Source organism: Myotis myotis, unplaced genomic scaffold (genome assembly GCF_014108235.1).
Source record: "Myotis myotis isolate mMyoMyo1 unplaced genomic scaffold, mMyoMyo1.p scaffold_m19_p_18, whole genome shotgun sequence".
Taxonomy (NCBI): Eukaryota; Metazoa; Chordata; class Mammalia; order Chiroptera; family Vespertilionidae; genus Myotis; species Myotis myotis.
The window spans coordinates 26546227-26790019 of NW_023416322.1; the positions used below are offsets into that span (position 1 = coordinate 26546227).

General features: G+C 37.7%; 2 protein-coding genes across 4 annotated transcripts; one reads left to right on the top strand and one right to left on the bottom strand.

Annotated features, from left to right (window-relative positions):
- Positions 1-86272: 86272 nt before the first annotated feature.
- METTL11B (methyltransferase like 11B) lies at positions 86273-104471 on the bottom strand. The gene is made up of 4 exons (XM_036342224.1): positions 104254-104471; positions 93154-93329; positions 87273-87522; positions 86273-86544 (listed from the first exon to the last, which is right to left on the bottom strand). Exons 1-4 carry the CDS (start codon positions 104405-104407, stop codon positions 86273-86275), a joined length of 852 nt encoding a protein of 283 aa, XP_036198117.1. The 5' UTR covers positions 104408-104471.
- A 7069-nt stretch (positions 104472-111540) lies between these two features.
- On the top strand, positions 111541-243490 carry KIFAP3 (kinesin associated protein 3). Of its 3 annotated transcripts, XM_036343403.1 has the most exons (23): positions 111541-111745; positions 115861-115983; positions 126648-126768; positions 135490-135621; positions 140557-140711; positions 142118-142173; positions 142719-142860; positions 146205-146304; positions 147790-147914; positions 150267-150365; positions 153246-153424; positions 162439-162601; positions 179028-179128; positions 187357-187465; positions 189484-189596; positions 189997-190162; positions 190943-191068; positions 192612-192710; positions 194490-194575; positions 209678-209867; positions 215659-215758; positions 239646-239714; positions 243035-243156. In XM_036343403.1, the coding sequence occupies exons 3-22, from the start codon at positions 126689-126691 to the stop codon at positions 239689-239691; spliced, it is 2367 nt and encodes a 788-aa protein (XP_036199296.1). In that variant the 5' UTR covers positions 111541-111745; positions 115861-115983; positions 126648-126688; the 3' UTR covers positions 239692-239714; positions 243035-243156. The 3 variants fall into 3 exon arrangements, with proteins under 3 accessions (XP_036199296.1, XP_036199294.1, XP_036199295.1); XM_036343401.1 differs by lacking the exon at positions 239646-239714 and having other exon boundaries at positions 243035-243490; XM_036343402.1 differs by lacking the exons at positions 111541-111745; positions 115861-115983; positions 126648-126768; positions 239646-239714 and adding an exon at positions 129911-130205 and having other exon boundaries at positions 243035-243490.
- The last annotated feature ends 303 nt before the right edge of the window (positions 243491-243793 follow it).

Below are 243793 nucleotides of genomic sequence, written 5' to 3' on the forward strand. Positions count from 1 at the left end.
ATTTTCTGCACATATCAAATTTTGGACAAATTCTTGAGAGGAAAAAAAATAAACAATGTGTTGAAGGGTTTGTGCCTTAAGAAAGCTGGCAAAATGTAATGGCACAGGACATAATATGTGATTCTATGCATGCCGTCACGTAGCCGCTTCCCGCCCTTTGCCCACAGAAAATGACAGGACTTGGACAGCTTACAACTGTGGATATATGGCAGTGATGTTCCCCACATGGCTGAAGGGAAATGGCTCAGACATGTGCATTCCTGAGGCCAGCTGAGTGGTGCGGTTGTGCTGAATTCCTGTAAGCCTGAACCAAGGTAGCCACAGGGGTGGTGCTGCCTAAGGTTAATTTGGAATTGTTCTTCTCCAGGATATAGTGAGCACAAGTATTTTTTAGAAGGAAATTCGTTTCCAGGCACATTGGCCATCTTTCTATGTGGGCTGTCACATCATCTTTTTTCAAATAGTATTTCTTCAAAGTATTGAAAAGATACATATTAGTTGCATTTTTACAAAATATTTAAACGAAGAAGAATACAAAATTTCCCATAAGCTTATCACCTAGAAATAGGGTATCATTGTTTCCTTTATGGTGTATTTAGTATTTCCAATTTTAAATGTCCTTTTGTATTTTACATAATTATATCCATATCATACACACAGTTTAATGACTTTTTCACTTAAATACAATATTGTGAACATTTTTACATTATAAAACATTCATTAGAAACTTGTGTCTAATATTCATTGTATCGAGCTAAATTATTAAAATTTCTCCCATAGTTGAACATTAAATTTGCTTTCATTATTTTACTGATATGAGTAACAATGATGAACATCTAACAGAAATCTTTGCTGCATTTCTTTTTTTTAATTTTTTATTGATTAAGGTATTACATATGTGTCCTTATCCCCCCATTGCCTTCACAGACACACACACACACACACACACACACACACACACTCGTGCCCTCACCCCCTGGTGTCTGTGTCCATTGGTTGTGCATGCATACAAGTCTTTGCTGCATTTCTGACCATTTCTCTAAGGTATTTTTTTCTAGATATCTGTTATTTCTGAGAAAAGGAAACTTGATGACTAAAGCTGAAGCCAAAAGCATATTTTTCTCTTACTTCCTTTACTTTCAGTCTGAGTGTTATAGGGTCATCATTTAGTTATGGATTTTAGTTGTTGTTGTTTTAAAATAATGGGTGTGTTGTCAGTGAACTCCCAACTCTAGAAGATTCTTTCAGCTCAGCTCTCTCATCCTGACTGGTCATTACGTCAATTCCCCACCCCCATTTGCCACACCTAAAATGTTCTCCATGGACTGGGCTTCTTTCAGTGCAGACATCTCTCTGACCCTCACGTTTTTCCCAACTACCCCAACGCATCCTGCTTGGATGTTGAGGCCGCTTCCTGGAATGCAGGGCTTTTGTCCCTCGGATCTCAGATATGATCCCAGCTTGGTTCACCTGCTTGTAATGGAAAACCAGAGGTGTGGGTCCCTAGAGCCTTCATGACTCACCACCCTGCTTTCTAATCTCCCCCAGCATGAGACTCATACCTATATCACATTCACATCCAGTGGGAAGAAAAAATACCTTGAACCATATCCAGAGGGCAGTGATGGGAAAAACCATGAGATTGGTTCAAATTTATGAACTATCACTCTTGAAAATGAAACCAAAGGGAAGCAAAACTCTGTGTACTCAAAGCCTAGATGAAGCAGAGGGGGTTTTACTGAACTGATTTGAAATTCTGTGTTAAGAGACAGAGGTTCTATTCTAAAAGTATGACTTTATTAAAGCAGTTTTATCTTCTTATGCCTCCTTCTACCCAACAGAAAACAGAAATTAATATTTTCCACTCCCTCATTATCACAGTGTAATCTGTGGAGACATAAAACTTAATACTCAGTGTTCTGTATTCCTCAGAGAAAAAGGAGTTAACAAATAGCCAATATTCATAAAACTAGAACTCGGAGAAATCTGGTGTTGTATTTGGCACTGTTGCCTAAATACATGACAATAATGTGTTGGCATAGAAGCTTCTTGATGACATGAGGCATGTCTAGAAGTACCATCTCCTTTAAGATGTGTCCAGCTAGTGTGCATCAAACTCTCTCTGCTGCTCAAAAAATTGGCTTTGCTTCCACGTTCTGCAGTTTCTACTTTTGCTTTAGTTCCCCTGCCAGGGCTACGAAGCATAATATCTCATTATTATTGAGGTCACGAAGATCAATTAGTCATTCCAATAAAGGTAGAAATCTTTGTCTCCAAGCTGAAGCTTGTGTAGTTATAATAACTAGCATCAATTATGGTCTTTCAGCTTGCAGCAAAATGTGCTAAGAGCTATAATTTTCACAACCACCCCTTTGAAAAAGGCACAATTCTGCTTCTAGTTTTAGGGATGAAGAAATTGAGGCCAAAAAGGATAAGTAATAGGCTAGAGCTAAGACTACACTTACCCTATAGGACTTTAGACTTCGGGATTTTTTAGCATATTTGCAACTTCTACCTCCTGGAAAAAGCCATTTTAGTGTGTAGTTTTTGCTACCCACCTCGACTAAAAAATTAAAAATCTAGTAAACTTTTCATGAAAAAGGTATTCCGTTTTAGGTTGTTATTGTTTTCCTTTTCTGTGGGAGAAATTAAACTAGGTTTTGTAGGGCTTGACAGCTTGCATTTTGCCTTGTACAGTGTTACACACTTGGTAAGGAAATTACCCCGGGAATACGACTCTTAACCTGGACATGCCGTTCATGCTGGCGCCGGGGCTTTGGAACTGTAACCTCTCTTTCCATGTTGTACAACTGGTCTCTCTTTCTGTGGATTTTTTTTTTTATTCACCAGAAATGTGTTATTTTATATTCCTCAGACCTGAAGAACCAACTCTATCTGGTGAGTTTAATTTGTGATTCTGCTGACCACATCACTATGTCTTCCCTCTCTTTTATTTTTAAAGGGGTAGCATTTCTCCTGAAACCTTTGTGTGATGAATCTTTATAGAAAAATAATCTGTGGTTTAATGGGGCTTTAAGAAATGTCCTTAGAAAAGAAACTAGTTGGTATGAAAATAAATCCAAAATATCTAGGGATATGATTCATGTGACTTGGGATTTTTTTCTTTGCTAAGATGTTAAGGCCAAAAAGATTTATATCCCAGTTAAAATTATTCAAGTATTTTAGAAGTTTGAAGGTTATTTGTTTTATTACAGATGCATCAAAATAACTCATTTCGCCCAGCTGACATGGCTCAGTGGTTGAGCATCGACCTATGAACCAGGAGGTCAGGGTTTGATTCATGGTCAGGGCACACGCCTGGGTTGCGGGCTCGATCCCCTGGGTTGTGGGCTCGATCCCCAGTGTGGAGCATGCGGGAGGCAGCCGATCGATGATTCTCTCTCATCATTGATGTTCCCATCCCTTTCCCTCTCCCTTCCTCTCTGAAATCAATAAAAATATATTTGAAAAAAAAAAAACACATTTCAGTAGAGCTTTGGGATGATACTTAATGGGAAGGCATGCAGAATGTGCATAAGTTTATTTGCTGATGAGTCAGTCAGAGACTAAGAGTTCTCAGGAAATTTCCAGAGACTAATGAAGACCTGAGCCTAAATAGGTAGTTACCCTACTTACTTAAGGACATGGACTGAAGGAGCTTGGTGCAGGAATAAGCCAAGTGAGCAATTATCCAAAATTCTGTGCTGAAAACCAAGACCAGAGTCGTTTTAACCTTAGCACCATTCTTATGTTTTTCTTTTCATTACTTTTTTAAAAATTTATTTTATCATTCAGAGTATTACAACTGTCCCCCATTTTTCTCCCTTGGTCCCCCTCCACCCAACTTCCACCCCATCCCAGGCTTTCACCTGTCTATTGTCTGTGTCCATGGGCTATATATGATGCTTATCAGTTCTTTTCATTCCTTTAAAAAAATCCATAATTCAGCAAATTGCTTTGATCATTCATCCATTTGTTTATGTCATTCAGAGATGGTTGCCACCTCTAATAGAGTGCTCTTTGAACATCAGTGTCAATGGGACTTACCTGAGCAGATTGTTCAAACACAAAAATCCTGGGCCACAAGCCAGAGATCATGAACCACTTAGTTTAGGGAGGTGCCCAGGAATCTTCCTTTAAACAAGCTTTGGGGACATTCTAATGCTGGTGGCCCTTCAAGTACACTTTGAAAAGCACTTCTATAATATACAAGGCATAGGATGAGGCCACAATGGGTACAGGTAGAAAAGCCTTGTTTTATTTTTCAGGAGATATCAAATTAAAAAGGAATATAGATTTTATCATTCACGATTAGCAGCCATAATAGCTGTTATATGCTAGGCATCAGGCTAGATTATGTTTATATATCAGTTCTATGAATCCTCACAATATTATCACTCCCATTTTGCAGTTGTAGAGACCGAGGTTCCTAAAGATTAACATGTCTAAGGGCAGGAGCCCAGGCTGGCTCACTCCATAGCCCAGCCCTTGTTTCCTATATGTACTATCTCACAGCCTCTACATCAATCACAATATAAGACAAGACGTGGTAAGTGGTGTGAGAATGGCACTCCCAAGCTGGTTTCATAGGAATGTTGGAGAAGGAACTTACATTTATTAAGTGCCCACTGGATGCCACAATCTATATGTTTCTTAAATGTAATCTCCACCACCCAGTACAGAGAAAGTAGCATTTCATCTTACCCTCAGTTTCTTCACATATAAAGAAGGAATAAAAAAAAAGGGACTTGCCCACAGGGATCTTAAGTATCTAACTTGGCAGTAAGCACTTAATAAATGTTAGCTTCTGTTCTTTTCACTATCACATTTTATAGTTGAGATATCTGAGGCTCAGGAAAGTTAGGGAACTTTGCAAGATTGTGATTCAACCCTTACCATAGCCTCAGGGAGAGGAGGATGCCCTTTGAGCTCTGATAACTAGAGAAAGCTTCCTGGGTGAGACAGCACTAGGTCGGCCTTGCCGGATGGGGAGAGTTTAAGGGCAGAAGCGATGGGAGGACACTCCAATTTTTGCCCGAGTTATTTAACCTCGCTGAAATTATATCTATAATTTAACAAAACTCAAATCTTTCAAGACTTCAACCTTCAGAACTCCTGCCAAAACAAATTCTAGGCAGGTTCAAGAAAAATGTCCCTGGATTCCTTCAAGATCCTCATGTGAAATAGGCAGAGAAAACGTGTGTATTTAGACTAGAAATGAAGACTGGACCACAAGCTTGCTGCAGCAGATGGAGCACGGTGTCCTGAAGAGGCAAACCACAGGCATCCTCACAAGCTTGGGTGTTAACATGAGCCTGCAAAGGCCACAGCCCAGTGGATGTGGCCCTGCTTCATGGGGGTGGGGTGGGGGAAGTGGCTGGATTTCTGCTGCCACAAGCCTTTCTAGGGAAAATTCATACCCTACAAATGTAAATTCTGTACTCTTGGAGTTTTCCCCACCGAGTACAAATCTCTTATCAATGAATTGTTCCTTCAGTGCCAGTCCATCAAGGGAGAAAGTCAGAGCCCACGGAAGCCTAAATTTCTCCATCAGTAAAACCAGAGCCAAAGGAGTGGAAAGGGCTTCCCCAAACTCATGTGACTGGAGTGGGAGGCAGGGCTGGAGGCTGCTGTCATGGCTCCTGGGCCAGTGTCCTTCCCAGCCACAACTCTGCAGAGGAGTGGCAGGCAGAAGGCACCTCAACCGTCCTGCCCTCAAGGGGGCCCCAGAAGAAAAGGGGCTTTAGAAAGTTCCCTTTTCTGTCTCCTTAGAAATCTCCTCATATCCTATATCTCTCTCTGAATCTTTCATCCATCTAATAGCCCTTTAATTCAACCAGTTTTGGTTTTTTTTTCATGTATTCATTCGATATTTCCAAAGCACCTATCACACACCAAGTGCTGCTCTGGTTTTTGTGGAGACAGCAGTGAAGAGAGGAGATGACAACCTCCACCTACATTGGGCTTACCTTTTAGGGAGTAGAGACAGTCTATCAACAAGATAAATTTGTTGAAAGTAAAGAGGAAGAGAGGAAGTTAACAGGGTGGTGGGGGTTGGGGGAAGAGGACGACATGCAGTTTTGGGTGGGGGAGCCAGTGAAGATCTCACTGGGTAGAAGACATTTGGGAAGAGGCCACAAAGGTATCTGGGGAAGAGTGTCCCAGGCAAAGGCAGCAGCAGAGTGAGGCCTGAGGTGGAGTGTGCTGGGCACGCTGGAGGAACAAAGGGGCAGAGTGGCCGAGAGGGGTGAGAAAGTCTGTCGCTGGGGAGTTTGGGGCAGAGCATGTGATGTGCTTTGAGTTTTCACAGGTTCACTTTGATCACTGTGTGGAGATGAGAATGAAGGGGACAGGGGTAACAGCAGGAGGCCAGTCAGGGAGTCGTTGTGATTACCAGAGTTGTGGAATGGTATTCACTGGTATTTCTGAGGACTTCTCGATGTTAATGATTGTATCACATGCATGAAACACACCCTCCTATGTATTTCCGCTGCTGAATGTCCTTGCTAATTCTGAACAGTGACAGCTCTGACATAAAGAACGTCAGGTAAAACTGAGTTGACGGACTTGCAAATACTTCATACTGGTTCTCTCAACACCCCTCAATCCCCTCCTCACGTGTCTTCCTATACTTCAGGGGCTGAACAAATGGAAACTAGAATGATATTTTCCAGACTTCCTCCTTGCAGCTACGGTTTCCAAGGGGATTTGAGTTCCAAGGCTTGGAGGCAGAAATGAGCAAGGGGAAGTGGTGGGCAAGTAGAGAAAAATTGACTCTTCTAAAGAGCAGGGAGGCCATGGGTTCTTTGGGGCGAGCTGTATGTCACATGTGTCACGTGCTAACCAGTAAGACAATGGCAGAGAGGCCTGTCCCCAAATATTATTTCTTTGGATGTACTGTACTTAGCTAATAACCTCAAGCTTGGTTCCTTGGCCCTTCCAGAAATTCTGTAAGCTTTGAATATACTGTAATTAATACTATCTGATGGAATGAGCCAAGATGGTTGCAAAAGATCCAGCCATCTTATCTTAGTTTTAGGCTTCAGTAAGGAGGAAGAATGAAAAAAAATTTCATCAGTTCTACCCCAATTCTGGAAATTCCTCACCAAAAAAAAAGTTATTTATATCATTAGTTCACATTAGGCCCCCAGCATGGCCACGCTCAGTTTCAAAGAAAGCTGGGAAATCTAGCAGGACACATAGCCATCTCAATAATGAAGGATTTGTGTTAGTAAAGAAAAGGAGAATGGATATTGGGCAGTCAACTTGCAGTCCCTGCCACAAAGAGAATGTATTAGTTCCTGATACATATAGTTAAATGGCTCTTCAGAAATGTTTACACTCTCATCATTATAGAAAATGAGAACTATAACATGGGATAAAATTAAATGTACATGTCCAATTGTTTAACTGAAGCCATAAAATTATCTCTTTGTATCAAAATTTTTAACTATGATTTGAGTGCCTAAAATATGCGAGCCTCTGTTCTAGAAACTAAAAAGAAAGCATTGAACAAAATATGCAGAAGTCCTTGTTTCCAAGATGACCTGGTTGCAAAATGTGTCACAGGAGGGACTGTGTCGTCTTTTATATGTGTTATCTTTTATCTTTTCTAGGGTTGGCCGATTCAATATGGGTGATTGTTGACCAAAAATCATGATTTGGGTTCTGGGATGGTTGATCTGAAGCATTCCTTTTGACAGAAACTGTTTGAATGTAGAGTCTGTAGTCTGCAAAGGGCACTGATAATTTGTGACAATAAAATTACGTTGTTAGTATATGTTAGCATCTAGTAGAATACTTACCTTACTGTTCTTCAAGGTGGGCATGTGTTTAGGGATAGGGAAAGAGTCACAGTGAAACTACCCCGTCTAAGCAAGTAATCTAGTTAATGAGGTACAAGAAGTTAAAAGTGTGTGTGTTGGGGGAGGGGGGGGGAGGTGCATGTAGAGGAAGGGGCCAGGGTGTCTGAAAGTGAGAAAATAGGAGTGCTTTGAGGGAGCTGTGAGGGATGCATTTTGATGTAGGGCGAGTGAGAGGGTAGCAGTGGCAGGAGATGAAACATGGTGAGGAGTGAGCTCAATAATGATGCTGTAGAAAAGAGTTGCAATTTTATCATGTTGGTAATGAGAATCATTAAAAACTGTGGAGCAAGGACCCGGTGTTATTAAAGTAAAGGAATAGAGACAAAGCTATTAGCATGTGCCTGGTACCTAGTAAGCACATATTAAAATGTCAACTATAATGATAATTATTATTTTTCTTTGATTACAAGCATCACTCTGGCAGCAGTGTGGAGGATGGGCAGAGGAGGACAAGATTACTGTAGAGGATGTGGACAGTTGGCAATGGTTGTGAAAAGAAGAAGGTAGAGAAAAGTGATATTCAGGCAGAGAACCATGGGGCTTACTGAGAGATAAGGTCGAAAGAAGAGTCTGGATTCCAACATGGGTGCCTGGATGTGGGGCCATTCGCTGATAAACATGTGGGCAAAGGAATCCATTTGTAGGGAAGATGAGGTTTCTTGAGGACATCCAGGTCATCATGTCCTCATATGTCCCAATCTTCTATTTTAACCTAAAACACCAATGTCATGCCGTTCCAGTGGGCCTGCTGGACTCTCAACAATATAGGGAACCAGGCCACTGGTCGCCTCAGTCTTTTATTACAGACTAAGCATTATTTCTTACTGTCGTTGAAACCTCTCAGCAAATGGACTAGAGTAGTGGTTCTCAACCTTCCTAATGCCGCGACCCTTTAATACAGCCCCTCATGTTGTGGTGATCCCCCCAACCATAAAATTATTTTCGTTGCTACTTCATAACTGTAATTTTGCTACTGTTATGAATCGTCATGTAAATATCTGATATGCAGGATGTATTTTCATTGTTATAAATTGAACATAATTAAAGCATAGTGATTAATCACAAAAACAATATGTAATTATACATGTGTTTTCCGATGGTCTTAGGTGACCCCTGTGAAAGGGTCTTTCGACCCCCAAAGGGGTCGCGACCCACAGGTTGAGAACCACTGGACTAGAGGACGAAGGACATTTGCTTGGGTTCCTTTAAAGGATGGTTGTCAGTGAAGTTTGTGGTTTCATGTCTCCTCTGCTACTGTCAGGAATGGCAGGTGAGAGCATGGAAGAGCAGTGCCGGCTCTTCTGCATCTCAGTGGTGGAAAGCAAGCTGGCCTTAAGGAGTTTCCATGCCCACCTGAACCTTTAGACTTAGAGTAAGAGATGAGGAAGGAGCCAAGTGCTCAAGGACAACCTGTCTGTGTGACTAACTCAGAGAAGTTGTCTGACATGAGCAGCTTCTTTGAGGAATAAAATCCTGATCCTCTACCTCCCTCACTGAAGTACAGGCTTTATACAGACATAAGTTAGGCATTTTGTAAAAGCAGCAGGGGTTGGAGGGTGTTCGAAGTTAAATGTACATTATTAAATTCTGTTTTACTTGCAGTCCCTTTATTTTTAGGCCCAGCATAATTGCTTTCAGACTGAGAGCTTGCTGAGCTGGTTATTTTGTTTGGTTCTGCAACATGACCTGTTCTTTGAGACTCAACTTCAGGCTCAGGGGTAACAGCGCCTTACTTCCTATCGTACCCGAGAGGGTGGAAAGGGGAGCCCATACCAAGGAGAAGGGAGATGAATGTTTTGGTACCTCTCTGACTCTGTCCTTCACTCACTCAGGATACTTGATTATATTAAACCAAATCCAATCCCCTTTCCCTGCTCCATGCTCAACTAACAGCTTTTAGTGTCCTTCAGAAATATCGGTGTGCTATACAGTCTAGTGAGTCTGATCTGGATTGGAATCTCATTTCCGCGCTCATTGGGAGCTCCAGTTAACTTGAACCCTCTGAGCCTTCGGTATCCTCATGTGTAAATTGGGCCTCATAGTAAGATCTATCTCATTAGATTGCTGTAAGATTGAATAATACAACACGATGCACATAGAAGCCGCAGTGCACAGCCTGGTATTTGTAATTGGTAGAGCAGGCTGTAAATGGTGCAGATGGCAAGATAGCTGTGCAGTTCAGAGTGCATCCAGGCCAAGCTATACAAGTTTCCAATATTAAATAACTGTCTTAACCAAAGACTTTTAACTGGAGCCAATATTCTAAACAAAGCAACGACTTTAGCCATCTATAGTCTTTCTGTGAGGGGAGAAACAAAACATAATTATTTTTATAATAGTTCCCAATAATTACTTTTAAAATAATTAAAATCTGATGTTTTCATTAGGCATATCCATTCATTTTGGGGTCTTGTCTTCAGCAGTAATAAAGTTTGCAACAACAACAACAACAAAAACAAAAAGAAAACACTAACCACTGCCTCTATCTTTCTAGAACCCTCCTGCTCATGGGTTAATTCCTCTTTGTTCTCTGACGATTTTACCTGTAAAAATTTTAGGACTTAACACAGGAGGTTTAGTTACCTTTTTTTTATTATTCACTTATCTTTATTCTCATGTTATAATGCTAGAAGAATTTTAACCACCCAAAACACCATCTATAACCATGTAAATGTAATTTGCAAGAAAACTCCTGACAGGTCCCTTTGGGCCTGTTTGATACAAGTTTAGTAACAGAATGCATTTTAAGTGAGTCTATATTTCTGGTTAAAATTTTGCATTTGCTCTGTGTTTTATAGAATGTGTTTGCTCTCTCCCAGGGCCCGGACTTCATCCCCCATGTTTCCTCTGGGTTGTAGGTCTGTAATGGCCCAGTGATTTTGATGATTTCCCAAAGCCCTTGTCCTGGAACACATGATCTGGAGAGACTAAAGAAGGACAAAGACAGGAGAAGAATGCCTTGAGAGCACTGGTGTTTTCAGTGCTAAGCCTGTGAGGAATTGGGAGCAGCAGTACCCAGAGAGTTTAGCAAACCTGGAAAGAAATAGAAATTAAATAACTCATCTGATGAGCAAATGATGTTCTTAAGATGGACAGAGCATGTCGCACACAGGAGAGACTCCAGTCTCTTCCCTTTCCAGTTTATCTTTCACTCCCCCATTAGATATGTCCTTCTAAAATATAGACATGGTCGGATCAGAGCTCTACATAAAAAACCCTTTAGATTTTGTAATGTAGGCATTAGCTTGGCACACAAGCCCTAATGCTGAGCCTTTCCAGCCTTATCTATCATGGTTGCCCCTCATGTTCCAACCACACTGAACTTTTCCCCCAGTTCACCGCGATGTGCTCTCCCATGTCTCTGTACTGGCTGTTTCCTTTGCCTGGTGAAATCCCACCCATTTTGTCAAAGCCTGGCTTAAATACAGTCTCCAAATGGAAGGCTTCTGGATGCTTAAAGCTGACATAGTCATGTTATTCTGTGTTTCTGCACACTTTGTAACAGGTCTCTGTATACCACTGTATGCATTCATATGTAATTATTTTTTGGTATGTCCCTTTCCTCTGTTGATCCCAAGAAGGAATATATCTGCTGAGAATTGGGCCCCAAAATCATAACCAGAGTCTGTCAGCCATTGCTAAGAGAGTCTTCTCATGCAGGCTGCATTTCAGGGAAAGTCATAGGCTAAGCTGTCAGCCTGTGCACTGAGATCCTGTTGGCCAACCCCACCCTTATAAAGGAGTTGCTGGAATCATCTTTCAATCAGTGGACTGAGACCTGCCCTGTCCAATCAGAACTGCACAGCTATATCCTTATTTGCATATTTACTGACCAATCCAAATCCTTAAGGACCAATCAGAATGCTAAAAGCCAGCTAATCAGGAGAGTACAATTTGGACCAGTCAAACTGTGTGAATTTGGAGTCCCCATTTGCATATAAATAAACCAATTGGGGACCAAGGCAAGTACTCTTTATATATAAGTCAGTCATCCCTTTGTCTTGCAGGGGAAGGAGAGGGTGTACTTTCAGTTTCCTCAGAAGGCTGCCTGTTTCAATTTCTGTTTGTTTACCGGAATAGCCTCTCCTTTCTATGAACCTCAGATTGGGGATTCTTATTGACATTGGATTGGTAACAGCAACCTTTACTTGACACTCCTATTGTACAGTAATAGCCTCAAAAGGTAGGAAACATATTTTATACATTTCATTTGCTCCAGTGTCTCAAAAATAGTGAATGAATTTTTAAAAATGAGCAAACAAAGCAACCCAGCACAAGAGTCCAATAATAGTTCCTAGAGAAGATGGGATATTAACGAGGGATGAACCTTTTTTCCGCATTATCTGGACTATGCTACGGACTGAGCTATTTTGTAGAGGGTTTGCTGGGAACAGATAACAACAGATCCCCAGGGAAAGAACTTCCGTGCAAAGAAATGTAGGTGCCCCTTAATAGATGAAAGAGACCTTCCAAGTTGCTAATTTTTGACATCATGAAAGTTTATTAAAGAGAAACCAGAATCCCAAGTTATCCTCAATGAGAATGGAGAGGAACTGTGTGGGAGAAAATGGCACAGAGATTCCTTTGCAGAAAAAAATCACAGCTGTGTGGGCCGGGAAATTCTTCCACTTAGGAGTCATCTGCTCTGGAATGTGTGAGGGGAAATAGTCTCAGTAGGCTCTTGACTCAGCAAGGCCTGGAATTGATGTTCAGGGCTGTTCCGCAAGGTCTTGGGGCATTTAGATTCACAGCGGTCTGAGCCCAGTTGCACACGCCAGCGGGTATCAGTACAAGCCTTAAATCAGAACCACCCGTTACACCCTCTCCCCTCTCCCTGGCTCTGAGTCCTCCCCCCCAGCCTCCCTCCTCCCCTGCAGGCTCATTAAGGCCTTTCCCAGTGCAGAGACACAGCATTTTGGGGACTGGTGGAGTGTTTGATATTTTCCACTCTGCGTGTCAAGGGCATTTACAGTCGGCGTCAGAATGTTATGTCGGTCTGAGGAGTCACTTTGAAGTGTTTGTGGTAGAGGCCACATGTGCAGGCAAGATGTGCCTCCTCCCCATCCCAGAGGTTCCTGCTCAGTCTTTCCCAGCATCATGTGACAATGAACAACACGGCTTAACCCTTTACTTCTCAGTGTAGCTGCTTATGATTATTAGTCTTATTATTACCATTTGAAAAGGCACTTCCTCCTCCACTTCCGTTTTTGAGATGGTCTGGAGGCTTCTCTTCTTTGCCTTCTGCTCACCCCTTATTGGCACCATTTTGTGTCTGTTTTTGCTACCACTCTGCATGAACTTACCACTCTGCATGTAGAAATGTATTTTCAAAGAGTATGTGCAGAGCAGAGGCATACGTGGTAAACTGCCTAGATGGTCAAAGCATGGGGTCATTGACAGTCATAAGAACCCCTAGCCAAGTCAGGGATGCCTGCCTCCATCAGCAGGGTGCCCTTGATAGAGTCATTGGTGTTTTCATTTTACTAGATGATAATTCACAGGTGGCCCTGAAAAAGCCTCTTAGCCTCTTCCAAAAAAGTCTGGAGACTTGAAACCCTGAAGAAAAAAAAATAATATGAGACTTCAGAGGAAATATTATCAGCTGACCTAAGTGTCTTACTTAGCTATGTGGTTTGGCTCATGAAACAGAGTAGGGCTGAGATTGATGACTTGCAAAGCTTTTTCAACTCGGAGGTTCAGCAATGCTCAGCTCTTAGCTAGCCTGGGAAGGTCTTGGACTTGGCAAGATGGGCTGGGTGGAGTCAGAGGGCTCCTCTCAGATATAATGGGCGTCAGTGTCTCTTGGGATCAGTTTGTATTCACAAAGCGCTTGGCAATGCAGTGGGAACAAAAGGAATTTTAGTGGACATAAGTCATTTCAGGCACTCCAATATTGAGACCTTTTGGCAAAGGTACTGTGGGCCCTACTCCATCACCTAGAAGGGTCTCTGGAGATATATATTATAAATGAAATTATCCCCTGAAATGATAACCATGCTTCTTCATTTTAATTTATGCATCTAAAGAAAGGAAAAGACCTGCCTTAGTACGAGACTATTAAATACTATTAATAGTACAATATGTCAGGCAATGTGCTAGGCAAAGTAAAGCCTTATTTCATTTATGGCTCATAATAATCCTAAGAGGTAAGTATTATTATCTACATCTGAAACTCAGAGAAGTTAATAATGTGTACAAGGTCATATTAGAGAATAGATCTGGAACACAGACCCCAAAAGTCCTGATTCTAATTAATATCTGCGTTACTAACCGCAGTAGCACAATCCTGCCTATTCAAGTCAGAGTCATTGACCTTTTGATCTCCTAAGACAACTCCTGGGATGCTGCCTGCCTTTAACCCACATTTTCCCTAGCTCTGTGTCAGGAAGTGCTTCATAAATACCTCCTGAATGAAGGAATGAGTAAATGGCATGTCACAAACCTGGGAAGGCCTAAGGCAACATCTCGATGTCTGCAATGAAAGCCTACCCTGGGCCACCCCCAACACAAACAGGACATTTTCCCAAAGCAGCCAGGGAATTCAAAACCTTTGGAGCCAGGGATCCATGTTTCCCTGTCCAGAAATCCCTCTCAGTCAAAACTCACAGGCTCCCTACACCGCCTTCTTCCGATGGCACAGACTTTAAGCCTTACTGGCCTGCCAACAACCAGGCAGAAAGAAAGCAGATTGAAGAGGAGAGCAGTGACTTCCAAGTTAGAATAATTTTCCTCTTTGTATTTGCTGTGCATGGGGGCAAGGCCTTTCCTTATAAATAAGGCGTTTGAATTCCTGTGAAGAGTCTTACCAAGTTAGAAGAATAAAGTGACCAAAAGGAGGGAGTTAACAGTGTTTTGTTGCAAAGATGTCTTATCTTGTAAGTTGTTCCCAGGAGGGCCACTAGCGTGGGATCAGGAGAGGGGTATGCCATGTTTTGTTTTGTTTTGAATATCGGTTGAAATGAAAAACCGTTCTGGTCACTGTGTCCTAGAAATAAAATGTTTGATGTGGAATAGTGTTCAAGACATATGACCCCTAAAAAGCCCTTTTGGCCCAATGCTTGAACCATGTTTTCAGTCAAGAATTGCTACCTCAAGTCCCCTCTGTGCCTTTGGCTGTGAAGACCCCAACCAATCATTTCCTTATAAGGCTTCTCTGTTTACATGGCTCTCTCTGCTTAACAGAGCTAATTTATTTTGCCTCCAATGTACCAGAAAGAAAGAGATATGTGTTTCTGTTGCTGAATGGATTCATCCAAGTATTTTTATTTGTTTTAGAGCTGAGTTGGCAGCTGATTCTCACAGGAGAGGCGATTGGCAGCTAAAACACTTTTAAATTAGGTATTTGTCATGATTCAGCCTACTCATAAACCTACAAAAAACCCCAAAACTTAAAGGTCAAAGCTAACAACACTAAGATTTGCTGGTTTCTTAAATTAATAAAGTCAGTTGGTGGTCCTTTGCCTACTAGTCTGTATCACTACCAAGATATTTAACTTTGCCTTTATTCTTTTACTGTCCTTCATTTTCCTCAATGCTTTTCCATTTTATGCCTTGTCTTTTTTCCTCTTGCTTATATTTTCCCTTACTCATTGACTCAGGTCTTTCACTCTTTATATCCCCTGATTTTTTTTCTCAATTAACATTGTATGCAGATTGGGAGTAGGGTGGAAGACTTGTGGGAGGTAATGCACTTTGTGAAAGATCCTTCTTGACAACTCTCCGTTCACTTTGCAGAAAACTCCCAGCAGCTTCCACCTGAGCACCCGCCCCTCCCTTGCTAGTTCTTTCCTTCTTTATCTCATCTTCATTGTTTTTCTCCTTTTTCCACTCTTTCTTCCTCTTCAATTTCCTCTGCTTCCTTTACAGAGGGAATAAAAATAGCTAGAACTAATGGAGCACTGAATCAATGCTAAATATAATATTGAGCCTTTTAAATGATGTCATTTGATTATAACTGGAATCCTAAAAGTAAATGGCTGAAGGGTCAAATGCCTTGGCCAAGGCAGGCGCAGGTTCCACTCCTTCTGCTGCTTTCCGTGCTATCTTTCCAGATCAGCCTCCATTCTCAACTCTCTCCATCTCAAGCCCCAAGGTTTGTTTTGCTTATTATTACGTATCAGATCTGCAAATATATTTGACGTTGCTTTATTGTTTTAAGAATGGCTGTGCTTTTAAATGTACATACACAAAAAAATATATCATTGCTAAGTTTCAAGTGTGACTTCAAAGCCTATCTTGATTAGAAGTGCATTTATTATTTTCTTTTGTTTTTAGTTTGTAACTATGAGACACTAAAGAAATGCATTTTGGAAATGTTCTTACTTCTCATGTTTGCTAACTTTTCTTAAGCTTTTTCTTATCTACTGTTTAAACTATACATTAGGTTTTTAATTTTAATGACTTTTTAAAAATTTCTTGAAGTGAGCCATATTTTTTCAGATGTCAGTTCCTTTTTGTGATGTCTTATTTGACTTTATTTCTGTATCCTTTTGGCATAATAACTTTATAATTCATATTATTATCCAATTACCTCTAGTTATCAAGGATTCCAAGAATGCTGTTTGCCACATGAGCTAAATTTCCTTCATGGCAGATTGTTTCTTTGAATGTTTTATCATCTTTAATAGAAATATGTCCTTATATGGGGTACAGTTTTTTTATGTTTGTTTGGAATCTTTTGTACCTGTGGATGGAATTCCAGAGTAGTTTTAGCATCTGCCAAGTAACCCAGGAGTATCACCAGCCGTAGACCAATGTTACCATTTTTTTCTGAGCTTAGGTAATACAAGAAGGTAATAGAATTAGGTCATGTAATTTCAAATCTTGAGCCCTGCCAGAGAGACTAGCATCTTTATAAATGATCAGGAGAGTCTCTTTTCTCCTCCAAAAGTCCAGATAGTGGCATACAAATGTCTTTGCCATGTCTGTATATCTATGATAGATTTTTTTTCCCCCAGTCCATCCATTAATAAACACTTTGAGATTTTGAATCTTTGTAGATGGTCTTTGTTTTAATTCCCTCCCTTACATGGTCCCAAGGCATCTCCTCTGTCTCTGTAAGGTCAATATAAATGTTGTCCCTAGTTTAATTAGAGACACGTTCCAGACACACCTTCTGCCATTTTTTCTTTTCCCACTGTTATTTTTTTAAATCCCCTTGTGAGAATATTTTTTCCATTGATTTTTTTAGAGTAGAGGGGAGGGAGGAGCGGGAGAGAGAGTTAGGGGGAGGAGAGAGAGAGAGAGAGAGAGAGAGAGAGAGAGAGAGAGAGAGAGAAAGAAACATCAATGTGAGAGAGACACATCTATTGGTTTGCATCCTGCACGTACCCCTAATGAGGCCAGGGATCAAGCTTGCCATGGAGCTATCTGCCCTTGACCATGAATCAAACCCGAGACCCTTTGGTCCTCGGGTCAATGCTCTAACCACTGTGCAACCAGTCAGGGCTCCTCCCTGGTTTTCAGGCTCTATTCTGATTCTGGCACCTGTGGATTGTCTGTTCTCAGCCATGACTTCAAAAGAACATATGCTATATTTTATCTAGCATTTCTATATTTTTTATTAGATGGATTTACAGATTATATAGTCCATTAATTTACTAGAACTGTAAGTACATTATTCAATATCTTAAAACATATTTTAAGTTAAGATAAGGAGAAAAATGTGCATGAACTTCATCTTGTGTTTATTAGAAAAACAAAGCAAAAGCATCAAACTTCCCTGTGCTACTCTTTCTGACTATACTTATTTTTCATAAAAGTCAAGCAGATACAGCTATACTACTTGATTTCCCACTGTTAAAAGAATTCCAGAAGCTTTGAAATTACTGGTCTGAAGAGACCGTCTAAAATATCAAATAGCATTGAATCTCACTCTATAATGATACCCAGAGGTTGTCTAGGTTGAATTTTAAGACCTTCAAAGTTACATAATCTTGGAAAAATACTTTAACATATGAACAAAAATTATATCTACCCGAAGGTTGTTAAAAGAGATAAATGAAATAAAAAGGTAACACACTTAGTCTAGTACCTGGTCATAGCATCCACAGAATAAAAGCAGGTAATAATAATAGAAGTAGTATTAAAGTAGTATTTGGTCACCAAATTCCAGATGCTGGAATTTTTTTAGTGTTTAAATTAATTAACATAAGGGATAAATACTGAGAAAGGCATCTGGTACTTTGTGGGCATATGTCGGTTTCCTTCCTCTCTTTATTATTACTTGTATTAGCACAAATCTAGATTTGTTACCATACTGGTCTGTATCTTCAATTAGGTATAAAGAAGGAAGTTAGTAAATAAATTCAAGTTCTTCAAAACTAATCACTATGAGTTATTTGATCATAAAGAAGGTCTTTTATGGAGTAATTATGCTGATCCTGCAGAGAGTGGTCACCACATTTTCTTGGCTATGCTTCATGCAGCACACTTAGGAATTGCTCACATAAAAGCCTTGGCTTGTAGCTTTGTCCAGTGGCCTGGAACTGATTCTGATATTGGAAAGATTATAAAGTAGTATTGTACATGGCAGGCTACTCAGCATAACTCAGCACATGCACCTACTATTCCAGAAGGTGAGACCAAAACTCTTCGCCAATAATTCATATCGATTTCTACATTTTACCTCATGAATGATATTGATTTCAGTAGAATTCATCTCAAAATACTTCATAAAGTTCCCACTTTTATCTCACATATTCTGGTACAATTAGAATATCTCTCTGCCAAATTTTTTTTTGCAATAGTGAATTCTGGGTATCTTTGCAAAGGGAATAACTATATGAATGTCATGTCCAAAGTTAAATCTCACCACTCAAAAAAAAAAAGTTAGTTTGAATGAATACTGTGTGTACAATATGCATCTCAGATCCAACCATAAATGTTTTGATTTCCTCCTTGTATAAAGTCTGGAAAAATCTAGAAGTTTTAAGTATTTTTTTGCCTCCTGGAAAGTGGAGACTTCACATAAAGTTTTAGGTAGTGCATCCCTTTGACCTTGGATAACTTTCCCTCAAAAAATTTACATAGCAAACAAAGAGCGAATACCTTTCCTGGAAAAGAGACACTTGGATCAGTGAGACTCTAAAGCAGTTAAACTGCTTTTCACAATAATGAAAAAGGAGACAACAATGTATTTCTGGAAATACCCCCCTTAGAGGGATATTTCTTTCCTACATATGTATGCAGATTACACTGCTTAGTCTGAGACTCATGAATGTGTGTTTTTATTGTTGAATTGTCCTTCTCACATCCTGACCATGAGTGACCAAGCCTAAACAAATTAATAAAAAAATCAACTTATACTTTTTTTTTTTTTACCAATAAGGTGTTTTTCTTTCTGGAGGAACTTAGCTAAGCAGCTACTCCAACTATGTGAACTAATATAGAATAAAATCCAATATATATCACCCTGTATTATAATCTTTACACCTATTTATTCCACCCTTCTATTTATTATCCTCTCCCTTGATTCTTCCTCTTTTTAGATAACATTACATTACCTTCTATAACCCCAAAAGTGATAGAAGTACCCCCTATAAAGTCTAAAAGAGGTATCCTTAAGCACTAGCCAATTCTTATCCAAATTGTGATTCAAGTTAAGTACGCCAATTCCTTCTCAGTCTCATGTCTGCCATCTTCAACATGTAGCTTCCAAGTTACTATGCCCATCTGCCTCACACTGTGCAAGGGAAAAATCATGGAGGTTGAAGCACAGGAAATTTTATGGCCAGATAGTGAAGTAGTATATGTCATTACTACTCAGATTCCACTGGATGAGAGCCAGTTATAAGACATAGATTTAAAGGAGTCTGGAAAACTTACTCCCACTGCCCACCTAGGAAGAAAAGTGAATGGGTTTGGCAAAGAGCTGGCCAGTGTTAAATCACACTATCTTTGTTTCCTCATCATTCAGTTTTAAGTGGGAAGTTCACAGTTGTCCTTGGGAGGCTACAGTTCTCATTTCTAACTTTCTGCAAGCTGATGGCAGTGGGGGATTTTTGTATTCTAGAATTCAGAGGAGTTAACTGCTTGTATATGTTCCTCATGCTCTGTGTGTGCCTCTAGTCTTTACAGTCACTCTAGATCAGGAGGCAAGATCAAAACCAGAGAGAGAGAGAAGAAGCAACAGGATCCTCACCACATGTTAGTAGGGGTATAAAGAAGGGAGCCAGACTGGGTTTGCTCAAGTCCAACCTGGATTTGGCTGTTGATCTCTAACTCATAGGGCATGATGAATAGATTTAAAAATAGGTCCAGTTGGCCCCAGCCAGGTGGCCCCAGCCAGGTGGCTCAGTTGGTTGGAGCATCATCCCATACACCAAAAAGGTTGTGAGTTCAATTCCCAGTCAGGGTACGATTCCTAGGTTGTGAGTTTGATCCCCCATCAGGGAGGGTACAGTTCACAACCAATGATGTTTCTCTCTAAAATCAGTAGGGGGAGGAGGGTGAAGGCCTGTGCTGTGGGGAGGAAGTGGGCTGGGAGAGGTCAATGGGTGGAAAGGGAGACATATGTAATACTTTCAACAATAAAGAATTTTTAAAAAACCATATCCTTGGGTGAGGATTTAAAAGAAAAATAGGGACAGCTGAATCATTACAAACAAACCTCAGTTATCTCCATGTAGACTGAGATGATTATTCTCAATACATATAAATTAATTGGAAACTTATTCTGGATCTCTGTATATATCTACTCTATTTTCATATAATTTTTTTTCCTGCAAAAATCAGTTTTCATAATGATATGGAGCTGGATCAATGTGGCTCCCTATTAACATAATTGAGTTCATTAAAGCTGAGTCATGTAAATTTCAGAGCACAGATAGGCTTGTATGACATCAGTGTTAAAAATTCAGAAGGCCATTCTAATTGAGGGCTGGTTAATAGCAGAGCCTTGAAGTGCATTTCATTGGTGCCACCTGACGTTGGCCTCTCAGCTATACCTCCTGGGACTCAGGGGCTACCAAGTGAAAGATGCAATACCACCTCACTTCCCTGCCAAGGAGGCACCTGGAATTTTTACACACATTACTAATGCATATGAACAGATGTTAAATATTTTAAATGACTGGGAGAGGCTAATTTGTAAATTTGGGTTATGACTTCATGCTTATCTTTTTAAATTTAACAAAGCACTTTGACAGGCTCTGTGGAGAGGTGGGGGATGGATAACAATGAATAAGTAGCCTAGGTAACTAGCGTTGTGGGAGGAGATAAGAAATATTGGTCAAAGGGTACAAAAGTTCAGTGGGATGAGTAAGTTCTAAAAATCCAGTGTACAACATGGTGACTATAGTTAATAATACCGTATTGTATACTTGAATTTTTCTTAAAAGAGTTGATATAAGTGTTCTCACCATTTTAAAAAATCATAATCGTGTGAGGTGATGGATATGTTAATTAGCTTGATTATGGTAATTATTTCACAATGTAAAAAATTATATTGTACGCCTTAAAATGTACCATTTTTATTGGTCAATTATACCTTAATAAAGCTGGATAAAAAATATATAACTAGAATATATGGCATGACATAGTAGTGATGAAGCAGAAATATAAATAAGGTATAATGGCAGTACTTGTATTATCTTCTTGTATTACCTAAGCTTAGAAAATAATGGTAAAATGGATTAATTCTAATTAGGCAGTATCTAAGAGGGCTCATAGAGGAAATATTTGAGTTGGGTGGGTCTTGAAGGAAGATTTGATTACCAATGGTGGAGATGATGCAAGAAAATTTATGTGGCAAAGAGACAGAAATAAGCAAGGTCATATGTTTGGGGAGTAGAAAGTAATCTGATTCCATGGAAGCAATGCAGTCATTGTTTAATAAATATTTATTCAGTGTCCATTATGTGTCAGATACTATTATAGGCACTTGAGCTGCATCAGGGAATAAAACAGATTATATTAAAACACAATGAAACAAAAACCCTGACTTGGATCTTTTAGGTGGGAGGAGCATAGAGAATGCAAGAGAAAGAAAGGAGTAAAAGGGTTAAGCTCAGTATATGGAGGGCCTTGAATCCTTTGCTAATAAGCCAAAGAGGCTGAGTTTAGAGCAGAGATAGGGAAGTCCTTGCATCGAGGTGAGAACGAAAGCTTTGAATGAGTAGGGCTCCACAGAGGGGAAACCCCATGAGAGAATTTTGAGGAACACCAAGGTCAAATGTGGAGGCTCAGAGACCAGCTGGTGGAGTAGACTAAACATAAGGTTCCTGAAGGAAGGGATGGTACTTGTCTCTCTACCGCTGGATCTCCAGTGTCTCTAGCACAGTGCTCTCATCATAGTAGGTGCACATTATTCTTTTAAATGAATGCATTATTGAAAGAAACCAGATCAGAGAGTGGGAACACTTTAAGTGAGCATAAATTTAACATTCTTCCCAAATGTTTAATCAGATAAGTGACTATGCTCTTTATTCTGTTTGCTTCTCCAACCCCCAAATCCATTATCCACCCTTCTCTGCCTTGCTCTCTACAAACTGCATTTTCTGGGCTTTCTTGCCCTTTGTTAAGTTTGGGTTAACTAATGGAGACATCAGCAGGACATCAAAGGGTAAGAGTAGAGGCAAGTAAGGAATTTCTCCTCTTCTTTCTGCTGGCCAGTGGCTTTGGCAAAGACTGGTGCTCCTCTACTAAGGCCACAGCTCCGATCAGATTGTTCCAGGTTTTGTTTGTTTCTGGTAACACTCCTCTTTCCACTTATGGTTTCAGGTCTTTTCTGCTCTGGCTAATCCCTGGACACCTCACCACTCCTTTGGCTCCTTTAACCTCCCCGCAGGGTTATTTCACTTCACTAAAATTCCCTTTGTTAAGATTACACCCTTTAATGTGCTGTTTTCTACTGTGACCATGCCTGATGAAGTTATTAAAAATCTTAAAAAGATCATTCAAGATATAGGGATACTGTTGATGATCAGATCATGGTGGAGGATCTGAATCCAGGTGGGATAAATCTAACCAGTCGATAGTAATATGAAAGTTGCAACTGTGAGTGGAGACCTTTTCTTTTAAGTAATATGAGGGTGAATGAAAGGAGAAATCCTGGGACGTGAAGAAGAAAGGGCAAGGGAAGATTTTTTTTAAAAATATATTTTTATTGATTTTTTACAGAGAGGAAGGGAGAGAGATAGAGAGTTAGAAACATCAATGATGAGAGAAACATCGATCAGCTGCCTCCTGCACATCTCCCACCGGGGATGTGCCCGCAACCCAGGTATATAGATCCCAATAAATTCAGCATCCTCATTCAGCCTCACTTTTCTCTACCCAGATCAAACCCTCATCAATTCTCCCCTAAACTATTGAAATTTCCATGAATATGGTGGTTTTCTTCTTCTCTAATCCATCCTACTCATTGTTGCAAAATCAAGAATACAAAAGCAGCCCGGCCAGTGCTGCTTCCCTATTCGCCTTGACCGGAATCGAACCTGGGACCTTTCAGTCCGCAGGCCGACGCTCTATCCACTGAGCCAAACTGGTTTTGGCAAGGGAAGATTTTTGAAGGTTTTTTTTTTTTTTAGGGTGGAAAAGAATTCAGCCTATAAACATGTTGAATGGAATGAGCCAGTCAAAAACAACAGAATAGAAATGTAAGTCTCAAAGATGATAACTAATGGAGCACTATTCCAGAAAAATCAGACTCAAGAGCACTGGATAAAACCTATGAAAAAGTAGGGACTTATTCTGGAACAGGAAAGAAAAATATAAAGTTGGTGGAGAATGGAGATGGAATTGGTGATGGAAAGATGAAAGCTGAGAAAGACTATATCTGAGAGGTTCCTCCTTTCTGTACAACATATCATGTAGTAATATTTGCTAAGATGATCTTAGGAGACTTCAAAGTTTGAGAGAAATGGGAAAAAAGAATAGAATGTAGAATTTAGTTTTTTTCTACAAAATGGTGTTGGGTGACAGATGATGAAAACTCCGCTTTTGCATTCTTTTTTTAAATATGTTTTTATTGATATCAGAGAGAGGAAGAGAGAGGGAGAGGGAGATAGAAACATCAATGATGAGAGAAAATCATCAATCATCTGCTTTCCACATGCCCCCTACTGGGAATCAAGCCCACAACCCGGGCATGTGCCCTGACTGGGAATTGAACTGTGACCTCCTGGTTCATGGGTTGATGCTCATGAACCACACTGGCCAGGCTGCTTTTGTATTCTTTTGCATTCTTGATTTTGCAACAATGAGTAGGATGGATTAGAGAAGAAGAAAACCACCATATTCGTGGAAATTTCAATAGTTTAGGGGAGAATTGATGAGGGTTTGATCTGGGTAAAGAAAAGTGAGGCTGAATGAGGATGCTGAATTTATTGTGATCTATGTTCAACACTATAGAAGGCACAATAGAGATTTCACAAAGCACAAGAAATATACTTCCTACCTTCCAGGAGCACACAGGTAGCTGGGAAAGCACATGACAAAGACTGGATGGAGTAAAGACTATTGAACAAGGAGTCAGAGCCAGCTTCTAATCCCTGCCTGCCACTTACTCAGCATCACATCCTGGGTAATTTATTTCCCTATTCGCCTCTCAGCATCCTTGTTTGACCAATGTAGGAGTTAAAAACTGATGGTCTCTTTGCCGAAACCGGTTTGGCTCAGTGGATGGAGCGTCGGCCTGCGGACTGAAGGGTCCCAGTTTCGATTCCGGTCAAGGGCATGTACCTGGGCGCGTCCCCAGTGGGAGATGTGCAGGAGGCAGCTGATCGATGTTTCTCTCTCATCGATGTTTCTGGCTTTCTATCTCTCTCCCTTCCTCTCTGTGAAAAATCAATAAAATATATTTTTAAAAAACAAAACAAAAACAAACAAAAAAAAACTGATGGTCTCTAAACACCATTCTTGGACAAAAGAAACCAGGGTTCCTTGGAGAAATACCTGATGCTAGAGCTAGGGCAGGTAAAATAGAAGATGAGCCTAGAGAACCTTGCAGTACAACAAAGGCTGTGCTCACCAAACAAACAGATGGGAATGTGTCAAAAGGATGCAGAAGCCCATACCTGAAGGAGCTCCCACTGGTTGAAGTTGGAGCACGTTGATCAACAAATTAAATAGCATAGTATTGGATTGTAAGTCAAAATATAAAATAAATATACATGAGTACATATTGGAATAAATAAATAACTGAGTTGAAATGGGGGAGAAAAGTCAAGTCCCTCTTCCAGAAGAATTCCAAATAATATATGCAGATACTCCCCCCTCCAAGATGTGAAGCTTGTCTCTGCCCTTCCTGAAGACACACCTGTAAAATGACCTAGGCTTAGTGACTTGTTTCCAAAGAATAGAACAAGGAAAAAGAAAACAGTAACTTTATACTGGAGAAACCTGGCAGCAGGACATTAACCAAGGGGTGGAAGTTAATATCACAGTAATGTCATCAACTCTCAATATAATGTGATCAAAAGGGCACTTCACCCCTGTGGTTGTCTTCCCAAAAACCCAAAACCTCAACCTACCCATGTGAAAGACATCAGACAAAGTCAGACTGAAGGACGTTCCACAGGGTCCCTTGCCAGTACTCCTAAGGACTGACAGGGTCACTAAACAAAGAAGAAAGTCTGAGAAACAGTCACAAATCAGAGGAGACATGACAATTAAATGGAATGTGCTGTCCTGGATTGAATCCTGGAACAGAGAAAACGGACCTTAATGGGAAAAAGGATGAAATTCAAATAAAGCCTGGAGTTTAGTTAATTGAAGAAGAAAAAAAGTTGATGGTCTCTAAAGTCTCTTCCAGCTGGTAGCTATAAGAATAGCATTTATTATCTAATTGCTTCATAACTGTGCTCATATTGCTTATAAAGTGCCAAGAACACGAGGTAAAGGAACCATGAAAGCAGAATGGAAGGCTTTAATCAACATTTTTTTTCTTTTGTAACTTCCTGTAGTTGTGTGTTTCAGTGACGTCGTATGTGGTTAGCTCAAAGCCATTTTTGAGGCAATAAAGAAGTGTTTAGGTGAAAGTCTCTTGTCTGTAATTTTCCCAAGTCAGTGCTCACCTCTGCCCTAGTAAGGACAGTTTCAAGTGAGCCAGCAGGTTGTCATCCATTTGCAAGCCTAAATGTTTGAGTCTCCTAGGCAGGGCCATCACACCGAAGCCCACTGTGAAACTGTTGCCATGGTGATGGTCATGGTGACAGGACTACCTTTGGCTCATTTGATTTTCCTGGACAGTTTCTTTATGGAACCCCAATGTGAAATCGTGCTGGCTCTGATTCATGACATTTTCCTGAGTCTTTATAATGTTTCTTTTTTCTAAGTAAGCAATTTCAGGTCAGGTAAAAATGTGAGTAAATCATGCCTGGCTCTTGTTCCAGATGTATCAATTTCTGTTCATTCCCTTTTTCCCTTTCATGGCTTTGGGACAATAAAAATAAGCAGTGCCTCCACCCTGGAGCCTTTCTGAGTATGCAATATATAAACGGTATACCGTGTAGGGAGCAATATTTCCCTACCTTGGTCATTACTGACCGTAGCGTTTTCTCTGGCAATTATCTGAAACAGCAAGAACGTGGAGTAATGATTTTGGCACACTCACGACCCTGGGAGGATCAAAGAGGCTAATGTGACAGTTCATGAAACGGGGAGGAAGCAAACCGTCCCCCACTGCCAACACTAACACAGCTCTGTGCTTGAGAGTCTAGGAGAGCCCGGTTGCCAAGTGTCTGCCTGCATTTTCTCTGAGGGGGCCAGGCCCAGAGCAGGTCAGGGAAATTATGGCTTTTATCAAGCAGACACCGTGCCTCTCTTTGAGGATGGCCAAAGTCTCACTCACTGCTGGTAACTGCAACACATGTGGTCTTTTCAAACGAGGACATGAATATTTTCATTAACTGGGAAACAAGGTACCCGCATGAGACTTTATTTATTTGGAATACTTAGGGCAGAGCTGAAAGGAGCAAGAAGTTGGTGAAGAAATTAAGAGGGGAGGCTCTGGAGGCAGATTGCCTGGGTTTTAATCCTGGCCCTTTCATGTTCCATTCTGTGTAACTTGAGCAAATTTTCTAAGCTTTCTGCCTCAGTTTCCCCAATAAAAATGATAATAGCATCCAAGTTACAGGATTGCCCTGGCAATAAATAGATGTACTTATAGCCCTGCCTGGCACCTGGTAAGTCCTCAGTAATGTCAGCTGCTTTATTACTTTCATTTTAAGCATTATTATTCAGGAAAGAAAATCATTAGGTTTTGTGATGCCCTATTAGCTGACTGTTCATTCTTCAAATATTTACTGAGGGCTTAAAATGTGCTAGGCATTGTGCTAAGTACTGTAGATAATTCAGGAACAAACAAGTCTAGTTTTTTTGCCACCAAGAATGTCTATTCTGGTGGAAGAAATAAGAAAAATGTGCACAAAGGACTATACTGCATGAGAGAGTACTTTTTTCTCTGGAGTGGCACTGATTAGAAAGTAATTTGGGATTTCGATAAAAGAGGTGAATCACTTCGTAAGTGGGTTGGGGCACTCTTTATCGAGAATGTAACACTTGGCGGAACATGAATAACTAGTGGAAGTTTTTGTTTTAATGGGGGAGACTAGTGCAGGTGTGGGTGGTGGCAGGTAGAGGAGAGGGGACAGGGAAGAATCAAGGCAGATGAAAGGCAGGAGGAAGCTGCTGAAAAAGTACTTGAGAGACAGGAGAGTGATATCCAAATCCAGGGCTGAAACCAGGGGTTCTTGGTGGAGAGAAGTCCACAAAGGTAGGAAGGGTTCAATGGAGGGCTTTGAATAGACTTGGCCAAAGGAGTCCAGATCTTTATTTCATTAAGAATTTGGGTGCCTTTAGGAATAAATTAGTAGTGCTGTGAATTTTGGATTAGAAGTGTGTTCCAGAAACTGACTCTGAAACAATGTCCTGCCATGCCACTAGCCCTTTCCCATACAACACAGAGTTATTTCCATCATTTATCACCAGTACAGAAGTACTAAAAAAATTAAAAGTTTAACTTAACAAAATAGCTTAACAAAATACTAGTTCCTCAAAAAAGTGTGTGTTATGGGTTTTACAATTATAGAGTACTTTTACCAAAGGTTTTAGAGAGCACACTATAATTAAGCTCAATAATTTTCATAAATGGAATTTTCCAGCTGAGATTTCTCCTTTAAGTAAAGATAGTAACTGCTGAAGGAGTTAGCAGATCACTCTGAAAGGGGTGGCTTTTGGAGACCTGGAAGGGGTTTTCCAAACGCAATCCAATTGACGACCCCAAAATTCTATTGATACTAAGTTTTTGGTCTGATAAGGACAGAGTTGCAGGTCAGCTTATGCTGAAGAATGTTCCAGTACCCTCTTACCCTAGTTAAAACTGGGATAGCTGCCTGAATTAATTTGGGGTATGTGAGACTTTGATCCTCTGAACAGATGTTATATTGACATCCTGAGCAGCTATGACCTTCCTTTGCTACTCTTTGTAGAACCTTGAGAAATAAATCCTAAATGAGTGTGACAAAAGTCTCTAAGAGTCTGCCTATGCTTATTAAAAACTAGTGAAGTCTCTCTAAACAACAGATGAGTTCTTTGCATCTGGGGAAAGAGAGTTGGATTCATTCTGCATCATCAATTATAAGTTTCTAGCTGAGGTCCAACAGTTGAATATTTATTTCAAGCAATGATGGAAGAGGCAAGAAGAGCCCTGTTTGATTTTCTAGATCCAAGGCTGTATTTTAAGCTGCCTCTTAGAAAAATGCTTTTACTTAAACACTGAGCCAACTTGATTTGGAACTGTCACCACCAAGAGACAAAACGTCTGGAATACTTGCAGTGTCATTTCTGGGTAGTCTGTTTTTTATGACTTGTCATGCATTACTAAAGAAGGACGAGTGAATACTGTGTAGGATGGGGCCTACATGAAACCATTAGTGCTGTCAGAGCAGGCAGAAACAAGACCACCAGGCACAACAGGAGACCACCCAACACAAAACATGAGCTCCCATTAGCAACATCTTCCAGAATATATGCTCTTAACATTTGCATTTCAGAATGTTGAGCCACTAAGAATGCAGCAAGATAATTATTGTTTTGTGATGATGTTTAGCAACTCTCACGATGTGGACCACCAATTCTGGTTTGGGTTTCTTCTTTTTATTAGCACCATCTGAGAATGTCTGTGGTAGAGACTTTGGTGAATTGCATCTGTCCTGTGGCCAAAGGAATGAAAGGAAGAGCAACTTGGTTTGTTAATATGGAAGAGTTCAGCAACAAAAGCCCAAGACACATGTCTGAAAAGGCTTCATTGAGGGCTTTTTATGTCTTCTTCTTCTTCTTTTTTTTTTTCAAAGAAAGCATTCCAGAATGTTTTACTACTGCTTCTTAAAGTATACTCCATATACAAATAGCCTTGTACTAATTTCAGGGCTGCAGTGATATCTTTTATCCAATAAACCTTTCTGGTCAATATCTCTGAAAGACCCACTTGTCTCTTGATTAAAACAAATGAAAAACACACACACACACACCCAGAGGTCAACATAATTCTTCAAAATAAATTTTTTATCTTTTAAAATTTATTTATTAAGGAAAAATCAGTCTCTTTTCTTGCCTTCCTCTCCTTTCTCTGAGACTCTTTTCCTTGCCTTTATTTCATTTTATTCCATCTCTTTTATTGAATTTCTAGGTCAGCTTTAAAAATCTGAATTCACCAATTTTAATTCCTGTCTGACTCATTTACTTTTTGATGACACATTTCTTTGCTTATTGTTGTTACTGTCTTCTCTTTTATTCTTACTCCCTTAACAGTTTTTGAAGTTTATTTACAGATTTTCCTAGATGTTTACAATTCATTACCCAACTTTATATCTCCCTCACCTTTATGATTTCAATACCTTTTAAATTCAATTATTTTTCAAGAAAGTTTTTCTTCTTTTGAGAGTTTTGGATTTCAAGAGAATGAATATCTAATCCTTAAATCAGCAACTCAGCATTTTAGTTTTTTATTGGAACTTATTCAGATAGCAGATCTTTTTGTAAAATTGGTTTAGCAAATCATAGTTGTCATTGTTCATAAAATCAACCTTTAGTGGAAATAACAAGAAAGTATCCTATAGAGTGGTTACATTTTATATTTAATGCATAAATCTCTTGATTCAAACCTTTAACAAAAATAAATCACAATTTTCTTCCACTGAAGCCAATCTCTAGAGCAGTGTAAAAGTTGAACTGGAACTCTTTACCGTTCTAGTGTATTATTCAAATAACCAACATCTGCTGTGTTACAGGCAAGATTCTGATCCAAGTAGTATTCATTCGGGAGGATACATCTTATAAACCTTTTCAATTCAACAAGAGCAGAATAAGTTGAAATCGTGCGCAGTGCACGATAAATACTTGGTGAACAAATGGCAGAAGCAGAACATAACTAGAGAAAGATGTAGGCAGAAACATAGGGAAAACTGTAAAAGGGCTGAAAGAAAACAGTCACGAAGGTCATGGGTTTCACAGCTGAAATCTCTGTTTCACCTCAACACACACATGATTTGTTTTGGAACCCACTGTATACATCACGATTTCCAGTAAGTGAATCCCAAATTGAATTCCACCCTGGAATGGTAAGGTTTCCAAATACTAAATTATTTACCAGTTATGGATAATCCGAATTTTTCATCAATTTACCCAATCCTCTTTTGATGACCATTTGCTGGTATCCTTATGAGAAATTCTGAGTTTGTCATATTGGCATAGAAATTCACTGGCTTTATTTGTATCAGTTTGTCTTCTTTGTCACTCAGGAGACTTCTCTGCTTTCCCAGGCCCTCCATCATTCTTTCAACCCCAGGGGCTGATCTTCCATTTCCTGAGGGGTGGAAGCTTGGCCCAAATGTGTGTAATCCTGAGGTCTCCCCTGGGGTCCTGGATGGTGGGAGGAGGTAGTTCTTGGTTCAAAGATGGTGTCTCAGGAGATGAATCATAGAATACAATTAACTGAGCATTTGTCAAAAATACTGGCATGTGCACACGTCCTTTAGCTCCCCAAAGATTTGCCTTTTGCTTTGCTAACATCAGGATATTTGCCAGCCGCATGGAAAAACCGCCAAGCACATCCAGCTCATGAAGCCAGAAGGCTGCTACACTTGACTATCTGGAAACCATTCACTCACTTGGGAGGTTCTGTGGCCTCTTTATTTCCTTGGAAACAAGGCCCACCCAATGATTTCACGAGCACATTGCAGCACAGTTTGAACAGACAGACAAGCTATGAAAGTTGGAAATCTGTGGCTCCTCTTCTTCCCCATTTAGTGCAACACATTCTTTTCTCAACCTCATAGGTTTACAGCCTCCCAAGACCTTTCCCATGAAAGGCAAGAGAACCTAGTGTCAAGTTGAGATGAATGATTAGGAAAATGTGTAGCTACTGAGAGTGAGATTCCCAGTTGAGTATCAGTGGTGACCACAGGAGGTGAGGGTTTGCCTTTTTTCCATCGGTTGTCAGGAGTAATTGAGAGAAGCAGAGGCCTCTGGTTTGCCTCTCAAGTTGTGAGCTGCGCTTCTCAGTATTATCAAGGGTTCACTGGGTAGAAAATAAAGCTTCCTTCCCATTTCTCTTTCCTTGGCAGGCTGGCAGTGGGCTTTCATTATCTCCTTTCCATTCTCTAAATGGGAAGCAGTACTTTAGTAATGGTCTTTCTAGTTTATATAACTAACTACATTACTTTCTTGCTTTAAAACCTCTAGTGCCACCATCTGTAGAATAAAGTTTATTGTTTTTTGCAGGATACCTGAACTCAAGTCTTGCCAAATTATGGGGCAAATTATTCCAGCCCTTCAAATTATCATGTTCTTTTGAATTCTCACTGTACTAGTGCCTAGAAAAGCTTTACAATAGTACCTCTCTGGTTCAAGAGTGGGTTTTTTTTAATTTTTATTATTGATTGATTGATTTTAGTGAAAGGGGAGAAAGGAGAGAGTGAGAGAAACATTGATTTGTTGTTCTACTTATTTATGCATTCATTAGTTGATTCTTGTATGTGCCCTGGCTGGAGCAAGAATGAGCTTTCGTATAAGAACTTCATAAAGCAATTGGATGGCACTTGACTCAGGGCTCTTGTCCATCATCATTGACAGTGAAGCTTTCATAGGAAAAACGAACAAGTAAAAACTGGTCTGACAGAAACTAATATGAAAGCATCTGGTATAGTATCTAGCAGGGTGGAGGTCCTCATTAAATGTTTATCGATGGAAAGAAAGAAAGGAGGAGGGGAAGGAGGGAGAGAGGAAAGATGGGAAGTGCTTTTTCAAACAAAAGAATGGACCTAACATTCAAGTTGCTTAGTGTCTCAAAGATCATTCAGATACAACATTTGGGCCTCCTCAGATATTCTATTTGTAGAGTTTGTGGCTCACATTTGAAGTGAAGTTTTGAATTTAATGTCAAGGAATATTTGGAAAACCTATTTTTGTTGGTGTTTCTTCTCATACATTTGCTTAACTGAAATAACTTGGCCTTTTGGCCAAAGCTGTTGTGTAAGAAATATTTTATTTGTAATCACAGAGATCGAAGTGCCAATATGACACTAATGAATCACATGGAGCTATGCCTCTACTGGCCATTTTGCTATGTTTGGGTTGCACTATGGTTAAATTTTCATAGTCATTCTTCTGTTGAGCAAACACAAACACAAACTAAGTCCCTACTAACACTGAGAATGAACACTGGACTTATCATCAAGATTGTTAGTGACCCTGACCAGAGTAATTTTGGTGGGCTGATGAAAGCAAACGGCTGAATGGAGAGGAGTTAAGAGAGAATGGGAGGTAAAATTTGGAGAGAGAAAGCAAACATCTACAACTCTTTTGAGAAGTTTTTCTATAATGGGTAGCAGAAAATGAGATGGTAGTATGAGAGAGAAGTAGGGTAAAAAGACTGTCAGGGTTATTTTATTGTTTTGTGGTATGGATTGATTTATGTTCACCCCCAAATTCATATGTTGAAGCCCTAACCCTCAGTATCTAACAATGTGACTATACTTGGATATAGGTCCCTTAAAGAGGTTATTAAATTAAAATGAGGCTGTTATGGTGGGCCCTAAGCCAATATGACTGTTTTTCCTTATAGAAAAGGAGACTAGACACTGTACAGACACCAGGGATGTGCTCAAACACAGAGGGAAGACCATGTGAGAACACAGTGGTCTGCAAGCCAAGGAGAGACAGGGGAAACCAAACCCAGTAACTTCCTTTTTCCCCCCTTTATTGATTAAGGTATTACAAATGTGTCCTTATTCCCCCATGGTCCCCCCATCCCCCACTCATGCCCTCATCCCCCTGGTGTCTATATCCATTGGTTATGCTTATATGCATGCATACACGTCCTTTGGTTGATCTCTCCCACTTAGCCCCACCCAGTAACTTCTTAAAGTTGTTAACTCTTGAACTTCTAGACTTCAGGATTGTGAGAAAATAAATTTATGTAGTTTAAACCACCCAGTCTGTGGCATTTTGTTATTGCAGTCCTAGGAAACTGAGTTGTATTTGTTTTGTTTTGTTTCTGTTGGGGCGGGGGGATTTTTAAGATAGACGAAATAATAGCATGTTACCTGTTTTCAGAAAATACCCAAAGGGAAGTTTTTCTATCTAGGAAACAGAGGAGAAAATTAATGAAGAGACATTTGTTGAGAATGTGAAAGTGGATGAGGTCTGGTCTTTGTTATTCATTTCCCAGAGAACCTCTTAGCCTTAGGCCTCAGTCAAGGACCCTAAAGTAAATCTTCTCTGATTTCTTGAGAGTTATTGTACAAGAATCAGTAAACTTAATAAGAGGAAACCCTACCAAACCTGGGTTTCTGGAAAAATTGTGAATCATTAAGAGAAGTAGATCAGGAAAAAAGAAATTGTTTTAAAGTAGAAGAAAAGAGAAAGGGAGACAGAATTGGGGTGGGTGAAGAAAAAGAAACAAGATGAATTTAACTTTGTCAATTGTCGAGTAACACTCCCTCCACGTTCTGCGTGGAGTAGGGTTCAGTATCTGAAAGAGGAGCCGCACAACAAATGAGAGAAAAAGACACGAAATAATTTTGCAATATTGGGGGACCAGGCGGGCAAGTCCCGAAGGACTTCCACCCATGCTCAGGCTGCTCCAATCTTTTATTGATCTGGAGTAGCCCTTAGGGTAAGGAGGTTTCAATGACACACAGATCAGCAGACAACTTCCAGGAATAGACAAAGTATCTGATTAGCTCATCAATAGATGATTTCCAGGAATAGGCAGAGTATCTGATCAACAATAATCAACAAGGATCTACATAAGTATCTAAGGAATTAAGGGAACTAAGGTGGGGATGCTTCAACTATTATTACCTAAATTAACTGGGTGGTTCGCAGTCCTGACCTTTGCTAGGACTTCAAAGGTTACTAGCTTTTGGGGGTTTCTGTCTAAACTCAGCTAGTGAAGACAATGAATGGACTCCGGCAGTCAATGAGAAGTCTGAGTTTGGTAAGATATACAGGTGGAGGTGTTCTTGTGGGTGGTGAAACTGTTGAGAAAAAATTAGCAAAATCCAATGAAAGAGGTTGAGTGAGTCTGCAAGTGAACCTTCTCTTAAAGATTATATTTTCCATAAATAGTTTGCTTACTATGAAGAGTTCCTTCCACCACATCGTCACCTCCCCCAGGTTGAAAGAGGCATGCAGTATCTATCAAAATAAAGTCATTGAGATGAATAAGTTGGTTTGGTAAAGGAAGTTGGTTAAGAACAAGTTCAATTTGGGGACAAGAAAATGACTATTCAGCCTTGACATCTACAACATGTTTGGCATCTTCAAGATGTTTAACCATGGGTAAGGATATCATATGATAAAAAGGAGCCCTGGCCAGTTTTGTATGTAATTAGAATGTCAGCCCATGGACCTAAGGGTCTCGGGTTTAATTCCAGGTCAAGGGCTTGTACCTTGGTTATGGGTTCACTCCCCACCCCAGGTCAGGGCACATGCAGGAAGCAACCAATGGATGTGCCTCTCTCACATTGATGTTTCTCCCCCTCCCCTCCCCCTCTCCCTCCCCTTCTCCCTCCCCCTCTCCCTCTCCCTTTCTTCCATTCTGTCTGACAATCAAGGGAAAAATAGCCTCGGGTGAGGATTAAAAAAAAAAAGAAACAAACAAACCTAAGATTATAGAGCTTGTGTGAAGTAAAAGTAATCATCTTACTACCAAGTCTCCAGTATTCCTGGAAATCTGCAAAGACAAGCCCCATTTTGCAATGGTGCGAGAATCTTGTCATAATGACCCTAAGAGATTAGATCATAATAAACGTATTTTGGATAGGCCCAACATGTCACAATGAGTCAATACCAAAATAAAGACTGGAACTCAGGACTCCTGGCTCTTAGCCAGGTCTCTGTTCACATAACTTTATTTCCTGTGTTTTTATTTTTGATCTTGAGTGAATTCCCAGTCTCTGTCTTTCTAGCTCTGTCTCCCTCCCTTTCTCTCTCACGTACCATAGATGACCCTTGTACATGTCCTCCATAAATCACTCTATAATGTAGTCCCTTTGTTGTTCTCAAGGTACCCAAAGGAAGATTATGGCAGAGAACCAGGGCTCAACAATAAGGGAGATAATTGAAGGTCATTCAGTTGAGAATAATTCATATTTATCCATGGCTTCCTTTCCCAGAGCATCTGGTTTCCATTAGCCAGCATGGTGTCCTCTGCTTCTGACAGTAGTGGCCTATGGTAACCACATTTTTGCTAAAAAAGAAGAGTACTTTCTTAAATCTTTTCCTGAGATGTTTTTAAGCTCTTCCTTGTACAAAGCAATGCTCTAGATTTGGATGAAGACAGTGCTTCACGGTGTTAGGTACTGGCAGCTTTGAGCCTGCTCCTGACAGTTTCTCTGCTGCTTTTTCTTTCCATCAAGATCAATCATACAGTTAAAGATTAGGAAAGCCAAGGTCAGATAGTTTGTCTTATCAACTCCTTCCAGAACTTTTCAGTTCTAAGCAGGCTTAGATTTATTCTATTTTTAAATAGATTTTCTACTCTTATATCCATGGATGGAGAATATATTAACTCACCCACTCAGCTGTTAGCTGCCCACAGTAGACACTCATTTTTATTTTATATTTTTGTATTGGACTGTTGTATTTGCAATGGAAACTCATACCTATATTTAAACCATAATCTCTTTCAGCCTGTTCAACTTCATTTAATACCCACTCATTTCACCAAACCTTATTAATGAAATTTCATATCTATGGCACAATAAGAGTTTGGAGAGGTGATTTGATTTACAAAAAGGTTCTTCAGTCTCTAAAAGGAGTCACTCTAACACAAAAATCTGTATCAATAATAATATGGGGGATTTTTCCATGTTATGACTGGCATTTCTCATCCCAATTCACTTTTCTCACAGACCACAGCTAATCTCTTTTCACGTCTTTACAAAAAACTATTTTTTTCCTCTTGCTCCCCTAATTGTCAATTCTTCATCACAAAATCTCAAAAACTATTCAAACAAATCAGGACAATGTAGCAGAGTGGGGGAAAGAAACAGCCTGAAGTTGGCCAAGTTAGAGTCAGGGAAGTTTTTAATGTCAGGGAAGGAGAAAGGTTGAAAATATGTATTTACGTTTTATCCCATTCTAAACATATTGTTTTCCAAATAATGACTCAGAAAGATCAAGTATTCAATGTAGTTACTGGAAGGAGTCCTCACAGGTGAACAGTTCTGAATCTGGCCCTCACCTTGTCAGTGTACCTCTGTTGTCATCAGTCCTGGGAAGCCTGTCTCAATAATCTCACAGGAGAGTGGGTTTATCAATGCAATAGACTTCCCCTTCTCCACTTATTTTGGGAGATATTCCTCCCAGGGTCTAGAGAATAATGATATTTCCCCATCTAGGGTACCATCATCCTTTCAGTATTAGAACAGTTCATAATGAAAATGCCACTTAGTGAACAGAGAATGAAAATAAATGGGAATACTGCGTGATCTTCAGCAGAATTCCCTATTCATGTTAGAGGCAGGGCTGTGGGTGAAGAATCATTGCCCACAACACCTCATAGGGACTGAGCGTCTGTGTTTCCTGACTCCCTGTCTCTAGTCTGTCCAATTGCACTTCCCTTTTCTGTTTTCTGTGCACTCAACTCTTTCTCCATATAAAGTGCAATCAGTTGGGTTCCAGTTACTAAATTAAAATCATATTCTTGAATGGCCTGCTTGAAATTACACCCAGGTGATCTTGACTGGAGTTTTGTGTGTTCCCAAACACTTCAGACACTTATTTACAGTCTCCAGGCTTACTCCCACTGTTGGCAAACCTTATTTCCCCTCTTTCTGTTTGGGAGGGAGCATCTCACTGTTGTCCCAATTGTATTGCTGTCACTCTAGAAAAGAATAAAAGTCTATCAGTATCTCTCAGGCGTGTTCACTTCTTCCCTCTCATCTCTCCTTTCCTCTTTTTAATATCTCTCTCTCTCTCCCCCTTCTCTCTCTCTCTCTCTCTCTCTCTCTCTCTCTCTCTCTCTCTCTCTCTCTCACACACACACACACACACACACACATACACACCTCCTCCTCCTCCTCTAGTTATTTGAAAGCCATAGAAATGTAAAGTAAAGAATTGTTGGTTTTTAGCTATGTGTGACCAGCCAATTCAGAGACTAAACTGTTTAGAGAGGGGTAAAATCTGATTCGAGTATTAACAGGGAGTTCTGCATTAGATAGTTTGCGTAGATTTTTTTCTCTGTATTTTCTTCCCATAAATATTTCATCTTGACTAAAACTTTTGCAAATTTTACTTTGATAGAGCACAAATAGAACTTACGTTCCACACTTCACATAGCTGCTTTCATTGATGGATTTGTTTCATGTTCTACCATAATTCTGTTATCTTTTATCTCCTCTAGGGTGTTAGCCTATCACTTGAGGACATTGGGGAAGGGGTCTGACTGTATTATAGCTCAGTGCCTGGCATATAGTTGATCTGGTGATTCAACATGGCAGGGCAGGCATTGGTTCCCTGTGCTCTCTGTCTGGACATTTCTCCTGCCAGTCTTCTCTGGATTACACAGCTCTCCTCCTATTTAGAGACAGAAATAATCATTCAATTTGATGATACACAAGCACAGTGAAAAGTACTTTACCTGCACTGGTAAGGGATGAGATAGAGATGGGGAGGAACCTCTTTTTAAGACTGGAAAGAGAAGACAAAAGGGGATATAATGGATTGGGTTTTTTGTTGTTTTTTTCCCATTGCCCATCTCTTCCATGCCTCCTAGTGAAGATACCAGTAACAAATTTCACTTACACATCAGATGGCATTTTCACTTTGAGTCGTGGGCCCTAGATGGATGTCTGGAAAAGCGATTTATAAGTTAGACCTTCCTTCAGCCCTCCCACATGCACACAGAGAAACCCATACACAGACACGACTGGCACACCCACGGAGAAGCCACATGTGCACCTACGAACACATGGACCGGCAAACAATGAAAACGCCCAGTGGTAGCCAGAACCAGTCCAGTCACACATGCCTTCTGCTGCAGACAGCACATGTGCTGGCATTCTGACACCCACACAGACACAAAGACCCACACCCAGATGCCGCAGCCACACCCACAGCCCTTACTTTCTCAGCTGTGACTTTCTTCCTACATGCCCTGTTTGAACACAGGACTGTCTCTAATTAGGATTTCCCAGGTCCATCTTTGCATAACTAATCAAACTTCTCTCTATGCAGCCTCATGGAAAAGGCAACTGCTGAATGGCTCAAAATGCCTGAGAAGGGAAGAAAAATAAACGACAACTCACTAGACATCTGATAAAACTGAAATTTGAAAGCTAGGTGGACAGGCCATCAGGTCCAGTTGTGTCCCAGCTATTCCCTCAGCTCAGTGGACAGACAGCTGGGTGATCTGAAAATTGTGGACAGTGCAGTCATTACTAAGGAGATGACCACTGGTACTAAATGGAGAAGAAAATATGACCTAATGTGGAAAGAAAATGAACTTTAGAACCAAGCAGACTGAGATCCAAATCTAGCAATGCCACTTACTAACCGTGAACTTGGGCATGCTATTTAACCTCTGAGTATCAGTTGACTCCAAACAAAATCTGCATTTCAGTATTCCAGTGAGGATTAAATATAATTAAATATAATGGTAAATGTAAAGTGGCTGTTATAGTGTTTAGTCTCCTAAACATGTGTTCTATTTTTGCTGTTGAAGTTGTTCCCAAATATCCTGTAAGCTCTTTGGGAAAAAGACAATAGCTTTAGTTTTCAGACTCTCTAAGCCAAATTACATGCTCACTGTTTCCTCAGGAATGGAGTGGCATTGGTAAGTAATATTTAATGAAGGAATAAATGAATGAGCCAGTAGATGAGTGACTGAATGAATGGCGTAATTACATAACACCTGTTGCTTTTAGAATCACCGATATCTAATATAGAATCTAACACCTAGTCCCAGTGCTAAAGGTTTTTCCGTTTAATGGGAATGAAAGCTAAAAGCAATGATATAATACAGTGGTTCTCAACCTTCTGGTCCTTTAAATACAGTTCCTCATGTTGTGACCCAACCATAAAATTATTTTCATTGCTATTTCATAATTGTAATGTTGCTACTGTGATGAATTGTAATGTAAATATCTGATATGCAGGATGGTCTTAGGCAACCCCTGTGAAAGGGTCGTTCGACCGCCAAAGGGGTCGCGATCCACAGGTTGAGAACCGCTGATCTAATAGAATGAGAGAGGCATTTCAAGGTTTTATCAGAGCAAATGAAAAAAGGTAACAAGGATTTGGGGGTGGAAGAAAGATGTGTTCAAAGACTGGTCATTTAACAAAAGGACTAAACAGTCTCCATTTGAGTCATGAAATAGCAGGTTATTAGAAATTTTAGTGGACCAGACTTCATGGAGCAGTGGGGCAAGAGCTAATTTGCAGGACACTAATGAGTAAAAGGAAGATGAGGAAGTGGCACAGTCAGTCTACATCTTGGGGCTATAGAAATCTCACAGTAACTCCTCTAAGTTTGCCCCAAAGTTAACTCTAGTCTCTTCTTTCTGTTAGGTAAGTTCCATATACAAAACTAAAAGGAAAGCTTGAAAGTAAGAGGGAGAGAAAAAGAACATTGCTGTGGGTAGCAGGCCGGGACTGTCGTTGTAGCAACTTCCTTATGGTTTCCCCACAACTGAAAAGCAGTGGCTGTCTGGCCTGAGCTGATCCAGGACCGCTGCTTGATGGGGTGCACCCAGCAGCATTCAGAGGAGGGACAGGACACTGCAAAGAGAAAGTGAGTGATTCACTTAAGGAAAAATATCAAAGGTTTGGAGAATGGCAAGAGAATACAAACGCTGGGAGAAATAAAAATGTGGCCAAGGACAGGCTTAATTGTTTATTTCCTTGATGCCTAAGGAACATCCAAGCAGACAGTTCTGGGAAGCCTCCTTAAAACTGTATTTCAAACCCTTGCTGGTTTGGATCAGTGGATAGAGCTTCGGCCTGTGGACTGAAGGATCCTAGGTTCAATTCCAGTCAAGGGTACATGCCCAGGTTGTGGGCTCCATCCTCAGTGGGGGGTATACAGGAGGCAGCCAATCAATGATTCTCTCTCATCATTGATGTTTCCATCTCTCTTTCCCTCTCCCTTCCTCTCTGAAATCAATCAAAAAAATTAGCTGAAACCGGTTTGGCTTAGTGGATAGAGCATCGGCCTGCGGACTGAAAGGTCCCAGGTTCGATTCCGGTCAAGGGCATGTACCTGGGTTGCGGGCACATCCCCAGTGGGAGATGTGCAGGAGGCAGCTGATTGATGTTTCTCTCTCATCGATGTTTCTAACTCTCTATCTCTCTCCCTTCCTCTCTGTAAAAAATCAATAAAATATATTTTTTTAAAAAATTAAAAAAACAAAAAACTGTATTTCGAAAGTGAGACTGGAGGAAGCAGACTTTTTCTTCTCCAACACTCTTCAGATACTCATTCCACCCTCAAGCCCTCACCCCCTGACTTTCGCTCTTCTCTGCATGTTTTATTCTCATATTCTCTGATTTCTTCCATTAACTACTTCTGAGTTTTGCTTTTCTCTTATCCCTTTTTTTTCCACCTCATCGTCAGCCTTGTGGTAGCACAAACTCTGTCCTGCTCCTTTCAGAAACTTTTGTTCCATCTGTAAAATCTCGGTCAGTGGTGCTCATCTTTGTCCATGTCTCCTGAGTCACAGTGACAGACAGACAAAGGGAAAGATAGCACTTGTGTGGTTCCCCACAGATGGAGGAAGATATACACACCCCAGAAACACAGGCCATGAAATGATAGAAACAGCAGAATTTGAGCTGAGTTTTGCAGGCTGAATGTGGCCCATGCAATGGCTCCTCCTATATCCCTAAAGGGCTACTGATTCTTTTGTTCTTAAGGTGGGTAAGAATTTCAGTTTGGAATTCTCTTCAGAAGGAGTTTTGTTCTAATTGTTCTTTGAGTGCACAAGGACCAGTGATTCATTTCTTCATTTGTTAGCTTACTGGGGGGAATAGGCTAAGGGAGGGTGGTAAGTCCATTTATTCCAAAGTATATGGGATAATCAGTGGGAAAATATCTTTAAATACCCAGATAAAAGAATGAGTAGGAAATGTGTTAGGAAATGTAGCTCAGTAGATGTTAACAAGTAATATAACTAAGCTCATAAGGCATTTAATGTGTAATACAATGAGTAATACAACTTGGGAGGCAGCAGAGCGTAGTGGACAGGGAGAAGAATCCAGAGCCAGACTCCCTTGGTTCACCCTTGAGTTCTATTGGATCAAAGTATTCAGCATCTCTGTGAGTCAGTATCCATGGTTGTAAGGTGGGAATGAAAATAGTAAGGGTGCAGTAGTCCCCCCTTACCCACAGGACATCTGTTCCAAGACCCCCAGTGGATGCATGAAACCATGGTTAGTACTGAACCCTATATATACCATGTTTTTTTTCCTATACATACATACCTATGATACAGTTTAGTTTATAAATGAGGCACAGTAAGTGATTAACAACAATAACTAATAAAATAGAACAGTTATAAAAACATAGGGCAGCCCAGCCGGTGTTGCTCAGTGGTTGAGCCTCAGCCCATGAACCAAGAGGTCACGGTTTGATTCCCGGTCAGGGCACATGCCTGGGTTGCAGTTCGATCCCCAGTGGGGGTCGTGCAGGAGGCAACCAGTCGATGTTTCTATCTTTCTATCCTTTCTATCCTTCTCCCTTCCTCTCTAAAAATCAATGATATATTTTTTAAATAATATATTCCATATAGAATGGTATATTTTACAGAATATGTAGTACAATAGAACATTTGTAATTTAAGTGTCAGTTTTTAAGCCATATTTCTCATAAACACTTTAAATTTTTTAAATCTAACATGTTTTTGAAAATATAGCATTTTATAGAAGCTGTTTGCTCTTTACTCAAGTATCCAAAAATATAAGCAGAATATTATTGCCTTTTATAAAAGTAAATAAAATGAGGTTAACATTAAAAATGAAGAGCAGATTTCTTTTTAAACTTGGCTCTAGATAAATACACATACTATTGCTTTCCACAATAAAACACAGCCAGTGCTTTGAGGAGACTGATATCCTAAACATCAGATTTATTTTATTTAATTTATTTTTTAAAATTTAAATTCTTTATTGTTTAAAATATTACATAAGTCTCCTTTTCCCCCTATTGACCTCTCCCCAGCCACTCCCACCACCCAAAATTTAATTAATGACATTTTAAAATCCAGATTCTTAACCTCTGCCATGTTTAAAGTGTGACTTCAAATTAATTGGCAATCCACCCCAGCTTTCATTAGGTAAAAATCCAGATGACATTGAACCAGCTAACTTTGGGTACAAGAAACATTTCTTACTACCATTGCCTTTAAATGCTCCACTTGTCCACATACACGTGCATACACACAGAAACATACACATTCATCAGTTGGGAATGCTCTCTGTAACAGGTAACCTAACAGTAGCTTAAGTAAATATTGGGATTATTGTTTTCAGACAACAAAATGTCTGCACATAAGTGGTTCCTGGTGTTGGTTCAGTGGCTCAAAAATGGCAAGGCTTCTTCTCAAGATTGTAGGATGGTTGCTTCACCATAAGCCATCACTTCTACACCCCTGGCAGGAAGAAGAAGATGTCTGTTCTTGTATCAGAAAAGCAGAAACATCCATAGAAGCCGCCCCCCGCCCCCTTTACATACACATACTCACAGGCATCTTCCCCTTAGTTTCATCATATAGAATTGGGTTACATGACCACTGTAGTTGCAAAGGAGGCTGGGAAAGGGCCAGGTTACTCATGATTGGCTTAAAGCAAACATGATTTATCATGTGGGCCTAGGCATTACTGCCCTGAACAAAATCACAGCCCCACTAAGGAAGTACAATTGGGGAGGTAACAAATCATGTCTGTTACAATAACTTACCACTCATTAAGAGCCTATCTGTGGAAGGCACAGATCTAGTCACTTTATATATATTACGTCATTTAATCTTTACAGCACTGAATAGTTATTTATAAATGCTGTTTGCTCTCTATTCTTTATAAATAAGGAACATGAGCCTCATGAAAGTGGTAAGCACCTTGCCCGAGGTCACACAGCTAGTAAGCGGCAGGCGGGGTTCTGAGCTCAGGTCTGATTCCAAGTTCGTGCTCTTTCTACAATATCATACTGCCCATAACCTTGCCATCTATCCCTTGGCCATTCCTGATTCTATCTGGCCAAAACTACACCCTTGACTTCATACAATCCTGATCACAATCCTACCCCCAAAATAGTAAGTCCTTTTTCCAAGATTGCACAATTACTTTATCTATGTAAAGTGTTGCCAATACAGCAGTGACAAGACAAACAGGTTTCTGATCTTAGAGTTTCCATTCTAGTGGGAAGAAAGGCAGTAAACATATAAAGATAATTTCAGGTAATGAGAGACTTTTGAAGAAAGTGAAACCAGATAATGTGGTGAAGAATAATCTACCAGCCAGTTTTGATGAGATGCCTAAAAGGGACTGAGCCCTGAACTGCTAGAAGGAAATAACCTGGTCCAATCTGGGGGAGAGAGAACTCTAGGCAGTGGGACTAAGTGCAAAGGCCTTGAGGCAGAAAAACTTTATAGATACAGAATGTTGATCAGTGATGTTGGAGAATAATGACTGAGAAAGAGATGATAAGAAATGATATCTGGCCCTGGCCAGTGTGGCTCAGTTGGTTGGGCTTCATCCCATGCACTGAGAGGTTGCCAGTTCAATTCCTCATTGGGGCACATGCCCAGGTTTCAAGCTCAATCCCAGTGGGGAGCGTGCAGGAGGCAGCTGATCGATGTTTCACTCTCATATTGATATTTCTCTCTCTCCTACTCCCTTCCTCTCTCTCTAAAAATCAAGAAATGAGATCTGAGAGAAATGTGTATTTTATTCAAAATGCTATGGGAATTTTGACAAGTTTTATTTAAGCAGGAGAAACATGGTCCAATTTGTTTTTCTAATCACCGTAGTAGCTTTGAGAAAGTGGCCTGACCAGTTGCATGGGAGGAAGTCAGGATTTTAGCAAGATGGCTTAGATAGAGCAGCACTGGCATAGATGGGGTAGGTAAACATTGTGGTACAACTTACCTTTTGGGGAATTTGTTTTTCTCATGCATCTGTTTTGTCTTGGCTCTGCAATTCTACTGTGTTTTATCACTTTCATATGTATGTGCTTCAGTTAATTGTGGCCACTATTTTCTCCTTAAATGTGTTTAGAAGAAGTACCTTAATACACTGGCAAAATTCAGCCAGATACTTAGCATTTCTCCTACTTGAATGGATGTGTGTACAAGGCAGTCCTGAAGCAGTTCTCTCATTCAGCCTCTGACTGCAGAGCTCCCCCCCTCCACCCTTCCAGAAAAAAATAAATACTGCACAATCCCATTTCTTTTTATAGATACAGCCTGTTAGAGGTTTAGCTTTGCATAATTTGCCGTAATGAATTATAAGCTTCTCCCTTTTCTCTGAGTTCATGAAATTAGTCATAATAATAGAAGATTCTCCTAGAAACTATGCTCTGGGGTTAATCAGTGTGTTCTTAATTGGAATTATGAGTGGAGTAAGTGAGGAGAAACACATGTCACTTTTGGAAACTTCCATTGTAAATTGTAAGTTTACTATGGCTGAATGCTCACTCCTTCTGGAAAAACCATCTAATTTAATTGCCATGGGAGCTGATAATAGTACTAGTGTCCCTGCGAGTGAAATTGAGATGGCTATTACCTGACCTGTCCTGATCTGCTCTTTTGTTATCTAAACCCAGAATGTGCCTTTCATATCAAGTTTAAACTTCTTCAGTTATGATGGAAAGGAGCTATATATCACCAGGATAGATTCCGTGTAAATAATTAGAATTTTTATTTTCATTAACACGGGTAATGATGACTTGATCCACAAGGCACAGGAGGCCTGGCTGTTGTCTGGGTAACTAAACAATGGAGAGAGCTAAACTGGATGACTGTGGCCAAAAGCACTCCGTGCAGGAAATCTTGGGCTCATGGAGCTTTACAGGCTTAAAGGGTCCTCCCTTTAGGACTCATAGAAGAAGGCCTGCACTGGGGGATCTTGGGAGAGTTGAAAACAGAGCTCCAGGTGATCAATGCACAGAGTGAAGGTTTTCAGTTACAATATTGAATTAAAACATCTTGTACAATTGAAGGGGGGAAATCAAGAGATATTTAATGCCTTTTAAATCCAGGTAAGTTTACTATAATAAAAACATATGCTAACTCCTTGACTTCCTGGCCTAATAAGTCCCAGGTTCAGTTGTGAAGCCTGATCCAAACTGCAGAAACAGTGACCTGGAAAGCCTTGGTGCAACTGCAAGGTTTCTATGGGTCCCCTACTCCAAGTTCTTCTCAGCAGCCAAAACAGTGATTTATAGCATGTTGAGGGAAATGTGGTTTTGCTTCCGGATTTTAACTTTCAAATAAATATTAAGCATCTCTTGGTTATTAAGGATTGCTAAACCAGTATTTGGATTATCTACATCACCTCCTATTAATTAAATAAACATTAAAAAATAAGAGAGCTGCTATTTCTCATGTTTCACTAGTAACAGACTGTATTAGCTTCTGTTTATCACACACTTCCCTCACCGAGGTCTCATGTATAGCTTTGAGATCTTCTTAGTGGTTTGATAAAGGTATCTGGAGCACTCAGAATCTCAAATAACTGTTAAGAGTTTGCTTCCCACCCCATCTGACTATTACTCATCTCACTCTTAATCATGCAGTTCCTCCTTCCTGCCTGCCCACACACAGCAACACTGCCTATGAACTTGGTCAAGCTGAAGGCGATAATATCTATAATCCAACCTTGCAACTTTCTCTTGCTGGAAAGCCCAACAAATTGCTGCATATTTCTTTATTTCTCTCTCCTTTTATCAGTGATCTGGGGTAATCACCCTGGTTGCCTGCTTTGTTTTCACGGGTTTGGTGAGGACTGACATTTGTGGAACGTTGTGAACAAAGAAGAAAGCTGCTTATAAGTGCCTCAAATTACTATTTTCACATGTCTTAACTGCCATAACAAGGAGGAAAATCTTCACAATTTGGAAGGCTTTCTGAAAATTAGCCCCACTGCACCAAACCTTTGATCTTTTGGTCAAACTGTCAATCTTTGAGAACTCAGCTCTCTTGTGAAATTTCCAGGCTGCTCCCAAAACAATTGGTTGCATAAGTTCTGAGAGCCAGACCCACAAAGCATCTCTGTGTTTTTGGAAAGTTCCTTCCATAGACTTAGGTAATGATGGCACTAACAGAGACCGAAGAGTGGTGCCACCCTACCCTTCCAGTCACATACAGCTCTCTTGTTCTCTTGGCATGTTTTCCCCTTCTCTCTTTATTTCCCCTCCTCTCCTTTGTTTTCTTCTCTCTTTCCTTTCCCCACACACATTTCTAAGCCTTGAACCAGGCTTTGACATCACCCGCTTTGCTTTTTCAAGTCTGCACTTGACCTGAAGGTAAAAGATGTTTCCAGGTTTAAATCACACCCGAGCAGGACTGCACATACCCATTGAGTGAAGTTCTGGTTGCCAAGGGCTCCAAGGACAACTTTTTTCACAATGTTTCAGAGCTTTTACTACAGGATGCTCCAAGAGGGAGTTAAAAATTGGGCTTAAAGTATGTATGATCTCATGTCAAATAATTGGAAATAAATAGTTGGTTTACAGTAAGATATTGCTAGTTTTCTCTTTACTGAAATGAAACTGTACTCTAGTGGGGTGGTGTTGGACAGGCAATGGGCACGCATGGGATCCTGCCAAGGGGAAATTGTGTTAGGAATAGATTTTGTTTGGGTTTAGTGGGCTGTCATTATGGGGTTCACAGTCATTGTCATGTGTACAAAGTTATTGCTGGCCATAGTGGTGTAGAAGTGGCCTCGAGGCCAGCTCCCACTGCCACTTGTGCTTTCTTCCTGTCACTACATGAAGGTGCAGGGCTAGAGGTCATGCGGGAATGTGAGCATGTCCGACAGCCCCAGTGTTGGGAGGAGTGGAAGAGAAAGGAAATGTGAAATTGTCTGAAGACAATTCTTGCAGTCCGCCGCTGTCTGAGCTTTTCGATTCTGATCATCGATCTGCTTTTTATAGCTGCCTGGCCAACCTGGACAGTCTCTCCTGGCAGGAACTTAACGCAGCATCATAGTTATAAACACATGATACCTTCTTTTTCCCTTTTGATGGAGATTGTAAGAAACAGAATACTAGAATTATCAAAATCCCTGTGTTTATAGAGCACTGACTGGAAGCAGTAGTATAAACAGTGAATATGTCTGTATACTAAGCCACAACTGTATTCATCTAAACTATGAATAATAAAAAATAAATTTCAATCAACTATGCTGAAGGAGAGACAGATATCTTTCTGTTCTCTTTGTGGAAAATATTACAAAATTATTTTAATATGAAAAGGCAAAGCACATGCAGTCAAAATGTAGGAAAAAAGCAGTGGTATGTCAGGAAGTCAACAAAAATGTGGTTTTTCTTGATTTTGTGATGTTTGAAGTATTGGTCAAAAATTTTAAAGTTATTTTTAGGGATTTATTTTCTCTTTCTAAGTATATTCTCAGTTTTTGCTTACTTCCTCAAATTGCAGGAGCTTCATGCTTCAGTAAACCCATTTGCTCTGCTCCCCAAGTCCAGGACTCATCAATAGGCACTAATGATTCTGGCACCTCCTGTCTCCAGTTCAAAGTGACATTATGAGCTTAGCCTTTTGGGTATAAGGAGCAATTGCTCTAGAATTGCTCTAATAATAGGAAGGAATTATGAACATGCACTTCTCTTTCTTCAACAGAGTTAAACAAGGGCTCATACTCTGGGTTTCCAGATGCCCTTAAAATGCAATAATAATGTTGGGCCAGCCTTGCCCTGCTTTAAATTAATCACGCCAGGAAGAGACAGTAAACCTTTCAGACCACCAGTGTGCATGAATGCTTTAGTTCCCCAGACCATACACCCTCTCTTGATTATTTGGGACACAAGGAAAGGTGAGCTTAGTAAATGAGGCTGTTTTATGATCCATTTAAATAATCTGAAAAGGAAATTAATACTTTTATTGCTTTCTATGAGTCAAAAACTTCCTTAAAATTTGAGTTAGCTCTTTCTGTTATAGTGGTTAGGACTGCCCAAGCCAAAGTATGGATCCAGAGAAATAATGGAAGGCTAGGGACAGAGTGCATGGCCACATAAATCAAAATGGAATAAACAAGATGGGCTGGAAACTAATTTGGTACTAAAGGAAATCACCTCTACCAGAGCCAAGAAAATTCTCTCGATTAGAAATCAGACTGGGACTTAAAATATTTCTTAGTTTTTTGGATTACGTGAATTTTTGCTGGGGCTATTGCAAGAATGGAAAGGGAGTCGGAGAAAATGTGGAAACAGTTTGTGATCCTTACCCTACATCAGTACCATCAGTACTTATTATGTGAGAAACATTCTGTTAGTCACTTTGCAAACACTGTTCTTAAACTTTAGGCACTCAGAACAATGCTGTAGAAAAAGCTAAAATATCCCAACTAGACAGAAAAGGAGACAACAATCATTTCTCTGATCTCCTTTTTACCAGTTCTGCTCCAATCAGCTTCATCCATGCTGTCTTAAGCTCTGTTTCTAAAACACAAGCACAATCCAATCTCAAAGCCTTTGAATTGACTGTTCCCTCTTCCCAGGACACTCTTCCCTACATTTCCACTTGGCTTACACTCTTACTTCATTTACATCTCTGTTCCATTGTCACCTTCTCTGAGAGCCCCTAACCCATAACTCTTTGTCCCCTGTTGTTTTTTTATTCTTAGCAGGTTACAGATTTTTTTGTTCCTACTAAATATCTTCTAGAGCCAATGCACATTTGGAGATGGAACTCAATCATTGCATAGCTCAATAGGAACGCATTAATTAGCTTTGCTGTACAAATGTGTCATACAAATGTTGGCTTCCATTCAGATGCCTTGTACTATCTTACATGAGAAATTTTCAAGCAAAGCTCACAAGTAGCTCTTAACTGGCTATACCTGCTCAAATTCTTCTATTAGCTAGACATTATTCCACTAATTTATGTCCTGATAGAGTGGCATTTTTATCAGTCAGGGTCCCAATAGTTATCAGGTGCAATACTCAAATTAATATAACTCTAGGAATTTTTAAGTAACATTATTTGCATGGTGTATTAGTTTCCTAGGGCTGCTGTACAACAAACTAGGTGGCTTAAACAGAAGAAACTTCTTGTCTCACAGTTCTGGAGGCCAGAAGTCCAAAATCAAAGTGTCAGCAGGGTTGGTTCCTTCTGAGGCCCATGAGGGAAAATTTGTTCCATACTTGTCTCCAAGCTTCTAGTGGTTGGCTGGCAATCTTTAGCATCCCTTGGCTTGTGATTGTATCCTCCCAAATCTCTACCTTCATTTGTATAAGGCTTCTCCTTGTATGTTTCCAAACTCCATCTTTTCCTAAGGACATGGTCATATTGAATTAGGGCCAACTGTAATGACCTCATGTTAACTTGATCATTTGCAAAGATCCTATTTCCAAATAATGTCACATTCATAGGCACTGAAGATGAGGACTTCAACATCTTTTCAGGGAACATGATTCAGCCCATAATACATGGTATGGATGGGATGGAAGGGAATTGCACAGTGTATTCCAGTAACCTGTCGTTAGAATAGCAGAGCTACTACTACCTCTAGGCCTCAAATGATGGAGGGGTGGACACTAGAAAGGAAGGAGAAAGTTGTGCATATATAGCAGGCTGCCTCAGGGAAAACAGTGACCTTTGGTTGAACAACAGAGCCAACTTCAGAAGACCCAGGAGGGAGGGAGGGAGCTGAGGTCATAAACACCCTGACCTCATTCTCCTCCCTCTTTCCAATCTTCTGCCAGGGCTTCCCATTGGCCCAACTCAAAAAGAAATCAGACAGCAAGGAATCTTTGTACTGTAATCCATACAAGTGCAAGTTTTAGAAACATTTCTAACTTTTAATGTTATCTTACTATTTTTAATTTTGATCTTTGGCATTTTCAAGAGGAATTTACCTGGAGGATTGGTTTATATTAACTTTGACAATTCCTGTTTTACTTTTATTAGTAGAGAGAAAATGTAGGGCTTTAGATGAATAGCTAGTTGGATAAGTAGAGGTTGCTCTCCTCACTTGCATTAGCTTGCTCAGCTATCTGCTGACAAGGTCCTGCCTGGAGTCCTGGCCCCTCCATATACTAGATCATTGGACATGGTATGCATGCCAAGCATGTTTGCTGTTATGTTAAATGAGGAGGACTGGAGGTAACCAGGATGTTAGTAGTATTGTATGGGTTGTGACCTCCCCCATAATCTCTCAGATCTTCAGTAAAACTGCTAAACTAATGACGTATTTGAGGAAAGTGGACTTTGTGTTTGGGTGATGCAGAATGAATCCAAAGCAAGGTAGAGAAAACGATGAGGAATGAAGCCATTAGGAATTGTAGAAATGGTCCTCAATTTGCATAAGTACCAAATTAGATTTTTAAACAAGTTGATGTAAGTCTGCAAGAGATAGTAGGACCTCAGCTGACAATTTGGATATGCCTAAAATGCCTCAGGGATTTTCATACTTAAACATTTTCCATTCCATTCCATTTCTTTATAATCTCCATGCTCAAGAACCTGAAGTCTAAATTTAAATTCCCATTGCTGCCATTTCACTCTGCCCAGCAGTTGTAGTAATAACCATAGCAGCTGCCAGGTATGAGGAATGTAGTCAGACTGTCTGGGTTTGAATTTCAGCTACACTAGTTGTAGGCTCAGGCACGTTATTTAAACTATTTAAACTCCAATTCCTTCATCTATGAAATGGGATTACAATGACTATCCATAAGGTTGTTGTATCAAATGCATTCATGTATGCAGAAACTTAAAGTGCCTAGCACACAGTAAGTACCAGATACTGTTTGTAATATCATTACCATGTGTTGAGCATTGTGCTGTTTTATAAAATTAGCACATTTAATGCTCACAGTAACCCTCAGAATTAGCTGTTATAACCTTCATTTCACAGATAAGGAAATTAAGGTGCAAAAACTTAAATAATAAAGAGTGGTTATTTTATATATGTTCCTGCTGCATTTATTATGGGATCAGTGGTGCTCATGGACAAATAAATGTTTAATGAAAAAATGAATATTTTTTCCTCTGACCTTACACAGCACCCAGAGAACGAAGAGAAATAATTTTGTCTCTTAATTCTATAATTTTTTAGTGTTCACTAACACTCTCAGACTGAGGATATAAGTGCCAATTTCACTAATATTCCATTTTCTTTTTCTTCCAGAGAAGCAATAGGAATATTTATAAGAAAGAGATATTATAAGAAAGAGATATATTGCTTCTCAAACTCTAACCCCTTGACTTTTTCTTTTCTTGGTTTTTCTACAAGCAGCCTTTGGAACATAATCTATGCCAACTAAAACTAACTCTCTAAATAAATTAAAAATAACTTGCAATTTCTGAACCAAATAGCCTATAAAACTCTAATAAATAACATCCACTTTTCCTTTTCTTACTAATACTATAAATTTATTCTCCAAAAAGGTAATCTAATCTTCTTGGCACAATTTTCCCTGCAGAATTCCACACTCTTTCTGGTCCATGATTTCCTTACTCTTTGGGTGTTTCCAATTTTTTTCCCCTCAGAATGCATTTTGTTATTGTTTAAAACTGACATTAAATTACCTCAAATTTACTGCATAGGACTATTTTCTTACTCTGTTTTGGGAATAGATGTGTAATTTGAAATTAATATTAAATACCATTGTACAAGTTTTGTGTGAGACAGTCCTTGGTGAAGGTACAGAATGCTCTGCTGAAATAGTCATTTAAATATAATGATTATCAAATGTTCCCATTTTCTAGTTCTTGCCTACTACTAATTCTAATCTTCCACTATTTTTGCAAGTAATTCTTTACTACCAAAGTAGTTCAAATTCTTTCATTCGATTCAAGGACCCAGTAAGAAGTGAGACTGTGGTGGCATGTTCATCGATCTAGGCCTTGAAGTACACTCTGCCAGCTCCTAGACCAGGGGTGGGCAAACTTTTTGACTCGAGGGCCACCAATGGGTTCTTAAACTGGACCGGAGGGCCGGAACAAAAGCATGGATGGAGTGTTTGTGTGAACTAATATAAATTCAAAGTAAACATCATTACATTAAAGGGTACGGTCTTTTTTTTTTTTTTAGTTTTATTCATTTCAAACGGGCCGGATCCGGCCCATGGGCCGTAGTTTGCCCACGGCTGTCCTAGACCATTCAGGCCCTGTCCCCTAACCAGTCCATCCTGCATTAGTAAGAAACAAAGTATACAATAAAGTCTAGAAGGCATGGGAACTAAAAGGTCAGGAGTATAGATTTTTTTTTAATTGAATTTATTGGGGTTACATTGGCTAATCAAATTATACAGGTTTCAGATGTACAATTCTATAATCCATCATCTGTATATTGTATTGTGTTCACCACCCAAAGTCAAGTCTCCACTGAATGGAGCAAGCTAAATACTGTTTACATTTAGCCTTTTTTTTTTTTTATTAGTTAAGGTATTACAAATGTGTCCTCATCCCCCCCATTAACCCCCAACCTCCCCCCCCCCACCCCGCGGAGTATAGATTTGACACTTCTATTACTGTGTAGCATTTAATAAAAAATTAATTTCTTCAAAATTCAATTTATTTGACCTTAAACGGCAGTGCTGTCTTCCTATATTCTGGCGAGCCTAGGCCAGTAAAGAGCTTCAACTTCCTTGGATAAAAGTTGCAAGATGAAGTGACATTGTCTCCTCTCCACAGACTGAGCATTGATGTTCCACAGGAGAAGGGCCTTCTGTTCTGCCTTCCTCTTTGCCCTCCTGTGACATTCAACATTTGTGGCCGCTTGCTCTTCTGCCTTAATTTCTCTGACAGTATGCTCTTGTATTTCTTCCTACTTTTTGGGCTTTTCTTCCTCCTCTAGGTCCTCACTATGAGTTTCACCTAATTTTTTCACATTTATTCCCACACTCGACAAACAGGCACAGAATGAGGATACAGAGACAAGTGGCACCATTATTGTCCTCAACTAGTGTTTAGGCTGGGAGACAGATGAACATGACATTATGTGTAATCAGTGACTCTGAGTTCCCTGGAGTATGGATTTATTTATCCTTCTCTCATTACTAAACTCTGGAAAAAAAACTATTGTATACCTGTGGTTATAATTTTTCATAGTTAACTTCCCCTGTGTTCCCCCATTGGGTTGGTTTCCTCAAATCAGAGAATTTCAGAGCCAGCACTCCTTTTACAGATAAGCAACGGAACCCGGAGACAAAACAACTTGCCCACAGCCACCCGGCTTATAAGGTGCAGAGCTGTACCAGAACCAGACTTCCCGACTCGTCCTGCTCCTATTGTCAGATCTGGTTGGAGCTCTTTGTGGGCTGAATTTTCCATGTTATCCCATAAGTAACTCAATACCCCATGAGTTGATGATTTGGTATTTCCCCCCTGTCCCGCCGAGGGTGACAGCATGCCCTACAGATCCGAAGAGGGGCAAATATGCACACCTCTCTTGACAGAGCAGGCACATTCTTTAGGTTCCATGTCAGTCTGTGGAAGATTTGCTCTGAAAGCAGTGACCTCTGGCACATAGGCTGGAGAAGTGGTTCTGAGTCCATTAAAATTCATACTTAGAGTCTGACGGATCATATGGGAGCTGCTGTAACAAAAATCACTCCTCAGGTCACATGGTGTGTCAGCCCCCTTGCTCTTCATCACAGTGATGATGGCTCAGAGGAACAGTCCTGGATTTAATGAGTCCTCGGCGTTTACCTGGAATAGGATGAGTGATCTCCCCCGAGGCTGCCTGACACAGGAGACAGAAAAGAAAAGCAAATATTGACAGAAACCTGGTAATATTTTCCTTTACAGTGGTAAAGATGACACCTGGATACATGTGGTCAAGTAGGGAACTGAAAGAAATAAAATAGGAAGGGAAGGAAAGGAGGGAGGGAGGGAAGGCAGGAAGGGGCGGGGGGGGAGAGAGAGAGAGAGAGAGAGAGAGAGAGAGAGAGAGAGAGAGAGAGAGAGAATGAGAGAGAGAATGGCAAGAAGGAAAACTGTTTCACCAACCTGAAGCCTGTCAGATAAAAGCCACTGGGACCATAAATTCCTCCCAGCGTTTCTAATGGGATTTTAATACAGCATTTGGACATCATCTTTTTTTCATTCTTTTAATGACATACATGCCCAAAGTGTAGCCACGGAGCCTCTGAACTCTGTATATTTCTGTAATACACAAAGAAAACAGCCGTCACATCCATTTTAAGGAACTTTTCAATACATTATAGTAAGGTCCATGAGCTCCGGATCGGAGGGAACTGCACAAAGCCCGTCTGTACATCATCTGTGATGGGCTTGACTTCCAGCCAAGGCAGATTTTTTTAAATAATAAAATAAAATACTGTGTGTGTTTTTTAAAGGAACATTATATTTTTAAACTGGAAATAATTGCATTTTGTATCTTATATGGCATCTGAAAGTGATTTAGTTGAACAATGTGGTTTCTGATTGGTATTTGAATTGGTTCCAGAACATTTTTCATAATAACCATCTTAAAGATCCCAATTATCTGATCCTCTTTCCCCCTTCATATGGATTCATAGGAGGTTTCCAGAGACAGACAGAAACCTGCAGGGGCAGGCAAGCCCTCTCACATGTAGCTGAACGGTGTTTGCTGCTAGGCTCAAAGGAAGGGACTGCTTGTTATTCTGAGTTGTCCAGGATGCATTTATGACTCAATAAAGGAGGCCTTGGCATTACCAGAATAATTACTTACTCAAACAAGCCTATAAAACCAAAGGGCTGCCCCGACTAAAAGGCAAACAGGGAACTTTTTTCTTTTACTGTTAACATGTAAATCTAATAATGTGTATTTAGATTTCTGTAAAATCAGCTCTAGGCACAAAATGGATGGTTGATTTACCAAGTGGGCAGCAGAACCAGTTCTCCAGGGTTACAGAAGGGCTAAGGAACACAGTCCTGTTAAGTCTGAAAAATGCCCATCCATAAATGGACTCAGCTCCATCTGAAACATGCGGAGATTGGGGTGAGAAGAGTAGGCCAGGAATCTTCTGGATCTGATGGGGTCTCCACTACTATTGAATGATGTCACCCAGAGTAGTATGATCCAAACTCTTTGTCTCATCTGTAAAGGGGAGAAATATCATACTTCTTTTATGGGATCATTGGAAGAAATGAATGCAATAATACATGTGAAGGTCTCAGAACAATACCAAGTATATAGCAGGACACACAAGAAATAGCAGCTCTTTTTAAAAGTACAAAGAATGGAACCATATTGCAATAAATAGTGGATTTTATTATTCTACATATTCATAACGAGACTAAATATTTTTTGAGCACTAAGTGTCAGCACATAGTGCCTGACACTATGCTAAGCATTTCAAATAGTATATTGCCTTTAATCTATTCAAGGTAGAATTCCTCTCTAAGGTGAAGAATGTGACAAGTGACAGAATTAAAAATAGGGCTGCAAGATTTAGCAAAGAAAAATGGAGGATACCCAGCTAATTTTGAATTTCAGATACACAAGAAGTATTTTTTAGAATAAGTATGTCCCAAATGTTGCATGGGACATACTTATTTACCTAACAATGCTAACTAGAAATCAAGCCCCCAGACCCATTGTATCAAGGCTGTGCTTGTTTTCCTTCACCACACAAAGTTATATGCAGAATACAACTTACTCCTTATATATTTCATTCTCTAGGATATTTTTCCCCAGCCAGACATTTCTTAGTAAGAAACAATCCAGAAATTGTTTGTGGTTCGCCACTATCAGAGAAAGTGAGATTTTAAAGTTTTTAAGTTATGTGTTAGCAATCGGATTTGTTCATTCAACAGAAATGAACAAAGCTAAACCAGGACAGCTGGGTGTGGGACCTGGCACGTCCAGCTCTGTGTGCTTTTGCAATTATGGTTTCAAAGCCTGTCACAAATGCATTCATTCACTTATTTACTTATTTAATTTTTTAAACTCAAGTATAGTTGGTATTATCATATCATATTAGTTATATTAGTTTCAGATACTATATTAGTACAATATAGAGATTCAAAACTTGTATACCTTGCCATGTGATCACCCCACTTTATGTAGTAATCATCTGTCACCATGCACCCTATCACAATTTTATTGACTAGAAGCCCCTTCACTTTCCCCTCCCTTGTGGTAACCATCACTTTTTCTCTGTTTCTATGAGTCATATATATAATCATATCAATAGATGGAGAGGAAAAAAAACATTTGAAAAAATTCAACACATTTATGATAAAAAAGAGAAGTTCTCAACACAATGTGTATAGAGGGAATGTACCTCAACATAACCAAGGCTATCTATGACAAGTCCACAGTTAGCATGATACTCAATGGTGAAAGCTAAAAGCTTTACCTCTAAGATCAACCAAAAAAGGAGCAAAATAACACTTCATATTGAGAAAAATACTTTTGTACGACAACTTGCTGCTGTAAATTGTTCTGTAAAATGTTTTAAAAATTTTAAAGTTACACATTTAGCAATTTGATTTGTTCATTCAACAAAAATTATTGTCTTTATGTAAAGGTACTATGTAGATAGTGAATGAACATAAACAGACTCTTCCTCTGTCCTCAAAGAATTTATACTCTAGCAAAGGGACATAAAGTAGTTAAAGAAGCACAGAAACAAATATAGTTACAATCATACAAGATCTCTGGAGGAAAAGTACATGGAGAGATGAGTCTATAAGAGCGGAACCTAAGTTAGTAATATCTAAGCTGATAAGATCTGAAGGATGAACAGGGTTTAACCAGAAAGTCTTAATGGAAAGATTAATATAGGGTATCCCAAAAACATGTATACACAATTTAACAGCTGACAACTGTAGGTTCTATTACATTTTGAAAATGAAGTATATTTTAACAAACACTGCCTTTATAGTGTGCATGCATTTTGGGGATACCCTGTAGATATGCAGAGCCCCCATGGAAGAGGGGAGCATAGCAAGAATGGGGAACTGATGTGGAGAGGTGAGCCATGGGCAGTTTTGTGGGTAGGTGAGGGAGGTGTAACATAGTTAACAATAGACCAGTCTTCAGCAACAAATAGACCCAAACAGATCATGGCTCAAAACAGTAGGTGTTTATTTCCCTGATGATTGGGGGATCCTGAGGAATCCACTGTCAGAGATTCATGTTGATACTACTCTGTCATCTGCAGCATGTGGCTTTCAAAGTCGTCATGAGTGTTGCCATCCCAGTCACCTGATAGGATCATGAGTGATGCTATCAGAGGTTTTTATGGATCGGGTCTAAAGGTAGCACGATATCACTTTTGCTCACATTTTATTACCTACATTTAGTTACATGGTCAGCCCTAGTGGCAAAGGAGTCTGAGAAATGTAAACCATCTCTGTCATGGGAACAAGAGAAATGGGTGTTAACCACTTGCAATCTGTACCATACGCAGATGGAGCTGTATGATACAGGGTTTTGTAAACTTGATTAAGAATATTAGTTTTCTCTCAAAACCAATGGAAATCCATTGAAGTTACTTAAGCACAAAGGAGTGACATGATGAGATTTGTATTTTGAAAAGACGACTCTAGCAACAAATTGGAGAACAGATTAGCAAGGTATCAGAGCAGTGGTAGGGAGATCAGTTAACAGGATGTTATAGCAATGCAAGCAAGATCACGGTAGCATGGACCAGACTAGTTGGTGATGCTAGAAATGGAGAAGAGTAGATGGATGCAATAAGAGCACACATAAAGCATTGACTAGAGAACAAGGGGCAGATACATAAGTCTATTTTCTTTGTTAAACCTTTTATTTCTTGTTATTCCATGGATCTCTTTAGTTTCTTTTGTACCACTAGGCTCCTTGATCAGCATATAGGTTGTCAAAAAACATAGGACTTGTGTGTGTGTTTGTTTATTGTTTTCTTCTACATAAAATTAGGACAATAATAGCTGTGCATCCTACTGCTTGGGGTTTGGTTGTGAGGATCAGCCGCCATAGAGATCACGTAGACTGAGGTGCACAGTGGCTCATATTCACAGGGCACCCTGGTGTTTGAAGTTTCTATAATCGCTTGCTCAAACTATTTAAGGAGACATTCATCAAAGCCTTTGCACATAAAATAAAGAATTGCATGTTCAAAAGCCTGCTCACTCTTTCCTTGTTTTTACTGCTACCTACTATAAAAGTAAGTGAAAGTTATTTGCCTAATATAATGTGCTGAACAAACACAAGACATACAAACTTGTTATTCAGCATACAGTTTAGTTGGAGAGTTGAGAATTCGGTGGTGGTTTTAACTGGTATAAAAGAAGGTGGCTGTTCAATTCTCTAGTTGAAAATGATCTTTCTCATGGCTACTGAACTTTGGTTTCTCCTTGAGTAATCTAACAAGCTAAAAATGGTAACAGATAACACATTAAACATGCACACATATGTATATGTACATATATAAATATATTCTTCACCATACCCCTATCTGAAGTGTACTGTTATTACCATCTCATTTTATAGGTGAGGGAACTGAGGTACTGAGAGGCTAAGAAACTTTCCCAGAGTCACAAAGCCAGTAAACAGCTGAGCTAGAATTCTAACTTGGGCACCTTGACTTCAGAATTCGTTCTTTTGAACCCCAGGATGTTGCCTCTTTATACTATACTAATACTGATTAAAGTGCTAAATGAGATTATCCTCATTCTAGTTATTGCATTGGTTTTTCCAGAATTTTCAGTGACAGCACTCTAAACTAAATTACTCCAAGAATTACGACTCACTTGGTCCCACAGCTATTAAAGTGAGACTAGTAAGATAATCCCAGATGGAAAGGAAACTGGAAAATTCCACAAGTAACTGCAGCCAGTTAAAGTCTTGCCCAGCAAGGAGCAGATTGCTGCCACAAAGTTGCTCTGTCAAGGTGATGAATTCCAGAGCCCACCACTGTGCAGAGATAAGGAAGTCAGGATTCTAGGCTTCCTTTAGTGTCCAATGGCTTCTTGCATGATTGTAGAGAAAGCAGTACATTAATTGAATCTTGGAAGTTGAAAAGATGCTAATTGACTTGACAAAGGAGAAGTGATTCCAACTTAGAGTAAAGGAACAGGAAAATAACATGGGAAGGAGAAAGCAGGTAACAGCAAATGTGGGTAGAGTAGAGGCCAAGGAAGAGAAGGCTGGCTGAGCCAGGTCTTGGAGAGCTTTATGGAATTTAGAAACTTTATTCTTTGTAGCTCCAGGAACCACTGGAGGGGTGTGAGAAGATGGTGATAAGTGTAGAACAGTGATGGCGAACCTATGACACGCGTGTCAGAGGTGACACGCGAACTCATTTTTTTGGTTGATTTTTCTTTGTTAAATGGCATTGAAATATATAAAATAAATATCAAAAATATAAGTCTTTGTTTTACTATGGTTGCAAAGATCAAAAAATTTCTATATGTGACACGGCACCACAGTTAAGTTAGGGTTTTTCAAAATGCTGACACGCCGAGCTCAAAAGGTACGCCATCACTGGTGTAGAATATCGAGAAGGTGTCAGATTTAAGGGAAAGATTATGGTTTCAGCTTTGGAATTTCTGTGTTTGAGAAAGTCAAACTGAGGGACATTCAGTGGAGGTGTTCAGTGGAAACATGGACATGAGTTCTGTAGGTTAGAAGAGAGATGTGGCTGGAAGCAGATTTGGCTAGCGATTAAAGCCATGACCATAAATAAGATTTTCCAGGTGAATACACACAAGGAGACAAAAAAAAAAGATAGAGACTGGGATCCTGAAGTCACATTTGAGGGTGGTGGACAGATGACCAGTGAACCTGAGGGAGGCAACAAATCAGGAGAATTACATAAGCAGAGCACAGGCCCTGGGCGGAGGGAGCATTATACAAGGGGTTGGACAGAATCTCATGTTATCTTAGAGAGTGAGGTGAGCTGAGGCCTGAAAAGCACTTCCTATGTCAACCAAGTGGCAGGGCACACTCCTAAGTACAGTGAACCTGAGGTTAGGAAACACAATGAGGAGGACAGGACTCTTCTGAGGAAGGAGGCAGAGGCAGCAACCTGGCACCCATTCTACCTTGTGTTCCTCTGTGGCCCAGTTTCTTCAAGAGCCTGGGAGGCGGTAGAGTTGTGCCACCCGTGTTCCTCTGGCATCCTCTTAGAATAGATCAGAGGACTTTCATTTGGGGTTCCAGCAATCAAGTTTTAAGGTTATTTTCCAAATCCCTAAACTGTGTGACATGACACATCAGACCCTCATTTGGGACCCATTTATCAAATATATGAGAACATGTGAACAACCCAAAATACAGGTTTTAGGTGTGGCAGGTGTGGGCCGACTGAACCGAGTCTTTCCATTTTGATAAAACCCAGGTTTGCACAGGCTGAAAGGAATTTTCATTGATTATTTTTATTTTCCTCTAGGGTTTATTAGTAAGTTTAGTTCATAATAATCATTCAATCTCAGAAATATTAAGGCAAAGCTGTTTGAAGGAACCCAGCTCTGTAAAGATTTTCCCACTTGCTTTGCACCCTGTTTGAAATTCCATGATTTATCTTGACCCATCCCCTAACTTTTGTGTATCTTGGACATGCCACTTAACCTCTCCGGATGTCAGTTTTTAAAAGGGGGCTGGACAAGATGCTCAATAAAACCATATTATTCTACATCAGGGTCAGCAAACTTTTTCTGTAAAACGTCAGATCATAAACACGTTCGGCTTTGCACACCACATGGATTCTATTGCAAATATTCAGACCTACTGTTATAACATGAAAGCAGCCACAGGTAATATGTAAACAAATGAGTATGGCTGTGTTCCAATAAAACTTTACTTAAAAAACAAATAGTGGGTCAGATTTGGTATTCAGGCTGTAGTTTGCCAACTCCTATTCCAAAATTTAAAATTAAGTCCTTCATTTTACAAATTTGGACCTCTTAGGATCACCTATTAAATTATTCATATCCCAGAAAAGGCTAATTATTCAGCCATAATGTAGTGGGAGTTACAAAATTTACTCACTGCAAATGAGAAAAACAAAGAATTATAAGGCTCAGTATTTCATTGGTAAACAATCTGGTCTTCAAAGGTTAGTAAGAAAAAATGTACTAAAAATCCAGTCAACTTAAATTCCATTTGATCCAGTAATTTAAACAATCTATGTAAGAAGTATTCAACATCTTTTTCTTAAAAATTTCATGTCTTTGAAAGCCTTCCTTCTTTCTGCTTAAAGACAGTGTTGAGTGAATGAATGAGGATGAAGTGGGGCGGCAGTTTTGTGGGACCTCAACATCCCTAAGGGAAGAGCAGAGTCCTCAGGAGCAATGCCCCCTCCTTGTGTCTCTGGGATACCACCTTTATCATATGGAATCTGTGTGCCCTGTGGTCAGTGTAACTTGCCATCTAATTGGTCTTAGCTCGGGCTCAGCAGGGCTCAGTAGTGGCCCTTGGCTGACTCTGCCTTACCTTCACTCCTGTTGGTGTTAGGACCCCTCTGGGGTCTGGTTGTGACAACCATTAGGCCCTAATTTAGAGCTCTGCCTTGCAACTCTTACTACAGAACCATTTCACACCCTCCCGTATAGTGACAACCCCTATAGTGACACGCCAAGTTCCCTAGCCAGATTCTCAGCTCTTTCTGAAATCTGTCTGTGCACATGAGACCAAGCATGGCTCAGGCAAAGGTCACCTTTAGAACCTTTCTCTGCCTCAGCTTGCTACATTCTCAAGTCAGTGGGGCTGTGACTCAGCTCAGATTGAGGAGCTACTAAGGTGGCCTCCTCCCCTAATCAACCTGTTTCCTGGAGTTCCCTTCAACTCACCTAATGGTAAATGAAGAGGGATGTCTGACTGTTTTCCAGCTTTCTTCTCACAATCTCTGGAGCCAAAAGAAGAGCTACCTTTTCTTTTTCTGCTCATTCATTTCCATTTTACCCTCTGCTGCCACAAAGCCACCTAAATGTTGTAGCAGAAGAGCTAGTTTGTCTATGCTGGAGGAGTCACAGAGCACAAGTCCTTTGGGCTAAGTTGTCCATATAATAAAGGGAGTAATGAGGGATTTGGAGAAAACTTCCTTAATGTTGCCTGCTTGGCTCTGTAGTCTGTTGTTTATATAAAACCTATTTTGTATGTTAAAAGCTGACTGTTTCCTATCTTTCTTGCTGAATTTCTTAGGTAACAAATTATGGACTTCCCCCAAGTGAATGAATGGATAAATGCATGTGAGCATTAGGCTAAAACTTTATAATCTAAGAGGCAAAATGAGGAGTGCATATTTCCAAAGTATTGTATCATTGTAATTAATTTCCAAATTTATTCAATAGTGTTTTTTTTTCCATGAAGACAGTGGAATAAGAGGAGGTTCTTGAGAGAGCTAATCTCAGGATGGATGGGTATTAACGCAGAAGAGAATGGAGAGGCAGCTGGTGGTGCTGGGTGTCCAAGTTTCAATGGATGGCCATGTGGCAGAAGGAAGAAGAGAAAAGCTGTAAAAATGCATTTCACAAATGTGTCTGGAGCAACATGGCCCAATATTCCAGTAGGAGAGAAGGATCTGAAGAGTGAATCAGTCTGTGATCCAGTAAAAGGTTTTGGGGAGAATACTGAAGGAATGAGCTAGAGCAGTGATTTTGAATAACCTGAGGACTGGAACTTCAAGAGTCAGTAGTTTGGGTAAAATAGTGCCAGAGGACATAGAACCTTGTTCAAATATGGGGCACATTTATGAAGTTGATTGTTCATGTTTGGTTCCCTTGACTATGGGACAAGACTCAAAACTCAGGTGGTCTAATGGTGAAGGGTCCAATAGAATGCCCCAGGGAGAGCTAAAGAGAAACATACGTTAAAATATTTAGCAGCTGAATAGAAAGTTTATATTTTATTAAAGGATGGATAATTGCTTATGGTCGGAAACTTACATCTACAATTTAAGTGCCATCCTGCTACCTACAAAGCCATGGAAAAATCCATAGGTAATTTTCTCTTGACTTTGAAATGTAGTATATATTTTAGAATTCTATTTTTTTCCTAATTGTGTCATCCCAGGGTTGACATCAGCGTTTCTTGAGTGTGCACTGACTAGTAGAGAGATGGGAGAAGGAGGTAAGGAAAACAAGCCAAGCCAGGAGTAAAGTGGTCCTCAGAGAGAAGACTGTGCACATCACTTACTGACTACATATCAGTTCACAAAATAAACCCAGGCACTGGGGATACAGAATAAAGATTACACTGATTCCTCTCCTCAAGGAGATTAAGGTCTAATGGGAGAGAAATAAAATACATAAAATCAACATAAATACATACAGATGTGCACAAGCGATTACAAGGCTGAGACGGTCATATGGAATTGAGAATTAGGCTGATTCGTTGGGAAATGATTAGGTTAACCTGAAAAAGATATATAAAGGAAACGGGGATATAGTAGTCAAGGTTGTTATCAGTGTACTGTACTTTCACAGAGAAGTTTCGTTTCTCAATACTCCTTAAAGTCTAGACCAGTGGTTCTCAACCTTCTGGCCCTTTAAATACAGTTCCTCATGTTGTGACCCAACCATAAAATTATTTTCGTTGCTACTTCATAACTGTAATGTTGCTACTGTTATGATTCGTAATGTAAATATCTGATATGCAGGATGTTCTTAGGTGACCCCTGTGAAAGGATCGTTCGACCGCCAAAGGGGTCGCCACCCACAGGTTGAGAACCACTGGTATAGATCTTTGATGCAATCTTCAGCATCTAAGAAACTTTATTCGCAGGACTGACACCACCTAGTCCCCAGAATAGCTGCAGGGTTTAAGGATCTTCTAACAACCCTCAGAAATTGCTATTTCTCTAATAAAAACATCTCAACTAAGTCTGAGAGCTTGCTCTAGTGTGAGAGCAGATACATGCAAGAAGAAATATGTCAACAATGCGAACTTGTCAGGTGCCCACAGTTGTGGTGTGGGTAGCATGAGATCTGCTCTCAGTGGACTGTCTGCAGCCACAGGCTCAAAAATACTTCCTGTGGCCCTGCCTGCCTTCACCCTCACACAAGGCACATTCCCATGAGTCCGTGCCCTAGGACAGAGGCAGAAAATAATCTGCTTTGACGTACTTTGAAGCCTTATCTGGACAGGTTTTTTACTCCTGCTCCCTGCGATCTTCTCTTCTCCTTCTCCAGGGTTGGCTGTCTGTCTGTGAGGAAGGCATAAGACATAATTTCCAAGAAAAGAGAGGAATTAAAACCAGAGGCAAGTGGGGGAAAAAATCACATTCTTTATTCAAACAGGGAACCCGAAAAGACATCTCATTAGAGAAATAGAGAAGCAGGAATAAAAAAAAAAGGGAGGGGCGCACCAATATAGCAAAATCTAGAAAGAGCTTGGAAGGACTCTGGAATCCGACAGGCTGTTGCAGTTGTTTGCCTTGCCAAAAACCCACCCAGCAGTTCCTTTTGAAGAAAGAGCCCACGGGGACCGAAAGCACTGACTAATAATTCTTGAATCCATCTCCACAATATTATTCATCTCTGCCAAGGTCAAGTTTGGTCACTGCGTGGCTGGAGGTCTGGGCATGCTGTTCCCAGTTTTATTTTTACAGTAGTTATGGAGCCCTTTATATTTTCAAGGGCCCTCCTGTCACTTATTACCCACCGTCCAGACCACCCACCCACGCTCCCACACACAATACATCCAGACACACCCACAAATACCCAGATGCTTTAAACCTTATGGTTTAAAAGGGCTACAGGAAAAGTGTTTGCTCCAAAGGACTTTGCAGTACATACTCGGTGTTTCCCAAAATAAATCCCCTTGACTCTCTGGAGGCCAATCTGTGGATCTTTCCACTCAGCAAACATTTACGGAGCACCTAAAGTGTGTAGAGCACAGATGGCTGTAGGAGCTAAAGGAAGCTCACCGGGAGGCAGGCAGGGCAAGGGTTCCTTCCTGAGGAGCCCCCTTTGTTTCCTTGTGACCAGGTGGGTGTGGGGGCGCAGAAAGGGAGAGGCTACTTCTTTCTCTCACTCATATTTCCTCTTCCCTCCTTCCTTTTCTTTCCCCTTTATTCACTTTTTCTCTCCATCTCTTCATCTTGTGTCTCTCTCACTCCCCACTCTCCCTCTGTCCCCTTTCTCTATTTTCCAGAGGTTCTGTCCCCCTGGAGAGCTATCACTAGGCTTTTCCTGTCTCCTTAATAGGCTGTTCGTGAAAGTAGGCCCTGTGGCCGTGCAGACTCTGTAAACGTAAAAAGAAGGGGAAATGTTTGTCCTAACTCCGAAACTGACTGTAAGGAATCTGCATTCGTTCCTCCACATCCTAACAGTGGTGCCTGCCCATCAGAAAGGCCAATGCAGGGCTGACACCCCTGAGGACTTGCAGCCTCCTCAGGCCTCCCAGACCCTGAGCCCTTAGCATAATTTATGAGGTGTCAGGATATTCCAACCACAAGGTCAGAGTAGAATGGTTTTTACACTTCAGCTGCCATGAAAGAGAAACAATTTAATTCTGTTTCACTCTGGCACTGTCTGTTTTCGCAATGAACAGGGGATTTGGGTCTCCTCAAGATTATTTGTCTAAGCACAGACCAAGACCGCTGCTGAGACTTGAGATGTCTGATTTTGACTCTGGCTTCCTTCTCCTTCCTTCCCAGCTAGGGAAGGAGGTGCTTGCCTTTCCTATTGTATCAAAGTGAGACTGGAATTTATTTCCCCCAGGCAATTGTTGTGTGCAGTGGATAAACCAGATTTCTTGAGTCACTCCCTCCTCCTATAACTTTTAGTGGGGAAGAGTGGGTTTGGGTAAGTAAGGGGTATGAGAGAACCCTCTCCTAAATTCAGCGGGCCCCACAGTCTCTGCCAAGCCGTGGTCTTGAGTCTGAAGCAGTGTTTCCCTTGGCCTGGAAGTGAAGCCTCCTGGCTCCTCCTAAAGCTGTAGAACCAGAGACATTCCGCTGAGCAGCCTGAAGCTCTGCCTGCCAGGAAAACCCAACTTCTCCTCAGAGACATCTCAGGCTAAGAGTGCAACACGCCTTCATCGACAGAGCCGCCAGAAGACAAACGCAAGGCCAACCGGCTTCTCAGGACCCCAAAACCCTGTCCTCCACGCCAGACTGAGGAGGTCATCCGAGAATCAGAATGTGACATTCACCCAGGAAGCTTTGGTGATAGAAAGGGCCTCCTGGATTCTTGGGCCTGGAAGCAATCGACCTTCCTCGCCACGTTCATGTGATCTTCTGTGTTAACCTTAGTCTCCTAGCATTTGGCCCCATGACAGGCACTAGAAAGACAGGAACGGGAACAGTAAAATAGGATATATTTCACCAATCTTTAAAGTTTAAGGCTAGTTAAAAGGAACATGGTAAGTATCTATATACTGATAGGTAATAATCTCTAAGAAACAGTAAATGAAAAAGCCAGGGTACAGTGCAGTGAAAATAATATGTTACCATGTTTATAAAAAGAGGCAGTTACATATTAATATGTACTTACATAGACATTGTATAGGGAAACAGAAGTTTGTTTCAGGGTTTGATTTAGAACAGAGAACTAGAAGCCTGAGGGTCAGAATTCAAATGCAGGTTTTCTTCTTGCTAGGTATTCTTTTGTATTATTTTTTAAAAAGAAAAAAAAACCTTTTTTTCAAACCAAGAGCTCATATTATCATTACATTCATTTAAAAAATAGCGTAAAATTACAGGGAATGGCAAAGCAAAAGGGAAAAGTAAGGAGAAAAGCAAATTTATTCAGTTTAGAATGCGGGTTAATATTGGGCCAGCCAATTCTCCAAAAAACCACTCTCCTGACTTAAAGCAATTATTTCTTGGTGGGAACAAGGAGCTATTTGGTAAATGGTCTCTTAGCGTTCCCTTATGGAAGAATTCCTGACTTTCATGTGGGTGAGAAGACTACTCTGCCTGCAAGGTCTTCAGTCAAAGGAATGGACCCTCCTGCAATTTAGCACCCAATGAGCCTCAGTTTCAAGCAAAGATCTGAGTCAGTTGGTTCACACTCCCCTCTTCCTTAGTCCAAGTTTCTGCAGTCCCTTTTCTACACTCATTATCTCTGTATTTCCAGGGAATGTCATTGATCCACGCCAGGTAGGTGTATATGGGACCCTAGGTCAAACAACATGTGTTATATAGTACTAGCTCTCTCTGGGTTAATTTGGTAAATCATTTAATCTCTCTGGGCCTCAGTTTTCTCATCTGTAAACAGAAAGATTTGAATGAGATACATTACCTTAAAATGCATTAAGTGCTGTAGGTCTTCCATTCTATGAAAATACAGCTCTCAGGCTTCATGCAGATGGAGACTGGGATATACTCATGGATTTCCATGGTTCCATCTAACCTCAGGCAGATGCATATATGAAAGTACTTTCTGACTTGTTTCTTCACTAATCAAGGATAGCTGAATTGCTGCCCCAAAGATGCTATTCACCACCAGAAAACAAGGTTTAGAAAGGACATACTGTCCTGCCATATTGACAAACAGAAGGAACCGCCATATTGTGAATCAAGCCTCAAAGGCATCCTGGTGTTGCCCCAATACCTTGGATGGCTGGCCCACTGCTATATCCATCGTCTGATAGGCAGACGTTGTCCTCCTTGAGGGCTACATCCCTGATTAGACAAGAAATGCCACCAAAATGAAGGCCCCTCGACCCATTCTCCATCCCACTGTAGGTGTCTAGGATATTAGAAGCACTTTCTCCATGTCAGGACAAGGTACTCTGGAAGAGCAGTCTAGTTGTGCTGTCAAGGTTCACGGGAACCAGAGAGATGATGAGAAAAAAAAGAATGAAAGGACTGCTGGGATAGCAGCCCCATCAACCCACTCTGCTCTACTCTCAGGTGGGAAACGGAAGAACTCAGTTGGTTAGCAATCAACTTGAAACGTCTGATTATTTCTCTGCAAATGTCTTCCCCGCCAACATGTTTCTGTTCAAAATATAACTGATCCTCATTTCTTTCTCCAAATATCACTCAATTTGTCATTGCCATGTGTGTCCTGTTATCTTCAACCCCATAACAGTCTTGATTGGTTTTTCCATTAGCCATGCTTTTGAAGTATTACTCTGCCATGCTGCCACAATTCAGTACAATAATAGAGTGGTTAAAAAAACAAAAAGGGGGTTCTAGAGAGATAATAAAAGAAAGGCTAAAGAATATAAACTTTGGAGTTAGAACCTGGTTTAAATTCTAGCTCTGGCCTTGACAAGACGATAGCAGCTAGATGAACCCTCAGTGGCCAGTAGCTTTGGACCTGCTGCTCAGGGAGGAGCAGGAGCTGATGGACTGGGTCCTGCTCTATCACAAGGTTGTTTATAATTTAGGGAATTTCAACAATGAACAACTCTTCGAAAGACATCAAAAATGTTTGAACTAGATTGGTAAATGCCCCAGCTAGTAAGGAATGTAATAAAATTATAGATTCAAGTGGATGAAAAGGGAAAAATTTATGCCTGTCAGGTTAAAATATTTGACTGTGGTTCTGAAATTGATCCAGCTCCTTGGACATTGGATAGGTTAAAGGAAAATGATAGAAGAAGCTATGATTTATCAAAAGCACCAGTCAAGGAACCATGCTTTCCTCCCTAGAAGCTGTTCTGCTCCATGCCAGCTGAAGATGCAGCCATGGTGGCCCTAGTGAAGGAGAGGAAAGGAAGGAACCAAGGGATGACCTCCATTGGATCAAGTCAGTTGTTTACTCACTCATTGTAGACATCCTAAATATCAAAAATTCTTTTTACTATCTTTAAGGAGTTATGGGATATGTAAGTAATATCCCAAAATATTATATTTTGCCATACAAATCATTGCTCTGATACAAATGAAATGCATAGATTAGTTGTTCAGAAAACCCTTTGATTTATTTCAGGTTGTTGCATTTCCTTAACCCAGTTGGTGTTCATTTTGAATTATGTGATTGTGACTAAGCTCCTTGATAAAATCAGTAATGATTTCCAAAGAGTGCTTATATTTAAAAGTCAAGTGCATAAATATCCAAAATTTCCTGAATCTGTTTTTAAGAAAAGAGATGCTATTAGACTTCTTGATATGATTATTTGAAAGAGCCAATCATCGAACTTAAAACAGATGTGCACAAATACTGTATTGGGAAAAATGTAAGAAATCACCCGGCCGGAGTGGCTCAGTTGGTTGAGCATCGTCCTGTGCATTGAAAGGTTTCCAGTTCGATTCCCAGTCCGGGCACATACCCAGGTTGCAGGTTCGATCCCCAGTTGGGGTGCATATGGAAGGCAACTGATGGCTCTCTCTCTCTCTCTCTCTCTCTCTCTCTCTCTCTCTCTCCCCCCCCCCCCCTTTCTCTCTCTCTCTCTCTCTCATCATCCTCAGGTGAGGATTAGAAAGAATTTTATGCCGGAACCGGTTTGGCTCAGTGGATAGAGCGTCGGCCTGCGGACTGAGGGGTCCCGGGTCCGATTCCGGTCAAGGGCATGTGCCTGGGTTGCGGGCACATCCCCAGTGGGAGATGTGCAGGGGGCAGCTGATCGATGTTTCTCTCTCATCGATGTTTCTGGCTCTCTGTCTCTCTCCCTTCCTCTCTGTGAAAAATCAATAAAATATATTTAAAAAAAAAAAAAAAGAATTTTATGTAAGAAATTAACAAAAAATCATAAGTCTGCCTTTTACAAACTGTGCAAGTTTGGGAAGGTTCTTACTTAAATTGTATGTGTCACAGTTTCCTCATCTAATAAATGGATTATAATAGACCTTACCTCATTATGCAATCACCACAGTTAAATGACTTAACATAGGTAAAATGATAAGAATAGTGCCTGATATAGTGTAAGCATTACATTATAATCAGCTATCTAGGATATTAGATTATCCTAAAGATTCTTGACTCACTGTGCTGGGTTCACACAAAAAAAGTAAGGATGCTGCTTCTGAATCTTTCAGTCTTCCCAGAGCCCATGTCCACTTCACCCCCTTGTCATAATCGTAGTTAGTTCTGTTTCTTCGTGTGCTGTGCCACATGTAAAGCTTCATCCATCTTTAGTGACACATGTTTACTTACTTACATACCTATCCCTCACTTGGCCATGTCCTCTCTCAAAAAAATAAAGCTTGTCTTGCTCTTTAATTTTAAATCATTCTCCTCCACTTTCCTGCTCAAAGTTTCCCTGCTATTTAGATTAAAATAGTAACAGAATATCTGAAAGTTTGAAAGGGAGAGTCAAACTTAACTATAATCTTTCACAGGATTCTGGCTTCCTCGCCATCGTTGTTTCCTTAAGACAAAATATCCATGTGGGTCTGCTCTCAGTTGAGGGAGATTAAGGAAGACATTTTTCCCTGGGAAATAGATAAGGTGTTATAGTGGGTATTGCTAATTAAACTGAATATATTTAGGTAGCAAGCAGTTTAGCCCCTTGTCTGTCCCCACTTGCCATTCCATTACCTTTGTCAATAATCAGAGGTGGGCATGTGACTCAGATATGGCTAGTGAAGCATAAGAGAAAATCTACTGGGAAGGTAAAGTGAGAGAAACTCTGGAAACCATTTTCTTTTTTAAGAAAGAAAAAGACTAAATCTCACAAAGAAAAAATCCCCCTAATGAAGTGAGAATGTGATGTTGGAGGCTGTGGAAGCCATGTTACCGTAATGAGATACAAGTCTAAGAATCAAAACCCAGCATACTAACAATGTTAGAGTAAAGAGAGGAGAAGAAAAGAGAACCTCGATGACAGAATTGAGCCACTACCATTGCCTTGGAACAATCCCATGTCCGGACTTCTTTTAATATAGAGTATAACAATTGTAATTTGGTCTTCTGTTACTTGGTAATACAAATGTGCATTTCAGAAGGAATATTAAGTACTTAGAATCCCCTTTGAAATCTAATAAAAATAATTATTTATACTTTTAAAGATTTTTCTATATTTCAAAGTATTGTCATACCTCTATGATTTCACTACAAATTTGAACTTTAATTATAATTTGATTTGATTTTTTTTCTGTCCAAGATATTTATTACCCCTTCCTAGAGAGGTTTTTGCTAAAAGTGTAGATTTGGAATCAGAGAGACCAGAGTCACATTTTACTAGACATTTGAATGGGAAAATTACTTCATATCTCTGGTACCTAATTGCCTCGCTTAAAAATAATATCTAGGGCTGTTACTGAGATGACATAAGTAGCAGGATTCTCTAAATCTTGGTACAAAATGAAAACAAACAAAAAAATGTAGAGAAAAAAGAGAATGAGGAAATAGGGGTGGGTAAAAACAAATTGAAACAGGAGGAAGAAGAGAAGGAAAACAAAAGAAGAAAAAGAAAAGGAGGAGGGGGGCTAAAGAAAAAAGAAGTGGAAGAATAGGCAAGAAAAAGGGGAGAAGGAGTTAGAAGACAAAGCAAGGCAAGGAGGGAAAATTGGAAGAAGAGAAGAGGAGGAGGTTCAGAAGATGAGAGGAAGAGAAAAGTGATGAGGATGATGATGACCATGGCAATGACAATGGCCATGATTTTAACCCAGAGAAGAACTAAGAAAGAGGTTAAGATAAATTTTAGTGCACACACAAAAAACCCCATCATCTGTGTGTTAATACTAGTACAGTGTGATTTCCCTCCCCCCCTTAAAGCTTTGCTATTATATATGGTTGACCCTCATGCAGTTTAAATCTTGTTACTCCAAATACCACTACAAAGAAAATTGCAAAGGATTATAAACCTTGGGCAATAGTCCTCATATTTCAAAGAAGTGGTTGATTCATTAAGATTCCAGTGCAATCAAAGAACTTGGAGAAGTCCCTGGAGTTTGTTTTAGTCAAATGTGAGGTACAGCTAAATTAAACGAATAAAAAATTAAATGAGTGATTCATTGGGTTTCTTCTATAATGACCAGGTGTCCTTCTTCTTCAGTGATGACAGGATAAGAGGAAAGAGGCTTTTTTTCTCATGCTAGAGGGAGGTCTTGACAGTGAGGGCTGATAAAAGACCCTCAGTTACTATCCCATTGGTTACAAGCCATTTCCTACACAGAGTCTAAGAAAAAACTTGTCTGGTTTTGTGCAGTCATAGTAAAGGATAGCATAAACCAACATAGGTGGAGGACTGGAAAGATCTCTCAGAGGACCTTCTGGGTCTACACTATTGTACTGAAGCCATTGTGGGAAGTTGGAAGAGGAGTCTTTCCATTTACTTCTCTAGGTTTGTTTGTATCAGCTCTCTCCCTGTCTCACTGTCTCTCTCGGATGCTGCCGTGAGTCCTCCATCTGCAGCTCTCTCCTTCCTGCTATAAGAAACACATGCAACCTTTCCCTTTGTCTGTCCTACCTACTCCACACCACTTATGTTTCCAGCTTTCCTTGGTATGCATTTGAGCCTGAGATTTACCAACTTTCCCTAGTGCCATATTCCCACTAGATCCCCCTCCATTTCAAATTGGATTATCTCTAGCAACCATCTCTCAGACATATCCATGGATATTATTGCTAGTTCTTATTCTCCCCTCTAGGAGGTTAGAGCTTGAGCTAATGCTGCCTTCATCACCCTAACCTCCACCTTCTAGCCTGATGCCCTTACCTTCTGCATTTAAGCTTTCACTTTGGAATCTTATTACCTTGCTTTGCAATTCCAGTAGAGTGACTTCACCCAAGAAAGGCAAAGGAAGGAAACTCTTGCATTGACCTGAATTAATAACGGAGAAATGAGAGAAGTCTAATCTTTTCAGGGCAGAAGATGTGTGCATTGTTTGTTGTGAGGAGCCCTTGGGAGGGGCAGATTTCAAGGTCAGCATTGATGTGGCACATTTTTCAATTAGACAATGTACTGTATGGCATTTCCCTTCCTCCCCCAGCCCCTTCTCTTTTATTACCACATGACTTCATCTCCCCGTGTGACTGACAGAGCCCATTGGGCTCAACACTGATAAAAAACATCTGGGGGAGAAAAATTGCAATTTAGAAAACAATTAAGTACATCAATTTCAATTCATTTAGTTGGCCAGAGAAAGAAAAGTTCTTTCAAAGAGGTAACTTGATCTACAGTGGTCATGGATTAAAGGGCAGTAGATCCATTTTCTCCAGGTCATAGAGTGGAGGAATGTATCTTAGCTCAGAGGTCTAAACGCAGACACACACTCCTTGTTGCAAATTTTAAAAAAGAATAAACCACTGAGACGTTCCCTAATTTTCTCATTTCTTCTCATGTTTAAGACATTCTTTCTCTATTCTTAATTCCCAAGAACTTAAGTGCTTCCTTGAAGGGTGTGTGTTTCTCTCAAATGCTCACCATATGCTCATTTGTTATGGGAGCTGTGTAAGTGAACCTTGGTTTACTGTTCAAGACCCTATCCAAAGGACTCAAGGGTAGTGTGTGTGTGTGTGTGTGTGTGTGTGTGTGTGTGTGTGTGTATTTACTGACTTACCCTTTAACTCACTAGCTCTTTGAACACCCACCCATGGGTTCATTTTTTAAGGTACTCAGAACCTTTACCAATCATGGCATAACTTTTCATTCGCAAAACCTTGTACAAAGAATTTTAATACCAACAAGCTTGTCCTGGGTGCCTCCTCCCTTGCCAGAAACATATACTGAGGTATTTTATTTATCATCTGTTATAACACAGCCACTGTGATTTACCCCTTGATTATAATATCTAATTTTCTTGTCACGTCTATTATGTTAAGTAGGTATTATCATTCCCATTCCTAGTTTAAGGCATTAAGATTCTTACCCACATAAAAGAGGAAAGAGTTGAATCAGATTTCTCACCTTCTTAGGTTCATGCTCTAAATATCACAGACAGAAAAATAACAACCTAGAAAATAAACTGGAAGGTAAGTTCCAGTGGTAACTCTGAATTAAAATTTTCTGGTTATATTTAATTAAGAGAACATATATAAAATAACTATTTAGTGCCTGGCCCAAAGTAGTTCCTCAGTTAAGTGATGGCTGTAATTATTACATAAATCCATCTTTACTTATTCCTCTACCTTACCCTCAGTTTTCCATGGGATTATCAAGTACACCGCTAAGGTTTTATTATAGTCCCCACTTAAAATCCTCACCTAGCTGATCTGAAGACCTAAAAGCAAAATCCAGGAGCAGGCATTTTATGTTATCTGACTGAGAATAATAACTATCAGGAAATCTCACTTTAGGAAGGGGCCAACAGATGGAAAAGTTCCTAAAGGAGATCTCGCTCGTTTTCTATTAAAGTCTGCCTTGGGAACCAGCTTAAAACATACCCCCCTATCACAGCATGTGTTTAATTTTGCCTACTGTAGACAAGGAATGCAATTACAAGAATACCGTGAGGCCATATGGAAGTGTAGGGTTGGGCATACTCATTTTGTAATGAGCCAGAGCTGCCTGACAGGATCATTCAACAAGTGGACCACATTGGCACTAGGAGGGCTGGAGGCTAGGAAACATGAACAAAGAGAGGATTCCACATTAGTGAACGGATGGTAAAGTACAGAGGATGTGTGGGCTAGAGGCATTTGAGAGGCAGGGGGAGTAGAAAGAGGAGCCACTGGTGGGGCTGTAGTTGAACCCAGAAGCCTATAGGCTTTTGAAATTCATGGGTCTAGGCTCCTGGGTAGAGAATCCAGGGGTAATTTTAAGCTCAGCCAAGCCAGAAGATTGCTGAGAAGAGTTTACTTGATTTAATTGTAGAGGTAGCAGGATGGAAAATACCTAATTCCAAAATCATTGCTATAGTTGAGAAATGAGGAGATAGATCATTGGGAATTAGAGTGTTTAAGGCATACCTGCTAGAGCAGGGGTTCTCAACCTGTGGGTCGCGACCCCTTTGGAGGTCGAAAGACCCTTTCACAGGAGTCACCTAAGACCATCGGAAAACACATATATAATTACATATTGTTTTTGTGATTAATCACTGTGCTTTAGTTATGTTCAATTTGTAACAATGAAATTGGGGGTCACCACAACATGAGGAACGGTATTAAAGGGTCGCGGCATTAGGAAGGTTGAGAACCACTGTGCTAGAGGAACTTCTCTGGTAGAATTTGGTGAGATGAGAAGAAATCAGGATGGCTTGCTTGTCAGAGGTGAACAATCAAACAATAGTAAGAAGGCAAGAGTGAGGATAGTGACTGCAAGAAAAACATGGAACTGAAACTGAGCACCATGCCACCCCATCAGCCATGAGTCCAGTTAGCAAGCAAGGAGGAGGTCGTGTGTTTGGTTTCTTGTTGATAACAGAAACAGGACAGCCTCCTTCTACTGGACAAATGTGCTTGCTGAGGAAGGAAAAGTTTTCATGTTATGTTGGTTTTTGTTTTTGTTTTGTTGGTTGGTTTGGTTTTTAGCCTCTCAAGGTCAGCTCAAGGCAATAAGACAATTAAATCCAAGGGACTGCAGAATTTGTCAGAACCATTTATCTTCCTTGACTTTAAAAGGCAGAAAATGTTACCAAGTAAGATTTCCAGCCTTTCTGGCTTCTGTTTCTGCCAAAAATGCCCCATGACAACTACCCTCTGAGTGGCAACAGCCTCTTCAGATCACAAAGAACCCTGGAGCTTGCTAATAAAAAGAAAATGATTTTCCATACAAAGAAACCAGATCTCCCCTGCACACCTAAGAAGACTTGGCTTCAGATGTAGTTGAAGGTTTGGGGTGGGGTTATCATTTTTATATTACAAAAGCTCACTCTGAGCTTGAATTTTCATGTGATTCTTTCAAGCACAACAGAACCCCCTGTCAGGATATACATGGCAACTGCATTCTTGAGACAGCTGTAAATTCGCCTGCCCTTCCTTTTCTCTCTTGGACTTTAGGTTCCTTTCAGGGACCCAGAAGGATTGTTTCTGTGGAATCTAGTTTTCCCTAGTTTAACCCAAAATAGAAACCTGCTCTACAGCATCAACAAATCTTAATAGGCAGGTTCTGAACCAAAAGAATCATGTCCCTGGGCTGAATTGCTTGGTACAGTAAAAATTCTCCATGTGGATTAAAAGGAAAAAGAGAGAGGGAGAGACAGACAGGGAGAACTTTTCTTCATCTTTTTATTTATAAAACACTTCTGAGCTTATTGGCAGGAAGGCACAATCTACTGTAACATTCAGGGTGGTCCATTTAAAACAGTGCCTTCAACACAGGCTAGCTGTAAGTGTGGCCCATAAGTGGGTCACCAGATGTATTGTTATGTCATTCCTTCCTGCCATTGTAAAACCAGGCAAGGCTTTCAGGGTTGGGAGGATACATGGAAATGCAGGGAGGCTGTTGAGCCATAGAACTGTGAGAATAAAGAAATCCACAAGGAAGCCTGGTAACTGGAAAGTAAAACCTGAGCAAAAAATAGGAAATGTGTTCAGTCTCAGTGCTAGCGTCTCTATTCTCACCGGGACTGTTTGGGTTTTTTGTTTTGTTTGGGGTTGTTATTTTTGCTTGTTTTGTTTTTGTGTACCGGCCCGATGGTTGCATTTCATTTGCCCATTGAGCACATATTTATTGAGCTTCTACTCTGGCAGCCCTCTGTTGAATGCTGAGGACATGGTACTATCAAAGCAAAGGCAGTGCCTTCCAGAGCCCGCGTTCTAGAGTTAAACAAATATGTCCATGGTATGTTCTACATAATGTCAGATAGTGATGCTGCTTTAGAGAAAAATACAGCAAGTGAGGAGGAAAGGGGAGAATTTGGGAAGGCCTCTTGAATCAAGTACCTTTATTATAGCAGAGACCTGAAGGCAGTGGCAAGGTGAGCCATGTGCACACTAAGCAGACGAAACAGCAAGTGCAGAGGCCCAGAGAGGCATGAGCACGCAGTCATTCCGGGAACAGCAAAGTGAGTGTAGGTCCTTGGGAGACCAGCTTTATTTTACTTAAACCTTCCTAAAGTTAAAGATAAGGAGTGGAAGAAATACGGGACAGAACTGGGATTCTTATTTATTAACTAAAAGTAGAAATTGAGGTAGAGACAATTAACCTACTTCCCATGTCCCTGAGCCAGTGATCACAATGTGCTGTATGGCTAGTGGGGACTCCCCAGAGTGAGGGACGAGAGGGGAGAATTTTGCCATAAACGGAGGCAACCACTTTTTGAATGAAGATTAGGCAACCATTGTGAGCTCTGTCCAAGGCCATGGCCATTTCAGAGTCTGCACAGGTATTCTGGTAAGGTTAGTATGAAATTTTGTATTACCAATAGGGTTGTCAAAGTGCGACTGAAATAAACTTCCTGTTTCCTAGAAAGTTTGCTATTAAGGACAGAAAAGGGAAAAGTCATTTTATTCAATGTTCGTTCTGCTCCTTCCCCCTCATCCTGCCTTAACCTGATGCATTGGCCTCTTCAAAGTTGGAGAGGTGTCATTTCATTTCTCAAAAGCAGTGCTGAAGGGTGCCGAAGGAGAGAAAGCCTGGTCTCAGCCACCTGGTGTGAAGGCCCCGAAATGCTAGGGAGCCTGCAATGAGAGGCTTTACTGGCAGGGATCTGCTATCTCCTCCTGAACTTAAGGCCTCAATCATGAGATGATTTTTTTCCTTCCAACGGGTCTTTGAAGTCTGTCTTCAGGATCTTTTTCCAGTATTGTCTACAAGTTGTTCACATGTTCTGTAGGTCATAACCCCAAAAGTTTGATCTACCTCTTTACTTCCAGCTTGGCCCTGATCAGTTCAAACAGAAACAGAGGAGCAGAGAAACGTGGGCTTTTAAATGACTCATTTATTCGACCAACAATCATTGAACACCTACTGCATGCTAAGCATTGTTCCTAGAGGCTGGGAATGAAACTGTGAACAGCAGTGAAACCGTGTGGGAGAATGTGCAGAAAGAGGGAAACTTCTTCCCTTTCCAGATCCACCATCATCCTCTGATTTTTATGGGGACTCCATTCAGAGAATTTCACTGAAGCACTAATTTCATAAACACCCCTGAGTGGAATTTCAAAGAATCCAAGATTCATTAACCAAGGAGAAAGGCCTTTCTAGATCTTAACATGTAAATGAAGCATCACCACTCCATTATCTTCTATCTTGTATGTTTGCTTCATAACATTGACCATAATTAAAATCATTGTTCATTTCATATCTGCCCTTCGCCAAATCAAAATGATTTAAATCTGTTTTGCTCCCCATGGTATCTCCAGTTCTCACACAATGCTTGGTATGTATTAGGCACCAAATGAGTACTTATCAGCTTAGTGGATAAGTAAACAGTTGAGCAAATAAATCATGTCCTTCTTATTCACTTGAAAAGTTTGGAAATTTTTCTTATATCCATGTTTGAAGGAGGGGTCAAGATTATCACATTCCATCACATTAAAGCAATTCATAATTATTTCCCACAGAAATAAGAATTTACATATGCATGTTCATACACTGAGTCACTTGGCCTCACCCCTCTTCCTGATTATTGGGCTAAACCTACAAGGGAAAAGTGACTTGAACATCTACACCAAGCTCCAGATCCGGGTCTGTATTAAGAGCACTCCTCTTTCCTTACCCAAGGGTCTAATATTCCACATTAGATTATTTGGGCTCTTTGATCCTTAAGCCATTTTTTCTGAAGTCAGGCCTTATGGCCCCAAGATCTGCCCACATTCCAGAGAAGGTTAAGTAGGGTGTCTTGTTAATCTCTGTCTGGACCCTGTCCTCAAATTAGCAACCACTAAATGTAATCACTGTGATGAGGAAGAAAGGGCCTGGCCCATACAAAGTTTAGCCAATGAACGGCTGCCTCTCCGAGACCAGCTGTCCGTGACTTCACACCTCTTCCAGGCACCGCAGGTTGACTGAGAGAAGTAAGTACCTTGCTCTCACTACCAAGCTGCCAGCCATCACTCCAGAAGGTGTGCTGAGAAGTCCTTCTGAGCTAGAGAAAGTGCCAAAGGCTGATATTCTAGAGACAGACTATCATTTCACGTCAAGAAATGGTAGCTGGATCCAGAGCAACACTCAGAAAGGCCTAATGAATGGACTCAAGTGCCCCCGGGTATTTCATTGTTTGGTGGGTCTGGTTCTCATAATTTAAATTTCAGTTTTAACAATACATATTGTCAGAGAACATCTGGTAGACACAGAGGGCTGTCCGCCACATTCCTTTTTCCTTCTTGACAAATATTCCTAGAGGGGCTGAGACACAGACAACCATGACATCCTTTTGTTCTTATTGCAACAACCCAAATCCTTTCTATACGCATGTTTAATCTGGTGGTGCAGGAAAATTGTAGCCTTCTTATTCTTTCCAAGGTCCCAAGAGCAAGGCCTGGCTGCCTTCCCAAGGCACTCTTCTTCAAGAGTTCCTATCAAGAGACTGTTTAGCTGCATCTCTCGTGCATAGCTTGAACGTGTGACATGATTTTAAATTGTCCTATTACTTCCTGATGTCAGTCACTGAAGACACTCAGACACTGAAAACAATTTTGGAGCTTCTTCCCACCTCTCCTCCTCCTTTAACTGTCTCCCTCACTGTGGCCCACAGCTGGGGTGGATAGAATGGAATACACACAGCCATATTGTGCAAGTGATTGGACAAGAAGTGACACACAGTGCCAAGCCACTGGTGGCCCCTCCCAGTGAAGTGAGAACTGAGTGTAAGATCAAGAATCAACAAGGGAGAGTGAGTCGCTCTTGTCAGCTGCACTCTTGTCCCTGAATTTTATAAGGCACCTTTGCATTCCAATACTAACCCTCTCCTTCTCAGCCAGATCAGAGTATTTCCTGAGTCATATGTCTTCCCCTTTCCTTAGTGCCCTAGCCCTGCTTCTCTTGCCTGATACTACCTTATTTATTTGCAAATGTGTTTCCCTTTCTAGCAAATTCCTTGAAAGAGCTGTCTATCTTCATTCTCTATAATTCTTAATCACTTATTGCTGCTCCAATCCAGCTTTTGTTCCCACATACTCTACCCAAACTGCATTGGTCAATTCTCAGTTCTCCTCTCACTTAATTTATTAGAAAGATTTAATACAGTTGATCCCTCTGTCCGCCTTGATGTACTCTCTTCACTCAGCATTCAGGACATCCTACCCTAGGTTGACTTCATTGGTTACCTCTTAGTGTTCTTTACTGTTGTTTTCCTTTTCTTCCCAAACTCTCAGTGTTTAAGTGGTCCAGGGCTCATTCTTTGTCCTCTGCACTATTTTCATGCATTCTTTTGTATTCTTATCCGAATCTGGACTCTGCCTACCATCTCCATGCTAATTTTCCATCTCTAGCCAGATGTCTCTTCTGAACTTCAGACTCACATATTCAATTGACTCAACATCTTCACTTGATGTCTTCTAAAAACTCACAAATGTTGAGTTTAAGCTATTCTAATTCCTGATCTCTCACCACTGGTGATTCAGGCCAAAAACTTTACTGCCTTTGATTTCTCTCTTTATTACATCCCCTCACACAAGCAAATCCAATTGGCTTTCATTTCAAATATATCTGGAATCCAGACACTTCTCTCTTCCTTCAGTGACACCACCCTGGTTGGAGCCACCATCACTTCTGTGCTGAATTCCTACAATATTGTAATTTAGGGATCAGCAGGTTTTTTGTAAAAGGTCATGTAGTAAATGTTTCTGCTTTGCAGGCCATGCAATCATTATGGCAATTACCTCTACTGTTGTAGTGCAAGTGGGCACAGCTATGTTCTAATAAAAGTTTATTTACAAAAAAGCAGCCAGCTGGATTTGGACCATGAGCCATAGTTTACCAGCGCCTGTTCTAACTGATCTTGTTTCCATTCTTGCCCTTCCCGCCCCCCTCCTCCGTTCTCTTTACTCAACATAGTGTCAGAGGAACTCTTTTAAGCAAGTCACATGTCATTCCTCTGATCAAAACTCTACAGTGTCTCCCAACCCCAATCAGGATAAAAGTTAAAGTCCTTTCCATAACCCACATGACCCTACATGATCTGGCCCCTCCCATATCCCTAACCCACATACCTTACTCCACTCTTACCCTCCTTTACTCTGTGGCAGCTGCGCTGATATCCTTGCTGTTTCTCAGATAGGCCAGGCACACTCAAGACAGGGTATTTGTACTGGCTATTCCCTCTTCCCCCAGATATCCATCTGGCCAATGGCTTCACCCTCTTCACTTCTTTGCTCAAATGTCACCTCTCCAATGAAGTTAATACCACTATTTGAAATCACAACCTTCCTCCATGACTCCCACCCCCCTTACTTTACTGTACTTTCTCCTTTCCCCAAAAAACTTACCATTTTCTAACATAAAATAATTTAAAATTCTATATTTATTGCATCCCTCTCTCTTCTAAAATACAAACTACACAAGGCCAGGGACCTTTGGGTTTTATTTCCTGGTATATCCTGAGATCCTAGAGCAGTGCATGGCACATAGTAGGCATTCAAAAAATGGTTGGATGAATGAACCTGTGTAGCCTCCCAGAGGTATAGTCAGCCACTCCATTCTCTATATTACTTTAACTCTTTGTGCAGGCCACTCTTTTATTTTTTTTATCCTGATTTATTATTATTTATGTATCTGTCTTTCCCATTACTGAGCCATGATCTTCTTGGACATTTTCTATATGTTTATTTTCAGAAACTAACACAGCCTGCCATACAGCAAAAGGTCAAGTTATACCAACTTAATGAACGTACAAAGGTGCTGTATATGCATAGTTCTCTGGCCCCAAATCACGGACTCTGCAAGTCAGTTATCATTTAAAAAGTCTCTTCTCAACCCTTACTCTAGATACATGTATACACACACTCTACTAATTGAGATAATTTAAAACTATTTTTCACATATTTACTTAATTAGCTTGCAGTGACCTCTGCAAAAACACTGGCCTCCAATGATTATAAGAGGTAGTTTTCTGGCATAGACACCAAAGCATCAAAGCGTCAGCTGGGACCAAGGAAAGCAATAACACAACTGGTTTTAATTACTCCTGACAGGCAGCTGAATGTATCTGCCACAGGTCTTCTCCCCAATGCATCACTCAAAACAGACCAGTCACAGGAAATGGTGGAGAGGAAAGGAAAAAAAAAACACACCAAAAAAACAGGATAAGGCCAAAATGTGTCCATAATACAAAGCAGATCATCTTTCACATTGGATGACCTTTTTCATTTTGTTTTATATTTTTATGATGGTCCTGAATCTATAAAATTGCCGACCCCTTAAGACTTGGCATGCTTGTAAGCTGGTGCTTAGAAGTGGTGGCCCAGGTTCTCAGAAGAGGAGGTAGGTGAAGATTGTACCCATTCATGAATCACTGCATAAGCTAAGGGGTCCTCCAAAGTTCATCTAGAATTGCAGGCATGTTAGCAATTAATTCATCTCTGACGTACAGGTGAGCACCTTCTTCCTATATTCAACAGTCACAGAAGACTAACTTCATCTATAGCCTGGTTGTTTCTTTGGACTTGTTGCTTAGCAGGAAGCTGGTGAGAATTAGGAGGTTTCTTTGTTATGACCTACTCACAATTACAATACATCTCTCTCATGAGCTACACCCTCTCACATGATGAAACTCTGGACTTTGGGTTGGCCATATCCTTAGGTTGACTCATACAAAAGAGAGAGATTTTCCTATGAGGCAGGATTTTACCTCAGAACCTAATTTTCTTGCTGCAATCTCCTCCTGAATGCCTGTCTGATCCCTGAGCTCAATGCCTTCTTGTTTCTATGCATTTTCTGTTTGCCAGCTTGCATTGCCGGGTCACTGTTTGAACCATTCTTGCACACCTCAGTGCTCATCAGACTTCAGATGCCCTTGGTTTTTCCGGCTGCTTTGTTCAGATTCCTTTTTGATGCCTCCAGAAACTTAGACTGCCTCCTGAGTCTTTCTGCTATCATAATATTGCCTTTTATATTTTCAACAAAAGTTTGAGTTACTGCAGTGTGAGGGCCTATGCTAAAGACTGAGACTCTATGCCCTGGCTGGTTTGACTCACTAGAGTGTCAACCCACAGACCGAAAGTCACGGGTTCAATTCCTGGTCAAGGCATGTACCTCGGTTGCAGGTTCCCAGCCCTGGTAGGGGCACATGCGAGAGGCAACCAATAGATGTGTCTCTCACCTTGATGTTTCTCTTTCTCTCCCTCTCCCTCCCTCTGTTCCCCTCTCTCTAGAAATCCATGGAAAAAATCCTCAGGTGAGATTTAAAAAAAAAAAAAGACCAAGACTAACCATGAATGCTCCATTAAAGAGCTCAGAATTTAATAGAGGAAATAGCACATAAGTGGGTAATTACAGTGCCACATAAGTGCTGTGATATGTTAAGCAGTGGGTATTAGGGTAGCATGGTAGTAGGGACACCTAACAGCACCTGGGGGGGAGGGGCTGGTGGTCAGGGAAGCTGCCCTTTTGTCAACAACATCTAAACAGTCTGTGCCAGACCAAAAAAAAAACAAAAAAAAACCATCCTATTCTAAGGAAGTAATACCTGTAAATGCCCTGAGCCATAAATGGAAGCTCCTTCAGGGAACTACAAGTTGTTAAGTATGACTGCAGCGGGTGTGGAAAAGCCAAGGATGGACAAGGAAGTCAGGGCTTTATTGTCCTTCTGAGTGAGAATTCACCCTAGGAGTGATGGGAAGTAACTGAAAGTTTATGTGCCACACAGTCATATCTGTATTTCAGAAGGACTGGCATCGATGTGGAGAATGGATTTTACCATCTAGCTATTGCCCTGAACCTGGCCCACATTCTCGCCTGCCTTATCTTACCTTTCTTTGGCTCTGAAAAACCCAGCTCCATGTCCCTTTCCCCATCAGTACCTTCAAACAAAACTAATGATCATAATCAGTGTAAGGCCTTATAAGAAATACAAATTATTTGAGCCCACTTCACAGAACTTAGACTGTCATGGGGACAGAGCCTGTGAATCTCTATTTTATAAAAGTTTCCCAAATGATTCTGGGGCAGTTGGACTCCGGTCAGAATTTGGAACTAATGTAGACTGTCACTTACACCACAACACAGATGTGTTGATAACACCAGCGGAGTTTGACTCACTGAATTAGATTGAAGATAGCTAGAGAAGGTCTCACTCTAAGTGTCTTCCTTCTACAGTATCTCTGGCTCTACTCCCAGGACTAGAAAAATCAGTCCCTCACTTGAACACTCAAGAACTTTGTCTTGTTTTATGGATAACATGTCCAAACCCTAACATGACCTAGTAGGCAGCATGATCAGCTCCAATGGCCTCTCAAGTCACTCCTTCTTTTATTTTGCTATTAACAGTATAAAGGGCAAATGTTGATACAATTTACTCTCCAATGTCTAATTTCTCAATTAAATTAGGGTGTATATAGAGTTGGGAAATTGTGTAGAGCAATAAAAATATGGGACATTTCTAAGGAGAATGCAAAGTGGTGACTTAGGAAGAGAAGATGGACTGCTGCTAAAGCTCAAAGACTCAACCGAGTTAAAGGTCAGACATCCTAAGGACAATTATGTTATTTCCTCCATAAGCTCAGGAGCCCAGGAGCAGAGGAAATTGATAATTGTGTCAATCAGTATCTGAGTGTTGGCAAAGCAGAAAGCCAAGAGGTAAGAGAATTAAGAGTGCTATTGTAAAAGAAAAAGAAAATTCCTGTGTGGGCCTAAAAAGAAGATTCAGCTCATTTGCTCCAAGACATGGAGGATTAAAACTGGAGTGCCCTTATTTGCCATACTCAGTCCATTTGGCAATGTTCACTATTTGATTTAGTTCTGCTCTCTGATTCGTTCACTTAGGGCTCTACCTCACACTTGTTTCAGTTACCTTAGACTGTGGAGTGACATACACTAGATTCCAGGGACAGAGTAAATGACACAATTTTCTAGGGCAAAAATGAAACTACCAAGGTAGTAAGTCACTTATAATGCTTGTTTTCCTCCTAAGTTAGAGCTATGCCTTGCCGATATGATTTTTATGGTGATAGCATATCATGCAATAGGCCTTTACTTAAATTGATTCTTTGCATTTCATAGAAGACTCATTACACATCAAAATACAAACATATACGTATAGCAAACATATATATCGATTAAAATACAAGTGTGAGCTTCCGAATGAAAATAGTGGAGTGTTTTAAAGACAATAATAGTTAAAATTAAATTACATTTTGTTGTGAAAGATTTTTTTATTATTCTTAACCAATACCTTAAATTAATCCAATTGGTTCACTTTTCAGGTTTATCATTTCCCTTTTCTTTCTAATGTGTGTTCCTATCAACCAAGGAAACAGGAGCAGCTGCTAGGAAGCAAGCAGCCAATGGCTAAAATTAGATTATCAGTGACATTTACTTATATGTTCACAGCTGAAATTTCAAGGGTACAACATTTTCTCCTGAAAAGAGAGACTCCCCCATCACTGAAACACAGCCTTCTGTTATCAAGTTACAGCCATACAACATCAATGGGTAGTGAACTGACCCAAAATAAAAAGTGAAACCATATACGTTTTCTGTCAAGAGAAAGACTAAAGACAAAATTAAGTAATGGGCTTGTTTTCACAAGATTATTTTGACTGCCCTTCTTAATTAGGGGGAGATTTTTGTCTAAGTAGTAGTCCCAAAGAGGAAGTATAGCATATCTAGCACGAGGGCAGAGAGAGGAGGTCTAGACCTTACTCTGTCCTCTATAATGCAAATCCTCAGGGACCCGGGAAGTGTAGAATTGTGAACATTGCTCCCTTTCTGGTTTCTGTGTACACTTATACCGTTTAGGTATATACAATCATTTTTTTTCTTATATTTTACTCCATTCATCTTTCAGAAAATCCAAAGTGTTTACAGGTACTTCTATAATTAGTGGAAATTGTACACACGACATCACCAGTCATTTCCAGACATGCATTGCCCCCACTTCTCTCCATTCCTCCATGAATTACAAGGTGCCTCTCAGAGGGGAGCACCTCTGTCCCAAAGCAGCACTGTGCAGTCCAGCCCCTCCTTCCCACCGCTGGTCAGGAGCGCCCGTCGCTGTGCAGTGCGAGCATCCACACTGGGACGCACTGCTCTGGAAAGCCGTCCTGCTTCTCCTGGCCCAGCACCACCAGCCCACTCTTCCTAATGAGGCTGTGGAGGATGCCCATGTCCCGAGTCACACTGCTGTCAGAGAGGTCTAAGGTGCAGCCCTCCCGAGCCACGTTGTCCTTCAGTATGATGACGCCATGTTTTTTCAGGCCCTCTCGACACCGGGAAAGAAATGCAAGAAGGTCCTTATCAGTCAGGTACCCTACAGACGACCAAGTAGATGGGCAAACAGAAGGAATGGTGGGTGGGAAAGAAGGTGAGTAAGAAAGAACCAGGAGACCATTTGTTCACTCAGTCATGAGTTGTTTTTTTTAATAGCCTGGATTGTTTTCATTGCAGGAGGCTTTAAAAATTTAGATAAGAGGACAGTTACCCTCTTTGAAGGGGCTCATGCCCCATCTGTAAAATAGATATTATACTACCTGGCCTATGTACCTCATGGGCATGAGATAAACTATCGCCCATGCCATGGGTCCCCTCCACATCCCCCTACAACCCAACTCTGTCACTCATCTGTGCCTCCAACATACACATACACCAAAAACAAATTCACTGTTGTCTCATTTCCTGGGGATTTAAATCTGAGTCCAGTTTTCCCGTAAATGAGAATAAACTTTTTTTTGGCCCCAATTTTTAAAATTTTTCAAGTATTTAGGTGTCTAATAGGATTTAGATTGGTCCAAAGGTACTCCATCCCTAAGGATGGAAATTGTCAGGCTTATCCAGAGGATGTCAGGGGAGAAATCAAAATGACCAGAGCTTTTTAAGAGTTCCCATGATACCTCATGCTAGCTAACTGTTCTAGGCACAACTATTGGTAGATCTCCCTTTGTATCCTTGTTCCCCCTGTGCAAATCCTCAAATAAGCCCAGTGTTGTCTTCTCTTTGTGGGGAGGAGAGAAGGGCATGTGTGAGCCATGCAGGACTAACCAGAGACCCACTGAATCCAGATGACATCATATCTCCCCAGCAGGGGTGTGAATTCCTGTAGGCTGCAGCAGTGGTAGCTTTCGACCTTGTCTCCTTTGACCTGCAGGTAGTTCTGGGCTTCGAGGAGGAATGACTCCATCATGTCCACCAGCTCCACACTGTTGAAAACTGGTAATAAGACATGCTTGCTGACCCTTCCTATCCCAGAACCGCAGTCCAAGGCGCAGTCGGTCCCAGCTCTCCCGGGCCCCTACACAAAAGGACAGACACCCATTCTGAGCCTTGGACACTCCAATTACCTCTTCAAATCCACTTTATTTAGATCAGTTTCATGCAAAAAGATGCACTATTTTAAGAGTTTCTTTCGGTGAGTTTGGACAAATGTGTATGGGCACATACTTACTACCATAATCAGATTATAGAACATTCAACTATCTTTTCCAAAAAATACACAAACATTTCTAGTTTTTGCTTTCTTTATTTTCCCCAAATATAGGTCTTTAAAATAATTTTAAAATAAGATTATAGGAAATCATGTCTTAGATTTGAAAACTTGGTAATAACTTGGTAATTTTCTCTTAAGAAATAGGTCATAGAAAGCCCTATGAAAATAGAACTTTGTTAACTGTAATTTTTGGACAAACCCACTGTTAAATGAGCCTACACTATAGCTTATTACTTTATTTTAAAAAGCAAAGCAGTGAGCCTAGATGGTTTGGTTCAGTGGATAGAGTATTGATCCGCCGACCAAAGGGTCAAGGGCATGTATCTTGGTTGCAGGCTCCTCCCCTGCCTGGGCCCAGGTCAGGGCTCGTTCAGGAGGCAACCAATCGATGTGTTTCTCTCACATCTATGTTTCTCTCTACCTTGCCCTCTCTCTTCCTCTCTCCCTAAAAATCAATGGAAAAAAATATCCTTGGGTAAGGATTAACAAAACAAACCAAAAAAAAGCAAAGCAGTGAGAGCAGTAAGTACTTTTAAATTTTATTCATTGAAAACATTTCAACTCATACTGGTATAATTGAAATTTTAGTTTTTTCAGAACTGATTTTGGTGCCTCTGAATTATCTGCTCTTCTGGTATGGATGGTAATTTTTAGGACCTGAGCTGAGGGAATGCCAGGATTTACTTTAAACCCTGCCCCAATGCTGTACGGCGCATTCAGGTGGATAAAATGTGGTTGCAGCAAAGTCTCCTGTGTCTTTTCATGCTAAAAATTGTTTTCTGCTTTTGTACCAGAAACTACATGATTCATTGGGCACAAAACCCCCTAAATTTTTTTAAGTATGTCTGTGCATTAAATTAATGAGGGTGAGGGAAGGATAGATAGATGGTGAAAGTAGGAGAAATCAACTAATGTAAAGTTTCTCAAATTTGCTTTTATAAAGTAATATATATAAATATGTACATATGCATGGCCAGCTGAGTCTTTGAGATGTCTATACATATCTATTAATTTATCAAAGATTCTCATTTATTGGGTCATAATTGGGATGGGTGTTGAGTAGGTTTTATGCTAGAAATGACAGTAACAAGATACTTGAAATTGCCAATGAAGATCTTCAGAAGAAAACCTACTCTTGATCTCAGGAACTAAGGGGTTAAAAACAAACAAACAAAAAAACCCTCACACATTTGGCTAAGGATCAAAAGGTGAATTTTGAGCAGAAGAAAAAATCAGAAATGTGCTTTTCAGTCCACCCAGAAGGCTTCCTCATAGCAAGAAAGGTACAACAAGGGGGGGTGGGGTGGGGGGGGGGGATGAAGCAATTGTAGCTTCTTTCCAAATGGAATGATAATGTCCATGATTTATTTAGTACTTGTATGTAGTAAGCTCTTTGTATCTATGATAACTAGAATAATCAAAACAGTTACACAAGATAATGATAATTCCCCAATTTGGCAGTGAGGAAGCTATAATTTCTAATGCCGCACAATTAATAGCAGAATTTAAATCTGAACAGGGAACTGTGTGACTCCAAAGCCAGTTTATCTTTAGGGTTGTCACCTCAAGTACCAACTCTGGTTTCCTAAGTAGTGTCTGTCTAATGCTGTGCTGAAGGAATTCTCAGGCTTCATTCACGCTCAGCAGGAAAGAGGTCTGTGATTGATTAGTGATGTCTGCCTTGAGTATGGGAATGGGACATGATAATCCATGGGACATTTCTTTGCCATTCCTCCTTATGCTATGCCACCTCCCTCATTCAAATCTTATAACTTAAACTAAACTAATTCAGAAAAAAAAAGGCATAGGCTAAAGGCTTATGTTGGAATGGCTGTACAGAAGCATCTTGTAAGTAAATTCATAGCATAAGCAAAATGGGGGGAGAACTGGGAAATTAGTTTAAGCTACTGAAAATGACTAGTAGAAATGTGTGTGCTCAATTGGAGATTATCATTACAAACTTTTTTTTATCATTACTTGCCCTACAGCCTCTATGATCATGTTGCTCACATTATTGTAGCAAGTGGTTTTAGAAGTAGAACCATGGAATGATAAAGCAGAGAGGCCTCAGAGAAATATGCCAGAGGATTGATTTCAACAAGATTCTAATAGCTGATCTCCTTTTTCTCAGTGAATAAATCAGTCTGAGGCTTCCCTGGTTACAGTGAGGAAGGGCCTCACACACTCAGCCTTCCTGCCATTCTCCTGATAGGCCTTCAAAGGGTCACATTTAAAAACCACCTGGAGTTTTTAAACCACTCATGTCTAATTCTCCTACTTCTTCAGGCAACGAAACAGACCCAGAGAAGAGAAGTGCTTGAAATATAACTCCTTGGAAAATTCTCCTACTCTGATTTGTATTTTCCACCAATTTAGATGTGTGATATTTGACTAGTTATTCTTGAAATGATAGCTATTTACAAATTGAAAAAGGTGCCTTTCACTCCAATCCTGTGTACCTCTAGCCTCTCACTGCTATCGCCTAGTTCTCTTTACTCCCTTCCACTCCATGTGGTTGGCACTGCCTCCCATATGCTGCCACCACATTTCCTTCTCTGTCAGCCTCATGCGGCTCCTTTGAGAAGGGATATTTACTAGTAAAGACTGGTCTCAGGTATGGCATCGCCGCTTCTTGGACACCATGAGTGTCTGAAGCTGTGATTGTATTGAGATCTGATGCCCTGGCTATCCTTATACATATGGATTCTTATAAAGTAGTAAAATACTCAGGAATTTCATTTTAGTTTTGGTTATTCCCATATACTTTGTTTTGAAGAACATTATTTCAAGTTCATCCAGTGGAGTTTAAAACTAAAATGGCAGTTATAAAGGTCACTGTAAAAAACCATGAAGTATATGTATCAAATTAGACCCAGAGTTTTTAGTCATGCTATCTGAGAAATGTTAAAAGAGAAATACCATCAAATACTGATAATTTTTTACAAATTATCACCACCATCACCACCCCAGAAAGCTAAAACTGAGGAAAGTGTCAGCTGTGTAATGGACATCATCTTGATGTCATTTATTTGCTAAAGTAAACACATTTACAACAAGTTTAAACACCTTTTCCCTCCGTCCCATGTCACTAAGTGTTGAAAGGAAAGCCAAACTTTGAATTAGTCAATCTGCCTTTTCCCAGTTGACACAAGAGTAAATCATGTCAGATCCTCATATTCCCTCCTCCTTTGTATCTTGACCTGGATACTCATTTCGCAGATTATTAAGGTCAAAGTACCAAAATAGCATTCTTTATAAAAAGACCATGTTTGTACTTAAGAGACCACAGCTTCACAATGAGTCTTGTCTGCTAAGAAGGACTTTTCATATTTGTTTGAAAAGAGCAGCTCACTCTTTCCAACATAAATATGCAAGCACCAGGCCGTTTCCTTTCCCAAGTCTGTGGGCGTGTGGATGGGCTCTGTCAGACCAGCATCCCTGTGGTCAGCTTGGCATTCCACACGGAGTGACAAGACAGCTGGATTACTAACTAAGCCTCTGAAATGCACTGGGATCAAAGTCAGCCTCACCACCAGGCAAGCAGGAGGCACTGCTCTGGGCCAGACCGGAGGAGAGTTGAGGTCTGTGGTCCATAAAAAAAATTTTTTTAAGTAAGGATTTTTTTATTTTTTATTTTTTTTGCTTCATGAGACAAATGGAAAAAATATGTCATGGTTACGAGCAGGAAGTTTGGTGTCAGACAGACCTGTCTGGTCTTAAGTTCCAGCTCTGTCTTTTACCAGCTGTATAACCTTGACCACTTCTCCAAGCCTCAGTTTTCTTAACTGTAAAAACAAGGATAATAGCAGTTACTTGCCCCCTAGAATTGTTGTAAAGAGTAAATAAGAGGTACCCCTAATGGGCTTGGCAGAGTGACTGCCAATCTCAAAAAAAGCACTCAGAGAAATCAGTCAGTGACACTGATCTAGAAATACTCCAGGTTAACCTGACCTATAAACAGCCTTGGCCAGCATCCCCAGCTCTGTAGTCCTTATGGCTGCAGCTGATGTCCAGACACTTTGGCCCCAATGGGCGTACCATCCGGATCCTATTTCTCTACTCAGACCCTTGGTGCTCCAGGGAGGTTGGCTGGGAAGGGAACCTCACCTCAACACTACAGATAGTCCTAATATTATGCTTCTAAGTAGGCTGACAACCTAAACCCAAATATTTGTAATATTTGCACTGTTTCTTTTATCAGAATAAAATTAATTCCAAATTCCAAGCAAACTATTTCAGAATGCATTGGAACAAAACCTGACTGTCAGTTAGGACTTTTTATTGTCAGCAGGACCTACAGCAGCTTCACTGTTCTAACAACTAAATGAAGCTCCTTAAAATATAATGAATGTGTTTTATGAAAGCATGTTATTAGTAGTAGTAGCAATAAATTACATTGTGGGGTAATAATTATGTGCACTTAAGGAAGCACTTGACACATAGGGTCTCATTTGATCATCACGTGTCCATTGAGGCAGGTTCCATGGTTATGCCACAGTCAGAGCTTTCAGTCAGAAAACTGAAGCTTAGAGCATTTAAATGAAAAGCCCAAGGTTGCTTACACAGCAAGTGAAAAACACAATGACTCCAGAGCCCAAGATTTTGGCCCCTATTCTATACTGTCTCCATATAATATGGAAGTAAGGAAGTAGACTTTCACCCAACACAGGACTACAAAGGGATCACATTCTTTCAAGGCAGTGTCTGAACTACGTATAAAATAATATAAAGAGATTCTACTGCACTTAAAACCAAACATAAGTATGCATTCTCTTACCACATCAAATTTTTATTAGAGGGGATCAGTAAATCACCCCAGGATCCCAGATGGTATGATCTCTCATCAATCATTTGGCTGTCAACTGATTTATCTATGAGACTTTAAAAAAGATGTCTTCTTGCCCTAGCCAGTTTGGCTCAGTGAATATAATGTCATCCTGCAGACCAAAGGGTCCTGGTTTCGATTCCAGTCAAGAGCAGCAGGTACCTTGGTTGCAGGCTCCTAGTCGGGGTGTGAGCAGCAGGTAACCAATCGATGTGTTTCTCTCACATCGATATTTCTCTCTGTCTTTACCTCTCTCTTCCACTCTCACTAAAAATCAATGGAAAAATATCCTCAGGTGAGGATTAAAAATAAATAAAAATAAATAAAAGAGATATCTTCTTAACCTCCAAATTGTAATATTAGCTCTGCTAGTTCACCTTCCCCTGAAGCATGAGCTATTAGACGGTGCTTAGGAGGGTGAAATGTCAAGTGGGATAAACAAACGATTTGATGTCACCCATCCTTTCTGAGCATCTCAAAGCAGGTTTTCAGGCTTAACACTTGGCTGCACCATACAGCTTTAATATGGCTTAAATCACAGCATAGAAGCATGTGAGCTCAATGTTTGTAAGAACTTTGCCTTCTCATGAAGCTGTAGTTGGATAACTCACCCCAATAAATTTTCTAAGAAATTCCCGAGAGGCTTGGATATCTGGGTTGGACAGTTCAATGAAATTTCCCATCATCCCCTCTTCTGTAGCTGGTACCTCTTGGTAGAAAAGTTTAGCTCTGGCATAGAACTGCATCTCACCATTGATGACTTGACTTGTTAAAGCATACAATTTCACTGCAAATGAAATGTTAATATTTATTAATATTTGTATCACAGAATAAATTCTATCTTATCACACATTGATTTCCTCTTAGAAGCTTGCAAATTTGTGCTCTGGAGAAACAGGCATTGGTTTAAAGACCTGGGTCTGCGTTTGGTTCAATGTCTTACTTGCTTTTAACCTTGGGGAAACTTCTTAACCCCTCTGAACTTCTGTTACCTATGTGTAAATCATAATCATGTGGCATTTTCATAATTCAATACCTTATGGTTTAATAAAACTATAGCTTATTACTGTACTAAAAAGTTTAATAGTGTTTGCTACAGTGCAATATAAGTGTCACAAGTTTTACAGTGAGTTTTATCTTTGAGCTCTAAATGTTTTATGAGAATCTAAGGGGTAGCTATTTTTTTATCTCTTTTTCAAGCAATAACACCCAAATACCTCTTCATACCAACATAAAATAAAATAATAAGAAAACATAATATTTATTGAGCAACTATTCTATACCAGGTAGTGGGCTAAGAAACATTATACTATGATATACTATGTCATTTCATTATTTCAGAAACCATATGAGATATTATCTTAAGATATTATTTTTAGAAAAACATGTGTTACAACTTCTTAAGGGTAAATGACTATGCATTTAAATGTGTTTTGTAAACCTAAATGCATCTTTATAGATATAAAATATTTTCATTAGAGCACATTGAGGAGGAAATTATAGAAATTGGATGAAAGGGAGGAACTTCTGGCTCAAGACTGTAGGCTGAATACATGCATTTGTCTTTCCTCCTTCCCAATACTTCCCAAGAATTATTTTAATAAACTCCATTCATAACAATGAAGAAAATAAAATGGACTCATTATTTCAACAAATTTCTGGAAGACAAAGAGCGCATGGAACAAAGTTTAAAAAGTCACAGCTCAGGATAGTTGCAAAAGGAAGTAAGAGTTAATAAAATATATATATCTTTAGACCAATCAGTGAGGGGACAAATGCACCTTCCCAAAAGCAACAGGCATTATAGCTATAATCCTGGGGGTTGGGAGTGGGGATATGTGTCTTCTCTAAAAAAATAAAAAATAAAAAAAAATTAAATGAATTTCCTAAAGATAACTAAACCAGTTAGTGTTGAGATCCTGAAACATCACTCATTTGGGCATATAGAGGACTCCAAGTACCTCACCTGCTCACCCTCATCAAAGTCTGGTAAGATTTACCTGGCCATGTAGAGCTTCTTATCATCTTTTCTATTCAGAGGAGAAGTATATAACAGAGGAAACAGTCCCCATTACCTAGAATCACTGACCCTGTCCTTTATTCTGAACTATGGGTAGACAATGATTTCCAAACATGCGGGTAAAATGGCATCCTGAAAGACAAAGGTAGAACTAAGCCCAAAGGAAATGGAAAGAATTCCAGAAACAGATGAGTCTATAAACCAAAACTAAACAAAAAACTCATATATCCTTAGAGAGCTATGAGAACTGGTGTATCCATGAATCAATGATAACATGCCAAGAAAATGATAATTCAAAAAATAACAAAGACTTCTTAGAAATTAAAGTTTTGATTACCAATATAAAATTGAGTAAATTTATCAGGACATAAATACAAAGATAGATATGGAAAACAGAAATAAAAAGATTAGCCTGGCCGCTGTGTCTCAGTGGTTGAGCATCAACCCATAAACCAAGAGGTCACCAGTTTGATTCCCTGCTCAGGGCACATGCCCAGCTTGTGGGCTCAATCCCCAGTAGGGGGCAAGCAGGAGGCAGCCAATAGATGTTTCTACCTCTCTATCTTTTTCCCTTTCTCTTTCTCTAAAAGCAATATATATATATATATTTTTTTTTAAGAAGTAAAAAGATTAGAGCTATAAAGACTTAATTTAGGAGGACCAACATCAAGCTGATCAGGATTCTCAAAAACAGAGAAAATGGAGGGAAGAAAATTATTAAAGAAATAATATAGAAAAACTTCCCAGAACTGAAAGAGATTGTAAGATCCAAGTACTGAGCAGCATGGATTAGAAATAATAATAAGTAAGTAAGGGCCATATTTATACATATCCTTAGGAAATTTCAAAACACAAAGAGTAATGAGAAGATTCTAAAGATATTTCAAGGGAAAATAGTGATTGACCTTAGAATAGGGTTGCCAAATTCGGCAAATAAAAATACAGGACACAAAATTAGTTTTGAATTTCAGATAAACAATAACTTATTAGTATAAGTATGCTCAAAATATCACACATTACATGGGGTATACGTATACTAAACTTCTTAATTTATTATCTTAAATTCAAATTTAGTTGGCATCTAATTTTATCTGGCAACCCTATGTTCAAAGGATTAGAATCAGGTTTATAAAAACACAACTCTCATCAGAAACACTAGAAAACAATGGAGTAGTGTCATTAATATTCTGAGACAAATTATTTTTAAGCTAAAATTTAATCCCCAGTCAAACGTGAAAGACTATTTACCTCCTATGGATTCATTCTTCAGAACAAAGCTATATTTCAGCCCAATGAGGTTTAAAATCAAGAGAAGGTATGTTACAAAAGATGATGAAATTAACTCAGGAATCCAATGAAAAGAAATCTCCGAATCACAGATATTTATCAGATCTAGAAAAAATCAGCTTATATTACAATAGAAAATGTAGGCTGCAAAAACAATGTCTTTAAGTAGTAGAATGAACTGGACTCTGGATAATAAACAGAGTAGGTAAGAAGAAAAGAGACAGTAATGATATCCTAAGAAATATGTATTTTTAATCTCAACCACCAAAAATAAAAGATGATTGAAAGCTCCAAGCAAAATATGCAACAGTACAAAAATGTTATGATCAAGATGTGGAGAAAACCAAAATATAACATAATTTGGGGTAGAAGAAATATAAGAAAAGATAGTCTATTTAACCTTAACTAGGAACATCTTTCTTCAGGTAATACCAAGATTGTGATATTAGACTAGCGCACTGCTTGGCTCTGAATTGAACAATTACATTATCCCAAATTTTGACTCTAAAAGTTAAAAATCTAATAACAAGATCCATTGTAATATGTCCCATCTGTGCATTTACATCCGTCTTTTCCAACTTGAAGATATTGGAGCCAATGTTTGGACTCTTAAATGATCATAAGTTTGCTGAAAGGAATACATGAATCAATTCCCACATACATCATTTTCTAGTGACTAAAAACATTATGTACTATATCTTCCATGTATATTAACTATTATACATAAATTATTTTAAAAGTACAACTCTATTAAAAGTATTAATAAATATGTAGATTATTTTTTTCATTTTATACACAAATTACCTACTGATTGAGAAAATACATTAAAAGGAGAGTCCTCATGTTCAGAAATATTGGGAACCTCTGACCTAACCAATTCCCCTTCCCTAGCACTTGGTAAAGTGTTGTGCAAACAGCAGGTGGCTCAATAAATGCTTATAAATTCAACAAGGATGACAAATATCAAGTGTCACCATCTCAATAACATGAATGTTCCACATCCCTCTGTATATCTGAGCAAACCAGGTTAGCAAATCACAGTTCATGGGGTCTTCCCAGAGTCAAATGCTGCCGTGGATCACAGGCAAGCCACAGTTCAGAGCTCTCCTTGATCCAGCCAAAGCAGCAGAACAGCCACACTCATCATCACCTGCTTAAGCCAACTAGTTGGTGGAGTCTATTAAAACCCTTAATCTGGAAATGGGAGCGGTCCATTATGCCAGAAACATTTAGACCACAAGTGAATGCCAACCTCAGCAGGGGTCTGACTCAATAGGTAAGTTTTTATGGTTATGGGCTTGGGTTCTCATTTTCACCTAATTGACAGGAGCATTTCACTAAAAAGATATATGAGGTGTCATGGCCAGCCCCAAGTTCTCCCCTCCTGATAGCTTTTGCTATAGTGCAAGTTGACTGAGATAAGGTAGTCATCTGCCCATGCCTCTTCGTTATAGAAATACATCTTAGTGGCTTATTCTTATAGGATTGCAATGTCTCTCTGAAACTGGTGTAGTCTAAGACTGGGACTAGATACTCTAGTTCTTGATATAATATGGTACTTATTTCTTGAGCTGAATTCCCAAAGGCCTTCGAATGGTTTACTTGTTACAGAAACAAAAACAGAGTACAAGTTCATTTGCCCTGAGTAGGAATAAAGGTCTTGTGACGTCTCTAAATAGCCTCACGTGAGGATTTTTTTTAAAAAAGATGCGCATTTCTCAATTTTGTCATTAAAGAAGTAATGGTTGAAAGGGGAGGAGGGAAGAAGGGGAGGGAGAGAGAGAAGGAAAAAACGGGAAGGGTATCTAGGTACAATAGAATATTATTCAGCCATAAAAAGAAGGAAATCCTGCCATTCATGACAATATGATGGACCTTGAGGGCATTATACTAAGTGAAATAAGTCTGACAAAGACAAATACCATATGATCTTATATATATGTGGACTCTTAAGATAACAAACTCATATCTATTTTTTTTTTCACCAACAGGGGAGGGTGGGAAGTGGGACTTTATCATGTTTCTGGTGGAATCTGAAGGTCTGGGTGTGCCAGAATGCTAGAAAGTTGTCATTACCAAGTCTAGGAATGGTCCTGAGAGTCCCTCTAGGTTTTATTTGTTCCCTGCACGCTTTAGGTGTCTGGTACTTCTTGTCTTTAAAATAATGCACTTGCCTACCCTGAAAGTTTTAGAGGGCTTTTTCCTTTTCAGCTGTTTTCTAAATTCAGAGCTAGTTCAGTATTTCCTAAATTCTTTTCAAGCTTCAACACAAATGAAGCAAAGTGAGCTGGGGAGGAGGGAAAGGTCCTCACTTCAGCCAGGATCTACTCAAGCTCCCACCACACGTCTTATTCCCTGCCTACTTGACTGAGTGTCTTCATAACTCTCTATTCCTACTTGAGTGCTGTACCTGACCTGCTGTCAAGTTGTAAAAGGCCAGAGTCAGACAGGGACCGGAGATTTTTTTTCCTGGTGAGATTATGCATCAGAAGCTGATTCAGCAACTGCCATGCCTCCTCAGTGCCTCTCTCTACAGCACCCTGTAGTGTGTCTATCACTGCATTCCACATTCCACTGAGATGATGTGTGGGTCTCCCTCCTACACCAACCTCTTCAGGGTAAGGTATATCTTTTCTATGTAACCACAGGACTTGCTATTATGCTTAACACATAGCAGGTCTCCTTTGAATGTTCATTGAGCAAATGGGTATTATCTACTGTTTGTACTTTGAATAATACAACAAAGTAGTGAGTGACTGTAATAAAAAGCACACATAAGCACACAGCTCACACTTTTTGTACAGTTTATGAAATATTTATCCTGCTAATTAGGTAAACCCAAATAATTAAAAAATAGTAACTATAATTGATCAAGCACGTATATATGACTACATATGCGAAGCATGTATAGCTAACTGAATATGTCATATAAATGTCATATCTATAAAAGAAAACGAGGCAGTAAGAGATTAACTAGATTGCCTAAGATTAAGTAGATAGGGGGTGACACGGATGAGATTTAAACCCAGGTCTATTTAAATCCAAACCCTTATTTCATCCATCTCATACTGTATCTGAAAGTCTGCTAAATAAAAAGGGAAATTATCTGGTTCTTCAATTCTTTAAAAAGAAGAAAAAAAAAGATCTTGCCTCATTTGCATTATAAAGGTCACAGTAAACATTTGAAAATGTATCACTGTACCATGAGTTCTGGGGATGCAATCAATTTGAAAAACGTCAGTAGTTATATGCTGAATTTCAATTGGAAGTTCTAAGTGTCTTACAGGAAATGTTTTTATTAACTCTGGCTTTTAATTGTGATGGCAAATTGGTGACCCTTGTTCTTAATTTCCTCCTCAAAGACTGGTTCCTCTAAAAAGGGGTAAATTAAAGGAGGTCCTAACAATTGGTGGGCACTGCCCATGTGCCAGGCATTCTGTTGGTCAATTTCATGTCATCTCTTCACATTGTCTCTTTTAAGCCTTACAATGATACTACAAAACAGGGATGATAACCATCATTTTACAGATGAGTAATGAGAGAGTCAGAAAGATTTGATAACTTACTCAATGTCACATGGAAATAAGTGTTACACCCATGTTCTAACCCACACCTATTGAAATGCAAAGCCTCTGTTCAGTCTGCTAAACCACATGGGACCATTGTTCTAAATGTGACATTAGATTAAACCTTTAACGAAGTCAAGGAGCTCAATTTTCAATTAATAAATATTCAGTGACTCTGTGTACTCAGAAATAGGCTGTGGATAGTGCTAGGATAATTACTGAAGAGTAACTTACATGAACATCTTCTATTGGGCCATATGTATAAAGGCCTCTTTGAGCACTGGCATACAAACTGGAGATTTATATAAACTGTCTTCCTATTCTCCTTCCTGTTTGTTCACAAACAGCCAACTTCGGAAAAGTCATTCACTCCAACTGAAAGAATTTCTAGTTAAACCAGCCCACATTAGTCGAGTTGCCATTTACACTGGGAGGCGACACAATTCTGTGGATAAGAATGACAGACTTCTGGGGTCAGACTGCCTGGGTTCTGGTCCTGCTCCACCACCACTACCACCTCCCATGATCTCTGGCAAGTTACAGAATGCCTCTGTGCATCAGTTCTTCAGATACAAGATGGGGAAAAGCAGTATAACCTAATAGGGATGTTGTATTAACTAAGATAATATATGCAAAACACTGAGAACAGTAATAGGCTTGTTCCCATTTCTTTCTGAAGACCTGCTGTGTTCAGTGGTGTAGCAAGCTCTTCCATTGGAGATTTTAGCCAAGGCTATTTCAGTAAATGCCCCCATAACTGAAGTTTGCTGATCGTGTGCTGGTATGAGACTGGCTGCCTATCGCAGGCCTTTAGAAGGAGGAAGGAAGAAAGAAGGAATCAAAGGGTCTGGTTTGCCACCACTCTTCCTATAATCACCCTGAACAACAAGCCCTCTGTGCAGTAAGACTCCCCAACCTTTTAAAAGAAGGGCTTTATTTTTACTTCTGTGGAGCCTTGAAATCATCAAAGGAGGGGAAGCCAACTCTGAAACACCCCAGTGGAGCTAAGGAGGGAGCACTTCCCCTGGCTAAGTTTTATTTGTAAATGGGAAAGCTTAAATCCACTGTCACCTGAAACTCTCTCTAAGCAGTGGTTCTCAACCTTCTGGCCCTTTAAATACAGTTCTTCATGTTGTGACCCAACCATAAAATTATTTTCGTTGCTACTTCATAACTGCAATGTTGCTACTGTTATGAATCATAATGTAAATATCTGATATGCAGGATGGTCTTAGGTGACCCCTGTGAAAGGGTCGTTCAACCGCCAAAGGGGTTGTTAGAAGATCCTTAAACCCTGCAGCTATTCTGGGGACTAGGTGGTGTCAGTCCTGGAAATAGTTTCTTAGATGCTGAAGATTGCATCTAAGGTCTACACCAGCGGTTCTCAATCTGTGGGTCGCGACCCCTTTGGCGGTCAAACGACCCTTTCACAGGGGTCGCCTAAGACCATCCTGCATATCAGATATTTACATTATGATTCATAACAGTAGCAACATTGCAGTTATGAAGTAGCAACAAAAATAATTTTATGGTTGGGTCACAACATGAGAAACTGTATTTAAAGGGCCAGAAGGTTGAGAACCACTGTCTAAACAAATGTAATATATGTGTTTCTGGAACAAAATATTTAAGGGATAGCTGGCAAACTTTGGGCTCCTAGCTTCCCTTGCTATGGTGACTAGTGATATTTTTAGATGATGGAACCTTTACCATCCTGGATTCCTGAATGTCTATGTGGAACATAGACCCTGCCCCCTAATAATGCCTATTGGAATGATGTAGCAAAAGTGAAAAATCAACTTTTATATGTTTGGCCATTGAGATTTCAGGGTTAATTTTATTATTGCAGACTAGCCTAGCCCATACTGACTAAAATAGCCCTCAGTTATTAAAATCAAAGAAATACTCTGGATGGGGTTAGCTCTATTAGTCTCAGGGGAAACTGTCAGGGCTGAATCATAGGGCCAGAGAAAATAAGCAGTGCCCGTTTATGGAAAATCAACTAAGTAATATGGAGTCATCTTTGCTTTAGAACCAATGAATGGTATTCGAACTGTGTTTATGGAACCCTGTGGGTGCTACAGAAGCACCCCAGGAGCCGAAGAGGATAGAGCAAGGAAGCAGAAAATTTTCAGTTTTTCCTGTATTTTACATTGGGCTTCCATGGAAGACTTTGTCACAGGGTTTGATTTTAATAATAATGTGTATGTTTTTTAAGTTTGGAAATCATTGATAAACCATCAGCACATTCACAAGGAGAAAAATAGATAAAATGACTATTCTAGGTAGAAAAAAAGGATTGAAGCAAAATATAAAGTATACTCTACTTGTCCCAAATAATTTTCATCTGACTTTCAGAAAAGACTGTTTTATTCTTACTTTTTAACTCATCTCCCACTGCTTTCAGAGATGAGTTCCTTTTCTCTCTAGTAATTATTTTTAAAACTTGGCAGTCACCTGCCCCTTATTAATTATTGTAATTGATGTCCTAAGAGAACTATTTATAGGAGTGTGATCTACCATAAAGAGCCCTGGTCTTTGGTATCTACATGAGATCTCGTCATTTCTGAATTTTATTTTCCTCATTTGAAAATATAAGATGGGGGTAAGGGAGAGAAGGGAAAAAAAATGATACCCTATGCTGCAGTAAAAATGAAGGAATTCTTACCATTTGCAACAGCATGAATGGAACTGGAGAGCATTATGCTAAGCGAAATAAGCCAGTCAGAGAAAGATAAATATCTCATGATCGCACTCATTTGTGGAATATAATGAACAACATAAACTGATGAACAAAAACAGATCCAGGGACAGAGAAGCAACGATCAGACTGTCAAACCTCAGAGAGAAGGTAGGGGAGCATGGGGGTAAGGGGAAGAGATCAACCAAAGGACTTATATGCATGCATATAAGCCTAACCAATGGACACAGACACCAGGAGGGGTGAGGGCATGAATGGGGGGGGGGGGGGAATGGGGATAAGGACACATATGTAATACGTTAATCAATAAAGAAAATTTAGAAAAAAGAATGATACCCTATAAATCCCATAGTATGGCCGTGAGGGTCAATGAGAAATTTTTTATAAGAAATATACTAGGTGTACCGGTTAATAATGCAGATTTTTTTCAATAGATGGAGTTACATATATGTTGATATATATGCAATTTGATATGTATGCTGTTTTGTCGTATTGCTACTTCAGATTACCACTTGTTCCGATCAATGGCACATGCACTTTCTGAGCAGCACTTCAAAATGTACGAAGAAGTGGAAAATTGGGTCTCTGAATGGTTTGCCTCAAAACAAGAAAAGTTCTATTGGGACAGTATCCACAAGTTACCTGAAAGATGGGGAAAATGTGTAGCTAGAGATGGACATTGCTTTGAATAAAGCACTTTTGATGTTGCTCTTAAAACTATTGTATTTTCTTTGGATTACAAAATCCGTAATATTAACCGGTTAATAGATAATCCGCATATTTAACCAGTTAATAGCTAATCTGCATTATTAGCTGGTAGAAAACACGATAATTTCAAGAGAAACATCAAAAGTGCTTTATTCAAAGTAATGTCCATCGTTAGCCACACATTTCCCCCATCTTTCAGGTAATTTGTGGATACTGTCCCAATAGAACTTTTCTTGTTTTGAGGCAGACTATTCAGAGACCAAATTTTCCACTTCTTTGTACATTTTGAAGTGCTGCTCAGAAAGTGCGTGTGTCATCGATCGGAACAAGTGGTAATCTGAAGGAGCAATATAACAAAATAGCATACATATGAAATCGCATATATATCACCATATGTGTAACTCCATCTAGTGAAAAAATCTGCATTATTAACCGGTACACCTAGCATATAAATTTGATATGAAAGTATTTATATGTCTGGAAATAAAGATCCCCTCAGAAATGATTTCTAAAAAGAGACTTTGGCAGGTTGCTAGCACATAGCTTTTTAACTGCAATACAAAGACTATGTATAGCCGCTTTCATGTCTGGAAGCCTTGCACATCAAGTACACAATGGGGCTTTCAGGCAACCGTAAGAAAACAGACTGGGGCTGATAAATACTGTTCCTGCTTTCATTGGGGGGAAATATAAATCAAAGAGGGACATTTCACTCATTAATTGGAAATTATTTCCGTTTTAGTACTGTTAAGAGTGACCTGAAGTGACCACTTTCACAGAGGCTAAGAAAAGTCATGTAGACAAACCAGATAAGCTTTTTATTGCTCTATTATCTAACTTCCTGAAAACTAGAAGAAATAAGTAAAATGGAGACACACTACTCTCCCAGTTTTTTCTCAATACCCAAAGACTCAACTAAAATCTGCACCTTTAAACTCTCTATTATTCTGACTCAGAAATGCCAGAAAGGATCATGTGGAGTGTACAAGCACGCGCGCGCACACACACACACACACACACACACACACACACACATGGAAACATTTATCAATTACTACTGGTTAGTCTTTCTTTTTAACTCTTAGTTTATACACTACTGCATTAATACTCTCACCTTTGAGTTGCCTAATTTGCCCATCTTCATGTTCTTGGAAGTATTAAAAACAAATTAATTTCTATAAGCCTGATATTAGTTAACCAACACCCAGAAAAGCAAATCTCTGTGCACAGGGGTGCATGGAAGTCCCAGAATAGAGACTTGACTTGCCAGGCAGCACTTGGCCTTTGCACTCTCTACAAAGAATGTCATCTTGATGAGTTCTTAGTGTCTGAAAAGTGTCCTTGTTCTAATTGCTCTTCTAGAAACCCCACAACCTCACACAGTCCTTTCAAATCATTTCTTCTTCCTTGTCTAGTAGTTCTGACTCACCCAGGGGAATTTTTTCCAGCAGGTAAAGATAGCTCTGAAAGAAGTCGTTGCGAATGGCTTTGTGAAGAATAAAGGACATGCTATGTCGACAGAGTTCATCGTCGGTCTTTTGCCAGCGGGATCTAAAGGCGAAATGGGCTCCCAGGTGGGCCATGGAGAAGGGGGATATTATTATTCCTACAGAAAAAGGAAGCTTGCCTGGCTGTTTCTTTGAATCAGCTTTCTCTTCCTACATGAACTTGAGACTGTCATTTTAAACCAGTCTCCTGTCCATCTATATAAGGACAGGCCATCGTGGGGCATGGAGGGAGGGGCAGCAGGCACCAGAGGTCAGGCTCTTGGCACCTCCACCCGTCTGATTGCTTGGGTGACACCACTCCAAGCCAGCAGGTGCTAAGTAAAGATGGAAACAGGCTGAGTGAGATCCTGCCTCATCCAGGAAAAAGCACACCTCCCTCCTTCAGCTGCCACTTGAAACAGGCAGCAGCACAGTCTCCAGCACCCTGAAGATTTGCTTTCATTGGATCCCTAAATTGCAGTAGCTTCATTTCCATTTCAAAGAGTCGTGACTATTTTGTAAGAGATCCTGTTCCCTGACTTTCATGCACTCCTTCTGGAACACTGAATCCTCAAGTTACAAGGACCCTTCAAAGCCATCTGAACCACCCACACTCCTTTCATCAGTACAGTGTTGCCCAAATCATCTCATAAAGATGGATATGTGTTTCCCATTTTTGAAGGGTCTTCAAGAGACACAGTTATATGAAAGCCTGTTTTGATGTTAAATACCCTCTGTCAGCAAACCCTTCCACCTAGCTTGCTCTAAACAACACCATGTCAGGGAAGCCTGCTCCTTTCTATCTGCCTATTGTGGATGTGATTTTCCTCCTAAGTGCTCATTTGGTCTCTGGACTGGGTATCTTCTGATTGTCCCTCCAGACCCACCCCCAGTCTCCCCACAGTACTGTGTGCCCCAGAGGCTGACCTATATTGACAACATCAGTGGACTCTCTTGCCCTCTGGCTTCCGGTTGGTTTCATCCAATGGGTGGTGCCTGCAGGATCTTAAAGGATCATGAACTATTTATCCCCCTGACACTTTCCCTGTGGAGATAGCTAACTGCTTCAGATGGTGGAAAGTCATAGCTCCTATCTAGGCGTCTTCCCCTCTGATTCCGACAGCTGCTCCCTCCTCTTACTGCTTCAGGCTTTGAGTTAGTGATGCACCAGGCTGTTGCAAACCTTGGAGAAAACCACTACTCCTTGTAATTTCCCTGTTTGCCCACACTTTATTACAGTCCCTTTATTAAACTAACTTAAATTCTCAGTTTGTGAATGCCATTCTGTTTCCTATAAAGACAATGACTACCTTATTACCTGTTTAATTTTCCTAACAAGAAAATCCGTAAGAACTCAGTATCTATTGGCCCCATCCCATGTGCAACCACTGACCATCCCTTGCCCCAAATACACACACACACACACACACGCATGCACACATTATAGTAGACAGTTCTAAAATGGCCCCTAAAGATCACTACCTCCAGCCTCATATGCATGCCTTTGTGTAATCTCCTTTCCTGAATGTGGGCAAGACTTACTGACTCCCTTCTAAACAATATAATATGGCAAAAGTGATAGATGTCATGTCCAAGATTAGGTCATGAAAAGACTGTCTTGGGCGACTTCTTTTGCTCTTTTGCCTGCGTACTCTGAGGAAAACCACCTTCCTGTTCTGAGCTCCCCTATGAAGAAGCCACATGCCAAGGAACTGAAGTCCTTAGTACAACAACCTGGGGGGATTAATTCTTCCACCAACCCAGAGTGAGCCTGGAAGAAGATCCTTCCCCAGTCAAGTTAATAAAAGACCTTGAGCCAGCTAAGCCACACCCAGGTCACTGACGCACAGAAATTAATGTTTGTTCTTTTGTGCAACTGTTGGTGGGAATGCAGGCTGGTGCAGCCTCTATAGAAAACAGTATGGAGTTTCCTCAAAATATTAAAAATGGAATTCCCATTTGATCCAGTGATCCCACTTCTAGGAATAGATCCTAAGAAATCAGAAACACTCATCAGAAATAATATACGCACCCCTATGTTCATAGCAGCACAATTCACAATACCTAAGATTTGGAAACAACCTAAGTGCCCAACAGCAGATGAGTGGATTAAAATGGAATACTATGCAGCTGTAAAAAAAAGAAAGAACTCTTATTATTTGCAACAGCATGGATGGACCTGGAGAGCATTGTGCTAAGCAAAATAAGACACTCAGAGAAAGGTAAGTATCACATGATCTAGCTCATATGTGGAATCTAATGAGCAGCACAAACTGATGAACAAAAATAGACCCAGAGACATAGAAGCATCAAACAGACTATCAAACATCAGAGGGAAGGTTAGGGAGGGTGGGAAAGAGATCAACCAATGAGCCCAAATGTGTATATGCATAACCCATGGACACAGACAATAGGGTGGTGAAAAACTGGGGTGGAGGGTGGGGGCAGGGTGGTAGAGGTCAATGGGGGGAAAGGGACATATGTAATACTTTGAATAATAAAGATTTTTTTAAAAGAAAATTTTAAATAATTTGTTACAACACAGTATAGGATAGCTAATTCACACATCATCAGTAAAATATTATTTTTCAGATGTGGAATCTAACCATGATCTTTAATTTTAATTTGTGTGTTAATCTTTTACTGGGACAGGATGCCAGGGTTCCATTTGCTTGACTTTGACTTATTTACCTATGCTTCTCTTTTCCCATTTCCCCTCTACCCACCTCCAGGGACAACCATTTAATTGAGGGTAGGTGGAGATTGTTTCCATCCATGCCTTCAAGAATTGCCCAGATTGCAATCTGAGCTATCCATTTTTTTCTTGCCAAAGTGTGTGGTTGATTGATGAGTGCTTCATCCAGTCTTGAGCCAATCCATACATGGTGTTCGTCCAGCTCCAGAGTTCATTTGAGAGTGGGCACATTATCCAGATCTGTTATTGTTAATGCCAGCTTGAGTTTGGTTTTCTGTGCTAGCAGCAGGGAGTCTTATCTAACATAAATACCATCTTGCCTCATTTCTACTCAGTAAATTCTCGTAAGGATGAGGATAATGTAGATGATATCAAACAGAACGGGAAACTTCAAGTTTTTGAATATTTCATGGTGTCAAGAAGGAAGGCTCTTAGCTGGAATATAAAAGATTTGACTGAGACAACAAATGAGAAACTCATTTCTACCGCTCACACACTGGGCAACTTTGACAAATTCTCAGACTCTCCGAGCTTCCTTCTTCTGTAATATGATGATGATAATAGTATACACCTCATGACTGTTACGAGAACTAAATGTATTCTGTGTAAAACAGCACAGTACATATTCAATAAATGCTACCTATTAACATTGTAATCTTTGGAAAAAGTTGATTAGTTATAGGTCTTGAAAATATTTTATGTCTCTGATGTCTTGTTGGGTTATATTCAGTGTGATACTGTCTTTTATGCAATTTCAACATTGCAAATTTCACATACTTAGAAGATTATTTGTACTTGATGCATTTAAGAGTTGAAAGGAAAAGAAATTCAAATGAAATGTGCTTTTAGGGCTCATTCATCTATTGTTCAGAAATTTCTGTTGCTGTAGGGGAAACTAAGCAGAAGAAGAAGAAAAACTAAGGGATCTTCTTTGTTACTTTTATTCATCAATACACCTAACAGGAGGCAGGTTCTTAACCCCAACATTTTAGTGATGTTTAGATAACCTCCCATCTGCTGAGAAGGTCAGGGTGTTAGCTCTGAGGAGAGAAACTGGCAATCGCTGACTCCAGCTACTCAGTATTCTATATTTGGCGATTGATATTGGCAAGTTTCTCAGTTTTTACAGAACTAATTTTCTTTCATTGTAAAATGGACATTAATTACTTGTTTGGAGATGGATTATTAAGTGATCTGGGATTTCTGTATTTCAGAGCCATAATTTCTGAGTGGGGATGAAAGACTGATTGGTTTATACAAAATGCCTTTGTGAGCTTTTGTTTATCTCTTATGAGTCAGTTTAGATTTTGTGACTATGTCTTATTCTGGTGTAGCTTGCATCAGTTTCTGGCTCATTGCATTTGTTTCCTTATGTGAATAATTTTTCTCTCACAGCTGAAATGCTCTATTTGCTACCACCTCATACCCTCTTGACTATTCATACTGAGTGAATGAGGTTATGCAGTAGATCTCAAGTCTACCATGGGCATCCCTTTTCAAGGCAGGAAAGGAAAACAGTGACGGTAGAGAAAAGAAATATGACTATAGCAAAAGAAGGTGGACACTCTGAGTTTATCCAGGTTGGTTTGTCTTCTCACAAGGGATCCTTTGGTGAGGAGTAAACTGTTAAAAAATAAATTAGCATGGATAGACACTCAGAAATAAGAATGATAAAGGAATTACAAAAGCCCTATAAAAATATGCGTATTCAGTAGTGTGGTAAGCTAAATATTTAGGAAAATCCACTCAATATAAAATATCTATCAAATTAAAATTTCATAATATCGTGAACCTGAGGTCAAGAAGATTCCTAGGGCCGAAACGGTTTTGGCTCAGTGGATAGAGCGTCCGCCTGCGGATTGAAAGGTCCCGGGTTCGATTCCGGTCAAGGGCATGTGCCTGGGTTGCGGGCACTTCCCCAGTGGGGGATGTGCAGGAGGCAGCTGATCGATGTTTCTCTCTCATCGATGTTTCTAACTCTCTATATCTCTCCCTTCCTCTCTGTAAAAAATCAATAAAATATATTTTAAAAAAAAAAGAAGAAGAAGATTCCTAGGTAAGCCACTATTTATCTACAACTTATATTACTCAAGAAGTTTTTCCCCCAAAGAACACTTTTTTAAGTGATCATGGTATGCCTGCTTTTCAGTTCAACAAACAATTGTGCAATACTCTCTTCTACAAGGCAGTGTGTTAGACTCTTGATACAAAATTAAATGTTATTTTCCTGCTGAGAGTAGCATTAACTTGCTGATACTTCTAATGGTAATAGCTAAGTCCTTTAAATAGTAATGCCTACTTAATTCTTATAACAACCCTAGGAGGTCAGTGATATACCCATTTTACAAGTGCAGAAAGTGAGGCTTAGAAAGATTAGAGTGAACGCAACATCACACAGCAAATATATTCAGATTCTAGTTCAAATTTGAATTAGAATCTGAATACTAGTGTGTGTGTGTATGTATATAAATTTGGTGGCTGGAATAAAAGTAATATGTCAACAGCTGAATCAGGATTTCCCAGCTCCCAACTCAGGGAGAAAATAAAATAAATAAAAATAAAATGGAGTAAAAAAATCAAAATAAATAAAAATACTATATATATATATATATATATATATATATATTGTTTTTTCACTTTTTTAAGATAATACATTTGTATTGCTTTATTTAAAAAAAGAAAGAACGGAAAGAAGAAAGATATATAGAGAGAGGGAATAGGCCAAAATCAGCATAATTACTGGTAACTTTCGGATAAAATTATCAATGTATGTTCTGATATATAGGTTTTACTGAAAATTAATGGTGAGAATACAGAAAAGATCATTCTTGCCTGAAAAACTGAATGTGTATTTGTGCTAAAATTGACGTTTAAGTAGACTTAAAGCTTGGAATGAGATATTAGTATGCCAACTTGTGCAAACAGGCTTCACTGTATGACTCTTAACACAGACCACCAGGCTTACTTCACACTATGCTGGTCCAACCTGACGTTTGCCTCTTTCTTTCTCACACTTTGTTTAAGAAACAGGCACCTAATCAAAGTTAGCCCTGATTATAACTTGGAAGTCATTAACAAAGCCCATCACCATCATGTGCTTGGAATATATGGTGCAAGAGGAAGTTGAGATGACTGTTTTCACCCACTCGTAGTGCCTCATGGAGAACAGAAAGCCCATCCATTTGGTATCTGAACCAATCAGATTCAAGGTCAGCAGTCAGGTCTCAACATAGCAGTCATTATTAAATGAAAATGGGGCTTGAGATAAATGACCCTTTGCAGCTGAAGAAATATTTAAACCCATAATTTTCAAGTTAAGTCATTCAATTTAACAGACGGAAAGGCTGGAGTGACCCTTGAAGGACTTTTCCTGTCTTATTGAAGAGGGGAGGAAATCAACTGGGCTGCTTGGCTCTCATTAGGGGGTTTGACTTCCCAAGCATTTAGAGTCTTTTTAAAAAAATGCATTCACATCTTTAATAAGGGGAGTAATGTCCCCATCTGTTTGGGATGTGTGTGTGTATACTTTTCTCATTTCCTTCATTTATGTCAATTGAAGAAATTATAAAACATTCAAGTTCATTTCAAACGTTCTCCTTTAAAATACAGCAGTGCTTGATTTCACATACTTTAATATTTCAATATGACTTCAGGTTGGTAAAAGTGCATAGACACTAACTAGGCAAATTAATCTTTGCACATTTTCCCTAACCAAACGACGTTAGATAATTATTAATAAAAGAAAATGAAATCATACTTCTTTTTTTCTTTATTTTATTTCCCGTCACCATTTATCCCCTTTATACCCTCCTATAAAATGAGGGGGAAATAGTAAGAAAAAAATCTGTTCTATTATCACTAAAGTAGCAAGAGAGTCTTCTTGTTGCAAAATTTCCATCTCAAATGATTTCGATGGGGCACTTCTGTAAAGATGAAAACTGTACATATATCGTCAATTAAGCAAGCTGCCCCAGGCCCTGGGAAAGCAGACATGAAATGGTGGAGATGGCCGAAGGTTGTCACTAGAGACTAGGGATTAGAACCTGGTCAAAGCAGCAAATAAAAAAAAATTTAAAAAGCTCTTAAAAGAACCTGACAAGGGAAGTTTAAATCTTATTTAAAGGGTTGGGTTGGACTAAGCCTTGAAAAATTCAATCCTCCAGAGGACTATATCTCACTAAGAAAGCTCCATGTAAGTTTATCATGTATCCAACACCTAGACATTGGGCCTCGGAGACCACTAGGATAATATTTCCTCTGGATTAGCACTGAAGCTTGGAAGTGACATTTGTAAGAGGCAGGCTTTAAACTCCAGGGCGTTTCCGATTACAAAATGATCATTCTGGAGGGGGAAAGTGCTTACTGCAGAGAGAAGTTGCTGTGATTTATGTCTTGTAGAATCTTCCTTTTGCACACCAAGTTACTTCCTAGAATAGGTGTGTTTTGCTTTCCCTTTTGTGCTTTAACTAAAGTTGTCTTTTGATTGATAATAAGGGCAGGGGGTATTCGTTTCAGTGTGTTTTTATTTTTTCAGTTCCGCCATGTCCAAAAGAATGATGGTGCGAATCCTAGTTACAGGTTATATCAGCAATTAAACTGTGCACATCATGGGAAACATCATGAAATGCCAACACTGGGCCAGTATAGCCTCTGAAGCTTTACTGACAGATCCTTCCCTGCGCAGACTCAATGGACCTCTCTCCAACTGCTCTCTCTGATGAAAGCCAGACAACAATGAGGTGAGACTGAAAAGTTGTCCCTCCTTTACTTTTGGTCCATCTGTCAAGGTCTCTGGGATCTCTGTAAAGTCTCCTATTGTTCCACGTATAAAGGGTACTTTGGATGAATAATATCTAGTGACAGCCAATGTGATAAACTACCTGACTCCCCTGGGTCGTTTTCCTAGGCTGGTTGTCATAGCTCGTTGGCCAGGATGTATGTTTTGAGCAGTTGCAAACATGGACAGGTTTGGGGAAATAATTTAAAATAGTGTATCTCTTTATTTACATTTGTGTGCACACATCCAGGGCATCTAGAGAATAAGTAGACAGATTTGCATTTGAAGCCAAAGGAAGTTGGCTAACTTTGGTTTCACTTCAGAACTGCAGGCTGGATACTAATTGACTCATCTATTTTATAAATCTGTGAGACCTGCCGGTAGTGGGACTGAGGAGCAGATCATGGCTGAATCACAGCAAATCCATCACCCCTGGTAGAAAAACAACTCTTAGATTTACTGAGTAGGTCAGTAGAATGAGTGTTACACAGAGAATTCTTCCCTCTCAAAAATAAAATAAATCTTGAAGCCAAATGTCATAAGCCAAATATGAAAAAACAATAATTTTTTTATATTTCCACATATTTTATAGAATAAGGATTAGAAACCTGGCATGAAGAAATTCCTGGCTTCAACTCACATATCCACTCAGTCCTCACCTCACTTTTTCTTTTTCCATCCTTCATTTCCTGTTCCTATCCTCATCTCCTGCACTTTTTTCCTCTGGATTCTGAAAGTTTTTATTGAAACCTGAGAGTCATAGTCAGTTCTGGAGTTTTAGGAAAGTTCTGCATACACTCAGAGCACTTTTACCAAATTTTACAAAAATTTAGGATATACACATTTTTAGAAAACTGAAAATTGGTGGTTCTTAGTTAGGCAACTCTCGAATCACATTTAAAATCAGCATTAACTTAAGTGATAACAGAATTATATAAAATTAATATTAAAAATGGTGAGTGAGCCCTGGACGGTTTGGCTCAGTGGATAGAGCGTCGGCCTGCGGACTGAAGGGTCCCAGGTTCAATTCCAGTCAAGGGCATGTACCTTGGTTGCGGGCACATCCCCACTAGGAGGTGTGCAGGAGGCAGCTGATGGATGTTTCTCTCTCATAGATGTTTCTAACTCTCTATCCTTCTCCCTTCCTCTCTGTAAAAAATTAATAAAATATATTTTTTTAAATGGTGATTGAAATAAAATTCCAAATCTGAAGAGCCAGCCACATGAGGCAGCTATTAAGAACAAGAGGAGGACAAACAGAACATAGGGTATGCAGATCAGCTCTGACTTTATAGAATTTATTGCATCTCATCTAATGGCAGTTGGGAGGGGGGAACACACAAAATTTAAAACACAAACAGTTTGGGGGAACCATGGAACATTAGTGGTGGAATAGATCTAATATAGAATGAAAGCTGATGCCAAAAACTATACATCCATTTAATAATAGTCTTTTTTTCCTAATTTTTTATTTTTCAACTACAGTTGATATTGAATATTATTTTGTATTTGTTTCAGGTGTGCAACTTAGTGGTTAGACACTCATACCCTACAAAGTGGTCCCCCCAATATTTCAAATACCCATCTGCCACCATACATACTTATTATAATATTATTGACCATATTCCTTATGCTGTACTTTACATCCAATGACTATTTTGTAACTACCAAGTTGTAGTTCTTAATCCCTTTATCTTATTTACCCAGCCCCTCACCCCCCCCCCCACCCTTCTGGCAGTTATCAGTCTGTTCTCTGTCTAAAAAAGTTGTGGTATATACATATACAATGGAGTATTATTCAGCCATAAGAAAGAATGAAATTTTAACCATTTGTGACAGCATGGATGGACCTAGAGCAGCGGTTTTCAACCTGTGGGTCGTGACTCCTTTGGCAGTCAAACAGCCCTTTCACAGGGGTCGCCTAACGCCATCCTGCATACCAGATATTTACATTATGATTCGTAACAGTAGCAACATTACAGTTATGAAATAGCAACAAAAAGAATTTTATGGTTGGGTCACAACATGAGGAACGGTATTTAAAGGGCCAGAAGGTTGAGAACCACTGATCTAGAGGGTATTATGCTAAGCGAAATAAGTCAGACAGAGAATGACAAATGCCATATGCTTTCACTTATATGTGGAATCTAAGTATCAATATGAATAAACAAAATAGAAACAGGCTCATAGATACAGAGAACACCTACCATGATAGACACTGTACTAGGCACTAGGGGTCAAATAGTGAACAAAACTAATCTCAGTCCCTTACCAACAGGAAGCTGACAGTCCAGTGGGGGAATTAGCAAGCTGACATACTTGGGAAAGCATGCGTCTCTGTGATGAGTGCCAAGGAGAGGCACGCATGCCATGAGAGCCCGTCAAAGGTGGATAGGCTCTGCTCAGGGAACACTTTCCTGAGAAAGTCACCCTTGAGCTGAACGAGACTGAGGAATAAGCAGGAGTTAACTAAAGCATAATTAGAAGGGAAGAAAGCTGCTCTCTATTAAAGTAAAATTTTGGCAGTGTTTCTGTTGTGTTGTTTTTTCATTAACATAACTCATCGACTTAATAGTTGTTAGGACTAAGATTAGAGGATATTAGAAGCAGCAGTGTGAATGGGTGATAACTTTTTCTTCTGCCCCCAGCTCAGTTGAGGTATAAGTGACCAATAAAAATTGCATATTTTCAAGGTATACAGCATGATGTTTTGATATTTGAATACATCGTGAAATGTTTAGTCGTTGACGTAGTAATCATCTTACAGTTTCTTTTTTTTTTTGGAGGGAGTGGGAACAGTTAAGATCTAGTCTCTTCACAAATTTCAAGTATACAATACACTGTTATTAACTATAGTCACCCTGCTATACATTAGTTCTCCAGAATGTATTCATCCTGCATATCTCACACTTTGAAATGATGCCTGTTCACTCCTCCGTTCAAAGGGGCCTCCTCAAGCCGCTTGCAGGGTTCGGTTTCCAGGCTCTCTCCCACTCTTAGAATGTTGCTTTGACCCTAAAGCTTATTAAGCAATGAAAGAATGAAAGAGCATTCCACGCAGAGAGAACAGCTTTTGCAAAGGCCCTCTGGTTTAGGCAAGAAGCAATCTGTGCTAAGTTTTATAGATTGTGTCGAAGAATTCTGTCTTAATTCTCAAAACATAGGAAGCCATTTAGGGCTTCTGAAGCAGAGGTCAAGAAGGCTGACATCACCAGGCTTGCACTTTGAAAAGATTCTTCTATCTACAATATGGAAAACAGATGGAAGGATGAAAAGTTTGACTGTGAACATAACCTTTGCCTCAGAGATGTTACTAAAATGAAGGCCTCTGTCACATTATTTGGAAGAAAGATACAATAATCACTTCTCAGTTTATTTATTCAAATGACGTTTATTGTGCACCTATGTACTGATTTGGTACTAAGGCTAGATCAGTGACAAAATAAAGTTCTCTGCCCTCCTAGAGCTTACACGATAGACAAAATATAAAAGTAAGTAATATAACTGGGATGATCAAGATAGTCCTCTTTGAGAAGGTGTGTTTTAAGCAAAGACTTGAAAGAAGGAAGGTGTGGCCTTGCAGATGTCTAGGTGAAGAGACTTCCTGGCCAAGGAGCAGTCAGTGCAACGTTGCTCAGGTGGGAGGCTACCTGGCATGTATGTGGGACAGCTGGGAGGTCAGTAATGGTGGTTCAGACCATCATCATCTATGCCCTTTCCACGAAGCTTCCTAGAATTAGACATCTTTGAAACAAGGCAAGATATGGAACAGACAACACTACTTCAGGCTATAGCCAAGTATTTCAGACTCTGAGGCAATCTTGGTTTAACTGGTGCCCTATGCACAGATATGAGTAGGATGAAAGGTGAAAAGCCTTTAGAATCAAGACCCAACATGAAATAGTAAGAACAAAGTCTTGCATTTGCATAGGAAGTGTTCGTTTACAAAATGTGTTTATAGACAGTTCCCAACTTAGGATGGTTCAACGTAAGACTTTTTGACTTTAAGATGGTGCAGAAGTGATATGCATTCAGTAGAAACCATACTTCACATTTTGAATTCTTCTCTTTTTTCAGGCTAGCTGGGAAATCTGGGCAAAGGGGTGAGCTGCAGCTCCCAGGGAGGTACTCCAGAGTGAACAACCAATACTCCACAGTGGACTGTGTTCCCAGTGGTTTTGTATACTGAGCATGTTTAAGGTAGGCTAAGCTAAGCTATGACATTCAGTATTTTGCATGTATTGAATGAATTTTTTACTTCTGATATTTTCAACTTATGATTGGGTTTATTGGGACATAACCCCATCATAAGTCAAGGAGCCCCTATATATTTATTATACCAATTCACTACTTCAACAATTGTGTGAGATAAGTAAGACAGAAGTATAGATTTAAAAATTGACAATATGGACAGTGTCTTTAAAAATGTTTTAGCAACAATGTTTGAAAGATTTTTTTCTTTTATTTCTTCTCCTCTATATTTAGATACCCTTATCAAGTGACCTTCATCTAAACAGGATTTGAAAGAAATATACATAGTGACATTTTACTACTTACACATTGAGGTCTCATTTAAGCCTAAGGTATACATACACATGAAAATATTTATATACAAGTAAAGCTAACACAATAGGAAGAAAATATTGTATACCCAATCTTTCTCAAGATTAGTATCAAATCTGCTTACTTCAGGACTTCCCTACTCTATCTTTTCTAACTTCTTACTATAAGTATTAACACTATGCTTGGAAGCAAAAATGTATCCAGTATGTAAACTTGAAGATGAATGTCTACACAATAAATCAACTATTTTCCCAGGAGAGGTGGAAGACTTTGAAAGGCAGGTCAGCAAGAGAGGAAAAATCCAGAGAAAGCAGAATGTGTGAGCTAAGTTACAGTGAGCATCGTGCCTCTCACTAACGCTTATTGGTACTTGTATCTTGATTTGGTCAGCAGCGCCTTAATTTTATGAAATCATATATAGTACTCCCACAAGGAGTTGTGATGAGAGAATGACAGATAATACACTCACACTTTAAGTCCCTGAAAAAAAATTAAATGATTCATGAATGATGTACTTCAGTCTACTCTGTGATGAGAAGCAGTAGTTAGAACTGGTTAAGTGTAATGGGCATTAATAGCATTATAGATATAGAGAGGTACATGTTAAAATATAATCTATGAAATAAAGTTATGCTAAACTTGCACTGATTTGGTTTTTATGATGGTGTATAAGACCATATGGCCATGACATCATCACATGAAATTTAAATCTTCAGCACCATGGCCAGCATCTATTTTGCTCATAAACTTCTGTATATGCTAACATTTAATGTCAAAGGTTAGGAACTCCGTTGGTCAACCAATCAACCATCTATTTAATTCCTGAATTTTTTCTTCTTCCATCCAGGCTCTGGTTTGAATGATCAGCATAATCCTATATTTATAGTAATACTATATGCAATTCACTTTGTGTGTGTGACATGCCATTGATTTGGCTCCAATTCCTGGCAACCCTATGAATGAGTGATGCCCCCAATGTCCTGTCCTCAGTAACCCTGTTTGGTTCCTGAAGACTCATGCCTATGGCTTCTTTTATGGAATCAATCCATCCTGTATTGTCCGCTTTGCTAAGCCATTAACATTAAAAAAAAAAAACCAACCCAAAGTTGATGCAGTCCTATACTTTAGAAAGAAATGTTTATTCTAAATATGTACCTTTATTTTAGTGTTCAGTATATGCTAGTTTATTTGATTTACTGACTTTACTTATTACAATAACCCTCCATTGAGTGTAAGACAAACTGCTTTAGGAACTAAAATGGCTGAGAAGGAAGAAACAAATGTGAGAAAGACACAATTCTGTATCTCAAAGAATTCATACTCTACTGGGTGATAAATACAAGGGTACAGCAAGCTATCGCACTGTAATACGGTCTAAACAAAAGTGCTGGGGGAGCCTAGAAAAAGAAGAAATTCATTCTATTTTGAAAATCAATATCTATTTTCCCGGGAGAGGTGGCACTAAAAGATAAGTCAAACTTTGAAAGGGAGATGAGCAAGAGAAGAAAAATCCAGAGAAAGCAGACTGTGTGAGCTAAGTTACAGAATAATGAGACGACACAGTAATTTGGTATTTTTGAAGCAGTCTTATATGACTTGAAAAGAGAAGTAGTGGCCCGGGCTAGATTGGCTCGGTGGATAGGCCTTCGGACTGAAGGTCCCAGGTTCAATTTTGGTCAAGGGCACATGCCCAGGTTGTGGGCTGGATCCCCAGTGTGGGATGTGCAGGAGCCAGCCAGTCAATGATTCTCTCCCATCATTGATGTTTCTGTCTGTCTCTCTCTTCCTCTCTGAAGTAAATAAAAATATATTTTAAAAAGAGAAAGAGAGATGTTGTGGTGGGTAGACTGACAAGATAATGAGGAGAGAGATTGGAAAAGTCCCCCGATGGCATGCTAACATCAAGCAATCCAATTCGTATTCTGATGAGGTTGTGTCCTTGCAAGGATGGGCACCAGAGAGCTCTCTTTCCACATGCATATGCCTTGGACAGGCCATGTGAAAGTGCAGTGAGAAAGTGGCTGTTTACAAACCAGAAAGAGTGTCCTTACAAAGAGCTGACCCTGCCTGAGCCTGGTCTGGCCTTTAAGAATGGTGAAAATACATTCCTGTTGTTATGAAAATACAACTTCTCTGACTCCAAATTCCAAGCTTTTCTTGTAGTACCAAGTATTTTTAAATCTAGTGATCTAACTGAATAAGAAAAATACACATGAAACAGAGAGGAAAAGACCACAAGTGATAAAATGTTCAACTAATTATAATGAAATGTAAAAGAAGGGGTATTATTAGAGATTTCAGAAGATTAAAGGATTGGTATGACTTTGGCTAGCTAGATGGTAAGGAGATGGTTGGGTGGAAGTGGTAGAGAAAATATAGTATAAAAAAAGCAGAAATTAGTCTGCAGGTTTGGGCAGAAGGCGCTCATATTTCACAGAAGAACTGGGATCTGAAGCAAGATTAGGAAGGTAAGAGACAAGTTGTGGGCTTGGGATGGTAGCAGAGCCTAGGGGCCAGCAGGAGAAGTACATCACAGTGGGAATCACCTCCACCCTGAGGAACAGTGGAGATTGGGTTACATCTAGTAAGATGGAACACCTTTACCTCAAGAGCCATCCCTAATTCAAGAGGCTCCTCTGAGACAGGAGCTCTACCAGAGGATACCTCACTAAAAAGGAATGTCTAGCAACGACAGCCATGGCCCAGAGTGAGGAAGCTCTTTAGGAATTAGGAAGCAGAAAGAACTAGAGAGGCTAGGAGCTTATGGTAGGGATGGGTACCACAGTGCAGTAAAATGGACCAGGATTTGTTCTAATCAGGTGTGGTGAGGCCAGCAGATCAGGAGATGACTGCCACTGGAAAGACAGTTTATTACCTACAATGCCCTAGAAGAGGGGTACTCCCCGGCTTGCAGGGTCCCACGGGGGAAATAAACCCGGAGGTGAAGGAGAAAAGGGAAACTAGAGGAATGAGTGAGGATAAGTACACTTAGCTTAGTATCAGATAGTTTGAGTAATTTTGGTGGGCTCTGGGCTATAGGGGTGGTCCCTGGTTGTCTGGTCCCTGGCCCTGGGTGACTTAGAGCAGAAAGACTATTGGCTTAATGTATGAGAATATGATCAAGGAAGCGATTGAAGGTATGGGCAAGTATGCTCATAGGCAAGTATGCTATCTCTAGGAACTAGGTAACCCTGGGAGAGGCAGTCCCTCTCTGAGTCCTCAGGGCCCCCAAAATGTCAAATGTGGAAAATAAAAAAAATATGAATAATATACAAAATACTATCCAAAATGTGCAGCATGAAAGGGTAAACTGAAACAATAGGTAAAGAGTCAGGAGCCAATGTGAGCCTGATATCGGGGTCTTGAAACAGTTGATTTAGCCACTTGGATTCCGACAGATAGGTCGGTAGATAAATAGATAGATAGATGATAGGTAGCTCCTCCCCCCCTTTTGTTTTAAAGGGACCATAGCTTTCTCAAACTAAGTTTGAGGACAGCCCATAGGTCAACGGTTCTCAACCTGTGGGTCGCGACCCCTTTGGCGGTCGAAGGACCCTTCACAGGGGTCGCCTAACGCCATCCTGCATATCAGATATTTACATGACGATTCATAACAGTAGCAACATTACAGTTATGAAATAGCAACAAAAATAATTTTATGGTTGGGTCACAACATGAGGAACTGTATTTAAAGGGCCAGAAGGTTGAGAACCACTGCCATAGGTGGTTCTGTAAATTTATGAATACATTCAAATAACTGTATTTTCAGAAATTCTTGAAGTTATTTAGGCCTAAGGAGGGTGTCATACGTCACCAAATCATCCCTTCGTGGGTTGAAACAATGTGCTTCCAAATTTATAATTATATTCAGGTATCGACTTACTTAACGTTAATTTCAGTCTCTGGCCCAGTATCTTTTAATTCTGAGCATATATTTAAAACAGACACGATTTTAAACCACATTTTATTAATGGGCTCTGTTTTCAATGAGTTTCTTTGTTTAAGTAATGCTACTTTGTGCTTTATTTGGTTAAAAGCTGTTTAAAATCCCTTGAACCTCAAATGTAGTATTATGTCTTAATGCCATTCTCATTTATGGAAATATATGTGGAGAAGCAGAAATATTTATTCCCATTCTTTTTTCTTTTTTCTGTTTGGTCCCCCAAAGAGAGCTAATTGCGCTTCTTTAAAGCAAAGTGACAATTTTTGATACAGATTTATTTAATTTTTTTTAATTACATAGAATAATCGAACATGAGCGTTAATGAGAAACATATGTGAGGCTTCAAATATTCTGGAAATGAATGCAAAGCAACATTCCCATCAACACGGGTCAGGTTTCCTGGCCTGTTTCTGCACATGCGAAATCAGAGAGCTGAGCGGTGAGCCTAGGTGTGTGACCGTTCATGCCTGAGGGTATATCTGTGTGTGTTGTGAAAGGCCTCCTTCTGCTCCAGCTCCCAGCAGCCTCGAGAATCAACCTTTTACATGGAGCAAGACACACTCCAGGATATTAACACTCTACCGTTTCCAAGAGCCTCTGTTCACACCAGCTCCAGAGGAAACACCATGAAAGAAGGAGCCTCAAGCTGCTAAAAAGCACACAAAGCAACAAGGAAAAACAGTTCCAAATCTCATAAAAAGTGGAAAAGTCCTCAAGAACAACTGCCCATTTGTTCCGAGAGTGCCCACAGAGCAGGAGGGTAAATAAAACTCAGTACCTGTTAGATTTATGGGCAAATAATCATTATCTACTACGTGTAGATGAGTGAAGGATAATTTTATGCAAACCACATAAGTAAATTCAAACAGTGCGAACTAAGCCTGCACAGTGAGAGCAGGAAGTTCAGGGAGGAAAAAAAATAAGGAAATGGCATTTTCTGTGTGGTGTATCACCAACCTGGGAAATCCATTATAGAGCCAAAACCTGGAACAGGATTTTATAAAGGCACTGGTTTGAAATAGAGCTATGCATCCCCTAGGACTTGTACGGTGATTTCATACCTTCAGCAAAAACTCTGCTCCCCAAGATCTAATTACTAATTGGCCTTACGTAGAGGATTATGCAGAATTAGTAAATTGGAGTTTTTACATGACAAGTGTACAGTACAAATTCTTTGGGGGCCTTCATGGCACATTCAGTTTTTCAATGAATCAGTTTCTGTCAAGTATCAGGAGCCAAGCACCCTACCCAATGGAGCTGGGATTTTATGCACTTGTGTCTCAGAACTGTATGGCTTTCTAATCAAAATAGTGGTTTTATACGATTTTTCAAAAGCAGGACATTTGATTTTAGCCAAGTTTAAAATCTCTTTAAATTTGGTGGGTTTTAAATTGGAAAGTGAAACCAGGGTTTTTCAGGTTTAGATTTCATTTACTCCTTATCGAATGTGGTTCCCTGGGTGGTAGTGAAGATGAAAAGAAGGCTTTTAAAGGATTATATTATGCCTATAAATAGATTCATTAAAATAAGGGCATCAGTTTACCTGATTCCATTTGAAAAGCATGTGAGTATTAAAACACTGAGGAAAATGTTCTTAGAGCAGGACAAGTGTAGGTTTTACTGAAACTAATTTTGTTTAAATGGTTTTGCAGAATTATAAAAACTCCAGTGACTTCACACTTTGGCATAGTAACATAGCATATTAAATGAGATTGCAGAAGCTTTGAAATCACAACAAGTGGGTTTAAATGTAGGCTCTGGAGGAAATAAGGGAGAATCGAAGAAAGGAAAGAAGGGAAGAAGAGAGGGGAGAGGGACGAAGGATGGAAAGAGCACAAACTCTCTCTCTCTCTCCCTTCCTCTCTGTAAAAAATCAATAAAATATATTATTTTTAAAAAAGAGTATATCTGTGCCAGGCACTTTATCAAGGTGCTTTCATGTGTATTTATCTCCTGCTGCTAGATGTGTGATCTTAGGCAAATAACTTCATCTCCATGGGCCTCAGGTTCTATATATATATTTTCAACCAGGGCTCAGGGCCAGCCGGCCAACCTCCCTTGTCCCCTCTCCCCAGCCCGCCAGGCCCCATCTGCCCAATTGGAGCAGGCGAGCCGGACCCCACCCATGCACAAATTCATGCACCGGGCCTCTAGTGTGAATATAAAGCACCTGCTGTCAGCTCTACTAGGTGAAGCAGTCTACTGTCTAGGACTAGCCGTGGGCAATGTAATGATGTTTACTTTGAATTTATATTAGTTCACACAAACACTCCATCCATGCTTTTGTTCCGGCCCTCCGGTCCAGTTTAAGAACCCATTGTGGCCCTCGAGTCAAAAAGTTTGCCCACCCCTGGTCTAGGACAGTGATGACAAACCTATGACACGCGTGTCAGAGGTGACACGCGAACTCATTTTTTTGGTTGATTTTTCTTTGTTAAATGGCATTTAAATATATAAAATAAATATCAAAAATATAAGTCTTTGTTTGACTATGGTTGCAAATATCAAAAAATTTCTATATGTGACACAGCACCAGAGTTAAGTTAGGGTTTTTCAAAATGCTGACATGCCGAGCTCAAAAGGTTCGCCATCACTGGTCTAGGAACTCTCAAACCTGACCCATCAGAACAGGGCTCCATAACTTAGCAAGAAAAATACAATAGAAGTCAAAGAAAGAAGACATAGATAAAAGTGGAGAAGGGGAACAGTGGTAGGAAATCTCAGAAAACAAGATGCTATATTTTAAACACTGTAGGCAAACAGCAGAAGAGGAATGTCTGTGAAGTGAGAAATGCTACTGCTAATAGTGGAGTTTAACTTTGCTTCTTCCATTTGGCTAATCAAAAATTCAGAGCCAAGAACTCTAATTCAAGCAGCTTATTTAGAAAGTCAAGAGGTAAAAGAAGGACCCTTGGAGCTTAGGAGGAAGAAAACAAAGGTATACTCTGGAAAAAGAAGGTGTGGGTTTGCTAGAGAGAGAGAAAGCGTGATGAAGAACTTGCCTTAAAGGTTTTTATCTGTTTTTTAAAAGCGAGAATTCTAGGGGCGGTCTCAGGAGCCTCTCAATAGAATATTCATCAGCTTTCCAGGTGTGCCTCCTCAGGGTCTTAGTCTCTCCTGATTGGTCGGTGGGGTAACTGGTCATTGCATCTGGTCCTGATGTTAGCCATGGCATGACTTCATCTGGTTTTGCTGCTTTTCTGAGCCTGGAGCTGAAACACAACTGAGGCCTAGGTGTTATCTCTAGTTTGACCAAAACTCTGTCTCTGTGGCTAACAGACCCGAGGTTTTGATCCTAAGATTATTTGATGTTGATCGAACCTCGTTGTCCTGAGGGCTTATTGCTCAAGGTAGTGGTCACACCAGGCCGCATATATCTACGAGGGCTTGTATGGGATTCCAGTGAGGCTTGTTCTTCCTCTAAGGAGTTCTAAACTAACAACATGCTAAGGGAAGAAAGGTCACCCTGGAGGTGAGGTCCTAGCCCAGTGATGGCGAACCTATGACACGCGAACTCATTTTCTTGGTTGATTTTTCTTTGTTAAATGGCATTTAAATATATAAAATAAATATCAAAAATATAAATCTTTGTTTTACTATGGTTGCAAGTATCAAAAAATTTCTATATGTGACACGGCACCAGAGTTAAGTTAGGGTTTTTCAAAATGCTGACACGCTGAGCTCAAAAGGTTCACCATCACTGTTAGCCTATAATAGCTGTTTTCTCAAATTTTGCCCATTGCTAGGCACCTGGGACTTTCCACCCTGGTGACTGAACCTATGGTTCCTGCTCTGTTCATGCTAACTGCCTACTCTATCACTACTACTTTCTAAACGTTCAGGGGAGCTAATTTCATAAAAATATTAACAACAAAAAATGTATCGAGCTCAAATCCCATACAATTATGATGAAGTTACACCAGGAAGACATGAAAGAGAGCAAAACTGTAACTTATTTTGAAAGAACCCAAACTATATTAATGATATAAACATGAAATAATAACATAAATCCAAAGTAGTAAAGTCAAAAATAAGCCGATATGAAGAGCTTCCCGTGGCCTGTTTTGCTTTTTCTTTGCTATAAGTAAACCAATCAGCAAAATGAAATAAGGTCAGAATGGTTGAGTAGAGTGTGTGTCCCTTTAGTTTATATTTGACTTTCCAGTTCAGGCTTTTCATGTTTGTTCAACTTTAATGATATTATAAACTCAAATGTACTGGCAACAGAATAACCTTGGAATCAATCCTAGCCCAACATCTCAAGATCTAAAAACAAAAGGTATTTTGGGAGCCATGAAGATATTTAATATGGCAAAATAAAGCCAATCTCACTAAAAATGTTTAAGCTGTCTGTTAATACTTCCTGAACTCAGATGGAGGAATTTTCACCAGCAAGTCCTCTTAGTTATGGTGGAGATTATTTGGTAGGGTCCAGTCAAGAGAACATTTAAAAGAAAATGCATATCACTTGAAGAAGAAAAAAATGTAGTAAATGAACACTCAGCATTTTGTGTACTTTGTTGTTGTTTTTTGGTGATGGTATTCTAGCACTTTTTATTCGGAGAAATGTTGATATCCTCTCAACTGACTCCTTTAGAAAGAAAAAAGTTCATATGCCAGTGAAGGGGAGAGGCAGGAAGAAGATTGTTTCGGGAGAAATATTTTACAATTTGTCAAACTTGGAGTAGCATCATATTTTTCACCTGTCCCTCTTAAAAATAAAAGGTACTGTGAACAAGATATTGATGTATGAATGAAAACAAAATGAATTTTAAATGTTTTGTCACTAACGCACACAGAAAAGATTCTGACCTTATTTCAACCATTTCTCAGGGTCTTTAATATACATCTGGTTCCTCTCCTGATATAATAATGACTACCTTGAAGAGACATGGATTTGGCAGAAAATTTCCAAAGTTAGAAGCAATTCTGTTTCCAATATGCAGATATTTTTATGACATGAGTGCTGTCTACACATAAAAAAATAATGAAAAAAGGAAGGCAAGAAGGAAGAGACGGGTGGGAAAGAGAAAGGAAAGAAAAATAAAAGTTTTAAAATCAAACAACATATGATTTAATTTCTGCCCCGCATATAAAAGGCTGAGATTATATCATCCATTGGAATATAATCTATTTCAACTCTGGGGACACAAATTCATGTCCCACCCACCTTCAAAGTTATTATAACTGGCAGTTGTTAGGAAGTGGTCCGGAATGCACTGGCAGTTCTGGTTCTGTTCTTCATGACTCAGAGGGTATGTCACAATTCTTATGTTATGGCACTATCTTTCTTGAAGAGATGAAGAGAGATGCTTCTTGGTGACCAAATAGCTTTCAACTCATTACAGCAGAGGTGTGTATGGCAGTAATTGCCCTGTGCTTTCCAACTCTAAAAAAAATTCAAATTCTGCTATTAACGTTTCATAGAAGACACCTGGTTGTTAATTTGGCAATTGCTTGAATTGATCCCATCTAGACTGCTTCTTAGCTCTGAATTGTGCCTGGAACATATAATGTGCACTAAACAAATGTGTGTGTAACAAGAGATTGGGTTTACTTAATATCTCTAACTCAAATGAATAGAACTGAAACTTCTATTATTGTGAGAGTTTATGGAACTGAAGCAATAAATAGAAAAGAGATGGTGTGGCAACTTCTTTACAAGAACAAAATCAATAGATTGCCATTATGACAGTCATCAGTGTTCATTATTTGTTTACTTCCGAGTGACTTTGTGTTCCTTGAAGGCTAAATTAATACCTGTAAAATTATTAAAGAATGATAATGGCTTCTGAACTTTTCTAAAGCCTATGCTCAAGTTTAAAGTAACAGAAAAAAACACTTGACTTGATATATAGATGTGTGGAAATATGGCCGAGTTACCAATTATTTGTTCTCTGACTGCCTGTTTATGGACTTGAACTACTTTAGGGCAAGGTCTGTGTCTCATTCTCTTATAGCCTAAATTCTTGGATGAGTGCCTTTTGCAGAATAGGCATTAAATGTCCACATTCATTTCTACAGGAATACATTATAGCGCTATCCCAGAATGTATTGTTTCAAATTTCATTTATATATTCACTTTGTGTGTATGACTTTAAGGATCATCAGGTTGACATATCACACAACTATCTTCTCAAAATATGGTTCAAGCTGTAAAATAACCTGGGGAAGGAGAAAAGCCCAGAGATTAGTTATTCATTTTCCTAGTGGGCCACCCTCTGTCCTGACCTTTGGAGTAACCCAATAATGTTACTATTGTCTTATGTTTTATTGGTTGAAAATAGAGGTTACCACCATCAAGAAGAGGTTGTATTTTAAAGGATCCTTTTAACTGAAATCTCCTTTGTATTATTAGGATGTGCAGTGTGAACTAAAATTAATTTGGAAAGTGAGAAGATGAGTGCATTACTAGCCAGTGGATGTGGACTCTTTGGACCACAATGGCCATTTGATGACATCCCAAAGGCAGTCACAAGGTAAGAAAGGATCTCCTGAGAGATCTTAATAAAATAATTACTTCTGGTAATATACAGAGAGCTTAATTGACTTGTTCAGAGTTTCATGATTAATATATGGTTTTCAAACACCTAGTTGATAACAATTACCAGCATTTAAGTGATAATCACCCTGGTATAAATTTATATATGCCCTGTCATTTGACATTACAATAACTTTAACACCTATGAATTATTATCCTTATTTTATAGATGATAAAACTGAGGCTTATAATGTTTAGCATGCTCAAGATCAAGAGTAAATAAATGGTGGATCATGTACTCTCACACAATTCTGATTCCAGAATTTAGGCTCCTAGCCACCACCAAGACTGTTCCAAGTGTTGAATAGGTTGATTTCTTCATTCAAACAATTTATAACCTATCGGGAAGGAGTGGGAAGAAGAGAGAAATGCTAAATTAATACCTATAAAATTATTAAAGAATGATAATGTCTTCTGAACTTTTCAGTTTATGTTTGGAGTTATTTAATTTCATTATATTATATCTAAGCATGAATTTCTCTTGTTTATCCTGCTTAGGTTTCATGTCATTGATTAACTCAGGACATTACTCAGTCCTTAAAGTACTGTCTTATCTCTATTCTATTTTTTTTCTAGAAGGCTTATGGCCCCTTAAATGTTATCCTTTCTATCCCTTAACCTCTTCTATTTATGGTCTTTTTCTCTTTATCTCTTTGTGTTATTTCCTCATATTATTCACAAATTTTCTCTTCAATGATATTTAACTTGATATTTAATTCACCCACTTAATTTACTACTTTTTGCCTTGTTTGTTACAGTCTTTAAAACAACCACATTGAGGAATAATTTACATACAAAAAAATGAGTGTGCTTAAGTATATAGCTTGATCAGCTTTGACAAATGTGTTCAAGTCCCTCCGCCCCCCACCCAGCCTGACTTCAGTCTCTCCTCCATCTGTGCCAGGAACAAGCCACCACTGCTCTCTGTCCTAATAGATTAGTTTTTATATTCAAAAACTTCTTATATGAGGAATCAAACCATGATTCCTTTATCATATTTTTTAGATTCATTCATGCTGTTGCATACATCAGTAGTTTAGGATTTATTTTTTTAATGCTGAGTAGTATCCATTATGTGGATATCCCACAATTTGTATCAATTGACTTTGATGTACATTTGGGTTGTTTCCAGTTTTTTGTTATTATGCCTAAAGTTGCCATGAACATTTGTGAACACCAGTGTTTGTGGACGTATGTTTTCATTTCTCTTAAAGTAAATATCTAGGGTCATGTAGCAAATGCATGTTTAGCTGCTGAAGAAACTGCCCAACTATTTTCCAAGATGGTTGCATCATTTGCATTCTCACAAGCAATGCAGAACTCTAGTTGCTCCACATTCTTGCCAATGTTTGGAATTGTCTGATGGTTTAATAGTAATCATTATAGTGAGTGTTGTGGTAGAAAAAATAAGGAACTCCCCTCCCCCCAAGAAAGATGTTCACATCCTAATCCCTCCTACCCTCTTGCTACAGACTGACAGCCTCTCTAGTTCAGTCCCAGTTTCAGTTTATCTCTTTGTTGCACTAGTTTTCAGTTCTTTCTTTCTGACTCTGGCATTGCCTCTAAATTACTTGTTGTTATTGTTGATGTTTTAAGCTCAGGTATGCTTTTTCTTTCATTCCAAATATTTATTCAGTACCAACTATAGGAAGGATGCTGTACTAGGCATATATAAGTGAATAAAACAAAATCTCCAATCTCAGGGAGCTTACATTACAAGAATGCTTGTTATCTGATCTATGCATTTTAATGGATATTGTGGTCTGGCAACTTTAGGTATTGTGGGAGTTTTAAAGTAACCTAGCCATGCATGATAACTTGTAAAATGTTATTATCAGTTTTAAGAATGAATATTTGGGAATAAACATAAAATAGGAAGGACAGTTAGGGAAGAATTGCAATATTCCAAGTAAGGTATAGTTAGACTAGTAGGTAGAAGTGGGGACGAGGAAGAAAAGCTGGATTGCAGGAATATTTTGAAGGAAGAAGTGGTAGGATTTTGTCATAGTTAATAAGAGGGCATGATGCCAGGGAAGATGTCAAAGTTAGCTCCAATTATTCTTCCCTGGAAGACTGAAAGAATGACTACAACACTGTCATAAATAGTGCTGCTGGTGGGAATGGATGGGCAGTTAAAAATAATATCTCTTAGTGAGTGTCTATATATTTTAATATTCCATGTAGGACATTGCAGTAACTTACTGTATTTGAAAAAGGCAGTGGAATAACTATGTAGGCATGGTCGTAAGTGACTGAAAATAAAGAACTAGAAGAGATTGACAGGATTATAGGTGAGGAGAGGGAGTGGAGGTACCTTCTTTGTATCCATAGAGCCTGGTTTGGTGTTTAGCACAAAGCTGGGCCTCAATATTTATTGAATACATTAATGTGAGTCATTTGCATAGATGTGACAGCTGAGCTCATAGGATTAGATGTAAAAGCAGACATTTACTTGCTAAGGTTCAAAGACATTCTTTCTTCCCTTTGGTTTGCACTGTCAACAGTTGCCTGCCTAAAAGGAAACAATTCTCAAAGTACCTTGATTTAGGGACAATTACGGGAAGAGGTGGAGTTTCACGCGGTTTTTGTGGGGGGTGGGGATGGAAGGGGGGTCATTCTAGAATCTAGACCTAAGATACCAAAGTGGAATGTAAAGATTTGACTCTGAATCAAAGTTGCTGTTCATTTTGCACAAGTGCCAGACTATCTGCATTAGCTAGAGCTTCTCAGTGCAGTCCCTTTTCCACAATGTCCCCCCAAAATACAAACCTCACTTGACAGGTTATTAACCGAGGGCTGACTGACTGCTCTATTGCATTCTCTAAAGAAAAGGTTAGTGGATTCCCTTTTCCTCTTTTCAAGCCGAGGACCTGAAATTCTAATTTGAATAACTGGGATGATTCTTTTTAATTCCCATCTTCAAGGGGGCGGTGACCAGGACGCCACACCTTAACCATTGACGCCCAAATCTGCTGCAAAAATCTTCACGCTCTGCTCCGGGGTGCGTCAGATTAGTCCCAGGGTCCAGCAGCTCTCACTGCGCCTGCGCTTTGTGGCGCTGCAGAGCGGGCGCAGGCGCCTTGAGGCGTAGCTGGGTGAGGCGGAGCTGACTGCGGCGCCTACAAGCCGGTCTGGGCGGCTCCAGTGTTTTGGGGCCTGGGAACTGTGGGAGGAGCCGGCGGCCTCACCTTGGTAACCACATCGCTGCCCGGGCTCGGTCTTGCAGGCCTCAGCGCTGTCATCGCCTTTGGGGGCCCGGGGACATTGGCCACCGTTTCCGGAAGTAGCTCTGCAGGCCTCTTTGAGGCACCCCCATCCTCCCCACGCCGCCGCCGCCGCCGCCATGCAGGGGGAGGACGCCAGATACCTCAAAAGGTGACTCCCCAAGGCACAGCCCCGCCCTCCTGGCCGGGGACCCTGAGATATTCTTAGAGGTTTGGGGGTTGGCCTTGAGGTGTCACTGGGCAAAGCGAGACCTACGCTCCGCAGAGAGGTGGACACGGGAGGAGTCCCAGGAAGGGAAGGGAAGGTGCATTGGGTGAGAGGTTCTGCAGCCGCCCACCTGCCTCCGAGGGGCCTGGAGGACCTCGGGGTAGCTCCTGGCGGCGTCCCCGATTTCGGGGGGAGGGGCTAAGGACGAGGAAACCCGGCTACCCGTGCCCCTCTCCCCCTTTCTCATTCCAGTTCGGCATTTCCCCTAACAGGTCAATCCCCTGGGGGCCTGGAGATGAGGTCTCCTGGCGCTTATGGCCCCCCCCCCCCCCCCCGCCTCCAGTTCGGGGTCCCCTGCCCTCGGGTTCTGACATGATGAAGGGGAGAGAAGTGGTGGCTTTTCACTGACGGGAGTCTGGACTGAGATGTTGCTCTCCAGCCTGTGTCTGCTTTCCTCCTCTGCTTCATCCATTTGACTGCCGTGTGTGTGTGTACGGTGTCCTTTTTATAGGATCGTAATTATCAAGACGTTCGTCCAGAAGCTTGACATGGAACAGGCCGTGATTATTTAATTTTAAAATATTTGTGGTATCAGTGACTCTTTTAAAGAACACTGTAAATCTGTGGGATTATTGGTTTGACTCCTGTCAAAGATAAGGTCATCCCTGATGAATAGGATACCTCTCAGTGGACCAAGAGTTACTAGTGATCCAATAGAAAAAAACACCTTAATTAGGACGCTCCATTCTTAAAGTCCCTGTCACATGTATTCTTTTGGACACCGTTTCCTTATATAAAAACGGAAAGCAGGGCAAATATTACCTTATGAGAGGGCCAAATGTGAAAATGCTTTTAAGAGATAAAACATGCATGTAGGGTGGTGGTATTATTATAAGTTACAACATGCTTTTACTGAGTGTATTTATCCTGGCGTGGCAGGGCCCTTATCATTACAGAAAGATCTCATCTTAAAAGGGATTCAAACAGTTGTATAGTCAGCCAACCAATCAGCTAACTGTACTGTCTTTGCAGGACTGGGGCATCTATTGCCTGCCCTTCTCATTTTTGAAAAGGATATGTAGTCATAACAAGTATTTATTTCCTCATTGATTACATTGATCTTTTCAATTGAAAATTTGGTGACAGAAGAAAACAAATTCTTTCAACTTTAATATAAGATTGTTCTTGAGCAGTGGTTCTCAACCTTCCTAATGCCGCGACCCTTTAATACAGTTCCTCATGTTGTGGTGACCCCCAACCATAAAATTATTTTTGTTGCTACTGCATAACTATAATTTTGCTACTGTTATGAATCGTCATGTAAATATCTGATATGCAGGATGTATTTTCATTGTTACAAATAGAACATAATTAAAGCGTAGTGATTAATCACAAAAACAATATGTAATTATATATGTGTTTTCTGATGGTCTTAGGTGACCCCTGTAAAAGGGTTGTTCAACCCACAAAGGGGTCGCGACCCACAGGTTGAGAACCGCTGTTCTAGAGCAAAGAGCCACTGTTACAGCATTAGCTTATTTTCATGTAATAATACAGTTGTGCCAGAAGGTAGTTTTTTAGGCATACTTACTAGTATAATTACAGGGCAAACGCCCCGGTTGCAGGGTCCATCCCCAATCGAGGGTGTGCAGGAGGCAGCTGGTCAATGATTCTCTCTCATCATTGATGTTTCTCTCTCCCTCTCCTTTCCTCTCTGAAATAAAAAATAAATAAATAAATATATTTTTTAAAGTATTAGATGAATGAGACATACTTTCCCTGCCTTTATGGTGCTTAAAATGTAGCAAAGAATACATATTTTAAACTGTATATTACCAGAAATAATTATTTTATTGTGTTTATGAGAAGTGATATAAGTATATTATAAATATGTGGCCTGTGTAAAGCTTTTTTCACACAGTATACTCAGCATTTATCCATGTTTTGCATTCATCAATACAGTACTTCATTTCTTTTAATAGCTGAATAATAATATATGTTATGGATACAGTATATTTTGTTTATCCATTCATCTGTTGATGGACATTTAGGCTGTTTCCATCTATTGGCTATTATGAATAAAGCTACTATGAACATTCCAGTACTAGTTTTTGTTTAAACATCTGTTTTCACTCTTTCGGTATGTTTTCAGTTGTTGCTGGGTCATATGCTAATTATATGTTTAACTTCTTGAGGAACTACTGAACTGTTTTTCACAGTGGCTGCACCATTTTACTTTCCCACCAGCAATGTATGTGGGTTCCAGTTCTTCCCATTCTTGCTAGCACTTAACTTATTTTTTAAAAATGTGGCTATTCTGATGGATGTGAAGTGATATTGTAGTTTTGGTTTACATTTCCCTAATTACTAGTGACATTGAACATCTTTTCATATACTTCTTGGCCATTCTCTGCCTTCTTTGGAGAAAAAAATCTTTATATTTTCTGGAAATTGGTTCCCTATCATATCCATGATTTGCAAATATTTTATCCCACTCTGTGGATTGTGTTTTCACTCTCTTCATAGTGTCCGTTCATATGCACAAGTTTTAAATTCATATTTTGTTTAGTTGCTTTTGCTTTTTTAAAAAGCTTTACATGATCATTGATTTTTAAATTCTAGTCCCTCCCTCCCCTTTGTCAACCCATCAGCTCATTCTCTATACCTATGGGTCTGTTTCTGTTTTTGTTTTTTTTACTTATTTTGTATTTTTAGATTTTTATTGCTGATATGTACCACATCTTCTTTATCCATTCATCTATTGATGGAAACCTAGGTTGCTTCCATATCTTGGATATTGTACATAACGCTGCAGTGAACATAGGGGTGCATATATCTAGTGTATTTGTTTCCTTCAGACAAATACCCAGAAGTGGAATTGCTGGATAATATAGCAGTTCTATTTTTAAGTTTTTGAGGAATTACCATACTATTTTCCATAGTAGCTGCACTAATTTACAATCCCGCCAACAGTGTATGAGGGTTTCCTTTTCTCCTCATCCTTGTCAGCACTTGGTATTTGTTGATAGCACTCTGACAGGTGTGAGGTGATACCTCATTGTAGTTTTGATTTGAATTTCCCTGATGATTAGTGATGTTTAGCATCTTTTCATGTCTGTTGGCCAGCTGTATGTCCTCTTTGGAGAAATGCCTATTCCAGTCCTCTACCCATTTTTAAAATTGGATTGTTTGTTTTTTGGTGTTCAGTTGTATGAGTTCCTTATATATTTTGGATATTAACCCCTTGTTGGTGTATCATTTGTGAGTGTCTTCTCCCATTTGTAGGTTGTCTTTTTTTTTTTTTTCCTAGAATGCAAAACCAGCATTAGTAGGTTGTAGAAAAGGAGTTCAGAGATAAGGAGATTTATTCAGTTCAACCCATAACATTCAAAAAAGTAAATAGGATTTCAAAATCATTTTATTCTTCCAATTTTTATTTTTAATTTTTGAAACATCTTTATTTTTCAAAGTATTACATATGTCCCCTTTTTCCCCCCATTGACCTCTTCTAGCCCACCCCCGAGCTACACCCCAGGCCTTCACCACCCTATTGTCTGTGTCCATGAGTTATTGATATATTCATGCAAGTTCTTTGGTTGATCTTTTCCCACCCACCCTCCCCCACCTTCCCTCTGAGGTTTAACAGTCTGTTCCATGCTTCTATGTCTCTGGATCTATTTTGTTCATCAATTTCTTTTGTTTATTAGATTCCACATGAATGAGATCATGTGCTGTTTATCTTTATGACTGTCTTATTTCACTTAGCATAATACTCTTCAAGTCCATCCATGCTGTTGCAAATGGTGTCTTTTCATTTTGTTGATGGTTTTCTTCACTCTACAAAGCTTTAGTTTTATGTAGTTTCATTTGTTTATTGTTTATTTTTTGTTTCCCTTGCCCAAGGAGACATATCCAAAAAGATACTGCTAAGAGCGATGTTGAAGAGTTTACTGCCCATGTTTTCTTCTAGGAGTTTTATGGTATTAGGTGTTACATTTAAGTCTTTAATCCATTCTGAGTTTATTTTTGTGTAAGGTATAAGAAAGTGGTCCAATTTAATTTTTATCATGTATCCAGTTTTTCCAACATCACTTATTGCATGTTCTTTACCCCATTGCATGTTCTTGCATCCTTTGTCATAGATAAATTGACCATATAAGTGAGAATTTTCTATTCTCTGGGCTCTGTATTCTATTCCATATATCTATATGTCTGTTTTTATGCCAGTACCATACTGTTTTGATTGTAATAAATGAGCAAGGTATAGCCTTCCATTTATTTGTGTCTTCTTCGGTTCTTCCGTGTCTTATAATTTTCAAAGTATAAGTTTTTCACCTCTGTGGTTAAATTTATTCCTAGGTATTTTATGCTTTTTGATGCAGTTGTAAATAGAATTGTTTTCCTAAATTCTCCTTCTGATAGGTCATTATTGATATATAGAAACACAATATATTTCTGTATATTGATTCTGTATCCTGCAATTTTACTGAATTCATTCATTAGTTCTAATAGGGTATTATTGGTTTTTTGGGGGGAAGGGAGGTCTTTAGGGTTTTGGTTGCTTTTGATGTCATTATTTAAGAAACCATTCTCAAATCCAAGGTCATGAAGTTTTGCCCCTATGTTTTCTTCTAAGAGTTTTTTAGGTGTGGATTTTAAATTTATGTGATCCATTTTGAGTTAATAATGTGCTGTGCAGCAAGGGTTTAATTTCATTATTTTATATACCCAGTGTCTTGGCACATTTGTTAAAGAGATTGTTCTTTCCCCCAATGAAAGGTTGTCACCTTTGTTGAAATCAATCGACTCTATAAATAGGAGTTTATTTCTGGGCTCAGTTCTATTCCATTGATATATTTGTCTACCTTTCTGCTAGTACTTCACTGTTTTGATTACTGTAGCCTTTGTAGTACATTTTGAAATTGGAAAATGTGAGTCTTCCAACTTTGTTTTTCTTTTACAAGATTGTTTTGGCTACTCAGTATCCCTTGTGTTTCCACATGGATTTTATTATCTCTTTTCCATTTCTGTAAAAAAAGCTTTGAGAATTTGATAGTGGTTATATTGAATCTGTAGATCACTTTGGGAATGTTGCCATTTTATGTGAATGTGATTTAAATGCATGTTGACCCAGCTCACTTGTTTTTGGAACTAGAACCTAGATAAGAACCATGGGCATTTTATGAGTTTTTAATCTATCTATGCCTATTTTTATTTTACATTGCAGGAAAGTTAAAGGAGGAAATATTGATGTACATCCATCAGAAAAAGCACTCATTGTTCAATATGAAGTGGAAGCTACCATTCTTGGAGAAATGGGGGATCCCATGTTGGGAGAACGAAAAGAATGCCAAAAAATGTAAGTTTTCTTTCTTTGTGTACATTTTGAAAGTAGTGAACCTTATACAAACTTTGTAGAAATCTGATATTATTTAAATCTGCATAGATGATAAATCTTTATGGCATTCTTCTAGACATACTTCATTTTAGTGAAGCAGAGACAACATTAAACTATAGATGCAGATATATTTAGAGAAAATCATGTCTATGTACATAATGGGAACCTACTAAAAAATACCTATTCTGACTTATTCCATTTAGTAAATGCATATAATAGAATATAAGCTACAACTTGTGAAACCAATTTTAGGGTATGTTTATGTGGGACTTTTTAGCTTAATTTAGGAAATTTGTATTTTCGGAGATCCTGTGTTCTTCCTTCTTCCCTGGAATTGCTGAAAGTAGTATGACTTCCAAAATTTCCAAATGGGGCATGCACCTTGAATTCATCCCTTAAAAATCTAGCCCTCTAGAAGATCCTAATAAAACAAGCATTTTCTGATTCAACGTATTGAGCTTAAATCTTCCAGTATCCTACACCGTTTTCTTTCTGCATTTGTAATTCTTTGAGGACCTCCTGGGGAACTGGCCTCTTTCATCAGTCTGCAGTTGTGCTGGTAATGATCTTGAATTCCTTCCATAGTTTTCTGGAAGTAAAAAAGGTCTGAGATTACCTAGTTTTCTCTCCCAGTCTTCTTCCCTCCATAAAAAATTTGATTTGGGAAGTAGTTAAAAAGAATTTTAGTGTGTTTTGGTGGTATTAAGTGTATTCAAACTGCTAGGAGTGCATGTGATAGTATTTATAACACTGAAAAGCACTGCATTTTTTCTGTATAGCAGTGGTTCTCAACTGGTTCTGATCCACCCCTCCCCCCACCCTCCCACCCCCCCCCCCCCCCCACCCCCATTCCTGAGGTGACATTTGGCAATACCTGAAGACATTTGGGTTGTCATAACTAGAGGGGTGCTAAGGGGCTTTAATGGCTAGAGGGCAGGGTGCTGCTAAGGATCCTATAATGCACAAAATAGCAACCTACAAACAAAGAACTATTTGGCCCAAAATTTTGATAGTGCTATAATTGGGAAACTTTGGTGTATAACAGCCAAAAGAGTAGCTGCCTAGTCTATTAATATTCCTAATTTGTCTTCTTCTTGGGTTAGAAGGAGACTAAATCACACACTGAATTAATTAAAAGTAACTGAGTCTTTGGATAATCTGCTAGATTGAAGAGATACACACTTGCATACACACATACACTGTAAATCCTAACTCACATGCTCACACGTTTTTCTGTTTTCTTACACCTTTTCTCTTCCATTTGTGTGCCTGTGATTGCTGCCTGAGTTTTGTACATTGTGCACAATCCTTTGAGATCTTATTAATTTGCCAAAGACAAGCAAGCAGAGCAGAGTTTTTGCCTTTAGAACCTCCTACATCTGCATTTCATGAGAGAAATTTAGATTTTAGTTCTTGAGAATGCAGTCAGTAACCTTATCTACACTAATAAAAGCGAAACATGCAAATTGGTGTCACTCCATTACACCCACCAGCCAATCAGGATGAGTATGCAAATTACCCCAACAAAGATGGCGGTTAATTTGCATATTCAGGCGAGGAGCGAAGACTGAAGACTGAAGAGGCTTGGCTTCTCTGCTGCAGTCGTAGCGGAGAAGCCTCCAGGCTTGGCTTCTCTGTTGTGGCCGGAGCTAAGACCTGGGTCCTGGGTCCCGGGTGCCAGAGGAAAACCGGTGCCAGCAGCCAGGGGAAGGAAGGCCTATTGCACGAATCTCTTCATGCATCGGACCTCTAGTTCAACTATAATTAAATGAGAATGTTGTGTTTGAAAATCCAAAGTTTTTCTAGACAAGGGATGCATTCACTAGGGAGTCAGCCAGCTGGAAAGAATACTACCTACTGTTGTTGGAGTAAGTGAATTTAAACATCCTTAATGGGAAAACCCAAGGACCTCAATTTTGGAATACTCCACCCTGGTGCACACAATTTGGAGAGGAATCATGTTGTAGGACCATGTTGTGGTCTGTTGATAACTCAAGAGTTTTTATCAATGGCAACAGCTGGGGTGGAGGGGACACTCATAAAGATTGAGATAGGTATGAAGTGAAAATGTCATTAAATTTGGGTAGTCAGTGCTATGGCCCAGGTCAAGAAGACTTATATTTCAATCTTCTTTATTTGGCAGAGGAGAGTATAAGCCTATCTTTAATAGAGTCCCAGTTTCTAAAAATTTCTTTATGAAAAACTGATGGTTATAGTCCAAAAATAATATGGGTATTTTTCTTTGGTATTATTAATAGATATGCCTATGAAAATTCTAGTTTTTTATTATAGGAATAATCAGTAAACATACAGGTAACATTTTCTAAAAATTCTACCCCTATCTATTTTTTTCTTTGTCTTTTGTAATAAGGAAAGGATTTAGGAGAGACCTATACACTAAAAGAAGAAAACCTGTCTATTACTTTTAATAGAAAGAAGATGAATCAAATTGCTAATATATGTGTTGGTAAAAAAAAATAGATCTAAAAAGAAATAGAAAAATCTGCTTTATTAGATCAAGATACCACTGTACACCTATTAGAATGGGTAAAATCCAAAACACTGACAGGACCAAATGCTGGTGAGGATGTAAAGCAATAGGAACTCATTCATTGCTGGTAGAAGTATAAAGTGGTACTTTGGAAGACAATTTGGCAGTTTCTTCTAAAGCTAAACATAAACTTACCATATGATCCAGCAGTTTTGCTCCTAGATATTAACCCACATGAGTTCGAAATTTATGTCTACAAAAACCTGCACATGAATGTGTATAACAGCTTTATTTATAATTGTCAACAGTTGGAGGCAACCAACATGTTTTTCAATTGACAAACAGGTAAGCAAACACTGGTGTGTCCATACAATCAAGTATTATTCAGCACTAAAAAGAAACCGACTATCAAGTTATGAACAGACATGGGGGGATTTAAATGCATATTACTAAGTAAAAGAAGTCAGGCTTGAAAAGCTACATTCTGTATGATTCCAACTACATAACATTTTAGAAAAGGAAAAACTAAAGTAAAAAAATCGAGTTTATCCGGGTTTCACGGGGCGGGAGAGGAAAGAATAGGTGGAGCACGGAGCATGTTTAGGGCAATAAAACTATGCTTTATGATACTATAATGGTGGACACAGGATGCATTTCTCAAAGCCCATAGAACTATACAACACAGTAAATCCTAATGTAAACTGTAGACCTAAATTGATAATGTATCAATATCAGTTCATCAGTTGTAACAAAGGTGGTAATAACAGAAAAAAAACAAAACTGTATTGGGGTGGTAATGGGTGTATATATGGGAACTCTGTACTTTATGCACAATTTTTCTGTAAACCTGAAACTGCTCTAAAAAACAACTAGTAAGAAATTTTAAAAACATATGTTTATAGTGTTTCTATTGTGCCTCATCTTTATCGGATTTCTAGAAACAATCAAGATTTCGAAGTTCCTGATAAAATTAAACATGAAGAGGTTTTTTGAGAGTTTTTCTCTGAATGGACTCTCCTTTCTATCTCTGTCTTCTGGTGTGCAGTAAAATTATACAAAAATAGAATCAAGCATTTAAAAGGTAGGAATATAAACAACCAAAAATTTTAAAATAAAGGAACCGAGTACTGGCTAGGGTTCTTGTTGCAAACATTAGAAACCATTGTAGCAAATTTAAATATAAAAGGAATTTATTAAAAGCTATTAGGTAGTTTGTAGAATCCCAAGAGGACCAGACTTAGGGATGACTATATAGCTGTGAGTAATTTCTAAATCACTCTACTGGACTTATTTCTAGAGAGATCATCTTCACCTGAATGATGATTGCACAGATGCTTAGTACAGAACCTTTTTCTGAGATTTCTGTCCCTGCTGCCTTCTAACACCTTGATGTCTCTCCAAATGTTAGCGGTCTTTACCAAGAAATAATTCTATATAATGGCTACTTTCTTATGTTTCTCTTTTTTAAAAAATATATTTTATTGATTTTTCTACAGAGAGGAAGGGAGAGAGACAGAGTTAGGAAACATCGATGAGAGGGAAACGTCGATCAGCTGCCTCCTGCACACCCCCAACTGGGGATGTGCCGGCAACCAAGGTACATACATGCCCTTGACCGGAATCGAACCTGGGACCTTTCAGTCTGCAGGCCGATGCTCTATCCACTGAGCCAAACCGGTCAGGGCTGTTTCTCTTGTTTAACCTGTTCCTTGCGCGAACATATCTGCTGGGGTCTTCACCCTGCACCTAATTTTATGTTTTCATAAGTCTCCTTGGTGCCATAAATTCATGTAAACGGGCAATTGTTTCCAGACTCTGAATAACCTTTTTTATTTATCTTCCAATGAATCTCCTGGACTAAATTAAAAAGGAGAGAAAAGCTGGTTTATTTATTTTTATTAACATACTAACAAGTATAAAATGTTCTTCAGAATTCCTCAGATAGGTCTTAAAATGCATCGTGCTTTTTTTCTTCTTCCTTCTACTATATAATTTCCACGAGAAAAACTGAATCCGAAATAACCAATATTATGTCTTGTTCCTAACTGAAAAACATAAATGATTTCGTGACTATGGTCAGAAAGTGATTCACTCTTGGTAATATGGATTCTCACATCCAATGACTAAAGACTTTATATGTATTACATCAGAAGATTGTTTTAAAATTAGGTCTTCCAATATGCTCTTCTGCCTGGAAAGGCTGATGTAGGCTTTATGTTCCTTTTGTTATCTCATTTATCCAGCTCAAAGAAAATCATTGTTTTGCATTGTTCTAAGCCTAATTATACCTAACACTTCATTATATAAGAGTCTTTAAATGTTTTATAAGTTATTTAATGAAATATTATTTAAGTTACCACTTACTTTAATAATACTTGAATTGGAAAATTCTGATATGCTTGCAGCATTCGTCTTAAGAGTCTCAATGCCAACACAGATATAACTTCCCTGGCACGGAAGGTGGTTGAAGAATGTAAACTCATTCATCCCTCAAAACTAAATGAGGTAGAGCAGCTGTTGTACTATCTCCAGAACCGCCGAGATTCCTTGTCAGGAAAGGGTAAGTAGAAACTTCTGACTTTTGAATGCAAACTGGACTTGTTTGACTGTAGTTTGAGCTTTACATAAATGTGGGAGTTTTTTGTTTTGTTTTGTGTTTTGTTTTGCCAGTGCTGTGAATAAGTAAACGAAAGAATAGACAAACATACTCGTTTTATACGTGTGGAGCTTTATATTAGCCTAGAGACCCGGTGCACGGCATTTGTTCACTGTGGGGGAGGGGGACGTTCCTCAACCTGGCCTGTGCCCTCTCGCAGTCCGGGACCCCTCGCTCCTTACCACCTGCCTGCAGTGGAGGCGGGAGAGGCTCTTGCCACTGCCGCTGCCCTCACCAGCCATGAGCCCAGCTTCTGGCTGTGGGAGCACACTGACTACCAGGGGGCAGCTCCCGCATTGAACGTCTGTCCCCTGGTGGTCAGTGCACATCATAGCGACTGCTCCTTCCACCGGTTGGTTGATTTGCATATTAGGGTTTTATTATATAGGACGGTTCTACACAAAATGATATTTCTATTTCATACTGTGTGTGTGTGTGTGTATGTGCACGTCCACACAAATGCTGAAATTAGAAATAAAAAGCAGATATCTGTCATATTGACTCTAGAATAACAATAGGAGAGAATTAGGGGCAGAAAACCTATTTTCTCTACTCCAACTAGATTTATGTTTTCTAAATTTCTTATTGACATTTAGTTTATTATTTGAATGGGTGACTTAATTACTTAAATGTTAAATATATGTCATATGCATTAGACTATCCTAATGTTATGTTTTATGAATCTTTCTTTGGAAAATACTTCCTTTTCATTCCTCAATGTCTCTGTTGTTAATATGCTTCTATTTTCAGTCCCTCAACAAGAACTAAGCCATTAAAATATTAGAACTAAGTGACTGATTATTTATAGAAGGCATTTTCAAATAATCTAAACCAAAAATGAAACAAAATAAAAATACAGACATTTTAATGCAAAATCATCTCAGATTATTGAATGGTTAGTTATTTCATTTCATAGTATTACATTTACATATCTTTTATCATGGGTAAGTTCCAAAATATGATGCCCTTGAAATAACTTATAAAGGCTTAAGTTTTGATTATACTAAGTAAAACAAATGAAATAGAAAATTTGTTTAAACCTTTTCAAGTTCGTCTTGTCTCTCTATGAACAGGAAATAAACTGCCTTGTGCCTAATGTATACTTTTATTAGTTAGCCCTAAATAGAGTTATTAACTCACATTGTATAATCAATAGGTATTTGTTGAGTGAATTGGATGCCTATGAACTTATTTAAAAGCAAAATTAAGCTTAGCTAATCAGCTGCTGAGAATAAAAATTACTCAGAAATGCTAAAAACCTAGTTCTTCTCATTAAAAAAAAAACACAACTTTTTTTTTTTTTTTTAAAAAAAAAAAAGAAAAAACAAGCAAACCTAAAGATCCACCTCCTTTTGAAGGAATGGAGGTAAGACTACATTCTCATCTAACAGAAATATGATTGTAAGGTGTTGCCTTTTACCATCAGTAATTCATACAATCAACATTAAACATATGTATAATTTTTAAAAAGTTATTGAACTTAGAAGTGCCTGAAAAAGGTAGAAAGTCAGTATTTAATTGATAAAGGCAAAATTACTGGGTATGTTTTTTAGACAATTTATTTTGATAGAAAAATAAGTTATGAAGTTGTTTAAATATTTTTCTTGCAATATGTTTTGAAATATTATTTATTATAGTGATACAAATTACTTTGTTTTATATTTAAAATATTTTATAATTGATAGACCAAGTTTAGAGCTTATATACATCCCATTTTATCATATGGTTTATAATTACTTTTGTATTGAAGTCCTAGCACCCAAAGGTCTAATTTCCCCCTCTATGAGTCCTTTGAAAAACTTATTATTAGAAAAGGCAATATATTGATCACAAAATATCATTCCTTTGACAGTGGCTCTGTTAAGCATTATTATTATTTTGGAATACTTTCTTCTTCTTCCTTTGTTTCAGATTGATGAAGTTGCTAACATTAATGATATGGATGAATACATTGAGTTATTGTATGAAGATATACCTGACAAGGTTCGGGGTTCTGCTTTGATCCTGCAACTTGCTCGAAATCCTGATAACTTGGAAGAACTACTATTAAATGGTAACTTATAGTTATAAATATTAAAATTAGAAAAATTATTGTAAAATATGATTTTTAAATTATTATATTAGAGAATTAAGTTAAAATTATTTATGCTAAACTTAAAAATATACTTTTTCCAGCTCTTTATTACCTTCTTCAAATTTTTAACATGAGAGCATAACATCTAAATATTCTCTGGAAAATTCATCAATCATTTAATAAGGGAAATCAAGCATTATTGGTACTGTATCTTTTCTTCTAATTTGGAATACTTCTTAAAAATATATATTTTTCTTGATTTCAGAGAGGAAGGGAGAGAGAGAGAGAGAGAGAGAGAGAGAGAGAGAGAGAGAGAGAGGAAGAGAGAGAGAAAGAAAGAGAGAGAGAAAGAGAAAGAAACATCAATGATAAGAGAGAATCATTGATTGGCTGTCTCCTGCACACTCCTGACGGGATGGAGCCCACAACCCAGGCATGTGCCCTGACCAGGAACCCAACCATGACCTCCAGATTTATAGGTCGCCGCTTAACCACTGAGCCAAGCCGGCTGGGCCAGTTCTTTTAGTTCTTTGAATATATTTACAATAGATGATTTTAAATCTCTGCCTCCTAAATTCAACATCTGAGTTTCCTCATGGACAGTTTCTATTGACTCTGTATTTCCTGATTACGAGATATCCTGTCCTGTTTCTTTGCATATCTTTCTATTTTTTATTGTTATTTTGAAATAATTTTGTGGAAACTTTGAAAATCTGATTCCCATTCCCTCCAGGGCCTGTTATTTTTGCTGTTCATTTGTTTAATGAGTTTCCTGGATTATTTCTGTAAAGTCTGTATTCTTTGTGCAGCCACTGAATCCTCTGCTCAGTTAGTTTAGTAGTAGCCTATGATTGTATAGAGATTTCCTTAAATGCCTGGTACTACGTGTCCCAACCTTTGCTGAGGGAGCTCTGTGTGTGTGCTTATGTGTGTGTGTGGAGGAGGGAGGCTTGTCTTCAGTGCTCAAGCAGGTAGTTTAGAGCCTTATCTTCACTTCCTGCTTGCACATTGCCTTAAGGCAGCGGTTCTCAACCTGTGGGTCGCGACCCCTTTGGCGGTCAAATGACCCTTTCACAGGGGTCACCTAAGACCATCCTGCATATCAGATGTTTACATTATGATTCATAACAGTAGCAACATTTCAGTTATGAAGTAGCAACGAAAATAATTTTATGGTTGGGTCACAACATGAGGAACTATATTTAAAAGCCAGAAGGTTGAGAACCACTGCCTTAAGGTTTTCCAGAGATGAGAGATTAGGTCCTTCTCTGGTCTTTCTCTGGCATGTGCATATCCCTGCACATAGAATCCTGGGAATGTGTTGGAGCTTTTCAAAGACCTTGTGAATATCTTTTTCCAGTTATTCCTCTTAAAGATTTAGGTCAGCCTCTTGTTAACTCCAACTGGCAAGGCTGCTGCACATTACTGCCACATCTCAACAAGTAGTTTTCAACAAATGCCCTGGGTGTAAGGCTGCATGGAGCAAGCTCTGAGTCAGGACAAGTAAAGAAAACCCTGGGAATGGAGCTTTTCAGCAAGCATCCAGGTGGATTAGAGAGTGACAGTTCTTTGAGGAGGGATTTGGGAAGCAAGCACCAAACTGTTCTGCCTCCTCCAGTTGCTGTTAGGCTGCTGTTTTTTTTTTGTTTTTTTTAAAATATATTTTATTGATTTTTTACAGAGAGAAAGGGAGAGAGATAGAGAGTTAGAAACATCGATGAGAGAGAAACATCGATCAGCTGCCTCCTGCACATCTCCTACTGGGGATGTGCCCGCAACCCAGGAACATGCCCTTGACCGGAATCAAACCTGGGACCTTTTAGTCCGCAGGCGGACGCTCTATCCACTGAGCCAAACCGGTTTCGGCTAGGCTGCTGTTTTTTGCAGATACCATAGTTGTGATTCCCTTGTATATTTTGTACATTTTCTTATGTATTATTTTGAGATCACTTTAGTATATTCTTTAAAAAATTATAATGGAATTTTAATTTTGCCTTCTGTAAACTCTTTAATTTTCTTTGGGCTATTTCTTGCTAACTCATGTATAATTCTTGTAGCTGTAATTTCATTGAGATATTTCTCTGTTCTATACTAAAAGAGAAAAATGAAATAAAATTTCAAAAGTGGGTCACTAAACCTTTGCCTAAATCATGGTATTATAGTATATCACTTCCAAAGTATATCCTATGTATCCTATTTCCTCTGGATTATAGTGATGAAATGTCCAGATTCTTTGTTAAGTAGGACTTTTTGGAGCTTTTGCTCTTAATATACATTGCCTGTCTAATTACTTAATTCTAGAATGATTTTGGAGACCAGTATATATTATACTAGTATGTGCTCTGCATTGTGAATATGAAAAACATGAAATGCCATTATATGATTTTTTAGGTTGTTAAAAAAATTCTTTCAAAGTGGATTAATATTATAGTGAATTCTTATTGTTTCATAATCTGAATAGCCTGGAAGCTCAAATAAATTGAACACTTCCATTACAATGATAAATACTGATAATGCAGTCCATGGAGTATAATAGATCTTGGGTGCCAAAGAAAGTTAAATGATAAATTATATATAATACACAGATATTCTATTTAATATTTATTATATTAAGAATTGGTTGGCCATATAGCAACACTAATTTGAAAATAGTCTCATTACTTTATGTTTACTTAATATGTGGTAATTCTCATTAATCAATTCATTAATTTCACCTTTCTCATGATAAAAATCTAGCATGGATATTTATTAAACTTCCCTGAAGCTAATTTTGCGAAAAATTTTTGTTTTATTTATGTCTGTTGGCATCAATTTAACATGACATTAAAATATTAGACTTATTATTTTGTGTATAACTTTTATTTGGTTATTAATTTGCTTTAATGGATCTAGTGTTAGCCTGCTAAACTGCTCATTATTTTTTTTAGAATTGTTCTAGTTTTTTTTACTTATTCACAAACACCTTAAATCACGTTAAAAAAGAAAAAAAGGATACTACTGTAGCAAGTGGAAATTCAGCTCAAGAAATAAGTAGTCTTATTATTTTATTGTCACCCAAGATATATTTATATTACTTTATCTAAATCATATTTTATTTTTCTGTATACAGGAATAGACTTAAAGTTGCATGTTATGAGTTTTTAAGTAAAAGTTGGATTTCAATTTTAAAAATAGCTTTCTGTGTTGGAAAGAAGCATCCTACTTTGTTGTCCCAGTTCTATCTTAGCTTTGTTATTTATTTATAAGCAGACATTTAAAACCAATCACCCTTTATACTAGAGGCAAGACGAATGATTATATTTGCATGTCCCATTTTTATCTAGAAACTGCCCTTGGTGCATTAGCAAGAGTCCTGAGAGAAGACTGGAAGCAAAGTGTTGAGTTAGCCACAAATATAATTTACATCTTTTTCTGTTTTTCCAGGTAAGTATTAAAATTAGGTAATAAAAGCAATAGTCTATCTGTATTTCTCCTTATGTATGACATTGGTTTAGATTGTAGATCATTGGTTCGTTTAGTCCTCTGTGTGTCTGCCCATACTCTGTTCTGAACTCTTATTCTGTTTTCTATCCTCTGTCCTCTCCGTTGTTCTGTTTTAATTTAGTCTGTACTCACCCAAGCATGTACATGTGTGCATGCGCATGAGTGTGTGCACACCTTCCCATTCATGCACCCACTGTTTAAGAGTATTAACTCTTGACGTAGACTGACTGGATTTGAATTTAAGTCCTGCTATTTATTAGCTGTTTGATCTTGGCTCTATTACTTAACTTCTCTGTGCCGTGGTTTCCTCATCTGTAAGCTGTGGATAGTAATAGTAGCACCTTTTAGGTAGCTTTTAGAATAAAGCCTGACCCAGACTAAGTGCAGTAAATGTTACTGTTTACATACACACCTGTTATGTATTCACATGTATTATTTTACACATATATTCTTTAGAAAGATGTTTTTTGAGACGTAAAAAATCTCTAGCTAATTTCTAAAGAATTGCCTTTCTCTAGTCTAAAAATGTGTCTAGAATTAGCAAATAAATATTTACTGAATAAGTACTTGGATCATGAATTGTCTAGGACAGTGATGGTGAACCTTTAGAGCTCGGCGTGTCAGCATTTTGAAAAACCCTAACTTAACTCTGGTGCCGTGTCACATATAGAAATTTTTTGATATTTGCAACCATAGTAAAACAAATACTTACATTTTTGATATTTATTTTATATATTTAAATGCCATTTAACAAAGAAAAATCAACCAAAAAAATGAGTTCGCGTGTCACCTTTGACACGTGTGTCATAGGTTCGCCATCACTGGTCTAAGAAACATGCAAAAAACACGATTACTAATAATTTTTTTAAATTTTTTTATTGATTGATTTTAGAGAAAGAGGGAGGGGGGCGGACATTGATTTGTTGTTCCACTTATTTATGCACTTATTGGTTGATTTTTGTACGGGCACTGACCAAGGATTAAAACCGTAATCTTGACATATCAGGTTGATGCTCTAACCAACTGAGCTACTGGCCAGGACATGATTGCTAATACTTTACTAGTTTATTCTTTGGTATTAGTTTAATTTAATAATAGTATTGTTATAGTATTAGTTTTGTTAGATGATAGTCTGAAGATTTATTTTGAGGATACCTGAATAGTTTAAATGGTTTTTAATTATAAATGTGTTTTGTTTAATTTCTAACTTAAAAATAATTTCATTTCAGCTAATAGTAATATCTTAAAATATAGTTAAAGGAATCTCAGAATTTCAAGTTTTTCTAGTAAGCCCTATATTTATTTATTGATATGTGTATATCAAATTTATTTTCTATGTTGTTTGTACCAGTGTTTACCCTAAACAATTTCCTGAACCCACAAAATGTATTACTTTAACCACATACTAAAATCTCTTCTTTGAAGCTTTTCTCAGTTTCATGGACTTATCACTCACTATAAAATTGGAGCTTTGTGTATGAATATCATTGATCATGAATTAAAAAGACATGAGCTTTGGCAAGAAGAACTTTCTAAGAAGAAGAAAGCTGATATCCTTTTAAAGTGGCATTTCACCCCACTGTTGTTGCCTATTGCTATGAGCTTTGGATGAATGGGATTTTTTTTTCTCCATTCACAGTACATGAAAAATGCAAGAGTGTTTTAAAGGTTAAGATGAAGATTGAAACTGTCAGAATGAATATAATTTGACATATACTTTTTTATCTCATCTAACTTTGATTAGTTGATGAGATAGAGAGACTTAAATTAGTGGTCTGGACACTGAATTGGTGAATCTCTAAGTAGCTACACGTATGCCTCCTAAGATCCCATGGTTAGCAGAAGTCTGGCTCACCACTGTTTCCTATGCAGTTCTTTGTGATTTTTATTGGAATGGGTGTGGATTTGGTGATTAACCTAGCTTTAAATTATATTTTTCTAATTAAGCACAATAATTCCTTTCTTAGTACATACAAATTTGAGATGCCTGCAAAATGATAGAACTTATGAAAAGAACCTTAAAAATTATCTATTTTAACCTATCTTTCAATAGAGGAGTCTTTTCTGCAACTTCCCTTACAAATGGGTTATTTAGTCTCTTCTTTAACAATGTCACTGTTTAATGATTTAGCTTATTTTGTGATGTGGTATTCTATTTATTATAATGTTCTTTGCTTACTGCACTAAAGTCTACTCCTCAATAACTTCTGTCCCTGGGTTGTAATCTTGCATACTGAAGCAATATAGAATAGGATATTTTTTTCAACATCACATTTTTTATATGTGAGGATATTTATCATATTACCTCTACAACTAATTCTTCTAGATTGAGGTCCTGATTTATTCATGTCTGTCCTTATATGACTTCTTTTGCAGATCAACAACCCATTCTGGCGGCTTTTTTTTTCCAACCCAAAATTTATTGATTTCTTTTTAAAAGTTAAAATATTATTCCTATTGTGCAGAGTGTCATATGTTTCTTATGTCCCCATAATGGAATCCCCAAGACACTATAAAAATGCACCCTCACACACATATAAGCTTTGATTTTACTTAATTAGGATCTTTCAAGGTTTAGAAATTTTCTGTGTGTGCTATAAACTTCTGACATCTAGATAAATATTGCCTTAAACCACATGGACAACTCAAAAATCCTGAATATTTTAGATTATTTCTGGAGTCCCAAGTCTCCTGAATGCACCCAAAATTTATTTAAACTGGAGGGATGCGAAGAGGACCACTAATGGGACTTTTAGCAACCATTAGTTATACATTTTGATTAGTGATAAGAACTGATATTTTAGGACATATTATATTCCTATAAGTATCAGATACCATTGGTTGTGAGATGTACTATTATTTATAAATAACCAATGAAGAAAAAAATGCTTCCAATTAAACGATGGCACATCATCATGGATTATAAGACACATCCAAAATTCTGGAGCTATTACCATGTGGGCAAATGGGTCTTAGAATCACTGGATTATAATAATTGAAGGAATATAAAATGACCTATCAGAATTCTGGCCATTTCTCCTAAAATATTGCTATTTTATTAAGTTTTAAGTTTTTGATGCAAGTAGCATTCAATAGGGAATTGTTTTTAAGTGCTTGGGGATTTGAAGTCTGACTAAAGTAACTATTTTCTGCAGGTATCCAGGGGACTGTTTTGGGGGCCATAAGATGTGATTTTTAAAAAATATTTTTTATTGATTTTAGAGAGAGGAAGGGAGAGGAATAGAGAGATAGAAACATTGATGAGAAACATCAATCAGCTGCCTCCTGCACTCCCCTCACCAGGGATTGAGCCTTCAGCTGGGGCACAGGAATCGAACTGTGACCTGGTTCACAGGCCGATATTCAACCACTGAGCAACACCAACTGGGCCATAAGATGTAATTTTTAAATTTCGTTTACCTTTAACTTTGGTATATTTCTTTTTTGATATCTATTCTGAAGAGGGTGCTAAAAAGTTTAAACCTAATAGACATTCTTTGACTATTCTGGGCATCTGTCTGAAGTAGAAACTAGTAATCTTATTAACAAAATTATTTTTAAGGCAGTAATCATTTTGGTACATGACCCACTTGCTAATCTGTTGAAAGTTAGAGACTTGTGTACATACATAAAATATTTGCTTATGATTTCTGGGGATTCAAGTATTTGGTGAAGGCCAAAAATGTGTTCACCCAAGCACTCGAAGCACATCCTTGAACCCTTGGTTAAGAAGTCCTGTTATGACACAATTATTATGCAGAGAATACTATTTTAGTTAAACTATTAGAGAAAATAACTGGATAATATTGCACGTACAGTTTAATAGCGCTGTTCTTCATAGTGGTTTTCAGTAGGGTTTCTTCTTTGCTTCAATGAGTATGGAAGATCCTTAACTTGTTTACTTGATGAAGACCCTGAAAACCAAACTTTGAGAAAAGAGTATGAAAAAACCTTTAAAAAATACCAGGGGCTTGTGGTAAAACAGGAACAGCTCTTACGAGGTACGAATTCTTAAACACTAAGAAATACAGCAAAATGCTTACTCTGCATTTAGTTTGTTCCATTTTTTGTCAGATTGGTAAAGGTAATAGAATAATTGAGAGTTTTATACATTTTAATATGCTACAAATTTTGTGTCTTTAGCATGGGTAATAATGTTTTAAATTTTACTCTAATATTTTCCAACAAAAAACCCACTCAGTTTTTACTTGTTATTTACTTGTGTAGATACTTGTTATTTATTTACACAGAGATGACATTTAATCCATTTTGTAACCTTTTCATTAATAAGAATCTTGTCTTTCAATCCCTGATAAACTTAGTGAATTATTTTGTTGCTTTCATAGAAGATTGATATAAAAAATTTTGTAACATTTCTCTTTAATGAAATAGAGTCTTCTTTGGGGTTATTGAGAGATTTACATGTTCACTAGTATGGTTTCTCATTCATAAGATACAAAGTGAGAATGATCTGGGGCTTTCAAGTGTACAATCAATTTCTGCTTTGTAGCTGACTATTGAGGTACAATCCTATCTAATAATAGACAAACATGGTAATTGACCGTACCTTCGCTACGCCTCCCATTGGCTAATCAGTGAGGTATGCAAATTAACCACCAACAAAGATGGTGGTTAATTTGCATATGTAGGTGCGAAGCAGTGGAGCAAAGGCTTGAAGGTGGCTCCGGCCGGAGCAGCGAAGACAGAAGGCGGCTCCAGCCAGAGCGAAGGTCTGGGTCCCGGGTGCCAGAGGAAAACCGGTGCCGGCAGCCAGGGGAAGGGAAGGCCTATTGCACAAATCTTTTCGTGCAACAGGCCTCTAGTTGACATATAATAGTGTAATTTGATTCATGTATATATTGCAAAATGTTTATCACTATAAATTTAATTAACACATCCTTTACCACAAGTAATTATGATTTTGTTGTTATTGTTATGATGATAACATTTAAGTTCTCTCATAGCAACCTACAACTATACAGTACAATAATGTTAACTCTGGTCATCATGCTGTACATTAAATCCCTAGAATTTATTCATCTTATAACTGAAAATTTGCACCATTTGACTGATGTCTTCCCATCTCCCCCCCCTCCCCCTCCCCCCAACTCAGCTCCTGGTAACCATCAGTCTACTCTCTATTTCTATGAATTCAGTTATTGTAGATTCTACATATAAGCAAGAACTTACGGTATTTGTCTTTCTCTGTCTGACTTATTTCGTTTAGCATAATGCCCTCAAAGTCCATCTATGTTGTCACAAATGGCAGATATCCTTCTTTCTTTATAGATAAATAATACTCCATATATATATGATGGTTACCAGAGGGGAAGGGGGAATGGGGGAGAGATAGTAAACAGTAAAGGGGGCCCTATCCAGTTTGGCTCAGTGGATAGAGCGTCGGCCTGCGCCATGAAAGGTCCCGGGTTTGATTCTGGTCAAGGGCACATGCCTGGGTTGCAGGCTCAATCCCCAGTGGGGGGCATGCAGGAGGCAACCAATCAGTGATTCTCATCATTGATGTTTCTATCTCTCTCTCCCTCTCCCTTCTCCTCTGAAATCAATAAATATATATTTTTTTAAAAAGATTAAAGGGGGGTCAAATATATGGTGACGGAAGGAGATTTGACTTTGGTGGTAAACACAAAATGCAACATACAGATGATGTATTATAGAACTGTATACTGAAACCTATATAATTTTATTAACCAATGTCACCCTAATCAATTTAATTAAAAAATAAAACAAGTGATAATATATTAGATATAAATCCAAATATATCAGTTATTATATTGCATGTAAGTGGACTAAATACAATTTGGATGCCACTTTAAGAAAAAAATTTGGTTTACTATTTATATATCAACTAGTATAGTGCCTGGCATACAGCAAGTACTTAATTATTGTGAATTACCTTTCCAACTCAAATGTTTGTTAAATAAATTTAATGTTTATATATTTCAATATATTTCATACTTATACATACATTTTTTCTATTCATAAAGGTTTAGAGATGGTTTATAAGAATACATGAAATTAAATACTAAAAAAAGGATAAAATCAAGGCCATAGGAGAGCCAAAAGATCATATTGACCATAATAGCCTACATAATTCTGGCAGAAAGTGTTCAAGTCTTAACTCTGAAGCTTTCTGTTCATCAAGGCAAAATGTAAAACATTATCTGTTACATAATTCTCACTGTCAAAAGAGAACAATTATATGAGTTATGACAACCTACTCACTTTTATAACATATTTAAAAGAAATTTTACTTAGAACTAGTAGACAGTAACCTCAACTTTGCCTAGTATAACAATCATATTAATGAATTTCATACACATTATTTCCTGTAGTGACTGTCAGAAAATCAGTTTGAAAATGAAAAAGGTTTTAGAGTCCTTAGATTCAGCTTAGTTGTACAATACATTTTGGATTATAGCTCTTTTTAACATAGCAGCCCCTAGTTGTTTAAGTTTTACCTTGTTTTCTATATGTAGAAAATTATTTTTCCCCACCTGCCTATTTTATTATTTGCTAACATTTCTTGAATTTCCATTTGATTACTGTTAAGTGCTAAGCTCCAAGAGGGTATGAATCATTGTCTTATTATGGTTATTGTGTCCTTCATAGATCATTAAGAATGTTATTTTATATATATATATATATATATATATATATATATATATATATATGTTTTATTTTATATAACATAGCATTTAATAATAACAATAAATGTTTTCTAATGAATAAATTAATAACTAGTTAAAATTTTCAAAATAATATATTCTCTTCTAAGAACTACGTCTTTTACTTTAGTGAGTAGGAATGATTTATTAACTTACTGATTCAATATGCCAATCTCATCTATTTTACTTTTCTAGTTGCTCTTTATTTGCTTCTGAATCTTGCTGAGGATACGCGCACAGAACTGAAGATGAGGAATAAGAACATAGTTCACATGCTGGTGAAGGCTCTTGATCGGGACAATTTTGAGCTGCTTATTCTAGTTGTGTCATTCTTGAAGAAACTCAGCATTTTTATGGAGAACAAAAATGATATGGTAACTTACGTTGAAACAGTCCATATTTGCCATTTTCAAGTTAGAATATTTTGATAAAAAGTAAACACATTATCCCCCTACTGAGATAATGCTGAATGAAAATTTAATAATAACAGTAACTCCCTTAAATAATCTTTATTGGGAAATACGTTTCAGATTACTTAATACTCCAGGTAATTGAAGCTTATAGAAAAATATAAAAATCTTTTTCTAATATTATATAGAATGAATGTTTTCATATTAAACAGTATATATAGAAAGTAATTTAAACTTAAGATTGTGCTTCAGAGTTATCTGCCCTTATATTATTTTCCCCTAAAGTATTTTTTTCTCCTGCATTTCAGATTTTGTGTGTGGAATTTCAATTTAGCCCAATCTCTTCTGTCTCACTTACTGTTGCAGTTGGGAGGCATAAGCTATTGATTCTGTTCCTTAATATCCCTTCTTTCTATTCCACGTGCTATTGTACCAGTTCATGCCCTCTTTCTTATACCCTCTTCATTTCTTGTTTGAATTATTGCAGCGGTCTTTGAGGCATACAAATTAATTGTATATTATTTCTCCTTCTGAAAATATGCATCTTACAGAAATATATAAAGATAGAATAAAAATTACCTGCCTTTGCTATGTTATTTAAAAGTCCTTGTTAGAACAATGTTACATTAACAATAGATCAGACATTAACCTTACCTTGATTTCCAATATTTAAGTTTATAATTTTAGCTATTATAAATAACACTTCAGTGGACACATTTGTACATGTGTCTTTGTCCATATTTCTGATTATTTTCTTATGATATAGTCCTAAAAATGGAATTATTGGTTCATTGGTCTGAACTCTATTGAGAATCATTTTAGAACTATATGCTAATATAAGTCATTATGTTACTATGTATTATTGGTATAAGTGAATTCTTCTTCAGATAGTCTAAATATACAATATTTCTTCCTACTCTTCTTTTCTTCTTTTAAAACAAATGAACTAGGAAGTAGCTTATGTTTATCAAATGACACACCTCTTTGAAAACCTGACTGATTTATCAAATTTAATAAGTGCCTTCAATTCTGATACTTGAAATATAAGAAATTTTATTTTACCCACAGATGTTTAGTATCTGTCATCTTTATCAGTATTAATTATTAATGATCACTGTATGCCTGATATTGCTTTAAGACTGAATTTACTTAAGAGAAATTAATCAAAAACATTTTTAAACTTATTAACCTTATATTTAAGAAGAATATGATGACATGGTGATGTGTATACTCCTGAGGAATTTGAATGTGGTAAATAGTTGGCTTTCCATTGCTCTAAATTGAAGTATAGTCTTCCATTTATGTATTTAGATTAAGTTCACAAAATTTAAATTGATTTATCATCAGTGTGTATCTAGTTTTTGTTGATTAAATTAATATTTATATGTTTATTCAATCAAAAATTACCTCAAGAATAATATTAAAATTATTTTCTGGTAAGATCATAGATTCAGAATATAAATGGTCTCATCAAACCTCATTTTTTATTAAAGAGGAAAAACAAGGTTTAGGAAAGGTAATCCATGCATAAGAATGATTAGCCAGATTTTTTGCTGTAGGTGGTATGCATGTCATCTTTTATTGTGGAAGAAGTGCATTTTATTTAAGGGCATTGTATCGCATCAGGATTTTTAGATTTAGTGAATTACCTCCTCATTTTGCAGATGAAGTAGCAGAGGATTGGCGAGGTTAAGTAATTTGCTCAAAGATCTCCAGGTCATGTTTCCTACTCTTTCTCTCTGCCTTTAAGGTAAAAATTTTTTGTATTTTATGTTGTTGTTTTTTTAAAAACTTTTTGGCAAGCTTAAGTATAAGAAATTTTTAAATAGCTGCCAGAAACACTAAAAAGAATTACTTAAAGGCTGAAAGAAATTTTCTGAGTGTTGATAAGCTGACACTTTACATAGAACATTTAATAAAACAATTACTGTATGTTCCATTTTATAGATATATAATTAAGAGGGCATTTCATGTTGAGACAGTTACTAAATTTAGCTTTAGGGATTGAGCTTTTATAAACCTGAAAGACATGATTAGAAGGCTGTGTCTAGTTTAACTATCTGGTTGGACTACCTGGCAATTTTACATTCCATTTTCTGCAATGGAAATACAAATTAATTTTTTAAAAAAACTCTCCAGGTTACATTATTATTAAGTTTTCTATAACACCAGTGTGTAGTGTTGCTTTTTCAAAAGAACAATATTACTTAATATAATTAGTAACAGATGAAGCCTGTGGCAATTTTACTTAAAAGGGGTGGTGGGAGGGATGGCTGACCTATTTGTGAGGTTGTATTATTTATTTAAATAACGTATTTATTTTAGTGTTGATGTGAACTAATACTGACCTTGCTTTTTAGAGTTATATATTTTAAAGGAAATTTAGTTTACTTTAAAAATATTTTAATTAATAATTTAAATTGAGATTTTATATTTTAATACAGTATAACAGCCCTAGCCAGTTTGGCTCAGTGGATAGAGAGTCAGCCTGCGGACTGAAGGGTCCCGGATTCGATTCCAGTCAAGGGCATGTACCTTGGTTGCAGGCACATCCCCAGTGGAGGGTGTGCAGGAGGCAGCTGATCGATGTTTCTCTCTCATCGGTGTTTCTAACTCTCTATCCCTCTTCCTTCCTCTCTGTAAAAAATCAATAAAATATATATTTGAAAAAATACAGTATAACAAGAAGGTAATAAGTCATATTAGAATATGATTTTAAGAGTAACAACAGGATATATATTCCTTGGATTGCTTTTTTTCTTATTCAATTTTGAGGTTTTTTTTGTCATATTTTGAATATGTCTTTTATCAATAGTTATGTTTTGCAGATATTTTCTCCTAGTTTCTGTGACTTGTTTTTTCATTCTTCTATGATAAGCAGAAGGTGGGTTTAGTTTTGTCTTTTTGTTTTTATTGATTTCAGAGAGGAAGGGGGAGGGAGAGAGAGATAAAAAACATCAATAATGAGAGAGAATCATTGATTGGCTGTCTCCTGCATGCCCCGCACTGGGGATTGAGCCCGCAACCCAGGCATGTGCCCCAACTGGGAATTGAACCGTGACCTCCTGGTTCATAGGTCGACACTCAACCACTTGAGCCACGCAGGCTGGGTCAGAGCAGAAGGTTTTAATTGTTATAAAGTCCAGTTTTTAAAGAATTTTGTAATGGTTGGTATTTTGGTGTTGTATTTAAGAAATCTTTGCCTAACTTAGGTCACAAAGATATCTTCCTACTTCCTCTTCAAGTAGGCTTTGTGTTGTTGCTCTTTTGTTTATTAGTCTGTGATCCATCCATCCTTAGTTAATTTTGTATATGGTTCAAGGTATGCATCAAGATTCATGTTTTGAAATGGATATCCAATTGTTCCAGTACCATTTGTTGAAAAGACTATTCTTTCTCCACTGAATTGCCTTTACTCCATATTAAAATTGCCTTTGTACCTTTGTTGAAAATCAATCGGCTATATATGTGTGGTTCTATTTTTGAACTCTCTTTTTTCTATTCCATTTACCATTTGTCTGTGTTCTGACCAATACATCTTTGTCTCGATTATTGTAGCTTTATAGTAAGTTTTGAAATTAGGTGGTACATGGCTTCAAATGTTGTTATTCTTTTTTTAAAATTATTCTGGCTATTTCATATTCTTTACCTTTTTCATGCCCATTTAGAATCATACCCAATCTATTTCTTTAAAAAAATCTTAGAATCTTGATTGGGATGGCATTGAATCTATTGTTAATAATAATATATATTCAGTATATTAGCCACATTGGATTTTCCAATCCATGAACATGGTATAGCTCTCCATTTGTTTAGGTCTTTCTTGATTTCTTCCATTATTTCAGTTTTTAGCAAAAAAAAAAAAAAAAATATACTTTAAAAATTGTAGTTTTTATAAAAGAAATTAGTTTTCCATTGTTGATCTGTTATTGAAGTATAATTAATATATCCTATTAGTTTCTTTGTACATCATAGAAATTTGATATTTATGTACGTTACAAAATGATCACTGCAGTAAGTCTAGTTACCATCTGTTGTGATTGATAGTATATAGAAATATAGTTGATTTTTGTATATTTGTGTCCTGTGACTTTGCTAAATTCACTTTTTAGTTGTAGTTACTCTTTGTATGTTCTTGGGTTTTTCTAAGTAGAAAATTGTGTTCTCTGTAAATAGAAAGTTTTTCTTGTTCCATTCTAATTTGCATGCCTTTTTGTTTTCCTATGCTACTAGAGAGGGGCTCTTTAATATGATGTTAAAACGGAATTCTGTGAATGGGCTTTCCTGCCCGGTTACTAATCTTAGGAGGAAAGCAATGTTTTTTACTATTAAGTATAATGTTATCTAGGTTTTTCGTAGATACTCTATCAGTTTAAGTTCTGTTCTGTTCCTAGTTTATTGAGACTTAACTATGAATGAATGTTGGATTTTGTCAGATGCTTTTCCTGCATTGGTTGAAATGATAATAGTTTTTCTTCTTGAGACTATTGATACAGGGATTTGTATTGATTGACTTTCATATGTTGAGCTGGTCACATTCACGGGATAAATACCACTTGATCATGATGTATTTTTTATACATTACTATATTTTGTTAGGTAATATATTGTGGAGGATTTTTGTATCTATGTTTATGAGGGATTTCTAGTTTATGGTGTTGTACTTAAAAAATCTTTGCCTAACTTAGGTCACAAAGATATCTTATGCCATGGGCTGGTTTTGCTATTATGATAAATGTGGCCTCATAGAATGAATTGGGAAGCATTTTCTCTCCAATTTTTCTGCAAGGGTTTTGTGTAGAGTTGGCATTGTTTATACTTGAATGTTTAATAGACTTCACCAGTGAAAAAGTCATTTGGGCCTGGAGTTTTCTTTCTTTAAACTTCTTTAATATCTATAAGACTATTTACGTTATCTATTTCTTTTTGAGTGGTAATGTTGTAGTTTGTGTTTTTCAAGGAATTTATGCATTTCATCTATGCTATCAAATGTATGAGTACAGAATTCTAGGTTGATATATACCTCAGATAATATCAGTTCGTCTTGAAGATTATTTTTCCTCTGAGAAGCCTTCTTTGACAACAACTTACACTGAGATGATCTCAGGTTCAGTCTCACAGTGCTCTTTTTTTTTCTCGTATATAATAGTTATACAATTACAATTAAATAATTGTATAGTTGTTGTTGTGGGGTTTTTTTGCTGTATTTCACACCCTCTGGTGTATAAAATCCATGAAGTCAGGAACTATTTCTTTCCTGTTCTTATATATGCATACATATATATCCAGGGCTTATTTAAGAAATATTTGTTGAATGAATAAAGAAATAAATCTGGAAAAGAATTTATTTACTGTAATCAATGAAGCTAGTGACAGAGCCACAGTTTTGTATAAATGTGACAAGTATTTGTCACTGGCCTCTGTGGAAATTGTTTTCGGCAGTTAACAAATGAATGATTGACCCACCCTCTTTAACAGACTAAACTAGGAAAAAGAGAGACCCTAATTAGTGAGTCTTTGGAGATAGATTTGTACTTTGTAATGAAGAGCTCTCAGATATAACAGCAGTGAGACCATGGAGAGTAGATAGAGTTCTGAAGGCAAAATTGTTTGGTCAATTTAGCATTTTAAAAATTTTAGGTTACTCCCTGGGATGGAATGAAAGGGGAAAAGTATGTCTAGGGCTCAGTTACTAATGTAGCATTTACAAGGTCAGTGAACAATTGCAATAAAGATATGGAAAAGGTGGTATAAATAAATGATTGCTTTATACCTCTACTAAAAGAAAAAGTGCAGCAAGATTTTTCATAAACATTTTGGTAATGATAAAAAATTATGTAGTTATATAGAATTGCTCTCATTTTTAGCCATTTCTTTGTAATAAAGATATGAGATATTTTTATAACCAAATTTTTCTGATTGCTACCTTAAGAAATGTGAATACAGGACTTACATTACCAAATAAGGTCTGTCCTCTGTGATTTCACACTCTAAAACAAGCTCCCTTGATGCAATTTTATAATCTTCTAGGGTTGGGAGGTTAATAAACCTTTTCTGTAAATGACCAAGTAGTCAGTATTTTAGGTTTGCAGTTCATAGAGCCTCTGTCCATAACTACTCAGCCCTACTGGTGGAGCATGATAGCAGTCATGGGTAGTCTATAAACAAACTTAGAGACCCAGTGCACAAATTCGGGTCGCTCAGCCTGTCCTGCAGGATCGGGCCGAAACCAGCTCTCCAACATCCCTCAAGAGGTCCCGGATGTGAGAGGGCGCAGGTCAGGCCAAGGGACCCCACCAGTGCACGATCAGGGCCTGGGAGGGACACGAGAGGTTGGCCAGCCGGGGAGGGACCGCAGGAGGGCTCCAGGGCGTGTCCGGCCCACCTCGCTCAGTCCCGATCAGCCGGACCAGCAGCAAGCTAACCTATCAGCTGGAGCGTCTGCCTCCTGGTGGTCAGTGCACATCATAGCGAGTGGTTGAGTGGCCTTGGCATATCATTAGCATATTACACTTTGATTGGTTGAACAGACCAATAATAAAAGCATATTAGGCTTTTATTATATAGGATGAGCATGGCTGTTTTCCCATAAAACTTTATTTATGGAAACTGCAATATTTGAATTTCAAATAATTTTTATGTGTCAAGAAATACTCTTAATTTTTTCAACCATTTAAAAAGGTAAAAGTCGAAAATTAGCTTTAGCTCTTGGGTTTTATTAAATGACCTGTCGGGCCAAATTAGACACACTAGCCATGGTTTTCTGACCTCTGTCCTAAGGTTTCAAATATTACTCGTAAACCAGGCTCTCTCCTGAATTTTACAAGATTTCCCAAGATCCACTGAATAGTCACCTAAAATTAAGTATGACAAAAATTAAAATAATTTTGCTCTTCTTGTCATATGCCTGTTTTTCAACTTATAAAGCTTAGTTAGTGGCACCCACATCCTCTTTATTGACCGTGTGGAAAAGGGGCCTGAGACTGCTCTTATACAAGCCCTCTCACAAGGTTGGACATCACTGGTGTCTAGGAACTTGGATTTATGGAGTGTTTTCCCTGTTTCCTAACTCATAAGGCTGTTTACTGTGCCTAAATTGTTTGCTCAAGCAACGTGGTTTATGCTGAACACCTGCTTTCCTCTTGGGAGTCTGGAATTTTAGTCTGAGCTAGGTAGAAGGTACCTATGTGACTTGCCCCCAGTAAAAATCTTGGGCACCAAATCTCAGTCTCACTGCAACACTGGAGCACATCCTGTTTTGGTCTGTGGGGAAAGGATTCTAGGAAGCTTACACCTGATTTTCTCTGGACTTTGCCTCCATGGGTCTTTTTTCTTTTCTAATTTTACTTTGTGTCCTTTCATTGTAATGAATCCCAGTCATAAATGTGACTATATGCTGAGTCTTGTGAGTCCTCCTAGCAAATCACCGAACACATTGAACCAAGCCAGAAACCTGAAAGTCATCTTCAGCGCCTCTTCTTCATTGCTCATTCATGTGATTTGACTGTATCTCTTAAATACCTCTCAAATGAGTCTTTCCTCTTCAATCTTTATGTTCTTTCTTTGATTCAAACCCTAATCACAAGGCAATATATTCTTCAGCACTTACCTTCAATCTCTACCTATACAGTGTACCATACGCATTTGTTTGTATCTTTGTGTGTGTGTATTTTGTGTGTTTGTATGTGTGTGTGTGTACTGATATGTTTGTTTGTATATTACTCAGTCTGACCATATCACCCTCTGAACCAAAAACCATTCTGGGCACTTTACTGCCTATATGACAATTTAAACCTCTTAACAGAGCATTAAAAGCTTTTTGTGATCTGTCCAGTGTCTGTCCTGGGCACTGCCATGCTCCAGCATATACTTTGTATTGTAGTCATCCAAAGCACAGCCATCTCTCAACAAGCTTTTATGCCCTAGTGCCTGACCACTGGCTTTCTCTTCTCTTAACCAGAGAGCAAATTATTACACATTTTAAAGAACTTTGTTTCTAATTTGAAGTCTTTTTTGTTCTTCTAGGTAGCTTAGTGCTTCCTTCCATGTTGCTTCCAGAGCACTTTATGCATTCCATTTCATCACGTTGTATTTAATTATTTGTTCCATTTCTCTGTTCTCTTTCTAGACTGCAATCCTTGAAGGCCAGGACTAGATCTTGTTTGCTCTAGCACAGGGCTGGCACTTAGTAGGTGGCGACCCATGTATTTTCAAGAAACTGGTGTAATTTGTCCTCTAGTTGATGCTATTATGTAAAGGAAGGAAGGGATGATGTGGCAATGTATATTTTCGCCTCAAAAGTTTGCTTTCATACCAATCAGAAATAATATATGCACCTCTATGTTCACATCAGTGCAATTTGCAATAGCTAAGATCTCAAAATAGCCCAAGTGCCCATCAGTAGATGAGAGGATGAAAAAAGCTCGAGTACATTTACACCATGGAATACTATGCAGCAGTAAAAAAAACAAAAGGATCTCCCTCTTTGAGACAGCATGGAGGGACCTGGAGAGTATTATGCAAAGTGAAATAAGCCAATTAGAGAAAGACAAGTATCACATGATCTCACTCATGTGGAATCTAAAGAACAAAATAAACTGATGAAGATAATAGATCCAGAGACATAGAAGCATGGAACAGAGGAAAGGTGGTGGTGGATGGGTGGGAAAAGATTAACCAAATAATGTGTATGCTGATATGCATAACCCACGGGCACAAGCAATAGTGTGGTGAAGGCCTGGGGTGAGGGGAAGGTAGGGGCCAGAAGGGGTCAATGGGGAATAAAAGAGGACATCTGTAATACTTTCAACAATGAAGATAAAAATAAATAAATTTTTTAAAAGTGTGCTTTTAGAGAAGTTTGTGGATTAAAATGAGTATATAGCTTAACATAATTAGGATACAATGAAAAAATTATAATCTTTTTTTGTCTTACTGTGCAACAGAACCTCACTGCATTTGTATTATTATTTTACATAGGTGGAAATGGATATTGTTGAAAAACTGGTAAAAATGGTACCTTGTGAGCATGAAGACCTGCTGAATATCACCCTCCGACTTCTATTAAACTTGTCCTTTGACACAGGACTGAGAAATAAGATGGTACAAGTTGGACTGCTTCCCAAACTCACTGCACTCCTAGGTATGCTTTTTAAAAATTCATGATAGTGTTGCTTGGAATTTCCAACATCATTAGAAAATTGAGCAGTGTGTTGAAAAGTCAGCTGAATATATAATCTTTGATTGGGAACTTAAAAATGAACAATGAATGAAAAATGACACATGCCAGGATACCTCTGGTGCTGTAGAATGCACTGGAATGTTAACTCTGACTTCATTTACCCATGTGAAAGTGAAATCTATGTGCAACTACACAGGGAAGCAAGAAGGAAAATTATTTTCCCTTCATTTTTTTTAAATGCAGTTATCATTTAAGTTCTTGTATGCTGCCATACTTTTAAAATTCTCCTGACAACTACATAAATTTGGTGAACCTTTTTGTCATTAAGTAAAAAAAGGGCATTTTTATATAGTGTGAGTTAGAAAATATTGTATGGGAGGATTCAGTTGATGATACATTTTTCCCTTTAGCTGTTAGAAAGAGATCTACATAGCAAGGATGGATTCAGGTGCTAACGCTTCTGTGTTTTTACATAATGCTTCTTAGCAGAGTATTATTCACCCTTGATCTTGGTCTGTTCCGTGTCTGTCTTTACAGGCAACTACTACTTCCCAGCACATGCTGTATACTGTGTCCTTGCTGAGCCCTCAGAGTTCCCTAAACAAGCTCTTTTATGCCTATGTGCCTGTTCATCTGCTTTTTCCTTCTACCAGGGATGCCACTGCCTTTACTAACCAGAAAGCTAATTCTCACTTGTCTTTTAAGACTGTTCCTTTGTTTCAGTACTAAAGTTTCATTCTTGTTTTGTAGTGTTCTCCATAGAGTCAAATATTTTGTAACTGTTTCCAGTAGTAGTGGGATAGTAGTGGAATGATTTAAAAATATGTTTATTCTTTGCTGTTTAATATCTCTTAATGCGATCTCTTGTTGACATCATCATTATTTTCTTTGTAATACTATTAACATTTATTGAACATTTACTGTGCCAGTCATTTAGTTCTGTGCTTTAATTACATTATCTCATGAAATCCATGTCTGAGATCTGTACTCAGGATTACATAGCTGATAAAAAGCAGAGCTCAGATTCCAACTCAGGGCTACCTGCTGCCAAAGTTGGCTTTATTAGCTACTATTGTAAACTACTACGTATAGTGATATTAAGTGGGCTATGATTAAATAGACCAGGGGTCCTCAAACTACGGCCCGCGGGCCACATGCAAATACAAATATTGTATTTGTTCCCATTTTGTTTTTTTACTTCAAAATAAGATATGTGCAGTATGCATTTTTTCATAGTGTTTTTTTTAAACTATAGTCCGGCCCTCCAGCGGTCTGAGGGACAGTGAACTGGCCCCCTGTTTAAAAAGTTTGAGGACCCCTGAAATAGACTATGCAGAGCTATAATTTAAAAATCCAATCGGCCCGAACCAATATGCTCAATTAATATTTGACAAAGGAGGCAAGAACATACAATGGAGCCAAGATAGTCTCTTCAATAAATGGTGTTGGGAAAATTGGACGGATATATGCAAGAAAATGAAACTAGACCACCAACTTGCACCATACACAAAAATAAACTCAAAATGGATAAAGGACTTAAATGTACGACAGGAAACCATAAAAGTTCTAGAAGAATCTAAAGGCAACAAAATCTCAGACATATGCCGAAGCAATTTCTTCACTGATACAGCTCCTAGGGCACTTGAAACTAAAGAGAAAATGAACAAATGGGACTACATCAAAATAAAAAGCTTCTGCACAGCAAAAGAAACCATCAACAAAACAACGAGAAAACCCACTGTGTGGGAAAACATATTCGCCAATGTCATATCTGATAAGGGCCTAATCTCCAAAATTTATAGGGAACTCCTACAACTTAACAAAAGGAAGATAAACAATCCAATCAAAAAATGGGCAAAGGACCTAAATAGACACCTTTCAAAAGAGGACTTTCAGAAAGCCAAGAGACATATGAAAACATGCTCAAAGTCACTAATCATCCGAGAGATGCAAATCAAAACAACAATGAGGTACCATCTCACACCTGTCAGACTGGCTGTCATCAACAAATCAACAAACGACAAGTGCTGGAGAGGATGTGGAGAAAAAGGAACACTTGTGCACTGCTGGTGGGAATGCAGACTGGTGCAGCCACTATGGAAGACAGTATGGAGTTTCCTTAAAAAACTGAAAATGGAACTCCCATTTGACCCTGTGATCCCACTTCTAGGAATATATCCCAAGAAACCAGAAACACCAATCAGAAAGGATATATGCACCCCTATGTTCATAGCAGCACAATTCACCATAGCTAAGATCTGGAAACAGCCTAAGTGCCCATCAGTAGATGAATGGATTAGAAAACTGTAGTACATCTACATTATGGAATACTATGCTGCTCTAAAAAGGAAGGAACTCTTACCATTTGCAACGTCATGGATGGAACTGGAGAGCATTATGCTAAGTGAAATAAGCCAGTCAATGAAGGAAAAATACCACATGATCTCACTCATTCATGGATAATAGAGACCATTATAAACTTTTGAACAATAATAGATACAGAGGCAGAGCTGCCTCAAACAGATTGTCAAACTGCAGCGGGAAGGCCGGGGAGGGTTGGGGGGCAGGAGGTAGGGGGGTAAGAGATCAACTAAAGGACTTGTATACATGCATATAAGCATAACCAATGGACATAAGACACTGGGGGATAGGGGAGGCTAGGGGACTGTCTAGGGTGGGGGGATAAAATGGACACATATGTAATACCCTTTGTAATATTTTAAGCAATAAAAAAATAAAAATAAAAAATAAATAAAAAAAATAAAAATCCAGTTCTCCAAGTCTGCTTTAAAAAAAAAAAAGTTGTTTTGGAGTAGTTGTTTTTTGTTTTGTTTTTTTTATAATCCTCACCTGAGGAGTGAGAATATATTTTCCATTGATTCTTCAGAGTAGAAGGGAGATGTAAGAGGAGAGAGAAAGAGAGAGACACACACACATTGAATGGTTGCCTCCAACACACACCTTGACCAGGGCCAGGGATTGCACCTTTGACTGGGAATCAAACCTGAGACCTTCCTGTGTACAGGCCGATTCTCTAACCACTGAACATACCAGCCAGGGCTTAAAAATAAGTTTAACTTATTTCTTGCTCTTTTCTCAGAATAGGAAACTTTTAATCTATTAGTCAATCCAAAAATATTTGGTTAATTGGTAAATCCACAAATACTGCACAGGACTTTTATTACACATTTTAGAAGTTCATGTTGAGGAGTACTTTCAAGATTTGCTTTTGGGGAACCAATACAAACATTAGTGAAGAAACAGAAAAACTTTAAAAGTAAAATTGATGGCCCGGCTGGTTGCTCAGTGGCTGAGCATTGGCCCATGAACCAGGAAGTCACAATTCAATTCCCGGTCAGGGTACAACCCAGGTTGAGGGTTCAATCCCCAGAAGGCGGCTGGCATACAGGAGGCAGCCAATCAATGATTCTCTCTCATCATTGATGTTTCTCTCTCTCTCCCTTCCTCTCTTAAATCAATAAAAAATATATTTTTTTGAAGTAAAATTTATGGGTCTTGCATTTAATGATGTGACCTTCCATTTATCATAATCTAGCAGAATTATATATCAAATGTTAGGTCAGATTCTCAGTGTATGAAGATGAATAAATTACAGTCCTTATCCTGAAAGAATTCATAATCTCTTTGGTTTGTTCAATATTCAGTCACCTACCTTTATGAAACATGATTTTAAAGAAATTTTTGGGAAATTACAGAATACTCATTTCATATCTTATTAACAAGAATCCCTCTATTTTATTTCTCACAAGTCAGTGAATTTAACTTAAGCAGTTTCTTTATTTTTCAAATATTCATATATCTTTTGCATTGATTCAGGTTTGCAATTCTGGAGATAATTTATTATACAAGGCTACAGATGTTCTGTGCTCAAGTATTTCCCCTTGTTGAATGACCCCTGAATGCCATGTATTTTAATTTTTATATGCAGTTTTCCTGTTTCCCCTCTTGTCCTTGGCTGTCACTTCTCATTTCTTCTGCACTAGCAGCAATTGCATAGCAGCAATTTTCCTCTCCTCTAAAAATATAGTTCTAATCTCCTGTGGTCTTGGAAACCAACAGCTGAACTTATTTGAAGTGTATACTTTGTTAAAAATGAATTCCAAATGAATGCCCGAAGGGTTCTCTTCCTAATAATGTTCTCTTCCTAGTGATGTTTATTGCATGGACTTTGCAACATTTCTTTTGACTGTGAAGAAACCCATTTTGCTTGATTGTGCTCTCTGCTATGTTCAAAGAAATATTATTCAGTGTATAAATGATTTTCTGATAAGTAGTTATTAGGATGGTCATTTTTACATTTGTCAATGTAAATGTTACTTGCGTGGAAAATTAAATCATTAACTCCTAACACAATAAACTAAGCCTCTCAATTGAGTAATGATATGTTTAATATATCTAATCTTTTACCATTACGATTATATAGATGTTGTAGTCAGGAAGCATTATAGAGAACAGATTTTAAAGGAATAGGAAATAATTCATCTAGAGAAGAGACTTTCAAACATCTTTTATCCCAGTCTATAGTAAGATACATTTTACATTACACCTGAATACTCACAGGTGTATGTGATGTGATGTGTATATGTATGTGCATATATCCATATGTGTATATTAATGTACGTATTTTAATTATCCATATTATATATTTAATTATTTATATTATATATTTAGTTTAACAATGTAATTTTTAAGTGTTCACAAAGACATATTTACCATTTCTGTGTAATGCTCTATATTTTCTGTTTTTTAATTCTACTTATGACTTACTCATTGATTTTATGTTCTCTGATTGATTTTTATGTTCAGTTGAAAAACATTGAACTAAGGGAGTGATTAGACTTCTTTCCCTTTAAATCTTCAGAACTATCACTGTCTCTTCTGGACTTTTAATGTGTTGATCAGTTGATAATCTAAATTGTTCCAGGTTATTCTTTGACAAATACTTGGAGTGATTACATGGGAATGAATTTTTTTTTTTGAAGTGGAAAAAACCTTCTGTAAATCAAATAGTTAAAGAATTCGGGCTGCATTTTCTTCACTGTAGTCATGGAGAAGGAATTAAAGAGCAGGCAGTAGAACATGAGTGGCCATTTATTTCACTAGAAATAAATGCATTGTTTAACATATGTTCATGTTGACAGGTGACTGAATTAAAGATTTACCCATTTTATATATAGAAATTACTTATTTTTTTTAAAGATGCAAAAAACGCAAAAGCACTGTTGTAGGGCTATGTATGTGGTAGAACTTGTCACAAGTGACTTTTAAGGGATGCTGTTTCAACTGGAAATGCTATCAGATTTTAAGTAGGATTTTTAGTATTATTTGGGGACCCCATAACTGAAAAATCTTTTTATACTTAATAATAGATTACTTTAACTAGAGTACAATGAATCATGAATCTTTCAGGTTCCAATAAAGCTGTGCTGTGTGAACATTTAATCTCCTTCTCTTGTATCCTGAAACATTTAACTAGTACATTGCGACCCCTGCTGTTGTGAGAATTGCTGAATAACTGAAAAAAATATATATGTAATGGAGGAAGGTTTTGAGATCTGAATAATTATTACAGGCAAAGGAGAATTTGTTATGGCTTAACTCTTTTGCCGTGTGAGGCTCTGAGCGAACAGTAATTCAATATTGCCAAAATTTATTTTAATATCATAAAGCATTTCATTTAAGAATTTTTATTCCTTTGACATCAGGGACACAAAGAGAAATAAGAAGTTTTAGAAATTATTATGTAAATTTTTCTTTCTCAGACTTAATCTTGAAATTGGTTGATTTGAAGAGTTTTTATCTTTTGTGAGACATAGAGAATGGTATTCTCTCTTGAAATGTTTCAAAAATTATATTTGAATTTATAGAAAACCTTTATTGAAGTATTCCTTTGTTTTTCTTTTCTTAAGTACCACCAAAATTACTCATTTCTTATTTTATTTTTTGATATGTTATTCATAAGGGTCCTAAAGTTATCTCTGCCTAGTTCAGTATCAGTTACAAATCTTTTCGGTTCTTTTCATAGTTACTTATACCTAATAACTTTATGATTTCATTTGGAACACCTATCATAGCCAATGGTTTATGTCATAGCAAATGTAATTATATGCAAATTGAATTGGACCTAGAAACCTTGGCTTTAACTTATCCAATTGATAGACAGTTTGTTCAGGTTTTTATGATATTGAATTAACTTCTTTAAAGTGCTTAAAGACTTTTTTGGCTCATCTAAGAATCAGATCATTTAAAAATACATTTTCTTGTCATAAGTCCTAAAGCCATTTGACCTTGATGTATCTCAGGAGTGCTTCCTTATGTCAGAGTATCCTGGGTTGGGAGATGGCAAGGAAATTCCTTGTCACACTGTATTCTTCAGTTCCCTGGAGAATGCACTGATAGTGTTTCAAAAGCAGCTTGAAAACTAAATCGTTTTAGCTTTTTGTCTGATGCACTAGGCAAATAATGTTTTTGCAACTCTCAGTTGCTTTAGCTGGATATTTCTTAAGCTGAGTATTGTTTGATGTGCTTGGAAATGATTAGCATAGAAGCAAGCATAAATAAACGTACAGTAGAAATGTGTTCTTTGCAACAACCTATTTCATCATGACATTGGTTCATGCATAAAGTGTAAATATCACACAATAGAGACAGTGTATTACAGAGTGTATATTTAATTTTATTTTAAAACTACCAGATTATACTGGTGAACTCTTTTAGACAATTTTGAGTTCGTTTACATTTTTTTCTTTGTGAATGATAATTGTTTTTTAAATTGAGTAATGGTCCGAGTTTTCATGCCAGCTTTTCAATTTTTAACTTGATTTCAAAGAGATTTAAAAATTATAAAATATACATGTTTCATCAGACATATGTGAATTTTATCATTTGTTAAACTAAAAATTGAATAGGCACAGCCAATCTCATGTTTAGGAGATTAGATAGCTGCCTGCAAATTACAGGCAGTGACCACTTTCCACAATTTTGCTGCTATTTTCTAAGTCTCCCCTGTTTATGAAGAGACGGTAGGAATTCAGTGGTTAGCACATCCGTTTTCAAACTTTTGGTCTCGGGATGCCCCTTCACACTCTTAAAAATTATTGAGGATCCCCCAAGAGCTTTTAATTATGAGGAGTTATATCTATGAATATTTATGGTCTTCAAAATTAAAAGTGATAAAAAATTAATATTTATTCATTTAAAAATAACCTGCTACAAGTGGACATAAATATTTTTATGAAAAGTAATTTTTTTTCTAAAAAGAAAGTGAGGCTTAATAGACAACAGCTGGCTCGAATATCTTCTTAGCAGTCTGTTGTGATATCATATATCATTATGTCATGTATAGCATGTCATGTAGCCTCTTATTTTAAAAAAATGAGAGTTTAAAAAAGGAAAATAATATATTAGTGTTGTGTTAAAATGGTGTGACTTTGTGGATCTCCTTCAGGGAGTCCTCAGCGCACACTTTGAATTAGAGCGTTCCTTTAAAGTTTTTAATTCCTATTAAATGAAAACACTCCTGGTAATAATAATTCACAAGGAGTTTTAAAGTAGCTTCTTAAATGCAGCTAGAAGACATATTTGGTTTTGCCAAACTATATTTTCTTAATCTTCTTTTTGGATTTCTAGGCATGACCCAAGTACTCCCATTATCCTAGGATAACCCCTATTTTCTCTTAATTCTAGACATTTAGTTACATTTCTTACCTTGCTCTTTGGACATCTGCATATTCAGCAACTCACATCTTAGAGTCATTTTTTTGGTGCTTTTTGAAGGGGTTGGGGAATGCATGACATGGTGTAGGATTGTGAAGATGGAAGACCCTGAGCTCAGAGGAATGGCTGCATACAATAAATTCTGGATAATTAACAATACTAGACTTTTAATGCTGCCCAACAGTCATATTACATTTTCTTTGTCTGGTCATTCCCCCACTCTCTTACATGAGAATTTCATTTCTCTACTTTCTCCTCACAAATCCAACCTCATCCTCATCCTTGTTCTCAGTTCATTACCTTTTTTTGCTTCCCATTTCACTGAGAGGGTAGATGCAGTCAGAAGAGTACGTCCATGAGTTTCTGCTGCCAAACTGTATCTGTCTAGACTTTACTTCCACCCCATTCGCTCTCACCTACTCCAACTCCTTTCTCCAGAAATTCTACTCTCTTCTCGTTTCATTAATTTTTCCCCACTCTAGTAGATCATTCCCATTCACATACAAATATGCTGTTCCTCTATCTTAATGAAAATTCCTCTTGACTCTCACTGTACTCTTTTACTTTCCAGCTATCATCACCTTTCCTTTCTTTTCATCATTGCAAGGTGCCTCAAAAGAGTTGTCTTCATTTCCTGTCTCCATTTCTCTTTTTACATACATTTATATCCTTTTCTGTTTGCTCTCTGCTCTCCTCTTCCTCTCTCCCTGTCTCCTGTTCCCTTTCTCTCTCGGTTCCCTCCCTCAGTGTTCTATACTCTTTTTAATCTTTTTTAAAAGTCCTTTTTTAAAAAAAAAAAATTATCTATGGATTTTAGAGAGAGAGAAATATCAATTTGTTGTTCCATTTATTCATGCACTCATTGGTTGCTTCTTTGTATGTGCCCTGACCAGGGATCAAACCTGCAACCTTGGCATATCGGGACCATGCTCTAACAAACCAACTGAGCTACCTAGCTAGTGCTCTTTTTAATCTTTTGCAATCAGGCTTTATACCCATTTTCCCCTATCCTCCCCTCCCCCAAACACACACACACAGCCGATCACACTACTCTGATCAAGTTTCAGTGACTTCCACATTACTAAACCCAGTTCACAACATTCACATTCAACTTATGAACAGCATTTGATACAGTTTTCTTCTCCTTTAGCCTTTTTTGTTGCTTTTCCAGAACTCAGGACTCTCTGGTATTCTTCCCAAGTAACCATTCCTTCTCAGTCTTCCCTCTGCCTCCACCTCATCTCCCAATCTCTAAGCATAGAATACCCCCCAAGGCTTCATCCTTAGGCCTTTTCTTTATCTGTACTTACTCCTTTGGTGGCTTTATCCATTCCACTTAAATATCCTGCCTTTACTGAATAAAGATAATTTCAGCCCCTTCTCTGTTTTCTTATTCCAAACATTACCACTTGGATGCCTTTTAAGTACATGAGATTCAACACATTCAAAATTATGCTACTGACCCTCCCGCCCCCAATCCTCCTTAAACCCTTATTTTCACGGTCTTTTCCATCTTTATAAGTGGAAACTTCCTCTTTCAAGTTAACTGCCCAAAATGGGGGAAGTTGTATCCTTGAATCCTCACTTTTCCTCTGTCCCTACATCCAATCTGTCAGCTCTACCTTCAAAATATAGCTGCTTACCACCCTGATCCCAGCCACTATCATCTCTTTCCTGTTTTAATGCTGTAGCATCCTAACGGGTCTTTGTGCTTCCTCCTTGGCCTTAGTCTTTCTTTAACATAGCACACAGAGTGATCCTATTAAACTTTAAATGAAGTAATGTCATTTCTCTGCACAAAACTGTCCATGACTTCCCATCTCAGAGGAAGAACCAAACTCCTTATAAGGGCTAGTAAGAGTTATAGGTTCTCTCCCATCTCCTTACCTCTGAAACTACATCTTGTAGCATTCTCTCTCTTGTTCCTTCTGCTAATGGCACATTGGCCTCTTTGCTATTCCTTAGACCTAGTAGACACTCCTACCTCAGAACTTTTGCACTTCCTGTTCCTGCTGCCTAGAATGTTCTTTCCTAGTTTTTTGCATCATTTTTCTCACCTCCTTCAGGCTTTGCTTTCAAGTGGCTATACTTAAAATTTCAATCCCTGGCTCCTGATTCTCTCTCATTTTTTATTTTTCTCTACAACACTTAATCACCACATAATCTATCTTTCATATAATTATCTTATTTCTTGTGTCACTATCCACCCACCATCACCACCATGCCCCAGGCCCCAAAAACTACAAGCTCCATGAAAATGTAGAGTTGTGCCTGGCATAGTATAAGTTCTCAATAAATATTGATGGGTGGGTGGATGGATTAGTGTATGAAAGAAACACATGAAAGGAGTGAACTTCAAAAGAGCTGAGCTCGAGTCTTCTTCCTTCCCTTCACTCTTTCGCGAAGTGGCCTTAGGAAAGTAAATTAATCTTCACTGAGCCTTCTGTCTTGTTCAGAAAATAAGGGAATAAAATAAGACCAAGGTCATAAGACTGTTATGTGAAGCAGATGAGAGAATTCATAGAAAGCCTTGTGTAAATGTTAGTTACAACAAGGAGGAAGAAAAGGAAGGGGGAGGCTTTACAGGCTAATGGTTGCTGAATAAAAAGTGTCAGGAGCACAGAAAAAGTCTTCTTGCTTCATAGTTTTGACTATTTCTAGGGGTTTGTTTCAAGCATTGCTGTAATTTCACTTTTATTATTTGACATAGATACCTTGAGTGAATTGTGTAAATTCAGGGCAGGAATCTTCTAATAGAGTGATACTCAAAGTATCACTGGCCTGCAATGAGTAAATTCAGAAATTGAGAATAAGCATTCAGACACCTATAGCAACTTAAATAAAATTATCTCTTCTGAATATAATAATAGAAATTTTGAACTTCTATTTTGCATATCTTTTATTTAATTACATTTTTATTATACTTTACAAAAGTATTGGTCTTTGACACATTTAGAGGAAAAATAAAAAACTGGCCCTACACCACAGATAGTTTGAGAAGCACTATTTAGATGAAATGGTAGGTTTGATCTTGGATTAGCATACTGTTCTTTTAAAGTATTCAAAAGTCTGTGTAATGTTGAAGCCAGCATCACAAATGACCATGCCTTGCCAGACTTGCTTAGTTTATTTATGAGCAGAGATCAGAATGTTTCTAAAAATTGAGGAATTAGTAATGTTACCTAGAGATGTTGCTAAGCTTTTCAGTATTTATAAAAATTGTAATAGCTAAAGGTCAAACTCATACTCAATAAATATTCATCAAGTGCTTAACTTGTATTAGGCACTTTAGCATATAATTTATGAATCTGTGTGCAAGTTAGCTACCAAAGTTAACTATCTCAGACAACTTTGTTAAAGTTGCCCTTTCCTCAGCAGAGCCACACTGGTCAGTGTTTATGTATGGCACTGAATATACAGGTATGAACATTTGAGCCATAGTTCAAATCTCGATTCAAATCCCTATCTGAATAAATTTTGACTCTTCTCCATTTGAGGTGTGTCCATACTAATTTGCATGGCTGGTTTTTGCTTCAACCAGTGTTATTGGTGATTGGAAAGAAAATGAGGATTCCCGGGTTCAATAGCACACCGTTATGCCTGCTTCACAATTCCACATAAATCATTTCACAAAGGATCCAGACTTTAGTCAGAGTAATATTAGACTGTATTCTCCTCACTGAAAAATAAATGAGAGTTTCTGAGGTTTTCTAAATTCACATAAATGTTGCTATATTCTGGGATGGGACCCAGAGTGGTTTTGAGAGGAGGAGTGGCACCTGATACACCTTAGATAATCTGGGTTTCAGGATATTTCCACGGCTGTAGAAAGGTTTTATCAGCATGTCAGGAGTCAGACCAGGTCAAGAGTTAAGTGATAAATGTTTTATTTCTTCCGATTAAGACAAGTCTGATTTCCCTTATTGTTGGAGATGGCCAGAGCTGGACTCTAAACTTAAAAATTAAGGATTATTTTCTTTGACCATTCTGTCATAGGTCCTTAAAAGAAAATTGGAAAAGTTAAGTTCTGAACATCTTTGAAATTCCCCCATAATGTGAAATTCACTTTTTTCATTACATATCAATATGACTTAATTTTTAATTTATCAGAACCATCATAAAATGAAGAAATAAAGCTTACCTTTATTTTGTGAAGAGAGCAATATTTTATAAATGGCCTTTCCTGACTTGATTATTAAAAACTCTTTGGAAATGGTCAGAATAATGTTTTCCAAATAGGAGGTGTTTTCTTTTTTAAAAAAAACTAGGTTGCCTTTATGAAGGTTTCTTTAAGAAACTTAAAGTAGGTTTTGTTTAATAACTTCATTTAGCCTGTTTATTACAAAACTGTTATGGAATTTCACACATCTGTTTTGGAACGCAGGTCCTCATAGACTACTGCACTGTTTCTCAATTTTAATAGGCCTCATTATCCTATAAATAAACCTACATTTTCTTACCTGATCAAGTGAGCAAACAATAGGGGTTAGATGTGGCAAACGCTTTAACAAAAAGCACATGTCTAGCCGTCAGGGTGAGGTAGAGTCATATCAAGATTGCTTGAAGTTATTAATGGCAGTAAAATTTATGCTTCCTCCTGTTTTCCCAATTAAATCAAGAAGCCTTTTTTCTTAAGATTCTTCTATCACCAGCTGGTTCCAATACCCAGTGTGTGAATATTGCCTGGGGTGTCTCCATTTCTAGATGGTAAAGGCTGACCAAAGCGCATTAAGTCAATGATGGTGACCTGTAAAGTAGAAAGCAGGCATTGTTCAGGGCTTTATTTTGGTCCTTATCATTTGTACCACAAGCATGCATATTCTGTAGGATGTATTATAAAGAAGTTGTTGTGGTATGCTCTGGGTGTAATTAAAGAATATTACAGACAAGGTAATAAAATAACTGAAAATATTTTAAAAATAAGCTACATGGCAAAATGTACAGTTTTACATACTAAACAGGAATGAAAATGCATCAAAAGTGTTGGATTTTAGAGCCCTTATTAAGTGAATGCCTATTAATGTAATAGCTATTGAGCTTAATGGTAGATTTACAATTTCAGTTTCTTAATACTTTTTAAATTAAATAATTGGACACAAAATCATTTATCCATGAATCATTGTATCACAAAACTATTGTTACACTTGTTTTCATACTGGTCATTGTAACCTATAAATTGTCATTCTCCATACCACCTCAACTCATGGTTAAAAACACTTGGTTTTTATCTATTTATCTCAAATCTTTACTAGATTTGATTGTGAACAAGTATATTATAAAATAGGAGACTATCCAATATAGTTGCGTTCTTAAAAATTGGTCTCTCCAATTTCAAGTTTTAATAGGTTAAACATAAAATTATGTGGAAACATGTACCAAAGTTGTTCTAATGTACCTTCAGTATATTTTTAATTATATTTCACTGTATTCAGTATATATGTTCAATAATTGTTGCAATTATCTTTTAAAAGGTGTTTTTGCCTGTGGCATTTTCACTATATTGATAAAGCTTTAAGGGCTCTGACTCTATAGGAAACGTAAAGACACATGTAATTTTTGAACTATGTTGTATTCACATAGATTTTCTAGGGGTAAAACATAGCCTTGATGCTACTCTATTCTAATAGAAGGGTGCTTATATTCCCACTTCTTTTACCTTTTCATGGAGCTTTGTGACTTCAAAGGGAGTTTTCTACTTTGAATGAAGACATGGAGTGTAGAAGGGAATAAGAATCTGGCTAATGATGTTGCCCATAACTTGTGTTCTCACTCTGTTTTTACAAAGTGTTGGGCTGGGTCTACTGCAGAAGCGGAAATTTGGCCTCGAGTTCTGGTGTTCAGAACTTATATTTCTGCATGACTGAACTGTGAATGGAAAATCCCAAGTGTCTTACAAAATTAGTGGCTAAATGGTGTTTTTACTAATCACTTCAGAGATGAAAAAACTGAAGACATTTTAAAATTCAAAACCCATCAGCATGCGTTTGCCCTTTAATTGGCAGAATATTGATCGTGAGAGCAGCCCGGAGAGCTGATTTTTTCCTCCTTCAGCTGTTCCAGCTGAACTACAGCTGCATTTTCTTTAAAAAGAAAGAAAGAAAGACAAAACCTCTTGACTGTATTTTATAAGTGCAGTAATTCCCACAAAGTCAGTTACTGGAGTTAATGACCAGTTTGTTAAGGCATTAACTGCCCTCAGCTGGGAATGACCAATTTTGGAGGAATGGCTGCACAACTGCTAAGATAATTCAGGAACACTTTCAAATAATGATCCAGCTAATTAACGGTGAATTCCTGTGGAAATCCTATCGAAGTACTTATGACCTCTGCATTTAATAGCCAGTGAGTTCATCATGATTCATGTTTATTACCATAAATACCAAAAGAAGTGTAATGACGAGGCCATTTTTTTTCCAGCCAGGCCTTATTACTTGAACAGATTTGCCTAATCCACCTCTACTCATTAAGGCCTAGTTCTCAAAATATTCAGTCTTTTCACTGCTCTGCTCAGAACTCACAGGGCCTTTGGTGCTATGCCAGCATACTATTGGCAGCCTGTTTTTACTTGGGATGCTGTTAGGGAATAATTGATGTCTATAAGTCATAAAGGAGCCCTTTTGAAATGCCTGCCATTTGTAGGATGTGGAGGAATCATAGCTAGTTAGCTGGAGTTTATAGTTCTCCGTCATGAATTCTTAGGAGAAAATCATACCCTCCAGCCCCTCGAATTCATTTAGGATATACAAGATTGTTGGGTGGTGGTTTGTTTGTTGGTGTTTTGTGTTTTGTTTTTGTTATTTTTTGGTTGTTGGTTTTGTTTTGTTTTTAGGTTTATGTTTTAGGAACTAAGATATCCTTTCTTTCAATGAATAAAGATTATTAACTTATAATAAAGGATAAGCTCTTATTTTACTTGGACCACTTAATCTCTCTTAATGGCTGTTTATTGCTATATGATCTGAAAATTAGCCTTTAAGTAATAATAAGTGTTGGCAGTCAGAAAGCCTCTATTTTCTGTATGCAGCTGTGTTTGAAGAAATGAATTCAGGTTATTTCCAGGTATTCACTCTTCTCTCTCCAGGTATTCACTTTTCTCCTAAAATACTTTGTCTTTTGTTGCAGCTGTCAGATATCTACTAGATGTCATAAGGTTATAGGCTGTTTTTTTTAATCAAGTTAATCATTTATATAATTATTGAATCAATGAATAAGGTACCTGTGGTTTACATGCTGTGATCTTCACTCATATATTGCAATTCTTTTTTTAAAAAATATTTTTTATTGATTTTTTACAGAGAAGAAGGGAGAGGGATAGAGATTTAGAAACATCCATGAGAGAGAAACATCCATCAGCTGCCTTCTGCACACTCCCCACTGGGGATGTGCCCGCAACCAAGGTACATGCCCTTGACCGGAATCGAGCCTGGGACTCTTCAGTCCACAGGCCGACGCTCTAGCCACTGAGCCAAACTGGTCAGGGCAGATATTGCAATTCTTTAGAGGATAAAGGAAATATGTGGCATGTAACAAGATTGAATTAGAATCATCAAGGTAACATCTGGGTAACAATACCATTTATGAATTATTTACATTTTTTTCTGAATAAAAGGGCAAGTGTCAGTTGAGTCTTTTTTCATTTCTTAAATAAATATTAAAAGAGATGAAAATCAGATTTATAGATATTTTCAAATCGATTGATTAACTTCTAGGGAACCTTTACCCAGACAAAATCTAGAAGACATATCAGCAACTTGGGTTATATAGACTTCCGAGTACAGTATTGTAGTCCCTTAGATCTGTCATCACCTCCTTTCACACTTTCCTCAAGGAAAAAATATCTCTGGTGTAGCGCTAGTCATATTCCAGTTTCTTTTGTTCGATTGTGCTCAGGCCAAACGAGGGGGAAACTCCTGTAGGTTTTATTTGCCTGGCACATGCTACTTGAAGGTATATGAAGTAATATAGCTAGTTGTGAGGTTTGTCTTCAGTATTTTCAGACTTCTCTCTCTGTGTCCTTTCATCTTCCTAATAGGCCATCCCCTCCAAGACCATTCCCCACTCTAGGAGAGAAATTAAGTTCTATTACACCCAAGAAAATATGAAAGAAGGAAGAGATTCTCATTGCTTGTGGTGGTGGTAGAGGAACATACATTGATGACAATAATCTGTACTGTAATGATTTCCTTTTCTCAAGTTTATTTTTGTTAAGGAGTTTATAACCTGTTGAGAATGAGAGAATAATGAAGAGTTCTTATCAGAACGGAGCCTTGTAGTATGGGGTGACTCTCCTAAGCCTGTGCTTCTGGGACAGCATATCCTTATAGGAAAGTGTTAACATATTTTGATTTAAAAAATAAGGATGGGGAGGTCAACTTTATAGTGGGCTACTGAAAATTATTAATTTTTAGGTTTGGGCCTCATGTTTTATCCAAAAATATATCTTTCAAAATATACATTATCTCTTGGAAGTTTATAATATTTCACAGATAGTTTGCTTCAGACTTGGGAATTGAAATAGGGAGCTTGAAATCTTTTCTAGAAGCTTTGAGTCAGTAGTTTAAAATTTTTAATGCATTAATTAGAGTGAGTTATACCAAAAAATTTAATCATATAATTATCAATCACCATTTCTATGATTTCTTATTCCCAGGCAATGAAAACTACAAACAGATAGCAATGTGTGTACTTTACCACATAAGCATGGATGACCGCTTTAAATCAATGTTCGCATACACTGACTGTATACCACAGGTAGGTCGTTTCAGTGTTTTTAAAAACTACAGTCAAAACAATTTTTTTCGTTTTTCTCTTATTTCCCAGATGCCCTTTTCCTAAAAATAAATTTTTAATGCATTATAATATAAATTTGGTATAAGTACAGAACAATATAAAATGAAAATAACTGTTATCCCAAATGCAGAGATAATCATTTAATATTTTGGTACATTTCCTTTACATTGTTAAAAAATAATATATTGGGATTATATGCTCTATATAATTACACATTGTTTTATTTACCGCACAGACCATAAATATTCTCCCATGTTATTGAATGTTCTTCTAAAATTTCTAATAGTTGTATAACATTGTTGCATAAATGTGCCATAATTTAAATATTGTTAAATTGTATATTTAGTTTTTTTCTAGTTTATCACATAAAAACAGAAGTAAAGGTATGTAATCAACTGAAAAAATGTGGGATAAATATTATAGTATACAAATGTTTATTCATATCTCTGATTTTTCTTTAGTTTAAATTCCTAAAAGTAGAATTACTAGGTCAAAAAGCATGAACACTTTTGTATTTGACGTATTGTGGCTAAATTACCTTCTAAAAAGACATAAATTTATATTTCTAGCTAACACTTCACTTTTAGTAACACTGGATATTATCATTTCTCTAAAAATGAAGTGTCTTTTTATTTACATTTCTATGATGAGATTGAACATTTTTTATGTTTTGTATCCATATTATGTTATAAATTATTCCTTCATGTCTCTTGCCAGTTTTTTCATTGTCGTGTTAATATTTTCATGATTAATAAATAAGATATAAATACATAGATAACTATTTGAACTCTGTCATATTACAAACATTTCCCAACTTTGTCAATTGCCCTTAATTTTATTATGGTTGATGGTTTTAAGTGCTTTGCATTCGCTGATGGGAAAGTGCTTCATAAAAATTATTTTTATAGCACTGTTCTCAGTTGCTTGATACATTTCATTTCATATGTTAAAGTCTACTGGAAAGAGTTTAGTGATTTTTTTTTGTTTGCATGGACTGTAAGGGTAGAGATTCTATACATATGATTTTACTCTTAGGGAATTTACATTCATAGGATAACTAGTGTTCCATTAATCTTTATTAAACTGAGCTCCAGTAATTTGATTATCTGTTTTAAAACACTGGTTGGGCTGATTTTAATATTACATTATTTTCTACAAAATGATTTTCTAAAATAGATAAAGGAAAATTACAGGATGTGTAATACACAATAAAATAATACTTTTAAAAGCACTTTAGAATATAAATAATAGTTTATTCTTATTAAAAGTAATTGCTCTTAAGACTCCTAAAAGGCACTTTCTCGTTAGCATAATGTAAGTTATTAACTTTGTATTAATGGAAAAGTAATAAATAATAAAAATAGACCATAATTTCTTTGTTTATTAATTGAACGTCCTTCTGTTCATCCCAAATCAGTAAGAAAATTCTGAAATTGAATTTTATATTCCAGAATTTTAACACTTTGTCTAAATACAATTAAAAACTGGTAAACTCTCAAGGATAACTTCTTCGCCTTTTATGTCAGGAGATAAGCTAGTTATGTGTGTTTATAGGAAATAGACTTCCTTTAAAGAATATATAGCATATTTTATCTAACAAGGCAAGGCTTCTTACAAAGATAATGCATGTCAGACTGTAGCCAATGCGAAGTGTAATCAAGCTTTTTGTCAAACAAGTTTTCAATAAAAGAGTAGCCATGTCAGAGGGAGATTACAGGTGATTTACTACAGTTTCACTCCACATGTTCCCAGGGTCTCTGCTTTGCAGTTTCAAAGGGTGTTCCTTTTTCAATCCCATTTAGTGTCAGAACTTCATTGACTACAGGATATGAATTGGAAAGCAGCCAAAAAAGAATAATATTCTTGCCTAGATTGACTGTTTTTATCCAGATTATAGTTTTTAAAAAAATAAAATTAAATAAAGGAGAGAAATTTAAACTAAAAGGGGATGGAAAAGTTATTTTGTTGAATCTTGAATTTGGAGTTACCCTTCTCTCTTAGAATGTATAATCTCAGACATAAAATATAAAACTTTACTTTAAATAAAGAATCATAAATAAAAGCCTACTTTGTTTACCTTTGAGACATTTTATTATCTATTTGTTGACAACTTTATGTGTAGAAAATTTCTCAGACCTTTTAGAACAATATTGATGCATGTTTTCTTGCCAGATAATTTCCTAACATCAAACGTTTTTGCAATAAGGTTTTCAGAACATTTATGATGTATATTTTATTAACAGAATCTTCTCAAACTCACTTAGTATTTAACATTTTATCTTTTTAAAACTTCAATCCTAATAGGATTAGGTGAGGTTATATTATCAAATTATGTCATAAACATCCTGAAGCATTTTAGTATGAGGTCACATTATGAGAAACCAAATGATACTCTAGAATATATTTGTTCCTAAAGTGCTATCCAGCCTATAACTTGTACTTTTACAGGACTCAATTTTGACATATTTAGGGAAAAGTTGACATGGCTTGATATGCCACCCAGTTCCAGGTTCATTATAAAATAAAAGAATCATCGGAAGCATATCTGGAATTCAATTTAATTCCTCCAGGAATCAAAAAGATAGTCCTTTCATAATTATTGGCTTTTTGAATTAATGTTTAAAACACCAGTAAAGCTTTAAGCTTCTTTGTGACAACAAATTTATTTACTTAAATAAAATTATATCTGAAGTTCAGAATATTTTAGAGTTAATACAATACTCTATTCACTTTGAGATTATGCATATTTTTTATTTAGTGCAGATGGTAAAAAAAAAAAGATGGTCAAGTATTGCAAATAAATTTTTCAAATGAGAAGGCTAAAATCACTTTGAAAATGGGAAAGCAAAGATTCAGCACTCATTCATACCAGTGATCAGAGTATGTAGTATGTCATATTCTTTCATTACATTAGAGATATATTAAGGAGCTTTTCTAAGCTGTAAAACACTAAGTAAGGTATTATTCGTAAAATAGCCGATCTTTTTCTCATTATTTTGGATCCATTCATAGTCCAATTTAAATACTGCTCTTTTTATATGTGTTTTATAGGTTAAACCTATAATTAGATTAAAGTTCACTTTTGAAAATTAACATTCAGTGTAGTTGATTATATATACAGTGTGACCTATAATGTCTTTCAATATTATGTTGCTTTGCTTCTTTTGTAATTTTTTATTGCCTCTAATTATCCAATATATTCTAATTTTTTTCCTATTATGTCAGTATTCTGCAAAATTTTGGGGCCAGGGCAAGTCTTTTCTTTACATATGATCTTAATGGTCTCAGTGGGTAAATTGTCTTAGGTAAGCATACTTGGGATAACCAGGAGTTAATAGTTGTATTCTAATAATAGTTAAAAGTACACATTAACAGTTCATTGTTATTTAGACCTCTAAGATGCATGTTTTGTTTAAATAGGTGCAAATGCCATCCAGATGCTTATAAAAGTATTTATTGGTAATAGAGTGGCCAATCAAAGTACATGTTTAGGTAATGATGTCATGGTGTTATTTAATATTTTACCCTAGAACAGTGTTCAGGGATCTTCATAGTGATCCACATGTTTTCCACCACAGTTGTCCTGTTTGGCCCCTCTTTGATCTACATGCTTCTTTTTAGCTGAATGCTGGTAAACGTCCTTTCTGACAGCCCCCTTTGCTCCTGCCTGCCATTATCTGCTGAAGTTCAGAAACCAGAGCATCACTTCAAACAGCAGAGCTAGGGAGTAGCCAGTCAGAAGAGATTCCTGAGGCATGCAAAGTTCTGCCATAATCATTCAAAGATGTTTGGGCAGGGGGTTGGGGGTGGTAGAGGTGTATGTGAATACAGAGAGCTGTGGGGGTTGGCCTCTGGTCACTGGTAAATAAGTAAAGTCAGGTGCCAGAGAGTCTAGACACAGTGATTTCAGTCGTGGGTCTTTGGTATCTGATACTCAATATGGGACTTGTCTGATTGAGCACTATTGCCTCTTCATTGCACAGGCTGAAGCCCTTATAGTGCCTTCTAGTTAAATTAGTAAAAGATGACAATGGACATAGTTAAAGCAGAACAAATCTAGTTTTAATATTTCCTAGTTGTCAGCAATTACACTTACTTTTGAAGTGCCATGGGTAGCAATCAAATTAAAGACATCATATTGCACATGGAGTTTGAACTAAACTATTATTTTAAAATGTGAATGCTTTAATTAAAATTGAAGTGTTTCTCTTTCTTATTATGAAAAACTAATTCTATATCATGATACATTTAATTCACATTTAGTCCTGATTTCTCTTGAACTTGGGGGGTGGGTGTTGGATAAGATTTCAAATCATACCTTTTTTTTTTTAAATCTAGCTCCTGATTATTTCACCACAGGATGTAACATGGAAATTGCAAAAATTAAAAACCCTCAATTTCTAAATATATCACCTGTAACCCCATTTTCTAAGGGCAGTTTTCATACCGCAAGGTTAATTTCAAGAAGATAACAACAGATATTTTGCCTTCTTAAAGATTTGCTTTGATATAACATTTTGTTATTACAAAATTAAAAAGCTTCTTGTATCAGTAAGAGTTTAGAAAAAATCTGTAGTAGGTTCTTAATGAATATGACAAACATACTAATTTCATTAGCTAGAGGATTGGCACCTACATTTTTATTAAATTGTAATTTAATTTTAAGTGGCAGTTAATTTATAGAAAAGTTGCAAAATCTGTTAAATGTATATCCAAAAAATTTAGATTACTTTATTTTTGCCATAGAATTTTTTTAGCCTATAACATTATTAAGTGTTTAATGATTTTTTTACCCAAAGATTTCAGTAGAAGCATTTGGGGTTAAAGAGTTGCCCTCTGGGAAAAGGCATGATACATGCCAACCTGCTTTAGTATTTTGTAGTTTCCAGTGTATAGCAAATTATATTTACATATAGTTTTGTTAGAATTACACATAAGTATTTTATTTTTGGAGTAATTATAAGTGGATTTGTGTTTTTTATTTTGCTCTCCAGTTGTTCATTGCTAGCACATAGAAACACATGATTTTTGTGTGTTGACTGTGTATCCTTCTTACAACTTAGACATTATCTGGAACTAACATAGAGAATAACCAAAACAAGATTTAACAGAATAGGGTCTAACCCAGGGGTGGGCAAACTTTTTGACTCAAGGGCCACAATGGGTTCTTAAACTGGACTGGAGGGCCGGAACAAAAGCATGGATGGAGTGTTTGTGTGAACTAATATAAATTCAAAGTAAACATCATTACATAAAAGGGTACGGTCTTTTTTTTTTTAGGTTTATTCATTTCAAACGGGCCGGATCTGGCCCGCGGGCTGTAGTTTGCCCACGGCTGGTCTAACCAGTCAATAAATAGTTAATATTCACTTATCCTATATAATAAAGTGGTAATATGCAAATTGACCATCACTCCAACACACAAGATGGCCGCCCCCATGTGGGCACAAGATGGCCAGCAGGGGAGGGCAGTTGTGGGTGATCAGGTCACAGGGGAGGGCAGTTGGGAGGGACCAGGCCTTAAGGGGAGGGCAGTTGGGGTGACCGGGCTAGCAGAGGAGGGCAGTTGGGGGCGACCAGGCCTGCAGGGGAGGACAGTTGGGGACGACCAGGCCTGTAGGGGAGGGCAGTTGGGGGCGACTGGACCGGCAGTTGGGGGTGACTGGGCTGGCAGGGGAGGGCAGTTGGGGGTGACCTGGCCAGCAGGAGAGGGCAGTTGGGAGCAACTGGGCTGGCAGGGGAGGGCAGTTGGGGGCGATCGGGCTGGCAGGGGAGCAGTTAGGCGTCAATCAGGCTGCCATGGGAGTGGTTAGGGGGTGATCAGGCTGGCAGGCAGAAGTGGTTAGGGGCAATCAGGCAGGCAGGCGAGTGGTTGGGAGCTAGCAGTCCCGGATTGTGAGAGGGATGTCTGACCCTGAGAGGTCCCAAATTGGAGAAGGTGCAGCCTGGGCTGAGGGACACCCCCCCCCCAAGTGCACAAATTTCATGCACCAGGCCTCTAGTCTACACTAATAAAAGAGAAACATGCAAATTTGTGTCACTCTGCTATGCCCACCAGCCGATTAGAACAACTATGCAAATTAACCCAACAAAGATGGTGGTTAATTTGCATACACAGGTGCGGAGCAAAGACTGAAGGCTCCAGCTGGAGTGAAGAGTGAAGACTGAAGGGGCTTGGCTTCTCCACTGCGGCCGGACCAAAGGTCTGGGTCCCAGGTGCCAGAGGAAAACCGGTGCCAGCAGCCAGGGGAAGGAAGGCCTATTGCGAGAATCTTCGTGCAACGGGCTTTTAGTAGGATAATAAAAGCCTAATATGCTAAATGCCCAGTTGTCCAGTTGGCTATTCAACCAGTCAAAGCATAATGTGCTAAAGATATGCTAAGGCCGCTCAACTGCTCACTTGGATGTGCACTGACCACCAGCGAGCAGACAGCCAATGCAGGAGCTGACCCCTGGTGGTCAGTGCGCTCCCACAGGGAAATGCTGCTTGCATCTGCTCCTGGCGTCAGCTGGGCTCAGGGCTGGGGAGCACAATGCTAAGGATGTCTGACTGCTGGCTTAGGCCCGCTCCCCCATTTGTTTTAAGCTGGCAGAGAGCTCCTGGACTGTGAGAGGGCGCAGGCCAAGCTGAGGGACTGCCTTGAGTGCACAAATTCCATGCACCGGGCCTCTAGTATATAGATAATATACACTAACTTAATTTTCTGATTTATTAATAATAGAAGACTAGCTTTTCAAAACTACAGCACAAAGTTTGTTCATTTCTCCTTTATGATAGCCTCTATCTCTTATGAAAAATCTAGATTACTGTTGAATGGCATAGGTAGCCTACCTTTTCCTTTCTACTTTTCTGTCTGCTACTTCTCTGACCCTCTCCCTTTTTTCTTAACCTTAAATAGAATTCTTTTCTTATTTTATACCCATGCCCAAATAGTTGGATCCAGCCTGCAGCTTCAGTTATCAAGAATACTAGAGGCCCAGTGCATGAAATTCATGCACAGGTAGGGTTCCAAGGCCTGGCCGGCGATCAAGGCTGATTGGGGCCTTCTGGCTGCCGGCCGGCACCTTCCTTCCCCAGCTGCTGGCTGCCAGCCTGGGCCTTCCTTCGTTTCGCGCCACCCCCTGGTGGTCAGCACCCATCATAGTGAGCAATCAAACTCCTGGTCGAACTCCCGAGGGGACAATTTGCATATTAGGCTTTTATATAGAGATGTGGCAGTTCCTATAGATTATACTTCCAGTCCAAACATTTCTTCTAAATTTAGGCTTGCCTTTATTATCTTCATTGAATAGCTGTACTAGACTCTTAAATAGGCTGCTTAAACTCAACATATCTAAAATCAAAATTACTATCTTCCCTTTAACATGCCTACTTTAGTTTCTCTTTTTTGGTAAATGTTGGCACTACCATCCATGTTGATGCAGAAACCAGGAGTCATCTTTGACTCTTCCTCTCCAATCCCAACATCTAGTCAGTTATTCAATCCCATTTTGACTCTTTTTCCTAAATATAGATCTAGCGTTCCTTTTACCTCTATCTCCACTACTCTCCCTAGTCCAAGAAGCCATATTCTACCTGCATGTTTCCTCTAGCCTTCTAGCTGATTTTCCTGTGGTTTTCTTACCCTGTTTCAGTCTATTTTCTACACTGGCCAGATATTTTTAAAACCCGGATCTTATCCTGACATTTTCCTTATTTAGAATCTTTTAATGGCTTTCCATTATCTTTAGAAGCCCTAAATCGTTAACATGTACTTCAAGACCCTGTGATCTGGCTTTTACCATCTTACCTCTCAACACTGTTTCCCTCACTCCGACCATGTTTTATCTTCTTTTAGTTCTTCAGTGGAATCATGTTCTTTCCTGTCTTGTAAATTTGGCCAACGTGTTTTCTTTGCTCAGAATGCTCTATGTCTGCACAATTTTAAATTCCTTAAATGCATAGGCTTTATTTAATATTTCTTCTGTATCCTCCACTTTACTTGGAAGTTTATATTTAATGCAGTTGTTCATTAACCATTTATTCATTTAGTTATTCAATAGTCAGTGTGCCACAGCTATGTACTGAAAATGTAATTGTGTTATATTATTTCCAACATGCAATCTAAGTTAACACATTGTGATAAAATGGTGATTCGGGGGTTTTTTGTATCTTTTTGAGTAAAAATATTCCCTGTGCTTCTTAATAGTTAATGAAGATGCTCTTTGAATGTTCAGATGAACGAATTGACTTGGAACTGATTTCTTTCTGCATTAATCTTGCTGCTAATAAAAGGAATGTACAGCTTATCTGTGAAGGTTAGTGCCTTTGAGCTTCATAGATAACCTCTATCATATGGCAATTGGCATATGATAGAAAATAGGTAATAAGTAAGTAAAATTATAGCTATAACCCTAAAAGGTCAGATAGACTCAGAATATTCTGATATCATGAGTAGAAACACACTTCAGTAATAAGGTCAGTTACCCTTAATTGAAATTTGATTTTTTAAAATACTTTCTATATGAAAAAAAAAACTTTTAATTTTCAGAGTAATTCATTGCATTGTAAGATAGTATAATACATAAGTGTTAGGTATTTGTTTCTATAGTATCTTTGCAAAATTGCTTGTCATGCATTATGATATTGCAGAGTCCCCTTGATAGTTTTTTTCTTATTTGAAAAGTATACATGTTTGTTACAAAAAATACAAATAAGCAAATAGGAAAAAATTAAGTGTTTACTCTCCCTATTTAGAGGTAATCATAGGTAAAATTTTGATGCAATGCTTCTATATTTTTTTAATTTTTTGTATATTTTTATTGATTTCAAAGAGAAAGGCAGAAGCAGAGAGAGAGAAATATTAATGATGAGAGAATCATCAGTTGGCTGCCTCCTGCACGTCTCACACTGGGGATTGAGCCTACAACCTGGGCATATGCCCTGACCGGAAATCAAGCCGTGACCTTCTGGTTTATAGGTCTATGCTCAACCACTCAGCCATGCCAGCTGGGCTGCTTCTATATATTTTTAAATTAAAATGGGGTTCTTCTCTATGTATGGTGATAGTCTTTAAGTTAATAATATATGAAATATCATTCCATGTGGTTAAATATTTTTATAAAACATACTTACCAATAGCTACAAAATAATCCATTAAACTATTTTCCATAGTTTAATCTGCTAATTTGGTTGTTTAATTTGCTACCACTTCTTTTCTGTGACAAACAACAATGAAATGGGGGGGGGGGGAGGTTGGGGGTTAATGGGGGGGATGAGGACACTAATAAAAAAAAAAAAATGAAGTGGTTTTCCCTTTTCTGAGGTTTTCCACATTTTCATTTTTATATTCTTAGGATGAATTCCTAGAAGTAGTTTTTCTAGGTCAACTAACATGTACATTTTTAAAATGTGTGGCCCATATTCTATACACAAAAGAGCCCATACTCTGATTACATTTATGAAAATTCTAGAATAAGCAAAACTAATCTATGTTTAATAAGAAGAAAGAGAAGGAATAGAAGAGAAGAAGAAAAGTGATTGAATTTGGGGAATAATATTGGCTGGGCATAGGGGATTCTGGAGCAAATAGAAATATTCTATATGTTGTGTGTGTGAATTACATAGCAGTATACGTTTATCGAAATGAATCTATTGGAGGCCCAGCTAGGGTGGCTCAGAGGTTGAGTGTCAACATGTGAACCAGGAGGTCACAGTTCAATTTCTGGTCTTCAATTTATAGTCTTCAATTCCCGGTCGGGCATATATCGTATGTCCGGGTTGCAAGTTTGATCCCCAGTGGGAGGCATGCAGAAGGCAGCCGATCAATGATTCTCTGTCATCATTGGTATTTCTATCTCTCTCTTCCCCCCCCCCTTCCTCTCTGAAATCAATAAAAATATTTTTTAAATTAATCTATTGGAGCCCTGGCCAGTATGCTAAGTGGTTAGAGCATTGGCCTGAACATGAAGGGACATAGGCTCGATTCCCAGTAAAGGACATGTACCTGGCTTGCAGGCTTAATTCCCAAACCCAATCAGATACGTGCAGGAGGCAACCAATTGATGTGTCTCTCTCTCTCACATTGATGTTCCTCTTTCTCTCTGTCTCACCCACTCTCTCTCTCTCTTCCATTCCTTCTAAAAATCAGTGGAAAAAATATCCTCAGGTGTAGTTTAACCCCACCACCACCACCAAAATCTATTGGACACTTAAGGTGTATGCACATTACTGCATATAAATTATGGAATTTTTGTGAACTATAAGCAAAAAAAAAAAATGATTTAACTTAGTATACCTTATTTAAACTGGGGAATCTTTGGTGTTTCTGTACCAGGAAATGGGCTAAAGATGCTCATGAAGAGGGCTCTGAAATTCAAGGACCCACTGCTAATGAAAATGATTAGGAACATTTCTCAGCATGATGGACCAACTAAAAACTTATTTATTGTAAGTATAATTTTTGACCTATTGTAATGGCCTGCGAATTGAAGCTTTAAAGTGATCCATTTGGAAATATAACTTTTACTGAGCTCTCATCAAATATTAACTCATGACCCAAGTTGGCTTTCTATCAACAACTTCTTTGTAAGAATAACTCCTAGAAATTTAAACCTAGGTTTTTATGATGTTTTTGTTTTACGATCCCTACCCCTAACCCTTCTGTCCTCACTCCAGTTTTCTTGCCTTAAACCAGTTCACCATAGGCTCTCCTAGTAATTCAGCTCAAAATTATTAAAACAAGGGAATCACATTTGATACTTATTTTTCTTTCCAAAGGGTTGAATTATTAGAGCGGTTCCTCTGCAGAAATTATATTATATTTGTATTAAAATTATATTTTCTACAGGATTATGTTGGGGATCTTGCAGCCCAGATCTCTAATGACGAAGAGGAGGAGTTTGTGATTGAGTGTTTGGGAACACTTGCAAACTTGACCATTCCAGACTTAGACTGGGAATTGGTGCTGAAGGAGTACAAGCTGGTTCCGTACCTCAAGGATAAACTAAAACCAGGTCTCTGCTGATCATTTCACTTTAGTCTTACCATAAAGTTATTTCTTTATGTTGTGGATAAGGGGGCTAGAGCATTATTTTGTGGCCATTATTATAGTGACAAATTTCTCCCATACCTCAAGTTCTAGTTTCTTTTTTTTCTTTTTTCTTTTTTAACATTTTATTGATTACAGAGAGGAAAGGAGAGAGTGAGAGAGATAAAACATTAATTATGAAGGAGAATCATTGATCGGCTGCCTCCTGCACGCCCCACACTGGGGATCGAGCCTGCAACCCAGGCATGTGCCCTGACCAGAATCGAACTGTGCCCTCCTGGTTCATAGGTTGATGCTTAATCACTAGAACTTAATCAAGTTCTAGTTTCTTTTTTCCAGTAAGGTGGTCACTCTTACATGTATGTATTCTTTTTTCCTAACAATAAATATTATTTTCCTGTTCCCATTCTGCCTCCTTTCTTATTTTTTTAATCCTGCCTTTTTGAAATGACCAAATGCCATTCCTTTCTGCAAACCATGTACATACACACACAAAGTTCTTCAGAGCGTTCAAGTGAGTCTTCTACTTTCTGTGTTTAAATTGTCATTCTCTTTTATTTCCAAAGAGTAATTTCTATGTCTCTGCTGCCCCCTCCCCTCCCACCACAAACTATCATCAGTAAAAATGGAAATTTGGAAAAAGACAGATATATAACCATCTTAAGGATTCATAAGAATTGATTTAGCTTTCAGTATCTTTTATTTTTTCTGTGAATGAAAATGTTCTGTGATCTGACTTTATCAGGTACTGCAGAAGATGACCTCGTTTTGGAAGTAGTGATAATGATTGGAACTGTGTCTATGGATGACTCTTGTGCTGCATTGCTAGCCAAGTCTGGGATAATCCCTGCACTCATTGAACTGCTGAATGGTGAATTATAATTTATCTTAATTTATTTGTATGCTAACATATTAATAGGTTATTTAAATTTTTAAATATGAATAGAATTTGGAATCATAATGTTCTTTAACTTGGTACATTAATGATCTTTTAGCAACTTAAGTTATATAGTTATGAAAAATGAATTAAATATAACTCTTACTGGGATTAGCTAGAGCAGCGGTTCTCAACCTGTGGGTCCCGACCCCTTTGGGGGTCGAATGACCCTTTCACGGGTCACCTAAGACCATCGGAAACACATACATAATTACATATTGTTTTTGTGATTAATCACTATGCTTTAATTATGTTCAATTTGTAGCAATGAAAATACATCCTGCATATCAGATATTTACATTACGATCCATAACAGCAGCAAAATTACAGTTATGAAGCAGCAACGAAAATAATTTTATGGCTGGGGGTCACCACAACGTGAAGAACTGTATTAAAGGGTTGCGGCATTAGGAAGGTTGAGAACCACTGAGCTAGAGTAATATCAAAGAATTGACAATGTTGCTGTGTTGAATTTTACCTTAATCTAGGACACTCACTTGTGAGCATTTTCCTTTCTAAACCCAAATAGATCATTAGTAAATCCAGGTTTCTAATTTTAGAGTCCTTACTCTTATTGTCTCCCATACCAAAGACTCTCCCTCATATCTTTGTTATTTCTGGTCCAGTCTTATAAATACAAATTTATGCATGTATATGCTTAACCTTCTTAGAGCCTTCCCCTTCCCCTTGTATTCCTCTTAATGGGTTTATTGTTCTCCATATTGGACACAAAATTTGTCTGAATCTAATATTATTCATTAGAGTCACATTTTTTGGGACCTTATATTAGCCTGCTCTCAGGTGGTCATTAACTAAGTTCCACAGGCTGGTTGTCTTAAACAGACATTTCTGGAGACTGGGAAGTCCAGGATCAAGCTATCAGCCTATTTGGTTCCTGGTGAGGAAAATAGAACCAAATTTATTTCACAAATTAGAGTTGTTTAAATAATTCTTATGACGGACAAGAAATAAAACAAGTGGAGATGTGTTGCCATTTTACATTATGGCTAATTTAATCAATTTCTTCATACCTGGTGACAAAAGACAGTATAAACTATTAAGAAGCACTGTTACTATTCTCTTAAAACAATCTTGTTCCTCAGTTCGTCCAACCGGGGCTTTTGAGATAAGTAATCTCATGTAGTCTGGTTTAAACTCAGATATGATATAATTTCTCTTTTTCAAAATCTTATTTTTTTATCTTTATATTCCAAAGTAATTTAGCCTATTTAGTTTACAACCAAATTTACTAAAACTTCTGAAAACGTATATTATTAAAAAATTCCTCAATGTTATCATCATGTAATTTAGAAAAACACCTAAGACATAAGTAACATGTGCCACCCATATATTATAAGTAATTTAAACTAGTTGTCTTTTATTAGTCTCCTTGGCACTTTTAGGTTTTTTATTCAGTGTTTTTTAATTTGTATATAAACATAATATTCTTTTATTGAAAGTTTTCTGTTTCCTTCAGCTCAACAAGAAGATGATGAATTTGTGTGCCAGATAATTTATGTCTTCTATCAGATGGTTTTCCACCAAGCCACGAGAGATGTCATAATTAAAGAAACACGTATCCTTTCAATGTTTACAATAAATAATGACATTATATATATATTAAGAGATGCATCTTTAGGTATTTTTTTTCTTGCAAATATTCAAATAATGTAGAAAATATCAAGCTCTGAAATACATTTATAAGGCAAGCTATATTTCATGGAAGCATAGTATGGTGTAGCTTAAGAATTGTTATAATCACATAATCCTAAAGGTAATTTTTAATTACCTTTTACTACTTATTAGCTGCAGGATCTTGGATACACTACTTAACCTGCTTGAACATACAATCTTGCATCTATAAAATGGCCATAATATTACTAAACTAGAGGCCTGGTGCATGAATTTGTGCACAGGTGGGGTCCTGCCGGCCCGCCCTGATCAGGGCCGATTGGGCCAGGCCGGCGGGTGGGAGGGGCCATGGGTGGTTGGCCAGCCCTCGATTGGGGTGAGGGAGCCAATCGGGGGTGGGGACGGGGCTGGCCGGGGAGAAGGGTCACAGCAGTTGGCTGGCCAGCCCCTCCCACTGATCAAACTCCCAGTCAAACTTCCGGTCAAGGGGACAGTTTGCATATTAGCCTTTTATTATATAGGATAGAAAGAAGACCTTCTTCATTATAGAATTGTTATAAGTACTAATGAATTTAATGTGCTATAATAGTTTCCAGCACAGAGATTTACTCAGTAAGTGGTAGTTTATCATTATTGCATCTAAAAGGATTCCAGATATCGCCAACATCTTCACCTGAAAAACAGCCTACCCTCTGTATTCACAGCGGGTAATAACAGTATCATCCTCCCAGTCCCATAGCTGAAAATTTTGTGTCTGCTGTCCCTTTTACCATACACAACTAATCATTTATTATACAAATATATATCTAGTGCTAACCATATAACAATGTTTTAAGCGTTGAAGGTACTCAAGGACTTTATAGACTATTGGAGAGTTAGACAATTAAATAAGAAATATAAAATTATAATCCAGTTTTCTTGAATTATAGTTTTTATTATTTGTCCTGTCCTATTGCTTTGGTTGTCTTCTTGAGATTTGTTGTGTTGGATCGTCTTTTCCCACCTTTAATATGTTTCTAATTGTTCTCTCTTTTCATTTATTCTTTAATTTTAAATTTTTTCTTCCTTTTTACCTTCTATTTCTCCTAAAGTTTTATCTGTTATTTTTATTTGCTCTTGTGCTGTTATAAATTTAGTTTTTTTATACCTTAAATGATTTTTATTTCTTTCCTGAATTATTTCAAAGTTTTCTAATTTTGACATATATTCTTTCATATACTATTGGTTTCTCTATTTTATCTCTTTTGGGGGTATTGGATTGCAGTTTTTATTTTTTATGTAAAAATGTTTTGTTTTCTTTTTCTTATAATAACCATATATGGAATTTGGCAGATTCTTTTCTGTTGCTCTTTTACTGTGAAATTCACTCCCTGGACTTTTAGCAGGGCCAGATAGATCAAGAAAGCTTTTATAGCTACACAGCTGTAGAGCTACCTTTTTAACTATTTTCATGTTTTCAAAAATATGGCCTTGTATTTTCTAAAATTTACTGGCTGTTTTTCTTACCCATTTTTATCTAGTTGGTTTTTTTTCTTTCTCATTCTTTTTTTTTAAACAAATGAAATATAAAATGTTTCTGGCCATCTTTTATTAATGTTTTTATTTTAAAATTTGCAGTTAAATTTCAAGTTATCATTTGAATGTTGTGAAATGCGGGATTTTCTAATAGGATTGAATAGCCTCAGTCTCAAATGTCATTTGTATCTTTAACCACTTTATTCAGAGGCTCCAGCATATCTTATTGATCTGATGCATGATAAAAATAATGAAATCCGAAAGGTCTGTGATAATACATTAGATATTATAGCGGTAAGTAATTTATCTTTCTACACAAATTATAATAGTCTTCATCTGGGGAGAAAAAAGACATACACCTATTTAGAACATTGCATTCAATATAAAGACAAATTTGTCTTTCGGTAAATCTCAGAAAATACAGTGATAAAAAATTCATTTTTAAAACATTTTTAAGACTTTGGGCTCTTAACTTTTTTTAAAATATGTTTTTATTGATTTTAGAGAGAAAAAGAGGGAGGAAGGGAGGGAGGAAAACATCAATCGGTTGCCTCCTGCACTCACCCCCACTGGGGACCAAACCAGCAACCTGGCCATGTGCCCTGACTGGGAATTGAACTGGCAACCTTTTGGTGTATGGGATGTGCCAGATACCAGATTACTTTAAATATTTTTTTCACATATAACAGATAGTGCTACACACAAACTGCTTGCTTCCTTCTTGGAACTGTATTTATACTTTTATTTTGGCTCACCCTGTAAAAAGATACTTTAATATAGACTATTCAGTAGTTTTCAGAGTTAAACTTAAGTATTTTAAAAGGATCAGAATATTATTCAAAGTTCTTTAACAATTTTATTGCAAATTTTCTGAGTTGACATTTCTGCTAGTGATCTCATTATGATATTGGACAACCACCAGCAGATACTTTTTGTCAGTTTCCCATATTTTATTTCAGAAATTCATCTTATTTTATATCATCTGCTCTTTGGATTTGACTGATTATATCATTATTGGTTTAAAACTAAATGAGTACATTGAAATTTTAGCTTTGCTCTCTAAATTACAATAGGGAAACTTTAATGTTAAAGCCGTGTTTTATCAGGATGTTTCATACATGTGGGCCACTGGTCACAGGATTTATGAACAGAGACTGTTTACTACTCCTAGAGAACAATTTCATGACTCGTACTTTTTTTTACTACATCACTGATGTCACTATTATATACTAGAGGCCTGGTGCATGAAATTCAAATGGGTCCCTCAGCCCGGCTTGCGCCTCTTGCAGTTCCAGAGCCCTCGGGGCATGTCCGACTGACAGCGGTGGGACATCCTTAGCGCTGCCGCAGAGGCTGGAGAAGGTCCCACCACCTTAGCTGCACTGGCCAGCCATGAGCCCGACTACTGGCTGAGCTGCACTCCCCCTGTGTGAGCACAATAACCACCAGGGGGCAGTTCCTGCGTTGAGTGTCTGCCCCCTGGTGGTCAGTGCGCATCATAGTGACCAGTCCTTCCTCCGAGGAAGTATGGGCAAATTGAAATGGTGATAGATCAGCTACTATATAAGGCTCCCTGTGATGCTGTCTGATCACTTGAATCAGTTTTTAAAAATTGTGAACAAGTAATCCGAAGGTTCATATTCATGTGATTTGAAGTGCTGCTGTTCCAGTCAACTGAGTCATATTCATAGCTGAATCTTTTAGAAGAGAGGTTATCTGGTATAGCTCGTAGAAGGGCACCAGCTCTGGAAACTGCCATGTTCTGCTGGAAGGATGTTTCTTTACCTTTGTCTGTTATACACCTAAAAAGATTCAAGGCCCTGGTTCAGTTTTAGCTTGATAGTTGGGAACAGCACCAGTGGGAGCAGCTTCTTTCCAAAACATTTTTCTCCTCTTCTCAGTTGGGTTGGGGTTCTGATGGTAACTTTTGGCCTCTGGGAAGTGGCAGCTTCGTCTTGTTGACATTGCATCTAGAATACAACTGACTCAAGTGCTCCCACCTGCTGAATAATCTCAGGCAATTTATTTAACTTAGTGAAGATTGCGTTTACAGTGACTCCTAAGGATTAGAGAATTACTGTAAGGAATGGAGAAGATGTGTATGAAGCATTTACCATATGATAGTCACTCAGTTTGCTGTTTCAGACTAGACCAAAACTGAGACCTAGTTAAGTTTATATGTAGATTAAATCTCTGGATCAACATTTCACTTTTTTTAGTACAGATAATTAGGCTATTTTCTGTTCATTTTAATTTTTAAAATGGTATGGGAAGATAATCTGTTCACTGTTTGGATTTTAAGTGTGGGAAGTTATTTGGAGTATATATTTTAGTCGGACATATTACTATTTGTAGTTTAAGGTTATCCTGCAAATGGCTGAATTTGCATTTTAAAAGTTCATATCAGAACAATTAATTGAATAGGGCAATTAGCTAAAAGACCCGGTTAGGAGAGTGCCTTAAAGAGGGAGCAGCCTTTTCCAGTACAGAAGTGCCTCATCTGTTCAGTTACTCGTGTTCTGAACTGTGGTAACTTATTTGGGTTTGAATTCAATTTATCAGCTAACCTCAGACCACAGTTATACTCCTAGCTCACTGGACCTCTGTATTTGGGAGAAATTTGAGGAGTGGGCATTTTAATGCATCAGTAAAAAGACAGCTTCTCAAGCCACTTGGGACATAGCTGCCAGTTTTTGGTTCTTTGAGCCCAGACTCTTACTGATCATGACTCAGGGTCTATTTGCTTGTCCTGAATCTTTTTCAAGAGCAAAACAAGAGGAAATTGACTTAATTTGAAACAGGGGAAACTTTGATTAGGCGCAGCAATGATGATGAAACACTAGAAATGGGCTGTCAGGGAGAATGTGAAGTCTCTGTCCAGTTACATCAGTAAGAACCAAATAACCACAGCCTAGGATGGAAGTGGATGATCTCTTACAACTCTTTTTACCTCTAGATTTGATTTCCCAGTATCTCAGCATGACTATGTCCTAAACTAATAAAAAATACCCAAAAATGAGAATTTTATAGCTTAAAGCAACTTATCTTTAAGAAAACAAACTTCTTTTTCACTTAAGACAGTGTAGAATAATACTAAGAAAAATTAGATGCCTTACAACTATTAAGGAAATATGCCTACTGCAATTAAGTACTTGTCCCCATAATTATGGAAATGTTATGTTAGTGATGATTTGTTTAATATATTTGGGCCCAAGGCCTGAATTGGTGAACTAAAACAGATGTGTAGTGATAGTAGTCTTTGTACCATGGAGTATTACATATTTGGTGGTGTGGTCTCTGTGGCCGCATCAGCAAGTTGTCGCCTGTCTGACTAGGGCCTTACATGTAGTTTCATCAGGCAGAGACTCCTCCAAGCTTTGGGAATCTTGAAGGGAAGAACAAAACCCTCTATACATGGAGAGCTCCTAAAAACCCAGATAGATTTTTACACTTCAGTGCTTCCTCAACTTTGAAGTATTTGAGAACCACATAAATTCTTCCCCAGTTGCCAAGTGAATTCCTCCCCTGATTTTACTGGGTTTTCATACATGTAATACATGTTTATAAAGCACATACTGTGTTCCAGACACTAAGGTAGACACGGGGACTACAAAACTCCACAACATAAAGTCCCTAAAACGTAAAAGTTTACCATTGGGACTCTATGGAACACGAGAGTTCTAGATGTGAGCTGGCCTTCCGGGAGCAGTACAAGTACATGGCCCTGCCCATACATGTTCCATACCAATGGCACACTGTGGCTACAGGATGTTAACAGGAAAAGGAATGTACCGAGTTCTCTAGTAAAGATTAATGTTTGTTGTCCATAGTCAGCCACAGGCCCAAGTGATTTGGTACTAACACAGGCTTGCATTGCTGACATTTTCAGTGGCGGCCCTTTTTCTTTGAGGAACTCTGTGATCATGGGCAGATTGTGTGGATTTCAATTATCTGGAATTAATAGCTAGCTCCAGTATTTTAAACTTGGAAAACAGGTGTTATCTTCATTCCAGGATAGACAAAATCATATTAAATAAGACTGGTGCATTGAAATGAGATAAATCAATGTAGGCTTACATGTAACCTCTAAGACCTCAATTGTTATGGTCTCCATAAAAATGACCAGGAAAGCTTGCTTGTGTCAGACAGAAAAGCTGTATTTATTAATAATCTTTACAGCAAGGGAGAGTATTTTAAAAATGCCTCCTACATCTTTAAAAGGGAAATTATAGAGGAAGCTTCATAGGAATAGGAAGAGGGTTAGCATTAGAAATTAGGTTATTTCAGGACAGGCTTTCAAACAGTGAGTGGGTAGTAATTGGGTAAAATGAGTAGAGAGTAGTCACTGTTAATTGACTTGCAGGTTGGTTATAGGCACAGAGCAGATTTCTAAGTTGTTGACAGAAACTTCTAAGATGTTCTTTCTAGAGTAAATGGAGTTGGCTCTTCTTTGTTTCACAATCTTGGCAAATTTTAATTGCTCATATTTATAATTTTGACTTTTATGTCTCAGTTTCATGCAGTCAAATTGGGTTTAATGAGATAAGTTTGGCTAGCCCTCTTTTGGAGTTCATTTTTACATTGCATAAACGTGAAAGGCAGACATTAGGATATTTTTTCCAGCTTTTTAGAATTTACACACACACACACACACACCAGATCCTCAAATAATGTCAATTCCTTCAAAGTCCTTTCTTTATAACATTGAGGAGATGCCCTAGGAACTTAACTCTTGTTTATATCCATTAAACTGAAGTACAGTTGGTTTAGTATGATGTTTCAATTAAAGTCACAAAATAAATCAACGACATTAAGTGAGGACTTACTGTATGTTTTATATGTGTGTGTGTGTGTATGTGTATGTGTGTGTGTGTGAATGTGTGTATATCCCTGCCAGTCCTATGCATGTAACTTTATTGATTTTTTTTAGTTGGCAACAGTTAGATTTAAAAGAACCCAAGCATAGTATGAAAGATAAGGATCATGATTTCTTGCTTAACTACATTCTGTACAGTTATATCTTTTGTGGTCTGCCTGAACATAATATTTAAAGTGATATTGCACATATGAGCCCCCTCGGTGCTTTAAACAGATTGAAGAGATAATTCTACTGTGAGGTCTGGTTAGAAAATGCCATCCATAGTCAAGACTAAACGGCAGCAGTGGGAATAATATTATTGCAAAATAGGCAATATATGCATAAAAGTCAGCATCTCTATTATGTATGTATTTAATTATGAGTATCTACATATACATATCACATACATATCATTATGAGAAGTCATTTCTAAGATATAAAAGGCATCTTTTTAGCAGCTACTAACTTAACCTTAATGAGCAACTGAATTACTCTAGATCTGCTTTAATTTAGTACGAAGAATTGTATTAAATAAACCATATTACATTCTCACTTAGGGGGCTGCCACATTAAAGGAGAAAGGAAAGTCTGTTTTCCATCAAGAATTTTAGGACACAGAGCAAATCTATGTAGCTCTGTGTTATCCTGTATTGTGTTAATCAGATACAAGGTGTGACGGAAGCCAGTGACAGAGTTTTCCTGATAGTGAACAGGCTCTGATAATAGGCTGGCTAAGGCTTCATACTGTTTCAGGGGTTAAGTAGTAAACAACAATATAGGACTTCAAAAAGGATGGCACATTCCATAGAAAGTCAAACCATAAGTTCTTCATGACACTTTAGAATTTATGGAAACTGAGCGCTTAAGATCATGATGTCAGGAGCTGAGAAGAAAATAAAAGACATAGTGTTGTGTACCTTTAAATATTAGACAAACTCAAGTCTCAAAAGTGCGGCTGTCAGTGTGCACTCCTTGTGAAAAGAAGCATTTGAAAAAATAAGGAGAAAACAACTACAGGTGTCCCCCAAAAATGTAAACACACTGTAACAGCTGATAGCTCAATTTTGATAATGAAATGTATTTTAATAAACACTGCCTTTATAATTATTCAAAGTGTGTGTATACATTTTTGGAGGGACACTCTATATATTCCTAGAGTATTTCCACAATGGCTTGATATATTTTTATATGTCTTAGCTATTGCTTAGCTATGACATCCCTCAATTTCCATAGTTACTTTCTGGTAACGAGGGGTGATAATAGAAGAGCAAAGTAGACATTTGGAGCAGAGAGGTTAAAGGGAATAGATTTAATTGGTATATGTTGAATTTATTAAATTTTTGACACAGAATATTCATTTAGAGTTGCCATTTAACTTTTTAAAATAAACTTATACTGCCAGTATTCTTTAGTTTTGGGGGAATAATTATTTCAACAACTTTATAAGTAATGGTATTAATCATAGATTTTTATTTATAAAATGTTACACCTTAAATAAATCTTAGATTTGTTTCATTTTAGAAATGAAGAATCTGAGCCAAAAGATATTAAAATACCTTAATATCTTAAAAGGTTACATACTTCTCTTAGTATCAGAGCCAGAATCAGAACCCAGGTCTCCTAGCCCAATGTTCTTTGCATTATACCATGCCATATTATTAATATACATAAATTCAGACTCTGAGACACAGAGAAACTATGATTTTGCCATGGATGCTAAACTGTGCTCATTGAAGATAACATAGAAGTTGGCTGAGGCCTGGGATTCCAGAACGCTTGCCATGGGAGTAGGGTAAAGCTCTATGTGTTTCACCAAAGTGGAGGAGAAATACAAAATGGAGGGGGGGGGGAGAAGGGGGAGAGAGAGAGAGAGAGAGAGAGAGAGAGAGAGAGAGAGAGAGAGAGAGAGAGAAACAGATGCATGCAGAGAGACCACGGCTGGGAGGAGTTGCAAATGTAAACTTGTTAACATGTTTTGTCTTTGGAAAGTATATGTCTATTTTCAGATTATCTTGCTTATATTTTTAGTGTTAAAATGATCTTTTCTAAAATAACAATAGTAGATGGAAGTTGATTTACATTTAATGGCAATTCCCAACATTTACTTTTGAACCTTCTTGAAGTCTAAAACTCTTGGAACCACAGTACTAGCCTATTAACTACACTTGCTGAATAAACAGTCAACAACCATTAGCTAAAATATTTTATTTTCAAGAAATCTGGAACATAAAAATCAGTGTCACAGAAGCATAAAGATCCAAGGCCAGCATCATATAACAAAACAATACTATCTCATTTGACTCGAACCAGTGTTTACCACTAAGGAAAAGAGAAATTAATTCTTTAAAAGAATTTTGTGTTCCTCATAACAAACGTGCTTCATCCCTAGATACTACATTTGGTAAACTCCAGTATACCTGGGGCTGTATATCACAAAGTAGCACAAGTACAATATCTTGATAATTTTTATACTTAGCCTCTGAACTTAATTATATATATTTTAAAACATTTTCCAAAGTTAGCTGTTAATACTGGAATTTAAATCAATGAAAACTGGTTCTTTTTTATTGTGGTTCTATCTAGGTAAAGGGACTATGGGTATTTCTATAATTTGCTACTTTCAATACTGACACAGTTTTATAATCATAAAATGCCAAATATTTTTTTTAAAGTCCTGGTATAACTGCTTGAGACTTTAATGCCTTGATACTGCTTGGTCAAGGGTTTTTTTGTTATCTTCGCTATGGTCTGTAACAACAAGCCACACATACCTATCAAATCTCAAGGCCACTCTCATGAAAACTCCACTTGTTATTGTAGTGGATTCATTATAGCAGGAATCTGTAGTCATTGTTGGATCTTTCACAAAACATAATTTCCTATATCCTAGATGATCACACAGCTTGGTATAGAATAACATATTCTGTCTCATGTTTACTGAAGGAAAAACTGGGGGAAGGGGATTGTTTTGTTTTGTGTTTGAAAAGCTGAAGAGACAACTATATGTTTTCATTGTGGTATCCTGTAAACAGCAACGCACCTGTTAACCTTGTTAGTCACAGAGAGTTAGATCCATGGCTTTACAGTACAAAAACACTTAAAACCAAAATAAAGTTATTTTTAATAAGGAAAATGACACTACAATCTATATCAGTGCTACTCAAACTTTTTGGCTCTAAAATGTTAAGAGGAGAAAAACCAAGATGGCGGCATAGGTTAACGCCATAGATTGCTGCCTCGAACAACCACTTCAAAAAACAACTAAAAGACGGAATGGACATCATCCAGAACCACAGGAAGGCTGGCTGAGTGGAAATTCTACAACTAGGAGGAAAGAGAATATCATACCCAGACTCAGAGGAGGCGCAGTGCTGAAGTGAAACACTAAGGTTTGCAGCGGTTGCTGGGACTCTGTGAGGCAGAGCCACTAGGGACGGAACTGAGAGCAGCCATAACTGCTTGCTCTGCCCACCCTGTAGATCCCCGGGGACCTGCCCTGCCCAAGCCCTGCGCAGAGCCATTTGCCGGATAGCCTCAGGCAAACGCTAGATTAGCACCGCCCTACAGATCCAGCAAAGAAGCTCTCCCACTGCAGACACAGCGGACTCTCATAGCCAGTTAGCCTGGAGGTCAAATCACCCCCGGTATTGCCAAGAAAAATCAAGGCTTAACTACAACAAGACTGCACACAAAGACCACTAGGGGGTGCACCAAGAAAAGATAAAAAAATGCGGAGATAAACAGGACGCAAATGTCAGAAATGGAAGATATAGAGCTCAAAACCACACTTTTAAGGTCTCTCAAGAACTGTCTAGAAGCCGCCGATAAATGTAGTGAGATACTCAAGAAATCTAATGAGACCCTCGATGTTGTGATAAAGAACCAACTAGAAATTAAGCATACACTGACTGAAATAAAGAATATTATACAGACACCCAACAGCAGACCAGAGAAGCGCAAGAATCAAGTCAAAGATTCAAAATGCGAAGAAGCAAAAAACACCCAACTGGAAAAGCAAAATGAAAAAAGAATCCGAAAATACGAAGATAGTGTAAGGAGCCTCTGGGACAGCTTCAAGCGTACCAACATCAGAATTATAGGGGTGCCAGAAGATGAGAGAGAGCAAGATATTGAAAACCTATTTGAAGAAATAATGACAGAAAACTTCCCCCACCTGGTGAAAGAAATAGACTTACAGGTCCAGGAAGCGCAGAGAACCCCAAACAAAAGGAATCCAAAGAGGACCACACCAAGACACATCATAATTAAAATGCCAAGAGCAAAAGACAAAGAGAGAATCTTAAAAGCAGCAAGAGAAAGAAACTCAGTTAACTACAAGGGAATACCCATACGACTGTCAGCTGATTTCTCAACAGAAACTTTGCAGGCCAGAAGGGAATGGCAAGAAATATTCAAAGTGATGAATACCAAGAACCTACAACCAAGATTACTTTATCCAGCAAAGCTATCATTCAGAACTGAAGGTCAGATAAAGAGCTTCAGATAAGGAAAAGCTAAAGGAGTTCATCACCACCAAACCAGTATTATATGAAATGCTGAAAGGTATCCTTTAAGAAGAGGAAGAAGAAGAAAAAGGTAAAGATACAAATTATGAACAACAAACATGCATCTATCAACAAGTGAATCTAAGAATCAAGTGAATAAATAATCTGATGAACAGAATAAACTGGTGATTGTAATAGAATCAGGGACATAGAAAGGGAATGGACTGACTATTCTTGGGGGGGGGAAGGGGTGTGGGAGATGCGGGAAGAGCCTGGACAAAAATCATGCACCTATGGATGAGGACAGTGGGTGGGGAGTGAGGGCGGAGGGTGGGGCGGGAACTGGGAGGAGGGGAGTTATGGGGGGAAAAAAGAGGAACAAATGTAATAATCTGAACAATAAAGATTTAATTAAAAAAAAAAATGTTAAGAGGTGCCCTGGTTCTATAGGTTTACCTACAGCCTACCTAATAATAGACAAACATGGTAATTAACCATACCTCTGCTATGCTTCCTATTGGCTAATCAGGGCGATATGCAAATTAACTGCTAACCAAGATGGCGGCCAGCAGTCAGGCAGCTGAAGCGAACAGGAGGCTTGCTTGCTCCAGTGATGGAGGAAGCCAAGGTTCCCCTCCTGCCGCAGCCCAGCTCTGAGCTGCACTCTAAGCAACAATGTTGCAATTATAGAAGCTAAACAAACCCCAGAAACCTGCTTTCAGCCAGCCGGCCTCAGAGCTGGAGCCGCAACAAAGTTTCAATTACAGAAGGTAAATAAATCCCAGAATAAAATAAAGGAAAAAAGGAGAGACTGGGAGCTTCAGTTGCAGGCTTGGCCCACCTGAAAACAGCCCTCAGCCCCTCATCCAGACTGGCCAGGCACTCCAGTTGTGACCCCCACCCTGAAAGGGGTGTGGGCAGCGTGAAAACAGCCACCAGCCCCTCATCCAGGCTGGCCAGGAACCCCAGTGGGGACCCCCACCATGAAGGGGGTGCGGGCAGCCTGAAAACAGCCATCAGCCACTTGGCCAGGCACCCAAGCGGGGCCCCCACCCTGATCCAGGACACCATTCAGGGCAAACCAGCCGGCCCCCACACGTGCACCAGGCCTCTATCCTATATAGTAAAAGGGTAATATGCCTCCCAGCACCGGGATCAGCAGAGCCGCAAGGCCTCCCGGCACTGGGATCAGCATGACAGGGGGCAGCGCCCAAACCCCCTGATCACCCTGCGGCTCGGTGTGTGACAGGGGGCAGGGCCACAACCTCCCTATCCGCCCTGCTCTGTTCGTGACCGGGGAAGGCGCCCCAACCTCCTGATCAGCCCTGCTCTGTGCCTGATACGGGGGAGCTCCCCAACCCCCTGATTGACCTGCGGCTCTGTGTGTGACAGGGTGCGGCTCCCCAACCTCCCTGATGGGGCCTGCCCTGTGCATGACAGGGGGCAGCACCCCAACCCCCCGATCGGCCCTGCTCTGTGCATGACAGGAGCTGGCGCCACAACCTCCCTATCGACCCTACCTTGAGTGTGACAGGGGGCGGTGCCCCAACCCCCCAATCGGCCCTACCCTGAGCATGACTGAGGGTGGCATCGCAACCTCCCAATCCGCCCTGCTCTGTGCATGACGGGGCGGCGCCCAAATTCCCCAATCGGCCCTGCTCTGAGCCCGACCAGGGGCTGCATCTAGGGATTGGGCCTGCCCTCTGCCACCCGGGAGCAGGCCTAAGCCAGCAGGTCGTTATCTCCCAAGGGGTCCCTGACTGCGAGAGGGCACAGGCCGGGCTGAGGGACCCCCTTTTCCCCCCCGAGTGCACAAATTTTTGTCCACCGGGCCTCTAGTATATATATAAAAGCCTAAGCGGCCATTATGACTGGACGACTGAATGATAGCTATGATGCGCACTGACCACTAGGGGGCAAAGGCTCAATGCAGGAACTACCCCCTGGTGGTCTGTGCACTCCTACAGCCAACCTCCTGCAGCCGGCCAACTTCCTGCATTCCCTCCCCTCAGCCAGCCAGCCAACTTCCCACGGTCCATCCCCCCATCCAGCCGGCCCCAGTCCTGACTGGGTGAGACAGCTCAATGGGCCCCAATCGCTGGCCGGGCCAAGGGACCCCACCCGTGCACAAAGTTGTGCACCGAGCCTCTAGTTCAGTCATAAACTTATAAAGAAGATGAAACTTTAAATGAATTCAGACTAGCCTAAGGGTAGTCTTATTACATTTGGTACTAGGTCTGTGCCCAAGACACTAACCAGCCATGCTTGCGTGTCAAATTTTAACCACTGATGCTTACGGATATTTTTGGTTTGTGTGTTTGCATGGAGTGCAGGTAGTCTTTATTTAAAAACTCAGGTATGCATGTGTAGGTTCATTAAGAACATTGCTGTAAGCTTGAAAGGCAATAAGAAGGCTTAATTAGAAGGGCTGTTTGTGAAGAAAATAACATCTTTATTACACATTTACACTTTTATTAAATATATTTTATTATTAAATTACAATAGTACAATTTTATGAGAAGGGTATAAGATAACTCCTAGAACAAGCATGAATTTGTGTGTATGTGTGTGCAGAGCATTAGTTACTAGGCTAAGTACACTTTATGGATATGTGGTTGAAGGATTTACTTTTTGAATTATACCTACCTCTGACATTTCACAGTTATTAGTAAAGAGGCAAGTTTTACTCTTAATAGAATAGCACACCCTGTATTTTATAGGCTTTGGGCTCTTGATTGGCGTTTTTTTGTTGTTAATACTAACCCGAGGATATTTTTTCCATTGATTTTTTTTTTTAAGCGAAAGAGAGAGAAAGGAGAGAAAGATCAATGTGAGAGAGAGACATCGATGGGTTGCCTCCTGAAGGCACCCCAGGGGTCGGGGAATGAACCTACATACCCTTGAGGGGAATCGAACCCTCAACCCTTCGGTGCACAGGCTGATGCTCTAACACTGAGCCACAAGGGCCAGGGCACTTGACTGGGTTTTAACTACTGTTCTTACACTAGGAATCTAAATGCTTGAACTTAAATTATAATAAAACAGTCAAATTATGTGGTTTTTTTAAATCATCTTCCTTGAATACTTCTTCATTCAGATAATCAGATTTTAAGTTCTTCTACCAAAATGAAAAGTTAGTTTTATACCTCTTGCCAAATGAAACAAGCTAGTATCCATAAAAGAAACAATACCACTTAAATTAGTTCCAGTATTTAATGTAGATTTCATAGGATTTTTGGTATTATAAGGCATATATCCTGGGAGTTTTGTGACTTGTGACTAACTTATCTTTTAGAAAAAAGGCCAGTTAGAATTTCTTGCCCAAAATATCATCTTGCTTTTTGTTTATGCATTAAATTCTTTACCTTAATGGATAGTAAGTTCATCCTTTTCTTCTATAAGTGTATATGTGATCATTCTTAAATTATTTGGCCACTTCTAATATGACTGTAATATTTCTTTGCAGCTAACTTTGCCACATGTGGAACCAAAAATTATATACTGTGCTTTTGAAGTCATATACTTTAAAGAGATTCAAAGTTATATTTAGCATTTAGCACTTGGGCTAAATTATTTTAAAGCTAATCACGGTGTTCATATTGCATAATTAGCACCACTTAGTATTTTATTTAATTTTGAAAAACCAAAGTGATCTACTAAAATCTGTAGCCAATGAAACTACTTGTAACAACATTTCTGTGCTATTATTTTTTTCAACTCCCCTTTTCCCTAACACCTTCCTATGTGTGGCCAGGTCAAGAAAACATGATTGAGAATACAGTGTGTAATATACTTACCAGACCAGAAGCTACTTGCTTGGTCAACAATTCGACCCCTTCATAAAAATCTTAGAGCTGAAAGTTGACCTTGGAAGTCATTTATTATATGCATTCACTGAAGAATCCATTCTACAGTGACCCTGCCAAGTGTTCATTTATTCTCTATTTAACTGCCTTTTCAACATTTATGCTGCCCAAAGTTACTTCAGTGTTCTGGGCCTCATTTTCTCATTTCTAAAATGGCAATAAGAATAGTACCTAAGTTAGAGAGCCGTTACTTCAATTAATTAACAGTAATGGTGAACATTAAGTGTTTTCAATATTGGTTTACAGGTTTTCTAAATGCTTTATCTGAATTTTCTTATTTTATCAGAACAACTTATGTGTGATCAACAACTGGATGATTGTTTAAATGATTGTATCTAATCACTGTGAGGATTTAGGATGTATTGTTTATATCTAAATTGTCAATTTTAAATATAGGTTAGCATTGAAAATAAAACTTCGAATAAAGAATATTCTTCAGTGATTTAAGTATTGAAATTGTAACAGTTGAATTGGTGAGGGCATGAGCGGGGGTGGGGTGGGGGAAGGCAACGGGGCGATAAGGACACATATGTAATACCTTAATAAAGAAAAATAAATAAATGTTTATTATTTTTAAAGTAAAATGTAATAATTAATGTTTATCATAGCTCTACTTCTATATAATTTAATTTTAAATAATTATATTTGGAAATAAACTGATAGCTATTAAGGATATTAATATAAAACCATTAGAAAGAAGAAAAGTTTAATAATTCAGTGGCCAAGTTGCCATTAGCAGTACCATAGCCTAGAATATCTCCTACCTCCACCAACCTCTGTTGTAAAAGAACATTTATATAGTTTCAAAGGTGACAGTCTGAAAGCTGATACCACTAAAAGATTTAGTGATACTGTGAAACTTTTAAAAAATTAACAGGTAAATTATTAATAAGAAAATAATAATTACCATTATTATAAAATTTCAGATTATTCTTACACCCCAGAAATTCATTTTATGATGACAGGTTTTTTAAAAATATTTTTTATTGACTTTTTACAGAGAGGAAGGGAGAGGGCTAGAGAGTTAGAAACATCGATGAGAGAGAAACATCGATCAGCTGCCTCCTGTACACCTCCTACTGGGGATGTGCCTGCAACCAAGGTACATGCCCTTGACCAGAATCGAACCTGGGACCCTTCAGTCCGCAGGCCAACGCTCTATCCACTGAGCCAAACCGGTTAGGGCATGATGACAATTTTTGACTTGAGCCTCAACTTTGGGTGAAAATTGCTCAATAATTTGACTAAAATGTATCTTTGGTCTACCTCTGTTATCTTAATTGTGTTGACTATTGGAGGACGGTACTGTTAGCTGGCACTTTTCCAACTCCTTTTTAGATGACTATAAACAAAAGTGTCAAAGAGGTAACAGGGATTTAAAACTAAGAACTCTAGTATTAGGATAAGAAATACCTGAATCCTTTTTTTTTTCCACCTATGCCATCAATGGTACTGTCCATTAATTGTTAAGTGAATACATTAGTCAGAAGTAGCCATAATCTGTGGAAAGAGCTGAAAACTAGATAACTTCAGCTGAAGTTTAGAATAACTTGCCTTTTGTCCTTCAAAATATGCACCAAAGATGTTCTCTGTGAACAGGTATTACAGGTACAGCGGTGAATAAGGCAGTCTCCTTAGGAATTCATGGCTGAAGCAGGAGATAGACATAATTATGACTAAATAAGATAACATTATTATTTTGTTTTCCATAGTAACCATTTCAGTAGTAGGAGAAATACTTTACTAGTGCTTTTTCTTCCTACTGAAAACTGTTAACTAAACAAAAAGACATAGCTAAAGATGTAATTTTAATGCTTCCCTACCTGTCATTAGTGCCACAAATAATGGCCACAAAACTCTTTGGAAGCTGAAGTCTGATTCCCTACCTAAGGTCTAGTGATAAAGAATTTGTGAAATTTAAGATTTTTCCAATTTTTTACATTGCCATTAGCAACTGGTAATCCAAACAGAAATATCTTTAATATATGTATTTACTTATTTTATTTTTATTGATTATTATATAAAATAATTCTGAACAGGTATTTTAAATGTTTCCTCTGACTCCCCCACCCCCCAATTCCCACAAGATAAAAGTACTGTTATCTGAGTGTCAAAGGCGTTCCTTCCTAGGCTTACATAGTAATAATTGACTACTTGTTTTCGATAGGAATATGATGAAGAATGGGCTAAGAAAATTCAGAGTGAAAAGTTCCGCTGGCATAACTCTCAGTGGCTGGAAATGGTAGAGAGTCGTCAGATGGATGAGAGTGAGCAATATTTGTATGGTGATGATCGAATTGAGCCTTACATCCATGAAGGAGATATTCTTGAAAGACCTGACCTTTTCTACAGCTCAGGTAAGATGGTAACCAATTGTCTGCATTCTAGTTTGATCTGCCAACCTTGCTCATTCCCAAGCTTCGTAAGCACTTCTTTTAGAGTATAAACGTCTTCTGCTAATCATTTCAGACATAACATCAATACTCACCAGGCAAACCTAATAACTCACTGTTATTTTTCCAAAATAATAACTTTTTTATTATGTGATCTCAATAAAAAAGGCCATGGCCAGGAAAATTAATTGCTCTTAATTGATTACATCCTGGAATATATAACTTAAAATGACATCTTCAGGACTTCTGACTTCTGTTTGAAAGTGTAATATGTATTTTTCTTTATTTAAATGTATAACTTATTAATTTATGTTTTGTTTTCCCTGTATTTCATTTTAACACTCTACTTTTGCCATAGTTTTGCTTTATTTTCAAAGTAGTAAACTATTTGATGACTCTTATTTGGTTGGGATGATGTAGATACTTTATAGCGATAAATTCTTCCTTCTAAACTTGGCTAGTGTTTTCAAGGTAAATCTTACATATGTTATAACCTTGTTGATTCTGCCATACTGCCTTTTTCCAGGGATGAGTTTGGCACAAAGATTGGTAAGTTTTTCCATATTTTGGCTTTTAATGTGTTTCACAGTTGCCAGTATTAATATTACTTCATTGAATTCATTTAGTTGAGGAGTGGAAGGAAAGGATTTCTAATTAACCCCTAGAGTGCCGGGGAGCGCGATCACGCTCCTCCTGTCTTTCGCCAAAAGTGCCGGGAGCGCTATCAAAGCTTCGAAATGGCATCCAGTTCTAAGTCTGCTTTTATTAGTGATGATGATATTGCTAAATATGTCAATGTAATAGAGGTTTCCTTAAGTTTTTGAATATGTAACTTCATTTACTTGGATTCATAATTTTTTTCTAAACTGCTGTAAAATCAGCAAAAATGCCTTGGCAATTTTAGCATAGCTCCTAGGATATTGGTTGGCACTCAAAGAGTTAAGATCTGTAGCGGGTTAGAAATAAAAAACATGAAAGTAATTATATCTAAATTAATGGCTCACCTTTTTCCTACTATGTATTAATTCATGTGTATTCATAATTGGGTATTGTGCAAATTGCCCATAAACACTGCATTATTTTTATATTTCATATAGTTATTTGAATCCTAGAAAATTGATACTTTACTTTGAAAATCAAATAGATTTCTTCCTAACTGAACTTTACAGTAGTTATGAAATACTGCTTTGTGTTTCAAACCAGATGGTGTAGATCATTAATTTCAACCAACCGAAATTTCTTAGTTCAGTAATGGCAAGCAGCTGTTCCTTACATATTCAGATATTCATGAAGTAAAATGATGTAAAATATATATGATATGAATTTTTTTGTTAATAGAAATCAGAATTTCTTGGAATCAGATTTCTTGCTTTGAAGATTGATAGCTACTTTTCAGTGTGAATCATAGTTTTCAAACCAAATGAAACTTTTAACCACAGTATTCAACTTTGTTGTTTTAATACAATTAGAATTTTAGAACAGATTTCTAAAAAGTTAAAGCACAGCGATCAACCAAAGGACTTGTATGCATGCATATAAGCATAACCAATGGACACAGACACCAGCGGGGTGAGGGCATGAATGAGAGTGGGGTTGGGGGGCAATGGGGGGATTAGGACACATATGTAATACCTTAATCAATAAAGAAAAAAAATTTTAATGAAGAAAAAAGAAAGTATATGTGGACATTTAGTACATAATAGAAGTAGCATTTTATATCAATGGGAATAAGATAAATTATTAAATAAATGATCTTGAAAGAAAAAAAAAAAAGAAAAAATATTCAGTTTGCTGAGAGGACTTCGCTGTAATTAAATAAAAGTCTTATCTATACCCTTAAAAAAAAAGTTAAAGCACATTTCCAAAAATTAATTTATTTAAATTAACCTCTTAAATGAAAATCATAAACATTTTTATGTAAGATCGTTTCGTTTATAATTAAAATATACAACTTAGGCTTTTGTGGAAAATCTAAATTAAATTAAATAAATTTATAGCAAAATTTAGAAACAGCCACCACTGATGGAAAAGTAAATTTAAACATTTGAGGGGTGGAATATTATCATTAGATATACTCATGGTGGTTTTTTAATACCTGTGGCCTATTGATAGGGTGGGATTACATTGCTGTGATTTTAAAGATATAGTTCTTATATCAAGCCATCTATTTTATTAGTGTATTAATATTTTACCTAGTTCATTTTCCATGAATAGTTCATCTACTAAATGAATCTCTGTGATATCTCTTGATATGTGTAATGGAAACCTAGATAATGCCAGCCTCTTTTCTCTTATTGTGTGCCATTGTATCTTCAGAAACTTCAGAGAAATTTGTAATTCTACAGATTTGAAAGCCATCTTATTTAAGTCCCTGGTCTCCATGAAACGTTAGGCTTCTTCCAATAAAAGTAGGGTCAGTAGCTTTTTAGCCACAGAGGTTAAGCTTAGTGGCCCATGACTCCCTGGGTTTTCTCTTTTACTTTAAATGAAATATCATTTGCTACTTTGTAGTCATTAGTATTGCCTTCTGTATATTCAGGCTGTTAAATATGTCAAAATGTATATGTTTCTCTCTTGCTTTTATTTTTCTAAAGGATTTTAATATTGTCATATAAAATCGGAATCTAGCATTTCCTTTAGTTACAATATTTTTTTCTTGGAGTCTAAAATTATTATGATTGTAATCACTGACTAACTCCTTTTCTGTCATGAAAATTATGCTGTTTGCTTTAGAACATTTACCAACAGAGGAAGCATATTGTCACTTAGAGTAAAGCTGTACTACTACCACTACCCACTTCTAAATGACTTTTTACTTTTTTGTTTTTCTTCATCAATTTTGGTGAATCTTATTTCTAGCATTTGACATGTAAATACATTTCTGGAATATGAAGCTTAAAATGGTTTGCTTCTGTCTAAGAATCATTGTAAAACTACAGTTTTCATTTCCATATGTGTTTCTATGGTGTGTCTTATCAGAGACAGCCAAGTAAGTTATGATTTATCTATTTGAGTCATTTCTTTTTCTCATTTTCTCCATCATTGATATCTATTTTATCCCACACAATCACAATTTCACTTTTAGCTGGTTCACCAAAGAGCCCAATATTATGTTTTCATTTGACTTTAAAAAATGAAGTTTATTTAAGTAACAATATATAAGAAGATAATGTTTTTGTATTTGTTCCTTTTGTTCACAATGTGCATACGCCAGTTTTTTAACTGACTTCCAGAAATCAGAAGGCTGATAAATTACCTGTGCTGACAATCAGTTTGCTTTGATTTCACCCTTATTCCAGTACATACCCCTTTTACTTATAAGCATATTTGCCATCATTATTCGGAACACCTCAGAAAGGTGTGTTGGCTGTAACCATGGCATAAAGGCCTCATATAATTTAATAACCTAAATGTAAATAATGCTCCGCAGCTTACAACATGCTCTGGTGTATGTCACCTGCCTTCTGTTTGTTCTCTGGTTATTCAAAAGGGACATGGAATTCTTCGGTTCCTTGAATAAGAAACAAGGTTAGAGTAAAATACTACTAGATTTATCTGGAGTTTGTAATCAAGAATAAATGATTCCTCTGTAGTATTTCTAGAGAACAATTATTTTTGGGTTCAGAATGCTGAGAAACAGATAGTTCGAAGAAGCTGGGGTGCTTGAATGGAAGATCTAAGGTATAATTTAACTTTTATTAAGTTATAAATAAATTCTAGGGAAGAGAGATTGCTCACATATCAGAGTTGCGTAACTTTTGTCAAGCCATGAAGGGCACTGTAGCAGCTGTGGTTCACAGAATGAGCTGCAGTATCCTAGAAGTACTAAAAAATAAGTTCAGAAATATAAATTTGCTCTTTTTTACTCACATGATATCAGGCTTATTTTCTTGTTAAACTAGTTGTGTTCTGTGTTTATAAAATTTCTGGTTGAATCTTTAAACTGAAAATATTTAGTTTGATATCTGATGAGCTCCCAGTTTATAGTTCCACTCTGTGTTCCATTTATCGTTTTGCTCCTCATTTTTCCCTTTGAAGACAGTGGGAGCTCTGATCACAATGATGCTATTGAGAATTTGACATTTAGTTTCTTCCTAATCTGGCTCACGTCACTAAGTCATGTTTCATGTAATAATTTTTAAAATATTCCGTTATCTTTTTATTTAGTGTATTTATATCTGAAGTATTTCTGAGTGTAGAATCTTTTCTTCTACTGGCATGCTGAATATCTTTGTATTCATTTTCAAGCTGTGGTATACATTTTATTTTGGCATTTTACTTAGCTTTGTTCCTCTAAAATTGTCAGATTTCTTGAACTCTGATCCTCAATTATTTGGTTTTCATTTAGCAGAAGAGCTTGTTGATTTTTGTGGCCTTAACCTTATTTTTAGCCCCACTTTCACAAAGTGTTAGATCCATATAAAGTTAATTTTTTTAGCTGTTCAACTCTTTATGGAATCTTGGCATGCCCCACACCTCTGCTTCCCTTCCTTCCTCCCCAAGTAGGATTTTCTAAGCCCTGCAGACACAATCCTGCTGCAGCTTTTTATCTCCAGTGCTCATTTGGTACATATACCCAATCCCATTGTATATTATTTATTAATGAAATGTATTATTTAATTGCATCTTAAGTGTTTGTCCTTTATTTCACTTAACATAAGAATCTTGAAAACAGAAATTATCTATTGTAATTTTTGTATTGACCACAGGACCCAGGAAAGTATTGTTACGCATATGATAAGTGTAAAATGGTCATCTGGTGTCTGAGTAATTGACTTACCAAATTTACAAATTTAAATTTGTAAATAGTGCCGTGAGTGTGACCTAGCCAATATCTATCTAGAGGTCACTTAATCCAGAATACTTTCAAAATAGGAAACTTCTCAGAACTTTTCAAATAGTTATTACAAAAGCCATAGGTTATCTGGATTCTTAGTTTAGAGCAAATAAGAAGATAGACTCAAAAATTAGTAAGAAGTAATAATGCAGACCTGGATTTAGGAAAAGAAGCACTTTATAATCAACAGAAAAGAACTCAAAAAGCATAGTAGTGTAGAGCCATTTAGTGTAAGTAGTCAAATATATCTAACCACCTAGGGTTTGCTACATGATAATTGATGCTTATAATGAAGATTGAGTCATCAAGAACCATTTAAATATATTCTGTACACTTCATAAAAACTCAGGGAGTGTAAAATATATTCACAAAGATTTCTAACCCAAGTTTGTGTGTTGTTTTAAGGTTTGTCAAGCATTGCTTATTTAGAAATTCACTTACTTGAAGTATCTAATTTCCTAATCATGTTACCAGTACACAAATGAAGCTGTGTGGGTATAAAATGCAGGACATACTAACTAAAGTTTTGCACTTTACTGACAGTGTGCTATTTAATGTCTCCTTATCTTCAGTCATTTCATTTCCTTGCTGTCTGTCCCCCCTTACCTCGTCTCACCCATGTCCTCTTCTGTCTTTGTGAGCCACCTGAAGGCAGAGATTGTCTTACTCACCTAGTATAGTACTGCCATATAGTAGATGCTCAATAAATGTTCAAGCTTTGTGCTGGATTGTTTTAAAAGAAAACATGTATATATGTATGGTCTTCTGTTTATATTCCCAAGAGAAGAGCATGTCATGCTAACATTTTATTTCCAGATTAAATATACAGGTTATTTGCTATTGTGTTGCTTGATAGAATAGTTTCCTTTTTATTCCCTACAAATATGTTTTACTAGTTACCATCTTCCTTTTTTGTAGATGGGCTAATTGCCTCTGAAGGAGCCATAAGTCCAGATTTCTTCAATGATTATCACCTTCAAAATGGAGATGTGGTTGGGCAGCATTCATTTCCTGGCAGGTAAACAATCTTTCCAAGAAAATTTGTTTCCCCTGTTTTTAAAAGCTAGAATTCTCTTCATTTCCCATTTTTCTATCTTTGTTCATTAAAGAGAAAAAAATACTCAGTATTTTCATGATTATACTTGCTTAATTTTAAATTAATTTCTGAAGTTATATTTTCTATGTAAAAAAAAGAAATGACATCACAGATCTGGAAAACATATATGCTTCATCACTGATTTTCAAAATCCAGGCTTTCTTTTGAAAGAGACAATACTTTTGTCAAATTAATGAACCCAGATTGTTTTCCAAAGCTAATAAAATATAAAATAAAATAAGGATTCAATGCATGTATTTTACCAATTATTCAGACATCACTGTTTTGAAAAGTTGATGCTTTGATTAAAAATTTTTCCTCCTTGGATGGCATGCAAATAAAACATTTAAGGGGGGAAAATCTGACATGTTAGCATTGTTCTACAATTGATTTATAAAATTTTACCAGAATGTGTAAACAATCTTTTCTCCGTCATATCATTCCCTGTGACGTAATATTTGATTTTAGACTGACTATTGAAATTTCACATCAATTTTGTCTCATGAATAGGTGTAGTCTTATTTGCTGTTAAGACTATTTTTCCTTTAAATTATTTTTTTTATACATTTGTGCTTTTCATTAACATGAACTGTTTTCTGTTTGGAAGATATATTTAGGCATTATTTAATTGAAAGGATACAATTATGACTAATATTTTATAACTCTTATTGATCACTTGAAATAAGCCATTTGATTCAACAGTAATTATTTACAACCGTTATTGATCATCTATTGTGTATAATCTATTTACAAATATTCATTATGTTTATTTTAATCTGCCCAGCAATATTTTAAGACAAATATTGTTATAGCCATTTTACAGATGAAGAAATCAAGGCTCTAAGAATTTAAGTAACCAACTCATACTAGTAGGTTATTACTGAAAAAATTTGAACTCAGATCTGTATGTCTCCAAAGTTTATGTTCTTTCAAACATGATGCTTAATTTGGAAGGAAACAGCATACTATAATGACTTCTAAGCATTTGGGGTTTTTTACCACAACCCCATTAAGAAATACCTTTCATATTGCAACCCAGTGCACACATACACATTTGTGTGTATATATATGTATATACCTGTATATATGTAGAACAAAAACTTTTTAAAACAGTAATTACTTTTACTATCTGTAATGCACAATGATAAATTCTGTTTTATTCTATTACTTCATGTTTGAAATGTTCATTGCAACCCACTATATTGTTTCACAACTCATTGATGATCATGACTCAAAGTTTAAAAGCATGGTGGAAAATGTAGTATTACATGAAATATGATCCCTTATATGTAGTTCAGTATTCTGTAGTGGACTTTAAATAAATAATAGCACTTTCAAAATAGTTTTATTGTTATACTGGATGTCACGGTAAGAAACTCCTTGCCTTAGGAAATAACAGTTAAACATGGTTACATACCAGAAAGCACATGGCTTTTGATTACTTCTGATGTTTCTGTCTATATTAGCCATAATCATTTAAATAGAGGCTCTGTTTAATCATAACTACTATACTCCATCATGGGACAATTCCTTATACAAATGTTTTCTGAAACATAATTGGAAAAGAAAGAAATGATTTGGGTTTATAATCCTAATATTTATATGGAAGATTTTTGCTGATGGCATTTACAAGATTAATTCTGCCATTTATGTTTCATTGTGAAGAAAACATTATTTTTGTATCTCCTTCAGATACTGACAATCTCCAGTGTAAAGAAAACAGACGGATACTAATTATGCATTACTTACTCCAGAAAGACTTGCTTTCATTTTTTTAAGAACCCGAACATTTTCATTAAAATTGGATGTACAAAACAATGAACTTATGAGCTCAGTTCAGCAAAATTTCTCATCTGGTTTTCAAAATGGTCATTTTATAAAACAATAAGTATGTTTTGAGCAACAGCTGTACTCAGTGACTAAATTATGCATTGTGTCCAAAGATTTCAGGGTTTTATTTCTTAATTCTGTTAATAACTCTTTAAAAATGACTGGGAAAATTCTCTTACCTTTGTACCTTCAGTTTCTTTACAAAGGTAAAAATATGATCATCTATTGTGTATAATCTATTTTACAAATATTCATTATATTTATTTTAATCTGCCCAGCAATATTTTAAGACAAGTATTGTTATAGCCATTTTACAGATGAAGAAATCAAGGCTCTAATTTGGGTAGTGTTTTATATATCTAAAAGGCACATCAGAATAATGTTGGCTTAAATTACTAGTTAATAAAACGTACTATAGACTATTTTCAAATCAAAAGAGTGATATTTATTATAATCATTTTGATTTGGGAATTATTTACCCTTTAAAAAGATCTTCCCCTGAGAAAGTTGTCTTTCATCTCCTGTCTTTTGTAATTTTTCAGACCTTAAATCATGTAACTGTATCGTTTTCTTTTTTTATTTCCAGGAGAAATAATTTACAATGAATTTTCTTAGTTTTTTTTTTTCGGGGGTGGGGGGTGTTGGTTGGTTAATAGGTCAAATAAGAAGGAACTTTCAATTAGATCAGCAGAGATACAGAGAAAGTCTACAGTGTAGCCCAAATTCGGTTGTTTTTTCCTGCATTTCCTACTCTGGAATCATTTACTCTTGCTTTTGTTCAATCATTTTGATTGGTTAGGATTCTCTTTTAATAGGATTTCTATGCTCTTCTTTGATAGTAACAAGCCATAGATCTTATCTGGCTTATTTTTTAATTCTGCAAAGATTTAAGCATTTTAAATTGCTACATAATTATTCACATATTTTGGCATGAAAATTTGCCACAAAATGTCCCAGATGTGGTATTTTAAACTAATGGCTACCTTGCAGCTTCTGATATCCAGTAGGTAAATTTAAAGCCTATTAGATCAAATAACATTGACTGAAAATACTATTTTGAAAATTTTTATTTTAAGCAAAATAGTATTTTTTTAGAACTATAAACAGAAGATGTTAAACTCTTATTCTTCATCTTTGCTGTGGAAATAAGATTAAGCAGACCTAATGGACAACTTGAAGAATTTGGGTTAGTTATGAAAAAAAAACTCTTGATTGAATTTTAAATACTGAAAAAGCTGATTTTTAAATACTTTTTAAAAAAGAAAATATGTTCTGAGTTGGTTTTTGAACAGGGAAATTGTTCAGATGACTTAAAAATTCTTTCGCTGTTCCTTTTCATATATCTTTGATAAGTAAGCACTGTCAAGTTTTCTGAAAAAATAATAAATTAATGTATAGCCTAGCCAGTTTGGATCAGTGGATAGAGCATAGGCCTGGGAACTGAGGCGTCCCAGGTTAGATTCCATCCAGTCAAGGGCACATGCCTGGGTTGTAGGCTTGATCCCCAATGGAAAGCATGCAGGAGGCAGCCAATCAATGATTCTCATCATTGATGTTTCTCTCTCTCCCTCTCCCTTCCTCTCTGAAATCACTAAAAATATATTTTAAAAATTAATGTATAAAATGTAAATTTTTTTAATCATTGTCATTGTTTTTAACATGAAACAATATGGCAGTGCCAGGTGGCATGCTCTTTAGCCAATACTCATGGCTTTTTGGTCTTTGGGGTTTTAACATATCCATTTCACTGGGTTCCAGTCAATTGATGATCCCAAGTTCCTTTGAGGGAAAGAATACATTTCTAATTTTTATTAGAGTTTTTTTTAATTGTTCAAAGAAAAACCCTTCACTTTCTTCCTAAAATGGCAAAACTTAGTAATAGGGCATATCTATTAAAATGCAGAAACCAAGCCAGATTTAGAGAACAGTGCAAATTAGTCTTTTTCTTAGCATCCAAGTAAGGGGCCCTGCTTAATCTGAATGCCTGCATTTTTGTAATATAACAAGGCCGTGTAAATGGAAATATTGAAAACTGTAAACTCATATATCCTATTCTACAAGGGAGATTGGATATCTGATAAAATAGATGTGGCAGTTGGACAGCGAATCCTGGGTTTTAGACATGCCTCACTATCAGCCTGAACCTCTGGGCGCCAGAATTCCCCGGCATTTAGAGGTGATGCAAAATGCATTAGGGCTTCAAGGCATTAGCTACACAGTTGCCAATCCCAGAGGGTCAGATGTAAATCTCCCCTCCCCAAATCTGAACTGGTGTTAAAAGTGGAACTTGCTATTGAAGCTAATTAAAAATAATAGGAGTAAGACGAGCTTTCTCCCCCTTTTTACCATGTATCCGTACCATATTTTTGGACCGTTTTTTATTATAACTCTTACTTTTCAAGACTAACAAGAACCTCATGTTGAGTATTTTTAAACTGCTTCCAGCTTTTACAAATCAGTTTTTGTTGCAGTAAAAATGGTCCATTTTTCTTTTATAGGAATCCAATTTTCATAAACTGGGGAAAAATTACAGAGGCTGCTTAGGTTTCCTTGGGGCTTTGAACAGTGTTCTTCAGAGGGAGGGCCTGGAGTTCTTTGTGGTTGCCACAGTGATGTCATTTACTGACCATCTCACTGGAGCCGGGGATGAACTAGATGTGTCGTTATCTGAGCCATCTGATTCTTACACTTTCATTTTCTGTGTCTGTTAGACAGCCCGCCTCTTTTTCCTTCTTTCTTAGAATATGTTGGCATGAACTTTCTGTGCATTATATGAATTATATATTACCAATATGCACCTTTTATTCTGTTCACTCGATTTATTTTTTTCAAACATTAACTCACAGTTGAAATGTTAGTTGTACTTCTAAAAATCATACTGAATATACCTAACAAATTGCATACTTCCTTAATATATAAGAAATAATCTTGTATTCAAATTTTTAAATGTATATTTTTACCTATAACAAGGACTCTCCATGTAAAAATTAGACATTTCTTTAGTTATTAGCCACCTGGATTTCACTCAGCTCTTTACTCAGTTCTTTCACTTGAGAAAAGCACCTCGAATTTACATATTCCCTGTCTAAAGTGCATTGTGCAATGTTTACAGAGCTACATATTATTTCCAGAACTCTTGGATTAGATTTTTCAAAGCAGTTACTCAAAGAAGAAATGAAATTATTGTCTGTTAATAACTTTTAATTTGGCCAGTGCAAAACTTGTTTTATATTGAGAAGGAAGTAAATATGCCTATAAAATCCGTTCTCCGAGAAGTTCTTTTTCAATATTTAATTGATAACCCAAACTCTCCCATTTGTTCTGATAGCTGAAGTTTTAGTAACCATTATTACTGTGGCAGTAGTATAGACAGTATATGAAAGGATCCAAAAATAGTGAAAAGAACCTTCAGGAAATACTTCCTTTGATAAACATTGAGACCAACTATTTTTGTTCAGCAGTATTATAAGAACTAAATGTATTGGCAAATACTTATGAAATCTTTTAAAAATAAACATTAACTAAAACATTGCTTTATTTAATGTTATTAAATTTTTATCAAAAATGTACATACCCTTTTTGTTATTTATTAATGTCTTCTATTTTTCTCAGTAGAGAACATGCTTCATGAAATCTGTAAAAAAAACTCTTGACTTTAGTAATTTTTCCAGACACAGTGGTTACAAAATAAAGCACCCAATTTCCATTTTTGCCTAGCAATTGACAAGGATTTTAATACTAATACCCACGTATTGACTGGAGCAAAGAGGTATTCTGATCACCTCCTGTAAGAATTTAAATGGATGAAACCATTGTGGGATATATTTGGTAACAGAGAACAGGAGCCTTAAATTGTTCACTTCCTTTCAGTCTGTAACTTCATTTCTAACACTTTATCCTTATGAAGTAATCAAAGATAAATCCTGCATAAATAAATAAATGATTGTTTATGTCAAAGAAAATAGATCCACTGAGTGTAGTGAGGTACACTTGCCTAATTGTGGAATAAACATTATTTTCAGCACCTACTTTTATGCCACATGATATTGTCCACATATTAGATTATATTATATCAGTGTTCTGGTTTAAGTCAATATGAAAATCAAAATAGGTAAAAATAGATACATTTAGTAATATATATTTACTTAACATAAAATTCTTAACTTTTTTAAGAGTTGACCACAGACATTTTATAGTTTGCTTCTTCCTTATTGAAAATTCTTTTTTGATAAAAAACATTATTCACGTGATGTTTTGATAACATAAGATTGAGTACATCACTGCCATATCTGTAATTTCAGTAGTGAAAGTCTACAATATGTTTGGAACATGTAGTCATTCCATTTATATTCATTTACATGTATGAAAACATTAGGACAACAGATTATTTGATTTAATCTTAATGTGCAAATATATTTTTATTTTAAGACAAAACTATTATCAAACAATATACAAAGTTAAAAAACAAAAACTCACTGAATGCTTATGCAAGATACTTGGACATTTTATTTCCTCTTTGTTCATGATTTGCATAGGTCTCTAATACTTGTTCTCAGCTATACTTAGTTTGGGAGATTTGCAAGTGTTGCTTCTCTGTTTTAATGAAATTTTTGTTAAACCATGATTAAAACACATAGAGTACAACCTCTTTATAGGAACAGTAGGATTAAGTAACAAGACAGTATTCTGTTTACTTTTAAAAGTTGCTCTGTTTCAGAGTATATTATTTCATCTGAAAATATCCAAATCTCTGAAATTTTTATTACAATTGCATTTGGTTATCCAAATAACATTGTTTTTAATGTAAGTAAAATATATATTTCAAATTCAGTAATAAGTGCTATACCTAAGTATAATCAATAGAAATAATTTTAAGTTCTTTCCACCTTCATCAGTATTAACCAATCAGAAATGAGTGGTAAAATTTCTTGAAATGAATAAAACCATTCATAAAAAATAATACTAAATGACAGGGAAAATTATATCTAAGGTAATGAAGTGGTCATTTTACTCTCAAACTTGGGGGATAGTGAAAACAGGAATGGCAATAGACCTATAACACAGTTCTGATGAGAAAATCAAACCAATGCAAATAAATGATTTTCACACTATAAGACTCTTGTTCTAACATAATCCTTATATCAAATTGCATTTTTCTTTCTAAATACTCCCATAGCAATTCTGCCAGTTCCTTTTTTTATTATTTCAGAAGATGGACTGTCTTAGGAGCGTTCTAAAAGTTTCAAAGAATAAAATGTTTAAGGCTTTTTTTGGTCTAAATCTAAGTATAAAAGACTAATACTAGTAACTTTCATTTAGCTAGCATTTATATCGCATTTGATCCTCAACAAGTGTGTGAGTTAGATAAGGCAAAGAATAGTATTGTCCCTGTTTTAACAAATGTAGAAATGAAGTCTAAGGGATTTTTAAGGGATAAGCTCCAAACCAGATAGCTAATAAATAGTGAAGCCTTTAAGCTTGGCAAGAGCCAGCACTCTTAGTATTACACCATTACTGCCTCCAAATGGCAAGCCATTATCTTTGTCTCACAGTGAACTGTGCTTAGAAACTTTCAAAGTAAATGTTATTACAATTCAGAGTAAGATATGTAGGTCTCATTGTACAACACAACATGTTTATCTATTTTGCTTTAATACATTTGACACGATTTACTGCAAATTGGTGCTTCAAATTATAAGAAAGTTGCTACAAATTATTAATACCTTAATTAGTTCGCTACTATTAATTTGTCCTAAGTAGTTAAGTCATAAAGTCCTCTACAGATTAATACAGTTGTATAAACAAATTCGGATGAAATGAGTGGGATAATCTCAGTCTAGAAGAGTTAATGTCTCGTGCAAATAGTTTATTTAGCTAATTAACTAATGTCAGTATATATATATGATACTATTATTTTACACCTATAAATGAATCCTTATATATTAGTCTTATCTTATTTGTTTACTTTTTATTGAGACAACCTCTTTGTAGTCTTGAAATCGCAAGAAACTTTGGTTCTACTGTTAGAACACTAATAATGATTTGCATTTCCCAAGGAGAATTGAATTAGGTTTTATTAGCAAATTGGGCCTATAACTTTAAGGCCAAATTTTATTAGATTATCACACATCAGCATTAGCAAATTATAAACTTTACTGAAATATAGAAATAGAAGCCAAAAATCAAGGCTTAGAATTCTGGAGACTTCAGAAGATGTTTTATCCTAGAGAAATTATACTACTGACTTGGAAAAAATTTTTAAGTGATTTATTTTCCTTTGAAATTTAGAAGGAATAGAAGTTGGCGACAGAGCTGCCCTCATAAAGTTTGTGTTAATTTTCAATCTGGTGATCTGAGCAGAGTTTTTGAAGGCATGCATGTTGGCTGTATATAAAGTCCAAAGGTGCTCCCAAAGAAAACCAGATTTAAAATCGAATTTATTATCACTTTTTTAGGACTTCATTTAGGAGAAGAAATTCAGCATAACTTAGTCTATAAACAGAAAAGTAATCTGAATATGACTAAATCCTATAAAAATGTTAACACATTAATTATGGTGTAGCTTTGTACTAGAAGAAATGACATGGGAATTAATCCAGTCGTGACTGAGAAGTTAATTATATCACCACCATTAAGAGCAATTATCTAGTGTTAAAGTTCATACATTTTTATATGTATTAATTGCATTTTTGTTGGCTGTACAGATATATAAAAATTAGTTGTAAATTTAAATGGAAAGAAAATAGAAAGTCCTTCAGCAAAGATGACTGCTTTTATAACATATTTGACCTATGGAATGCTCTTATTTTCAAAAAAAATATGAGGTTTTTTTTTTTAAGGGAATAGTATGCAAATTGCCATTATAAAGGCTTGCTTAATCACATGCTAATGATAAGATGCAAATTGTAAGCAATTTGATTGATAAGCACCACCACCCATCCAAGAAAATAAGAGAGGAAAAGAGAGCATGTCATCTTTTATTTCCTTTAAGTCTGGATTCAATGATACTGAGCTTACTCCTAAACTAGGGGATATTTTCTCATTTAAGGTTGATTTATTCTGGCCCGTCTGTGTTTTGATTGATTTAACAATGTGATTTAAGTATTTATGAACAATTTTAAAATTTTTATGTTAGAAATGTTAAACCAAATATTTTTTCTCAAATATTTTTTGAAAAAACAGATGAAACTTAGAGCCTAAAGGTTTTTAAATGTAATATTAATTAATTCCCATATTCTCCATAGTCCTTCCAGATGTGCTATTACCAAATAGCTCAGTTCTCAGATATGAGCCATGTGGGTTCTGTAAACTGATTTGCACTTATTTTGAATAGGAATTATACAGATTGTTGATGAATTATTAAAGTTAATGTATTGCCAAATAAATCTAAAAGCAAAATATTAAACTGTAGTAAATGAGAAAGGAATGTGCAAATGAAGACCTGCCTGCTTTAATAAGTTTAGCAGTTACCTTCTCAGTTTCAACCAAAAGAAAAAAGTTTCTCTTTTTTTTGTTTTGTTATTGTGTTAAAAAAAAAAAGGGGGGGGGGGTCTATAAAACTGCTTGCAGCAGTATCTAAGACAAAAACAAGGAAATATAATGTTCTAAACTCAGCCGGTCCAAACCACTTGAGCTGCTATGACAGCTCATAAAACAGAGTAGTTTTTAACTGGGCTCTGTTTTACATTGCCAAAGTGAATTTTCCTTGCAGGAAGTAGCCAGAGGGTTTATTTAGTTTCCAGTCCATGGCTTTGATCTTTCTGTACTGTCACATCTCGGGTTACATAGCTCTTTTTCACTGCAGTAAATCTGCAACAGTTAATGAGAATAAAATTTCCTCCTCCTTACTGATCACATGCTGTTAAATGCCAAACCACAGCCAACTGCATATTTGCAGAGTTTCAGCTACAATGTATGAAAATGGTGCAGTCGGTTTAATCTTGTCGTCTTTGTAATTCATTTTATTGGGCTTGCTTGCTTTTTAAGTGACCTACTTTATCAAGTAAGTGGTTAAAAGGCCCAACGTGGGAGAAAGATTTAGAATGTTAACAAACAGAGGAGAAAGGTGTGCATGTGTTGAGGAGGTGGATTGAGGGAGTCGTGCGCATGCAACGTGTACTAGCATTAAGATTCAAAGTGGGTCTACGTTAGTGCTTTTGAAAGACCAGGCCATTCGTTCTCTTCAAATAAAATTAACTAGTTTGTCAAGTCTTTGATTGTGTTGTATGTTCAGTTTCAACATAAATTTGCACTTAGTATTTATTTAATAAGTCAGAACATTATTTTTAACTTCTGATTAAAGAGTCCATATTATTTAATGGAATTTAAAGAATTTCAAAAAAACTTGATCTCTACATTACAAGAGCTATTCTTAAAGTAAAAATAACATTGTTATAAGCAAGCACTGAAGCATCCTATCAAAAGGGGCCGTATACATATTGGAAATATTATAAATATTTGTAAAATAAATCGAAGGATTTTAAAGCAAACTATTTTATACACCATTAAACATATGTATCTTCATGCTGAATTACAATAAAATCTCATATCTTTATTTGCTTTTTTTGCTACAATTAGACCTTATGATTGAGGCATTATTTGATTCAATTAATATATGTTGTTAAATTTATTTTTCACTTACACCTTTTTTCTTTTTTTATTGTCTTATTTTGTGGTTGGTAACTGGAACTTATCTCAGTCCAGAAATTCACTCTTAGAAGGCCATTTTAGATGACAGCCATTAATAAATATATTCTAGTAATATTATACACTTATATAGATCATAATAACATATAAATATGAAGTATTATAAAATAAAATATATAAAAGAAATAAATCAATTCTAGTTTTTCACCATTGAAGTCACACATTATCTTATTGCCATCTGATTCCACAGAAGAAATCATTTGTATTCTCATAAAAATCAAAATGTTGGGTATAAATTAATCCTCCTATATAATAAAAGGCTAATATGCAAATTGTCCCTTCAGGAGTTCTGCTGACCCAGAGTTTGACCGCTCGCTATGATGTGAGCTGACCACCAGGGGCTGGCGCGGAACAAAGGAAGGCCCTAGCTAGCATCCGGCAGCCAGGGAAGGAAGTCCCCGGCCAGCAGCCAAAAGGCCTTGATCGGCCCTGTTTGTCGGCCAGGCCTAGGGACCCTACCCATGCACAAATTTCATGCACCAGGCCTCTAGTAGTATATAAAACCCATTTATTGATTTAAATAACTATCATAAAAACAATAACTAAAATTGCATTGAAATTTAGGATAATATTTCTAAATTTATCAAGATTTCCTGATAAAACAGAGGACTCACTTGGAGAAGTGCCTAGTTTTAGTTACCCCAATGAGAAAAGAGTGACTTGAAAATTTTAAAAGACAGAGAGGTGCAGTACTACCCTGGGTCTTTTCGGAATGTGTTAAATATAATGTAGAAATGTTGAACTTTAAAATAAGCCAGTCTATGTGTACTTAAACTAAAACATCATCGTTTCCATGTGGAAGAAAATGGTGGAGGCTAACACAAAATTTTAGACTCTGTATCTGGGGTAGAGTGGGGGCGCTGTTCTGTAGTTTGCTTCTTCATTTTTCTGTAATAATAATCTGTCAGACCATTAGTCTATAATCCATCCAATGTTCTGGATTTGAAAGTCCACGAAAAATATCTGCACAGAATAAACATTAATTTTGTTAAGTTTTTATTATTCTTCAAAAAAAATAAGCAAAAATGCTCAAAAAAGGTTTGTTTCTGGAACATGAACTGTTCAGTCCAGTTTTAAATGAAATTACTGGAAAGAATTAGAAACAATTCAGGCTTCAATGTCATATAGACTTAATCTTTATCCTAATTCAGTTACTTGAAATGTTCTCTAAAATAGTTTCAATTCCTCCTACAATCTGAGATCTGTTGATTAATAATAATGGTGGCAATTAGTGAAATACTAGAGGCCCGGTGCACAAAACAAAAACATTCACAGGTAGGATCCCTAGGCCTGGTTGACAATCAGGGCTGATCAGGGCCTTCCAGCTGTTGGGCCAGGGCCTTCCTTCCCCAGCTGCCAGCTGCTGGCTGGGGCCTTCCTTCGTTCCTTGCTGCCGCCTGGTTGTCAGTACACGTCATAGGGAGCAATCGAACTCCTGGTCTCGCAGTCGAACTCCCGAGGGGACACTTTGCATATTAGCCTTTTATATACAGTGGGGCCTTGACTTACGAATTTAATTTGTTCCATGACGGAGCTCGTAACTCAAATTACTCGTATGTCAAATCATAAAGTGAACGAGTGAGACACGTGATGCTGGACTGATGTTGTGGTGTTCACTGTGACATTCGCTGCGCCAACTAGCGGTGGGGTATCTGAAGCTGGCTCGTAACCTGAATTTTAGCTCGCAACTCAAAGCAAAAAATCGGCTGAGAGACGGCTCGTATCTCGAAAAACTCGTTAGTTGGGGCACTTGTAAGTCAAGGCCCCAGTGTATATATATATATAAATATGTACCTTGAGTGCCAGGCAGTATGCTAATTGCTATTTATTACATCCCTATCTAATACAATCTTCACAACAGCTCAGGCAAGGAGCCATTCATAGTAAGAAAACTGAAGCTTATCAAGTTAAGCAACTTGCCCACAGTTATCTTCCTGCTACCCAATGTCTACTTTTATTCCTACCCATCTTTCTCCCCTCTGTTACACTGAAGAAAGTGGCCTTTTTGCATAGTTCAGCCAGTCCATTTTGCTCGGGCCTCATCCCTGTTGTTTCTCAAGGATTTCTTTGCTGTCATCTCTCTTCCCTCTACTGGATCATTTTGTCATCTTATGAACGTTATCTGGAATCTCCAAAGTTAAACTCACATTGGCCCCACATCACATTCCAACTACTGCCCATTTCTCACTTCCCATCATACATGCTTCTCAAAAGACTCCTCTTCACTCTTCACTTTCCCGTCTTGTCAAGATTGCCAGTGGTCTTCACATCGCCACATCCAGTGGGCCTTCCTTGTCCTTCATTCTCAGCAGTGTCTGGGTCCTGCTTTGTGAAACTTCCCTTTTGTCTTATTTTCTATACGAACAACTCAAGTATCTCAGCTCAGGTGTCACTCCCTCAAGAGCCGTTTCCTGACAAAACTATCAAAGATGCTCCTTCCCCATCTAACTTCTGTCTGTGTTAGCACCCTTGTCATTTATTTATCTACTTCCTTCCACAAGAGGTTAGTCTCCAGAAGACCAAGAACTTTGTCGTATTCAAAGTTGTGCCTACAGTGTCTGGCACAGTAGGTTCTCAATAGATGTTTGTTTAACAAATGAGTTATAAGGGTCACAGCCAGTGTTCAAACACTTATGTGTCTTCCTCTATTTCCTGGGCTGTATTTTATTTTCAATGTTAATTTTTTTAACAATGTCTTAAATTTATATATAATCTTTACTATTTCAGCGTCCTTTCAAATGTACAATGTATAGTACATGGTGGAGCAAAAGTAGCTTTACAGTTGTTCATATAGAAAATAATAATTGACAAATAATAATACAAGAATAAACAGTTTCATGTATTCACACTGTAAACCTACTTTTGCCCCATCCTGTATTTATTATAGACTCAAGATATATATATACACACACACATGCACATATGTAGTATTATATGCTTATATTATAACATTGTTGGTAGGAACCTGTGCTATGTGGGAAATTTTTTAATAACCTAATAAGATCAAATGTCTTTTAAATTGCAGTATTTTATGTAGATGAAGATGCATGCCTTCATAGTTAAAATTGAGTTAAGAAATTCTTAGTACACATGTATCATGCTACAACATATCTCATTGAAGTATTTTTCATATATATGTATACGCACATATACACACACAAACACACATGAGAAGTACTTACCTTACCGAATATCAGCATTCTTTATCATTAAAAAAAAAATTATTATTGGGAAAAGAAACTTTTAATGTCCCAGTATTAACAAGTTTTACATTTTTCATTATCAAATAGCCTATGTTTTGTAGAAATAAATTATATGCTATACTTAAAATGAATAAAGAGTTTCCTTAACTGTATTTTTTTCCTATTACTGGGTATTAACTAATGACCTGTTAGTAACTAGTAAATCAGAAGGATAGCATATGTGCTATTGGAGATTGTCATTTCCAAAAGATATTTTAACTGCTAAAGTTTCTGTGATGACAAATTAAATTAACTTTATAGAATATAAAATAAAGATGTAATCAAGGTAAGGATGTGCGTTTAATGTTTTCTTTTAACACTTAATGTTTTCTTTATGTAGTAACCTTTCTAACTGACAAGGACTTGGATGGGCCCCAGGGATGCAGAAACAATTCTTTTTCCCTTAAGAAACTTATAGTTCAGGATTAAAATGTAATTATTTGAGATGACTTAAAGCATAATTATTATTCCTTATTTCAACTTTCTCTTTTTGAAAATATTAAAGATTCATAGTATTATTTGGCTTAGAAAAGGAATTAAGGAATCAATACTAAGTACTTTGTCAACTTTGGAACATCAGTGGTCTTGTAACTGGACAACCAAGGGGTCCAGGCTGCCCGTCACTACTTCAGCCAGTTAAGCAGAGACAGAGTTGACTCATATATGAGCGTTTATTCCGATGATGCTGGCAGTGTGGGAGAGCAGCAGGTCATCCACAGAAATCTGCTCCGCACCCTACATAAGCCAGCTGCTTTTGTTGGGTAGAAGGGACAAAGATTACATGGGCAAGTAGGAATTACAGGTATGGGAAAGTGGGCATGGTTTACTCATTACAGATTACAAGTCATGAGGACTCGGGGGAGTCACAGAGAGCGGGCACCTTCAGACGCCCCGGGACCAGATTACAGGTAATAGAGGGTTTTAAAGATCAGATGCCTTCAGGACTAGGTGCCAGGCGGTTCTAAACCTGTCCATAATGATAGGCAGTTCTCAGAAGAAGGATGGACTGCATTCCAATGTTAGCTCTCAAGTCCTAGGGCGTTTATCTCCCAGCCAGGTTAGAATGTGCTTTCTGTAATCAGAACAGAACCATCATGGTTAACAGAGCATGATTAATATTTCTTATAATTGTAGCTGGTCCCAAATATTTTATTTTTGCCCTTAACAGTCTTCTACATGTTCCTGCCTACTTTTGTGTTATTCCAACACCTTGATTAAATGTGCGTGCATGCATATGAGTATTACAATGAAATAAACATCTTAAACAGTTCTGAATTGTCCTTAATCTTAAGAGGACACAAAATCAATCATCTTTGGAAAAGAATGCCATGCTATGTTAAATGATAAACACTGTGTGTGTGTTTTTTTCATTTTATGCCTATCATTGCAATTTTTTTAATTTTTTTCATTGATTTCAGAGAGGAAGAGAGAGGGAGAGAGAGATCGAAACATCAATGATGAGAGAGACTCATTGATCGGCTGCCTCCTGCACGCCCCCTACTGGGGATCAAGCCCGCAACCCAGGCATGTGCCCTTCACCAGAATCAAACCTGGGGCCCTTCAGTCTACGGGCTGACACTCTATCCACTGAGCCAAACCAGCTAGGGCACAGTGCAATTTTTGACAAAGAATCGCATTATCACTTACTTACACTTCCTGAATTACATAGGTTGTTTAATAAAATACTGCATTGTGGTGGTAAGTCACTAGAATTTTTATACAACAGTAAATTCTTCATTGTAACAGTAAGCTCTTTGGAAGGATGAGTCCAGAAGGCAACTCATTGTGGCTTTGTACTAGAGATAATGCTTCTTTAAAAACACATCTATGTCCTTCAAAACATAATTTGAATAACCATGAGATTTGAGGAAAGCTGCTATGTCATTGAGTTTATTGTAAATGTTGATTTTGTTGGTGCTTCCCATCTCAAAAACAAAGATATATTGAATAGAAACTTTCCATTTTATAAAGGAAGAGAGGAAGGGAGGGAGGGAGGGAATAGCTAGTGATGAATCCTCAAAACATTTAATAGAGTTTTAGATTACAAAGATTTGTTCAAATGGATCTGGTTTTCTCATTTTAAGTGCAATAAACCTCCATTGATGATTATTTGAAAATCAAGACGATGTCTGGAGTTAAGGGGATTAATTTCGACTATAGTTTTGTACATTTTACCTGTAGGAATTTTAGGTCAATATACAGTCTTTCAGTAGTAGCCCAAGTCAGTTGGTAATCTCTTAACTACTTAGTGCTTTCATCAGTTAAATAGAAATCAGAGCTATTTCAAAGAGACAAGTGTGGCTCTATAATAAAATCTAATTTCAAATGCTATTTGTTTTTATATTCTAGAAGAATATTAGTAATTTTCTAAACTTTATACTTCTGTTATTAAAGTGAATTATTGGCATTATAAATTCTATGTATGTCTATGCCAGTTTTTATGTAAAAGCTACATATTTCTATGGCCTCATTTTAGCCTAGTGAGGCACAATGGCACAATCAACAAATGCTTTTTATGCCCTTGATTAAGTTAAAGATTAAAGTCTTTTTAATAGATTTATAAACAGGACCATAATTAATGACTTCTTGAATATCTTCTCTTTTGTGGACATAAGTCAGCATCCTATCTCATGTAATGTAACATACACCCACATAACACACATATTTTTAAGCCTATTTTTTTGTTTATCTTTACCTAAAGTTGATACATCCCACTTTTTCAGATATTCTTTCCTTTTCAGGTTTTTCCAGTCAAAATGAACGCACCTTCATATTGGCCGGTCAGAAATTAAAAGGCAAAAGCAATCTTAAAAATGAATCCAAATTGGTTTGGACAGTATTGAGTGGCTAATTTAGAGCCCCTCAAATGAGAAAGGAGAGGTGGAGGCTTCTAGGAGCATAGTTAGGCAAGTAAATTTTTAAATTGCAACTGTAACTTAAAATTACATCTTTTCAAATTGATACAAGAAACCCATAAAGCTGTGTTTACATGGTTATTAAAACTTCATGCTGAGATAGCTTTGAGGTGGTAAATGAACAGGAATTCTTAAAAGTCTCTAAAACATTTTTTAAAGGTTTTTGGGTTTTAAGGACTTTATAAATATTGAATTATTATAATTAACTTATTCTCTTTGTACACAAAGAGGAAAAATAAACTATTACAGTTTATTACTGTTGCAACTTGCCTATTTCTCTCAAAGTCTGGGGGAGGGAAGTACTGTTTGCCATCAGCAAGTGGGTACCATAGTCATTTAAAATAAATCAGTTTGCAATCTTTCCTCGTTCTGCATGCTTGAAATAACTAGTATAGATTTACAATTGACCCTTGCACAATGCAGGGGTTAGGGGCACCAATCTCCAAGGCAGTCAAAAATCTGCATATAACTACAGTCAGCCCTACACATACGCAGGTTCCCACCGGGAATTTATCCTTGAACAACACAGTTCCAACACGCTGGTCCATTGAAAAACGCATGTTACCAATCCGCGCAGTTCAGACCCGTGTCGTTCAAGGGGCAAGGCACCTGTGTGTGTTTGAAATTCCACCTAAAACCCTGTTCTGCCCTTAATCTCAAGAATGTACTCTGCATTCCCATCTCCAAGGAGAGTTCTCCTCACCCTTGCCCAGCTTTGCTTATAAGTCCCAGTTTGTTGGGTTGTCACAACCCCAAGACAATGAGCATCCCAAAATGAAAATACCCCACTCCAAGTACTTCTGTGCCCTTTTCAAAGAGAAGCCAACACTATAGCAGTCAGCCTGGGAACAGGAGTGTGTGCAAGGTGAGAAGTGATGATTTCTGTGAAATAACCAAAAACCTTGCCCTTGATCAGCCACTTTCAAAGTAAAATCACTGAATATAAAAGACGAGAAAGCACGTAAAGAGTATTTTTCATCGCTAAAGGTGTTGTACCATTTGCATTAGTCATAACACAGAATCCCACTTACACAAGCCATCCACTCGCGCTATGGTAAAAGGAAGGTATGATTGGCTGTGGCATTATTTTGGTGCAACAACAATTAGTTGCCTATGCATAGGCATAACTCTCTATGAATTATGTAAGAGCCCCGGGAGGCCAAACAAAAAGCGTGCATGAGAAGTGTGCCAGGTATGATAAGGATCTTTTCACTCTCTAGATTATATGGCAGGAGCCAGGACTTCCTGGGTATTTTTAGGGGAGGTTCTATTATTTTCATATGTCAGAACAATAACAACACCAACTGTATAAGAGTCACCATCCTGTTCTTGTAAGAGACTTGGAAATATAATCTCAAGGCAGACATGTTAAAAGGGATAGCCGTTATTCTTATTTTACAAAAATAATCATGACAAAGAAAGTTACAGATATAGACTGAAAGAAGTTATCAATAGAGACAGAAATCTTATTCAGATATTGTTTCTGAAGTCATTGCACCCAACTGACTTTTAAAAATTCAGGAGTTAAGTTCATATTTAAATTAATGTTGTTGAATTTAATAAACGTTAGCCTTAGATAGATGTAAGTAGAAAATGAATTCACCTTGGGACGGTTTGTTTGTTTTTACAGATCCATAATATAGCATATTCTCAAGGACCAAGAGAACTTGTAAAATGTAAAAGTGGAGGTTTACTTTAGCACCTGTTCTTCCAGTGCTACCTGCAGTGTTGGTTCACTGCACAGGACACTGAGGTTCTGAATGCTCTAGAGCAGTGATGGCGAACCTTTTGAGCTCGACGTGTCAGCATTTTGAAAAACCCTAACTTAACTCTGGTGCCGTGTCACATATAGAAATTTTTTGATATTTGCAACCATAGTAAAACAAAGACTTATTTTTTGATATTTATTTTATATATTTAAATGCCATTTAACAAAGAAAAATCAACCAAAAAAATGAGTTCGCGTGTCACCTCTGACACGCATGTCATAGGTTCGCCATCACTGCTCTAGAGGGCACCAAGTAGCTATGAAATATTTATCTGGCGGTGCTGATTACTAAAATTACTGAGTTAGTGACTGAAAGCATTTGCATCACACTGCCCAATACAGAGGTTTAAAATCATAACCCAAGGAAATGCTTTTTTGTTGTACTAGTATATTTGATAGCATAAACTTACTGAGAATCAAAATTTCAAACTTTCATGCTTTGCTGTTTTAAATCATACGCTTTTAATTTGTTTAAATACTATTTCTATTATCCATTCTTGTACCGACAATTTTGGAAATATGTTACTTAGTTTGATTTAGCTACAAACAAGTCTTAACTTTTCAACCACCATTTTATTTTTATCAGCCAAAGGTAATTTGTAGATTATTTAATCTAAATATTGAGACAAGTAAATTAATAAGTAGACATGACATAAATTGGAAACTTTACATTAAGCTTCTTATATTTGATAAGACTGTTGAGTTTTTTTACAACAAACATTTATCCCCCTCTTATGTAAGCTAATAAAAGAAAGTGAAAAGTTTCAAAACTATATCGAAATATTCCTAAACTATGTTATTTATTTAAGCACTTTGGAGACAAGGTTTTAACAGAAGCTTAACCATAATTTTCCATTTATGAGAGACTGGTATGTCAGTAGGGGTAGTGTGCACGTTAGGTAGCCATATCACCTCATTGACTATGTCCATATGTCAGGTTGCTGTGTTTTATGAAGAAAGATACAGTCCATTTTGTTACAGGACTCATGATAATTTTAGATTCTCTTCCATCTCTTGAACTTGTTCATTTTGATAGTGCGTCATCACTTTAAGATTCTGGTTGGTGCTTAAATTACAGTAACTGGAGGTCATTATTCATATTTTAACTGGACTCAAAAGTTTCTAGTACCAGCATTAACTTTTGAATTATGCTCAAGGTCTTAGACTTTACAGCATGTTTAGTTTCTTTTCATTTCTTATTCATATTTTTCAGTACCTAATAGTCTCCGGCTCCCACCTCCAACAAGAACTCTCCTTTCTGTTCAACATCAGAAACATTTTCCTCTTTGGCATGTGCTTTCTAGTTCCCCAAGCAGTAGAAGCAAATTGGAAAGTGCAGCTGTCATTCTCGGAAGGTCATAGATCACACTGGCAGCCTGAGTAATCCAAGAGGTTTTAAGTATCATAGCACTGAGTTTAAAGTGAAATTCGCTCTGACAGGGCTGGCAGGCCAATAGGAAAAAGAAATATTTGTGCTTGGAGAAGTGCATATGTAGAGACCAAGGGTATAACTGATGGCTGGAAGTGATTTCAGTCTAAAAAAACAAATCATTAAGAGAGTGCATAGGGGTAAAATACACAGTTCATATTTTAAAGAGTCTCAAAATGAACCAGCAACTAAGGTTAGCATTACAGAGTAATTAGCTGTGGTGTTCAGGCTTTAACTCACTCAGTACCAGACAGGACAGTTAAACCATCACTGTGAAAACATTGCTACTTACATTATAGTCTCTATGTTAAGCCTACAGCAGTCATTTTTGTACCTCAAAAAACCAAGGTATTATGACAGATTATATAAATGTTGAAGCAGTAACAGACAAACAGTTATTCAAAGGAGGTGCTAATGACTCAGTTTATTGACCTAGGGGTTACTTAAGCAGCTCAGTGAGCGCCCCGCGCATTTGGTGGTGTGAAATGAGGCATTGCTGATATTACATAACTGCCAGCGTCAGCAGCCTTGTGCTTCATTGAAAAAGCGGAAGTTAGAGATGCCTTCATTAAAAGGTTGCTGCAAAAAGTTGGAGACCATTATAAACTGGAGTAAATGTTCACATCAGCTTGATAACCACATCTGACAGCTTCCACCAGGCACCTGTTAGGGTATTTTTCTGTTAATTGCTGCAAATAAGGAAAAAGAAAACATCTTCTAATGTCTCAGTTGTTTCTTCTAAATCCTTGTTCTCTTCAAGAAAGCCAATTTTGAGTTCAGGAATATAAAGCTTATAAATTATTTCCTTGAATATGCAGAGCAGATAAAAAGTGTAAAATGGAAGGGGACTTCCAGCAAGATGGTAGATTGAGCTGCCTTGGAAGGGCATCCTCCCATATAAATGCATAGAAAAGGTGGGCGAAATAGAACAATTTATAATTCATGGCCAAGTTCACAAAAATTCACAAAGATAGGAAACACCCCCAGTGACACACATGCGCACAAGAAAGAATCACCCACAAGAATACTGAATTGGATATAGGTTTTGTGGTATATAGGAGGGTGGCACTGAATTCCCTATATAAAGTTGGGAGCTTCGGTTGAAAAGAGATCTCCTGGTTTTAATTCACCAGCTCGCTCCATATACATGAGTGGGTTCAGAATTTAGACTGTATAGTATAACTGAGGGAACCCCAAATCCAGAAATTACTAAAATTGCTTCGGGACAGTGAAATCAGCAGGGCCTTGAAATTATGAGCAAATACAGAACCTCTCTGTAGAAATATTTCCAAGCTCAAGAGCCAACAGATAGGCAAAAAATAAATAAATAAACCTGAACTTGAACACAAAAAAATTACAGTGCTCATAAGGAAACGACCGTCATGAAGAAGAATTGTCAGATGCAACAGTAAGAGTCAGGATGCCCAAGAATAGCATTAATAGTGAGGCTATAAAATGTAGGAAAAGTAAAAGGATATAAAACTTAATGCAGTATTTGTATAATATGAAAAGATACCAACTGTAATATCTCCACATTAAAATAGACCCTGGAGATGGTTAAACAACAAATTAAGATGTATAATGAAAGAAGTTTAAATTGAATGATATTACAGGAGCATCAATAAAATAGATTTTCTTTCATTTGGAATAAGTTCATGACTATTTTACACATGCTTCCCTCATTAGTACAGATTAGTTTTTCTCAGAAGCAACTCAGTATAGTAACTAAATTAAAAGGATCTGTCAATGGTACTTTTCCTGTCAGAACTGACATATGTCTTTTTTTTTTTAAGTAAATTCCACATGAGTACTTTAAACACAACTTCCCACTACTCATATCATTTGTCCCTGATTTTGGGGGGAAATATTACTTAGCTTGATTTCACTAAAAATATGATTCTTTAGTATTCTTAGGCATTTAGTTTTAAAATAAAAGGAAAATTGATAATCACACATATAAAAAGTTAAAAGAAAACTAAAGGGAAAATTACAGCTAAACTTGATATATATTAGTGAAACTCATTAAAAGACTGCTTACCTGCTCATTTTCTTAATAATACAAAGGCTCAAGTCCAAAGTAATAAGTAACACCTTCGAGCAACCCAAAATATGTATTTATTACTACATATAAATTTGTAGGAATGAGACGCTGTTAACAGTTCAATGAACATGATAGAAGCCATTCTACAACAGTAGTACCTTAGCATGCATGTACATTACATTTTTCAGTGTCCAAGACAGCGTCTTCCTAGCCTTTTCATAGGCCCTAGTTACAGCACTTTGCATATGCCTAATATTCCTATTTAGCTCTAGGTAAATTATTTCACACTTACAAAATGAAGACATCAATTATATCAGAGAGCAATGTAAACCACATTTTGTCGAAGGTAAATAGCTGAAAATTTTAAATTTTATAAAGCTTGCTTTCTAACTTTGCAAAAGGGCAATACTCAGTGATAAGACAAGCCCTCCATCTAGTGGTTGTTCTGAAAATTACAAACATTTAGATCTTGATTTAGTAATACTATATCACTATACAAACATTAGGTAAAATTTTATAGGCATTGTCTCATTTGATCAACACTTCTCTTGTGACTATAATAAAAGGATAATATGCTAGTTAGACCAGACAGCCGAACGACCTTCCAGATGAAGCTGCGGTGGGGGCGAGGCAGAGGCGGTTAGGAGCATCAGGCAGGCAGGGGAGCAGTTAGAGGCGATCAGGCAGGCAGGCTGGGTGGTTAGGAGCCAGCGGTTCTAGATTTCGAGAGGGATGTCTGGCTGCCAGTTTAAGCCCAATCCCGCAGCAATTGGGCCTAAACCAGCAGTCGGACATCCCCCGAGGGGTCCCAGATTTTGAGAGGGTGGAGGCCAGGCTGAGGGACACCCCCCCCCCCTTCTCTGTGCACGAATTTGTGCAGCGGGCATTTAGTTTATAAGAATGTCAAGAAAAAATGTTCACTTCTGCCAGAACAATCCAGCCCTTTCTATTGAACACAGAGGCAAACTACTGATTTCATCTATGTGGAATACCACAGCCTCTAGTTATTGCATGAAGCATATTCCCATATTAAAGGGGCAAAATTTGTTTTGTTCCCAATTAACTATAACTTCTAAAATTTTCAGCCCATTTTTATATTCTTTCCCTTGATTCTCAGTTCCCAAATAGTAATAGTAAACCATACACATTTTAAAAGAAAAAAATACTATTTTTTTTTGGTTTGAAATATAACGTATTTTATCATTGTTTTTCTGCCAGTGTCTCTCCCGGCTCTCATTAATGATTTCACGTGTGGACAGCCATAATATGCTCTTAAATGTTCCCCATGCTCTTGCCTCTCAACGCCTTTTGTTACCACAATTATCCCTCTAAAGAACAGAAGTAAATTGTTCCCCTTCGTAAAAACCATGACTACTCTCACATTTTAGAGAGCAAATGTAATGGTAAAGATTTTAGAGACCATATCATGAGGAAAGATTAATCAGGAGTTGTAAAATCAATATTAAAGAAGAATAAGACTTCTCATGTGGCTCCAGAGGGTAAATCTAGGACTGATAGAAGCAGATCTCAGAGCGGTGTCACAAGGAACTTCCTAACTGTCTGACGTGGCATGAACTGCCTCCACAGTGGAGTGAGACCTGCATTTCAGGGGTGTTCCCACGAGAATGGGACAGACCCCGTTAAGGATGCTGTTGTGGATGAAAGTGTAGACGATAGCTGATTTCTGGAAATGTGTCCAACAAAGATTCTGTGAAAGAGAACATGGCTGGAAATTTTCTTTTGTAGCATCCACTATTATATTCACTATTTACTCTGCATTCATTTTGCTTACTTGGGAATTTCAAAGAAGGAAAAAAAGTCTTGTATTGCTTTTATCTAATTTTAATAAAATAACGATAATACTTTTCACTTATGCAGCACTTTTCATCCAAGGATTTCAAAGTGCTTTACAAACATGCACTAATTAAACCTCCCAAACAGCCAGAGGTAGGTGGCTTTCCTCCCTTTCTTTGGGAATGTCAACTCTGGGCCCAAAGTTCAGTGAGAGCGTCCGAGGGCCTGGGGCTGCTCCCGGCTGCTGTCCCCGTGTACTGTGCTGCATGTGATGCGTCACCTGTCATGTCTGGGTCCCCCTCCCCCCATCATCTCGAGTTTAGAATTCTAATGAATGCTGTTAAAAATGTATTTGAAGCCTTGCTAATATTACAGGAAATTGAGTCTCCTGCTTGCTGAATGCTAATAAGAGCTCTAAGTGTTTTTATAAAGTAAAACCTAGGTGTAGTTTTTATATTTGTTTTGGGATTTTAAATATAAATGTTTTGTTTATGAAGAATTTGTCATTTTCCTCTCTGGGTACCCCAAAATCTTGGTTCTTGGATCATAAAACTTAATAGCAGGTGGGTTTGGAGCCCTCACCTTTCCTAGTTGTCTTTTCACAACAAATAGTAACCATTTTCATTGAACCAAAATTATATATTTTCAAGAAGAGATCTTGCATTTTGCTATTTTTCTAATTTAAAGTTCCAGAGTATGATATCTAGACGTGAGGATGCAGGTCAAATGACACTATATTACTAGTCCTGGAAAGGAAGAGTGGTCTAGTTGTACTTATTCTGATCTAAAGGGACACACCGCTTCTGTGTGTAGGTCAGCAGTACCAGGACGAGGACATGCACATGCAGACACACACATGCAGTGCGGGATTAAGGTACCGTATAAACAGCCAACTACACCACTTACCTGAAGCAGAACAGTCACACGGCAAGGGCAGGTGCACATCTCACAGCTTCGTCTTCCTTGGCTCTCAGGGTCCCTTGTGAGAGCGTGCAAGTGCCTTTCATACTGTTGACTCCCATGGGAGAAAGAGTAAATAAATGTCCACATGTCCCAAAAGAATAGAGGTGTCTTCAGATTTTCCTCCTTCTATGGAAAGTCAAGACATTTTGTCCTTGACATTGTACTACACAGAGATGTCTCCGTGTAAACAGGAAACCTGCAGGCTCAGAAACAAACTCATCAGTTCTAGGTTACGTCTTACTTTCACTGACTGGGTGCAAATTCTTACCAGCAATGTGACTGACATTTCAAAAAAACATAATACCCACCTGTCACCTTACTATGGAAAGAAAAAACATCAGGCAAATCAGTTGTCTGTTTATTCTTTACCCGTTAGCAAGCCCCATGAGGAAACAGTGATCAGAAGTTTGCCTATTGGTCATAGAAAGAAAAAAATGGAAGGTTTTGCAGTTTGAATGTATAATGACCTCAGCTTCTCAGAGCCTTTATTGAGGCTCCTTCCTCACTGAAGACAAGCCTGTCAGAGCAGTCAGGTGTGGTTAGAGGTCCCCCCAAGAAATTGCTTGGGTTGGTTCTACCAGCATTGCCTCAGGAGCTTGTGGGCAAACTGCCTTCTGAAGCGCCTCCCCCGCCTTTACATAGAATCGGTCATATTGTCACGGTTCTGTGAGAGGTTCAGTGTTCAAGGTGCTTTTGTACAATTCTTCACTGATCTGCTGTGTGCTTCTCATTTCCAAGTTTTTGAAAGAGATCTCACCACAACCCCTAGATTGAGAAACAAAGACAACATTAAGTTGATTTAACCTAAGTCTGCTGCTTGGCCTCAGAAGAGATGCTAAAATATGTAGGGAGTGGCATAAGTACAAAGATGATAAAGGAAGGAGTTGAAAGCCACAGCTATCCCATCACTCCTTATATGGTGGAGAGTTGTTCAGATACATATTTGTTAGCCTTAGTGCTTCAGGGGGAAAATTTCTACAGCAATTTTCCTCTGATTCTAAATTGATAACAGGTACAGCTGAGTTCATGGGCTCCACTAGTTTCTGAGACATCTTTAAAAGCTGCCTTTAGACTAATATTTCTCTTCATCATAAAATTTAACCTTCCCATAGGACCAAGGTAGAAGGGGCGTGCTAATATTTTGCCATTATAAGATAAAATTCAAACTTAAAAGTTTCAATCAACTTTCAGAAATTATAGATGGAGCCCAAAAGTTTGATTTATCCAGCATCACTCATTATAGATGCTAACCTAGACTTACGTTTCAGAAATTCCATTCCCCTGGGAGGTAGATGCACACGACTAATATGCCCTATATGTATTATGACTGTACATTTAGCTCTAAGTCCTATCCCAGTACACACACACACACACACACACACACACACACACACAATTTAAAACCTTGATATTTTCAATTATAAAGTGTTTTCATCTCATTTTGAGCTGTGAGAGTAAGTTAGTGGCTATTTGGATATATTGTTTAATCATATTGAGATTTTGCTTATAAGAGAAAAGTATTTTCCATCTAATAACATGATCTTAAATCATTTAAATATATTTATTTTTTCAGAGCTTACATTTCTGCATTATAAACCCTTTCCTTTTATTGGAAACGAGCTCACTGGCATTCACTGCATGAGCTGTGCATGAGCATGTTGCAGCTGCCATATCTGCCTGGCAAAGCTCGTGATTTTGCTAAGTGTTGGGTAATTCTCTGAACCTTAAAAGGTGCTCTGGAGAACAGATTCTCTTCTAAATAGTTTACTAATGGATGAATAATTTGTTTAAGGTAGTATTCAAAGTCATCCATTATCAAGTTATTTTTATAACTGAAGGTTATCTTTGGACTTCTATTTCCATGGAATAAATTAAATCAAAATGTATAATTAACTTTCTGTTACTCAAACATGTACCACTAAGTAAATGTTTGCACTGAGGAGTCAGAAGAAGGATTGCAGATCAAATCTGGCTCACTTTGAAATTCTATAAAATGTCCTGTCTTCTCCTTTACTCACATGCTTAGTGTGCAGTTTGGCCCTAAGTGAAAATCAAACTGCTGTCCTTATAATAGTGAATCAGTCCTACATCTTCATATGAAGGAGATCTCAATATAAACAGCAAAACTCATTTTCCTACAGTTTTTGCATTCCCTCGCATTGTATTTCTGATCATTGCTAGCATGTAAAATCTTTTCATATTCTGGCATAAAAGCCATATATGCATGTAATTTATTGACACTTATCTGATCTGTCCTCCTCTTTATCTTTAATGGTTTTACCCTAATAACAGTGGTTCCCAACATTTTTAACGCACATCATTAGAAGTGAATATTTATCATATACATTTTATGGCTATATTGGTTTTTTTTAAAGGATTGGTAATATCCACATCAATCACTTCCACTACTAGGAAGAGAATCTTGAAGGTGTAAAGTTCCAGGCCTCTTACTTGACCTGCATTGTGGGTGTGTGATGAAAAATCTAACATATTTCTTTTTCTCTTTCTAGCCTTGGAATGGATGGCTTTGGCCAGCCCATTGGCATTCTTGGACGCCCGGCCACAGCGTATGGATTCCGCCCTGATGAACCTTACTACTATGGCTACGGATCTCGATAAAGTCGTCCCTTTCCATATGTGCTCTTAGCTTAGAAGAAACCTGTGTGGGTTGGGTTGACTTGGAATATTGAGCTAATAATGCATGTTGATGCTATTGCAGGTCTGTGCTTGTTTTTATTGTTTCATGTTGTTAGCTGCAGGTTAACTGCAACCCTATGTCCCCTGTTAAGTAGAGTGAATGCTTGACACTGTTCATCATCGAGCCATATCTTGATGCTGGATAACATTTCCCTTGAGACTCAGAAGTGGATGCTGAAAAGCAACTAGACTGGAAAACAAACACTACATTATGTACATTAAGTGACTAATTTAATTTCTATTAAAAAGAAACATAAAGTACAAATGAATTAGAGAAAGTCATGTGTTTCTATTTAATGTGTTTCATTAGGAGTTACATGCTTATATAGGGTGCATATGAATTTTATTTTTCCCTGCCTCTTTTCCCCCCTTGTAAACTCTTGAGTATTTCATGTGGCATATGCTACCCTGAAAATTTATAAAAAGACGTCAGCTTTTTATTCCATGCCATGTGCCTGAAAGGTTGCTTCCCAGAGTTATTAACTATGAGTTTTCAATTAACAATGGAACATATGCCGTATGTTGTTGTATATGAGTATAGTCTCTTCAACCATTTGCATTCATGTCTTTCT

Coding starts and splice junctions, on each gene's coding strand:
- KIFAP3 (XM_036343401.1), top strand. CDS start 126,689: ATGAGTGCATTACTAGCCAGTGGATGTGGACTCTTTGGACCACAATGG. Junction 146,305..147,789: donor ATCTTTTTCTGTTTTTCCAG/GTAAGTATTAAA, acceptor TCTTCTTTGAAG/CTTTTCTCAGTTTCATGGAC. Junction 189,597..189,996: donor CAACTAAAAACTTATTTATT/GTAAGTATAATT, acceptor TATTTTCTACAG/GATTATGTTGGGGATCTTGC.
- METTL11B (XM_036342224.1), bottom strand. CDS start 104,407: ATGGCCCACCTGGGAGCCCATTTCGCCTTTAGATCCCGCTGGCAAAAG. Junction 93,330..104,253: donor GCTGGAAAAAATTCCCCTGG/GTGAGTCAGAAC, acceptor TTTCATTTGCAG/TGAAATTGTATGCTTTAACA. Junction 87,523..93,153: donor TTCTTAGAAAATTTATTGGG/GTGAGTTATCCA, acceptor CCTTTTGTGTAG/GGGCCCGGGAGAGCTGGGAC.